Below are 248,431 nucleotides of genomic sequence, written 5' to 3'. Positions count from 1 at the left end.
AATATAATAATTAATTACTTTATACATATAATTGATGTTATAATTAAAAAATATCTTAAACATGAATTTTTTTATAAGATAAATATTTTTTAAAGTACAATGATAAGCAAATATTATATTTTTATAGTCAATTAAATAATTAATTATTATATTATAATTAATGAATAATTAACTAATAAATTAATATATAACTAAATAACTAAATTTATATATAATATAAATTAAATGCAAAATCTTAAGATTTGACCGTTAAGCCAAGATTTTATTAAAAAAAAAGAAAATTTAGAGGTTAGTGGATGAGTATAAAATATTAAAATTTGTATATTTATATTATATTTTATATAAAAATTATAAATTATAATTTATGTTAATGTGAAAATATAAAATATATTTTTTATTTTATTAAATTTATATGTAATTATTTTTAAAATTTAAAATTATAATATTTTATATTATTTATTTATATTTTATGTCGAATTATTTTATTATATTTTAAATTATCAGCTAGTAGAATTTAATTAATGTCGGTAGTTGTTAGGTAACGTGCACGAGGAAAATGGGCGAGTAGAAGAAAGTAAGACCTGAAACTGTAGAAACCGAATTGAGAGGTCGAAAGCTAATGAACAAAGACCACGTGTGCACTTTCTCGGACCTCCCCTCTAAAAGCTGTTTGTTCTCTTTTCCACTCATTCAACGGTTAAAAACTCCGCTCTCGGAAATTGCCCACCTGTCCCATCTCTTTCGGCAATGCTGTACACAGCCATCTTATCATTGGTCCTCATCGTGGGCCCAACTTCAACACTCAATCACACCAGATTCGCCCCCTTCGCTTTTCACCTGGGCCCATCCTTAAATTTTCAACCAATCAAATCCCTCCACTTTTCTTATGTTGACGTAGCCACGTGTTAGTTCTCCGTTGATTTGGCACTATGATTATCGCATCCCATTGAAAAAACCCTTAAAAAAACTGAACCTTTGAGAGTGGAAAAGATTGAGATTTTGAAGAGCGAAGAAAAGAAGATTGAAGAGAAACTCTGGTTTTTCCGTTGGTGATCAATCCTATAATGCTAAGATTCCGGCCGATAGCTCCAAAACCGGCGGCCGGAGAGTCAGGTTCCGGTGGGGTTCAGTTTGATAACAAGAACTTGTTGCTTTTACAGCCCAGATCTAAAAGAAAGTACGTTAGGTTTCGAAAGAATAATTTCAAGAGAAAGAAAAGATCATCATCAGATCATGAACAAGATTCAAGGAATCCTGAAAAGATTGTTACTTTGCAGTTATTACCAGAGAAAACCGAAGCAAATGGATCGACTAACAATCAAATCGGTGCAGTTTTGGAGGAAAATAATCAAGATCTACCTTCGTTGTTTAACTTGAACTTCAACAACCTCTGGATTGATCATATTGGACATGTCGAGGAACCTGATAGGACAGTGATGGTAAGTCAAAAGAGGAGGGTAACGGTGGTGGAGTCGTGGGTGACGGTGGAGTGCGTGACAGATACCTGCATGGAAGGGAGAGAGCTAGGGAGTACGGACGTGGAAAGGATGAAGAATATGGATGCTGAAACGTGTCCATGCTTTATATCAGACGGTTTGAATAGGGTTCAGTGGGTTAACGAGGCGTACAAGAGGTTGTTGACGGTAAGGGAAGGGAATGAAGGGCTGCTGTCACCACCGCAGATGATGGTTTGGCTTGTGATTAAACAAGAGTTGCCTAGGTTTTGCACTGCATTTTCATGCAATGTAAGGTTGCAGTTCACGTGGCAGAAGGAGAAGTGTTCGAGAATGTTGCCGTGTGATGTCTGGAAAATGGATGGTGGTGGTGGTGGTGGTGGTGGTTTTGCATGGCGGCTGGACGTCGAGGCAGCTCTCAGTCTCGGCCGCTAAGGAAAATGGAGAAAATAAAGAGAAAAAATGAAGCAAATTAGTAGAATAATCAGGTAACGTGAACTCCTTTTTTACTAATTAAGTAATAATTATAAAAATGAAAACTGCTCCTTCACTAAGCTTTCAATTGACAAAATAATCATTATCTAATAAATTTTGATAATAGAGTTAAAATTTTTATATTATATTATTATTTTGTATTTTAAAATTTTAAATTTATCATGAAACTCCTTTTGCCTCCTTTAGTCTTGAAAAAATATTGGTTTGAAAATTACTGTGAAGCCACTGTTGGTAGTTTAGAATATGGTACATCTCACATTGGATAGAAAGATTTAATTATTGATGAATAAAATTAATTTTTGTATTAATTTTATTCATATTTTAAATAATTATGATTAAACAGAAATAATTATCATATAACAAATGATCATAACTATTTAAATATAAATAGATTGTTATTCATAAAGGTCATGATTATATAGAAAGTCATAACTATCTGAATAAAAGTTTATATCTGTTCATTCATTATAAATAAATCTTTCGGTATAATCATTTTCACTACTTCTGATTTAAAGAGTTTTAAGGTTTTGTTATATCCTATAGGCATAATTGCCTTTAAGATAGTGTTATTCACACCTCAAAGTTATATTTTCTTTTTTCTTACTATTTTTGCTTGTCTTAAATTTACTAACAATTTAAAGACAATTATGGATATTGCATCTACTATTATCCCTACTACTGCTATGGATTTGGAATCAAGCATGAAAGTTTATTTTCAAAATCAAGATGTAATCAGACTTAATCGTTTTAATAGATCAAACTAAACTAGGTGGAAGGACAAAATAATTTTTCTATTGACAACATTGAAGATGTTTTATGTACTTGATCCAAATTTGAAACCAATTCCAAAACCAACTCTTGAAGATTCTGATACTATTAAGGCAACAAGAAGCAAGCGTGAAGAAGATGAACTAGTTTGTCGAGGTTATATTCTGAATTCATTATCTGACCGTCTATATGACCTATACAGAAATATGAAAATATCAAAAGATATATGAATTGCTCTTGAGCACAAATACATGAACGAACAGAAAGGTACGGATAAGTTTTTGGCTTTGAAATACTTTGAATTTTCAATAACTGATGATAAACCAATCATGGACCAAGTGCACGAGTTACAAATTCTAGTCTCTAAGTTAAGTGAGCTGGAAATTAAGATTCCTGATTCACTTCAAGTTGGAGCTATTTTTTCAAAACTTTCTCCTTCATGGAATGGATATAGGAAATACTTTCACTAGTGAAGAATTTCAAACTCACATACAGATTGAAGCAGAAAATCGTGTAAGAGATGCACTCTTTCTTGGAGGTTCCAATGTGAATTACGTGAGTAGACAAAATTTTGAAAAAACTCACAAGTCTTTTGGTAAATTTCAAAATAATTTTAAAGTTAAGAAGAATGGATTTAAGAAGTCCAAATTTAACAAGAACAAAATATGTTTCCATTGTGGAAAAAAAATATATTTGATTAAAGATTGCAGATTTAAAAACACTGAAATTAAAATTGGTTCTAGTTCTAAAAGCAAGGCAAATCTGGTTGAGCAAGAAATTAATGAACTTGTTGCAATGGTGACTGACATGCAAATTGAAAAGATCACCGAAGTTCATATGGCTACTACAAATAAGTCATCTGATTTATGGTTAGATTCTGATGCAACAATTCATGTTTGCAACAATAAAAAGCAATTCAAAACTTATAAAGAATGCAAGAAACCAGAAAACATCATTATGAGAAATCATGCTCCTGCCAAAGTGATTGAAAAAGGAACGGTTGAATTGAAATTCACCTCAGGGCAGAAACTAACTCTAAATTAATGTTTTTCATGTTTCTGATATTAGAAAGAACCTTGTATCTATAAATCTATTATGTAAAAAAGGTTTTAAGATTCTACTAGAGTCTGATAAAGTTATAATCTCTAAAAATGGTGTATTCATTGGAAAATGATATTCTAATGATGGTATGTTTAAACTAAGTATTAATGAAATAAATAATGTTTCTACTTATATTGTTGAGCATTTTTTTCTTTATGGCATGCTAGATTAGGACATTTAAATTATCATTATATGAATTATATGACTAAGCATGGTTATATAACATACCAGAAAAATTATGACATTAAATGTAAAATCTGTGTCAAAGCAAAAATGACTAAGAAACCTTTTTTTAAAGCTGAAAGAAATAGAGAATTATTAGAACTTATACATTCTGATATTTGTGAGCTAAATGGTTTATTAACAAGTGGAGAAAAAAGGTATTTTATAACATTTATAGATGATAGTTCTCGTTATACTTTTGTGTATCTAATTAAAATAAAAGATGAAGCCTTTGATAAATTCAAAGAATATAAATCAGTTGTTGAAAATTAAAAGGAGAAGAAAATCAAAATTATTCAAACAGATAGGGGTGGCGAATATTTTTCAGATTCATTTTCTCTTTTTTGTGAAGATAATGAAATTATTTATCAAAGGACAACAACAAAATGGTTTAGCCGAAAAAAAAAATATAACGTTGGTTGATATGGTAAATAGTATGTTGTTAAATACTAAATTACATTTGAATCTTTGGGGAGAGGCACTTTTAACAGTATGCCACATACATAATAGAATTCTTTCAAAGAAATTTTTAAAGACACCATATGAACTTTGGAATCATGGCAGAAAATCAAATTTGGATTATTTTAAAGTGTGGGGGTGCATTGCCTTTTATAAAATACATCATCCTCATAAATCAAAATTAGGACCTAGAGGTATTAAAAGTATTTTTGTTGGTTATGCACAGAATTTAAAAGCATATAGACTTCTTGATTTAAATACTAATGTTATTGTTGAATCTATTCATGTAAAATTTTTTGAAAATAAGTTTATATGTGATACCAAAATTATATGGAGAAACAAATTGAAATGATTTCTACGAATAAAAATAAAAGAAAAGAAAGTAATGGTTCTGTTGAAATTAGAATGAGCAAAAGAGTTAGAAAAGATAATCTTTTGCTTTCTGATTTTGTTTTTTCAGATTCTATAGTATTCTTAGTAGAAGAGAATAGAACCAAAGTGCTTAAGAAAACATCAATTCTACTAAATGTAGATGAAGACTCTAAAACATTTAATGAAGCTATGACTTCAAGCGATGTTACTTTTTGGAAAAAAGCTATTAATGATGAAATTGACTCAATCATGTCCAATAATACATAGGTCTTGGTAGACTTACCTCCAGGTTCTAAACTTATAGGATGTAAATGGGTGTTTAGAAAGAAATATAATACAGATGGTTCTATACAAACCTTTAAAATAAGATTAGTTGCAAAAGGTTTTAAACAAAAAGAAGGCATAGATTATTTTGATACATATACTCCAGTAGCTAGAATAACATCCATTAGAGTTCTTGTAGCTTTGGCTTTCATTCATAAACTGCATGTGCATTAAATGGATGTTAAAACAGCCTTTTTAAATGGTGACTTAAAGGAAGAAATATATATGAACCAACCAGAAAGTTTTATTCTTCCAGGTAATGAGAATAAAGTTTGTAAATTAATTAAATCACTTTATGGGCTAAAGCAAGCTCCTAAACAATAGCATAAAAAGTTTGATTCAATCATAGTAACCAATGGTTTCAAACATAATGGAACAGATAAGTGCATTTACTTAAAATTTACTAAAGACTATGGAGTTATAATATGTCTTTATGTGGATGATATGTTAATTTTTTGTACTAATATGATTGGCATAAATGAAACCAAAAGGTATCTGATTTCTAATTTCAAAATGAAAGATTTAAATGAAGTTGATACCATTTTGAGAATTAAAGTTAAGAGATATAATAAGGGTTTCATTCTTAATCAAAATTATTATATTGAGAAATTGTTTAATAAGTTTAAGTATCTCAATATAAAAGAAACCAATACTCTATATGATACAAGTATAAAATTAACAAAAAATTAAGATAATGTAATTGCACAACTTGAATATACTAGTGCTATTGGAAGTATTATGTATGCTAGGCATTGTATTAGGCCAGATATAGCTTTTGCTATTTACAAGTTATCGAGATATACAAGTAAGCCTAGTATAAGTCATTGAAAAGTCATAGAAAGAATTCTAAGTTATCTTAAAAGAACTAAAATTTTGGCTTATTTTATTCTGGAGATCCGACTATTTTGAAAGGATATTCAGATGCAAGTTGGATCACTAGTATAAGTGATAATAAATCTACTTCAGGATGGATGTTTACCTTTGAAAGTGGTGCAATTAGTTGGGCATCCAAGAAACAAACTTGCATTTCACATTCAACTATGGAATCTAAATTTATAGCTTTAGCTGCAACAGGCAAGGAAGCTGAATGACTAAGAAATTTATTAAAAGATATAGAGTTGTGACCACAACTAATGACAACCATTTTTTTGTACTATGATAGTGAAGCTACTATGTCTAGAGCTTATAGTGAAATTTATAATGGAAAATCTAGACATATTAGTCTAAGACATGATTATATCAGAGAATTGATAAAAAAAAATGGGGTAATTACCATCATATATGTTAAATCTGCTAAAAACTTAGCAGATCCTCTTACCAAAGCGCTACCTAAAAATTTGGTAAGAAACACCATAAGTGGAATAGGTTTAAAATTCCTTTTAGACACCAATAATGAGAACCTAACTTTGAATTAGTAACATCTAATTGCAAAGTCTAATAGGTAATAACAAATTATTGTTATGTGTCTATAAACACTAGTCAACCCATTCTATATATTTGGAATACTAGTGTAAGCCATTGCGTAAATGGAGGATGAGATTGAACTCTTAATAGAGTTAATAATTAAATGTTTATAGCAATGAAGACATAAATAAAAAAACTACACCTATATAAATATAGAAGTGATGCCGCTTCAATAAGAAAATTAGAAATTTTCTTGTAAATGTTTATGAATAAGGATAAGCATATGGTCATAATAGTGCTAAAGCGATTATAAACCTTTGATAGAATATTAAATAAATATTATGTGTGTTATATCTTCAATTTTAACACTAGGAGTTGAGGTTTAATTTGCAAATATCATTAACTTTATTAGAATTCTAAGATATATACGCTAATTAAAGGTTTAAATCGAAAAATACCTTATTGTATTCATAATATTTATCTGTGTGAAAGGTTAAAGATTAAGCACCAATATTTCAAATTAGTAGGGGATTGTTGGTAGTTTAGAATGTGGTGCATCCCACATTAGATAGAAAGATTTAATTATTGATGAATAAAATTAATTTTTGTAATTAATTTTATTCATATTTTAAATAACTATGATTGAACAAAAATAATTATCATATGACAAATGGTCATAATTATTTAAATATAAATATATTATTATTCATAAAGGTCATGATTATATAAAAGGTCATAACTATCTGAATAGAAGTTTATATCTGTTTATTCATTATAAATCAATATTTCAGTATAACCATTTTCACTACTTTTGATTTAGAGAATTTTAAGGCTTTGTTGTATCATATAGACATAATTGCCATTAAGATATTGTTATTCACGCACCAAAGCCATATTTTCTTCTTTCTTACTATTTCTATTTTTCTCAAATTTACTAACAGCCACTTCACCTTGGGCCTAGACTAGGATCTAAGACAAGTAAAGTTAATATAATTAAAGTATTAAAAGAGCTAAGAAAACCATCTACTAAACTTAAATATCTAAATATTCAAAGCTAAAAATTGTCTACGTCACAACCATTTCAAAGCAAATTATGCAATAAGGGCTGAAAACACACGCACATTGCCATATAGGTTCACATAGCCATAGCTCTGTATAAAACTCTCACTCCCACTCTTTGTCACTTCAAAACTAACTGCTACTACACTATCTCTAATTTAGTTGAAGTTCAATGATTAAAGATATTCAAGACAATATAATAAATGTGGGTTTCATCCTAGAGAATTGGATATATATATATATATGAAGTGAAACACTTCAATTCATGGGAACAAAGGATGATAGTCATTCTTTGATGCTAGGAATTGATGTTGAAAATGTGAAAATTAACTGCAAATAAAAAAATTCACAAAAAAGATAATTCATAAAAATTTGAATAATAATAGAATATGATTATTGGATTAAAAGAGATAAAAGTTTATTATCAAGACTATAAATTAAAGGATACAAAAATACCATATTAAGAATTCTAATCAAGGATGCAAAATAATAAAAGTTCATCACTCTAAAAAATTCACCTAAGAAATACAGAACTTGTAAAACAATCTAAAATATTACTTAAGGATAAAGAAAACTCTATTTTCCTTCTACTAAAGAATAATAGAAAATATATAGGCTAAGAACATCCATCCAAGCATGAAAATTTTCATATTGCATTGCTAGAATTATGCATAAAATCAAGGGATTTGCGTGTGAACTCATTTATTCATACATATTATATAATAATGAATATGATCATAATTCTATCCATATTCATGCTCTTCTTCTTTAGCTAGTGTCAACATAATCTTCTTATTTTAGTCCACCTTATTTTTACATTTATTTAGTAGATTTGGACCAAGGATAAGCTCATCTTATTTTTAGATAAGTCTGTCTTAGTTTTAGCTCAAATTATATAATGTACAAACATTCTGATATCAATCTCTTCTGGTTGAAAAAGACTTGTCCTCAAGTTTGAACTAGTATTCTCATCATAGTATAGTGATAAATCAGTAACATTGAAGGTGAAAGATAATTCATAAATGTCGAAAAGCTCTATCTTGTAAGCATTATTCCCAATACGTTGGAGAATTCTAAATGGACCATTTATTTCAGGTTGTAATTGTCAAACTTTCCTTATGAAAATCTTTCTTTGTGCAAGTGTTCCATAGCAAATCATGTTCTTTGAACTTTACATGTCTTTGATCGATGATTATTGTCTTTATATATTTTTTATTTTTTTTGTAAAATTTTATTTTGAACCTGTTCATAAAATATTTTGATACTCTTAGCTCTTTCCTCTAAATAATTAAAATGCTAGTTAGCATAAAGTTGAATTAAATCCAAAAGATAGATTGCATTATTACCAAGAATAATTTCAAAAGAGCTACAACCAATGGTTTGACTTAGTGAATGACTGTAGACAAACTTCACCTGTAGTAAAATAATTTTCCATTGTTTTAGTTTTTTTTTTGTATAACTTCTTAAGAAAATTTTTACATTGTTAAGTAGAACAGCTCATGGGATATGGTCTATGCAATGTTGAATATACTTCATTGATGGTAGACCAACTGGTAAGTCCTCTTGAATAATATCTTGAAATTTTACCAATAATGATTGTATCACTGCAAGGGGCTCATCACTATCTTTATTCTCCTCAATCAACATTAATGCATACATAGTACTGCTCATTTTAATTTTTTTCTATAATTGGCCTTGATAAATAAGCTGTTTCCTTCCCCTTTGGGTGGTTTGGACATCACCATGGACTTGTTAGGGCTTAAGATGATTTTGCATCTATTTTTCACAAATGTGTAAGTGTTACGGTAACTATCAATAACCCTTCTATCATAATGGCAAGCATTTATTGGAGTTACATCATACCATACTTCATCTTTGTATTACTTTCCTATAAAAAAAAGAGCCAAACACCTCTTGCTAACCTTGATTTCATTCTCTTTCTGTAGCCAAAATAGCTTATATGGTTAAAGGTGATTCACTGCCTTGAGGTCTAATTTTTGCACCATAAAGGTAGAAACAACATTTTTAAAACTTTTCACTATCAATTAAAACATCACATACTTTCTCATAGATAGTACACCGAGTGTGAAACATGTTTTTATGCAACCAATCTTTTTTCTTAGCTGATGTAGTACTCAAGCTGCATTGTTTGACTAAGGATACTTCACAATCGTCATAGGTTGCCTTATCTTCCTCTTTAAGGTTTTGATCTTTTTCAACCAACTCTTTTTTATTTTCCTTCAAGTCTTCCTCTACTAAAATCACAATCTTTCTATTTGAGCATTCTGAGGTAATATGTCTAAGCCCTTGATATTTAAAACACCTTTTGGTTTGTGTACTAGATTGAGGCTTGCTTTCTCGAGACCCAAATTTTAAGTTGCTATCACGGGCTTTCTTTTGTTATCTCTCTACCTTAACGGCAAGCTTGCATATATAATTGAAAGTCTAATAGGGTTATAGTTGCACCATATTAGCTATCTCAATCTTCACTCTTCGAAGATGTCGGGTAATAGTCTATTATTTTTTTTATTAATTCATATTTTAACATAAGATGATCAAACTCAGTCATATATTCTTTCACTAATAGATTTATTTACTTCAAATTATAGAGCCTAACAAAGACATCTTGTCAAAAGTTATATGAAAAATACTTTCTTTTTAACTCTTTTTTCATCTTCTCTCAAGTTATAATTTTTCTTCCATCTTTTCTTTCTTTTTGCTTCTTCAAATTTTTTCACCAAAAAAATGTATGCTTTTTAAGTTTGCTGGCCACTAGCTTTACCTTACAATTTTTAAGGGCATCATGGTATCAAATATGTGTTCCACCGTGTGTAGCTAATCTAAAAATTCTTCAGGTTGCATATTTTTCTCAAACTCAGGAATCTCTATTTTTGGATTGAATATGCTAGGTTGAAGTTAGTTTCTACATAGATAGTTTCTGACTTATCGTGGGTGAGACAGGATGCTATCATCAGAATAACTATTATTTTCATAGTATGGATTGGTTTCTCCATCATCTTCTTTGTTTCTCTTTCGTTGCCTCTTTACTTTCTCTCTTTCTTTTTGTATATGCAGCTGATATTATAGTTGAAGGATCTATTATCGCATCTCCTTTATGAGGGTATACATTGGGTCAACATTGGTAGTTGTTACAACGTCAGTATTGGCTCTAACCTTTTTTACTGATGCTTGATGATGATGACTTGCTATAGCTCTAATACCAATTTGATATCGAGAATTGATGTTTGATATGTGGAGATTAACTATAAATAGAAAAACTCACAAAAAAGATAACTCACAAGAATTTGAATGATGGTATAATATAATTATTGGATTAAAAGAGATAAAAGTTCACCACCAAAACTAAAAATTAAATGATACAGAAGTATCACTTTAAGATTTTAATCAAGAATACAGAACAATAAAAGTTCAACACTTTAGAAAATTCACCTAAAAGATACAAAATTTGAAGAACAATCTAAAAAATTACTTAAGGATAAAGAAAACTCTATTCTCCTTCTACCAAAGAATAATAGAAAATATATAGGCAAGGAATATCCCTCCAAGCATGATAACTTTTAGATTGCATTGTTAGAATCGTGCATAAAATCAAGGAATTTGCATGTGAATTCATTTACTCATACAGATTACATAATAATGAATCTGACCATAATCCCATCTATATTCATGCTCTTTTTCTCTAGCTAGTATGAATGCAATCTTTCTATTTCAGTTCATCTTATTTCTGCATTTATTTAGTGAATTTGGACCAAAGATAGGCCAATTTTATTTTTCAAATAAGTTTGCCTTAGTCTTAGCCTAAATTGTATGATGTGTAGACACTCTGATGTCATTTTTATGTGCTTATAAATGATGATAAAAGAAGACCATTAGGATGTATTTTTACAGCTGAGGTACTTGTTTAAGTTAATTATTTCTAGAAAAGATTTTTAGGGTTAATTACTACTATGATTATTGTTTTGCATTTAAACGGATTAGTGTATTAATAGAAAAGAAGCTTTAAGTTGCAAGCACATTTAGGCAGTTATTTATTATCATTTTTTTTTTTATGTTTTTTAGAGAAGTTAAGAAATGATGAAGGATACATGTTTTAGTTAACATATAATTAGCCTATGAGGTGTGGGATACGTGCATGATGTTGGACCACTAACAAAACTGACATTATGAATATAGGAAATTAAATCCCTGATTAGGAAGATCAACTAGATACTTATCAAAATGCATGCACGCAAAAACTTAGTATGTCCTTGAATAAGAAGAATAATCAGTCTCTATTTTCTAACAATTTCCCCTTAATATGGTAAGGTTTTTTTCATTGAGGACCGATCGACGTCGAAGGATCAAAAAGAAAGAACTGAATTTGTGCAGTTTACTCCTGGATTAGAGAATTATAGATCAAGGCTAGGTTGAAGCCCCAGATTTTTGGTCTAAACATAAATCAACTTCACCCACCAAATGTTCATGCACGTAAATAGGGTGAAAGATTGAAGATGTGAGGCCTAACTTGTATCTGCTAAACAAGTTTAAAATAGATGTGCTCAAGATGAACATGGATTGAATTAAAAAGACTATGTAGCAGTATGTATAAATCAAGCCTGGTATGTTACTTTTGAGCCCGTTAGAATTAGAAGAACAAATTTCTTCTGCTGCATTTGTATAAGTATGCGTCTCCATCATGGTCAAGCCCTTAGATGTTATATCAAACAATATCTAAAATGTAATATTCTGGGTTGGGTGAGTCACCTTGCCTGGTTATATATATAAAATCATGAAAGATCTCAGTTTCTTTGTGTTTGTAATATGGAATAAATTCAAATTTTATGTTACCCATAGGATTCACTTGGCATGTCATGAAATCCAACCATTATTTGGTGGACCAAGTTTAAAGATATTTTCTACGTCCTAAAATAATATAAGAGGATAATCACAAAGGTTACCCTAATTGTCAAAGAGAGAAGTTGCCTTTTTTGCCAATCAAGATTTGATTCCCAGAGCACTCCAAGAATAATATTACAAATGCATTTAGTCGATACGAAAGGATATATGCTCTTAAAATCAGGAAGATTTGATCCTATCATATACTATACAGTGACGGATCCATCTTAGTGGGAGGGTGTCCATTGACGCTTCTAAAATTGAAAAATAACAAGATTCAAAAAAAAATTTCACTAAACATCCTCAAAATTTCTCGACACCCCCAAAATTGGAAAAAAGATTGAAAATTTTTTTTTCGGGATATCATAAAATTAGTAAATCTATCAATAATATTATATATATATGTATTATAAGTAGATACCCCAAAAAAAACTCTAGATCCACCACTACTACCGTATATAGTCCCAACAACCCTAAGAAAATGATCATCATCTTGTACTGAGAATTGTATAAGTATTTTTTACAAGAGTATTATTTAAATAGATGTACTGAATTAGTGAATGGAGTTGAGGTCATAATAATATTTACAATCAATTGATATGTTAATAAAAGTATTTCCAAAAATATATATTTGTACAAAACAACTGCATTTAGAGTACCCCCGTTTTAGTGAATCAAAATTTCACAACAAATTCTCAGTATCAATCTTGTGTTGAATTCCTACATATATAATTGATCAAGGGTAAAAAAAAAATTTTAAAATTTACATTGATATGAATGACCTCTCCTCTAACAATTAATGTATATTACGAATTATCTTTGTATTTTTTTGGGTTTAAATTTTATTAGTAATTGAAAATGGCCTCCTTATATTCAACATCTGAAAATGGCAATTATCATGTGGACCTGGTGCTGGTAGTACCCTTATCACGTTTTGGGCTCGAATAGGCTATTGATAAGTCATTTGATGGTTATGCCCAATTTTCTAGGAATGAAATGCTGTAATTTGGAAATTAATGATAATGGTCAGAATCCTCCCTGCCGTTTTACTTGAGTTGATCTTGAAGCGAGTTGGGGTGATGGAATACTTGATGTTTAATTGTGTTTGTAAATCATGGAGATCAGTTGCTATTGCATTCAAGCAAGAACTCATGGCATCTCAAGACCCACTTGTTTTTCTCATGTCAACAAATGCTACCAAGTATTGCTACATAACTTCCACTAACATATTTGACAAAGGACTTTACAGGGCAGCAATGCCACACCTTCCATGGAATTAAGGTTTGGGATTCACTTATGGTATTACTTGGTCTGAAGAGACTCAGAGCTGACAAAAAAGAAAGCAAATATATATGGCTTGTTGATCCGTTTTACAAGGCATGAACTCAAATTTCCAAGGCCTGTTCTTTCTGGCTTCTTTGGCTAGTAAGTCTGATACAGATACTGTAGTTGTAGGCTTGATGCCTTTCCAGGTCGGACCCATTCTTACTGTTAGGTAGGACTGGAGATGTTAACTGCATTGTCTTTGAACATCTCGGGATTCTAGGATGATTACAGTGTGTATTCTGTTGGTCAATTGGCTGATGTTTTTGTGGATAGTTCTTTCAAAATTCCTGAAAAAAGTAGAGTTGGAACCTTCTTACATGTTCAAGAGTTGATGATGAAGATCGAACGTTCATTCTATTGCAAAACATGTTTGTGATTTTCAGATTTGAAGTCTCAATTTCAATATTGATCAGAGAAGAATAATCCTTACCCGTTTAAACCTAAAAGCCTGCTCCAATTTTTAAAAAAATTTGAATAAAAAATTAAAATCCATTATTTACACTTAAATATAATTGTTATATCTGATTAAATTTTAAATCGAGCCTTGAACAAAAATTAAAATTCAATTCTGATCTGAATAAAATATATATAATTAAAATATTATAATTAAATTTTATAAGTGAGTTTGAAATTTATTTTTTCAACTTGAATCGAACTTAAGAAAATTAAGATCTAAAATATCAAACTGAACAAGTACATAAATTATTAATACTAAACATGAATCAGACCTAAATCCTACCAAACCCATGAACACCTCAAGAGAGGAGATTTATTATTATTATTATTATTATTATTTTAAAGCTTTGAGATGAGGTATGAGATAAAAATAAAAGAACACCATCTCCCCTGCTCCATAGCCAGAACAAAAGAAAAAGAAAGCACTTTGCAATGCTTGATTTGCATAAATCCTAACCTTCAACCAATTACCAACGAATGATTCACTGTTTCACCAAAAGAAATATTTCAAATAAGAATGGACCGTTTTCATTTAACTGATTCCATTCACAGATATGAATGACAAACTTTAGTTGGCACTAAGAACAGTGATCAAGTTTCCAACCATAAGAAATAGCATTGAAAAAGAGATCTAACAAAACTTCAAGTCTCCAAGCAAAAATTAATGGGAAGTAACTTATTACTTCTCAACTTGAAAAAAAAAAAAAAAAAAAAAAAAAAAAAGATTAATCAGGTTACTCCATTACCATTTGAGAAAAGAACCATCAATTGGTCACGGCGGTTCCTAGACCATCCCAATAAGTAATTATTGCCGCATCAAATTCCTTAAAAAGCGCATTAGCATGAGAGAAACAGCAGGAACGCTAGTTGACAACATCAACGACCAGCCTGCGAGATTTGAAAACAGACCACTTCAAGCGCCGGTAGTAACCAGCTTGAAGTAATGCCAATGACAATACAAATATCCATTTAAAACCCATCTGCATTAGAAGACGGCAATATCAGAAATAAATTCATTAAAACAAGGTCTTTATATGAGACAATCATTTATAATAATACACACCAGCTTCCTTTCTTCCATTTCTGGTTCTGCTGCCCATGACAAAAATGTCACCACATCTTTCCCCATCTACACCATAACAATATGGAAGACTGAGCCATGTACCCCATAAAATATGCAAATACTTAGGTGGGTTCTCGAACTCATAGGCGATATGAATGAAAAAAAAAAAGTAGAAACCAACCTGAGCTTCAGTTGCAGGGGTGCCATCTTCATACTCCACAGCACCATCAATAAGCATTTTAGGCATGGCAATTGCTCCCCCGGGAAAGTAAGGGTTATAATGTAATCCCTCTCGAATCTACAAATTTGGGGAATGATGACTTTAGGTATTACTCTCAACCAAAAATATTCAGACGAGGCTAGATATTTATAGCATGCTATTAACAACAAGGTGTAACATATGTGTATTCAACAGAAAGAACTAAAGTCCAGGAAAAATCAATGCCTAAATTTAGAATTATAGCTGCAACAGAAAACCATAGCATTTTAAAAGTGCCATTTTCATAAGACAGAAATTCATTGAAAAGCAGCAGTTAACATGGACCAAATATGAAGAGCTATAAACTTCATTCCAAATTCAGACCACATTGTCTCTTCCCTTTTATCCTACCAATTGCCAAATATCTAAATATGATTGCCTATAGTATCTTTCTACAAAGATAGAGTTCCAAAATTGCACGTTTGTACAAAATGCCCTGTTATGCAAGACAGTATAAAGCAGAATTTACCGCAATACCAGCAGGAGGATCACGGTAACCAGTTAGAAGGGAAAACACATAATTCTGGCCATTATGACGAGCCTGAAAGAATAAAAAGTATGATATGTCAGGGATATATAACCAGTAACTTCCACAGTTATCTAAAAAGCAAGGCAGGAATTACTTTGGTCATGAGACTTAGATCTGGAGGATAAGCTCCTCCATTAGCAAACCTAGCTGCTTGTTCATTTGCATATGGCTGAGGAAAACGGTCACTGAGTTTACCAGGACGAGTAAACATCTCACCCTCATCATTAGGACCATCAACAACCTCAATCTCAGCTGCCATAGCCTTTGTCTCCTCTTCTGTATATGCAACACCCACCAAATCACGGTATGATATTAGAGACATAGAGTGGCAGGATGCACACACTTGCTGGTAAACCTGGTGACCACGACGAATCCTGATCATGCAAAATTAATCCAGCATCATGAACACTATGGTACCACATGCTTCACCTAGTATTACAATCATGGCGAAAGATTTTCAATAGATTCCTAGGGAAGAGATGCACCCTAGGTTTAGATAGATGCATCTTATTCTCCAATTGGAAGGCAAGACCGATATACGAGGTATTTCCTCGTGCAAAGAATAGGAAGCAATAGAAGTTAAATTTACTGGAATCATTAACATTCATGGTTGGATCACCTTTTAAAGTAAAATTTATTCAGTTTTGTGCAAATAACAAAACAGTAAGGAGAGGCCTAAAACTCACGAAGCATGGTCATATGAACTGAGGATGCCCCTGTGAGGCCAAGGATAATTGGGAAATTCTAAACCATGTTCAGCCTCATCAGCAGAAGCTATTGTTGCAAAACCTAGAAAACCTGAAATACCAGCTCCAAGGAGTGCAACTGTCCTCAAACCAGCAGATCCTGAATCCTCATTAAATTTCCTTGATGCAAACCATGATAAAGCTGGAACCTGTGCAAAAACGTGTAGCAAGCATTGGTAACCGGGAGAAAATTACTTTTAGACGAAATTTTATCTTCTTTTCAGTTGCAAACCATAAAGTTTACTCAATTGAATCCTATATAATCAGAGAAAAGGCACCCTTCTATAAACTTTTCATTATTATTCAGAGAAAATCCGGTAAGAACCATGTAGAATACAGAGGCGTCATATGCTCATTCCACAGGTAAATGTAACTGTAATATCAACACAGGGAAAAGGAGAAAAGAATCTTACAGCAGATTGAGACTGAAGTTTCCTTCTTAAAACCTGATGGATCAATCCTCCAGCCATTTCAGTTAATATTCCCGCAAAATCAGCAGAACCTGAATAAGAAAAACAATATAAATAAAATAACAAAAAACCAAGGACCAGATGAAATTAAACTAAGCAATCATATGATATATTCAACAACTCCAAAAAGGTTCCATTTTTTAGCCAAATGTTAATTAATCCTTCAAAAAGGGAAAAACTTTAGAGAGTTCAAACAAGTGGGCAATTCTAAAATCAAAAGACAAATGTGAAATACACCAACAAGAGTCAGGTTTTGGATATTTATCATTAAAAAAAAAAAACCAATTTAAAAAATAGCACAAAGAAGCCAACAAGGCTTAGCGTTAGCACAAAGAGAGAGAGAGAGAGAGAGAGAGAGAGAGAGAGAGAGAGAAACTTGAAGAACCCTAACAAAGTGTGATCCGGGGGCAGATCCAAGAACCATGAGAAAAAAAAAAAAAAAGGAAGAAAATAAAACCCAAAGATGAAAAAGATGGAAAGAGAGTGAACTGACTTGAGAATGAGATTGAAGGTTGATCAGAGACCCGAAGGCACCAAGAGGGAAAAACAGGAAGACAGCTGAAAAATGATAGGACGAAAAAATGTAAAGCGGTGAAAAAAACCAAAAGAGAAAACTGAGATTTGTCGCGTGTCCACCAACAGGCAGTAGTTTTCGCCTAGTGTTCCTATTTGCATCTTAGTTCTTCTTAATATATTTTAAAATTTTAATTTTTAATAAAATTACTTAAATATTCATTCATGAATCATCTTTTTATTTTTCACGTCTTATTTCAAAAATCTGTTTATAAAAAATTTAAAAAATTTTATAAAATGAATATCCTAAATCCTTTAAAAATTTTCGAAAATTTATTTTTAAAATTTATTAAAGATTTTCAAACTTCTATTTTCAAAAATTTTTTTGAAAATATTAGATTTTAAAAAATTTTTAAAAGTTTTCAAACATTTATTTTCTAAACTTTTAAGATCTTCTAAAAATTCATTCTAAAAAATTTCGAATCATAATTAAATATTTTAATATAAAATTTTACAAAATTAAATATAAAATCAAATAAAAAAATAAATGATTTATCTTTTATTTTAAGTTTTTTAATAGACATAATAATTTAAAATATGATATGATAATACGATACAAATATAACATTAATATAAAATATGAAAATGATATGATTTAAAATTTTAATAACAATTATATCTGATTTAATAAAATAAAAAAAATATTTGAATTTTAAATAAATTTGTATTTTAAGTTTACGATGTATTAAATAAAAAATTAAATGTTAATAATAATGAGAGGTGAGGAAAAAAAATTTGGGTGAAGGAAACATTCTTTCGCCAATTTTTAGAGTTAGGTCTTTGTCATTGTGTGAGGCCCAACCAGCCTAAAACCAAACACGGCCGTAAGAGAAAATGACCCAAGAAATAAAAAGGCCCGGCCCAGATTTTGCAGAGACAGCCCATTGCAATTGCCGACCGACCATGAAAACAGCAACCTAGGAATGCCCCTGGATTACCGTCCTGGGACAAGACATGAAAAACAGAAGTGAACTACAAAGGCCGATAAAAACCATTGGCGCCCAACTTTTTAGCACTTCGAATTTTTTGTTGTCCCAATTCTTCAAACTCTCTTTTTCTTTGTAATAAAATGAAAATGAGGATCAGCAACACTCTTGCGAACCTGCAAAAGAAATGGCAAAAAATCTACATCACCACCATCAACATCAAAGCAAGAATAACACTGGCACAAAACTTGTATTGATTGTGTCTTTTGCCTGTCTTTTGGGTTTGGCTTGCATTGTAAATCTTTTGTGGGCATCTTCTTTTTCTTTTTCCTCTTCATATCTTAGATTTGCATCCACTTGGGTGTCTCAAAAACCTCGTATCTTTGTCTTGCCAAGGGCTGAAGAAGATCCCAACACTACTGACAAGGTTTTGTGTTCTGTCTTTCCAACTTTTTGTTGCTTAATTGTTTTTTGTGTTAAAAAAATGGATAAACTGTTAACTGCATTGATTTAATATCTCTATTTGTAGATAGGAGATGTGATTCTGAAAAGAAAGAAGGGAAGTCCATCTGAGAGATTCCTATCGGCAACATTTGCGGATTTACCAGCACCAGAGTTGCCATGGGAACAGATGCCGTCAGCACCGGTGCCACGTCTTGATGGATCAGCAATACAGATTAAGAATCTTTTCTATGTTCTTTCAGGATATGGCACCCTCGACCATGTAAGATTATCGTCGCAGTACTTGCATATGTCTCTAGCATTTTCGGATATTTGAGTCCAATGCAGAATCTGTTTGCCCCCAAATATCGAATGCTTCCATATTTTGAATCTTTTAATAGTTTGGTTTTTGGTCTTTTGAGTCTTAAGCATTGTCTGCTCAACATTTACTTTGTGAGGATGAATAGTTGCTTAGAACGAATGGTTGAATATCAATGCTGTTGATCTGATTTCGAGTCACTGGTTTTGATTTTCCTATGTTGATGTGTTGGGGTCGTGCAGGTGCATTCTCATGTTGATGTGTTTAATTTCACCGATAATACATGGTGTGCGAGGTTTGATACGCCAAAAGACATGGCAAACTCACATCTAGGGGTGGCAAGTGATGGGAGATACATATATGTGGTCTCAGGTCAATATGGCCCCCAATGTAGGAGCCCGACTGCTCGTACTTTTGTTCTGGATACTCAGACAAGGAAATGGCGTAGCATGCCTCCTTTACCAGCCCCCAGGCATGTGATTCTGACCCTTATTTACATGAACCACACCACACTACATGATTCTCAGCATTGAAAATTTCAGGTATGCTCCAGCAACTCAGTTATGGAGGGGCAGACTCCATGTGATGGGGGGCAGCAAGGAAAACCGCCACACGCCAGGATTGGAGCACTGGAGCATAGCAGTAAAAGATGGCAAAGCATTGGAGAAAGAGTGGCGGACTGAGATCCCAATTCCTCGTGGAGGACCGCATAGGTTTCACTACCTCCAGGATTCTGTTTAGCCACTCCCCTCCCCTCCCCCCCCCCCCCCCCCACCTTCCTTTTTAACATGATCTAATTCTGCAAGTAAACATTTTAACAGGGCTTGTGTCGTGGTCAATGACAGACTGTTTGTAATTGGTGGTCAAGAGGGAGATTTTATGGCAAAACCTGGATCACCTATCTTCAAATGTTCACGCAGGCATGAGGTATATTATACTAGGATCAGATGTTGCACTCAGATGTCACTTTGCAAGCCATGATGATAATTATTTAGACATGTATTTTTAACCTATCATACCAGGATAAGTTTGATAACCATTCTTTGTTTTAGGTGGTCTACGGTGATGTTTACATGCTAGATGCTGAAATGAAGAAATGGGAAGTCTTACCTCCATTGCCAAAACCCAACTCCCACATAGAATGTTCTTGGGTAGTTGTCAACAATTCAATCATAATTACAGGAGGTACAACAGAAAAGCACCCAGTGAGCAAAAGGATGATCCTGGTTGGGGAGGTTTTCCAGTTTCATTTAGATTCACTGGTATGTGCTTTATCAGATCAGAAAATTCCTAGTTGTTTTTTTAAGGCAAATGCCATGATGCAAGCAACTGAACATGATATAAAACTGCTCATTGCAGACATGGTCAGTGATTGGAAAGCTTCCTTACCGTGTGAAGACCACCCTGGCTGGTTTCTGGGATGGATATTTGTATTTTACATCAGGACAGCGAGACAGAGGACCAGATAATCCACAGCCAAGGAAGGTCATTGGAGAGATGTGGAGAACCAAATTGAATTTCTGATTAAATTATTTTTTCTAGCTTAGCCATGTTTTTAACATTATTATATTATGGCTCTTTCCCTCTATGGGAATACAACAAATCTTAGGTCAAGTATTTCAATTCAATTCTTTTTTCCTTTAAATTTTGGTTTATGGTAATTAGACAATTCATTATCAGAAATTTTATTTGTGACTCTCTAGTTCAAGAATGAAAATAACTTGAATTTTACTATTAAATTCAGCTAGTAATGATCATTTTATTAACGTTACATACAAATAATCCATAAACCAACCTCAACCATTGTTAGTGCAAGGCTGTCTCCAGCCTTATGGCGGGTAAAAACCTAAAATCACATGGTAGGATGTCAATTAATAGCAAAATTTAAAAGTTTTTCTAACATTTGTGTTCCGATATTGAATGCTTATATTTGAGGGAGTGCAGTTATTTCTATTTATATGGTGAGTGTGCCGAGCCTATGAAGCTTTAGTGCTCAACGACCCAATTAAAAAGTGATAAGTTAGTATTTTCATATGACACCAATTGATCAGCTAATATGATTGAGCTTATGTGAAATTCAAAACTTCAAATTGATTTGACACATCAAATCAGATCAAATTGATAAAATTATCTTTATTTAATTGATGATTCATTTTATGGGGTAAAATATCTATTTTGTCCCTTACCACAAAATGTCCCTACCAATCATCATTTTCATCATGTTTCTATGCTGATTTTGGCTTGAATCTGCGAATTGTTCTTGCCATTTTACTCCAAATTAAATGAAAAAGGTTGGATTTTATCAAGTTAAAAAATATACTATAACACTCCAGCCTAAAATAATAATTGAATTAAACTATTACTAAAACTTATTAAATTAATTAAGAGGTTAATTACTAAAGAAAAAGTAGTTGAGATATTTCACTAGAGAAAAACCTAGTTATTATGAAACAAAAAAGAAAATAGAAGTTTTTCTTCCCATCTACCTTAGGGTTAAAGAGCACGAAAAATCAAGAACAAGATCCAAAATCGAAGACTATAATCGAGTTAATCTCTTAATGGTGAGTATATGCCATCTTTTTATTTAAAAAAATACAATGTTTGTTGCTATTATTTAGAGTTGAAGTTTTGAGAGAAAAATCAAGAAAAATTATGAAATCTTTCATTAATCTTCATGATCAGTTTGGGTAAATTATTGGGTTTTATTTACTTCATGTTAATAAGATTTAATAATGATTATTAAGTGAATTTTAAAGGCTGAAAGTAGAGATTTGAATTTTTAAAAGTTAAAATATAAATTTTATATTTTGATAAGATGTTGTTATCTATAATAATGAATTAAAATAATATTTATATCAAGAGAGTAAATATTGTTATGGCTATTATATATCGTTGAATCTATTTTCTAATGAAATAAATAAAAGTTAAATCCAAGTTTTTTATGAAAAGTTATCTAATGTTTACTTAAGAAAGTATATGCTACATGGCATTAGCATTAGTAATGAATTACAAAATTTATCTTAAATTTTATACATTAGCCATACATGTTTGAAAAGGTTATTAAGTTTACTTTCCAACGAAACAAACAGAATTGAATTTGGTTTTTTCTATGAATAAATATGTAATTTGTATTAGAAAATATACATGTTTTCTGATAGTAGTATATAATTTGAATTGCAAAAATTATTATAATTAATCTACAATGAATAATATAATTGGCCGTATATGGTTAGAAAGCTTATCAAGTCTAATTTCTTATGCACTAAAAATATCTTAATTTTGAGTTGTATATATTGAGATCTGCTCATTTTAGTGAAAATAACATAATGGTCTCAAAAAGAGTTGATTAATTTATGATATGTTGAAATAATCTTAAAAATGTCATTAATTATTTTAAGGAAAAAAGTAAGTTGTGAAATCGAAATGAGGTAAGTTGAATCTCATACACTTTACTTGTTTTTGAACTTATGTATATATGTATGTTTCTAAACAAGTAAATGTTTTATTTTTTTATTTTAGATATATGAAAATAGGATCAAGCATATGATTATTTTGTATTTTTGCTATATAAATAATGGATCATACTTATAAATGAAATGAAAAAATAATTTATATTTAAGAAACGATTTTATGATAACTACGTTTTTACATCCCTAGAAAGTGAGATCATTAACACAAAAATTAATTTTACTATCCTACCTAACAGATAATAGTACTTAGCATAGATATGGTAATATGGCCCTACAAATAGGTTATAGTAATTAGCGTAAGACCCTAACTAGCAGGTTATAATAGTTAGCAATGATCATGAGAATGAAATTGTCAATACGATCAATATCATAAGTAATAACAGTGAGCGTAGCTAACAATAAATGAATGATAATGATGATTTTATGATAATAATGATTTTATGATAATAATGATTTATGATAATTTTAAAGATTGATCCATAATTTGGATGGAATATGTATTTGACCGTGATTTATGATTTATAATTGATGAATTAACATATTTTAATATTGATTTATGATCTACGAAATGTTTGACATAATGGTAATTTTTGAAATATTTTGACATTATGATTTGATGAATGTTTTAAATGATTTATATGATATATATAAAAATGATGTTTGATCTGGTAAGTTATATGAACCTATATTTGTTGAGCTATGGTTTAATCATTCTCTTTTTACTTTTTCTTTATAAATGATTAAAATAATAAGTTTACTTCGTCGTGAGAGAAGCTAGAGGAATAAATTGGAGAGATTACTTGGGCTTTGGAGACATTATTAGCTAGTGAGATATTATGAAATAGTTTTATATTTTTATTAGTTTAAATTTGGATATATAAAGATTTATCATTAGTTGAATTAAATATATAAATTTTACTTAACAGATTATTATTGAAAAATTTTAGAATGATTAAGAAAAAAAATTTCGTATTATTTGAAAATTTTACTTCAAAATAATATAATCATGTTGTATCTTGATCTAAGGGCATCGTGACATATATTTACAGTGACATATACTTACAGGGAATAACATGAAACTAGTTACCAACATTTAGAAAAGGAATGGTGAAATTCAAAAAGACCTCAATCCAATTAGGTACCATTCATGAGAATCACATTAACCAACATACCATAAATGAAATGAATTCCAAAACTACGGATAGTAATGGATAATAAATAAACGGATATTTGCCATTATCTTATCCGTTTATGTCTATTCAAATAGTTATAAAACGGATAATTAACTAATTTAAATAAAAGATTTATCATTCACATGGATTCAGAGCAATATGAATAATATCTCTTAGATATCCAATATTTAAATTCATTTAAGTTTTAATAAATAGTAATTGATATCTGAATTCATATTCAATGTCATTATCCGTTTACATATGTAAAATATAAAAAATTTATATTTGTAGAAAGTTTCAGATTTTAAAAAATAATTTTTATTTATTATTAATTAAGAGTAATTTTAAATTTTAAATTAAATTTTTGTTAATTTTAAATTTTGACAGAAAATTAAAATAAATGAATATTTTAATGAATTCAGATATTTAAACAGATTTAAATTTAGATAATGATATTAAATTTAAATAAATTAAAATTCAAATATTTAAAAAAATCAAATATCTACTCAGTTGACATTCCTACCAAAACTTGGTCTGAGTTTGGGTCTTCATTCTTCATTCCAGAAAACTGGCGCTTTCAACTGCCAATAATTTCAGTTCATTTTCATCGATTTCTTCGGTCTCTTTGCTTTCATCTGATCAAAGCTCCAAACTTTCTATTCAAAATAAAAACTTTTAGTCTTCACTTGAAATTTCAAACCCTCTTCACAATGCCTCATTAAGATACCCATGGTATTTTTATTATATTAAGTTTTATTTTTTTTCATCACAAGAGAATGTAAAAAAACCTTTAAGGTTTGAATCTGAATTTTAATTCAATTAATTTTTTTTTGTCGTTATAAAAAGAATTTCGTTAATAGATTATCATAATTTACGAATTTTTTGTTGCTTTTCTTTTCTTCTTATTAAATTTCTTTGCTGATTTTGATATTTATATGACACACAAGATCCATTATAATATATAAATTGATATTTAAATTTCAATTTGTGAAATAAATAAAATAATAAAATTTTCGAATTAAAACAAATAATATCGTATAAATTAAATATGAATCTATAATTTGTCATTTATGAAATTTGTGTTTTTAGCTTTACCATTGGGGTTCAATTCAACTCCAACTCAAAGTCTGGATTTTTAATCCAAACGTGTCAAGGAAACCAAAACAAATAATGTAAAAACAGCATTCAGGTACTGCAGCTCAATCATGTTATTGATCCCAATAGAAATCAACGACAATTCTCTCTCTTTTTCTTCATCTCTTCATTACCTTGTTTGGAATGTTTTTCAAGTTATTTCCATGGAAGAAGGATCAGAAGATTGTTTAATTCTCTTTACTTACAGCTTGAACAGGACAACGACAGCAACATCAGATGACAACATTGTCGACAAAACAACTGATCAGAATCCAAACAACTTTCATATCCCATTCGAATTCCGAATCCTGAAGTGTCTTGATTCGGACAATGGCGACAATGAAGTACTAGAAGAGTTTTATGATAAAAAGGATTGGCGTTTCTCTCAGTTGATCTCCAATGAAGGTTGCCAATTCATAGTTGACCAGCTTAAGCTATCTGGAATCTGCTCTCTCTGCATTGATCAGATATTGGAAGAAGCCATCTCTGAAGCAAAGCTGGCTCTGTCTCAGCACAGCCAAGAGTTGTTAAGTTTATGTATTTACAAGTACGTGAGGTGGGAAGCAGCCATTGATGAGATGGAGCCAAGGGAGGAGGTTAATGAACAAGTTCCAGCAACTAAAGAATCCATTGAGGGTTTGAAGAACGCAGATGGGGTTTCTGGTTCTTTGGAAACGTGCGTGATTTGCTATGAAAATCTTTGGCATGAAACAACAATGGATGTCACAGGCTTGCCTTGCTGTCATCTGTTCCATAGAAACTGCATTGCGGAGTGGTTGAATAGGGGTCATCTCTGCCCTTTGTGCCTCTATGAAATGCCCACTTCCACATGAATTACTCTCTTAATCCCTTCGATTTCGTAGTCTTATTTCTTTTGTTCATGATCAAACTCTTAACATTTATACTATTAAATAGAGCTCAAAACTTTTACACTCTTTTGTTATTTGAAATTAGTATTAATTCTTTTATCAACAAATGATTAATTCAATCAATTAAAACTCATTTTCTTCAACGAAAAAATTTAAAATTTAAATCTTCTCGATAATCATTTATTGAAATCACTTTAAATGTACAATCTACAAATACTTATTTTAGATTATTAAATATGACATATTTTAAATAATTTATTTATCTCAAATTTTTTTTTTAAAAAAAAATAGTACTAATTTTTTACATAGATTTTGCTTGTTTCCTCACTTTCGATCCCAAACTTAATAAAACGAAAAAAGTTGTGCTAAAATGACAGCCAGTGTAAAAAAAAATTCCAATCTTATCAGAACCCCCTGAATATGGGTTGGATTGCCAACCCTACTAATATAATTTTGTCAATGAATTAGGGTTCAATTAGCCATGTTTTTAAACTTGTTCTAAAGTTGGAATTAAGCATTTACAACACTACAACTCATCTCTATTCGATCTTTCCGGCTACCAAAAATAGCCTCCCCAGTTACAAGCTTAATTCCTCTCACCCATAATTCAGCCATTTCAAACCCACCTTCACACACAAAATGAACCTCTTTGTTCTTAGTAGTGACCACTCGAAATACCCCAGGTTCGTTAGCATCACCATTGCTGCACCTATACCTCTCAAAGGCTGGACTTGGCCCCGATGCTGCCTCTCGGCATATCACGTTTCGTCTATTTGACTTTCCCCACTGCAGGACTCCGGCAGTCCCTACCATTTTCACATCTTTTGCGTGTGAATTTCCCTTTCCTCCCTTGGTATGCTTCATCAAACGGGCACCGCCAAGAACGAGCTTGCGAGCAAGCTCATCTAGAATCACACGTTCTGCGTTATTTTTTAAGCCAGCAGTTATCCTAGCAAGAGAGAGTGCAGTTTCTCCTTTAGCATTCTTAAAAGCACAATTTGCCCCATGTGAGATTAAGAGCTCACACATGGAACCATGACCTTCCCTAGCTGCTAACATAAGTGGAGTGCAGCCATCTCCATCAGGGACATTTACATCATAGCCCCTGCTTGTTAACAAGGTAACAGCACCCAAGTCTCCATGACGCGCTGCACAATGCAAAGCATAGAAGCCTCCAGCATTGCGATTGCCTCTTTCCAGTGCAAATTCAAGCATCACCTTCTCAAACAGCCCACGGTTCTGGTTCAGTTCAGACAACATAATTGCAGTCTCACCAGATTTGTTTAACAGCTTAACATCAGCTCCGGCATAAACCAGCAAGCGGAATGCTTCAACATAACCCTTTAAGGCAGCAACCATGACTGCTGAGAAACCGTTATCATCCTGATAATCAAGATTAACTTCTGCACTTCCAATCAGAGCTTTTAGAGCCTCAACATCACCAGCTTGAACAACAAACATTAACGGAGAGAAAACTGAAACGTTGCTTGACTTGGGAATCTTTCCAACCTTGATTACATCTAGCACTGCTTGCTGAAAACCAAGGGCCCAACGGTTTGATCCAGCAATTGAACTAGCAGACTGACCGGAGAGGTTAACTAAGCCAAAGTCAGCATCAGCCCTGGTCAACACTCTTAGACATTCGTCATGCTTGTATTTTCCACAGATCATCAAAGCTGTGTCACCAGAATCTGTCTTGGAGTTTAGATCACAACCAGAATCAATGAGGGATTGAAGGGTTGCTGACAAGCCAAGACGAGCAGCCATGTGTATTGGACGGAACTCAGTTTTCATGGTTTTAACTGGGCATTCTACATTTGCACCACAGTTCAAGAGCACTTTGACAGCTCCTGCATTGCCACAAAGGATTGCATGGTGGAGGAGGGTCCGTCCGTAGTGAGGTGTCTCAAGGGAGAAGTACTGAAGGAGCATCAGCAAGATGGCACCACTATCTTCAAAATATTCTACAGCACACCAACTGATGGCATAGGGTTCAGCCAGTCCTGCACCCACTCGAAACTCTTCACCTGTTGTCGTGTCCCATGACCATGCTCCCAGACTTACTTTAATATCAGTTGGGGTCCCAGCCTGTTTTATGATTTTGGATGAACAAGATAATGGTCCAAAGTGGCTCACAAGGCAAGAAACAAATAATAACAGAAAAGGATTGCTCAATGCGTGTTATTCTTTAATGCAACTCTTTAAACTCTCTTGTCAATTTATCTGGGGAAAAAATAACACTATCTTGCTAATATCAACTGTTCTTAAGGGAAATAAAGTACCACAAAGGTTGACCAGATCCAGATGTGATGCAACTATTATTTGAATATGCGTGTAATTTAGATGCTAGTCATTAAAAGCCTTCTAATTCCAAACATCAGAAAAACATTAAGTGGCATGAACCCACTTAAACATTTAGTGGCTATTGTAGAAGCATTTACTTCAGAGTTTTGGAAAATTGCGTGTCATACATAACACTAAAAGATTAAAAAATCACCTGTAGAAGCAGGCGAACAACAGAGACCTGCCTACTAACAACAGCAGCAACAAGTGCCGTGCAGTCAACGTTTGTGTGCAAAGAAGGTTTAGATGACCGGAGCAGCTGCCTATGACTTGCACTTGCATCAACACCATACTGTTATTGAGCAGGGAAGCGATTAGATTATCATATAAAATCTTATGTAAAGAACAAGTATACAAAATTATATCAAGAGATTAATAAAACGTCCTGGTCCTGGAGGATCAATTGAATAACAGCAGTAGGACATTGTTGGCTAAATCAGCAATAAGGGCAACAATGCTAATCACCCAACTTACTATGAGGCCCAACAGTCATGCAGGCTGCAGGCTAATAGCAGCTAAAAGCCAGAATTACATGCCATGGTAATGGTTAAAACTGTTGAATTGCCCCATTGTGTTTTATTAATGAGTTTTAGAGCTTTACTGATGTAAATTGCTGCTAAGTAGTGGACATCATTCAGTGGGTAGTATGATGGTTTTACCTTCATTAGGGTTTCCACCACTTCCACAAACCCCCTGCAGCATGCTGTGACGAGAGCATGAACAGCAACATGTGGTCGAATTAAATCAGAGCCCATGAGCAGTTTTGCAAACCTTGCTTGCCCATGGCAGCTTGCCTCCAGAAGAGCTTCCTCACAAGCTGGCTGAGAAGCTCCAGCTTTAAGCAAGATTTCCAGAATCTCAAGGTGACCCTCCCTCACTGCTACGGTCGTTGCAAAGCCCTTGAAGAGTTTCTGATTCACATCAGCTCCTATGCTCTGTCATTTGAAAATGTAAAAACTTTTACTGCATGATACAAAGGGTTTTTGTTTTCTTTTTAATAGTTTCAGTTGGGGTAAAAGGAATTTAAACTGGAGACTTCTTTTGGAACCAATTTTACCATCACCCTAAAACACAACACAATAACATATTCATAAACTTTCTGTTCTTTCTCCCCTTTGCTTAAAATCTTACAGAGGTCACTAAGAAGAAAATATTACCACTAGCACAGTAAGTATTTTGGATTCTTCATAAAAAAAATATCACAGCCACAAACAGACAAAAATAGGGAACAACACTGATTCATAGACAGAGAAGCATGGAACGTTCTTCAAGAAATGAATGAAGATTTCAATCAAAAAGGGGATGGGGGATGCACCATGTACATGTACTGTTTTGTACTTCAAACTCAAGCCAATGGCCAGTGACAACTCAGAGTGGGGCTTCCAGAGCATATTTCTCTTTAATAAATGTGTTAGGCAACAAAACTATTGCCCTTATTTTTGAAAGCTATAAGCCTATAACATAAATTTCCCTATGTATATAGAAAGAAATAAAAAATTTCAAATAACATTACAAAAGAAGACCAGAAATTATAATTGTCTTTCTGAACAAGAAAATCTACATTGGATTTACTTCAGAAAACAAAAACTACTTTAATGAAGTAAATACAGGAAAAGGACAAATGAAATACCACACATATAATTGAACATTAAATATCTTGGACTGTATTATACTCTTATACTACATACTCCTATTTTCCCTTTAATCAACAAAAGAAAGGCATGAGCAGCAAAACAAACCAGCAACACATCACTCAGGACCATATCGGAAAAAATTGGTCTGGGACAAGCAATACTCACGCAGTCGGTCCTACAATCAACATTCTTTTACAAAACTTTTCAGTCCAGATAAAACATTGTCTAGTTTAGGAAAATCACTAAGTTTTGTTAAAGCAACCAAAATGATTTACTACCCTACTTAGGAGCTCTTAAAACTAAAAGTTCAGTGATACCCTTAAGAGGCTGGAGCCCAAATCTCAGCACCTGTAAACCCTTCTCTTATATCACACTATAGCCTTCTTTGTAAAAAAAATTAAAGATTAGCAGCTCCCCAGAAAAGAAAAATCCTAGCCATACAGCCATAAACAATCAGGTAGACACATTCATTACAAACATTTCTCTGTTTCATCAATATTATTCATAAATAAATACGAAAAGCATCGGCAACCCATACATTTATACGTTACAGGAAGAAAAACAGGAAATTTCATGTTTCACAGGGATACACAAACCAAGCATTCATATCAAGGAATAGTCTAAACTGCCCAGAACAGGAGTCTTGGTAGAGATTCAGGGCAAAATATATTACTACACTGAATTAAATTAGCTTACTTAACTCTGTATGAATTTTTATTTCAATTATTCTTTGGTAATTTCGTAATTAAGTATTGTAAATTGGGGGGAACAGAGCAGGGTAAAAGCAGTTAAGCGAGCAAGACACGTTGAATCGTTCAAGATTATGTCCGAGGAACATGTTAGATGTAACCGTAGGTTCCTTAAAAAGCGAAATGATATAATTCTATCAACAAAACTCAGTAATTAATCAGCGGAAATTATGAGAAATATTTAATTAGCTTAAAATTTGAATACTTTTAGAGTCGGTTGAAATTTGAATTTGAAAAACATGTTTCCAAGTGAGAATATCTTATCCTCTGCGACTTTTTTCTCAGTAGCCAAACAGAGTATTACAGAGAGTGGCTGTGAAAAGCTTCAAAATCATCAAAACAGTTAAAACCTTTGATTTTTACTAAATTTTCAATAATGTGGTTAAAAATAGAGACTTGAAAAGCAGTGACCTGACTCTCTTGGCCTAAAACATTGATTTTCGGTAACAAGTTATTGATTTCCAAAACATTAAAAACTCAGGAAAAAAATCAATTAACCACGGAAATGATTCTTAAAACGCTTTAGAATCACAACCAAAACGACAACGGAAATAAGACCGTTAAAAAATCTGAAATTTCAAGTAAAAAGACAAAAAAATCAACCTTGATCATCAAAACGAAGAAAAATCACTGTAAAACGCAACGTGAATAAAAGAGTTTGAACCACAAAACGAAAGTTATTACCAGTAGTTTCTTTACGAGAGCGACATTTCCAACATGAACAGCGAGGAAAAGAGCCGTGACGTCAGTTTTAAACTCTTCATACTCGATGCGGACGTCATTCGCTGATTCTTCTCTCAAAACGACTTCGGTCTTTCTCGTTTTCAAGCGAACGGCACCGACGAAGTTAACGTCGACAAACGGATCGGCGATGCATTCGAGAGCGGACCTCAGATCGCCGGATAACGAAGCTTCGAGCAACCGCTGAGAAACTTCAGCCTCGTAGTCGATGGGCACCACCTGTCTACTGCAGGAAAACACCGTCATTGTCTACACGTGGCGCCTTTCTTTAGGGTAGCACCGAAATGTAGATGTAACTTCAGCTGAGAGATGGCATGCGAGGATACGCGAGGCTCGAGAGACGAGCTCGAGGATTTTTTTTTAAAAAAAAGATATCTTGAAAGAAGTGAGCGCCAGAGAAGGAAGAGTGGAACATGGCTTATTTATTCGAAAAGTTTTTCACTTTGTTACCGCGGTTAAATCAAATAGTAAAAATGAGAGACTGTTACCGTGGAGAGAATATCGCGTAATAATCGTGCGCTTGACACGCAATAAATTTGATATCTGAACCGTCCGATCTACTGTTAATTATGAATTATTTGTTTTCCGACGCACGGGATTTGTTTTTTTTTTTATGAAATTATTTTAATTAATTAAATTTAATATGACAATATTATATTTTTTAATTAAAATTATATGCTGTTATTGTATTTACTTCAATTTGAAATCAAAATATAATAAATTTTTTATACAAAATTTCATTTAAAATTTGAAAGCATATTTTGTTTTTTTTTTTTTAATAAATTATATATTAGGTTTGGTAACTTAGAATTAAAAGAAGAAATTTGGGTTTTAATGTAAAATGTGTAATAAAGCAAGTAAAAATATAACATTAATTCATGATCAGATAATCACTCATTTTAAAATAAATTATTTTAATTTTTATAAATTCATCAATCAAATAAAAATATTAAAAGAATTTATTTTCTAAAAAATATATGTTAAAATTAATTTTAAAAATTTGTTTTTATATGTTAAAATCTAATAATTTGATTACAATCAATCCATCTATATTTATCTTTGTCAATTAAACATTAAATAATAAAATTAAAAGATTTTATGAGCAAGCACATTTATTTCATACTTGTACATACCATTTTTTTCTTTAATATGCACATATATTTTAATTGTATTTAAGGCTAGATTATAAATAAAAAATATTAAATAATATAAAAATCAAATCAATACTACATAATAATTTAATGTAGGATAAAATTTATCTAAATAAGATAATAAAATTAATAAAATTTTTATAAAAAGTATATAGTTATTAATTTAATGACAACATAGTTTTCAAATTTTATAAACTTTTACTCGAATGTCAAATAATTGATAGATAATAAATTTTTATAACATGTTTTTTATATGAATTAATTAATTGGAAGTAACACAAATTATTTTCTCGTGAAATAAAAAATAAATATTTCATTTAATTTTGTATTATAATATTAAAAAGATAATATATAAAATTAAAATTCAATCTATTGATAATAATTTAAATTTGAAAATTTGTTAGTATTAATTATTAAATGATAATGCATTAAAGTAAACTCCTATTTTTATGTAGTGTCAATGTTGAGTGTTAAAAATTAAGAATGGAATTTAATTTTGAGTAATTTAAGATAAATAATAATGTAAAATTAAATTTTAATTACAACTTGAATTGTAACTTATTTATAAAAAGCAAAAATATTAGCTATTTATAAGAAAATTATTGTAATATTAAATTCATTGTATAAATTATTCAGATAAATCGATTCTTAACTCTTAATATCTTGAAATGATTAAATCCTCACTTAATTTTATTATCTTTACTACTCAATTTTACTTCAATGAATGTCAACACATTTCTCAAATTCAAAAGACACCATCTAATTTAGTTAGAGGTAATTGATGAAGAATGTACATTATATGATTAATGTGAACTTCAACTTCGTATTGAATTTTCAAAAGAAATAAACAAGCAAATCAATAAGCATAATAATCATTCCATATAATAATATTTAAGAAATCAAACATCTTTATTAAAATATAAACTAAAAATTAAATCTAAAGATAAAATAAAAGCAAGCTATTTTATATTGTTTATGCAATGTTTAGATTAATTTTTAAGGCATATCAACATATTTGTATATTATACTAATATTGTTCTAAAAACTATAAGCAAATTAGTTTTTTTTTTGGTTAAAAAATGAATTTTAATATTAAAAAACAATAAAAAAAATTACACTTTGAAATAAAGAGGAATAAAACAAATGGAAGAAAAATAAACATATAAATGGAACAAATAAAAAATAAAAAAAGAGAAATGAAACATAATAGAATTATAGAACAAACATCTAATATTATTATCTCTAATAGATAAAAACATATTCCTATTTATAATATTGAAATTGGCGTGAAAATTTAAAAATAAAATTTAATTGAAAGTAATTTAGGACAATAAACAGTTAACTTTTATTACAAATTGAATTGAAACTTATTTGGATAAGGTAAGAGTAATGAATATTTAAAAGAGAATAAATGTAATATTCTAAATTAAATAAATTTAGATTTTTTACATTATAAATGAATCAAATTAAATTAAGCATATTGATTTTTTTTATACTTAAAAAAAAGCATATTGATTTGTTTTAAAATTAAAAATGCATAAAATAAAATAAAATGTATTTATTAGATGACTCATGTTGTTTATTCATAATTGTACACATGTAAAAAATAGAATATCCACTGTAATTTTTTGTTGTCGAAGGCTTTGATTTTTATATATTTATATAAGATAATATATAAAATTAATAAAGTGTTAAAGGTATTTAATATTTATTATAATAAGTTAATTAAAAACTAAAAATGGAAGTAATGAGAGTAATTTATAAAATGTGTAAAAGCTATCATTTGATAAAAATTAAATTCATTATCATTATTATATTAATTTCAAATCTCTTTTTTTATTTTTCTCAAATGTATTAAATACTTATTATATTTGAAATTATAAAACACAAATTACTCTTAATTTAAGATACTATTACTCTTGAGTTGGTTCTTAATTTATTTTAGTCAATTAATCATTTAAAAATAAATATTAATAAGAATTATTGAATGTGTTTTATAATAATAAAAAAAAGATATTTTAAATTAAATTTAGTTTATCATTAAATTCTAAATTTTAAATTTAAAACGCATAATTAATTTAGAACACATGACATTTTTTATATCTTTCATATGTCAAAAATGTAGATTATCCACATCAAATTATTTCTATTTTAGTTAGAGGCTTTGCCTTTTATATATTTATATTAGATATAAGATTGGACATGAATAAAATTATTATTTCGTTAGCGAATTTTTTACACTCTATGGATGAAGATTAAAATTTTTTATTATATTTATATATTAATTAGTTTAAATTTTATTTGTGACTAAATTAATCCCTTGATTATTAAATTTAAAATTTCTACCCATGGATTATTGAATAATTTTTCTACATGAAAATATCTAAGGATTTCAATTAATTCGTGGTTAAAATTTGAGTTATTGTATCAAATGTTATTTAATTAATTTACATAATTACTTTTAAATGGTATTTAATAAATTTAAAATTGAAAATCTTATTTTTATTTTTAAATTACAAATTTTTATATAAAATAAAATATATATGAGTTGCTACATTAAGATTGTTATCTAACACTTTTGGTCAAAGATATGGTAGCTTTAAAAATGTAAGTTGTATTTGGCAAAAATAAATAAATAAATAGCTGTAAAAGATTTTATACTAACTGTATTTGTTCATAAAAAGGTTGGTATCTAGTGATTGTTGAAAACATCTATTGATATTGTTAAACAAAGAATCTCTAATTAATTTATGTTGAGAAAAGGCAATATATTAAGATGGTAGTGATATTTAAGTTAAATTTCTTCTTTAAAGTTTTTTAAACAATTTTGAATCATGAAATTTAGCATATAACTCGGTTTAATTGTAATAGAATTTATATGAATTAAAGCTATGTAGATATCAATAATTACGTAATTTGTTAATTAAATATTAAAATTTTTATTTTAATGATTTAAATTTGAATCGGATCATCTCAAATACAAATACAAAAAAAAAAAAAAAAAAGCTATGCGGACACAATTTCAGGGAATGGCTAACTTTAGTAGTGATGATGGTGAAGACCGGAAGAGACTAAAGGACTTTAATTGGTCATCGGATTCTTCTTTCTTATCATTTCTTTCCATAATTGGCGACCGAAACAGCCATGAGCGTCAACATGGAGATATAAGCCCACAAAAATAAAGAAAATGGTACGAGAGAGAAAACATATGAAGTGGAGAGTTGTGATTCTCCTTTTTATATCTTATGATTAATAATTTAATTAATTGAACATGTAATTACTTATTTTAATGTGATACGTTTGTCATAAAATGTTATTGATGTAATTATTAAAATATAATCTTGATTTAATTGTGACAACAAATTTTTAATTAAAATTAAATTTAATAATTTAAAATATAATATAATGATATAATATAAATATGATATAAAAAAATATAAAAGTGATATAATTTAAAATTTTAATAATAATTATATATAAATTTAATAAAATAATTTTTTATATTTTATATTAATATAAATTATAATATATAATTTTTATATAAAATATAATATAAATATATAAATTTTAATATTTTATATAAAACAAATATATAACTAATCTTACGGATTAATAACTATTGGTTTTCATATTGTTGGACACAAGGTCAAAGATCTGTGCTGCCATCCCATGCTTGCCATTTTTTACAAACAGTGAAAGAAGACGAATAAAGTGTATTGCCAAAATCCAAATATACCTGGTCGTCAATACGTGTAATCAACAAGTAACCTTGTCTGCTTTGACTGAGAGAGCCTTCCAACTGACCACAGTCATGTCTGTTTAGACCAATCATTTTTCTGTTTTTTTGTTTTTAACTTTAGTCATCCGATCCGATAATGTGGCCATGAATCATGCATGCCCAAATATCTAAAATTCTGTCCTTCAAATGCTTCCTAACAAATATCAATTGTGATCTTGACACGTGTCAGATTAAGTGGTGAATCTGGTAAACATCCGGATACATCGTACGTCACCGTCTGATTTGCAGTAGATGTGGGTCCTAGCGGCTGAGATTTGGTGAGAGTCATAGCACTTGCATTGTTGATGATAAATGATATTTTTATATTTTTTAAATATTATAAATTAAAATTTGATTATTAAAATTAAGACATAATATCTTATTTTTTGAAAATGATTATAATTAAATATTATATTATTAAAAAATCAGACAAATTAATTAATTAATTAATTAAAATTTATTAAATAATTTAACATAAAATTAAATTAAATGCATATATAATGAAATTTAAATTTAAAATCTTATACTTTTAATCATTAAATTAAGATTGTATTAACAAATATAATATTTTATTAATAAATTATATGAGATTTTAAATTTTAATCATTAGATGAAATTTAAATTAAAAATTCTTAATTTTAAAAATAAATTTTAATATCATTAAATTAAATTTTCATGATGATATTAAATGATATTTTAAATAATTTATAATGTGGATATTATATAAAATTTAATGCAGCAATTAAATGGAAAAATTAAAATAAAATAATTTTAAAAGATTAAAATTTAATGATCCATGATGTTTTTGATGATCATTCACCAATTAGACTCATACTTAATTAAGTTTCAATGTACAATATTGAATTTTTTTTTTATTTGGAATCTTTTGATATTTGATAATTATTTTAAATTTTAATTAATTTAAAATTGAGTTAGATCAAATTTTATAAAAAGATAAGTTCTTTCAACATCTATTTTTTTATTCATAAGATTTGAAAACGAAATTTTATTTAAGAAAAATGAAGCTTCTTAGCGACTAACCGACATTCTTGGTGATAGGCACTATTGAATTTTTAAGCCCCAAAGCTTCTTCTAAACACCTTTTATTTTGTTGCTTCCATTTATGTAAAAGACGTACGTGGCTCGTGGACATGGAAAAACCAAACACAACTGAAAATGGCAGGTCAGCATGGGGAAAAAGGAAACGTGTTTCTTGAATTCCATGCATCTCCCTCAATGTCTTAAAAACAATTTTCTAGCAGCTTTTTTTCTCTAAGACATGAAAATGGCAAGTCAGCATGGGAACGTGTTTCTCGAATTCCATGCATCTTCCTCGCTGCCTTAAAAACAATTTTGTAGCAGCAACAATTCATGTCCGTGGTCGGCCATTTCTGTGAAAAAAAAAAATGGCCATAATATCGAAGTTCGTATCAAGTTTATTGATGGTGTTTTAGTCGAAGAAAAGCTGATTGAAGATTGAGTAAAAGCGAGTTTAGATCTTTAATTAGAAAATACGGTCAAAAATGACATAATTAATTATTTGAGACATGTTTTGATGTTCATATCAATAAAAATATAAAAATATGATGAAAAAGAAAGTAAGTAAAAAGTACGATAAAAACTTCGGATTCTTAATTTATATGAATTTGAATTTTTTTTTATTTTATATATGAGATAAAAAATAATAATATGATTGAAATAATTAATAATTAATATTAAATTTTTATGAAGCTTAAAAAGAGATTTCATGAATGATTATAAATTACATTTAATTATAATAAGAAAGTTCAAAGCTAAGTGTATAGTTTTAAGATAATGTTTTGATGGGACATGAGTGAAGTGATGAATATAACTTTCTTTAATAAGGAGTGACTGAGTTTTATGACGAAAAATCTGAATGTTAACCTTTATTGGTGGTGATATGATAATCGAGCATGTATTGATTAGGCGAAGTTGACCAGATATAACAATTAAACGAGAAATTCAATGATGCATGGATTTCCATTTGGTCTCTGTTTTCTATCTCTTTAAAATGTCGTTTTGACACTGAACTCATATTGCGTTTAAATTTCGTTTTGATGATTTTAGTCATCAGGTTTTGGCCTGGAACGCCAAGTTGACAAGGACATACGCCATGGATCGGGGCCTGGAGCTTCGGTGACCTCAACAGTAGATGTAACTCAAGTACAGGAAAAGCACGGGAAGCAGTTCTCAGACTGGTGTATCTGTGGAACTGGTCAAGAGATTGGCTGATCATGGCTAGTAAATTCAAATTTCTTTAGTCTCCAATGGGCCATGGTTATCCATTGACTCATTGACCTGGTTTCCCTACCATCTTAGCCCATTGTACTTGGTGGACAGATCATTCGAATTGTCTACCACAAATGTGACAATGGAGAAACCTCTGAAATCGAATTCATTCCTTTTGTTTTTTGAACAACTTCTTTCAATTCAAACAACCAAAAGTTGAGTACCAGGGAGGGGCATTGGCGAATCAGGCTCAAGCCAAGTGGTAAATTTTTTTTTTTTTTCATTTTCAAAATTTGAAATCCCAACCAAGTCATAATATTTCAAGTTTAAATTGCTTTGGCGCCAAGTTTTATATCCCTCATGGAAATTGATCCTTAAGAACTAACCTGTCCAATTTGTTTCAATTAAAGCTTGTGTTCAAGACTCCAACTAACCCCATTGTTGCTTGTATCTCAAAGTTCTCAATCTTAAACTTGCGTGTTAAACTTCCAACATTTAGAGCTCATTTGGATTCAATCACACCGGCGTTATAGTGCGATGGAGTAACTTTTTGGTGCAATTGCACCTCAATTGATTGTTTGGATTACACAATTACATTGTAATTATATTTAAACGGTGTAATTAATCGAATTCGAATCGATATAGTATTAAGTTCAAGTTCAAACTCGATTCTAAATTTGAGTTTTGAAATTCTGTTTGAATTTGATTGAATTTTAATTTTTTAGTTCGAACTCGATTTGAACTAAAAATCAAGTCATTTAAACTCACTTGATTAAATTCAATTGACATGTAAAAATAAATTCGATTATTATACTATGCATTGTTTTCAAAAGCAAGTTCAATGTTTTGTTCTTTTACTTGTTTTTTTTTTATCTTTATCAGGCTCCTCTCTTGTCCCCCTGAATCTTCAAATAGAAGCCAGGTAACTAACCCAAAGCGCAAAAGAATTTCAAGATTGAGTAACAATGATAATGTTTTAGTTTTCTCCCCTAAGTCTGAAAGCAAGAAAAAGAAATACAACCCTTTTGGTTATTAAATTTAGAAGAGCTTATTGATAACTCTTTTTTTTTTTTTAATTTATTTTTAACATCTAATTCTATTTATTTAACTCACTCGAATAAGATGTTATACGTTTAAATCCTTTTGAATGCACAAAATATAAGAGTCCAACTAAAATTTATATTATCTAAACTTATTGTAAGTTGATAGCATAATTTGAGGCAAATCATATATATATATATATATATAGAACTGTAACAAAATGGTTTAAAAAGTGGGTAATATATACTCGCCTATCATTTCATTCAGTGTGGTGTTACTGTCTGCTTTTTAAAATTTGAAAGACATGTACGAGGAGTTCTGAATTCAAATGTATAGCTATTATACATTTTCTGACAGACTTTAAATCTTCTTACGGACAATCATTTCTACTGGAGCAAGCCATTTCCCTTGTGTAGCCGTAACTGTGCTTCGGTTTTAGAGGCAATTTAAAAGATGGAGAGAGATCTTCCCGGATGATTTCACGCCGGTAACTGACTGCTCTTTTACTTTAACTTTATAATGTATTAACTCATTCATCCGAACCCTTTCCCTTGTAAAGAGTTTGGCTACACAAACAGGTTTTAAAATCCCAACACCAACCTGGAGGATTTTGACCAGAGATTTTCATTGCTGTCAATCAAATACAAGCCCTTTCCAGATTGTGAAGTTGACTCATTTAGAAGTTCACATCTGATGGAATGATTGTTCCACAGAAGTGGTTTTTTTTAGCTTAATTTAGATTTTATTGTATTTTTAGTATGATATGATCAAATTTATCATATTATTAGTTAACTTTAAATATTTATTTCAATAAAATTTATTTAATAAAAAAATTTTTTTATTATTTTTTTCAGTCGTAAGTATAATAACTTTTATTAATATTTTCAATCTTACCATTCATTTAAATAAACTTAATATAAGATACCAAATTGGCATCATGTCTTAAGTACGATGTAATCCTCCTGTTTTATCACCTTCTGGTTTCTTTAAAAATATACATGATGTAGAAATGGTTACCATTTCACAGAATGCACAAACAATAGTAACCAAATCGTTAAGTCAATCTATTTTGCCATCTGCTATATGCGAGTTTTAGATCTTTGTTTCTGATCATTTGTGTATAGGAAACTCGGGTTGTTTGAGATTAAGTCATTTTGGATTTAAATTGTTAATTTTTAAAATCAAATCAATTTAAATTTATATCATTTTAGATTAGTTTTTAAATTTTTTAATTTTGAGTTATTATAAGTAAATGTGTAAATGATATATCAATTCTCGTGAGGTATTTGAGTTCGACTTGAATAAAATGTAAATTTAATTTAATTATTATCGAATTAAGCTCAAATTCAAATAATTTGATTTATTGAATAAGCTTATATTAAATATCTTAATATTTGATTCGAATAATTTACGAACTTAATCAAATTTTTATATTTTAATTAAAAAATTATTATTTTATCTTTATATATATAAATTAAAATTCGAATTTAAATACAAATAATCGAGGTTAAAGTCAAACATGAGAATCAAACTTTTTTTTTATTTGATAAATAAATTTAATCAAGTGAGTTCAAGGAATTCATTCTAATTTAAACTTTAAAATTTAATTAAATTCAAAATAAATTTTAAACAATAAATTTCAAGTCAAGTTTGAGTTCAAATTTTAATATTTTGAATTCGATAAAAAAAAAAAGGGAGTGTGGGCCTGGGTTTATGATTCACGTAATGACGACATTCAAATCCACCAAGGTAGACAACAACCTAAACTATTTTGCCGGGGCCCAATCAAAGTAGATAAGCTTTGAGTCAATTTCCAGAGGCCCAATCAAAGCAGACAACAGCCTTCGAACCTGTTTTCCCTCAAGCCCGTAACAAACTGTTCCACAGCCACAGAAAAAACTTCCCACCAGCAAAATCAAAACCATCTTTCGCAAGCACTCTTTCACAGCTCCTGTCGTCACCCACATCACCGCCGTCAATGGTGCTTTCTGCTTTAATTCTGCTTCCCTTCCTTCTCCTCCTACTCTACTTCATAGTCCGTCCTCGTCCCGTGAACATCCCAATCAAAAACCGCTACGTGTTCATAACAGGGGGGGTCAAGCGGCATCGGGCTAGCCTTAGCCCAGCAGGCGGCTACCCAGGGAGCCCGAGTATCCCTCTTAGCTCGCTCTCTTACCAAACTCGAAGAAGCGAAAAAATCGATTCGCCTTTCCTCCGGAGTCGACGTTTCGATCTTTTCTGCTGATGTTCGTGACTACAACGCCGTTCAGAGGGCGGTTAACGATGCGGGACCCATCGATGTTTTGGTGGTTAACCAGGGAGTTTTTGTGCCTCAGGAGCTGGAGAAGCAGGAATTGGATGAGGTCAGGTTTATGATAGATGTGAATTTGATAGGGAGTTTTAATGTCATCAAAGCTGCCTTGCCGTTGATGAAGGTGAGGAAGGATCGTGAACCTACCTCCATCGCTCTTATCTCTTCCCAAGCTGGTCAGGTCAGTGGTCAAATCATTGAGTATTAGTTAGCATTTGTTTTGTAATAAGCATTTTGGAACTGACTAATCATCAGAAGTAATAATCTTTGTTGTTTAGTTGCAATTGAACTTTGTATTATGGGTATGTAGGTGGGAATTTATGGTTACACAGCGTACTCCGCCAGTAAATTTGGGCTCCGTGGATTAGCAGAAGCATTGCAACAGGAGGTTATTGCAGATAATGTCCATGTCTCTGTTATATTCCCACCAGATACCGAGACCCCTGGTTTTGAGCAAGGTTTGAGACCCATTTCTTTGAACCTTAAACTGCATCAAGTTGCATTGCTTGTTGGTAACCTGTGTTTACTAGTAATCAGCCGGCTGCGTTTTGTAAAGCTGTGAGATGTCATCGTTCTCCGTTATAATTAATCAGTTCAAATTATTATGGATGTGAAGAATAATGAGATTAACAGCTTTTGACCACTTGTAGAACATGATTGTAGCTATCAATCTAAATAGACATGGAGAAGTTCACTCGGATGGTAGTTATTCATTGATTCTAATGCAATCAAAGGGCTGGAAACATATTTGAAATGGGAATCATTGACAAATTAGAGTACCTCAACTTCTGTTTTCCTACATCCAATTGTGTTTCTCAATAGTAAATTAGAGTATGAGATAACCATATGCTATAACTCATTGTATTTTGTAACAAGCATTTGCATTTATTTACTAAAGGCTGAACTTCGGCAGAAAATAAAGTTAGACCTGAGCTCACTAATATTCTAGCAGCCTCCTCTGGTTTAATGAAAGCTGATGAAGTTGCCAAGAAAGCTTTAGATGGCATCAAATCTGGCAGTTTCGTTGTCCCTTGCAACTTTGAGGGGCACATTCTCGCTATAGCGACTGCCGGTTTGTCCCCTCAAAGATCTTTCTGGATGGCATCCATTGAGGTGGTTTTTGCTGGTTTATTTCGTCTTATAGGTTTATTTTTCCAATGGAACTGGTATGGGAGCATAGAAAAGTTGCATGCAAAGAAAAATGGTTAGTATGCAATATTATTTTTTGAAGTTGTTTCTCTCATGTCAAGTTGAACAGTCAAGAACTTGAGATTAGATTAATTTCAAGGGATAACATTTTTAGTTTTAATTAAAGTTTTTAGATTGTTGCTCTTAGGAACTGTGGCTGTGAGAATATTGTGTTTGACTCTTATTTATCAATTATTGATGAAGTTAAAATTTTGACATTTCCGCTTCATTCAAGAATTAGGAATTTGCATGAATGATGCTTCATAGAGGTTTTCTTCTCTCTGTTTCATTATTAAAATGCTTATGGTTGGTAGCAATTTAAACTACAGCCTTGTGTTTAGACTATTTTAATCTGGTAGATAGTTTTATTTTCAAGTGAGATTCTTTGCCTAAACTTAAAATGATAGTTTTCCCCTTCCAAATCCTGAGAACTAAAAAAGTAAGATTGTTAGTGTTATATTTATCAGCAGGGGTATCTGCTTATTGATAGAAGGTAAAGACTATTACAAATCAGAATACAAATCACACTTCCTCTAAGCATACCATGTTTGTTTTACCTAGGAAAATTGGAATTTAAGTGTTTAGTGTTGAAGTCATGGGGAATATGAGCCTTCCTTTGGAAAAAGGTGTAATGCCTGATTGTATTGTTCAATACTCTTTTTGTGGGAGCATATCACCTATAACAATTGTACTACAATTAACCATTTAGATTTTAGAGTTATGTAGGGTCTACCAAAATGTTATATGGAGTCCACTCTTACAAGTGGTAGACCCTCACATAATTCTTGATTGTTATCGGACAATTATAGCATTATAGTAAAAAGAATTGTAGTTGAAATGCTCCCTCTTTTTGTTCATGATTATTACACCTTTTATTGTGTCAAAACTGTAAGTAGTAATATGTCATAATAAAATGTTTTCTATTTGTGTTCTTGATTTCAGAGACATAGAATTCCCTGGTGCTTGTTATGGATCAGTGTTCCTTCTGGCATCCGTTGCTTACTTCTAAGATCTCATGGATATGGATCTTTGACTAATAACTAGTTTCAACATTCAACATTCTGGAACTGAAGTTCTCCCAAACTCTCCATCTATGTTTCTGCACATTGCAACCAATGCCATGTTGAATAGATCAGAGACCTTAATTGTTTCAATCCGATTTTCGAATTGGCTATTGCTGAATTAGCTATTGCTAGAAGTGAAATGTAGCCAAAATTTGAAAAAGCGAATAGCTACAACCATTATTCATTGGATTACATTGGAAAGTTATAGTGTGTTTCAGAACTTGTCACCCGAATCTTGAGATGTATCTTGTTTCCAAATATTACAGGCTTTTAGTCAAGACTTCAAGAGAACTGTCTTGTACCTCAAATAAACAATTATAGGCTATTTGCTCTTTATGTCACCCATATTTAATCACAGCAACCATGGTTATTCTTGTAGTACAAGTATGCTTCTTGGCTGAGACGAAACATAAAATGGGAAAGTAAGATCAAAAGTTAGGACATAGTTTCTTAACAGTTTGCTGAATCTGGTTTTGTGTTTTGTCAATTTGATCCAACTTCGACGCTGAGACAGCTTTTCCTGGGGACAACACGCGTTAAGACACTATGCTCTTCAGAAGTCATGGGTTAACAAAATCTTGCAAAATTTTGATCTCTAGCGCCCATCACTTGTATTTATAACCAGAAAACTCTCTGAAAGTAAAGGTTTGAGTTTTCTAATGTCAGAGTTTCGGTGGGATAGAAATTGGTAAAGCCAGGGCACGAGATGGGACCAAAAAGAATTTGAAAAGAAGTTTCTGATGGAATATGAGGATGATCTTCTGCGATCTTGCAGGATGGGATGATCTTCTGCTATCATGCAGGATGGGATGTTGGATTTGAAGGATTCAATAACCAATTATGAAACGTAAATTGGGTCGAACAAAGGACTGGAATATCAAAATGCCATGATTCACAATGAAACAGGGTAATATCATATTGGTTTACTTTGCAATTGATAGTTCTTTTAGCCTCTTTTTGTTTAGAATTTGAGGGTGTACCTGGCTGCGATGATGCAGCCAGACTTTATAGCAGTACATATGTATTTTGTAACTTGGTAAATGGTATTGGTACTTGGTAGTCATAAAAATGTATGCCGGTGCATGTGCATGCTTCTCCTTTCTGTTTTTATGAGGAAGCTACATGAATTTGTCAGCATCGAAGGAGATAAAAGGAGGTGTCTTCATCATCCATGTTTCCTCTCGGAATGTTGATCAGTCTCTATGTTTGTAGTTGGTTTGCAAGTTGCAACAGCTCTGGTGTGAAAATGATGGCAAATTTAGTTGTTTTGGGACACATTTTTTGAGAAAGATGGATAGAGGTAGAGAGTTATGGGAAAAAAAAAACAATGAGGTACAAGAAAAACAGTGAAGCAAAGCAACCAAATTCCCCTTTTTGTTTCAAAATGTCTTGTTCTATAGGTAAATTTTTTCCATTCTGTTCAAGTAATGTACCCTGGAGTGGATAGTGGATACCTTGTGGCCTTTTGGGGTGGGAAAACCTGGAAGGGGTGGCCAGTGGCCTCTAGTTGGTGGGTCATGTCCGTACGTAAAACAAAAGCATACTTTGAAATTAGAATGTGAGGCCCATTTCTTAGGACACATGCACCTTAACTGTGCCTGCGGGCCCACAAAAAGGAAAATAAGAATGCCACTAGGCAGGTAAAGGTATAGGACAGAATAGGAGACAAACTGCAAATAGTCCAAACCCTGTGGAAGATTAGGGGCCTACAACAAGGTTAGTTTTCTTGCACTTTTGGAAACCTTTGGCCCTTTAATATGTGCATGCAGGGTAGGTTGGCACCTACAGGAATTGATGCTCTTGAAATCAAAGTTGATTTCCGCCTTCATTCAAAGTTTAAGTCACCAAGAGCTTCTGTCATTCTTCTATTCAATGCATGAACCGACACTAGGGCTAGCCCTAAACCTTTTCTTTTTCATAAATATATCTATCCATAGTCAAAACAATTGGATCACAAATTTTTATTATAACCATCAAACTTAAGAGTCTGCAGTAAATGCATATGGGTTTACATTTCAAAATCGTGCTGGTGGGATTTAGGTGGGGGATGGATTGAGGCAAAGCATTTTTGTCTTTGCAGCAGCTCTATCAGATTCAGTAATGGTCCCTTTTAAATCCTTAGCTGTTTAATCTTGTTTATTTGCCTTGCCCTTGGAAACTAAACTGTCTTATATGCACAAGATGCTAAGTTTTCACTGATATAGTAGTAGCATTATCTTTACCTAAAAATAAGATTTCACTTTTCTAATTATTGACTGTCTTTGTCTGTCTGTCATGGGATGGAATCTTACTTTCTAGATTGCCAAGTGGTTAACATTTCAATCATCTCTTAGCCAAATTCATCATTGGGTCCCGTGAAAATCAGAACATTATAACACAAAGCTGGCTCATCTTTAAACTGATGAGAAGATATTTGCAATGATGTTTATGAACTAGGATGGCTTGAATGAGTCAGATGCCATATCCAAATATGTAAATTCCAAGCCAGCTGCATTGGCATTTGACCCCCCACCCCCAGCCAACATACCTCTTTGTCTGTTTCACTTTTAATGGGGCGTGAATGGAATTACTTCCCCACAAACATGCAAATGTTCTCAAAACACTCATATAAACATAAAAATGATCAGTTGTGAAGTGGGAGTCTGGGTGTTTGGTGATTCAAAGCAAGGGCAGTTGCTCGTGGTTAAGGTGTTTATAGTGATCATATGCATGGGATTCCAAAGATAATTGTAAACTTAGCAACGTGGTCTTGCCTTCAAAACAGGCTGTCCAAAGGGCAAGGGGCCCCAGGATTAGAGGGTGCAATGCTTTTAGTAACAATCCGAGTTCCAATGGTGATGTCTGCTGATTTTTCCCATTAAGCTCCTTTGGTTTAGCTTAATATTAGATGTTCTTACTAATTTTAGTTGGTGAAAGGACATTGAAATTGCTTGATCCTTTTGCCATATTTGATGATACCCTACTCCTAAACAAGGACAGAAAAATTCAACTTCATATTTCGCATATGATTTCCTTATGATGACTATTGAATATTACTTGTAAGATTGACGAACATCTTCACTCAAACCTGTTGGAATATTTGATCAAGACTCTTCTAAATTTGTGTACAATTTTCTTATAATAGATCTCATATATGCAGTAGGAGTTTGCATGAGAAATAAATGAAAGATTATAGTGGTATTGTATAACATTGGCCCTAGGCCGGAGAGCTAAAACTAGAGGCCATTTTCAGTCCCAAAAAGAGTACAAAACCAGAGCCAAATCTGTTACACTCACACCAGAAGAGGACACATCCAAAAAAAAAAAAACCCCATGTGATGGCATTTTTATAGGTATACCAAAACTCCAAGGTCATTTACAGTCATTCCCAGCAGCAAAAACTGCACAAATAAACTACTTTTAAGTTTTACAGTATTCTCTCTCCATCTCTGCATTTCTTAAGCAATCTTTCTCTGGTTTCATGTGACATATCCCTTCTTAGCTTTGTCCTTCTCCAACAAAAACAAAGACCTCCATATTAATTCACCTCTCTCTCTCTCTCTTTCTCTTAATTGCCTTATCAGTTATCATTGATTGCTTCTCTCTTTTGTACGGCACTTTTCAACCACCACCTTCCATTTATTGCAGCCAAGCCAGCAGGCCAGGCAGAAGCAGTCAACTTCTATTTAATATCTTACTTGCTTAAATGATACAAGTTACAATTACGGAAGCTTAGCCAAAGTATATTAAAATTATCACTTGCATTTCTATCTTCAGGTAACCTTTTTTTAACCTTGTTTTGGTTTCTGGGTTGTTGTTTATTTTCCTAGAAAGTAGCTAGAGAGAAAGACATGTTCATTGGATCATGAAAGTTGCTTGTTTGTTAATGTTCTCTTTGTTTCTCTCCATTGGGTTTCTTTCTTTTTTAACTGAAGTTAGTTAAAGTGTTGAACTTTTTCTTGGGAAAAACACCAGTTTTGATGTTCCCAAGTAAGATTTTTTCTTTCTTTTTTTCCTCCAGCATTTCAGCTTTTTATGCTTTTGAGTGTCCTCTTGGATTTGTACAAGTGTGAATTACCGTCAAGAGACTTGTCTTAGCACATGACTAGGATTTGCAGTTCTCTACTCCAGTGAAATTTCTCTTCTTGGGTTACGTTGTAATTAAAGGTTCAACCTTCAGGTAAGGCATTGATATGAAGCTTCCTTTTGCTAGGTACGTTTCAGTTTCTTCTGAATTTAACATTCCTGCTTTTATTCTAGGGCTTATATTCACCTCTTAAGACATCTGGCTTCACAATCTTGTTCAATGGGATACTTTAACATGTTTGTTCTAGTATTGTTTTCATGGAGTTGCTTTATCCAAACTACTCATGGATTGCAAACTTATCAAATCCAACTTCTGCTGCAAATAAGGAAGCATTTAGAGTATCCTTCACAGCTGCAAGCTCTGGATAATTACTATGGGGACCTCTGTAACTTGTCTGCGACAGCACATGTGATGATATCTTGCCAGGATAATTTTGTCACTGAGCTTAAGATTAGGGGAGATAAGCTTGCCAATATTAGTGGGTTCAATGGATATGCAATTCCTAATAAAACATTGTCTGAGACTTTCTCCATTGATTCTTTGGTTATCACATTGACAAGGTTAACCAGTTTAAGGGTGCTTAGCTTAGTGTCTCTTGGAATTTGGGGGCCACTTCCTGATAAGATTCATAGGCTATATTCTCTAGAACTTTTGGACTTAAGCTCCAATTTGATGTATGGCTCTATCCCCCCTCAGATATCTAGAATTGTTAAGCTTCAAACTCTAACATTGGATGGCAATTACTTCAATGATACTATTACTGATAATCTGGATTCCCTATCAAATCTTACTGTTCTGAGTTTGAGGGGCAACCGGTTGAAGGGTCAGTTTCCTTCTTCAATATGCAGAATTTCAAGCCTAACAGATATTGCCTTGTGCCACAATAAGCTTTCAGGTAAATTGCCTGATTTGAGTTCCTTAACTAGCCTGCGTGTGTTGGATTTAAGAGAGAACCAGTTGGATTCCAAACTGCCTGTCATGCCCCAAGGACTGGTTACTGCTCTTCTTGCTAAGAACTTATTCTCAGGTGAAATTCCTGGGCAATTTGGCACATTGAGTCATCTTCAGCACCTTGACTTATCTTTTAATCATCTGACTGGAACACCCCCCTCTGCCTTGTTTGATTTGCAAAGCATCAGTTATTTGAATTTGGCATCAAATACGCTCAGTGGTTCACTTCCAGAGCGTCTAACTTGTGGTAGCAAACTCGGGTTTGTGGATATTTCTAATAACAAGTTGGTTGGTGAGCTTCCTTCTTGCTTGGACGATAAATCAGATAAGAGAGTAGTCAAATTTGGTAGGAATTGCTTGTCAATTGATGGCCAACAGCAACATCAAGGTTCACATTGTAAAGAAGCAAACACGAGGAAAAGTGGAAGAAAGATAGCAGTATTAGTTGCTGCTATTGTAGGATCTGTTCTTCTTCTGGTCCTTTTGGCATTTGGCTTTCTTATTCTGTCTCGAAGATGCTTCCCAAGGAGGACTTTTGAAACTCGTATTTGGCAAAAGGCTGTTCAAGACAGTCCAACTAACGGGGTTTCATCTGAAGTTCTTGCAAATGCCGGTAGGCAAATACATTTCTTTTGTTGCTTCTGTTATCCCAAATGCATCCAAGATATGTTTGTACTTAATAAAGGTCAAGTTCATCATGATTTCTAACCCAGTTATAGTGCTTCAAAGGGAAATTTGAGTTATTATTAATGTAATTGTTAATTATTTGATTTCATTTTTTTAGGATTCATTTCTGAAGTTGTGAAGCTAGGGGTACAAGGTGCTCCAGTATGTCGACTGTTTTCCTTGGAAGAGTTGAAGGAAGCCACAAATAGCTTTGATTCATCAATGTTAATGGGTGAAAGCTCTACTGGGAAGGTATCCTCAAAACTGAAGAATTTATCAACCTTTGATGATTTTGTTTCGTCAGTAAAAGTGAAATCAGATCTTAGAATTATCATTACACAATGGTAATAATCATCCCACTCTTTTTTATCAATCAAGTATTGTGCAGAACTATGAATTTTGAGAGGGAAAAGTTTACTAGCTTGGAAATTTTATTATCACCATATAGATTTGTTCTTTCATTTTCTTTTCTGAAGCTTGGCACCAAGAAAATAGCTTGCTGGAGCTAAGATTTACTAAACAATTATACCCCTTATATAAATCCATGAGGTTTAGCCCTCCTCAGTGAGCAGAATAGGTGTGGCAAATACACGGTTCCGATATTCGTATATGCTATCACCAAAGACCTTTCTGACTTCATTTATTTCTCTTTTTCAGCTATACAAAGGAAGATTGGAAAATGGGACCTATGTTGCCATTCGATCTTTGACATTACTGAAGAAATATTCAAGTCAAAATCTTAAAGTTAGGCTTGATTTCTTCTCAAAGCTTCACCATCCACATTTAGTAGGCCTTTTGGGTCACTGCATTGATGGTGGTGTACAAGATGATTCCAGTGCAAACAAAGTCTTCCTCGTATACGACTATATGAGTAATGGGAATTATCGTATGCATCTGTCAGGTCAGTGTTGAAAATTTGAACATAAAGTTATGTTTGTACATGATGAGTGCACAGCTATAAATGTAGGTAAGTGTCCAAGCTTAGATATTGCAATATTGGAAGAAATGGCTATTAATGTCTTTGACATTATGTGGAAAAAAGTACAAGCATGTATGATCCTTCCTGATTGACCTGTACACACTCACTGCTAACCATATTCTAATATTTAATGTCTGCTGGATTCTGACAACAACAATCCGGAAAAATGATGCAGAAAATTGTCCAGAGAAGGTTCTCAAGTGGTCTGATAGATTAGCAATTCTAATTGATATGGCCAAGGCTGTAAACTTTCTACATACTGGGGTTATTCCTGGTGTTTATAATAACCAGTTGAAGACAAATAATATATTGCTGGATGAGCATCACATAGCAAAGCTGAGTGACTATGGTATGTCTATCATCATGGAAGAAAATGAAAAACTAGAGGTATGTTTCTTAGCTGTTTATATTTACCTTGTTACTTGGAAAATATATCATGGCCCTGAGTGGTTATTCTGAAGTATTTTATTATTCTGCAGGCAAAGGGAGAGGGCTTAAAGTCTAGGTACTGTCTAGAACCAATTGTCAACAGATTATCCGAACTTTTAGCTTGCAACTATATTCATGAGATTAGGATTGGAATGCCATCTTAATGCATCTTTATGTAAATAATAGACTTGCATCATTAACAAAAATTATAGTAGATGGAAAAACGTCATTTGATAATAATTCAGTTGTCTTTGCATAAGTAGTTCCTTTCCACTACGGCAATTGCTGCAATTGACATGGTTTCCATCACAATGAACAAAGCTATACCAACTTGATGACCTCTGGACCAACAACTCTTCTGTTAATTCCAGTATGCATCATCATATGCTTGTAGCTACTCCCTCCTTAAACATTCTCTTATGCATGTACCATCTACTAAACATATTTTGCAATTGCTGTCAAACCAGTCTGCGCAATTATTTTTTATCAATGATTTCAACTGTCTCATCTTTTCTTTTGTAGCACCAATGCTGCTTTGTTGCCTCTATTCCATTTCTAAGATTACAGTTCCACAACTAGCAGAATCATCTAGCATGCATTTGATCAATCAATAATAATTTGACAGTAACATGTTTATGTAAATTGAGGATAAATAAGAAACTTGCTGTCTAAACCAACAACATATCGAAAATTTTGGTTTTCCTGTTGGATCGCTTTTAGACTTTCTTGCGGATTGTTGTTTATATAACCAAACCCCTTTTATTCTTTATTGCAGCCAAAGTAAAAATTTGGAGGATGATGTTTACGACTTTGGATTTATATTACTTGAGTCTCTTGTTGGGCCTATAGTGAATGGAAAAGGAGAAACATTTCTTTTGAATGAAATGGTAAGCCACTGATTTTTCTCTGATGACTTCCATTTAACACAATATTATGACAATGACCATGGCTAGTCAAATGCAGTCAAGAGTTAAGTTCTGGAAGGATTATATTAGATATGAAATGTTAAGAAAATCTTGCTTTCCATTTTTTCTTAAAAGTTCGAGAAAGGCATACTTCTAAAATCTTGCATTACAAATCACAGGGATCGTTTGACAGCCAGGATGGCCGAAAGCAAATTGTGGATCCAACTGTGTTAACAACTTGCTCACAGGAATCATTATCAATAGTGGTATCTATTACAGGCAAATGCATATGTCCTGAACCATCATCTCGGCCATCTTTCGAGGATGTTCTTTGGAACTTGCGGTATGCAGCTCAAGTTCAGGCTGCAGCCGATGCTGATCAGAATTCAGAAGTCTGATTCTACATGGTTATCATTTGTATATGGTTGGTGCTACACCTGCGGACATTGCTTAGATAAAGCTCTTGGAAGGTGCTTTAGTGTATAAAACGAGTTAGGTCTATATTGAGCAGCAATTCCTGAGAAATATAATCCGTAAATGACATAATTTTAGACCTGATAAATGGAAAATTTTTGGTAAAATAAATTTTTCTTTGAGATTGAAGTACTTCCAATCATTACAAGCAACTGCAATATCGAAAAGCTTCTGTGATTTAATCTTCTTGCCTTGGAAGGATCTTCAAATACATCCTAGCAGAACCAGAAAGCCGTTCATCACGATCATTGTGCTTCATTGCTTTCAAATTCAGGTAAAAGTTCTCAGGCTTTGGTTTCTGGTAGGTCTATCATTGTCTGCAACGCAATGGCTTGCCATTCCTGGTTGAAAACTATACATGCTTTTACAAGCTTGAAGCTGCTTAGGATACCCAACAATCATTACCAAAAAGCAAAGCTTTTAAAAGCTAGTTTGGTCATCAGAATGTCATTTTTCTTCTTTAACTCAAATTCTTGACACAAGTAGCAAATAAAACTCAATTGAATGTCACATTTTTATGTTTATCCACAGCCTCCCCTTAAGGCCCCCATTTCTTTCATGCAGAAAATGGGGTAAAACAGACCTGTTTCTAGTGGCAAAAGCCCATCAGAAGTAGTAGGATACTGTTCAGACTTTGAAACCCACCATTGTTTTGGTTGATAGCTGTTATTGCGAGCGGTCAGGTTAGCCATCCGAATCTTATAATAGAATTGGTAGGTGTAACGTCCTGAATCTCATATTAAAATAATATACGATATAAGGAATGATATTACATAAAATTTAAATTTAAATTTGCAAGAAAATTTTTGTAGGATAAAATTGTGAGACTTTCGATTATAAATTGAGTGTAGATTTCCACAAATAAACAAAACTATTAGATTTTTAAATCAAAACGGATAATACATCGTAAGTTAGGTGCAGATCTTCATAAATAATATTAGAACGGTTACAATTGGAGGCGAAAATTAAATACCACACGATGAGGTCATGAAAATCACAAAATCCTACATGGTGAGGAATCACCTCTAAAATCTCATCATCTGTGGAGTCACCTCTAAAATTTCATTACTTGGAGAGTCATATATAAAATTTCATTGTCTAATGTGATTTTAGTTTTGTGATTCAACTCAGCTTGAAATGAATGTTAAGCTTTAAAGCGAACAATATTTTACAGATTTGATGCTAGTCTCTACAGTAAAAAAAGGGAGTCAAATCCTACCTAAAACATATGGCCAAATTCAAACTATTATTAATATAAATGCAACTATATTCTACTTACATAAGGAATTTAATATCTTAAATTTTGGTTTGATAATTTTAGATATGAGTTTGATAATTTTAAATATGACATGATAATACAATACAAAAATAACACGAAATAAATTATGCATGCGTTTTCTATAATCATGTTTTGTGTCTTACTTGTGTTACACGTTTAAAACATGACTAATTAATTAATCATGTTTTTTTGTATTATCGTATCAACATGTATAAATGATACATTTACAACTCGGATATAATCGTGTTTTAATATTTTTATTATATTTTCATTATGATTTAATGTTAAATTATTGATTAGATATTTTAATAATGATTGTGTTTAATCATGTTAATCATATATAATCGTATTAATCATATCATGTAGTATTTTTTATTTTTAAAATAAATTAAAACATATTAATCATGTCGTCTAGCATGTAACACATATAAATATTTGTGTCATATTTTTATAGAAGTCGTTCGTGTTATGTTTGAAATCGTATCTGACACGAAATACGATACAATGACATAAATTATTAAATTTGTTTAAATTATATACTACTAAAAAATAAATATTAGTATTATTTTTTTGAAATAACGTGTTATTATTATTATTATTATTATTATATCAAAATAAAAAATTTAATAATTAAAATTAAAAATTTAACAATTTATTAATGGACTAAATGACTATTAACATATTTACTTTTGGTGAAGGTGTTTGTTGGCTTTGAATTAAGTCTATTTTTCTTGTGGAGCAAATAAGTAACAAACTACAAATTACAATTTGATTACAAGATTGGGTTTGTTGCATGGTTCAAAACCATAATCTCCTTCCAATTTTAGCATGTAAAATTTAAAATCATTAATTATTTTTCATGTTATCTTACAATCAAATTTATTTTTCATGCTATTTATAATAAAACTATTATTTTATACATTTATCATGAAATTTTTAAACTTTACAAATTATTACAATATTGTCTTGTGTTCTGTTATTTATTATATTCATTGATTACCCTTTCTCTCTCTCTCCTTTAATGTTTGTCTTTTATTAATTTTTGGGTAAAATGAACTTAATTTTGATCGTTATTTTTAATAAATTTATAAAACTTTTAAAATATAAAAATTGAAAAGTTTGAATTTCATATTTTTCAAAGCATATTTTTTAAAATTTAATTCAATAAATGATAAAAAATGACAAATAAAATGTGACAAAAGGAATAATTATTTTTTAATGGTGTATAAAATAAAATAAAATATTTATTTGTATTTAACAAATTCCTTTGTTAAAAATTTAATGGATAAAAAGGATAATGGGCTTGACTAGCCCCATTGATTGAATCCCAAAAAAGCGTGGAATTCACTTCTCTGGGGTGCGCGTGTTATTGACTGAAAGTGAAAAAACAACGGTATAATGTTGGCGGAAGGAGATAACCGACAGAGAACGAAACACATTTCAACACTTGTTTCATTTAATCCCACGCGCAATCAGAAAGAGTGACGTTAACCACACATAATCTAGCCGAGAGTCTCCTTCACTTTCCTTTTACGAGCGTGCTAAAATCTCTTCTTACAAATAATCATGTCTTAGCAAAACAAATCATTATTTCTATTTTTATCAGGCATTATTATTATTATTGTTATTATTATTATTATTGCTTTCTTATTCGGTCAGACAGAGCCAGCCAGCCTCTGCACCTCCGAAAAGCCTTGAATGTCTCAGCCTCTTTCATTCTTCTTCCATGGAAACCACCCTAAAACGCAGCTTTTTAGCTTTCCCATTTCTTCAGTTCTTCTTCCTCTAATTTTCGTGGTAATTTCTTGCCACATTCAGTGTACCCAAAGTGAGAAATTGGTTGCTTTTCTCAGTTTCCTATTGTTCTCCTCTTTTGGGCTAATTTTTATCTTTGCATGGTAAAGATTGTATTTTTCTCAGCCAATTTGAGCTAAAAATTTAACATTTGTCAGCATATTTTGTTTATAGGAGTTGGATCTGATGCTCAAGAATAATAATGTTTCAATTTAGTAACATTTTTTTTTATTAGCTAACTTTTAATGAGCTTCAAAGTTTCTATTTTTAGTTGCACTTGTATGTGTGTGAATGTTTATTCCATGAATGAGCTCCAAGTTTCTTTGTCAATTTCAATGCTTTAATTCTTTTTTTTTTTGTGAGCTGTGATTATAAGCTATTTTTGTTTTTCTTTTTTCATTGTTTCTTCCTTTTTTATGTTAATGATGTCTGCCTTAGTGGCTTAGCCTTGGAGTGAAACTATTATTTGTTGCTTTCTCTTTCTTTTTGTTTTTGTTCTTTTGGAAGCTACATGCCTCTATGTTTGCTTGTCGAGAAAAAGCAGGAAAAATGAAGGAAAAAGAATTTGCCTTTAATTTGTCCGGGGATTTACAAATTAGTCTTGTTAAGTTGGGTTGGTGGTAGTTTCCCTTTTGCTTGATCCTTTTTTATGTTAATGATATCTGCCTTAGTGACTTAGCCTTGGAGTGCAACTATTATTTGTTACTTTCTCTTTCCTTTTTTTTTTTTTTTGTTCTTTTGGACGCTACATGCCCCTATGTTTGGCTGTTAAGAAAATGCTGGAAAATGAAGGAAAAATAATTTGCCTTTAATATGTTTGAGGATTTACAAATTAGTCTTGTTAAGTTGAGTTGGTGGTAGTTTCCCTTTTGCCTGACCCTTCATGGTAAAATGCATTAGGATTTTGGATTATAAGCTTGGTTTTAACTAGTTGTGCATTTATTTCTTGATGCAAAGTTTCTCTACTAAAATTATAATGCTTTCTGAATTGTAGGAATTGAACTGTCTTGTGGATTGAATAGTTTAACACTAGTGAAATATGAGTTTGTGCAACAATGGTTCTTGGTTTGAATGCAAAGAACCGGAGAAGGTCAACGGTTCATGTTGATTATCTAATTCACATTCAGGAGATTAAACCTTGGCCCCCATCTCAGTCACTGAGATCACTTCGTTCTGTCCTGATCCAGTGGGAAAATGGTGAACGTAGTTCGGGGTCTACCAACACGGTTTCACCCACACTTGGTTCCATTGTTGGTAAGGGAAAAATTGAGTTTAATCAGTCATTTAAGTTACCTGTGAATCTAGTGAGGGACATGTCTGTTAAAGGCAGGGATGCTGATGTGTTCCTGAAGAATATCTTATAATTTAACTTGTATGAGCCTCGAAGGGAAAAGATTCAGTTGTTGGCTACTGCCATTGTGGATTTGGCGGAATATGCTGTTATAAAGGAGACATTAGATGTTACTGTTCCGATGAACAGCAAGAGGAGCTTCAGTAACACTGCCCAACCAGTTTTGTTTATTAAAATTGATCGAACTTATAAGGGTCGGAACAGCTCTTCCCCAAGAGGCTGCCTTTCAAAAGAGCTATCGCTGGACAGAAAAGGAAGTGAGTGTGTTTCTGCTCTGATGGATGAAGAATATGCTGAGGAAGCGGAGGTTGCTTCATTCACTGATGATGATGTTTCCTCACACTCATCTCTGACTGTTTCTTCTTCAACTTTGGAATCTAATGGAAGTTCATTTCCTCAAAATGAAGAGGTAACTTTTAGTTATTTCCTTTATGATCTTCAAATGGGGTTAATTACTTTTTCTTTCTCTTTTCTTTGTTGTGGCATTTGTTTAAAAAATGCTGGAAAATTTCTATCTGACACAGAATTATTTAGGCATAATGAACCTTTTTCATTGCATCTTGTTGCGGATGGAACCAACATCTATATCTGCCCTTAGATCATGATGCTGATGTTTTGGGGCATGGTCTTATGGTCAGTCCAATGGGATGCCTCATTTTTCTTTGATAAGTTAAATTGCACTAGGTAATATAGTAACTGGTACTGAATTGCAGAATGGATCAGTCACACCGATTGATTGCAAGGGAGAAGTTAAAGGGGAATGTGCCTTGGCTTCAAAATTTCACCTGGACAGAACAAATGTGGCCACAGAGATCACACAATGTGAAAACTCTAAGAGGAATTCATCTTACTCATCATCAACATACTTATCATCTGTAATATCCCAGCTCAAATGATAATTGGGCTAGACTAATACCAAAGTCCATCAGTTTATTAAGAGATTAATTAGTAAAAGAAAAAGGATTGAGGTATTAAACGAAAAAAAAAAAAAAAAAAAAAAAAACCTAGCTATCCTGAAACAGAAAAGAAATGGGAGTTCTTCTTTCTCATATTCATTAGGGTTAGAGAGCATGAAAAATCAGAGAGACTACAATCAAGTTAATCCCCTAAAGGTAAGTATATGCCTTCTTTTTATTTAAGAAGAAATATCAAGTTGATTGCTATTATTTGGAGTTGAAGTTTTAAGAGCAAAACCAAGAAAAATTATGAAATCTTTCATTAATTTTCATGATCTATTTGGGTAAATTATTGGGTTTTGTTTATTTTATATTCTTAAGATTTATTGATGATTATTGAATGGAGTTTAAAGGCTGAAAATAGAGATTTGAGTTTTTAAAGATTGAAGGAGAAATTCTGTTTTTAGATAAGATGTTATGATCTACAATAATGAATTAAAATAAAATTTTGTATTAATGGATAAATTATTGCTATGATTATTATATATTGTTGGAAAACATGTTGAGTCTACTTTCTAATGAAACAAACAGAAGTCAAATCCGAGTTTTCTATGAAGAGTTGCCTAATTTTTACTTAAGGATATGCAGGCTATAAAGTAGTAGCATCAGGGTTGAATTACGAAAATTGTCTTAATTTTTATACAAGAAATTACAGATTAAGCTATATATGTTTGGAAAGCATATTGAGTTTACTTTCCAACAGAACAAGCGAAATTGAATTTGGAGTTTCCTATGAATAAATGTGCAATTTTTATTAAAGGTATACATGCTGTTTGGCAGTAGCATATGATGTGGATTGCAAAAATTATTATAATTAATCTACAATGAATTACGAGATGAGCCATATATTTTTAGAAAACATATCGAGTCTAGTTTCTAATGCATTAGAAAAAAATTAATTCTAAGTTGGATATCTTGAGACATGGTTGTTTGAGTGAAAGGAGCTCAGGCTACCAATATTAATTAATTGAGTTAACCCTTGTGTAACTTAGTTGATTTTTGTATAAATGGTCTCAAAAAGGGTTGATTAATTTCTGATGTGTTGAAATGATCTTGAATAGACCATTAATTATTTTGGAGAAAAATTAAATGGTGGAATCGAAAAGAGGTAAGTAAAATCTCACACACTTTGCTTGTTTTCAAATCTATGTATATATATGTTTTTAAATGAATGAATGTTTCATTTTGTTATTTTCTATGTATGAAAATAGGATCAAGCATATGATTATTTTGCTTTTTTCTATATAAATGATAGATCATGCTTATGAATGAAATGAGAAAATGATTTATGTTTAAAGAATGATTTTATAATAGCTACGTTTTTACATCTATGGGAAGTGGGATCATCGACACCAGAACTAGTTCTACGGCCTTGGCTAACGGGTTATAGTAGTTAGCATAGACATGATCATATGTCCCTGCTAACGGGTTAGAGTAGTTAGCGTAAGGCTTTGATTAGCGGGTTATAATAGTTAGCAATGATCATGAGGATGAAATTGTCGATACAGCCAATGTCACGGGTTATAGCAGTGATCATAGCTAATGATAAATTAATAATAATGATGATTTATGATGATTTTAAAGATTGATCCATAATTTATATATAAAAATGATTTACGATGATTTTTAATGATTGATCCATAATTTGGTTTGATTATGATATTTGAATGGTAGCATATTTTGCAATGATTTATGAAGTGACATCTTTTGATATTGATTTATGAATTTATGAAATATTTGACAAAATGATGATCTTTGAAATATTTTGACATTATGGTTTGACAAATATTTTGAATGATCTATATGATATGTATGAAAAAAAATGCTTGATCCAGTAAGGGGTGTAAGCCTATATTTGCTGAGCTGTGGTTTGTTCATTTCCTTTTTACTTTTTCTTTACAGATGAATAAGTGATAAGTTTGCTTAGTTTTGTGAAAAGCTAGAAGATCAAATGGGAAGATTACTTAGTCATTGGAGATAATGTTGGCCAATAAGATCTTATGAAATGATTTTGTATTTTTATATGGTTTGTATTTGGATATATAGAGATATATCATTAGTTAGATTAAAGATATAGATTTTACTTGACAGACTATATCAGTTTATTGAAGAATTTTAGAATAATTAAGGAATAAGGTTTTATATTACTTTGGGGTTTACTTCAAGGTAATTTGGCCGTGTTACGTCTTGATCTCGGGGCGTGATATCATTTGACTTTGAGAGCTCAGTAGATGCCCGTGCTTCCTTATCTAACTCATATAGTTCCAATTCACCTGTACGAGATAATGTTGTTAACCATAAAGTTCATTTGTCTTCATCATCCTTGGCTAATGAAAATACACAGGATAAAACCAACACCAGCATGAGAAGCAATGATTCTGAAGATTTATCTCAGAAGGTTCAATGAAATGGTTGCCAATAAAGGAACCACAATTAGGCATGATGGTCAAAGTAAGGAAGATATATCTGCTAGTTCTAAGGCCAACTTGGCATCCTCGGCTAACAGTCCTCAGGTTGATAAGCAGGACTCTAAAGATTTTAGTGATTCCCTAGTTGATGGAGAAGATGATAGGAAAGCTCAAAGAAATGGCAAAATTTTCTCTAAGAAGGCTTCAGCTGCTAATGATCCATATGATAATTCTTTGGAAGGAAACTCAAGTTATGATTGGCAAGAAAATGGACATGAAGATCAATACTTGGAAGAGAAAAGGTATTCTACCGAAGATGAACAATTGAATATTCATTCACAAGAAACTTCTTTAAGCCATGGGAATCTTGGAACAAAGGCCAATACACTAAAAAGTGACAGACTAAAGCATGTCAAGTCTGTTCAATCTTCATCAAACTCAGTTAGGAACAGTGGGTTGTTTAGCAATAACCAACATGCAGAACTCAAGGAAGCTGGTGTTCTGGAGGATGCACAGCATGGGCCTGAAACCTTCAGAAGCAAATCAAACAATGAAAGGAAAGATGCTAAGGTATACCCCAAGGATACTAGAAGTGCCATTTTGGATAACAAAATGCAGCACTTGGAAAACAAGATAAAGATGCTTGAGAGAGAGAGTTGAGAGAAGCTGCTGTGGTTGAGGCTGCTCTGTACTCAGTAGTTGCCGAAAATGGAAGCTCCATGACTAAGGTGCATGCTCCAGCTTGGCGCCTTTCTAGGCTTTATTTTCATGCTTGTAAGGAAGGCCTCCAATCAAGGAGAGCGAGTGCAGCTAGAAATGCTGTTTCTGGACTTGCTCTGGTTGCAAAAGCATGTGGAAATGATGTTCGAAGGTACGTTCAAGTCATATTATTCTCATTGTTCTACCTGAATATTCTTTACCATCAGTTTGCGTCGGCATTTTAAAGTTCTAATAATCTAATTTCTCATTTCTCCAGCATCTCAAGCTGGATTTTCCCAAAAGTTTTGGTTGTAACTAGCCTTTTTTATTGTTAAACTATGGGGGATGGAATTTTTTTTTTTTTGGGTGGAAAAAGACAGGAGAGACCGGGGTGGGGGCTGTACTGCCTTTCCTTGAACCTGAAATACCATGAATTTAGAAGTCAAATTTGAAAATTTCAGAGCCATTCTTCTTTAAATGTTGTAATAGGTGAAAATTCTGGTGATATCTCTTGCCGAGGCCAAAGTTGGTGAGTAATATTTTTCGTTAGAGGCTGGTCTATGTTGCAGTGTATTGCAAATTAAAGCTTAACATATGAAGCTATGATAAGTTCAAGGAAACTATTATGAGTTCTCATGAATTCACATGTCATATGTATGATGATTACAGTTTGACATTTTGGTTGTCAAACTCCATTGTGTTGCGAGCAATTATAAGTGAAAGTATTGGAGATTTGGAATTACAACTTTTTGCTGGACCCACAGAAAGAAATGGAGGTGGAAAGGGGGAATAAACAGGTGGCATCTCCATTGAAATGGAAAGAATCCTCTCCTGGAAGAAAGGAAAATAAACTTATCTCATATGGAAGTTTTAGTGACTGGGACAACCCACTTGCCTTGACTTCAGCCCTGGAAAGGATTGAAGCATGGATCTTTTCCAGAATCATCAAGTCTGTCTGGTGGCAGGTAATACATTAACTGTTTTCTCCCCTTATATTGGCCAAATTTTTCCACAAAATACTTGATGACACATTGAATGCCACAAACTCAGGTAGTTGTCTGACCAACTTATGTTCCTTGTTTCTACCTCAGACTCTCACTCCACATATGCAGTCAGCAGCTAGAAAGGAAATTGATAGAGGTATGGACTCGGCCTCAAGTAAAAGTTATGGGAGGATATCTAGTGCAAGTAGTCAAGACCAATTGAACTTTTCATTAGATCATTGGAAGAAGGCTTTCAAGGATGCCTGTGAAAGACTTTGCCCAGTTTGAGCTGTGGGGCATGAGTGTTGTGTTTGCTGTCTAGATTGGTAATTTGCTTTATTGAGGAATTGATTAAATGGCACTCAAGCATGGCACGCTAACAATATATTTTGTAGTGGGAGGACAATGGCATCTGAAACCATCAGCTTTCTTGTCAGTATATTAATATTTAAATGAGCATTAAGCTTTTTGTATACAATAAGAGACTTTATGCAAGCATTGATGGTTGCTTTTTCATCTTATCGGGAACTATCACTGCTGTTGTTTCCTTACTCTGATGATTTTTTTTTCTTTTAAATTAAGTATGTTATAATTCATCCATATCATGCATCTAGATAATGGAGCAATGTGTGGCTAGACTAGATGTGGCTATGTTCAATGCCATTCTTTGTGATTCCGGTGATGAGATCCCTACTGATCCTGTGTCTGACCCCATTAGTGATCCTCTGGTGCTTCCCATTCTGGCTGGGAAAACAAGTTTTGGTGCTGGTGCACAACTGAAAAATGCGGTAAGCAATGCAAATGTGGTAGTCTCGAGGTTAATCTTTGAGTGAGATCATTTTATATTATGCTATCATAATTTATAAGTCATAACCATTCTGCACTGATAGTTAAATCTAGGTTTGCAGACTTTTGATGTTACTCCTTGTCGGTGCGGTCTGCCCGGGGTATGGGGTGTTTGGCATGCACGGCTTTGCTCCTGACTCTGCCCAGGCTATTTGAAATTTTACATGGTTGATCATATTAAATTAAATCTTTTATATCCACTGTGGTTCAGATGGTGACAGTTGTGTAAACCTTGGTTTCTCTCCTCTGAAGTAAAGCAATTCTCGTTGGATTTCATTTTTGTGGATGTCAGATTGGAAACTGGTCTAGATGGTTGACTGACCTCTTTGGTATAGACGATGACTCAGTTGAAGATGAGAATGACCAGGATGATAGTGATGAGCGACAAGACACTTCCTTTCAGTCTTTCCATCTCCTTAATGCATTGAATGATCTCATGATGCTTCCCAAGGACATGCTTCTAAGTAGACCTATCAGGGAAGAGGTGTGGCACCCTAACTTTAGACTTTTTATTTAATCTCCGGGGTTCAAATGGTCATTACATTGCTGTTTATTCATACTGCCTTCTTTACTTTCTAAGGTGTGTCCAATATTTGGTGCAACATTGATCAAGAGAGTTCTCGATAACTTTGTCCCAGACAAGTTTTGCCCTGATCCAGTTCCAGATGTTGTGCTTGAAGTCCTGGAGGCTGAGGTTAGTCATAAAATCTGGAAGTACTCCTAGATTAGACTTTTGCCATGTGCACCTAACTCAACCTCAAAAGATTCATGAACTTATTAGTGTGCTTGACACGTATATGCAATACACAGGCAAAGAACTTTATTAGAATAGTAGACTATTGTATAATGATTTCTTCTACTAGTTGGTTTGAAAACATATAGCCCTTTGAAGATATGAAGAAAACCTTTGTGCCTCTATTTTCCTTCAGGATCCTGTTGAAGTCAGGGATGGATCTGTATCAAACTTTCCATGTGTTGCATCTCCCCCTGTTTATTCACCAACTTCAGCAACATCTATTGCTAGCATCATTGGAGAAGTTGGAAGCCAATCTCAGCCGAGAAGGAGTGCCTTAGTCCTTAGAAAATCATACAAAAGCGATGATGAGCTGGATGAATTGAATTCACCCTTGGCTTCAATCTTCATCAATGGCTTCCAATCATCACCTGTTCAATCAAAGCCTAACTGGATATCACAGGGAAATGGCTATCAAAATACTATTAGATATGAACTCCTAAGAGATGTATGGATGAAGTCGGAATGATTGTAAATTCTATGTTCACGTGTGGAAAGGGTTGAAACTGCCTTTATTCTCCTGAACTGTAAATCTGTGGGTAAATTTTGGTTCGTCATTCTTGTAGCAATAATAAATGGAGGGTCTCATACAAAATAACTTTGGAAAAACATTCCTCTTGGTTTTAGATGATTTCTGTGCAATTAAGAGTGGCGTCCCCCTTACCCCACAGGTTTAAAGGGTGAATAAAGAGAACCACCGCCGGATAACATGAATTCCAATAGAGAATATTACAAAATCAGATGCGTTAGAAGTGGTCGGAACATAAAGGAAACAGAAAATAAAATGTCGATGGAAATGAAAAAAGAGTGCATCCTTTATATTATGAGTGGTCATGCAGGCCAAATATCATCTCTAGCCATATTGCATTACGTACTATAAAACTGCATGGTATCTCAGAAAAGGGAAACAAAAATTCGAGGCAAATCCAACTTGGGTATTTGCCATAATCAAAACTTATCTATCACTCATTGTTACGTATTTACTACCATGCCTGAATATTAATTAAGGTAACTACTGGATTTAAAGAATAACAAAACTTAAGCTGTCAGCTTCTGTGAAGGACTTAGAGCATTCATATGCTGCAGACGTAATGCAGCCAATAGACCTTGCCATGTATCTCCTGGTGCACCAGCCAACTGATAGTTGAGAAGCTTCTTTTGCTTGCTGTAGTAATCCTCCAATGACTTGGCCTGTGAAGATCAAGATTATTTGGTTAGGAAAAAATTCCCACCTTCCATCCTCATTTCAAAGAATCAAGGGTAAAATTCCAAAACATCCCTATGGTTTGCAATTTTCCAACTTACAACCCGTGTGGAAATTTTTTTCCTACTTATGACCTTGTGATTCAATTTGGTTACCAGAAAGCGATAACGGTGACAAAAATCAACCAGATTTGAGTGAAATTACAAACTTATCCTTACCCTTATTTTTTAATGTGTTACACTTTTCTGGTAACGAAAGTGATCCACAATGTTATAAGTGAGAAAAAATTTCCACATGGAGTGTAAGTGAGAAAATGGCAAATTACAGGGGTGTATATAGGGTTTAACCAAGAATCATATAGTTTATCATGAAATTTTGTGCAACACATTTCACTAGTCAACGAATAGTGAAGAAGACTAATAAACAACAGGTACCAGACCAATGGATGATCTAGCAGACAAAAGCCCCAAAAGCATTATATGTTTAGAAAATATGGAAAACCTTACAGCCAGTATAGAATATGTTCGATGGATTATTACCTAATAAAAATACCTTGCAAACATTTGGCAACCATATCAAACAGGAATATTACCTGCTCTGAGCATACATGGACATTTTCAGTCCAGGAACTTCCTACATCCTTAGAGTTACCTATGTGAAGAAACTCACTCTCTGAACTCATGTATTCTTCAGTACATTTAAAGTTCACAACCAGATCAATATCAGCAATTTGGTCAAGAATCTCCTGTAAAAAAAAAAAAACGGAGCAAAAGCATTTCAATGACACATAAAAAGCAAAAAGAAAAGAGAATATATAGCAGACTATTTCATTCAGCTTAAAAAGCTTAGAACCAAAAGGAGATGATTTGCTCTAACCACAAAAATATATATATATATATATATATATATAAAATTGTTCTATAAACACGAAGAAATGAAAAATGTAAATGCCATCAAAATCATAGGTGACTTACAGCCTGGATCCTGGTACGAGGAATCCCATCGAGAATGAAGCCATTTTCACCTCCATAGTAACCTTGTTCAAGTCTCTTAGACAACAAAGAAGAAATTACATCCTCTGGAACAAGCTTCCCTTCATTCACTGCATTTGCAATCTAAACCCAAATGACAGCAACAATTAGCATTCTTCATTATATTATGTATTATAAAATGTTCATAATCAACACAATTAGTACAATCAACACTCATAAAAATCTATACTTTTTCTACATAAAAAAAAAAAAACCCGAACTTTGAAAAGGCCCAAATTAATTCACAAACAAAAAAAGAAAAATTCCAATAAAAGAGATAAAAAAAATAAAAAAAGAGACCTGTTTGTAAAGAGAAGAGCAATGATTAAGCTCTTGTCTAACAAGGGTACCCATTGAAACATGAGGAACTTCTAGAAGCTTTGAAAGCCTTTCAGCATAAGCATGCCGTTTCACTCCAGGCTCCCCTATAAGAACCCACTGGACACCCCTCTCTGGCGCCGAGCTATCCACGTCAACCTTGGGTTGAGCCGGGCGCCGGTCCCGGTGAGCATGCTCGTACTCGTAGTACTCATAGTCGTAGTCAAGCTCCAACGCAGCGGCTGATCCGAAGAATCGGAGCCCTGGTCGGAGTGGGTTCACGACGGAGGAAGCGGCCGCGGTGGCTACACGGAGTTTGAGAAGCCACGACATAGTGGCGGTAGGGTTAACGAAAGAGAGGATCTTTCTTTCTTTTGTGGGGAGAAAAGTGCGAAATTTTGAGAAAACTACGATTTTTTCATGATAGCTGTCAGTTTTTGATTTGTTATTTGAGTACAAGAAAAAAATCAAGTTGTTTTGAACCATGAAAATGTCGTGCTGTCACGGTCTGATTCTGTGGTTAGGAAGAGGAAAGTTCACGTGTAAATTGTCGGCGTTTGGGGTGCCGTGTAGTTGTCGATAGTTTAAAGACTGACACGTGGATCACGTTGCAAGAGTCAAAGGCGCGGATTATCATGCTTGCTTTCAGTTCCGCCACGTAGCCAATAGACTCGATGGCCCAATTTGGAACTTTAGGTTAGCCCAAGACAGAGATAAAAGCCTCGACTGCCCCAACAGATTGGGCTCAGCAATTGGCCCATTATTAGAATATAATTAGCATTTTTACAGGGTCCCGTCTGCTTATGTGACTCAACCACCAAAAAACTATCAGATAGTCGACATTTTTTAACCTCAAAACAAGGGCAAAGGATTTCCAAGTTCGATACTCCAATGTAGTGATCCGTTGAATGTGAACCATGCCACTAATTACAAGCCTTACTATAAAAGAATCACCTTTTGATTATAGAATTTCTGTCTATACTCTATGGTATAGCTTCAATGAAGAAACATGAGGCTGTGCTCAACAAAAAGTCCCAACCATTTGCTTCATAGCTTATAAATTATATGAAATCTTAGATTCTTTCAACATATGAGTACTTGTATGATTTATCATTTTTTCAGTAAATGTAGAGAATACAGGCCTATATATGTACAGGATCCCACTACCCTTATCAAGAAGACAAGAGGCTAAGAGCCAAAGATTGCAGAACATTTAGAAATTGCTCAAAAATTAGAACTAGCAGTAGCTATATTCACATTTTGGTTTTTGATGGCTTTACCAAAGGTTTGCAGGAGCTTTCACAGACCAACATATGTTCCCCTTCTGGTGATTCTTCCACCAATCTTGATAACTTGTCAACGATCTCTCCAGCACTCAGTGTCAAAGAGGGGTCTTCTTCTGTGCAAGCTCTAGCAAGATTTGTAATGTCACAGCTGTTTTAAATGAGCAATTCTCCCCTAATGCACTGTCCATCCATTCCTTAGCTCGTCTGCACTTTCCAACTGTAATATGGCCTTGATTTTCTCCAAAAGCCAAACATTTCCTTCTCCCTTCTTATCAGGTCTGCTTACTGGTGTTTCCTGGATAAAATCTCAAGCAAAACTATCCCATGAGCAAAAATATCAATGCCTGGGAAAATCACACCTTGGTAAAGATATTCAGGAGCTAGATAACCCAGGCTCAAAGTGGGAGGGTCAGTTGAATGATCAGGATACTCAGTATCATCTTCAACACACCTTGCCAAAGCGGAGTTCCCAATCTTTGCATTGAAATCTTCATCAAGGAAGATATTTCTGCTCTTGACATTTCTATGAACATAGCTTGGGTTCATAATCTGGTGCATATATTGTAATGCCACTACTACATCAAGACTGATTCTCAGCCTCCCCAAATTCAATTGGAATCACTCCATTTTATATAAACATTACCAGAATCATCTCCAAATTCTGTTTAACTACATCTCCAGCTCACAGGTTTCAGCTTAATCACTCTGAATAGATTTGGTTTTTCTGAAAAAGATTTGAATCTCAAAGCATTTGATAAATTTGAATCTCTATTTGTGAGAGTTTTGCATAAAATTGGATCTCTGACTAGCAATTCCTGAATAGAGTATAAGGAAAAGATGATAAACCCTAAGGCAACAAGCAAGTGACAGACAACATTAGCACAGAAAGTTGCCTATAGCAAGCTAAATTTACAGCTCATACCTCTAGAATTCTAGTTTCTTTTGTCCCCTGGATTTTTGGCATATAGAAACAAGAAGGTGAAGTTTGAAATGAAGTAAAAAGTGACAACAACAGGTATTACTAAATAGATACAGCAGATGAAAATAAATGACAAAATTTGTGGGAAAACTATGTCTCAAAATATGCATATTACAGTTACAAGCCTAGACATCATTCAACCATATTTTGTAGGCAGGTTTGTAATACATACAGCTCTTTAACAGGTCATATTATTAGATGATAAAGCAGCCTCGGATAATATTAGTATCATTTTATTGAATTTCAAAACTTATCATGTGAGACCAATCAATGGTACAATCTGTATACATTTGCTCAATTAAAAACACATGCTTTATCTTGCCTGTAACAATGTTAACATTTGTCCTCATTTTCCAAAACACTCTTTCGCATATGGGATATAACTGCAGCTGGCTCAGGAGCTCCAAACACTGAACTACCTGCAACGATGCAATTTGCTCCTGCTGAAGCAGCCATATCAATAGTTGAAGGCCCTAAACCACCATCCACCTGTAAAACAAAGCCACAAATACTTCAGCAGGCGGTCATGTAAGTAACGCAGGATAAGATGTTCCCAAGAATAGGTATTCTCAAGAAGTAACCATTGCAAATTTGAGCGATTAAAAGGTTTAGAATATTACAAAGGTGAGAACTTTACTTACCTCTATATCAAGTGATGCGTACTTCTTCCTTAGAGCACGCACCTTCAAAAGCAAGTAAAAAATGTCATTCAAAAAAAATATAGAAGCTCTGAAATAAAATTGAAAAAAAGTAAGAATGAAATGGTACCTTATCCATCATTTCTGGCATGAATTTTTGTCCACCGAATCCAGGTTCTACAGTCATCACAAGAACCATTTCCACTGGATTTTCACAGTCAACCTATTAAATAATCCCCCACCCAAGAGAAAAAATAGAATCACATTATACCACCTAAGAGAGACTGAAGAATTAGACACAGCCCCATTAAATACTGAGAACAAGCTAGAACAGCAGATTCAATAGCTCAAAAATCAAAGAAAAGGAAGGAATTCATACCAGAGGATAAACCTCCTCAATTGGTGTTCCAGGCTTTAATGCCACACCAGGTTTCATGCCTTTTGACTTAATTTTTTGGATAAGTTCTTGCCAGTTTTCTGCAAAAGGTGACACAACATATTGGCATAAGGAAACAAGGAATAGAAAGGTATATAAGTTGGGAGGAAGTAAAACAAATCGAAAAAGGAAGACACATCGGAACCCACCTTTGGATGCTTCAACATGAAAAGTGAAACCAGAAGCACCAACTTTACCCAAAGGTTCAACATAATCAATAGGATTAGTGACCATAAGGTGGCAATCAAGATATGCCCTGTAGGAGAAGAAGAATCCTTGATCTATTTAGAGTTGTAAACTTGCTTATATTGAAAAGCCAAAATACTGCCAGGGCACAAAGATCATTACTTTGTGTTCTTTCTTAAACTCTCAATGACCGGAGCACCAATGGTTAAGTTCGGGACAAAGTGCCTATATAAAATATAACAATGAACAAGTAAGCATCTAGAAGTACCCAATAATAGAAACAGAAAAGACTAGGTTGTTAATAAATAATGCAAAGCACAGCTCGTCTTAACTAGAACATAAGAAATCACCACCAAATAACTATAGCAAGTTATGGAACAAAACTTAAGAACATGAATAACTGGCATTGTGCAAAAACCAATCCAATTTCAAAAGTTCATATAACAATCGGTTTAGTCATTAAAAGCACAGAAATTTATTCAATTTAAACAATTAATGAATGTCATTTTCCATTCCATCAACAAAGAACCACCATACTTTCCAAAATTCCAATGTTTCCAAATAACCTTTCAAGCTATTAACAACTGAGGTTAGCAAGTCCCTCAATTTCCTGACATATAAGTATATCCTCAGCATAAGTACAGAATTCTTAAAAATTTCACATGCCATTGATGATGAATGATTTCTTCAATGATAGAAACACAAGGCTTCAAAAAACCAATCACAAAAATAACAAAACCGAAAGTTGAGAAGGAGAAAGATAAAGAACCAAAATCCTAGAGGAGAGAACTTTATCAAAGCAATGAAACATACCCATCCTGCAGAACACAACCCAGAAACCGAAAAAGGGTTAGAATTTTGAAATTCTTTTTCTTCTTTTAAGAATCCATAAAAAAGCAAAGTTAAAAACTTTTACCATGATATCCATGTGAAGCCAATCAGCTCCAAAGTCAAGCATGCGCTTTGCCTCTGATGCCAAGTTAGCAAAATCCGATGAAAGCATGGACGGAGCGATTTTTGGTGTTACACCCATCTTTGGGATCTGAACCAATTTGACTCTGTGTTGTTTTTTTTTTTTTTTTTGGGGGGGGGGGTTTTGTTTGCAGTTGTTTTGTCTGGTTTTTTTGAAGAGTTGGTCGTTCAAACTCGAAGTTCAACGGAGTTGAGGTAGATGTCCAGGGGTAAAATGGTGGCGTGTCTTAGTTTAAGTTGTCGACGTTCTTACCAAGTCTTAACAAAATTTTTTTCTTTTTTTCTCCTTTTTAAGTATTTAATCTTCTTTTATTATTATTATTATTGTTATGATATAAATAATATATTAATACTCATAAATTATTTTGATTTGAATAAAATTTAAATTCGATTTGATTATTATCAAGTCGAATTTAAATGCAAATAATTCGATTCATCGATTAAATTAAATTCAAATATTTTTATATTTAATTTAAATAACTCACGAATTTAATCAAATTTTTATATTTAAATATATTTTTATTATTTTAATTAATAAAATATCTCAAACTCAAGCTTAAGCATAAATAATTTAACTTTTATCGAATTTAAGAATCGAATTTATTTTTACATATTAATCGAACCTAATTGAGTAAATTCGAATAACTCGATTTCTATCTCGAGTTAAGCTCAAGTTAAAAAAATTAAATTTGATCGAATTCAAATTGAATATCGAATTTCAAATTTTGAATCAAACTCAAACTCAAACTTAATATTGTATCGATTCAAACTCGATCAATTATATCTTTACACTAAAAAAAATATAACACAATTAAATTATTTCTCGCAACCTTCAAATGCGAACTTTTAATAATACGGCAAGGTCACTAATCAACAAAATTTTCTTCTTTTCATAGAAACGATGCCAATTACTAATTATCGACAAAAATATAAGCCCAAAGCTACATGTTGGGCTTTTCTTATTGTTTGTTTGGTTGGGAAGACAGTGGATTTGCAAAATTGGGTCGTAGAAAGAGAGCAGGAGGCTAACTACTTAGACCCTTTCTCAAGCTCCAATCAAATGTTAAAACATTGGGCTTTCATCTTTTCGTATTGTGTGCTTGGGTTGGAGGAAACCCTATTTAAAGTAAAATTGGTGTGAATCACTTGTAGGGTGCAATCGAATGGTAAAAAATTTAAATTTGAGTTAGATTTTAATTAAATATGATTAAATTTTAAATTTAATCTCAATTAAAACTAAAAATTAAATTAATCGAATTCTATCAATTAAATGTGTTTATCAAATATAAAAAATTTTGATTATCATATTTAATTTTAAATTTAATTATTTATTTTCGAATTTAAATTCATATATATATTTGAGTAAAATAATAATTTTTTAATCAAAATAATAAAAAATATAAAAATTAAATTAAATTAAAAAATTATTTAAATTTGACACATTTAATAAATTAAACTATTCAAACTTAAATTCAATTTGTAATAATTTAATTAAATTTAAATTTTATTTAAATTAACTTCCAATAATATACGAATATTAATATATTATTTAATCTCTCAAACATAAAGAAGGCTTAATCATGAAAATCAAACAGAGCGATTGTGTGACGTTGCCGACTTATCCCTGATAAATTTTCTGCATGATTCATGATTGAAAGCTTGATTGATTGACATTCTAAATCCTTTCGAAGATATTACAAGTTTTGTGAATGTGAAGCTGAAACCGCCAGACAGAGAGACATTACGCGTGGCGTTGGCCTAATAGAAATTTGTTAAATGCATATCAGTTTTTTTGGTATTAGAGCCACAGACAACTTTGGTGACTTCCCATTTTCCACATTCGCATCTCTTGGAATTTGGAATTTTCTTGCTGATTGGATCCCTCCACACCCCATGTGTTCTCAACACTTTTGCCATGCAATTTGTCTTTTCTCAGCTAATTAATATCAACTTTAACCCTGAATTTCGGGCAATATATTTTTTTCGCTTTAGTTATATCTCATTTTTTTTATATTTATATCATATAAAATATTAAAATTTATATATTTATAATATATTTTATATAAAAATTATTTATTATTATTTATTTTGATTAAAAAATATAAAATATATTATTTTAATTTTATTAAATTCATATATGAAAGTATAAATTTAAGATCAAGTATACTTATTTAGAAAATCACTGTAAAATTACTAAAGCGAATCAATCCCAAAGTGAATATAATCTTCTTTTTTTACTTTTTTTTTGTAGTGATTTTTTTATGAATAATTAACAAATATGAAAAGTGAAAAAAAAATCTCAATATGTTATTTAAGTAACCCTAATAATCTCCCAATTAAAAATTTATCAAGCTAAAAGCTTACATAACAACGAAATCATATTGATTCAGTAAAATATATAAAACTCATACTTAAGTGATCATATAAAATTAATTAAGCTCTTATACTCATCTTGTATTATAACTATATCAATAAATTAATTTTATTAAATTAAAATTATCAATTAATAATAATCCACTTACAAAAAAATTCTAACAATATATAATTATTGTTAATTTTAAATCATATTATTTTCATATTTTATTTTTATCTCGTATCACTTTAACATGTTTTAAGTTATCAAATTTAGCTTACTCACACAAATGAAAAAAAATAAAGAAGAAAACAACTATATCAAAAGCAACAAAAACAAATACACCATCCTATTGATCACTACCTTTAGTAAAGGCAGATTTTTAACAGATTTTTTTTGCGTAATCAGCCAATAATTTGTGGAGATTAATTGTATGCTGCTCACTTAGATCAATATGGACTTGGCTGATGAGCAACACATTATAAAAACTAAAATAAAAAAAGGCCCATAGAGTTAAGAAAAGAGTAGAAATTTTGTGAAAAAGATACAAACCAAACTTCTTAATATAAGAAGAAATTGAAAATCATGAACTTTATTGAAAGGCCCCAGCCCCAGCCCCAGCCCCAGCAGTCCAGCTTTCAGTTTCTTTTGTCAACCAAAAATCCCTAAATAATTGATGATTTATCTTTACATCTGTTGATGTTATTTTATAATCAACGTTTAAAGATTATAAATTTGAAAAAATTTATATGCGTTATATAAATTTTTCTTTTAAATTCCTAAATAATTCAGCTAACCATCACTTTTGCTTCTGCAAAACCTCCATCTGTTATCTGTGATCTGTTCATGCACACCAAATTTCCATCATTTTCAATGAAACAATGGGGATTAGCAAGCGATCCCACTTCTGTCGGATTTTTTTCCAAACCAGAATTAAGGTGTAATCTTCTGATCTCCAGCTTGTACTCTTCCCTGTCCCACTAAATATCCATTGATAGGGGACCACTTGACAATGTTATAACAAAGGCAAGATAATTAGAATTATCTTATAGTATAAAATATTTTATAAAAAATCATGTGTGTGTTAGTATAAAATATAAAATTTTAATATTAATAAATTTATTTATAATTTTTTTAAATTTTAAATTATATTATTTTTATTTATATTATTTTCACATCGAACCATACTGTTTCAAATTATAGCTTTACCAAACAGTACTACTAATATAAATAAATAAATTAAAAAAAAAAAACAAAACAAAAACTTAAAGTGGGTCCGACAGGTGTAAATATCCATTGATAGGGGACCACTTGACAATGTTATAACAAAGGCAAGATAATTAGAATTATCTTATAGTATAAAATATTTTATAAAAAATCATGTGTGTGTTAGTATAAAATATAAAATTTTAATATTAATAAATTTATTTATAATTTTTTAAAATTTTAAATTATATTATTTTTATATTATTTTCACATCGAACCATACTGTTTCAAATTATAGCTTTACCAAACAGTACTACTAATATAAATAAATAAATTAAAAAAAAAAACAAAACAAAAGACTCTTTCATGCACTGCTTGCCAATTCCTTTGCTAATATCCTTTTCTCTCTCAAAAGACAGGGTTTTTCACTCCTTTAACATAACGCCAAACAACGCTCTTCTCTTTCTCTGTCCATTTTCTTTTACTTTTGCCTTCTGGGTGACAGAGGCCATTGACAAAAAAAGAAAGTTTCCATCTTTTTTTCTTTGCTTTGTGAGTGGCTGATGTTGGGGTTCTAAAGAGTTGGAGACGGAGAAAAAGAAAGAAGAAAAGAGAGAGAGATGGGTTCATGTGTATCAGTACATAAGAGCTCTCAAGAGTCAGCCATGGAACTTGGGCTTTCTTTTGGGTCTAAAACAGAAAAGCTTATCATTCCACCTTCAACTCTTAAAGAGAAACCTATTGCCAATGGTGAGTGGTTTTCTTTTCGTTGTTTTGGAGAAATTAAAAAAAAAAAAAAACTTCTTTGAGTTAGTTTGGTTAGTTATGAGGAAAAGGCAATCCTTTGGTTTTTTTTTTTTCTTCTTCAGTTTTTTTTCACTGTTTCTGATTAGGAATGATGTTTTATTTTGATTATGTGAGATTTGAAATGGGCATGTGGTTTGTCAAAGTTGTTATTTTTGTTACTACCAACATGTTGATATTGGTATCTAGTTTGCTGAAAGATGATACTTCTTGTTATTGATTTTTATGATTATTTTCAATGCCTGCCATGAATGATATGCCTAATGAAATTGGGCTTAGCTCTGTTGGCTGTGAGATAGACATGGTGGCATTTTCTTTTTGTTTTTTAAATTTGTGATCTTTTTCCTCCATGTTGTGGTTTCTTAGCACAATGCAGAATTGCTTTTTTGGGGACATTTAAGAGCATTTTCACTATTATCTTAGTTCAAGCTCTTCTATCTGATCTTAAATTTAGGATTCCCTTCTTTTTCTTAGATGATTTAGACTCTTTCTTTGACTTCCCCATCCCCCTCTATGATAGTAGCTTTAAGTTGTTTATTAATTAATTTGGGTTTAGAGTTCAGTTTTCTTCTTTATTTTTGTTAACATATCACTTTGTAATTTTAGGTTACTATTAAATGCCAAATTTTCCACTCTTCCAATTGAAGATGAGAATTGTAACAGAGAAATAGCTGTATTCCTCCTATGGTAGATTAACAATCTTCTTCCTGGATTTATCCTAAATGGCTGTTTTGAGAGTTTGTCTGATTTTTGAAGGTATGCATCTTTGTGGGGCCCTTTTTTTTTTTGGTTCCACATTTAGAAAAGTGCACCATATGGTAGATTTATCTGCCCTTGATGGAAAACTTGTCTATGGATAGATTATTCTTTATTAGTAAGGCGAGGCAAGCAGTTTTAAGCAAGGTTTTTCCATGGATATTAGTTTAAATAATTTGATATTAAGATGGATGTAGAAACCCCAAGAAGGACAAATTGTGGATTATGTTGTGGTTTACTACATGTAGAGTTTATGTTCAGTGCAATACACTTGGCTTTGAGTCAATGGACTGCTGGTGTTGATGTTATGTCTGTAGAAAATCAAAGTGATGACATCCTTGTCAACGATGACATTTTGTTATCTTTTGGGGTAGGACTTCTTTAGAAAAGAAACATTTCTATGTGGTATGTCTTGTTAACATCAAATTGAGATCGTATCGAGAATTTGGATGCAACAGTTTCAGAAAATTGTGTTTTGACTTGACTGCTTCTCCCTAGATATTAGATTTTTGCTGTTTTGCAATTGAAATGCAAACACTCCTGAAAACTATGCAAAATCAACACATGGAAATGTTTAAAATTAAATCAATGAGTTAGAATATAATAGATAATGTGAAATCAAAAAATAGATCTATTATTATATAATAGTAGTGTTCAATATCATGTTAATGTACTTCCTATGATAAGTACATCAATCAGCTCCTGCATTAACTTCGTTGTTCTATGCTATCTAAATGCTTGAAGCTGAAATGATTTGCGTTTTGCAGGTAGTAAAGATGAAACTTTTTTTGATTCCCGAGCATGGCTAGATTCAGATTGTGAGGATGATTTCTTCAGTGTCAATGGTGGTAAGAATATTAGAACTGTTTGTATTAATTCATCTAGCAAGCTCATATAATTCCCTATATTTTGATTTCTTTTCTGGTGTTTCTTACAGGACTCATAGTTTTCCATAATTTAAAATAAGTTGTTAAGTTGCAATAGTTTTGACAATGTTGCGTTGGATGTTTTATGAGTAAAGATCAAAATGTTTGTTAAGTCCTGCTGTAATATGACTGTGCTACCTCCATTGCCATTTTCTATGTTTTTTCTCCTTTTTGCCAATCATTTTCTAGTTAAGTACACATATTTTTCTGGTCTATTATTGTGTTTTACATCTGCATGCAGATTTCACTCCATCTGGTGGTAATACACCAGTTCATCATAGCTTCTCTGCGAGGACACCTCAAGTTAACAAGGCCACTGAGGAAAGATCACCTGGGTTAGTTTCTGAATCATCCCCAACAGGAAAGAAAAAGAAGCTGGTTGAACTATTCCGAGATAACATTAGAGAAGACCAAGATGTTAATGAGCTAAATACGTCAAGCAGCCAGGACATTACCAATGGAAAGATGGAAGTCAAACCAACCATCCGAAACATACTACCTCCAAAATCTTCAGATGGTACCCCTTATGTCTCTGGAGCTAACTCCTTGTGCAGTAGTGATAGGACCGCAGATGGAGATAACCCTATTTTTATGGAGAAGCCTAGGTCTGCACAGTGTTGCCTTCCAAGGTTGGTTTCGTGCAGTAGTTTTAGTGAGAGGAAGAAGAAGATGATGAGCCCTGCAATAGCTGTAAATGATAAGCCTTAATTTCCATCCATTTACCAAGCCTGGATCCCGACTCCCAGAGCTCATGTGCTGGAGACCTCAAATTTTTGTGAGATTTAATGAAGTCTTGGGGTCACTGTTACATAGGCATGTAAAAAGCAGCCCAGTAACTGTTTTGATGCAGAACTCTTACTAGGATTTCACCATCTCATTCAACCTGAGGGTGAAAATTTTCTTTTCCCCAGGAAGTCTATACATAACAGGTGTCCTTTAATAAAAAGGCAAAAGAATCAAAGGAAAAATCGTAAATGACCCTTGTAATGAATATATTATTATTATTATTATTTTATGCAACTGAGGTTTTATGTACAGGCTTAGTTCTCGTTGCTGTTTAAATGTTAGTTGCTTGTTGTTATCATAGATTGTTACATGTTTAACATGCAAGGGTCATGATCTCAAAAGGATCATGAATCTCACATTGATTGTGTATCAAAGGTTGAAAGTTTGATTCAGTATTTAAGTCTTCGTCTTATTTTTATCCTGCACTGGTTTTTTGAACAAAATCGTGAGATCTGATTGACATTGCAAGGTGGTATAGACTTTAACATAGGATAGGAGTTTTTTTCCCCGAATGCCCTTGGGACCAATATTTTTGGTCAGTGTCATTGGGTCAACACTGTCATAGCTGCTTCCTGTTTTACTAAGGAAGTTACAGTGAATCTTTGACATTTGGTTTTTGGTAAACAGCTTGTCAGACGATGAGGTGGCACCCGATAAAAGCAAGGATTTGGGCAATTTATGGAATGGGTTAAACTCTTCTTGGGCCCAAAAGGATATAATTGCCAAACCTACAGGGATAGAGGAGCCCATCTTGACATAAGGCCATGCAACAAAACCCAAAAGGCAGAAAATCTTCACCTGGTAGTATAGGATGGAGATCCAGGCTAATGAATTCCTGACCAACCAGGATAAATATTTACATGCGGCTTTAAACTTTTCCATGTTCCCAGAAGCATGGCTGATGAAATGAATCTAAACTTTAACTGCGATAAAGTACTAATTTGCAGCTTGTAGAAAGAAGACAATAATGGCAATAGCATAGCATACTGTTGAAACTGAGGTACTAAGGTCAATCTACTAGAAATAAAGATAAGAAAAAGATTTAGTACTAGAAAAGAACAGCAACTGAAAAGTGAATACTTCTGTTTCTAGTTTCAGTTTCTAGTTTTGGAGCAATCACTGACACTGGATTATAAATCCACCTATGGGAAGACAATGTGAAAGGTAAAAAGCTCATTTCAATAGGATTATCCACATGCAGCCCATTGCATTGCTTCTGTTCGTGTTTGATGGATTTAGCAGAGGCATAGGTGATCTTTTTTCCTTTCAGCTTGGTTCATGTTCAAAAAGAAAATTGTTTCATGGGTAAAGATTCTGGTTAGAGTTCTGGAAATTTTGGCATTGAAAAGCTGCTATTATCATCTGTTTATTTATATTTTCCTTATATTTGAATATCATAGAGAAACCAATGCTTACAAATACACATGGGAGACAAAATTAACATGCAATTGGTCTCACATTGGTAGAGGCTTTTGATGCGCAGAAAGCCAGCAACCTTCTTTCAACATATACAATGATCCAATATTGAAAACTTTTAGAATTGTGAGAGATGAAAGTGAAAGTGGAAGTGAAAATCTTAAAGTTTTAGAGTAGTTTGACTCGTGACATCAAGTTAAAAGATTAAGCTAATCAAACTTCAAAAGCATCTTTAGCTGCCCCATTTGTAGGTTTAAACCTGATTATGGAACATGACATGAAACAACAAGTGTCATAATGGGGACCCCACATTTTCCTTTGTTTATTTACGTAAAGGAAAATTCTTCAGCTTATAATAACTTCCCACAGAGAGAGGGAGTTTTCAAAAGCCAAAGCCTCCCCTGCAATCAGTTTCAGGATTTTAGCAGTGACATAAGTTTCCTTGATGTTTCATGGATTACCATATCCTGTTTGTTGGTGATAAAAAGCACTACAAAAAGCTCCATCTTAGGTCCCACTTTCTTTTCCCTTCTCACAGGAAAAATCGTGAAAAGCGCCCCATTTAAGCCCAAGAAATCTTAGTTTTCAGTTAATCCGAAGGCAAGAAGTCTTGTTCCCACTGCGCGTGCCGCTTTATCTTCTTTCTTTCTCTTTATATATAGCCATTGGCTTTAGCCTCCACATCCTTCAAAGACATAGCCAAACCAAAACGTGCAAGTTATGGGTCCTCCTGACTTGTTAAGTTTGGCCCTGTTGAGCTTATGCCTTCTGGTCTTGGTGGTTGAGCCTCATAGAGCATATGGCTCGAGCCGTGGTTCGTTTGGCCTAAACAATGGTCCGGCCACTCCAGCAGCCAATGGAATATGCGCCACCTCAGTGACTATCCACGGTTACAAATGCAAGGAATATGAAGTACGAGCATCAAACAACATTGATACAGATCAGTTTTTGGTCTTATTTGACAGAGAAATTAATGGGGAGTAATGAAATTGGTTATTTGCATTAATTATTTTCAGGTGAAAACCCAAGATGGCTATATCCTTAATATGCAAAGAATTCCAGAGGGACGTGACGATGGGAGTACTAGCACTGGAAACAAGAAGCAGCCAATACTGATACAACATGGTGTCCTTGTGGTGAGTCAGTGCCTATAAAATATCTTTCAGGAAATCTTGACATTTCAATTTTAACCATTCGAATATATTTTATGTGCTTAATATTCTCATTTATTAGTGCATACAGTAATAGAATTAATCAGTCATAATAACACTGATTGTGTTTTGGGTGTGAACTTGACTCACTGTTGGAAAATTTTATGATTCTCTCAACGAAATCCTTTCCTGAGTAGGAACATGTGCCGTGCACTCAATTTGTGCACTGAGGGAATGCCCTTATTCACCCACCCCTTATTGAAGGGAAACTTTTACAATTGCTATGAAGGTTGATCACTTTAAAGAAAATATTAGGCTTGATTTATGCACAATGTCTGCCTTTGTTTGGGCTAACATGTATCATGTGAAATTTAAGACTTCACTTGTTCGTTCATGCAGTTATGAAATGGCATCCAATAGATCTGGATTCAAATACCAACATCAATGTTATTTTTTTCTTATCCTCAATCTAAATATCCATCATATGAGGTATAGGCTGGTTAAAAGTTGGCATTAGCTTTAATTCTTAGATTTTTTTTTACTCTATCAGTTTACCTATTGAATGTGGATCTTATTTGGAATGACAAATAAATGCTGGATTTTCTACTTGTTTTCAATTAGATAATCTCAAATAATGTTCTTGAAAGTGTTTTATATATGCTAATATGTCAATCACTTCCTTTCTTAAAGAGTAAACGCAGATGTCAGAGCTTAGAGCAACGGTTATTTCTTAGAAGTTAGAAGCAAATGATGAGATTTTTCTAGTGTCAGACAAGCATCTTAAAAACAGCAATGGCGTGTGCAATTTTGTTTATATAACCACCAAGTTTTGTAGTTTTGTGTTTGAAAATTAAAAAAAAAAGATTACAACAAATTAAAGTAAATGTTCCCGAAAGGATTAAATCATGACGTTAGTGCCATCTTCCTTCCATTTTTGCTTTGAATGCAAGTTAAACCGCGCATGGAACATGCCATGAAACATGCATGATTATTGCTTGTTTACAATGCTAATGTTTTCATTGCATTATCCTTAAGCTTTGTGCTCAATTTTCATATGTTCAGTTAAATCTGATTGTTTTAGCCACGACAAAACATAAATCGATTGCCGACTGATACTGCGGATGTAGATTTCCAAAGCATAATTTAGGTTTTTGTCCCTGTTTGTTATGTTTCACGAGGCTGAAAGGGATGTTTCAGGCTCAAGTCCAATGGACCCAAAATTCAACATATCTATCTGAAAGTTGTCTGAACCTTTACGTGGCCAAATGTCAAAAACTTTTGGGGCTGCCATTTTTGTCTGTTTATGTTCTAGAGATAGCATCAACATATAGCTGCTTAAATTTATGCAATGATCCAAATGTTCAAAATTAATTTGCATTGGTTTTGTTTGGTTTTCAGGATGGAATGGCATGGCTCCTGAATTCACCAGAACAAAATCTACCAATGATTTTGGCTGATAAAGGTTTTGATGTTTGGATTGCTAACACTAGAGGGACTAGATTCTGCAGAAAGCATGTTTCCCTTGACCCTGGCCAGCCGGTGCTCTTCTTTCCCTTCCTAGTTTTTATATTGATAAAGCGAATTATATTTCAGACTCCACTCTGGAAACTTGAATATGAAGTAGAGGGTGATTAACAGATTGTTGAAACTGATAATATGGCAGGAGTTCTGGAATTGGTCATGGGATGAACTGGTGAGTTATGATCTACCAGCTGCTTTTGACTTTGTGTTCAGCCAGACAGGGAAAAAGATTCATTACATTGGTCATTCCCTGGTGAGAAACACTCATTTCATTTTGATGAATTGGTCCAACTCTGACCTTTCCTATAATCATTAGCAAGCTATTATTTGTAACCAAATGATCATTTGGGCTGATACAATGTCAAAAACCTTAATGTAATGTGTCCATTCTGGTTGACAGGGAACTCTTATAGGTTTAGCATCCTTCTCAGAAGGCCATCAGGCAGACACACTGAAATCCGCAGCCTTTTTAAGCCCAATTGCATACTTAAGCCAAATGAGCACTGCACTTGGTGTGGTTGCTGCTAAAGCCTTTGTTGGTGAGGTCTGTAAGGAACATTCTCTTCATCATCAGTACCAGTTAATCCAACTTAACAGAACATTAATCGCTTAAAGGATTTTATTGGTTTTGACAACAGATCACTACAATGTTTGGAGTAGCAGAATTCAATCCAAAAGGGTAAGAATCAAGAGCTGAAAACCTGTTTTCCTACACTAGAAAATGCTTCATCTAATGGTTTTTCTCTGCTCTTGACAGACAGCAAGCGTCAATCTTTCTCAAGTCCTTGTGCAATTATCCTGGAGTTGACTGCTATGACCTATTAAGTGCAATTACTGGTACCAGATCCATACTTAAGTTCTTGAATCTTAATGCTTGTATAGACTAAACATGTAACTTTCTTATGCTGTCAATTACGATTTTCTTTATCTGACTGGAGCTCATTTATAGAACTAATCATTAGAAGACACTGATTTCATTTTGTGATTGTAATTCAAGGCAAAAATTGCTGTCTCAATTCCTCCACGGTTGACCTTTTCATAAAGAATGAGCCTCAATCCACAGCAACCAAAAACATGGTCCACTTGGCTCAGAGTAAGTCTATGAAACCCCCAACCCTTCTTGGCTCATAACATGTTTTGTTTTTAACGTGTCAACATGAATTATAATACGATAACTTATGTGTTTTATATGTGTTAAATACAAAATAAACAAATACGAACACGAACATTAGAATAGGCAAGTTTTCTTCCTTCTAATTTTTCATGTAATCTTTCTGGTGGCTTGTTCACTTACAAATGACTAAAACTAGAGGCTTCCACGAAACAAAATTGCAGCTGTTCGAGATGGGGTAATTTCGAAGTACAACTATGGCAGACCAGACTATAATCTGATGCACTATGGAGAAGCCAGACCACCGATTTACAACATCTCCAACATTCCTCATGACCTTCCCATCTTCATTAGCTATGGAGGCCAAGATGCCCTGTCTGATGTTCAAGATGTTCAGCTATTGCTTGATGGTCTCAAGTTCCATGATGTAGACAAGCTCATGATTCAGTACATCAAGGATTATGCCCATGCGGATTTCATTATGGGAATAAACGCCAAGGATATTGTGTATAATAAAGTTATTCAGTTCTTTAAAAATCAGCTATGATCCTTCAAAGATTTAATTGTTTTTAGTATTTTTTATAATAATAATAATAATCAAAGGTTTAATTGTTTTTATCTTTTTATTATTCTATAGATTCAATTTCATCTTAATTAATTTAAATAAAAATTAGGAGGGATAATAATTTAGATCGAATTGGATTAAATTTATTTTTTTTTTATAATGTATAAAATTATGATTTTTTAAAATTCAAATTGAATTCAAGCCAAAATTTTATTTAAAATTGAATTGAAATTTATAGATTGAATTCAATTTGATTCACGATTTTTTAAAATTAATTTTTTTTATTTTTTTATAAATTACTTTAATATAATTTTTATATATTTAAATATTTTTAGGTATAAAATAATTATTTTTATTTTATTTAAAAATTAATAAAAATATATAATTCGATTTAATTTAATTTTTTTAATTTTCATTTATCAATTCAAAATTTAATCCTAAATTAATATATATTTAATATTTAAATTTAATTTAAACCAAATAAAAAATAGATTCACATCAACCCAACACTATAATTTCAGATTAATTTTCAATTTTTTCGATTCTTTTTTCTCATTTCTTTAAAAAGAATTTCAAAAGCCAGTTGATTAACCAATAAAGAAGCTGAGCTCATAATAGAAAAATAGGCCAACTCGCAGCATATTCTGCTGAATAATCTGATTCGTTCTCCACTAAAATTATCTAAAAAAAGCAAAAAATTAAGAAAAAAAATAAGCTTTTGAGTGTGAGAGTAGAGCAAAGCGCAGCCTCCTTGTGCATATCTGTTTCAACAGTTGAGTTGAAATTTCAAGCTTTTCTTTTTCCTTTTTTCCCTTTTTTTTTCAGTTCGAATTATTTTAATAATTTTTTTAACGATGCCGGAGGAGACGAACTCCATAGATTACGTTATGGAGAAGGCATCGGGGCCTCACTTCTCCGGCCTCCGTACTCCAACAGCCACCTCTGCCTCCTCCTCCGCCTTTGCCGAGGCCAACGCTCCTCATCAGCCCTTTGTCATCGGTATTCCTCACTTCACTTCTCTTCTGAACAAAGGAAAAAAAAATTAAATTTTTTTTAATGAATAACGCAATATTATTCTGGATAGCCTTTGCTTGTCTCTAATTTTGCTTTCAATTCTTGCAATTACATAAAAAAAACAAGCTTTTTTTATTTTTATAAAAATCGCCAAAATTTGATCTTTAGTTATTTTTTGGTAATTACTCAGGGGTTTCAGGAGGTACAGCTTCTGGTAAAACGACTGTCTGTGACTTGATCATCCAACAGCTTCACGATCACCGCGTTGTTCTTGTCAATCAGGTTCAAATTCAAGTCAATTTGCTCTTTTATTAACTGAAATTTTACCGAACTGTTAGCTCACATTTTCTTTTTTATGTATGAAGGATTCGTTTTACCGCGGTTTAAATGCTGAGGAGTTAAAACGCGTGCACGAGTATAATTTTGATCATCCTGGTATATTAATTTGATGTTGTTTGCTGATTTTGTTGTCTTTTGTTATAAATTTATAATTGATGGTATTGTTTTGATTGTGCATTGGTTTTTTGTTTGTATAGATGCTTTTGATACAGAGCAGCTTCTGGATTGTATTCAGAAGCTCAAAAGTGGGCACTCTGTTCAGGTCCCAATCTATGATTTTAAGCATCATCGTCGATCTTCGGATAGTTTTCGTCAGGTAGTTTGTCCCTTGTTGAACTTTGTATAATGATGCTGGAAGAAGCTAGATGTATTTAATTATGAACTTGTAATAGTTGTTTTGGGTGTTTGTTTCAATCTTATAGTAGAGCTTATACTTCCTTTTAGTTATCAAGCTCTATGTTGCTTTGTAAAAAATGTAAATTCATTGATGATAGTTCAATAAGTTGGCTAGCTTATATGCATTTGTACCATGTTTAAACATTGTCAGGTGAATGCTTCTGATGTCATAATTTTGGAAGGAATTCTTGTTTTCCATGACCAGCGTGTGAGGAACCTTATGGATATGAAGATTTTTGTTGACACAGGTTTGACCTTTTCTATCTAGCTCCTTACCATCATAGCATCTTCGAATGATTGCTGTAGACAGGTCTATACTTATAATTTAGTGATGATGCTGCATCCTTTTCTTTAATTAAGATCTATTTTCACACATAGCTATCAAGGTCAAACAACCCGAAGCTGTTGCGAACCATTCAAAATAAAATAATAACTAGAAACTTTGCCAACAGGCAATATAAGACTGATAGAAACAAATTCAAAATCAAATGTCTATCAAGAGAAAGCTGGTTGGTGTCCAGGCTGAACTGGGAACTCATGTATAAAAGAAAGCTCAAATCCACTTTTGAATTAATTGCTAACTGCAAACTGTTTTGATTTGTAATAGCCTGAGGCCTGCCAGCCAGCATAAGAGGAATTTTTAGCAATGGTTATTTTCCAAAAGCCAACACAATCTATTCAAAGAAATCTTAGATTTGGGTTCGTAGATCCCTAGGGATTGTCATTGACAAATTACACTAAGAAAACCAATGAGTTTGCATGAATTTTTGTGTGGGTTGAGCTTGCATGTGCAATTGTGCATCTGTTGTTTTTTCTCTGAGCATGTGCTTCTTTCTTGCACTCATGGTTTCTAATGGTTCTCTAGTTTATTTGGCTTTTTATTATTTGTAGATGCTGATGTGAGGCTTGCTCGTAGAATAAGACGAGATACAGTTGAGAGGGGTAGGGATGTAAATTCTGTTCTTGAACAAGTAAGCCTATTTAGACCAAAATTTTCTTTGTAATTTAATACTTGAAAAACTGGAATATATGCAGTATTGTATAGTTTTACTTGTGTTGTTATTGGTGTGTCAGTTGTATTGAAACACTGGAATGAAAATCTGGAAGCATAAACAGGGGTGAAGCCCTATGAAATATGCTGCTACCTGGATAACCTGACAGCAGTAAAGAAACAGTGGTTGTTTGTAGATTTGAAACGGAATACATACTTATTCTCATAACATTCCATTAAACACTTAATGGGGAACTTTTGATTAATGTGCCTCCTTACATTAATTTTTTCAAACATTTTGATAATTGCATTGCAATGTTGTGTTATTTCTGCAGTATGCAAAGTTTGTGAAGCCTGCATTTGATGATTTTGTTCTGCCATCAAAGAAGTATGCTGATGTCATCATCCCCCGAGGAGGTGATAATCATGTTGCCATTGATTTGATTGTGCAACATATCCGGACTAAGCTTGGTCAGCATGATCTTTGCAAAATATATCCCAATGTGTATGTAATTCAGTCAACATTTCAGGTATATCTCATGTTTTATCTCTATCTTATTGCTGTTATAACTTGTGTGCAAGTATCGTGCAACACTTGTTGAATGCATCTCCCCCAAGTGTAATTTTTTCTTATTAGACATATGATGCTACTTGGATACTTAAAGTTATCCACAACAATTTTCTATTGTGCAATTCATTTGTTGCTTTCATATCTATGGTCTCTGTATGGTCTTTCTTTTTTTAAAATAAATTATTTCATATGTGAGACTTTTGGTGCAGATTAGAGGAATGCATACTCTGATTAGAGACCGGGAAATTTCTAAGCATGATTTTGTCTTCTATTCAGACCGGCTTATTCGTCTGGTAACTTTTGCTATATATCTTATGCATAAACTGTGTTTTGTTTTTTGTTAAATGTTTTTTAAATGCAAAATATAACTAATGTTCTTGCGTTTGATTTAGGTGGTGGAGCATGGTCTTGGGCATTTGCCATTCACTGAGAAGCAAGTAATAACACCTACAGGTATGTTTAATTAAATAATGGCATTACTTTCTTCTCGTTTATGGAAACTTCCAATTTTCCTTTCTAAGTATTTGAAACTGGGAGATTTCCATGAAGAAACTGGTGAATTTATGTTCTTCTAAAGATGTCTTATCATGAAAACAATTAATATTCAGCTTGTCTTTGAAATTTGCTGCTCTTTCTTTTCAGCATCAGTATATACTGGGGTTGACTTTTGCAAAAAGTTGTGTGGTGTTTCCATTGTTCGAAGGTGAGCTTTTGATCAGGTATTATTTAGTCAGTTTTTGTTATTTAACAGTGGACGTTGTTTAGTCAAAATGGTGTATTGAGTGATCTTTTGTTACATATGGTAAAGTTATGATGAATCTCAGCTTAGGTTTTTCTCCTATTGTCTTGTTCTGGATGTTTGGTACATGCTGCATTGATGTGGGAATTTCTGTTTTAATTACGTAGTTTGCAATTTTCTATGCTTTTCTTTTGTATTTACTAACTAGTTCTCTTATTTGTTTATTACAGTGGTGAAAGCATGGAAAACGCTTTACGTGCATGTTGCAAAGGAATAAAAATTGGAAAAATTCTGATTCATCGGGATGGAGATAATGGGAAGCAGGTTAGTAATGTTGTTGGGATCCTTATGCTGTTAGGTATTACATATAATTAATCTTAACCGTTAATCTGCTTTCTTGAATTTTTTTTAGCTTATATATGAGAAGCTTCCCAAGGATATATCAGAACGACATGTCCTTCTTCTGGATCCAGTTCTTGCTACAGGTAAGCTTGTTCCTCTTCCTAGAACTTCCCCATTTTTTATACCTGTTGTCACTGTAAGGGAAAGAAAGCTGTCCTGAAGCTTTTCCACATCCCTTTTCTTCTTCGGTCAATGAATCAACTTGAGCAGAAAGAATTAGTCCAGAGAAATCATATTAGAAATTCTTCTGGCTATCAAATTTAATAATATTGCCATCAGTTTCATATTATTTCCAGAAACACATGATGTCGACTCAGGTGGTTATCCCTGGAATTACATATGGACTTATTTTGTATTCTTCAATTATTGATATGCCTTCCAATGAGAAATCATCTTGATAACTTTTATTGTAGGGAACTCTGCTAACCACGCCATTGAACTACTCATACAGAAAGGAGTTCCAGAATCGCACATTATATTCCTTAACCTCATCTCTGTGAGTTTTTCATAGTGTTGGCTGCTGATGCATCTACGTTACTTGCAACCCTTCCTTCCACCATTCTTTTTCCCTCTTCCTATGTACTCATCCTCATTTTCTTTGCTTCAGGCGCCTGAAGGAATCCAATGTGTTTGCAAACGTTTCCCATCCTTGAAAATCGTTACTTCAGAAATTGATGTTGCACTAAACGAGGAGTTCCGCGTCATACCAGGCATGGGCGAGTTTGGGGATCGTTATTTTGGCACTGATGACTGATCCATCATGGTTGGCTAATTGCAATTGTAACCAGCATTAGAAGCCACCGGCTAGGATTATCGGACTTCATCAAGTGTCGTTACAAAGGCCAAGGCCAAGAGATGATTCCATTGTCATTTATTTTGGTTTGATGTTGCCGTAATTGCATCATTTTGAGCCTGCGGATGGAAGAATACTTGAACAAATTGAAGTCATAGGAGTTTGATAAATGCAGTAAAACATAATGAATACCGGTTATATGCAGTTGATTTTAGACAATTCCTGCCAATTGTTCTTTGAAGCTGTTAAACTTGATGGGGGCATTGCTTAATGATATCCATGGGTGTGGTTGTGATTTTCCCTAACTTTGCTGTCTGAAATGTGGGTACAATTATTTGTGCAAAACTGGTTGTGGCTATAGATAATCTTATTATACCGTATGATAAAACTAATCAATTAGGCTGAATACGAATTTTATTACGTTTACAATATTTTTATTTAATTAATGAATTTTAAAATATTATTTTCAAATTATTTACTCAATTTAATAAATAAATATAAATGAATAAAAATTAAATATATGAACGTTTAAAGACTTCAAATAATTATTTAATATAAATAAATTTTTTTATATTTACCAACTGTTTCTCTAATGTTTTTGGCAATTACGTTCCCGTCATTTGGCAAAAAACCAAAGTACTTCTTAATTGTTATGAAATAATGTTGGATAACCAATATTGAAAAATTATTTTATCCATAACAATTTTTAAATTTTATACATGAAATAGTTAGATAATACATACGTATATTTGAAAATTTTTGATAAATTAAAAAATATATATAGGTCAATCTCTTTAACTCGTTTATAGAATTAAAAATTACATTAATAGTGTATGGAATATTAATTATAATATTAAATCTAAAATTAATTTTTAATTATTATTCAAACAATAAAAAATTAATTTTAGATTAATGTTATAATTAGTATTATTTTTCAAACAATAATAGCTTCTGGCCCAAAAACAATAAAAACTTGGGTCTATGGGCTGGTTTAAGCTTCATATTTAAAGGTTTGACCGGCCCAAAATAAAAAGAAAAGTTGGGCTCCGGCCGGGTTAGAGGATGGATAGCTCGACCCGGTTAAAACCATTGAGAATTTGAGATACTTATCCGTGTAAACATGGATATGTTATCTATTCCCGCCAAGGAGCACCGAGAAAATCTCCACACAGCCACCGCGCGCGACACAGATGTCACTCTACACCTTCCCAACTCGCCCACCTTATCCAATCATCACCTGCTGCGTGTCCCCTTCCCCCTCCCTAGCACCCACCATCCCTTCTCCTCCTCCCTCCATCCTCCCTCCAACCACTACCGCAACGGCCGTCCCCTTGCTGACTTGCGCCTTACAGTGCCCTCACTTCCAATCGTACGCACCCTTCTCGCCTTAAAAGAAGAAAATAAAACTTTTTTTTACTCAACTTTTAGTTGCAATAACTTTTCAAGGTAATTTTCAGGTGCTCTGGATGCACTCACGAGTTCAATCTACACCGTCCAATCATCGTAGAGGAAGCAACTGATTTCTTCAAGAGTCTTGGAGTCTCAGATTTTACTTTCGATAGCTGTAGATTGGTATTTTTACGGCAATTACATATTTAGTTCCCAATAGTAAAGAGTTTCCTTTTTCTTTTTTTTTCCCCTTAAAATTCATAACTTTTTTGAGGTAGGCTTTGATTCTCCGCTTTGCATTTCAGTGGGGATGGAGGTGTCGAGCAAAGCTTGCCGTTCGTGGATCAATTGAGAACCCTCTGATTGGACTCTACCAGGAGGGTACTCATAACGTTGTGGATATTCCTCAATGCAAAGGTCTAAAAAATCACTGTTTTTTTCAGTTCTTAATCTTGATTTTTTTTTTTTAATGTTAATCTTTCTGCTTCAGCTCATCACCCCAATATTAATGCTGCTGTTGAGATACTAAGACAAGGTGGAATTTTTTTTCTTTTTTCTTTTAAAGATTAAAATTTTGATTAAATTTAAATATTTTCTGCTTAATACTTTTGTTTTTTTGTTATTTTAGGTATTAGAGAATTAAATATTGAGCCATACAATGAGGATCAAGGGACGGGGGATTTGCGATACATTCAGGTGATTTATTCGGATGATATTAAATATATATAGATTGACAAGAAAATGAAATTTATTACTGTTATTATTAGAATCTGTATTTTGGATGATTTTGATGAATGTTCAAGGTGTACAGATGGCTGTGACAACATACAATACAGCACTTCCAGCTGCTGAAAGATATAGAAATGGTAGTTTTAAGCAATTTGTATTGCTTCTTCTTCTGGAAAATATTCTGTTTTCTTAATAATTTAAGGCAAATGAGAGTGACAGTTGAATAAATTTTGTATTCCAGGTAGAGTACAGGTTGCTTTAGTTTGGAATTCAAGAAATGAGAAATCATCAAATTCGGACAAATTAAATGCCTTGGCCAAAGTGAGCTCAGCTTCCTAAGTTTTATACCCTTCTATTGCTCACTCTTAACTTTTTGTTTGATGTGTACTTCTGTCTGATGGTGTACAGTTTCTGTGGAGAAATGGTGGGCCAAGGAGTAACCTCTATTTGATTCACTCTGTATGGGCTAATTTTCAGACATCTACTAACAATGTGAGTTGGTAGTTTATCTTTTGAAATATATGATGAGTAGTTCATGCCTGGAATGGCTTCTTGAAAGGAAAAATGTATTTGATGCAATTGTGATTCTTTGATATTTCCTTAAACTAATCTCATTGGTTGAGTTGGCAAACTGGAACATACTAGAAGCAGTAAAAGGCTATTTTAAGAAACTATTAAGAAGAAATTTAAAATGGACTAGTCGGTCTTTATAAAAAGTTGTTTTAAGTGGAATTCAAATAAGTTTAGTTTTTTTTTTTTTTTTGGCCTTAGATTTGCTTTTGCCAGTTGCATTAATTGCTAATTGTATATGTTCGTTGTCATTTGTGCTGCTAGCTGTTGTTATTGATTTTCCCTTTTCTTTTTCCCTTGTTTCAAATACTTTGGACATTTGGAACTTAGAATGTTTTACTGAATGATGCAGATTATTTTTGGGAATAGGTGGAGACATCTTTTAGGGGAAAGAGATTTCTGGGAACATGTTGGAGGAATTGATGTGTCCTTGGATCCCTCCAGTTTTGGCCAAGCAAACACACGGGTAAGCAAACCCGCTAATTCCATAAGTCACATTTGATTGGGAATTCTTACATGCTATCCATATGCTATCGCATAAGAAATGAACAATATACTGCATACTAAAGCCAAACATCACAAAATATTATTTACACAGGAACTGAGAGTCTGTAGAGTAAGGGCTCTGAGGTGCCAGTTTTTGAATGCTATATCCATCATAGGGGCTTTTGTTCTTTCCATAGCTTCTTGTGCACTATCTTGTTCCATTTTGCCACAGCTGTTGATCAACATATGATGCATGATACAGCTTAAATATCTGCAGGGCATGCGACTTAAGTATCTTATATTGTTTGTTTGAATCCTGCTTAATATACTTTTCCTTATTGCTTCTTTTTCAGGCTTTTGATAACCTGCTTCGGAAATTACATAAATATGTGCCTTATGCAGCATCTGTGGCTGATTTGTATGCAGGAGCCGGCGTGATTGGATTATCATTAGCTGCCACTAAAAAATGCAGGCAAGAGGCAGAATGTCCTAAACACTTCAGATTTCTCTCTGATTCTTGCATTTAATGAGACTAAACTTTTATTCTGATTTTGTTTCTACTGTAACCAGGTCTGTCAAATGCATTGAGATTAACAAAGAATCTAGGCCATCATTTGAGAAGACAGTTGACCGCTTACCAAACTCTATACAGGGCAGCATTAGCTGGCATAATGCTGACACATCCATTGTTAGTATCAAGCTCATGCAAATTTATAGTCTTGCATATCATATATGATTAACACTCAGTTCACTCTTCATATAATGATGTTTATGTGCCTTGAGCTTCCATAGAAGTTTGGCATGTAATGTGGCTGTTGAATAATTCCGAACTAACTGCATGATGAATTCACTAAATTTGCAGGATCCTCTTTCTTGGCTTGTGGGATCAGATGTGATTGTTGTTGATCCTCCTAGGAAGGGATTAGATACTTCTTTGATTGATGCATTGCGGACTATATCATCACAAAAAGTTAAACCATCATTGAAAAGGTAGGATGATTCTGTATATTTCAAGATATTTGTACAGGGATTTGATGGCAGTTTCTATTATGAACACTTTTCAATTGTTACTTGGAATTTGCTGCGCTTCATACGTTTCAAGTTTTTAACTCCTATATCTAAACTCCAGTTCATCTTCAAATATAAAAGAAGAAAAGAGACCATGGGTTTTACGTGAAAGAGAACATGCAAAAGAAGCTTCAGTTCAAGTTGGAAGAGAAACAATTTCAGCAGATGCTCGATCACTTCCAGAAACTCTCATTTATATAAGCTGTGGGTGGGCAAGCTTCAAAGAGGTACTTCTAGTTGGAAGATTGTGTACTGTTTTTAACTTGTCAGAGTTTTCGCAAAGTAATTAAGGTGGGATTATATAACAGGATTGCAAGTCCTTGTTGACTAGTAAGTCTTGGCATTTGGAAAAGGCCCATGGTTTTAATTTCTTTCCCGGCACTCAGAGGTATTTCTCCTTCAAACTTGTGTTTCATTGCTAAATAAAAGTGAACATAATGAAAATTTATTTGTCTGTCGCATGATTTGTAAAGTTAACCCTTTCTTCTCCTTTCATTGATTTATCCATTGGGAGTAATTTTGGGATATTTCTTGCAGCATTGAGGTTTTAGCTGTGTTCAAAAGGAGTCTCAAGAAAAAGAAAACAGGAAAGAAAAAGAAGAAACAGGCATGAGGGACAGAGTGGCATGGATTGTGCATTTAGTTTTTTCAAATCTCTTCTCAGTTTATGCCATAAGAAAATGGTCAGAACATAGGTAGAATAGTAGTTTCATGGGAAAGAGTGGTACTAAATTTGTGTCTCCTTCATGGCAAATTGATCTCGGCTTCAGCATGTTAAGAAGTCTTGGAGCTAATGAGTACATATGTTGCATATGAGAGGACAGCATGATGTAAACAGGAAAAAAATCTGTATCATTCATTCTAGGATCGGTGGAAAAACCTGCAAAACTGAGCGGAAAAATGTGAACTGGCAAAGAAAAACGAAGGTAAAAGGAGATGTGTGGTTCAAAAAAATCTGCTATTATACATTTTTCTTTAATTACGAGACATCAACTATCCTTTTCTTCCCCTTTGGATCTTGCTAAATGAGGAAAGGCAGTCAAAATGTTGTATGCCCGTAAGTCCTGCCTGGTCAAGATCCCAACTACAGAAGGAACCTGCAGGTGAAGCACAACATCAGATTAAGAAAATTGTTAGGAAAAAAACTTCATTATCTGTACAAAATGGAAGAATGAGCATGACAAAAAAAAAACTGTTTCTGTCAGGTTGGCAAACTCACCCCTGCCCCTTGATACTTTGGCACGATTAGCAAATGCCGTTGTCCGACTTGCCTGAATAGAATCATTGCTTTAGCCACTGACATGCCTTCCACCACCGTGTAAGGGGTTGTATTAGTGAGAGGATGTAAATCAACATACATTTCCATTTCATCAAGGGTCACAACCACCTGCTCAATCTTTAGTTCCCTTTCAGCCAGCTCAACCCAGTTGAATTTCTGCCTCACTTCCCATTCCTCTGTTCTTCTTTTCTCTAGCAGGAACCATTTCTTCTTCAGGGCTTGAACAAGGTGAGCTCTGAGGATCAGTCCATGCAGCTCTGTTGCCTCGGTGGCCACAGAGCCTGGCACCAGCACACCCTGATTTACAATGGGGAATGCATTATGTGTAGTGTTCTTCAATACATCCACAATTCGCGAAACTTTTTCCACCCCACAAAGAGTGACTACTGGTGGCTTGGCATCGGCAAGCTCACCAACAGTGAGATTTCTCATCCAGGGCTCAGGATTTGCATCCAGGAAAGGGAGGCCTTTAAGTTCCAGTATAATCTCATAGATGCTGGTGTTGAAGGTGTCTGCAACAGTTTTTGCTATCAGAAGGACTATCATTGTTATTGGCAGCAAAAGAAGGTTGCTTGTGAGTTCAAGGAATATCACACAAATTGACACAGTCATTCTCATTGAGCCAGCCATAAGGGAGGCTGCACCAAGAACAGCATAAAGCCCCTGGTCTAAGTTTGTATATGATCCCATGGCCATACCGAGAAGTCGACCATAACTTGAGCCCATGAGGATGATAGGTAGGAAGAGACCAGAAGGAACAGCAATGCCCAAAGTAATGAGCCCTAAGATGCAATAAAGTGCAAAAAAGATTAAGATGGACGTAGGTTGGAATTCAGAGGAAGTGTTGGTGGAGAAAATGTTTCGAACAGCATCATCATTAGTTGTAAGGAGGAGGGTAGCTAGATCATTATAGTAGCCATCCGGACAGTTAAACTGCTTGAAGTTCCCGAACCGATCATTTGTGGGACAAGCTTCCGAAAAAGAGGGATCACAAGCTCTGCATTGCGCTAGAAAAGGCAGACAATATTGGCAAACTGAGGTAAAGAGTGAGACGGTAAGAGCTAGAACTAGTTTATGCAATTTCCCCTTCCTGCAACAGAATAAAGAAACGTGAATACACGAATTGCCATGTCTAATAAAATGTGAGACCATGATTGAAGAGAAAGTTGGATTTTGTAGCTTACTGGTTAATAAGACTGTAGAGTCTGAGGACCATATGGAGACCATGATTGTATAAGCTTCCCAAAAGTCCACCAATAATTCCAATTATGATCACAGGGATTACATCCATGGGATGGTAGCTGACTTTTACATCACTAACATCGAACATAATCAACCCTCCTGTTCCAAAAAGGCCACATTTTCCAGAATTGCAGATTTCAATGAATGCTCTAAGCACCACCACCACAACTGCTGTACTAAAGAAAGTTCTCCAGAGAAGAGAACTCCTCCACCACGTTGCAACCTCTTCGAGAGCAAATAGGACACCTCCCACTGGGGCACGGAAAGCTGCACAAACACCTGAGGAAGAACCAGTGGTGATGATATCTCTTCGATCACGATCATTGTTGAAGTAGCGAATCCAATGCCACTTAAGACGGTGGTTGTCAGGCCCTCCTTGGCCTAGTAAAGCAGCAATGCAACTCCCAATGTGCACTAAAGGCCCTTCTTTCCCCAGATCCAAGCCAGCTGAAACTGCTCCAATGTTGCCAACGATCTACAATTATGGAAAATCTTTCAGCAGGACCTAATAAATAAAATAAAGTGAAACTTTCTCATACTTTATGTAACAGCTTGCGTTTCATTGATGTTATTCCTAATCTCTCCGACAAAGCAACACAAAGAATAGTAGCAAAGTGACAACCGTATATTGAAATATAGGAAAAAACTCTTGAAATGACTTTAGTTTAGCAATACATCATTGACCAAGTTCCAGATCTGATCGAACTTTACTATATCCATATTTTGTTGAAACTAAACAGCATAAGGCAGATATGAAATGGAAGGTTTATTTTCAGAAAATGATCAAGTCCATGTCAAAATGTAGGTTGAAATCAACTCTCTGAAATACGTACGCTGGTGCCAACCTTATCAAAATTTCTTTTCCGACTAATCTTACTTCCTATAAGTAAATTCTGAGCTGTATGATTTGAACCATTACTGGAACTTTCACCAAGGATTCTAATTGAAGGCTAACCAACCTTGACAAGCAATGTTGTAGCACCAAACATGTTAGGAGTATCCACTCCATTGAGATAAGCCTTGATTTCCGGAACACCAGGACCGGCTGCAGTTGGGGCAAAACACACACAGAGAACTGCAGCAACCAAGGTCAGCAAAAAATTGACACCGGTGAAAAAGACCAGCCCAGATATATACCTGCATCAAATCACCTAGCAATAATGATCATGGAAGTTTGGTATTTGATCATGGAAAATGAAAACAATGATTAGAACTGAGAAGTGCAAGGAATGACACCTTACCTTCCCTCCTTGATGAAACTAATAATAGCAAGAAGCTTGTAGCCGGCAATGTTCTCAATTGCAAGATTGATCAGAGTGGCAGTTAATCCTGTTAGCAATCCAACAAGGAAAGCCAGAACCCATTTCAAGAATATGTACTGCCAAACTTGTAGTTTGGATCTGCTTCTCCAATCATGCTTGAAAAGATCATTCTCATTTATCCTGCATCGCAGCCACTACTGATCAGTTCTCAATAGATTTTAACCAAACAAAGATCAAAGAAGAAAAGAAATTAAGCAAGAGAGAACTGAATCAGAATTCCAAAAAAAAAAAATGGTAAAAGTATATTACTCATAATCCAAGCTCTCTATATGGGAGACCTTGGCTCCAACCAAGGCTAGTGGAGTGGAAGAGAGAGTTGTGTTTCTCTTGAGAAGTGGCTGACATAGAGAATTGCTTTCAGGGTCTCTTTCTTCTTCATCAGCTTTAGCTTCCATGTTATGGGGAGTTTCTGGTTTTGCCAATTGGCTAGAATCCTCCTCCATTGCAAGCATATAGAAGCTTTGGAGATGCTGTTGCTCTTTCCTAGTTGGCTTTTGGATGGCCATGGATTGAGTAAGCCTCTTTTATATCTCTTGGGAAATGGCTGTTATCATTCATCTTAAATGTCCCTATGCCTATTGGCCAAAGAACAAAGTCCCTTTCCTTTGTCTTTCTAAAATAAAAATATATGCAAGATTTTGTACCCACCTATTGCTTAATAGTGACAAAATCTAGGTTAAGTCAAAAGTTTGCCTTCTTCTTTTCATATATAATATTTGACACATGGGTTTGTTTTTTTCTTCTCCTTTCTCTCTCAAATCTTAGAATAAATCTTGTAAATCATTAAACTTATTGTTTGGTGAACTTAACACATTTTATCTTATTAATTCCTTAAATGTTGGGAGCAATTATTATCAAATTAAATATTAAAAAAAATTGTTGCTTGTTTCATAAACCATAGGCTTGGGGAAAAAGGAAAGCAAACGTGTTCCATGCTTTTGGGGCAAATGTCGACTTACTACATGCAAATTAATTATGTATGTATTTAATATTATAAATTAATTATATAATATTGATTATCAAAAAGTAAAAAAATAAAAAATAAAATTTAAATATAAAAAAAGTAAGAATAGAAGATGTTTAAAAATTAAAAAATTCATTTTGAGATATTAAAAAAAAAAGAAAAGAGAGAGACACACTTGAAATTAGATTAAGGATTGTAACGAGTCCATTTTGAAATGAGTTTTTCTCAATCAATATTTTAACATTCACATTCAATTTTGATTCGATATTAAAATATTATTTTTTATTTGATTCAATTCATATATTTATTAATTGTAATCGATTTGATTTATCTTCAACTTAACTTTTAATTTCAATCCTATTAAATCAAAACGGATTAAAATTCATTAAACATAAATTATTTTATTATCTCTAAACGAGAGGAAGTAAATAATATTATTTCTTCTGATTGTCGATAAGATGTGAATCGCCTGCTCAAGTTAACTACTATTAATTGGTTATGTCTTAATCGGAAAAAATGTATTTAAAATTCTCTCAGATTTGATTAAAGAAGTCTTGGAATACAACATATATCATTAAAAAAAAAAAAAAAACTTTGGAAAAGTCTCATGCCCTTTGTCAGAACATCAATAATTGTGTTGATGATTACTTTCCTTGTTAAAGTTGATTTCCTTCCAATTCTTGTTGATTATCATACCAAACCCTACCAAGCTTACCAATTTAGTTTGATCATTTTATATGAACAAAAAAGGAAAGATATCACTAATTTCAACTCCTTATCTTCCTTCCTTTTACCAGCAAGGGAAAAGCTAGAACAACTTATGGAATGTGGAAGTTATTAATTCAATATTTGGATGATTATAAGGCATTATATTCTCTGAATTTTTTTCTTGATGCATGCAAATATTTTCGTGAACTTGTGTCATTGTGACAAAGACAAAATCCAGAGAGAGAGAGATGAAAGAGTTGAGGATTTTAAAGTCGCCATGTTCTCTCATTGTTTTGTTCATCCTCATTTGCTTGATTTTATATCAGTTCTCTAATTCAACCAGCAAATCTCTTGTCAACTCAAAAGCAAGGGTTCTCAAATTACAATATGTAAGAAAATACTATCTTTTCTTTCAAGTTTTATTTTCTTTTTTAAAATATAATGATTTTATCATGTGTATGACAGTGTGCTTGCGCGTATATTTTATATGTATTTAAAATATTTAATTTTATAACATGATACTTGTAATTGCTTATATTACAAGAGATCATTTGATCTGTCTCAAATCTTCCTCTTGATTTTTAATAGGCAAACATCAATTCTAACTGATTGATTTTTGAAGCTTGAAAGGAACAAATAACCCTTAATATATCCCACCATCTGCTTTGTACATACTGTTGAAACATTGGTTACATGAATTTAGCCAAAGGTTTTTACATTTTTTTTTTTTTTGGATTTATATTTGAAACATTGTATCGCTGGCAAATAAACTGCTAATGGGACGGGACAGGTTTGTCAAACCCTTTTGAGGGTTTGATTCAAGGCACAGTAAAAGGCTTTTCAAAAATCATCCAGAAACTAAAATCTGTTCCTTCGTTCATTTGAATGTCTTAAGGCATATTTTTTGGTGGTTTATTAGGAGTTTGAAAGGAAAACTTTGCTGCAAGCGTTACGGAGAGCATCAATGTCTGATAGAACAGTCATCCTGACAGTTGTTAACGAAACTTGGGCAAGACCAGGCTCCATCCTAGACCTGTTCCTGGAAAGCTTCCGAATTGGCGAAGGAACAAAACGCCTGTTAAACCATCTGCTTATCATCGCTGAGGATAGCCAAGCTTTCCAATATTGCAAGTCTAAGCATCCCCATTGTTTCCACCTCAAAAACTTCCAGAAAAAATTCACCAAGATACCATCCGGAACCCAAGGTAATAACCTCTTGTTGAGTCCGAGCAGACTAAGATTGCTTCAACGAGTTATTCAATTGGGTTACAGTGTTGCTTTCACAGTAAGTTTCTAAGTTGCTTGTGCCTTTAATTACTAGCTAGATGACAATTTCAGATCCTGTTAGCTTTAGCCTTTAGGCAAGTTTAACTGAGGTTGGTTTCTGATTGAAGAATGCAGATGCCATGTGGCTGAGGAATCCCTTAAGAGAAGTTGTGCCTAATTTTGGAATGTCAATATCGTGTGAGCTTTATCCTATTGATGATGAAACCTTTGGAATCGAAGGAGATGGAGGATTCTTTCATGTCAAAGCAGATGATAGAACTTATGAGTTCATCAAAAACTGTAACGTGAAAAGGGTTTTGTATCCTGATTCTGAACACCAATCCCTCTGCAAAATTATTGGAAATGATAACTACATCGACCTCATTGAAATGCGGGTTAAATATTTCAATGAGGTGAATTTTTGTAGACTTTGTCAGCCATGTGATTTGACTAAGATATATACCATACAAGCAAACTGCTGTGAGAACATTGATAGCAAGATCCACGATCTGAAGCTTGTTCTTGATGACTGGAGAAAATTCAGAGAACTGTCTGCAAATAATGGTAGCTCGAAGTGGTCACCCTTATCATGGCGAGCTCCACAGAAATGCATAGGGTGATTTCTTCTCTCGGACATGTTTTGCATCTGGTAAGCTGTAAAAGTGTGTCCAATAAAAAGTCCGGGGTTTAAATCTCTATCTTCTTCTTTCCAGGCAACGAACTCCTACGTACAAGAAAAAAAAAAAAAAAGTCCGGATCTTGCAACTTTTGGAAGAGACAAGACAACATATATAGATTCAAATGTTACCTATTCTAAACTGGAAAAGAAAATGTGAAAAGGTTGCCAATAACATAGACAACATAGCCTTTCTTCAGGTTCATTGTCATCCACAATAACCTGAACATTGTAAGCAGATTTAAAGAAAAGGGTATTTGCATATTCAAGAGAATGGCAAATAACAGATGACAATTCAGTGGATAATGAAGAAGATTGATCCTCTTGAACTGATACTGAAAGTAGAGTATTTTTGGGTTTTTGGGAAGAGAGTGAAAGATTATTGAGAGGTGGGGCTTTGGCTGGTGGTGGAGGAGGATTGGAAGGGAAGAGGAAGAAGAGAAAGTAGCCACTGTTGTGAATGGGAATTTTATTGGCTTTTCTTTTCTAGTTCTTGGATTGGTTCCTATCTCTCCATCTCATGTACTTTTCAGTTTTGGAATTTGACTGGGATAAGCTGACTGGCCTAGTGGTCTTGCTTGGGTCAGCTTTGGTGATTCAGGCTTGGACTGGATACTTTGGGTCTGATTATATAAAATACTTTGGGTCATAAAACTAATTGGGTTCGTTTAGGTTAATCTGTTGTCCAAATGGTTTTGGGCCTTTAGCCTTTGAGATCCGAAAATTAAGGGATCAAGATTATCAATGAATATTTAATTTGTTTCTCTTACATGTCATCCGAAAACAGTCGACAGTTGAAAGGGCACATATACACCCTTAAATGTAGACATTGGCCACAGTACAACCCCGTCTTTGCCGCATGCACCGCCACTGCTTTGCCATTGGTTGCTCAATGCCTCAAGTCCCTTGTGAAAGAGAAAGATCAAAGCTAAATGAGAGAGTACAACAACTGTTCTAGATGAAAGATTAACCAACAACCCTTTTTTTTAAGTAAGATTCTGATTCATTTTGGAACCAAATCAGCTTATATATTAAGTTATAACACAACATATTTGAAGGCTATTTTTTTTGTCAGGACATCTTTAGCTTAGTTTCTTGTTTCTGTGTTGCTGTTGTTGTTGTTGTTGTTGCTTTGTCTGGTTTAAGTAGGCCTTGTTCTTGTTGAAGCATGTTCTTATTCCCTGATTCCTTGGAATAATGCTAGTATTGTAGCTTATCCAAAACAAAAAGAAAGAGAACAAAGTTCTGTTACATAGCATCTGCGATTCTGAAATTCAGCTTATTTTATATATCCTTTAATCCTGAAAAGTTATACTATTTAGTAAGTTGTTTTTCAAAAAGAGAAGTTCATTATGTTGAAGAAGATCAATGTCTAGAATGAATACACTGCAGACATGAAAATGACAAGTGTCTGTTTTCAGTTTTTGACCAGGCTATTGGCTGAAGAGAGGAGATCAGTTATGCATAAAATGAAACCCGAAAGCAAATGAAAATGGTGTGGCATCTCAAATGAATCTTCCAATGTGCACTCAAATCTGTGCGAGTTCCATGAATTGTCAAAAGATGCAAATTTCCTCGAATTTTAAAACCCTGAAAAAAGCATGTCAATATACATATATTTTCTTATTTCCAAGCTTTTGAAAGCATCCCATAACACATGAGAGAGCAGCCCCAAAAAGTGGTTGGTTTTAGGTAAATCAAATTAATAAATGAATCCTTTTTAAGGGTTTTGTTAATTTAATCAATCTCTGCTTTCACCCTCCATGAATCTTCTGGTGCTAACTATTACTACCAATTAACAAAAAAATTAGTGGGGGTTTAATTTTTATGTTAAACAAATATCATGGTTCACTAGCATGCTTTTTTTTCATATCTGTGAGCTGAAAGCTGATCAGGTCTCTCTATCTTTTTATCTTACACAAATGCTAGACCTGTTCGATAATGACAGTGAGTGGATTTATAAAATCAAAGGCAAATCCACCACAACTAATCAGTGGACAGCTAATACATTAACACTGATTAAAAGAAATTAATCAGGGTGGGAAAAAAGAACCCCGAAAAAGGATAGCAAGCCTTGTCCAATGGAGTTCCATTTTCTAGGTTGAGGGCGTGGCATCCTATATGTTTGTATTGTTCTTGATTACTACAATTTGAATAGGACATATGTAACTGTCATGACCTAATATTAACAAAAAGCAGGGGACAAAAGTTCACGACCAAGAACCAACTAGAGATCACTGAGATGCTAGGCAAAGAAATAATAAAAAAAAGAAAAACAGTTTTTTTCTTCTCTTTTTAAAGCTTTCTACTTTTTCTGATTCAAGTATAAAAAGATCTTCCTTGATTATCAAAATAATACTGTTAAGTAATAAAACCAAATGCATCTTATGGTAATCTCAACTGATGAGCCATACTTCATTAAGAATAAAAATTTCCTGCGAATGGGGGTTTCTTGCAATTGTAGATTCATTCCTGTATTACCCAGTTCTTTTTTTCTATAAATCATCTCTTCTCTCTCTTCATTTACTCCAAAATTTTGACTTTGTGTTACTGTTTAAGCTCTACAGACTGTGAAGTGTGAACTTTCCTTTTTGTTTTTCTTTTTATTGACTTTCCCCTCTCTGGAAAGCTTCTCATTTTCTCTCTCTGTGCGTAATTTATTTCTGTTATGTTCATTTATCTTTGCGTGTTTGTTGTGTTATAGCTTTGTTTTGATGATTTCTGGATACCCTTTTGGCTGTTTTCTTTTCTTTCTTTGTTCATGAATGGATGCTGATCTGCATAACTAATTTTATAGTCTTGATCAACTTTGCATTCCAAAGTCTGCATGTGGATCTTATTGTCTTCTGAATGTTGTTCAACTGGTGATGTGAAATACTTCATCCCAAGGATTTTTACCTTTCCATTCTCCACAAAAGATGAAAGATTATCAGCTTAAGGTTGGCATTGGCAAGATGCTTTCTAGTTTCTAATTCATGTAAATTTACATATTTGTCTTTGACCTTTCCAATCAATAGTTTAGAAATGGTCAGTTGGTGAAAATATATATAATCTGGATTCAGGTGATTATATCAGGTTCTTCATGCATAAAGTAGACTATTGATCAGCTTCTGAAATAATTGTTTTAAACGCTCTTAAAATTATCTCTGTTAATTTAGGACCACAATTAATATGTCTAATCTGTTTTGCTTTTGAAGGGTATTTTTATGTAATCCTTTCTCTTGAACAACATGGATGAGGATAGCTTTCACATGCCCCCACTGGAAAACATACAGATATTTAGAGCTACTAGAGAAGTAAATCCAAACTACAATGGAATTTCTTCAAGCAGGAGCAGCTTTGGTGATTCATGTGGTGTAGAACCCCAGGATGCAGATTACTCCTATATTCCCCAGCTCAGTGATGACCTAGAGAATTTGATTTTGGCTCGATTTCCTAGACTAGAGTATTGGAAACTTTACTTGCTAAACAAGCACTTTTTACATCTTCTAAAAAGTGGTGAGTTATTTAGAATTAGGAGGGAAATCGGGCTTAAAGAATCATCTATATTTATATCACCTATTGGGGGCAATTGTTGGTGGGCATTTGATAGGCTATTCAAGTCTTGCAGAAAGCTTCCAGAGTTACCATCATCAGATATGTCCTTTATAAATGGAGATAAGGAATCACTTTGTGCTGGGAGCCATTTGATTGTGTCAGGCAGGGAGACTGAAGGTTCTGTCGTGTGGAGGTTTGAACTGGAAACAAGTAAATGGTTTAAAGGTCCTTCCATGATCGATCCTAGATGTTTGTTTGCGTCTGCCACCTGTGGTACCTTTGCTTTTGTAGCTGGTGGGATTGGGATGGAGACCAAAGTCTTGAATTCAGCCGAGAAATATAATCCGGAGACTAAATCATGGGAGCTGCTCCCGAGGATGCATCAGAAGAGGAAGCTTTGCTCAGGTTGCTTCATGGATAACAAATTTTATGTAATTGGAGGGAAAGATGAGCACGACAATGAACTCACCTGCGGGGAGGCTTATGATAAGGATAAAAACACATGGGAACTGATCCCAGACATGTTGAAAGATGATACCCCAGTTGCAACAAGCCAATCTCCACCCCTTGTTGCGGTGGTGAACAATGAGCTTTACTATCTCGAAACATCTTCGAATCAGCTGAGGATCTACCTTAAGAGCAGCAACATATGGAAGAAGTTGGGACCAGTACCAGTTAGAGCTGATCTTCATAGAGGATGGGGTGTGGCATTCAAGTCTCTAGGCAATGAGCTGCTGGTGATTGGATACTCCTCTTCCTCCATTCCAAGTGGTGACATGACTATCTATACCTGCAGCCCACAGCCTGGCACCGAGGAGGAATTGCAATGGAGGTACATTGAGGCCTGCAAAGACAGGCTTAATTTCTTTCTTCTGAACTGTTCTGTTATGGTAGCTTGAATTTGTACTCGTATCGTTTAACAGGCTTTACTGAATAAAAAGCTGCCAGATTGTGTATTTTTCATTGGGTCCCCTCCAAAACTTTCTGAAGATAACCTGGTGCTTGTTTGATTTCCTTCTATTTTCTTAATCATCTATAATTTCTAGACAGAGAATCAATCTGATAAGATTGTGCTAAATTAATCCTGTATTTGTTGATGAGTTGCATCTAACATGGCTGTAAGTAGTTGAAACATACAAATTATCAAATAGCTTCTTTAGTACCATACCGTGCCACAAAAACATATCAGATGCCAGTCCAAGCAACTAATTCAAGTCCTTACAAGCAGCTAATCAAGATTTCAGACTTTAATTAATGATTATAGGATTCACTTGTCAGTCCACGTCAATAAATATTTCATGACGATAAGTTATTCTTTTTAATTAATCGTTTCATGAATTATTAAGAGAGATATAAAATAAAAAATAATATTACGATTTATATTAACTTATAAGATATTATTTACTTTGATTTCGTTAAATCTTATGATTTTATTTCGTAAAAAATAACTCATTAAAATAATATGAATATTTGTATCTTAAAATTAATTCTAACGCATAGTTAATATAAAATACACAACTTCACTCTAAAATCATAGGATTCATGATTACTCTTTGAGATAATGACAAGTAGCTTTTTTAGGCATAATTACCATCAAATTCAAACTTGATAAAATAAAATAGAAATTAGCAACAAAGTTTTTACTTTGTTCAATTTGTCCAATTTATATATGGTAGGCTACTGGATGCTTTTTTCGTTTGACTAATTTTTTTACCAATTTTACCCTCGATGAAAACAACTTTTTACCCTTAAGAAGAGAAACTGCTATTGAGCAAAAGGGTTGAGGATAGAAGAAATAGATTTCTCTCTCTCTCTCTCTCTCTCTCTCTCTCTTTTTATCGTTTCTTTCTTTCCCCATTTTTTAAAAAGAAATAAAAAAAATGTTGGGCCAGCCAATTAATGGGCCAAGAAGAGTGGTTATAACGTAATTTAGCCCAACTAAAGTGGCATTCCTGATCCCCTCAATATAAAGCGACGCAAAGAGATAAACTGGCGGGAAAGTTAAAAACCAAAAATCAGGAAAAGATTTAAAAAATGGAAGAATCGAAATCGAAAGAGAAAATGTGTTGGAGAAAAGAACTGGATCAGAACCTAAAGCGGCTCCACTCGCTGCTCTTCAGCGCAGAGCTCTGCCTCGGAAAGCAGAATTTCGCTGCGGCTCAGGTCCGCTCGCTTCTACTTCTCTGCTTCCTCGGTTCTCACTCTCTCAATGAAGTCGATGAGACCTTCACTCGTCCCATCCGTAACGAAGCTGTCTCTAAGCTCGACTCAGCTCGCCGTGCCTTCGTTCAAGAATCCGATCGGTATATATCTAATATCATGAATTAAATTTTAGGATTTTAAACCTTATTTTTTCAATTTAATATAATCAAAATGGAATATGCTTATTTTCTTTGGTAATTTTTGCTGTTAGAGCTTTTCTTTCCCAATAAAACTTGTGATTAAAGTTTGATTTTGTTTATTATTAGGGTTTTTTTTTTTTTTTTTGGTTTTACTATTACCGTTAGTCATTTAAATCTTTATCTTTGATGTTGATAAAATGTGTTACGAATTGCATATCTTCGGAGTATATTTATTTTCACTCAATTAAGGTATCGATTGGATAAAAATAGTTAACAAATTTTCTTCTAATAAGGGTTCAATTGATAAAATAGATGTTCAAGGGTTTAATTAATTGAAAAAACAATAAAGGCTTATATGATTTTTGAATTTTAATTCAGGGGTCTTTTTGACCGTTTTGCTTTTTCTTTTTCTTTTTTTTTTTTAATTTGAATAACCTGAGCTCTGGTTGTGTCTCAGGGAGGCCAAGAGGTGAGGCAAGATAAGTTGACTAAGCCGTCTAAAGTTATGACACCGGCAAAGTTGGCATCTTTGTGTGGGAACAAAATTACAAGGACAAATAATTGGTCGTACAAAAGCTCTTTGGACTCCAAAACTAACTCTTCCATAGATTGCCTTAAAGTGGAAAAGGGTCAGTTTTATCACAAGCTTCCTAGGGGACATGGTGTTTCATCCTTTTGCAAAGCTGAAGAGGAAGATAAAGGCTTTGGCAATACCTCGAGGACAAAGCATTCACACATAGAAATCAGCAGCCCCAGAAATGACAATGCAAGGTCACCATCAAGCAATGAAGAAGCTAATGCTAACGTTTCAGGGAATAGATTTGTAACTGCTAGAGAAAAACTGGTATTATACAAAATATTAGAGTTTTGGCATGTAAACTGCCAATTGTTACTTTGTCTGGAATATTTGGAAGTGAAACCATTTGTTTTACATTTTCTTACATTATTATCCCATACATTTCAATGTTAATCCCTTCGTTGTAGGTAATGGATGTGAGACAAAAACAAGGGCTAGCTGGTTCTCCAAATGCTTCTGTCTCCCCACAAAGTGATACCAATTTCAATTCTAGAGGTTATGGTGCAAAATCCTATGGTTTTTTACGCCTGGAGTTCGTGGTAATTTTGTTTCCCCAATAAGATCTAATGGTGGCAGTGTTGGAAATGTGACATCACAAACTTGTGGAAAGGGTGATGATGCATTAAATGACTCAACAAGGACATCGTGAATTATGTAAATTCTTCAAAGGAAAAATGCAACTTGAATTATATCCTTGGGCAATGCCAGCCTATCATCATGGATTATGTATTACATTTTAAATGTCTGATCTCTGGAAAGAGATTCAGCCATTTGGGATTTCTGTTGACTAAAGAATTTCTTACCTTGCTCTTGCAGATAAATGAACTTTTATTGCCTTCATAGACATTTAAACTGATTTTAAGAATTATTTTTATCTTGTATAACCAGGATGCATTTTCAAGGTTTTTTTTTTTTTTTTTTTTTTTTTTTAAATATTGAACTGCATATTTCAGATGTCTGATGTTTGCCTTCATGTCTTCACTTGTTTTTAATGGTTTTAAAACCAGTTTGGAAATGCTGTGTGGTCCTGATGAACTTCCTTAAAAATTAAGGAATTTGGAACCTCCTCTTATTGAGCATGTCTGCAATGAGATTATTTATCGAGATCCCAATGTTCGGTTGGATGATATTGGTATTATAACATACATGAAACTTCCGTTTAGGTTTCAGCTTTGTTCAGCTACATGCTTATCTACAAATGTTTTTGTAATTTACAATTTCTTCTTAAAACTGCAGCGGCTTGCTTGGAACATGCCCAAAAATGTGTGACAGAGATGGTCATGTGGCCCTTATTACGTCCTGACATATTTCGAGGCCGTCGCTCTCCTGGAAGAGGTCTTCTTCTCTTTGGTCCCCCAGTAAGTGTTCTTTTATTCTGTATAAATTGAAGATACTATTCTAATAATATTATCAAGGGTTCATGACTTCTGTGGCACCTACTATACTACAGGGAACGGGCAAAACAATGATTGGGAAAGCTGTAGCTGGAGAAGCAAAAGCCACCTTTTTCTACATAACTGCTAGTTCATTGACAAGCAAGTTGGTATGTCTCCTACTGTTTGCCCGTATGATACTTTGCATGTGTATTTTTGAAATAAGGTCTGTTAAATATTTACGCACCTCTAAACATAGTACCTCCGAGATTGAAGGTAAGTGTTTAGATTAAAATCTCTTTGGTTGCTCCTAACATTTGATTTCCAGAAGTTACCACTTGCTTTCATTCTTTCTCCCAGATGGTATATTGAATCAACTATAATAGGTAACATTTCAACTGGTGAGTGTAGATTGGAGAGGGAGAAAAGCTAGTGAGGGCGCTTTTTGGGGTGGCCAGTTGTCGTCAGCCGGCTGTAATTTTTGTTGATGAAATTGATTCACTTCTATCTCAGGTAAGCTATATCTTATTGCTCTTAAAGACCAACTTGAATCAGTGTCAGAGCTACCATTGAATGCTATACTGAAATGATTGAAGATTTGGTCAAAACTGGATGATGAATTTAATTATTTGCTTTTGCAGTCATTTATGTGGATATTCACCACAAGGCATGGACTTATTTTCTTTTGATTATTAGTTAAGTTTTGATTTGTCATGAATTCTATTTGAACTAGAGAATGCTTCAGATCCATTTAATTTACACATACACCACTTTTAAATCATCGTAATGATTAGGCTGATGCAGTTTATTAGACTCTTACATCATAATAATCTTCATAACCAGTTAACGATGAGTTCTGCTAAAAGGTTTTTATCTGGTTACAGCGTAAGTCAGATGGTGAGCATGAATCGGGTGGAAGACTCAAGACACAGTTCCTCATTGAAATGGAAGGCTTTGATAATGGAAGTAAGCAGATTCTTCTCATAGGTATTGTTGAAGCCACAAGTTCTTATATATTTGTCAAAAAATGGAAAAAAGTTTCCTTTAAGGGGCCTCCTGTAGGAAATGAGTGTTGCAACCTCTAGACCTTTACTATATGCATTCATGTTAAATCCTTAATTCTTTCCGAGCAAGTAGAGAACTAGTTCATCTCGTAAGAATGAAATAAAATCTCTTATCCAAAGTTAATTTGACATCTTTGTATTATATATCCAGGAGCAACCAATAGACCTCAAGAACTTGATGAGACAGCGTGGAGAAGACTAACCAAGAGACTCCATTTTCCCCTTCATCAGGTGCAACTTACATGTCTCATCTAATCTAATTCTAGCCATTTATGCCGAAGAATTTGTTTCTTGCTTTGACTGGTGATGAAGAAGCCAGAGCCTGGATAGTACGTAATCTCTTAGAGATGGACGGAATATTCAAGCTTTCAGAAAAGGATATTGATGCCATATGCAAGTTAACTGAAGGTTCGCTTCTGTTTTCTCTTGGCTATCAAGCTGCTTCGTTTTATCCTAGTTATCCTATGAAAATGCCTTGCTGGGTACCTTTCCTTTGCAGGCTACTCAGGATCAGATCTGAAAAACTTAGTGAAAGATGCATCTATGGGTCCTCTTAGAGAGGCTCTGAGACAAGGCATAGAAATTACAAAGCTGAAGAAAGAGGATACGCGGCCAGTAACTCTTCAGGTAATCGCATGCCAGTCTGCACTAGCATGCAAACATGTCTAGAGGGTGAAGTTTTCATCAGCTTAATTATTTGAGGCCATTTTCTTCTCTTGTAGGATTTTGAGAATGCATTACAAGAGGTGAGGCCCTCAGTTTCTCTGAATGAATTGGGCACGTATGAGGAATGGAACATACAATTTGGAAGCTTATCACTGTAAAGATCGAGCAAAAAAGAAAAAAAAGATTGTTTTTTCTTTTAAGTGGCAGAAAAGAACCATGGCTTGTAAGACTATTGTTTTGAAGGAAAGTAACTACACGTGACATGGTGGTTCCAAACACGCATGCGTGTGCATTCTAAAACAGTGTTATTAAAGCCAGACAATACTATTTTTGCACAAAACTCATGATAAAGAAAGTCAGCCACATATTTCAGGATGCTAACCAGGCTATTTAACCGTTCATTTGATTCCATTTACATATTTGAGTGGCCCACTAGAACATGAACTCGGTGCCATGAAGTGTTTAGAATCCCTCTCAGATTCCAAATATCTTGCACCTTTTCAGGTTGGACATTTGCAGCTGAATCCACCTGCAGATCAATCACAAGAAGAGACAAGTAAATTGAAAACAGTTAGCAATACAATGAACATGGATGAGAAATTGAATGCCAATGTTTGTGGCCATCAGCTAGCTTATAAAGAATTATATGCGGAACTGAATCAGGAACCAAACCAGATTCTGTGGTGCCATAGGCCATTATGATCTTAGGTTTCTACTTTTTTATCTTTCTCTATTGTCAAAACAATTCCATTTACAAGAATATAAATGCTGATCAAATGTTAATTGCCGGTGCATTGTGCTTCTAACAGTGAGAAATGATTCAGTAAGAGTGACTTTATTATAAAAAATGATAGGTGATGTACCGCTTTGGCAACAATCTCAGTACTTTTTGGGATATCAACTGTAACCTCAAAAAGCACCCATGCCCATTTGTCACTGCTTATGTGATCTGCTATGTAGGGGATACCAGTCTTCTGAAATCTGGAGGCTTCTACCCAGGTTTTGCCACTGTCAATAGATACATCTACTCGTTCGATTCCACGGCCACCTCCTGATGCTGCATATCCACTAATTGTTACCTGCATAACATTTGACAGCATCAAGTCTAAGTAACTTGAGAAGCATCCAATTTGCAGGACAGGTTTAATATAATAGTAGAGGACAAGGGTCTTTGATTGAGACTAATCTTGCACAAGATGTCCAGGTTACTTCTTTTTGGGTTAAAATCTAGGTTGACTTTGGAGAACAAAGGGATAGTGCATCTGTGCTAATTGTTCAGAATTTAGAACAAGGGAATCACTTGCTTCTAGCAGATGTATCTGGATCAAAATAGTGAAAAAGTCCTTCACAACTAAACTTTAATATGATAAGTATTAGTAAGTATAAACCGAGACCTAACCTATATAAAGCAGGGCATAATTCTAAAATCATGCCTGCCATAAGAAATATGATAGAAGAAAGGCTAGTAAATGTCGCAATGACAGGGTTATAACTGTAGTTACATACACAGACAACCTTGTAAAGCTATGATCACAAAGAGAACTAACCTTTCCGGGTTTTATTGATTGCACATCTTCCAAAGAACAAATCACTGACTGCCAAACAGCAAAGTAACTAATATTAGTTAGGACTGCATTCAAATAAATTCAGTTTGTTGAAGAAAATTTTTCTTACTAAAAGGAAGCAAGGTAAGCACTGCATTAGATACGGGTCCTCATATATAAATTCTTCCCAATAGAGTCAGACCCAATTAAAATGAAATGAAAAAGCAGCATGTCTATATCTTCATATTTATGAGCTAAATCATCGTCTTGATAGTTATACAGCTTATTGGAAAGCTTAAGGTGTTATATATCCTGCTTTAAAGTTATCAACAAAAAATAATTCACATAAAAGACTAGACTAATCTAAGTGAAATCTTATAAACACCTGAACAGGGAAATCCATTTGGGGCCTTCTGGTAGACCAATTGATGTTATCCCAATCCACGGACGGTGGAAACATCTTGTAGTCCTTTTGCATGAAGAAGCCCTATAAGGTAATAAATGGAACTCAATCAGAAGACAATGTGGAAAAAGATAAATCAATTTAAAATAAAGATGAAACCTCCTTCAACCTGGCATTCTTGTGCTATTATATTTATAGAATCCAGCCACTTGACAGAACGAGCGCCTATAACACCTGGCACAATTACTCTCAATGGATAACCATGATCCCTGTTAAGAGTCTTAAGTATGATAACAAGAAAATAGTTCATGTTAGGAAACCCATTGGGACAATACGCTCTTAAAAACCATTCATCAAGGTTAGAAAAGGGAAATATTAAATTCAAATATAGAAGTTGCATTACCATCAATTCATGGCATCAAAATATAAATGATCATGAAGGTCTAAGCAAAGGTACACTGTAGAAAAGAACATTCTCGGATGAAAGCATGTTTCCTAACCTCTCCATTCATCTCATAAGCAAGTAAAACATCTGCTTCAGGATTTGTGGCTTGAATAAGTGGAATTGATGCCTTGTATGGGCCTCCATTCTCCTCCTACATTTATTTTAAACACAGAAAGGTGAATATGAAGAGATTTCTCCTATTGACAGAAACACAGTTGAACAGAAGGAAAGTTGACAATGAAATTCAAGAGGCCAAAGTTACAACCTTACACTTATCGATGCTCACAAATTCCACATGTTTTCCACCGGACTCAGTGCTACTTGCCAACTTTGGTATCCCAATGAGTTCAAGAATATCAGCCAATTTGGCGCCACCCCAGACAGCTGAAAGGCCAGAAAATCAATATAAAACCAAATATATCAGAACATCCATAATGCAATTTGACATAAGGTTATGAATACTAAAATTACAGAACAGGCCTGAAAATATAAATAGATTTAGGGGGAAAATCAGAAGAACTTCAAAACAGATAAAGCTGGCTCTAATTCATTCATAATTATGTACAAAGATATGCATGCACACGTGTGTGAAGTGCGCACATGCATATATTCATGCCTCAACCCATCTGCACCCAAATGAAATATATATTTGAAAAGCTCATGGCAGTTTGAGATGGATAAACTAACCATTCCCTATAGCAGAAACATCCCAGCCAACTCCTCTCACTTTTCTGGTTTTGCTCATGGAAGTCCTCCTATTACCCGCACACTGAATAAACCATCATGCCAAATCAATGAATAAATGCAACAAGCATAATGCTACATAAACCAGCAAGAAATCTGTTGAATAAATCATACCTGTAAAGTTGCAGTGACATTGTATTTTGGCAGCGCCCTGTTAGTCATTAAAAATTTGCAAGTCATTTTTTCAGCAACTTCTAATAACAGACTAACATATTGAACAAAACAATCAGGGAAGAAACTAGAGAGTACACTGGATTGATGCAAGATTAATTATCATAAATCATAAATTGCTAATACATACAATTGTTTTCTTAGATTGCAATACACAATGCTATCACTCACCTGATATCTCTCATATACAGCTTTTTGGGAGTTTCAATTAAACCACAGATATCAACAAAATATCTGCTTTTCCAAAACATGTCCTGAAGTTAGTAAGAATTCCCAACAGAAACAAACACATTAAAAAGTTCTAAACAGTGTTGGCTTGGTACAAGGAAAGAGTATAACCTTTCTATATCATCAACTACCGGGATTGGTCCATGATTTCTCTTGTAAAACAAATCCACTGGAGTCACATAAGAGGAAACTAAAGCTGAACGTGGTGGCTCAGCATTGAAGGGCTCCTGCACCAAAGACACAAATAACAAGATGATTAATCATTGAAACTCTTACCAATGAATACACAACCTACAAGAATTGTTTTACATAGCAATGGAAATTGAAAGGGAAAAAGGGAATCCTTTTACCCTAAAGGAGGCATTTTGGACCATGCCCAACTCAATTCAATAGCAAACAGCTTCATCTACTTAGCAATTTGGACACCATTTTTATGCAAATTGAATAAACTAAAGGCTGAAACGATAAACAATGAATCAGATATTCACTTGGAATCCAAAAATTTATTCTTTTCGATTGGTTATTAAAATCAATACTTATCAAACCACCCCTCCCATCCCCCCGCCCCCCTCCCAAACAAAAACAACCCTCCTTTCCCTAATTGAAAAAAATGAAACCCAGTGATCTAATGCAAAATAAGTGCTTAAAACAGCGAAAAAAACTTGCCTTGGAGTTGATCTGAAGACAAGGATGACGTGGCGGTTCTAATGAATAATCAGAAGGTCCTCTTATTCCTGGCATTTTCACTCCCTATTTTTCTTCTTAGATTCTCTCTATAACTCAAACCGAACGTACCAATCGGCTATGGAGAAAAGAAACAAGTGACACACAAAGTTTGTTGGCTTTTAGTTTAGTTTCAAATAATGTTTTGGAGATGACTAACAGAGGGATAGGCCCATCATCCACCGTCTACGTGCCATAGGACCCACTTCAAGATGAAGAAAACCTTTTGATTTTGATTAATAAAAAAGCCAACTTTACCTTGTTAGTGATATGGAGACCGGGGACAAATGCTATTTTATGGGTTTTTTGTGATTTCGTTTAGATAGGTAGCGAGATTGATCGTGATAATATTAAAAAAATAATAAAATTTATTATAATTATGATTAAAAAGAAGTTATTTTAATTGTAATTAAGAAAAATTTTTAATAAAAAATTTATATTAATTTTATTTTATTAAAATTAACATTTAAATTTAATTAAAAGTGTGTTAAATTAATCTTTGGAGTTATTTTGTTTTTTTTTGTCAATTTTTTAATGGGGCTGGAAAGTTTTGGGCCACAGAATCTGTTTTCCAGGGAAACAGGGGAACCACGCCTCAGGGTTGAATTTGGTGAAGGAGAGACCTCCTGTTTTCCGAGCTTCTCATGACAATTAACAAGACCCACAAGGCTTTTAACCTGTGGCCAAATTTGATTTCTTTTTTTAGTGCAAATCTTTATTCTTACTATTTTGACATTGAAATTGTGGAAAGATTAATATTATCATACAAAAATTTAAAGGAAGAGACTTTGTAATAATCTTACCGACTATAAACTCGAAAAAAATATAAACTTGAACTCAAATTTCGATGTGGGTATTGAGTTTTCTATTGCATTTGCATTGTATCAAAGGAAGAATTCTCATTCCCATGAGGAAAATTTGGCAATGGATACCTCAACAAGTATGAAAGCAAAAAAGAATTTGGAGGAAGAAAAAAGTAAAAACTTAGTCAGGATTCTGAACTTTTACTACTGTTCTTCATTGTTATTTGCTTTCAGGTTTCTGCCACGAATCAAACAATTTAGACATGAAATTAAAAATCTAAAATGCATAAGCTTTAATAACTCTCAAAACCCTCCCGCTAAAACCAACCATCTCCAAGAATCTAATACTATTGCCATCCCTGCTTTGTTGTTAGCTTTAATGAGAGTATTGAAGTTGCTGAAAAAAGATGCTTGTTTTTTAATCTGATAATCATGGCGTTTATGTTGTTTTCTCTAACATATTTGCCGAAGCTGGATGGTGGGCCGATGTTAGAAGGCTGAGGAAGTTCGATAAAAGAAGAAAAGCTGAAGAAAACACTTAGCTATAGAACCTTGTAGATCCTAGTAATTAATTATCAAGTAGTAGTAGTATTATATTATTTTTTGTGCATATATATATCAGACAAGAACCATGGAAATATTTGAGCTTGCTCTCCTCAGGGACCCCGGCTATGAGCGTAAAAAAAAAGTCATTATGGTGCATAAAATTTGATAATTTTTTGCTCAAGTATAGGCAATCTGGGGCTATATTAAATGCCACAGGGTTTATTATATGTGGGGTGTGGGTGGGCGTTCTTGAATTCAGAATAGGCTCCACTATTAACTGGATGGATCCAAGTTGCAACACAACTTGTTGGAAGCTTCCTTTTCAGTTTAAAATCAATAATCCCAATTCAGCTCGTTTAGACTAGTAGCAAATCTAGTTCAAAAAGAATTTGAAGAAAACCCATACCTATAGTCAGCTTAATGGCTTTCTCTTCTATCTCAATCCAGAAGATGCAGCCCCCACATTTTTCCCTCATCCTCTTCGTTGGATTTGCATCTGCAGGTAAACTTGGCTACATTTTCTTTTTCTGTTCCACTTCATTGGATTTGCATCTTGCTTTAAGTGTAAGACATTCATCTTTATTCACAGGTTATCTTCAGAATCCGGATTTTGAATTCCTACCAAAGAACTTTACTTAACCACCAGTGCCCCTTTTGTTATGCTAAACGAAATCAACACAATCCCAGGATGGACATTCCAAGGGACAGTTCAGTACGTAACGGCTGGTCAAACCATAGCTTTGCCAGATAATGGACATGCCATACAATTGGGCCAAGATGGGAAAATCAACCAGACTATCAAAGCCGATGCTGATTTCATGAATTATATACTCACATTCACTCTAGCTCCAGGTGGTCAGAATTGTTCAGCCAATGCTGACTTAGTAGTGTCAGGACCAGATAATCAGGGGGTCTTCTCTTTCAAGCAGCATTATGGCGAGGAAACATGGCTGAGCTATGGCCAATACTTGGGCCTCGGGGGTCAGGAGGAACCAATTAACCTTGTTTTTGAAAGCCAAGCAGTAGAATCTGATGATAACTCCACATGTTGGCCAGTGATTGACTCATTACTTGTGAAATCAGTCGGAACATTGGTTCAAGGCAACGGTACTAATAGTAGTTAATAATATTCAATCCAAATTTCTTGTTCGTAATGAGTAACCTGAATATGACAGTCAGAGTGTGGTGAAGATTATTTCTATTGTTATCTGCCCAATATGCTTTGCTTTACCCTCTTATATGTTTCTTGCAATTCTTTCATCGGACACAGATAACCTGTTGCTGAATGAGGGGTTTGAATTTGGCCGGAATTTTTAAGCAACTCTACTGAATGGATTCTACTTGATTCAGCAATAAGTCCTGTTCAGTCTCCATTAAGACAATGGGCTGTGGTTGGAACAATCAAATACATAGACTCGAAGCACTTCTTTGTACCCTATGGCAATGCTGCAGTGGAGCTTGTCTCAGGTGTTTCAACAGGCACACAGACAGAAGTAACACTCACAGCAGGTTCTGCATATGCATATAATTTGGATTGGACCTCACACTAGGAGATGCTAACAGTGCCTGCGAGGGAGATTTTACAGTAGAAGTTCGAGCTGGATCGATAATTCAGAATTTTTCAGTAAGGAGTAATGGGACAGGATCAGCCCATAAATCTTCTATGAAGTTTGAGCCAGGTTCGCATCCAACTCCTCTCAGTTTTATCAGCTACACAACAAGTCAGACAAAAAATGGTATCTTCTGCGGTCCTGTAGTTGATGATGTAGTGTTGCTTTCTTCCTATGGGCCGAGAATTGCAATCAAGCGGAACATTTTGATTTCTCTGTTATTTCTCATAGTCATTCTATAAAAATGAGTTCTATTATAGGCATTTTTTTGGCAATGTAGCTGAGCAACCCTTTGTTTGTTGACTCTCACCCGGCACCCAAAAGGGACCTTAGTAATGCCAATTATATGATCTTGGCCGGTTGCTTCAGTAGTGCAGGAAACAGAACTTAATACCTGTACTGGAAGTGGAGAACATCAATTCCTGCGTTGAGAAACCATTGTTTCTTTCTGAGGAATTCTGTGCCATAACTATGAAGCTGGAAAAGTGCCAAGCCTTGTTGGTAACTGAGGATTTCAGGGCAGACCATGATTGAAAGATTTTTAATCAAGCAAGCATTGAATTTACTACAGGATTAAATAATTACTATATTTGATTTATCATGTCAAACAACAGTATACAGTATTCTGTTCCTTTGAATATTAACTATTTCTGCCATGGTTCGCAAAGATGAACTATAAAACACCCTCCACTGATTTGCAGTATCTTTAATTCTTTATTCTTTATAGACAAATGTTTTACACTAGCTATAGATGCAGTTTACAAATGCTTCCTCCATTTTCTGTGCTATCTGCTGCCTGGCAAAATATCTAACATGAAATGTAGAGGGACTAAAATCTTGCAAGGTTTCACAAGAAAGAAAAAGATATGCATGTAAAGATTATGAAAATCTGAAAATAACAATGCCACTCACACGTATTAATGATGTTTTAAACTATGACTTTCTCCAGGTCCAGAGCAATGCTAAGCTCATCTGAGTTGCACGTTTAAGAAGACTTCAATATTCAGGACTTCTTGACCACTCATCAATCTCAGAAGCTCGTAGAACAGGCAGAGGAGGTGAAAGTTGTGTCGTTTGAGCATTTATGAACATCAATGCTAGGCCGAGTTTTTTTAATGCTCTTGTTAAACCATTGCTCACCTATATACCACCTGGCCAGGCTCGAAGAAGCTTTATCTCATAAGAGCAAGATTGCTTCAAAAAAAATCCGCATTGAGCTGATCCACCATATATGGGCAGAAACCAACTAATTTCATCAAAACAAAGATGACAACTTCTTGTAGGTGCATCACAATGAAAATCAAATAATGAAAACTCAACTTTTTAATCGCAGATCTGTTAGCTCAGAGATTGATATTGCATACCTTGGGATTTTGTGCTAGGGGAAGGGCTGCACTATCACAAGTTAGCTCTGCTGCCCTAAGACAACAAAATAATTGTTCCTCTAAACTCTAAGCTATAAAGCCACCAAGTCCTGTGAAAAACAAGGGTATTCAAAGCCCTGTTGTATATTAACTGCAGTAGAGTACTATTACTGATAGATGCCACCAGATATATGCTCATGCCAAAACCTAGGGTTGTTTAGGAAAAATTCTTTTGGACTGTCTAAATCCTTGTTCACTACAGTAGCATATTGGAAACGTTACTCCTAGTTCCGGTAAAGACAAACCTCCTAAACACACTCGGGTTCTTCTTTCTTCATTAAACTACTGTGAGATTCTCACATGCCAGCAAATCACATCCATGCTTGTGTATACTTGTAGTATATATGGTCCACCAACAATTCATAAAGGAATCCTCAAATGGTCAAATGCAATGGACTTAAGCTAACAATCACTTAATCTCAAAGTCCATAAGCTTGTTTGGTCTTGTCGAAGATTTTTTTTTTTTTTTTTTTTGTAAGATGTTGTTTGGTCTTGTCTAAGATGTTGCTTTCTCATACATATAACGTGCTATAGGTGAACTAAGAACGTATAAAAGTAGGTAAGCTGCCACAACTGATGGAAAAGAACCAAATAGATCCCAGGTATACCATAGGCTCCAAGAGTGAGAAGATTTGCAAACGTAAGCCATATACCATGATTACACTCGAGATGACCCAACTCATGAGCCAAAACAACCTATTCCAAAGTTGCACAGAACAAAATAATGGCATTTTATCATTTAAATCACAGAACTACTATGGACAATAAAGCACATATAGTTTGATTTAAACCTTCATAATCACCTTTTATGCATATGGAAACATTTCTAAAAGCGGAAGAAAACAGAAAAACGAAAGGAACCAAATCAAACTAAACAAAAACAAGCAAACTTATATCTTAAAAGATTCAAGCAGCAGACAAAACACTAAGTTGGTTCTCAATAGAAAGAGAGTGAGAAAGAAGTGAAGACCTGCAATTCATTCTTGTCAGAAGCTCCACAAGACTTGGTATGAATGACAACAAAAGAAGACAATAATTTGAAACACTTACATAGGAAAGAACCAGTACAACAGCCCCAAACAACAACTGCTGAACATCAAATCCAGGGGCAAATATGGAAAAATACTTCTGTTGTCTTAAACCTTCCGTACGTTGTCGTTTTAACTGACGGTCGGCAAAGGGGAAAAAATATATAAAAATCCCATCTTTCTTCTTCTCCTTGTTCTTATTCCGCCAGCGGTTCCAAAGTTAAAATTTCTCCATCACAACTTTTGGTTTCTTTTTTGAGAGCTGTAAAATCATGTAAAACCCTTAATTTTAAATTAAAAAAACCCGTAATCAAATTTTAATTTTTAAAAATAAAAATTTGTTTTTTTTCCTTAACAGGAAACATTCAGTAAATCGACCACCAACCCCAGATGGGGTAGTAGATCAAGGGAAAGAACCCACCCTTCAAGAAATTATTAACATCAAGGTTTTTTTTTTCTTGTTTTATTTTATTATGGCAATTTTTTTAGGTGTTCTTATTTATTTACTATGATTTTATTGAATTTGGCAGTTAATTGAGAGTGGGGAAAAAGAGAGGTTGATGGAGCTGTTAAGAGAAAGGCTTATAGAATGTGGATGGAAGGATGAGATGAAAGCTCTTTGCAGGTTTTTACTTTTCACCTCTCCATGTTTACTGCCTCCATCGTGTCAAGTTACTGTTTGAACTTTAAGCTGCCTTTGATTCATAGCATAGTATTGAATTTGTTAATTTATCTACAATTAATCTTCTTTCCAATTGTTTTATGAATCATTCTTTCTTTCGTTGTCTTAGCAATAATTAATCTTAAGGGTTAGTATTTGTAGTATCTGAAAGTGGAAAGAATGTTCAATATCATGTCATAATACTTGAAGAACAATTTCTTTGCTGACAACCATGGATCAAATTATGAGATTAATCAATTGGAATAAATTTGTTCTGGGATTCTTAGAATTTTATTTGTTGCTTCCTACTTTCTTTTTTGGCCACATTGTTGCTTACTACTTTGTATAGACGCAACGCAATAGTTGCTAAACTTAGAGGATTGTGGTGACTTGTCCAAAATGTGAGAGATATACCAAGTTTTCCATAGTCAGTGTTTTTTGTTACAACAATGACTGCAAGATGCTTAGGATGATGATGCATCAAATTGTATGGAGCGATGAGCTGTGGTGTCTTGGAGAATGACAAAAAATGCTATGCAAATAAACATTTCTTGATAGTCTATGTGAAACTGTATAACCCTTTTGTCGGCATTTTGTTTTTGTATGTTTTTTTTTTCTTCTTGCAGACGGACAAACAAAGAAATGAAGTGCAATGAAATAGACAATTGTTTCACTGGAGCCTTATTTCCATTGGAGATTAGTTATTTATCCAAGAATTTGTTTGTTTATTTTGGTGTTTAAGTTGTGTCCAATGTTTGTACTGTACTTGTAATTTCACATTTGTATGCAATCTTTCTGATATTTTAAAGAAACCTCTTTGACTTTGATGTATGACAGGGCATATATTAAGAAGAAAGGAAGAAATAATGTCACTGTGGATGACCTTGTGCATTTGATCACCCCAAAAGGCAGAGGTAAGAATCTATTTAATTTTCTATTGTTTTCCTTGTAATTATCAGCATCGATAGGTTGAAACATTAATGGATCAATTGGAGTGGAGAAAATTTGTTCATACTGTAGATATTATGATGTTTTAATTTCCTTGGTTTATTCTGGTAAGCTCTTCCCCATTTTATGCCATTCCCTAGTACAAGCAGGTGGTTGCCAATAAATTTGATTCTGTTAAGACTTACCTGCTTTTAAGCTCATGACTTCTATTGCCTTTTATTTTTATTTTTTTTTGGTATTTTTTTTTTTTTTTTGGTATTTTGTAGCTTTATGAAGTCTATGACTGGTTAAAATCCTTTGCTTATGCAGCTTCCATTCCTGACTCCATAAAGGCTGAGCTATTGCAAAGAATTCGGTCGTTTCTTGTGTCCACTGCTCTTTGACCATCAGCATGCGTTGGTTACAGCAAAGAAGTGGAAAAATTATAAAGCTGTTGCTAGATGGGCTTCAATGGAAGCCTTGTTAGGGGTTTGGCTTTATAATTGGTATTATTGAATGGTTAAGGCGTATTATTTACTTCAAATGGCAGAATACCATTAGACCGATGGAATGAATAGGGTTTGCAGATATTGGGTGGAATTTCATTTATCCATTCTTGCTGTGATTTGGTCAGCAAGTTATAGATATTTCCAGTTGTCTGCTATCGTTTTATTCCCTGTTACTGTCCACTGCCAGGTTTAGATGAAACCTTAGGGCAGAAAAACTTGCATTAGATTAACATAATTGACTATTAAGGTCCTCCAATTGAAGCTAAGTGCATTCTTCTTACTTCCAGGAGGCGGACCTTATGATGATATACAATGTATGCTTCTTCCATGTCTTCTTATAATTCTGTGATAAGTATCCTTTTATACGCCTTTATTGAATCCCAGATGACCTGGAGCTTTTGCATTTAAGTTAATACCACACAATGGCATGTTTCTATGAATTCATGGTAAAATTATGTTCCTTGTTTCTTTAGGTGTTTGGTTTGAGTCTCCTAATGAGCATATTGCTTGTAGAAAACAGCATTTCCGTGTATCTAGATATCATCGTTTGCTTGAACTTAAAGCTACACCTGAAAGCTTGGGTATTGTTAAAATTCCAGTATGAATCAAAATCTGCGTCCAGAGAAAATTTTCTGCAATAGGAGACTGAAGAAACATTGCTTGTGATTGCATGCACTTAGGAGTTGCCCCAATAATTCACTTTGAAAATGAATGTCTCTCCATCCTACCTAGTTAGGGAAAACACAAGGAGAATGTAGCGATCATTTTGTCCCTAAGAGCGGATGGCATGATCCAGGAATTCAAAATGATTTTCTAATGTTATTTTGAGGTTGTTTATCAGAGAATGAAAAGAGGAAGGGCAACTAGCTTGCACCCACCTCTACCAGGTTGGTTGGCAATGTGTTATTGGTGATAAATCAAAGAATATGCAATGCCCATGCAATGGTATAACATTTGCAGATTCCAGAGCAACAAAGATGAGACGGGAGAAATTTACAAGCACAAAATACACATCGAGGCCTTCATTTCTTTAAGACTTTTAACATTACACATGGTTGTCATTTCTCTTTTACATCTTGCAAGTCTACCTATAAGATTTAAATTCATAGGATATAATCCAAAAGTTTACAAAGCATCTTCACAAGACACCAATGCATTTATTCAGCTGGCTAATGCCATTTCCTACTTCTCCCGAGACGATTCACCAACTGGACTTACACCCACGGCTTGCGCTCTATGGAAAATCTCTGAAAGGCAGGCAGCCGACATGCACCACAAACCCTATAACATTTCCACTCAGCTAACATTTTGCTTATGTAGAGCCTGCTTGTTCACAAAGGTCTAATAGATCCAAAGTCTGCAAAAATATTATACGGAAACACGAGCTTCAGCTAAAAAGACTTTATTAGTAAGAAATGTTACATGAAATTGAAGGAGATTGAAAGATAATGTAGAGAAGTTATAATTGTTTGCCATACCTCAGGAACTGAGAGCTCAAGACGAAACTTGGGACCATCATAGTGGTGCAAAACTGGCCTAAAAGAATCCTCCTCCAATGCCTTGCAGAGTTTCCTAATACGGATTCTCACCTATTTGTTAGGGGATAAAAAGATAGAAGAATTAGAGTTAGTGCAATATTCCACGGAAATAAACAATAAAGTTCCTACAAACTATAAACCCAAACTTTACCTGAGCAGGAAACCTTGACTCGCCTTTACACTTTTTGTCTTCCCAAGCAGTTGGATCAATGTTAGAACCCCCAAAACTAGATGCCTGCGCATGTAAAAGAAACGTAAACATAAGATAGGAAGAAAAATATGTTTTAAATGATTATCGTATCTATTTCTCAAGACAAATGAATATGATACATGTATTAACCCCGAATGCCTACTCATTACAGTATTACAAACTTCAAACATCCATGGCCTTTTTTTTCCTTGGACTGAGTTGGAGGACAAATAGAACCATATCCATCAAAAAATTATAGTGATAAATCTTATTGACTGTCACACAGACCACTAGAAAACACATAACATAATCATAACTTGTTACCCAACGAATCCTAATCTAGCAAAAGTGAGGCCAATGCAAACATTCAGAGAAAGAAAGGAACTGCAAACTGCAAAAAGAAAAACTAACACTGCCTACTCAACCAACAATCTCGAGCAATATAGAGCAAAATGAAATAACTATTACATGAGAGTAAAATAGGTGAACGAACCTCAAATATACCATGCAACTGATGAGTAGTGTAGTTATAGAGGAATAGAGGCAAGCCAGGTGTAATTGCCCTGACAGAGTCCCTATATCTTGGTGGTAACCCTATCAAAGATAACAGCAACATGTAAGAACTCCCACCATATTATGTTAAAAGTAAAAATTAATGAAGTGACAATTGCATCTGTGAGAATGGGTGTCTTCAAATAGATGGAATGACTCATTTCCGAAGAATAAGGGAAAATGGAAGGAAAAGGGTTGACAAGGGAAAATGACAATTACCAAATAGCTGGCGCTTTAAATCTTCCTGCATTGTGTCATTGTTACAAACAAAGATGTATCCTCCAAGCACCTCATTTCTTGGGAGTGTCTCAGTTGCAGGCAGAGTCTTGAATCTTTTGTCAACAGCATTGTTTGCACTGCTGTTCTCATTGCTGTTGTTATTGTTGGTGTTGCTGTTATTGTTGACATCTTTGTTGCTAAGATTGTTGCCACTATATTTGTCGCCAACCAGGTTTCCAAGGCTATTGCTGTTATTTTTCTGGTAAACAGAATTCATATTATAAATACCATTTTGGAAGGAACTTTTGCTTACATTATCTCCAATCTTGGAGTCCAAGTTCAACATATTGAAGTTAAGGTTCTCAAATTTGTTGTCTTCCTGGAAACCAAATTTATCCCTTGTCCTTATTTCAGCTGGACCCTTTGAAAGATCAAGATTGTTCATGCGTTCACACTTTGTACTTGTCTGTTCAGCCAGTTTAGTGGCAGCCATCAACCATTTATGATCCTCTGAGACTTTTGATTGTCCACGAAGATCATCGCCCAACTGCCAAAAGCTATTCATGCTCTCCATCTTGCAAATCCTAATAAGAGAAGACAGCATAATTTGTAAAGAAGTTTTAAACCCAAGATAAAATGAAGGCTACAAGTCATCATTTGATTTTGTTTTATTTTTATCTACCTAACACTTGGAAAAGATTAAACAAATCTTAAACAGATCAAGAACCGCATCAACCAAGGAGCTTCAATTTCCACCAATAACCCAAAGAAAATCTTAAGAATCAAACCATCATTTGGTCTAACACAGAGAAACCAAGGATCAAGACACCAAAAACAAGCAAAAAAAAACCTTGAAATTTCCCATTTCCTTTTCTTTCCCACCATTTTCTCATAACCCAAACAAACCCAGAAATCCTAAAACTTAAAGTCAACCCCACTTGACTAAAAAAACAACTAAAATTTCTCCTAATCCGAACCAAACACAACAAAATTAACCCCAAAAAAGAAAACCCACAAACATAATCATCTTTAAAACAATACCAACAAAATCAAAAACCATCATAAACACAAAGAGATGCAGACTTTACCAACTAAGCAAAGTAAAGCTTCAATGCTAAGTGTTGATTCAAAGGATTTAGAATCCAATTGTAATGGATAATAAGAACCCTAGATTTGAGGATTCAAATGAGGAAGAAAGAGAGCACCTTTTTTTTTTAGCTTTTTATCTTCGTTAGCCGTGAGGTAAAAACCCGCAAGACACGACACAGGGGAGGGGGGAGAAAGACAGAACACGACAGAGGGGATATTCTTGTTGTATTTATAGAACGATGTGACGAGAATGCCCCTCTAGGTTTGAGTATTTTCGGGCTTTTGCCAGTTCAGTTTCTTTTTACAAAAACTGCGGAAGGGTTCTCTTTGTTTTACGCGCCTCAGTGGCGGCGTGTAAAACATTTTCTTTGGTTTTGAATAATAAGCTTTTTAAGTTTTTTTTTTAATATTTTTTTACCAAAAATATCGTGAAATCCAGTTTATAAATTAATTTATTTTTTTTATTTACCATACTTACCTAAACATTCAATTTTTATTAAAAACAAAAAATTAGACTTGATATCTTATATATTTATATAGAGTAAAATATTAAAATTTATGTATTTATATAATATTTTATATAAAAAATATATATTATAATTCGTATCAACATAAAAATATGAAATATATTTTTTTTAATTTTATTAATTCATATATAATTATTATTAAAATTTTAAATTATATTATTTTTTATTTTATTTTTATATTATATTTGTGTCAGTTTACAAAAAATCATGTGTGACATTAATGTTTGTAAAAAGTAATTTTTTAAATTAAATGATTCATTTCTTTTTAAAATAGATTCTTATTAAATTAAGGTTTGATTTTTAAATTTTTATTTTTTTAGAATTTGATTTTTTTATAAAAAATAACTTTGTAATTCAAAATTTTAAGAAATATAAATATTTATTACTAATGTTGCTTTAAAAATTAAAATTTTACTTTGATCAATTTTTTATTTTATATGCATTTTAATATTATTCCCTTTATCCTTTTTTTATCTTTTTTTTTTGGATATCCTAAAATTATATTTTTTTAACATATAAAATTCTTATTTTTTATATTTTAAAATTATTTTTACCTTTTAATATCAAAAATTATGAAACTTTAATTTTATAAAAAAAATTAATTTTAATATTATATATATTTAAATTAAAAATTTTTAAATTTCATAAAAATTAATACATGATAAATATTTTGAGTCGAAAAAAATAATATTTTTCAAATTTAATCAAATAACAAAATAAATAAAAAATCCCAAAAATATAAAGTTAAAAAAAAAAAAGTAGTGGACAAAACATGTGATAAAGGTTCACTTTTTTAAATGTTTAATAGATAACTTCATGAAATTTATGTGAAGTCCTATCCTATTGGATCACATGGTTCACGTTACACGCGCTTAAATCGCGCCTGTGATTAACACTTTCTTTGAGTTGGTCAAAATCTATGTTAAGACACAATTGTAGTTTTGGGGCAAGTGATAAAATTCAGTGACTGTCGGCATATACTTTTCTCTCTACTGTCTGATCGTTGATTGATTTTGATAGAATGACGCCTTTATTCTAATCACCAATCATCTTGGAGCACGTGGGTCAACTGAAGTACGGTTTACTATTCAGTATCATCTTGCTCCCTCATCATAATAGTGCCACCTCAACATAAGAAGGGAATCTTCTTTTCTTCGTTTTTCTTTTGGCCGAATCTTTCGAAAGCTGTCAAATTCATACTTATTATGCAATTAATTAATTAAGGTGCATTTGAGTATTATGAGTGTTCATAAGTTTATTTTAATCAAATTAATCAATTAAATTAATTTAATTAATTTATTAATGATCAAATAAATTTTTGATTAATTCGATTCAAAATTTTAATTAATCAAAATTTTAATCAAAATATAAAATAAAAATATAAAAAATAAATTATTTTATTTCATAAATTATTAAAATTTTTAATATAATATTTTTTTATTTAAATATTTTATTATATAATTTTATTTAATTTATTTAAAATATAATTTCATTTAAATATATTTATTATTTTATTAATAAAAAATAATTAAATCGATCAAATTAAATTAAATTAATTTTTAAAATTAATAAATTTAATTTGATTAATAAAAATAAAATAATGTAATTTGATTAATTTAATATAAATAATTTAATCTAAATTTAATTAAATCGACAATATTCTCATTAGATACCATCAAATCCCGTATCCAAATATATTTCGCCCTCAATTGCATCGTATGGTGCATTTGGATAAATATCTCTTGGTGTTTTCAATCTCGTTGCTATTCCTATTAAAGACCAGAGGAAAAAAGGATTAATGCTATATTTTCTTTTTAGGGCGGTCAATTTTCTTGCTTAATTCATTTGATTGTTTTAGTATAAAATTGAAACATAAGATATTTTTCAATCATAATAGTTGATTGTTTTTGGTTAGATATTTGATTACTTTATTTTTAGTTTATTTTTTATTAAATAATCGATTGTAATAATATCAAATCATATAATTATTATTCATTTACATTTAAATACGTATTTTATTATTAATTTTAATTTTATTATTATTGTGTATATCTAATTTTATTATAATAATAATTAATATCATAATCACCCCCTGTATTTATTCAAATGTATTCTTAGTTAAAGTAGTTTTAAATGCAAATCTTTCAACAATTTAAAAAAAAAAAAAACTAGCCTGAGAAAAGTTACTTGCATATATCGCATAAATATTTTATTTAGACCATATTATTGATAATATTTTCTTTTATAGTATTAGATTCAAATTTAAGATCTTTAAATTATACAATTTAGTGGCAAATATATTGTTTTAACCCTCAAAAAGAGCATATATATGCAAAAAAAAAATTTTTTTTAATTACCTTACATTGTTAAAGAATATTATCAATGAATCACCGGTCTCGAATCCAAAACCCGAATTAATCGATGGAATCAAAACTCTTTTGTTATTGACTATTACTATACTTGATTTTGATAGAAATGTTATGTATATTATTTTAATGGTACTATACTTGGTTTTGCAACATTAATAATACAAATAACATGTCATACACAATTTGGGCACTAAATAAATAGTATAATAATACCATACACTTGTTGCTAGCAAAAAGAATAAATCAATGCCATTTTTGTTTTGTTTATGTGACCTCTTTGATTAAATAAATCTTGAACATGCCAACAGATGGATAGAAGCATACATTTAAGCTGTCCAAAATAAAAGAAGAGGGCAGGGGGCTGCCCGGATTGTAGTTCTTTAAAACGTTATTCTAGGGCAAATCAAATTTTGTAGGAAACATCTTTTGTCTGGTTCTGTCAGAAATTAGCTGGCAAGTCAATTTTCTTTTATGCTACCAGGTCTATATCCATTGTTTCATGAAAAGGGCAAAGTCAAATAATTTTTAGTAAAATCTATTGTCCTTTAACCAAAAACATATAAAAAAGCTCTTTTATTATTTTTTTAAATTCAGAGATAAAAAATTTACTTAATTTTTTAATTTAAAATAAAATATATAAGACTCGATAATTTAAAATAGATAATTATAAATCATATATTTTAAATGATTTAACAAGTAATTATCAACAGCATTTAATTTTAAAATTTTTTTATAAAAAATTTTTTTTTAATCAATTGAATCAATTAATTATTAATAAAAACATCATATTATATCGTAAATATTTATAGCATCGACTTTGTAATAAAATTATCATGCTATATATTCTTAGCATGGTTGGTGAGGTTGGTTACAAAGTTGACTTAAAATGGTGTGGAATCAACATCAAGAGAATTTAAGACATCACTGCTCCTTTTGCCCAGCTTGGCTGAAAAAAGAGATATAAGTTTGGTGAAAAGTTTGAAATCTTTTTATTTGTTTTGTTAGAGATACATCTTTACATGTGCTTGTTGTACTTTGTAGATATATCTTCGGTTTTTTTTTTCAATAAAAAAAAACCGTAATTTGAGAATATATAAAAAAATAAATTTTAAATTTTAATTTTAAAATTTTAAATTTAATTGATATTAATATATGTATTAATTAACTAAGTTGAGTTTTAAATGCGTATATTGTTTCCTTCATTTGAATTTAACTTTTGAATAAAAGATTTATGTATCAATCATTAAATTAAATATTCCAATGTAAAAATTTAATAATCTAAAATATGACATAATAATATAACATAAAAATAATATAAAAAAAATATTTAAAATTTTAACAAAAATAATATGAGTTTAACAAAATAAAAAATTTTTATTTACATTTATATATAAAAATTATCATATATAATTTTTATATAAAATATTATACGAATTATCAATATTTTATATTATTCAAACATATGAATTATTAATAATTTTAACTTTTACGTGCTTGGTGAGTAGTTGTTCATTTATTGGCTGTAAGTTTAGAAGAAGCCCATTTTAGGAAATTGGCCCATTAACCCAATGAAAGAAAACGCCGAAAAAGCCCAGTTTTAGAATCAGAATAGCCTTTTTTTTTTTTAAGAAGAACAGAAAATTGCAGTTCCTGCTAAACGAAGACGTCACCGGGAAAGCTAGAGTCACCCTTTTCTTTCTTTTAGGGCTCTTTTGAAACGCAGGGAGTTTAACTTGGATAAGCAGTTGTTTCGAAAACCTACAGAAAATATTAACCAGGAAACAAAAACACTTAAAAAAGTTAAAAAGAGCAGCCATGGAAATGTCGAACGAACTCGATAGGCTGCTCTTTTTTGAGCAAGCTTGTAAATTTTCCGAAGTTACTTACGCTTCCAATCCTCTCGACGCCGATGTTCGATTTCTCCTTCCTTCGATCTATTTTTCAATCAAAATGGATTTTTGGCTTTTTTTTTAATGTTTTTTTTTTTTGTTGACAGAACTTGACCAGATGGGCCGGAGCTTTACTGGAGTTGTCTCAGTTTCAAAGCGTTCCAGAATCCCAGAAAATGATTCAAGGTTCTTATATATATAATTATTTTTTAATTACATTTATTTCTTATAGTAATAATTGAAGTATTAATTTTATTGGCAATATTGTTGGCTGTTGAAAATTAATTGTAATTATCAAAACGATTAATATGGATTATATAATTTTTATTGTTGTTGTTTCTAAATAGATGCTATTTCGAAGCTAGAGGAGGCTTTGTCGATTAACCCTAAAAGGCATGATGCTTTATGGTGTTTGGGAAATGCTCAGACTTCTTTTGCATTTCTGACTAGCAAGGAGGACGAAGCGAGGCCTTATTTCGAAAAGGCTGCTCGATATTTCCAGCAAGCTGTTGATAAGGTAATTTAATTTTGTTTGGCAAAAAATGGGTTGCAACAGTTTTGGATGTGTCTATCGAGACATGCTTGTAGACCTGAAATTTAAAATACGAAACAGTGATACGACACGAATATGATATGATATGAAAGTGAGATGGTTTAAAATTTTGCCAATAACTATATAATTATATATGGGTTTAATAAAACCAAAAAACCACATTTTATGTTTTCATGCCGACAAGAATTGTGACATGCAATTTTTGTGTAAAATACAGCACAAATACATGAATTTCAATATTTTACATGACATGAATACACGAATCACCAGGTCTACATGTTTGAATGCTCTTTTTTGACTTGGTAGCTTTCTTATTTACATTTGTAGGACCCGAGCAATGAAGTTTACCTCAAATCGTTAGAAACATCTGCTAAGGTACTTCGCTTTCATTACTTTATATTGGTTTATTCTTAGGTAATGCTTATGTTTCATGTGATTTATGACTTTGAATAGCTTACTACAACATACTGTATTTAGTTGTGAAAGTGTGGGGTGGACCTTGTTTCATTTTGATGGGAGGTTATTGATTCTATCTCATCACTATTAGATGAATTGGCACTGGTAGTGGGTTGTTTTTGAGATATCAAGTGTGGATTAGTTTGTAAATATTTTAGAAGATTGTTTGGTAGTTCGTATTTACCTTACTGGTTGTTTTTCAAGTTGTTATTGTAGAGGTCTCAGGCAGTGATTGCTGTCAATGTTTGCTTTGTTTTTTTGCCCTGGATGCTTGATGTTGTTAATTGAGATGCATATGGATGTAGCTTCTTGTTGTTATTTTATATTAGAATAATAGCAATCTTGATTTTGTTTTTCATCTCTTACAAACTGCTAAAATTCAGAGTGAATGAAGTTAAAGATTTGCTGTAATAGAAGCATTCCAAGGATATGCAAACATGACTACCTTAGGAAAAAGAAAAAGAAAAAGAAAAGGGACATTTTCTACTCTGGCTAAAGTCATTCAGTTAAAGGTTTCACTCTTAAAGACAGAGACTAGAGAGAGGTGTCAAATTCAAACTGACCCATGATGTTTGTTCCATTGGATCCTCTCTACCTGTGGTTCATCTGAATGTCTTTAATTGTTTCTATATTAAAAGTATCCTTCTTTTTCCCTCAGGCTCCAGAATTACACCAGGAAATCCTTAAGCATGGTTTAGGTCAACAGACGCTGGTTGCTGGACCTTCATCTTCTACTTCTTCCAGTTCAACAAAGGTAGTCCTCATAATTTCTTCCTTTCATGTTTCTCTTCCCCCTTTTCGTCCACTATTATCTCTATGTAGCTTGTGTTGTCATGTGCTTGCTTAAGTGATCAATGATTTTTCCACTATTTACATTGGCATCATAATGTAATTGACGTCATAATGCAAACATTGATTGAGTGTGATGGAGTAAAAGATCCATGTAGCTCACTTATGTCGGATACTGATCTGCCTGCTGGATTCTGCGTTTCCCATCAAATACTTTTGTCGTGATGGATAAGGCGGATGATGGGGCTGGGAATGAATTATCCTGGGTGATTGTTCAGTCCTAGGTCTTGGATTGTAGGTGTGATTGTTTGTACCATGTTAAAATTGTTTCATTTGAAGTGCTTACAAATTCTCCGTATACCTTGTTGCAGACTGCTACAAAGAACAAGAAAAGTAGTGATCTCAAATACGACATATTTGGATGGATAATCCTCGCTGTTGGCATTGTTGCATGGGTTGGGTTTGCAAAATCACAAATGCCACCTTCCCCACCACCACCACCCTGATAAGCGATGGATGCATGCAATGCCCCATATCCGCATGCCTCTGGGGGATTCAAACAGCCTCCAGACTTTTTTAGTTGAGACATTGGGAAAAAATTTGAGAATTTTATGTTATGTTAGTTAAATTTTTTTGACCTAATTAGTGCTTCCATATCAATGAACCAAACCAATGATAAAACAAATAAAAAAAAAAGTCATTTCTTTATGAAACTATGATTTTTCTCCAAAAATTAGGAATGTTCATCGTCAATGCAGGGCAAAACTTCAATGCTAGCCATTTAAAGTACAATTACAACTTCAATGCTAGCCATTTAAAGTACAATTGGTTTATTTGGAGGTTGGTTGGGTATCTATTAACTTGAAAAATCATCTTTAAAACATCTTTAAGTATAAATATATATATATATATGTGCCAAAATATTATTAATATAAAAAATAACTTATTAATTATATAATGAAAATTGAATTTTCAATTTCAGGTTTGATCCATTGACAATGAAAATACCTAATAATGTACTTGGGAAATGGGACTGGGAGGAGTTGTAGTTGTTTGTGTAAATGCAAGGTACCGACTACTGAGTGCCCACAAAATTTATATGTCAATGAGAGAAAATGTTGCAGAGACTGACTAATGGGGTCAACATTTACATCTTTTATTTTCGAAAGAGCAAGAATACCAAAGGGAAAAAATAGAACAAAATAGCAATTGCATTAAATTAAAGTTATAGCTGCAAGGCAATGGTAGTTATTGAGGGATGTGAACTTCTTTATATCAGCAGTTAATGAGACTGACTACTATGGTTGTGGTTGTTGACATTAACTTTTCTCCAGTTCTTCCAACTTAAATGAGCATCAGATGCAAAGCTGTTAATATGAGCTCTCAACAACCCAAACTTCTCTTCTGGTTTTTGTTGGTTGAATTACGAAAGTAAATGGCAATTCTTGAAATGGGGTTGTTCAAGTTTCTTAAACAAAGTGTTTGTGTTGCAGTGATGGTAGTTGGTGCTCTCAACTTTTCTGAGTCCGCAGTTTACGTTCATTTTGATCAAACTCCCCTAGCTTGGTCAAGGTTCTCTACTGCTCTTTTTCGGTACTCAATTGAAAGGCCGGATGGTTCTAATGCTTGCCGGAACAATAGTTGTTCTATTTACTGTGAGGTATCCACTTGATCACTTCTCTCTCATTGTGTTGATCTCAGTCAATCGAAGGTAGCTGAATCTTGCGATCCTCCAATTGGTACTGAATTTGAGTTGTTTGGCTGTCTACTTAAGACCATAGCTGGCTTAAACAAGCTAAAATGTCAAAACCTTCAGTTTCAGAACATTGCACAAGTACTAAAAAGGCTAAACCCAAAGATAATTTTGCCATATATGTTCTGGTAGTTTAGGGTGGCAAAAACTTGAAAGAGGGTCTGTTGCTATGCTCCTAACATTGTTAATTGTTCTTGGAGAGTTAAAAGTCCATCTCCAGACATCCCTCATTAATATTGAATGTTTTTACCAACCCTCTTAGCTTTAAGAGGGTCTATTTATATTTATAGTGAATTGCTTTAACTTTGTTCTTGATGAGCAGCTAGATGGCCAGAGATTGAGACCATGCCATATCGATACCATAGTACTGAAAAACTTAACTGCAAATCATGAGCACAACTTCCTTCTCAATGTCACAACCTGTAATGGAGACAAAAACTCTTCAGCTTATTCATGGTTTATTGGTAAGTAATTGTATCAGCCTTCTATCTTTGTTAGACTCTTGTGATAACTAGCAACCTTCTTACTGTTACTGAGTCAATTAATTGAGAAGATATTTATTATTCTGATAATGTAGTGATCTTAGAAAGATATGAACTATGTTTTACTTATGGTTTAGACTCTTGTTTATAGGAATCTAAGTTTGTTTCTGGTTTTTATTGTTTTAGATACAATCCCACCAACAGCAATTATTTCAAGTGAACAGAATTACACGAGTGCGGAAAAAATTACAATTGACATTACATTCTCTGAAGCTTGCACAGGACACTGTGCTGTAAGTGGGGTGCTGTTGTGCAGAGCTTGTTAATTTGTTGAATATGAGATGAGGTTTTCCAGCCATTAGTGTGCACATCAATTAGTTACCTTCATGCTTAAATTGAGATCAATTCATTTTGTAGGTTATTGTTGATGGTCCAGCTCATGTCCAAGCATCCTCGCTAAGCATCATCAAACCTGACATCAAATACAGCCTCCTATTAGTTCTATCCCTGAAACGTATATATGGGCGTGTTGTGGTTAGAATGGCTGATGATTTTTGTAAGGATCGGGCAGGAAACAATTTTACAAGGAGCAATGCTTCCACCACAATCATTCACTTTGGTGAGACATCAGTCAACAACTTTGTTCATTGATGGTTACTGAACAAAATCTGATTTTGAACCTTTTGTTGTTCATATCTCCACAACTTGTCTCAGATAGAAGACCTGTGCTGGTTGATCTTTGGTCATCTGTTCCATCATATAAGTTGACAATCAACGGGGTCCCCAGAACTGTTTTTGCAACTAACATAAGAGAGCAATTGGAATTGTACTTGGATTTCAGCATTCCAGTCATAAATTCAACAGAGCAGATCCTAACTGCATTAGATGTGAATTCTGGTAGTCTAATACCTGTTCACGAGAGAACTCTTGGAAATCGCCGATTTCTTTTTAGTGTAAGCAGCCTAATTCACAATATCATCAAATTTCTTTGAAATACTATCCCCATGAATAAAATTTTATATCTTACAAAAAAACTTAATAATTTTTGTAGCTCAAGAATATTGCATCAGAAACAGAAATCATCACAGTCAAACTACAAGCTGGCTTATTGATTGGCAGAACAGGCACTCCTGTCTCACCTGTTGCCTCACTCACATTCCTCTATGGTATGTTTTTTTCCATGGTTTGGCCTCCACAAAGAGTTAGTGCACTTTCTTTTTTTTGGCCTACAACTTCTTGGTAGAGCTAATTGATGAATTTTCCTCTAAGATTGCAAGAAGCCGGGAGTAGGGCTTAGTACCAGCTCACACAATGTTACCAAGGAGTCCTATATCGATGTAATAGTTGAGTTCACAAAGCCAGTTTTTGGTTTTGAAGCCTCCATGATAAAAGTGAATGGAGGGAGACTCATAAGGCAGGTGCATATATATGGTGATCCAAACTTTCAATATCTGAACATCCAGAAGCAATCAATTCATTCTGTGATACATCTAACTGCATGAATCTTGACAACATTTTTGTTAATGTAGGTTTAAAGAACTTTCAAGAGCTCTTTACTCTTTGACTGCCCTGGCTGTAACTAATAATATGGTGTCAATTACTATTCCTGAGGGGAAAGTCAATGATATTTCAGGAAATATGAATGTGGCATCCAATAGACTTGAAATAATTCACTGTAAGAATAATTACTTTTCCCTTTCCTTTTTAACTACTGTAGTTTTATCATAATCCGTGCATTGGCAGATTTTATTTTTCAGAATAGGCAAATCCACAGGTTAATATGTGGAATTTTCCATGGTAGAAGAATAGTTTATTATCAAGTGACAATAGTATATTGTATGGCATGACTACTGTTTCTCAAATTCTGGTTTTTTTATGTACATAGATTCAACACCTGAAATATCAACAGCACTACACTCATTTGTGACTGCGGGAGTCTTAGCAACAACACTAGCTGCTGCTACTCTTTCGCTTTCGTCCACAATTCTTGGAGCAATTGCAAGAAATAATTTTGTTGCTTCTGATCCATCAATGAATCTACATGTAAGCAATATCAATAGCTTGACAGTGTCAACATGCTAACAAGTTTCTCCATATTAAAATTTGTACCTGAACATTGTAAATTTTTGTGCCATCATTTAAGCTCAGAGTAAAGATTCGAAAAATTTTCATCGCAGGGAATGATAGGACACCTGCAAGTGTTTGTCCTTTCAGACTGGCTATTGACTGACCAATTGATTGAATATTCCGAGACAACAAAAGGTCTTAGGTGGCTCATACCTCGGCAGAAACTTCCATGGAAAAAGAATGGATGTTCAATTTGGCCTAACAATGTTTATTTGGATCAAGGGAAATTTGTAAAGAGATCCAGGAGCTGGTCTAGAGGATACATTTCTCATGAGAGAGCTTACCATAACATTTACTTAAATAACCCGTCCTACGTGCGAGAGAAGTTACCATTTCCAACTGAAATTGACCCAAAGTTCAGTTGGCTCCATGGACGGCACAACATAAGCAAAGAAAATACTCCTTTGGGGCTACCTCTCAGTTCAAATGAATACTTCACTTTTTTCTTGGTTGGTATATTCTGTATGGTGTTAATGTTATGTTTTTAAACCTGAACCTCTATATCTCTATTCGTTGTTGTGCAGAGAGGAGAGCCATTATCTGCTAACAATGTTGTCAAGAAATTGCAGAATTACAAAGGGTAGACGCAAGTTTAACTTCTAATTTTGTGACTTATGATGACTAATTTTAGAATATGTTATTCAGTTAATCTTTATAGCAATTCGAAACCTAAGTAGTTTCTTTAACAGGTGGCAGGACATGGAGATGAACTTGTTCTGGCTTAGCATAGGAGTCGTTAGCTTGCTAATAGTTCATTTTGTACTGTTAGTATTTTTAAGATGGAGGATAGGGACAGCAGCTCAAGGAATACTTTCAGTTCCGAGGTTCGAGCTCCTTCTTTTAATTCTCATGCTTCCCTGTATCTCTCAGTCTTCTGCATTTGTAATAAGAGGTGAGAAATTATAGCTATGACTTCTGGTTTCAATAGATTATCTTGATGTTTACATGAGCTAAAGTTATATATGACTTATAGGTGGTACAACAGAGGGGATTATCGTTGGAGCTTTGTTGCTAGCCATCCCTGCAGCATTTATTTTATCTGTATGCCTTTTCCTCACAATTGCAGTCTTCACTGGCAGTCTTGCTCAATACAAAGAAATCAGACATGCCTCTACAGAGGAGCAATGGCATAAGGAACTGTGGTTCTTCTTTGTGGGGAGGCCTGCTTGTGGAAAATGGTTTTATATGGATGGATTACCTTCATCATTCCTTTCTCGCTTTGGCATTCTATTAGAGGATAAGAAGGGTCCTCCAGTGTTTGTTTTTGTTGATCAGAATGACACAAACACTATGCCTAGGTGGGTTGGAAGTGGCCTAAATGGAATTGGAAGAATGAGGGCTGTCAGCTCAGATGACAGCCATGATGAAAAGAAAATTCCCTTGTCTATCAAGTTCTTAGGCTGTGCTAGATCTTCCTATATTATTCTTGATCTTTTAAGAAGAGTCTGCTTGGGAGTAATAGCTGGATCCTACTCATCACACAGATCAAGCCAAAGCCTTTGTGCATTGACAATCACACTAGTACAGTTCATATGTTTATTCACTCTCAAACCACACATCAGAAGAGGAGTTCACATTGTGGAAAGCATTTCTCTGTTAAGTGAGGCTGGAGTCTTCGGTCTGTCCATGAGCATGAATGAATCAAATTCAATTAGAGCAGAAACTTTGGGATTTCTAATGCTGGCTCTCCTTCTCCTTTCCTTTGTTTCTCAGCTTGTAAATGAGTGGTATGCACTGATAAAATGCCTTGTTAATCTCTGTCAGCCATATCAGGGTTCTTTTAAACTTGGGTTGAAGTTTGCTGCGAAGGGTCTTCTGTTGCCTTTCCTCCCAAGGAAGCATTGGTCAAGAGTAATAACTGGTTCTTCACAACCAAAATCGGTCTTATTACAGGAAACTGAATTTGTAAGAAGCAATCAAAGGGAACCTCGTGTTGGCCAATTAAGTTCCATGACTGCAACAGTAGTCCCCCTGGTTAGTCCTGGTTCACCAATTATTCAAGCAACAGACACAACTGCAGAGACAAGTCTTGCTGTGCAAAAACCAGGGGAAAGCACTCGGGGAAAGGGACTTAAATTTGATCCAAAGGATGATATGAAGAAACTAAGGGAGTTGGCAAAGGCCAGTTTCTCTGGGCAGTCAAAGGATGAGGAAACTAACACCAGCAGCCATAGATGAAACCTCAACTTCTAAAGCTATGAAGTGATGTATAAATTGTTATGGCTGCAGGAAACATCTTTTTGCTTCCGTAGAATTGTATCTGGCCACTGATATATTTAATTTATAATCTATTATTAATCCTGTATTTGGTCACATCAGATCAGCTAGCATTAGAGAATTTGATATCCAGCAAAAAGTTATCAGTAAAGCACGCTTTTGCACAGTTTTAATGTGGTTGAGTGAGCAGAGTGTGATTGAAAATCTCAAGATCCAAAAAAGCTAGTGGAGTTACAATATTTCTGAACAATTGCCTCAAATCATCATTTCAGTTCTTTAAATGTCAACAGAAATACAGGTTTTAATCCAATAAATATATAATTTAAACTCAAAATACTCTTATCTATATTGCTGATGTAATTTTTTTATTTTCTTCATCTCAAATTGTTTATATGTTATTGATTTTTACGAAATTTAAAAAAATTTTGATTTTAATATATTTAATATTAAAATTAAAAATTTCATAATTTTTAATATTAAAAAAAATATTTAAAATATTAAAAATATTAAAAATTTTAGATGTTAAAAAAAAGCTAAATTTTAGGACATAAAAAAAACAACAAAAAAATAGAACAAAAAGAGTACTATTATTGGCTAATATTTGACAATTGCGTAAATATAAATGATCGATTAAACGGAAAAAAAAACACAAAATGAATTAATTCTTAAATATTATGTAAGTTATTAATAAAATATTAAAATTTTAATTTTTAAAATTTATTTATCAAAAACTATATTTATTTAAAAAAACGCGACACGTAATCAATCATGCGAAACGTTCGATACCACGTGGGGACCACATGGACTAACCAATGTAACACATGTGAACCACCCCTTTTCCCCGTAATCATCTAACTTTGCAACCTCACATTTTTCCATTTAATTCAAACTTTGAAACTTAAAAAAAAAAAAAAAGTCACCAGCGCCAATAAATTTTCCCGCCCTCCAAACTTCCTTTTAAGAGCTTCCCTTACACGCCCAACCGTTATCAGTTCTATCAATTTGCCACCCCCAATAAGAATATGACACGTAGATAGATTTCCAAAAATACCAAAATTATCCTTTTCCCCGGTTAATTCCCCAGCAAGCTTCTTTCAAAAATATTTCAAAATCCCGCGCTCTTCTTTGCTTAAAAGTCGCCTCTATCTCCTTCCCAAATTCTTCATCAGAAAAACCTTTCTTCAAGAACCCTAGAATCTGTTAATTTCCCAAATTGCCCTTCGAAAATGCCCTCAATTCCAGAAGAGCCACTGCTAGCTTCGAACCCAGACCGGTTTTGTATGTTCCCGGTCCAATACCCACAAGTATGGGAAATGTACAAGAAAGCTGAAGCCTCCTTTTGGACGGCCGAGGAAGTCGATCTCTCTTCGGATCTCCGTCACTGGGAAACTCTTACCGCCGACGAACGCCACTTCATCACTCACGTCCTTGCCTTCTTCGCTGCCTCCGATGGCATCGTCCTTGAAAACCTCGCTGTTCGGTTCATGAAAGAGGTCCAAATCTCTGAGGCGCGTGCTTTCTACGGTTTCCAAATCGCTATCGAAAATATCCACTCCGAGATGTACAGTCTCCTCCTGGAAACTTACATCAAAAACTCCGATGAAAAGAACCGGCTCTTCCACGCCATCGAAAATGTGCCGTGTGTGGCTAGAAAAGCCGAGTGGGCTTTGAAATGGATCGAAGGCGGTGAAACTTTCGCCGAGCGGTTAATCGCTTTTGCTTGCGTGGAAGGGATTTTTTTCTCTGGAAGCTTCTGCGCGATATTTTGGTTGAAAAAGCGCGGGTTAATGCCTGATTAACTTTCTCAAACGAGTTAATCTCACGAGATGAAGGACTCCACTGCGATTTCGCCTGCTTGCTGTACTCTCTCCTCCGGTTAAAGCTGACTGAAGAACGCGTGAGGGGGATAATAAGGGATGCAGTGGACATAGAGAGGGAGTTCATATGCGACGCCCTGCCGTGCGCGTTGGTTGGGATGAATGGCGAATTGATGAGTCAGTACATTGAGTTCGTTGCGGATCGGTTGTTGGGAGCGTTAGGGTACGGGAAGATGTATAATGTGGCTAACCCTTTTGATTGGATGGAACTGATTTCGTTGCAAGGGAAAACCAATTTCTTCGAGAAGAGAGTCGGAGAGTATCAGAAAGCGGCGGTCATGTCGAGTTTGAATGGAAATGGTGGGACCCATGAGTTCAAGATGGATGAAGATTTTTAGCTTATTTTATCTTATTTTGGTCAATTGGGTTGGCAGAGTGATGAACAGAGAATCCACATTTCCACAAGTGTAATGCTTCCTTCTACAATTTGCTGTATCCTTCTAGCGATACCATGATTTGGCAAATCTTCAACTACGAAGTCCATTGCCATTGCCAGAAGGCTCTTTAACATGATCTACATGAATCAAAGAACAACTAGTGATATATTCATGGTACACAGATGCCTTTGCTGTATTGTTGAGGCATCAGATTTTTATTGCCGTATTAATTAAACCTTATCTTTACATTTTTAAACAAAAACTGTGGAACTGGGTTATGAATATTTTAAAATTTACTGGTATTTTAGATTGAATATTGGATGACATGTCCTTTAAAAGCTTAAATCTATGGAATGAGTCATCTTTTTCTGGGATGATATTACTTGTTTTACTCCTGAGATCTAGCTGTCTTTAGAGAGCTTTTGAGTTAATCCATCAAACGTGGAGATGGCCGAGTTGGTCTAAGGCGCCAGATTAAGGTTCTGGTCCGAAAGGGCGTGGGTTCAAATCCCACTCTCCACAATTGATAATTATTTTATTATTTTCTGCACAAGCTCTTGCAGAGCCATCGGGTAAGCCCCATCGACTATTGCTTGGGTTGATTCATCCACCAAGCTTCGTACTCGAGTGGCGAAAATCCAACCTGGAACGACATTCTCTTCAAGGTTTCACCCCAGTTCCTTCTCGGCAAAACCTCTGCTGTTTTCGTTGAGATTTACGCTGTTGGTATCTTCCGAGACAGGCTTATTGGTAACGTTCGTCTTCTTATCAGCAACTTTCTCCCAACCGCCTCTGCTGCTGTGATGAAGACTCCTGTTTTTGCTTCATACTTAATCCACCAACCCTCCTGGGGATTTCTTTGGAATACTTAACGTAGGGGGAATGGTTCATGGTGCCTCTGCTGGGGATCTTACTGGACAGAATCTTGATGGCAACCATCATCTGAGGACCAAAAGCCCAAGGTTCCTCTTAGGGATATTATGGAATACATCCATCGTGGTTCTGGTCATCGTGGATCAGAAGCTGATGATTCCTTAACTTCCTCATCATCACCCTCACATACAGTGCTGGTGTTGAGGGAGTTGAGCTTGAAATGAAGGAGCGAAGATGATCATGGAGCTCCACCTCCAAAAAAAGAAACTTTATTTGAAGAAGATCAGACAGAAGAAGTTACGAGTGTCAACATGGAGCAACCCATGGCAACGAACCTGGTGCCTTGTGAAGTCGCAGAGAACGTGATTATTGATAATGAAGGAAGCATGGTTAAGATGATCACACAAGAGAACAAGAAGCTAGATGGTTGAGATGCTCGTGCTAGAAACAAAAGGTCAATCAACTGTTATATCAGACCTATTGGAAGAGTGAAAAACCTGGAAAAGAAATTGTCCAGGAGGAACAAACACAAGAAACCACATTATGGGAGAACAACATCTGCACCTAAGTTCTCTGATGCAGTACAAGGAAAAACATATGTATAAATAAAACACATATTCATTGTAGATACCGTATGGCTTTCAATATAAATAAAAAACATGTTTTTTCCTCTTATCGCTTCATTTATTTATAAATTGATAGAAACATGGCTCAAATCTTATAAAAGATTTGTTTGAAATTGATTATATATTATTTGATAAATAAAAAGATTTGTAAAAGAATAATTATAAGAAAAAAGAGATTTTTATTAGATACGTTTGTATATTTATAAATATGTGAAGTCTTATGAAAAAAAATATAAGAGAGTTATAAGATTTTATGAGATAAACACTTCATAAGACTAGCAAAGATTAACGTTTTTATGGATATGTATGTTGGAGTGGACTACAAGAAATTGAAAGGGTCTACATAGGTATGGGTGTGTATGTAAGAGTGAACTAAAAGAGATTGAAATGGTCCACATAAATATAGGTGATAAGTGTATATCGTACGTGTTTGATTGGGTTGATAATACTCTATAAAATTAGAGGAGATTGAGAAAGTCTTATGAGTATTGATTGTTAAGTGAGATTAATATGATTTTAATGTTTGTAATTCTCTACAACTAGTAAATTTTATTTTTTATCCGTGAACATAAATCAATTGGATCGAACCACGTTAAATTGTTATTTTATGTGATTGATTAATTATTTAATTCTGTTTCCGCTGATGTAATTAGATTGAGACCATTTGGTCTAACATAAATATGTGTAACTTTCATAATTGTTTAATTTTTCTACTTCATTGCAAGTTGTTTCAAATTAAGTTATTACAAGTTTTAGTGTGGAATCCTGATAAATCTGGTTCTGTATGGAAGCTATTGGTGTGGGGCAAAGGGTTATTTTTGCTCAAGATCTTCGGTCTAAACATGATATTGTGGAGACAGATTCAGTTCTAACTCTTCTTTCACAGAGTTTTTCTTTGGCTGGACATTAATCAGGAGCTTGATCCTTTGTGTCAAGTTTTCAGGAACAAAGCAGCACATCATCTTCCACAATGTGGTTTGTTTGGAGGATACTTCCTATTGGGTTGAGGAAGCTCTTGCATTCTTTTGGAGCCTTTCTTACCTGCCGAATGCTGATATTTCTTGAGAAACTGCAATAAAATTTCCGTTTAGCTTAGTCTAGCAATACTTGAATTGATCAAAACCCTGAATAGCTTGAATTAGCAGGTGGTGAGATTGTGAAACGCCAAAGTCTTCACTCTTCCCTGATCAGAGGTAATCATTCTCAGGAGAAGATGACAAAACTGGTTTTGTTTTTATGGTTGTAGAGGATTAAAGGTTGATGTGTGCTCGTTTGATGTTTAATTTGGTTTGGTTAATGGTGATGGAATATGGATAATGTCTCCAAAATATTTCAACTTTTCTCTTTGAAATCAAACTTAACATAAGATAAGTGAAATGTTCAAATTTTAAAATTTCAAATCTTTTGAAATTTTTTAAGGTAATGTTCATAATAAAAATTACATCCAAATAATCAACTGATAAATTATAATTTAATTAAACATTCAAATCATTTTTTTTCCATTCTTCCTAATTTTTTTTTATCTTAAATATGCATTAAAAATGTATTATATCTATTGAAATAAAATAAATTTCCAATAACTTTTGCATTTTCCAACTTTATTCAATCTTAAGCATCTATATATTTTTGAAGTATTATTTTCACTTCACAAAAACCCAAAAATAAAAAATAAAAAATATCACATCTACTAAACAATTTAACAAGATAACACATACTTTTGAGAATATTGTAAAAAAATAAAAAAAATTTTAAAAATAATGAGACAATCTTTTAATTCCGTTTATGAAATTAAAAATCACACTATTAATGTATCAAAAACGAATTATAATAATAATAATAATAATAATAATAATAATAATAATAATTTGTCAATATATTAAAAATTAAATATAAAAATATATAATTATAAATATAAATCTTCACATTTTGTTATAACTACACAGCCCCCAAAATTGTTATCCCAATATGGACTATAGGTGGCATTGGGCAAGCCCATAAGTTAAACCCAAACTAATTGGGCTATAATCCATAGTCTGATAACCCGACCCATTTTGAAGGGACCAAATGATGACGTGGCAGGTTTATCTTTACCAGTTGTCGATGAGACCTCCCTCCTTTTCCAACAACACTTCCGCTTCTTCCTTTTGAGATGGCAACTGCTACAATGAGCTTCAGTTTGGAGGCTGCATTTAGGGGTCTTTCTCTATCATCAAGCTCCACGTCGTCGTTTTTGAAAGGCGAAGTTGGCTTCATTCCTAAAACGGCAACTGTTTCGTTTCCGACGAAATCTCCGTTCCCTTTTACGATCGAATCGGCGCACAAGAAAGGAGCCGGGAGTACTAAAAACGGTCGCGATTCCAGAGGTCAACGACTCGGCGTCAAAATATTTGGTGACCAGGTCGCCAAGCCCGGCGCTATTATCGTAAGGCAACGAGGAACCAAGGTGTGAAAAACATTTAATTTTCTCTAAATTTTCAATTTTTTTAGTTCAATTTTATGCTTTTGGGAGTGTTAAGTATATTTAATTATATTTTGGGCATTTTTATTTAGATAGGAAATTGCAGTTTCGAATTGCTAGAAAAATGTTATCTTTGGATTAGTTTTGGAGTGGCTCATAATGTTTGTTTCTTGGTCAGTTTCATCCAGGGAAAAATGTGGGGATTGGCAAGGACCATACAATCTTTTCCCTGATTGATGGACTTGTGAAATTTGAGAAATTTGGTCCTGACAAGCAGAAGGTTTAATTATTTTTTAAACACTATCAGACTACAAATTCATGCTTTGAGAGAAGTTCATAGTGTTCCTCGAGCTGACATGGGTTATGGGTTTTATCTGATGGACAGATAAGCGTTTACCCACGAGTAGTACAGCCTGAGAATCCCAACAGCTATAGAGCAAAGAAGAGAGAGTACTTCAGGCTGCGCCGTGAACGCAGGAAGGCAAGGAAGGAAGGAATTCTTGCTCAACCGGAACTAGTGCTTGCTTCTGCTTCTGATGCTACGGTCAGCAATCCTGCTTGCTGATTGAATCTGCGAAACTGAACCTGTTCTTTTCTTTGTATTTCACTCAGACCTTACAGATGGTTTATATTTTTGGACCATTTAAAAAGTGTACAAACTTGATGTATCCAATTTGCCAATGGTGTTTTCTGGTTTCATATTATTATCTTGTGCACGTTTGGCATCTGATTTTAGCTAATAGCATAAATGCAGATCCATGTATAAAGGATAAACTGATATGCTGCCTTGATCTTTCTTAGTTACGCAATTCAAGTGGTGCCATGTCGCCAATGGAGAACATTGGACGTATCCATGTTTTATCCCTAGAAGAGATTGGAGTTTGAGTTCATCTTTCCTCTATTTTGAGTCTTTCATTCCTGTCCTCACAAAGGGGCAGGAAAGCGCTACCAGCTAGAGTTGTGATCTGGAAAACTAAAAAGAATCGTTTCCCGAGAATCAGCAGATGTAAATGCAAGCCAGTTTGATGATGTGATAGAGACGACTAACTTTCCAAATAAGTCTTTTTTCTTTAGGTTCGGCTTGCTTTACGCACCAAACTGACCTATTATTACTGGTGTCCGAAAGGTGAGCTTCGAAAGAATGGATTGGGATTGAGATTGTATTTCGGGACAAAAGTCGCTGCTATTTCACGTAGCCTGCCGCCCCCATGACTTTTGTCATGATCCTAGCAAGAAATCATAGAAAGAAATGATCCCAGAAAGAAATCATAAATTTTATATTTACTGTATATTAAAATTGATTTTAAGATATAAAAATTTATGTTTTTTTAATTTATAAAATATTTTTTATGAAATAAAATTATAAAATTAACGAATTAAAATAAATAATACTTCATAAGTTACGAATAATTCTTCATAAGTTAATGTAGACAGTAACAAATCAATCAACTCAAACCTGCCCTCACAAGTCTCTCGGCATTTTGGGGGCAGAGCATGCAAAATCGATCGAGCAATGAATGGATCTTAGAAGACTTCCACTTTGAACGGCATGACTATTTTTCGCTGGAATTCATTTTGTCTCCCTCTATGGTTGACTGTATGAAAAGGCAGGTCCTCTAACACCTGTCCTATGCTAAATGATATGAGCTTCATTCATTGTGAGAGTGCTATTATTCTAAATGTAACATGTACCAAGCAATGCAGTCTAGACGACAATACCAAAAAAATAGACATCATTCCTCTATAGATAAATCACTTGTTATTGGTTAAAATTCAATCCATGTTTAAACTTTGAAGAGGGATGTATCTTAGCTGAAAATGAAAACAGATCAGAATTGAATTGACATTGGACCAAAAGTCAAAATTGTATTAGCTGCAACAAGGCTCTATTACAACACCAAAACAAAACCATTTCCAACGAAACCGAATATAAAGAAAAGTAGAAACCCCAAGTCTTAATTGAAATTAGTTCATGAACTCAGATGATGAAGCTCTCAGTCTCAAGCATGCAGTTCTATCTTTCTCACTGTGCTGAAAAATTCTACCGATTCCCTTCCTTCCTGCAAGTCAGTAACACGCATGAAGCATGCCTGCAATTTGAACAAAAGATTCAGAGTAAGCATGATCTCCTAAACCATCAAACACAAGTACAAATGAAACATGGCAAAATATAAATCAATACACAATAATTAAAAGATGAAGATGCTTATGATGTTAGTTGTATTTAAAGTAGAGAAATTAATGTCTGCATCAGTTTTTTAAGCTGTCATTATTTGGTTTATCTTGAGATGGATGCCACCCAGCTATAGGATTCAAAAACCACTTCATCCAACATTCTCAACACTTAACGCCACATAATCCATTTATTTCAAATGTAATTGATCATATAATCCTTTGTCTTTGAACCTGAACAGCAAGAACAAAGAAGATCTAAGAAACTGCCTACATTCTATCCTTTCTTTTGCCTAAAATGTGAGTTTTGAGCATTCTGTTGCTCATTAGTGATAGCAAAATTGATGCTTAACGACCATTTTTGCTGCAAGCTATGTAAAAAGAAACCATTGCACTGACCAGTTGAGCTCAATATCCCTCTAGGAAGGTTTTTAAGACAAAATCAACATACAAAGAGAAAAGGTTTCTTTTCCTTATTCTTTACTATGAACCATATTTCATTCTAATTTCTACATAAGATGCCAAACAAGGATTCATCAATATAATAATAGTTTTGATTAATCAAACTAATTCAATTTCCAGGTTTTCCCTACCAGTCAAAAATCTAAAATTTTTACACAAATTTTCATTTTGAGTAATCAACAACCAGATTTTCAAAAATTCAAGATTTGGGTTTTCAGTGATTTAATTTTTAAAATAATTCGAATAAATTACATCAATATCACATCAGTAACAGATCTACAATAATCAATACAATAAACCAACAAACTAAAATGAAAAAAAAAAGTAGAAACCGAAGGAATTGAACCGCACCTAACTGGATCCAACAATTATGTTGTTAATAGGGATAAAGATGAGCTTGACGAAAAACCCTACGAATCCCATAACCACGAATCCGATTGCTGTACGAAACGCCACCTTTGTAAATTCTGAAACAAAAGAAAAATAAAAGAGAATCTTTCAATCAGAATTCTGATTAATCACCAAAACCTTATAATAGAAGGAGAAATGAGAAACCTTTGCGATCGGGCTTGTGGCATCTCTTAACAAGACGAACACTGTCCTTAGCAAACTCTCTTAGCGGATCGAAAACTGAGTCAATTGCGTCCATTTTTCACCCTTTTTTTTTTCCTGGTTTTTCTTTGCTCTTTGCAGGAAAGTTTCGGTTGTTTTTGGATGTGTGAATCTCCTGTAAGCTTGTTCAGTATTGATAGATTTTAATTACCGCAATTTGGACTCAAATGCCCCTATTTATTCATGTGAGTGGACAACTTTACCCCTATTCCCATCAATATCATTAGTCTTTGGCTTGATTTAAAATGATTTTGCCAAATAAGTAAAATGGTTTAAAAAATCATTTTACATTTTTATATTTTATATTTGAAAAAGTGATAAAAAAATCTTCACATAAAAATTTAATAAAAATTTAAATATTTTATATTTTATTACAATTAATAAAATTTTAAATTTATTTTTATTCAATTAAATTCTTAAATATTAATTTTTATTCAATTAAATTTTGGTTGACCAAAAATAATTAATTATTTTTCTTATAAGCTTAGTTAGTGAAAATAAATATTTGAGGGTTTAATTAATTAAAAAATAAAAATTTAAATGATTATTAAACTTTAATTGAATGATTTTTTGTTACCCATTTGCCTTTCCAATTTTTTATTTTAATAATAAAATAATGAACTACCTAACACTCCATTTGGATCTAGCTCTGGTCAGAGTCACTGTGACTCTACGGCTATATTTCCATGACTGCTTAGCTAAGGTAGTTTTGGCAGGAGCACTCTCTCATCTTTTTCCCTTTTTTTGGTACATGTCTGCAGTGACGAGTGAGTTGGTTGATATACTTTGAAACAATTTGTCTTATCTATGCATATCTTTCATGCCAAAGTAGCCTTGCTTTAGAGATTGGTTGTTGCATTACGCTTTATTTGCTTTTCATATCTAATTATGCATTGTATTTGTTCTGCATAGTTTGCAACAGAAGAAGTTCTGAATGTCATACAGAGAATTTTCCTACTCTGTTAATGTCTTTTTCTTAAAGTAAACAAAGTGGGTTGATTTTAATAAGTCATGGCTGCTGTAACAGTGTAACTGACTTGGACATAAACATGCCGTTGACTATGGGGTATGAAAACATGAAATCCTGTTCTGTTTTTTGACATCACGAGCCACACACAAAAGAGATATCAGGAAGAACAATGCCATAGAATTTGTTAAGAAAAGAAAGAAATTCTAAAGGCAAATTGGTTTTCTGATGCAAAATCTCATAAAAACAAAAAGCAGATCTTCAAAAATTATAGACCAGTTTATAATTTGACATTGTATCAGTATGTGGTTTGCTTTGCAGGGATGTGATGCATGAGTCATGATAAGAAGGGTGCTGTTGACAATCTTTCCTTTGCAGGAGATGGATTTGACACTGTAATAAAAGCCCAGCTAGCAGTGGAAGCAAAATGTCCAGAGGAGTATCTTGTGCAGACATTTTGGATATTGCGACTAGAGATGTTACAGTCCTGGTAAGAAATGCCCAACAATTTACCTTAAAGTCAAAACCTGTCACCCCAATACGTAACTCAATGACTATAATCTTAGGCTGGAGTTCATTTAAGGTAGAATTGGGATGTCACTATGGCCTCGAATCACATGCATCAAGTGTAGCAGGAAATCTGCCAGAGCCTAACTTCGATCTCACTCAGCTTAAAACCATTTTTGCCAAAAACAGCCTTCCACAAACTAATGTGATTGCACTCTCAGGAGCTCTTACTGTTGGTTTCTCCCACTGCGGTCGCTTTGCAAATCGCTTCTACTCATTTTCTTAAGATGGACCCTGTAACCCCGCAAACTTTTGGTGGGAAGTACTTCAAGAATCTAGTTGCTACGAAGGGATTGTTTGCATCAGATGAGGTGCTCACATCAGAAGGGATTGTTTCAAGAATGTAAACCAACTGTGGTTCACTTTGTTAAAAAGCAAAATCACTTTAAAGAAGCCTTCATCACAGCAATGAGGAAGCTTGGAAGGGTTGGAGTAAAGACTGGTAAAGCAGGGGAGATAAGGCTAGATTGCACAGCCTTCAATTCTTAAAAGGAAGATGTTGGCATGGAATAGGGAGCCCGAATGTGAGCATTTGATTACAAATGAAATATAAGCTTGATTCTGTGTCTTGTTTTTCTGTCCTTGTCATTTACTACTGCTAATTTGACACCAGAAGGAGTTGCAGTCTTCATCAGAAAATTAGTGTCACTTAATCCCTCTGAACTAAAGACAGTTTCTCTAGTAATCACATCCCTTGATGTACCATCAAAATCACAGAGCTTTACCTATCAAGACAAGCACCAATCTCCATAATCAAGAGATAAATTTGAAATCTAGAATCTAGATCACCTGTAATGAAAAATGTCAAAAAAACTTCCATATTTAAAATCAAACTGAGTTCAAATAACAAGTGAGAAAATGTACTACAATATTTGGACACTCAAAGCAGAATCTTTCACAATTAAATGGTATTACTTAACTACGTTACAGAGCAAAGAGTAAAATTAAAATCTAATTGTGTTTTGGTTTTGGAACATGCTCCACGCTACAATCTTTATGGCAATACTATCACAACTTTAAGGAAAACTCATACAATCTCAGTTTCCCCGCAAAAAACACCATGGAAAATGGGTGGAATATTCATAAGAGACCCTGCTAGGTATCATCCTTGGAGTCAAGTGCGAGACTTTCCATAGAGGTTGGCATAAACAATCTGAGTGCGGTACACAAGTATCATGCTTAAAACAGCTGCAATGATGCAAAATCCTGACATAATCATGGAAGTTAGAAAGAAGCATATAGAACCTTCACACTTAAGTGGTTCATCTTGGGCAAACATCCCTGAGAAAATTGACCTTGAAATCTGCAGCTGGATATGATGTTGATGAGCTTGCTTCTCTGCTTCACGGTCATAAATACTGCTAGCAATCAGACCTGAGAAGACAAGTGAACCAGCAGGATTTGCCAGCGTGAGAAAATTGTACAGAGCCCCGAACTTTTTCAAGCCAAACAACTCGGAGGCAGCTGCGGGCACAATTGCCCAGTGGGCACCATAGCCAAGCCCAATCAACAGAGTACCAATGTACATTGCTCCAGGCCATCCCTTAGCAAAGAAGACATGGCCGATAGCCATAACAAGCTGGGCCACAGCCATGGCTGCTGGCCTTGGATAAGCATAATCCCTATACAGTGATGCCACAGTAAAAATATATAAAAAAAAAGGAGTCAAAACCATTATTAAGGTAATGTTTGATGCTATCAGCATCCAGGTGCAAATGATATCAGTCTGTACCTCACAATAATCTCTGAGAAGTAACCCCCACCAACACGACCAAGAAAGTTCCAAATGCTAATCATGGATACAAATATATGAGTATTATCATACCCTAGAGACTGGCTCATCTGACCAAGATTATCTATCACTGTCAATCCTGATCCTGAACCTAATAGAAGAGAGAAAAAGATAAGCCAAAAGTCTGCTTTAATTAAAGCCTGCATCAAGGTAAAGTCCTCCCCTCTACGAGGACCTTTCCTTCTCTTCACCCTTACTGCTCCTTCAGCAGCTGCCTGGAACAGTTTTGTTTGCAACTGAGCAATTCTTTTATGCCTTTCTGATGCTGGAAGTAAGTCTACTTCCTTAGGTTTCTCATCTTCAACCTCACTGAATATTACTTCGTGTTCCCGCACATCCTGTTCCGACTTTCCTGCCTCTTGTTGCTCTGGCTTTGGTAGAAGAACCTCTTCTGCTGGATCTCTAGGCTCTTCGCAGAAACTCAATGCAATGGGAATAACCATGGGAATGAAAATAAGAAAAAACAGAATCACTGTAAAAAATGTGACTAAAATGTGGCTCACGCGAACAAGATCTTCCAGAAGCATGACTCCCATCAAGTAAGCAGCCAACAGGAGGCACACACTATAAATAAATGTAAAACTTAAACCATCAGATGGCCGCACTTGTCTGTGACCTCCAACAGGTCTGATAATGAACATTAGAGCGATAACTACCATTGCCGGCCCAACTGCAACCATGAATATTAAAGATGCTTGATCTGGGAAATTAATCATTGTGTATATCTGAGTCAAAATTGCACCGCTCAAACCAGCAAAGCCCTTGAGTATTCCTACCACTGGACCCCTGCTTTTGGGAAAGTTTTGCACACAAGAAACCAAAGCAGCAGTATTGAAGTAGGTTTCACCGTTGGTTCCCACAACTATTAAGATGCACATCTGCATACTGAGATGGATTAACAATCTAAGCGAAGTGATATGCTATATAATATTAAAACTTTCTGAAGATACAAAAATTTTCGGACTCAGTTGAAAGGAATAGCTTGAAATGGTTTTAGTAAGGGGTGGAACAAATCAATCGCCTTAATTTACCACCTCAAATCCACAAACAATAATAACTTTTGATCTTCCAGATAAAAGAACATAGATTAATATCCATCCAACAAATTTTCTACTCTAATTCAGGATCGGATCACCTCTTGTTCTTTCTTCAACAGAACATGGCAATCTTCCATTTATTTCCTAATTTGTGCCACGGTTCATATGGCGATTAAAAAGACAAAAGTTAAAAGTTAAAACCATTACTATATGAACCTCAAAGCTGAAAATTAAGAAACAAAGGATCACATTATTTCCAAGCAAACAGAAGGGAAACAAAAGAACAGAAAAAGAATTTCAAAGTAATAGACTTAAATCAAGCAATCAACATTATCAACTACCAACCAAAATCAATCAACAGAAAAACAAAAACTTTCAGGTTTCAGCTATCTCATTCATAAAAAAAAAAAAAAAAAAAAAAAAAAAACTTTTAAATTGAAACTCACAGCCCACAAAGGCAAAACTGGAACTCTCCCGGTAACAATCAACCAAACCCAACCATAACCAACAAGATTCTGCAGAGCACCAACGAGCAAAGCACCCCATAGAGGCAAAATCTCAGACAAGCTCCCTGCTAAGAACCCAACACTATCTCCAAGATCTTTAGCCACACCTAACTTTGAAAGCTGCCTTTGATTATAATTCAAAGAACTCTTTATCACAGGCGATATGCTACCAAATATATACCCAACCCCAGCACAAGATTGTATCCACATTGCAGCCACAAAAACCAGCCATCTATTATTCACAAAAGCCTGAAACCTTTCTTTCAATCTTCCCATTATGCGATTCTCCAAAAACCGGCCAATAAAAAGAAGAAAGTGTTCTTGATTGTGAACTTTTGGCTTCTGTTCTTCAATCCAAACTGTAAAATATGGATTTTTAACAAAAACAGGTCTTTCCTTAAAGGTTAAAACTTTGTGGGTGGAACTCGGACAATAAAAGAGAAAGGCAAAGGATAATGCCGATTGACGTGGATGTGGTGTTTCTTTGGGCCACCGGTCATGAAGGTGTACGGTTATGGTGCTGGCATTTTTTGCCTTATTTTTATTCTAACCCCGTGAATTTCGGACTGTTGTTCTAGATATTTACAGGAAATGCCACTGTGGAAAAGCCCGATGAGAAAAAAAAAGACGTTGATTTGATGCCTCATTGTTACCGTAATATGTTTGAGACACAAATCGTTTGGAACTGGTTTTTTGATTCTTTCTATGGCAGTTACTGTTTGATTTCCTTGTTCTTCTGTTTCGTGTTCTGGCGTTGACACGTGTTATATTTGGAAAATTGATGGTTGAGATCAGCTCTTGTGTAACTGCCTTTCTCTTTGTCCTAAAAGTTTCACTGTCAGCAACAGGAAAAGCAAAATAATAATTCACAATGGCAAGCATTGTCAATCACAATCACAGCATCTAAGTTTTTCCCTTGACATTATCTTTTACGAGAAAAAGAAACAAAAAATTATCGACGGTTGCATTTGTAAATATGAATAATCTATTGTTCATGTACGTCAAACCTTCTGTCAGGAATAGGTCAAAAAATATGAAATTGAAGTTGGGTTTATCCCAAATACTTCACTCACATTTTTTCATTTTCCATTGTTTTCGTCTTTAGTTTTCAGTGCAGAAAAACAATATCTATGAAATAAAATGTACTCTCTGTCATATAGGTGTTAACTCTTGACAATTGACGTATGAAAAAAATTGCTGTTTCTGTGGAAAAAGAGCTGTTTTTGCCAGAAGCAAAAAGGTTAGAGCCACCAACCTTTTGACTGATAATGAAAAAATCCCATGTGATTTTAAAGTCTATAAAATCAAAGTAGCTATATATATTCTTTCTAGATATGGAGTTTTGAATATTTAACATTGATTATATATTTAAGAAAAGATTTAACCAATCAAAAGAGAGGAGTTTTAAGCTTTGTTAAAGTTTTGCTGCATAGTCCAACAATTTTTCAGATTAAAATAATTAATACTTGAGCGACCAACCCATCCCTACTTTATTGCGATCATAATATTAATAAAGCTGATTCAGCTTTTGTATTTGTGGTCATCTAGTAATTGTCCTTTTGTCCATTAATACAATAGAAATAAACCTCGTGCGAAATGTTGAGAGCAAAGCAAGTGCTGACAGACAGGAGGTGAGTGAGGACCCAGCAGGAGAGGAGTTATCCTTGTTTTGAAAAAATTGTCAAAGACATTGGGCCCAGACACCAGATGGACACCAGATAGAAATACTACAATCCATATCCTGGCTGGAAAGGCAGCTAGTTCTCTGTTGCTTAATTTGGCGCTAAACTAGTCACTGTTGACCAACGGCTTTTCTAGCATCAAACGGCCGGATGCCTCCAAAGATAGGCGGATTATATATGCATATCTGCCTTCTTATCCATCCCAATTATGCTATCTATCTATCTATCTATCTATATATATATATATATATATATATATATATATATAGCTAAGCTTGGGGCTAGGCATTTCCTTCTTATCCATTATTTCCTTCTTGGTATAGAGATCCTGTAATTGAATATTGACAATGATGAATTTAAGCTTTTCAAACCCTATACACAATTGATGAGTTCTTAATTTTCCTTGTGCATTAGCTTTGTCACAACTATGAATTATACTAATTAGTTGTCAGGTCATGTAATGTCTTCAATTTTATATTAAAAAAATATGTGAATATGGTATGATATATATATATATGTAAAGATTTAAATTTAAATTTGTAAAATATTTTTTGTGAGATAAAATAATAAAATCTTTAAGTTAAAACAAACAATACTTATCAAGTTGAGTACAATATTTTCACAAGTTAGGTTTCATCAGAATGAGAATTTATGCTTGTGATGAAACAAGATTTTGATATAACATCACCATTGATTTCAATCTCATTGTTGCAACTCTCGTATTTTATTGTCACCATTATTTTTAATCTTATTGTTTTACCAAACAGATCCTAAAAAATGACATTCAACTAAAAAACAATATACAATAGCTAGGTCTACATTCAAAATTGCTTGTATATATATATATATATATATATATATATATATGTTGGATATATTGAAATTGTTCCTGATTTATGATAGATGGGAATAGGATCCCTTAATATTGAATATTGATCGAAAATCTGAACTCAGTACATCTTATTACACGTGTAAAAGCCAAAAGGTAGATGAAACGATACCACATGGAGTTATAGTATACAATAATGTGCAGTATATTTTTATGTTTATTTTTTATTTTGTCTTTTAATCTGTCAAAAGCACTTAAATTTCTGCTTTAATGGCAATAACTTGCCTTGATTAGTAGTTTAAGTCTATATTCTTCAACAAGGATGGAGTAGAATTAATAATCAATGTCCTTTATGAACCCAAAGGGAATTTCCACCAGCTACTACATATATAAAACTTGTTTCAGCACTTGACGTCAGGTTCACTAGAAACCACTTGATGCCTGAAATATAGTGTTTAATTGCTTTCCTATGTACTTTAATCTCATGAACAGTTAAAGACAAACCTTGATTAGGTGATTTAGCAAATAAAGAAAATGGCTACTCTTCCCACCATACACTACAAATCTAAACCCGATTTGCTACATCTCAAAAGAAAAAAAATAAAGGGTCATAATCTGATATGTTGTCATTCACTTATTTAAACTTGGGAATATGCTTTTTTGCACCATTAAGATAAGAAGAATTAGGTATTTTCTGAATGATTGTGCTTATGGATTCTTATACTTCACAAATGGATAAAGCTTGGAGGGTTCTCACTGCTCAGTTTAGTTTTTACATTGGAATGCCAAATTCAGATACGTAGCTATATATACAGAAAAAGGTAGCTCGGATGAAATTGATGTGGTAATTCCATATGGCTATCTAGCTTTAATGTGCCTCCTATGGCCATCAGTATTGATTTTGGTCCATCATGCTGGGGAGAGGTTGAAATCTCCCTTTCAAGACTTGCTTTTTTATGTGTGGTACCGCTTTGAGAGGTAGGACTAGTTGAAAAACTAGTCGCATATTCTCACAAAAATCCTATCAGAAATGAAAAAAATCTAGTCAGCATATCATGTCATGGGGCTAGCTTTTTATGTCAATCTAACCTAACTTGATTTGATATATATGAGGTCTGAAAATTAGAAATCGACATTTTTGTACATTTAGCAATACATTTTCTGGTTAAATATTGATGATCTTGTTGACTGAAGTTTTCACCTCATAATTTCAAGCTGTTGGATTCTAGGATTGGTTTAAGCATACGAAGTTAATGGGCAAGCGGCATTAATATTTGTTGAGAAATACAAGTCTTTGTCTCTTCAATAAGATCTTAAAATAATTGACATGCAATTTGTGTGTGTATATATATATAGGTTATGAAATCTTTTTCAGTGTAACTTATACAAATCTGTGTATATCCATGTTGTATAATCAGCAAAGACAAGATCTTCACCATGAACCTTATCTATTTTTTTTTAATATATTTTTATCGCTTGTAAGTTGATCAAGTTGGTTCAATCAAATCTATGAAATGGAGAAAAGTTAAAAAGCATATCCAGCATTCATGCATGAAAAATAAATTAATAATAATTAGTTTTTCACATTAAAATCTTTTGTCTATGATGGAGACAGAGATATTCAGCATATCAAATAAAATAAGACTTTACAGGATTACCGATGTGTCCGAGTGGTTTAGGAGACAACCTTGAAATCTGTTGGGCGTCGCCCTTGCTGTCGACGTTTCGTCTTTTCGTTTCAGGATCATAAGCCCACTTTTAATGGACCATAGTTCAGCTTAGCCTTAAGGGTAACCCACTGGCCACTACATTAATGGGTTTGCAAACCATTGGACAATCCATTCGGGGGCATTCAATTCTCTACTTTGCTCTCATATTTGTATTTCCTTGTTAGCTGTTGGGGTGCAGATGTAGATTGGGTCATAGTCAGCCGGAAATTAAACATTCCTATCTGTTTAAGATCCTAATGGAGAGTTTGCCCATGTTTGGGATTGGTTATCTTTCCTGAAGCAGCAGAATTGTGAACATTAACTGACTCATTCACATGCTAAATTTCAATTTGGAAACCGTCACCTTCTTGACATGTGAAAAGTTAGCAGGCTCCTGTGATTATCCTGCAAATTTAACTTTTGCATCTTTCTCTGGGTTACTTGATATTCCATTTTGCTTTATAACTTGCTCTGTATTTACTTCTGCTAATACAACCCCACAATACCAGTTGCTGGCCCAAATAGAATGGCACAAATAATAAAATTGTGGATATGGGGATTGAAAATCATATGCTGACTGACAACATTGGAATTTCTTGCCTCTCAGAATCCATCTCTGGCAAATAGTCATTAACCAAATCAGGTTTGCAACCAAAACATCCTTAATGCTAATATTATCAAAGCTTTTTTTAAAGGAAAATATTATCAAAGCTTTAATTATTGATCAAGTAGATAAAAGTAATCCTGGAATGTCGAGAAGGCTACCATAAATTCTTTATCCTCACATTGGCGTGATCAGGGGTATATATCCACAAAAGCCCTCCCCAGAATACTGATCCTATAAGTAACCGAAAGGCATTAAAGACTTTGGAAGATTCTCTCACTCGTGTGGATAAATTTTGATTCAAGATGAAAAATACTCACTAATAAAGTAAACTAATCTATTGCAGAGCTTCTTGTAACATCCTGTCATGGACAAATTCGTTTAGTCATTATCAATTTTTGAAACGTACTTGAAAATGCTGAAAGAAGTTAAAATTTGAAACAAAATTTGCCCGTTGGCGTTGGTTATTGGGGCGCATCAAATTTGCTCAGAAAAGAACAACCAATGCACAGTTTGTCCAACGGCATTGAGTGTTATAGCGAAGTTTCTTTTCGACCAAAGTGCAAGTGATAATCGTCAGTGGAGAAAAATGTGAATCCCAATTCCTTGATTAGCTAATCTTCACTTTTCCTAGTCATCAAACCCTTTGTTCCTTCTTCCTAAAGCAGAACACCACCTTTATAATCACCTTTGTCCCTTTTTTTTTTCCATTTCCATCTCCACTCCTTACATTCATTGTAGATCAGATTACCACCACCTAGTGATTTACATTAAGGGTCTGGTGTTGCTGAGAGAAAGAGGAGGGAGAGGAAAGATGTCTGATTGGGGGCCAGTTTTCGTGGCAGTGGTGCTGTTCATACTGCTAACACCAGGGCTGCTGATTCAGGTTCCAGGAAAATCACGGTACATAGAGTTTGGAAACTTTCAGACCAGTGGAGTATCCATCCTGGTGCATTCCATAATTTACTTTGCACTCATCTGTATCTTCCTTTTAGCTGTTGGTGTGCACATGTATATTGGCTCATAGGTGACAAAAACCAAGCACCCATCTGTTTCAGAAACTTATCGAGAGTTTCCAAATCTGTGGACTGGTATGTAATTCAGTTTCTATCGCTTTCATCTGTTTCTTTTTTGAACCAAAATTGCTACATAGATATTTTTGTTTGTCATTTGATTTTGTACTTCCCATTGATCTTGCAACTTGACAATAATTGTTTTGGTTCTGGTTTGCGGATCTACTTCTGTCTTACTCATGGTTACCAGATCTAAACTTCTTCAAGGTTCCTTATAGTTTGCTTTATTCCTTTTACCTTTATTAATCACGTGGGATGTGGCTACTAACTAATGTACAGTTAACTAAGTACTGGATGAACATTCAAGAATCATCTGCTAATGGGTTGAAAGGTGGGACAGAGCATTTATACTTCTTTTTTCTTTACCTAACTAGTTATTAATCAGCTGATTTGACATAAGAGAGGGCAATGAGAACGGCAGGTTTCTGTAGCTTTCTTTCCTTGTCAACATGATTATTGTGCACGAAGCCGGTCATTTCTCAGTAAAATTAAGCAAACAACTGTGGAAATTCATATTTGACTTGGCAGGATTCTAGGGTATCAAATTTGCATACCCTTACTAGTTATGATTCATTTATGGTGAAAGTTAGCAATTGGTGATATGTATTTCTATCAGTAATACCATTTATAAGCTCCAAATTTGGCCCTCAGTTGGATCATCACTTATGTAGACAATGTCAACTTTTCATGCTTAATCAGCAGTTCATGGAATGGCAAATCTGAAATTGGGCCTTGATGCATTTATAGAAAATGAACTCCAATAATGACTGTTGAGCGAAACCATAGATACTGGAAGCTGTGTATAGTGCCAGAGAAAATAACTAAAGCTGTTAATTCTTAGCAAGTTCAGAATCAAAGAAATATTTTTAACAGAACATCTGCCCAGATAACTGCACTGATCAAAGCAAAGTATTTCTTTTCTTCTTAAAATTCACGACTTCAAACAAAACTACAGAAGCTAAAGAACCCTACCAACTCTTTTTCTTCATGAGTGAAAGCAAGGTTTTCACGGGATCATACGACAAATTAGAACTAAGAAGTAACACAGTACAAAATGAAAATCTCATCCTGTCAAGTTGGAGAGAGTGCCTGCACAACTTTCCCGAGTCACCCTTTTATTCTTAGATATGGAGGTGGATATGAAGAACGACAAGAAACAGGATGAGGAACAAAGCATAGAGAACAGCATGCACAAATATGGCGGCCACACTAGTCTTCATGTTCATAAAATCGATGGCTTGGCTTCTCCCAGGGATTTGCAGGACTAACCCTGGTGACAGAAATGCAAACAGCGCAGCAGCTATGAGGGGAGGAGCCCAATCATTCATTCTATATGGCTTCAAAAAAAATCTCAAACCTTCTGTATATGCAGCTACTTGAGACTCAAACCTCCTCTAGAATTGATAGTAAAAAGGAAGAATCAAACAAGCATAAAAAACCAGGATATTGGATGTTTATTTTCTGGTGTCTTCAAGTCAGTTATAGAGAGAATAGGAATCCCATAAAGCTGAAAAATAAGAACTCTCAATTATTCCCACTTTCTACTTTTGATCTTTTAATTCTCTAGCTTTTGTTGAATGAGGCAAGGCATAATTTTTGTGGCTAGGCCCTCCACAGTCAATTGCAGTACCATGTATCAGCTAGCTGTTGGTGCTTCATGCTCCATCACCGTCCATTTAAGGATTACAGTTTGATAAAATCACAAGCTTTTATAGAAGAAGGTGGAGCTAGGATTAGCCAATCAATGGAAGAAATGGCCGGAGAGAGGCTAAGGCCTTCTTTTTATCTTCTTCCTTTTCATGCCTTTGATTATTAAAATTTTAGATAACATAATGGCTTTGACAATATATTACCAACTCCAAACCCATTTCCTGTAGAAACTAAGAAGTAATTTAATATTTTCCAAGCACAATACTCTGTTACTGCTATGGATTCATTGGTCAAATCTTATGATATTTCAAAAACATGGAAATTAAAAAAATTTCTAAAAATTAGATATCCACCAACATATTTATATATGTTATGGGCTTCTTTATTTTAAAAGTTCTGTCATGGTCACAATTATCCCTAACTAAGCTTCCACTAATCAAAATTTGGCAAACTTAATCTGATGGCTCACTTCTTAACCGTCATTTTCAAGATTTTTCACTTCCATCCCATCTTCCTCTTCCAGGCTTTAAAATTACCCAGAAGCAATCTAGTTTTTTCACTTTTCACCTCTGGGAAAAAGAAAAAAAAAAGAACTTTTAAGACTCATTTCTGAAGCTCTTCAGGTCTAGTTGATTTGGGAGCATGAAGACTAATGGCAAGGCCATTGCTATTCACACTGTTCTTTTCTTTGCCATCTATGCTGTTTCGATCCTGGCTGTGCACCTCCATTTCTACACCTGAGGCTGGGGGAGAGTCTGGTTATTGGTCTCTATATTCAAGATCTGTGTTGGGTTTTGGTTAATCATTGTATTAGCTTGTTTCAGTTTTGGACCAATGAAATTTGTGGCACAGATCATAATTTGCCAAAGTTTACTTTTTTTCAGTGTGAAAATTCTCATTTTCTCTCTTTCAAGAGAAGGGCTTTAAGATTGGAACTTTAATTATCTTTGGCCAATTTTTTCTTAACCTTGACCATCTGAGTTAATTAAATCCTGGTGATTTGCCATTTGAAATTTGTCACTGTTGCTACTGCCTTTGAAAGTTTTTACTGGATGATTTCTCATATTATGTTTAGCTATTTCTTCATTTAGCTTGGATGCTGAAATAAAAAGCTCTTCCATTAATTTGGAAAGCTATCAGTAAATATAAAAACAAACCCAGGGGGCTTTAAGGCAAAGGGGTCTGACTTCTGAGTCTGTTCTTGGTTTTCCAGGTGATGTCTTTGCCGACACTGTCAAAGGCAATCTAAAGGACAGTCGCCCCCTTTTTTAACGGTTTGATAATTCACAAATAACTAATGTTGCACTTTCATTTGGCTAGGATCAGTAAAGAAACTCAAGGAAAGAGAAATATATGCTGAAAATTTTTTGGGATTTTAGAGAGCAGAGTTGAAAAATTCGTTCATATGACCATCATCCGTCAAATATGACCATCATCCGTCAATCAATCAATCTTGGATAAATTACAAGTGAAACCACCTTGTCAAGAAATAGCTTCATTATTACACATTTCAACGTTTCTCTTGCAAACAACAATGAATAAAATAGTGAAGAAAAATAAAGGAAAAACGAAATCAGATTGATAATAAGAAAGAAGGTAGAATATGAGCTCCATCTTAAGAAAACAAATTGGGGAGCCAAAGAAAGAAAGAAAAAAAAAAGGGAAGGTTACCCTTTTCTTGAGACTTAGATCAGTCAACATGTATGTGAATACCAATTGCAATGATCAAGATGGTAATTATGCAGAAGTATATAATGGCATGAACCAGGATGGCTATCCCACTTGTGCACATGTTACCAAACTCTATCACTCTAGTCCTCGATGGCAGCTGGAACAGCAACCCTGGCGACAAGAGGATGAACAAAACTACTGCAACAATGACCGGTCCCCAATCTGCACTCATTTCTCTCTTTCTTTCTTTCTCTAATTCGCTCCCGAAGCCAAGGTTTTGAATGTTTGAGAAGTTTTCTTCCTATACAAAATGGAAAAAGAAGAGGTGTTCATTCTGTTATGTAGGGGCCGGGAATGGAACTAATTTTTCTTGGTGGCGAAGGACGGGGATGATGCTAAACTTGGTGAGAAAGAAGAGATTGGGTTTAAAGGGGAGGTAAGGTATGTAAATGTTAGTGGGTTTGCTTTATGAATAACGAAACAAGCTCCTTTTCTTCCATTAGCTTCTAATAATTGTTTCGTTTCAATGCTTCTTTTTGCTTGCTTTATTAAAGATATATCAAAATAAATAAATGCAAAAGCAGCTGCATGCGTAAAGTTAAGCGCTTTACTTTGAATTCTTGTTTCCTTGTGGCTTAATGTATATCCAAACTTGTGTAGGATGTAACAGGGTAAGAAATTTCAATGGCTAATGAAGGTGATAAAAGGGACAATTTGGGTCATCATTCTTGACTCGAGTCTCAGTTACTTATCTGTTTACTATTTTACATGAACTGAAATTGAGTGATTCTGACACATATGATTCGATTTTATTGAAAGAAACACACAACAACAGGCTGGATTACTTGGAGTTGTTGTGTCTATAGTCACGAATGAGTAAGTAGAGATAGACGTCAAACATAACCAGCATCTGGTGAATGGTGATTGACAAAATGCCTGGTATTGATTGAGGATCTTGCCATAGAAGAACAGTCATTAGGACAGAACCACCAAATGATTGAAAAGTACATTACCAAGTGTGAAAAAGGCAGTGGTCCTGTATCAGAAAAGCATCCCTCTCAGTATGACTTACGGAGGCTATTTGCTTGTAATAAAGCTTGTAATGTTATTGGTAGACTCACATAGAGAGCCGAGAAGCATTCAAAACCAGAAGTTCCTAACCAATCACTTAAGATATAAGTCCAGTCCTCAATCTTATCTTTACTAATACTTAATTGACACTTTCACAATAAATCTGATATAGTTTATAATTGGGATTTCTTTCTGTTATATTGTGTACGTGTAACTCACTAAAACAAATCTTTGTAGTATTACATTTATTAGGTAAACTATGATATAGGTATTATTTTTATTAACCGGCAGTGGACGGAATATTTTTCCCATAAATACCTTAATTTTCAAAGATGGGCACCACATTTCAGATGATCGTGTTCATCAATATAACAGCTGTTCTGCTTACCTTCCTGGCCCGCTTCTTTCCTTGCATGTCCATTGGTATGTATAGTTGAAACCAAACTTTCCCTGGAAAGTTGTAGAATTCTCTAATTGAAGGTTTTTTCTTTTTTTCTTTTTCTGGAAGGCAAAAAGGATGGAGATATAGAAACATTACTAGGGCATGGAGGCTTGGGAAGACCACTCTTTTGATTGGAAGATTCACACGCACATAAAGGAAGCCAAGGAAGATGCAAGTGATATAAGATATGAAATCGGTTATCATGCTGTCATGGAAGTTACTTCTTTCATTGGCATTTTTGGGTGTTACATAATTTTTGTTGGCACGGTTGTACTACCAACCATAAGAAGAAGAGGGTTGTGCCAGATAAAGCTACTTCTTTATAGCCAGTAGGACAGACAGTATCCGAGATTGAGATCTAGGCAGAAACTAGAATCCAAAAGGTCTTTTAATTTCTTTTAGTTTATAAGTTACAATATTTCGAAAGGGCAATAAACCCAACTCTTTGCTAAGTAGAAACTCGGATCGACTATGGACCAACCAATATTGAGCTAAACGCCCAATGCAATAGTCTGAGAATAAAAGCATTGATCTAGGGTTTTCTTTCTCCTGATAAAATCAAATAAAAAACATAATAAACAAACCAAACAAATTAAAAGAACAAAATTTCTTAGGAGCACAACGCATTGACTTTTTATTTCTTGGAGTGTGCTCATTCAAGCAACAGCCGTCCAAAGAAAGGATATAATGCCATATTAGGCCGTCCAGGTCTCCATTGGCTTGTTCCTGTCAAAGTAACGTGGAACCCAAGGTTCATCTTCCGGCCATGAACTTTTTCTTTGTCTTTGTGGTTTCTTCTTTGTCCTTATTCATCTCCTTTTGTCTTTCTCTATCTCTGCTTTCCTCCTTTTTGTTGTGGTTCACTTAGCATTCTTATCTAAAACTTTGCATATAAAACCTTCATACATTTGTCAACCCTTCTCGTATATATCCCAAAAGCAATAGTCTGCAGGAAACAAAGGGAGAGGGATGTCAGGCGATTGGGGGCCAGTACTGGTGGCGGTGGTGCTGTTTGTGTTGTGTACACCAGGGCTGCTTTGTCAAGTGCCTGGAAACAAAAGAGCAGTGGAATTTGCTAACTTTCAGACTAGTCCGATCTCCATTTTTGTTCACACGATCATATTCTTTGGCCTAGTCGCCATCTTTATGATAGCTATTGGCATTCACATCTATTCAGGGTAGAATAGAAATTAGACAACCCCCCTTCCTTGCTCCATTTCATGTTGCTTTACTTGTCTAGCAAGAGGGTATATAGCTACATATCGTCACTCATAAAAATGGCCGCAAATCTTCAAAATCTCCTATCATCGTTTGCATTACTGTTGTTACCAATCGAGTTTCTTCATTCCCATGAGAAGATCTGTGATGATTTATGGTTATGTAAATGATTTTGTATTTACTATTTTACTAATGGTGAATGAGTGAAATGGTAACATAATTGAGCCTAATGGCAAATTTTATACAGTTTCTACTTTCATGCGTGACTTGCCATTGGTAGAAGAAAGCAACGGCTTGTTAGCGGAAAATTTCAGAAGGTTGAGTAAGCACCCTGGCCCATTCTCCATGGGCTACATTGAACCAAAACCCAAAACTATGGTTACTCAACTACCATTGTCCAATTAATTAGTGATTGACAACAATTTGGGCTTCAACAAAATTCTAGCACAAAGCAGGGTGATTAGAAACCATAAAACAAAGCCCAAAGTAGGACTGCCCTCATCAGAAATTGGTATTTTAACCCAATAGAGCAAATGTAGAGGGGTTTCCAATGTTCAGAGTAGAGGCAAAATGGCACTTGGCAAGCATTAACAGAAAACAGGAGAATTATTCTTAGCTAAAATGGCACAAAAATAACTTAAAGTCAATTTTCAGCAAAGGAACGTTAAACCGCCCAAATTAAGCTTTGCAATCCTCCTAGCCTTAATTTCAACTTTACAGGCTTCAAATATCAAGAAACTGTGTTAGCTTCACGAGAGCCTCCAAGCTGCAAAAACACTGGTTATTTCTGAGAAAACAAAACAACCCATTAGGCAGAAACTCTGAAAAGAATTTATTATGTATACTTACAAGGGACATCCTTGGAAACAACGAACGACCTCCCTCCGAAGCTCAGACAAACTTGAAACGACACCAACAAAGGGGAAAACAACGACCAAACCGATGACCCAAGGCATTAAATTAATGAAACCTATGATAAAGGTGACAGAACCGAACAGCATTAAAGCCAAAGAGATCCCAAGGAAAAAACAAGCAAAAGCTGTAGGAGAAATCCCGGATAGGGCCACCTGCCGATGGGGCCTGGAAGTAGAGGAGGAGGAGGAGATTTCAGGATTTGGATTATCATTGAACATAGTTCATAGATTGCTCTTGAGAACAGCTCTCAATCAAAATTTAGTATGTCATGTTAACCTTTTTCCAGGCCAGCTAGCACATTTCTACACCCAAATCTTGTGAAAAGAACAAGTAGTCTCTTCCTGAACCGTCCTCCTCGACATTATCTATTTGTATTATTATACTTTAATATGGATTAGTAAATAATTAGTTCCCGCAAGCTTCCAGGCAGCTTTCATCTCTCTTTGCCAACTTGCAAAATACCTAATCATGCAGACAGACAATTAGTACCATGTATTTGTACGGCTGAAGAGCTAGCAAAAGCTCCTTCACAACACAATTTCTGTTTTCGTTTTGTCAAAAGAAGTTGAAAATCCAAAAACACTACTAGTACTATCCGCATACACTGCCTCGGAAGAATAATATACCACATTCAAGCTACAGTAGGGGTGATAATATAATTTTTTTTTAATATAATCAGGAGTAAATTAATTTTCATTCCTTACAAGAATCGAATTTTGATTCACAATATTAAATTCTCTAATCATGACTTTTGGCATTCATATATATTCCACTGTAATCAAGAAGTGAAATTTGTATCAGAAATAGGGCAAAATCAAATTACTTTCAATTGAATTACAACTCATGCACGTGGCGAAGCTCCGGAGTCAAAATAAAATGCGCCTCAACCTAGGACAAGAACTATGCTTAATTATGGATGAAACAATTATAGATCGGTGGAATACCTCCAAATTCTATGCACAAATGAAAATCTTCTAGGATGATAACAGGCAAAGGAATTCATTAGTGGAACTTAATATTAAGAGGGTAATCCATTGGTCTTTCTAGTGAGTAATTTCTTGGAGCTTAATTCGTCCTGAGTTTTTTCATTCAAGCTTGAAACGTTTCTGAACTGAAGAGATGTAAGTGGTAGCCTTAAGATCAACACTTTCATCACCAGTAACTCTAAAGAAGTTGTCAATTTGGCTTAAATTTTTGCGGTTTTTATCAGCAGGTATGACAAATGAGACCTGCTTTGGCTGGGAAATCGTGTAGTCGTGGTGAACCCAAAGCTGACAGAAGGTGTTGTGGAAGATTCCCGGTTTGGCTTGACCTTGATGGTGTGCTGCATGGCTGCTGCTGGCCTGGCTGCTCGGTAGAATGGCGTCAGCTTCCCCTTGATGAACCCTCAGCGCTTGCGGTTGGACTTCATCTTAAAACCTGTCTGCGGTTAGATTTCAGATCAATTGATCATATGGTGAGGAGTATCAGAAGACAAGCCAGAGTAGGGTTGGCTATATATAGTAGTTGCTTGTGAACTGTTTTGTCTATACAAGCAATTTCAGATAAACATGAAAATTCTTGATGGATTGTGGTCCCTCGACTAAATATCTAGGAGAATATTAATCTTCTTTAAGTACAAAATTATGCATAATTTTACCCATATAACCCAATCATTTATTAAATACACAGACAGTTCTGAACACTTTATAGGGTATGGAAACACTTTATGGGATATAAAGAACTTGGGGAGAGTAAGGAAAGGAAAGTAAAGTAACACTTTATAGGGTATGGAAACACTTCCTGGGATATAAAGAACTTGAGGAGAGTAAGGAAAGGAGAGTAAAGTAAAAGAAAGTAAAGAAAATAAAAAAAAAAATTTTTGGATAAATATTTAATTTAAAGAAAGAAAAAAAAAAGTAAAAAATTAAATATTTTTTGGTTTTTCAAATTTTTTTAATACCTCAATTTGGAGAAAAAATTAAGAAAAAAAAGTTAAATTTTTTTTTTTATAAAAAAACTATTATGTCTACATTTTTATTAATACTAAAAATTTAATCAAAAAAATCTAAGCAAATCACAATCAACTTATAATTTTTTTTAAATCATTTTTTTTAAATAACTTTTATATATATCTTACAATATAAAAATTTTTTATAATTTTTTGGTAATTTGATTTTGATGAATGGTTGAATATAAATAGATATATTTTTTGAGTTTATAAGATGTTAGATTAATTCAAAATTCATCAATGCATATTTATAAAACATCTTCCTATTTCACTTGATTAAAAATCATTGATACAGAAGTAATTGTGAGATCAGACAAGATAACAAATATATCATGGTTAGGAGTGCTATAAAATCACAGACAACAAAAGATTATAATTGAAAAAAATTATTATAATAAATTATTTTCTTTTTTTTTTTTCACTTTTTATCCAAATAATGGGTATTAGAATTTTTTTTCCTTTTCTTTCCTTTATTAATTTAATTATCCAAATAAATGTTACATGTGTCTTTTTTTTTTCTTTTAAAAAACTTTCTTTTTCTTTTTTTTTATTAATATTTATCAAAATATAGAGTTAATAATTGTACATTTTTTTTAATTAATATGGCTAAAAGAATGCTCTCCTTTGCATATTTCATGCCTGCCAATTGCAAACCGCTAACATGCACATATCTCTTTTATTATTGTTAGGGAAATCAGCACCAAATAGTCAAGTGAATGCCCTTATCAGTTAGGCAAACCAGTGGATCCTACCAATTAGAATATGTTTGGTGTTTCGGCATAATGATAAAATAAACCCTCCAACCATACGAAAGTTCTCATTTACACTTCTATTCTTTTATTTGTGTCAATTGATTCCTTAATTTATTATTCAATTTCAAATAGACAGAATTTTGTAAGAAGGTGACACATATAACACCTGCGAGGCATTTTTAAGTTCGAAGGGCATTTCAATAATCTCTTCTCATAGAAATTGTTAATAAACAACCAAGGTTAATTTAAATTTTTTAGTTGACTTAATATGTTAAATTAATTTGAGATTACAATATCATGTTAGTTCGATCACTTTATCAATTTATCCAGCAAGCGCTTTTCAAAATTAATTTATCATCCTTTAAATGAAAGGTTAATGTTCAAATCAACTTGATACTTCAAATTATTTTAATTATAGAATTGATTTCGGATAGCTTAAATTATTTAAAATTTCTCACTTTTTAATTATAAATAAGATTATTCAAATACTATTTATATCATTTTACATTTTTCTAACTTTTCTATTTTTTTAAACTAATCTCTAACTTAAATATTGAAATACAAATATTTAAAATACCTTCAACCTTTATTTTTAATTACTCTTTTTTTCTTTGTTATAATTTTAAAGTTTTACCCTTAGCTCAGCTAAGCTGGGCCCGAGCAACACCAAGATTGGCCCTAGGTGGACTAATAAGTGCAGTCGGACCACTGAACATGAGTTATCCTGATATGATAGAGTATAGATAAGCCGTAGTTCATGTAAATACCCTGCTTTATTCTTTTGTATTTTTTTTCTTTCCCCTTTTCGTTGCTTTCTCATATTTGGATAAGTGGACATGTAGGATTGAAATTGCATCTTCCATTCTTCTGCAATTCATGCCTTGCATTTCTAATCGTCTCCTTTTCTACTGCTTCAACTCTGTCATCTGGAGCATTCTCTAAGAACATTGAGACTTTTCCTCAATGTTTAAGAAATTGAACTTAATTCTTTTTTTTTTTTTGGATGATTTTAAAAATGTTTTTTTATGTCAATTTGGTATATTCTTACAAAGATCGATCTTAACTTCTCTTTACGAAAAAAAGAGTGATTACTTATTAAATTGGGCTGAAATTACTAACAATATATGAAGTATTTGCTCTCCTATTTGCTTTATGAATTTTGATGTGTATAAAAAATATAATATTTCCATGGACCAAAAATGCATTTCCTTTTTATACAACTTTTCTAGGGTTAAGTTGTAAATTAAATGTAACAAAATTTCTCTAGATTTATCACCAATAATAGTCTTGTTTTCCTCTCAGGGTACTTCAAAAATATTCAAATTCATTGCTTCTTGTAGTTGGGTCTCAATCGGTTTAAGAATTCCTCTGGTCCTACTATTGTTCCCATGATACTCACATTCTTTAAAATTTCTTTGGGTTTTTTTTTTTTTTTTTTTTGGTTCGGTTGTTGAAAGGAAGAGATTGCAACAAACATTACCAACTTAAAAGCAGGCCAGATTTCTGGTCTTTGACTATTTACTTAGCAAGGCAGGCTCAAATATAGACACATGCCTCAACACTCTGTTAAGCAGCCTTCAATAATACAAATGCAAAATTGAAAGCCTGGAATATTGCAGTCCAAGGTTCCTATTGAATATATAAAGCTTATTTCCAAGAATTTTCAAGGGCATTAATTCTGCTTGACGAGTTTCTGTAATTAACCCACCTAAAGCCAATTTTTTTTCTCATAATTTGGGCAATTGGGGGTTTTGGCCAAAAAAATTTGTTTTTAACGTGTACAAAAGCTAAAAAATTTAAAATTAGATTTAACGATTTGTGTATTCGTATCATATAAAATAATAAAATCTATGTATTTTATCATATTTTATACGAAAATTGTATGTTACAGTTTTTATCAACATAAAAATATAAAATATATGTTTTTAATTTTATTAAATCCATATATAATCATTATTAAAATTTTAAATCGTGTGATTTCGTATTTTATTTTTATATTATATTTATGTTATGTTATCATATCGTATTTTAAATTATTAGATATGCTTAAAGCTAATTTAGGACAATGCAAATTGAAGTTGGTTAAAAACTAGTTGCGATGACATATTTGAATAGGCATAAACATTTTTAATTTTATTGATTTAAAATCATTTCGAATGTACCACTTAACCATACCTTTTATTGCCTTCTATTACTGCAAAAAAAGAACTAGTATGATCGAAGTTTGTGTTACAAACCCAGGATCATGATTCATTCATTTAATATGCATAGATAATCAGAAAATGATGAAAATAATTGAGCAGAAAATGCTTATCATATCTTTAGCTTATCTTGAGCAGTTCCAATGGCTTCAATCTTCATAAGCAAAGGACATTCACAAACTATTTCCATCTAATATTTAATCAAAGATTCCCAAAAATAGCAAATCTATAAAGGAAAATAAGACAAATCAGTTAGGCTAGGTTCTGTGTCAAGCTGACGATTGGTGAACCAATGGCTTTTTCATATCTTTATAGCAAAGAAAAAGGCATCTAAGTTAATTGATAAAATACTACTTTTTTCTTCTTTGCAATACTGAAATTTCGTGAATCAAACATATACATGCCAATGTCAAGAGCATTTGCCTCGGGTCTTTGTTGCTTCTCCTAATGCATGTAAAACTACAGATTGTTTCATCAGTTTTTACCAAAAAAAAAAAAGAAAGATCTCAGAAGTGAAAAAATGGGTTTGGTTGATTACAACGAAAAGACGAGCTAAATTTCTGCCTCAAAATTGCAAGGTGAATAGCTTTTGTTCCTAATTGCCAAGCTCAGCATGCAGCAATGATGATGCTTTGGTGACGATGATTAGAAAGCAAATTATAGCAATATTAATGAATATAAAATGAGGGTCCTCCAGCCATGCTCTTTAGGCATATCTTTTACCAAATTAGGTGAAATAGAAGAAATGAAACTTCTCTCAGCATCAATTACCATTTGGATCGAATTATGAAATTTCTTTACACACAGCTCACCCTTTTCCTATATAAAGCAAAGATTTGAACATCCTAACCATTCTATATTTTAATATTATGTGTAAAAATATACCACTTCCTGATTTTTTGTCTTTTATTCTGTATTTTCTGCATCATTCTCATGATCAATGGTGAGACTTTGTTCTGGCTGCATGCGGTGCACAGCGCATTGGAGGCTGCCACATGAATTTCTCTTTCTTTCGCCTATTGATACTTAAGTTGAAATTTTGATGTTGGCAGGGTTCAATCAGATCAAATCACTCGGTGGCTGAGTTTTTTAGTCTGATTGAGCCGTGCCAATATCATATCTAGTCACTACATCAGTCATCATCAACATCTAATAATAGTTATTTTTGGTGTAAAGCATCCATGATTTCGATTTTTTTTTCTTTTTTTGAATTTCATTGAAAATGCCTTCTCACTTGTCTCAGTATCATCTTCATCTTCACGTCATCAATCTGGTTGAATTAACATTTAAATGCTGTGGTAGATACTAGAAAATGAGTTACCATGTGTATCAAAACAAATCCATAACATGGGATTCTTATATCTTTCTTTATTCCTGTCATTTTTCAGAAAGAAAAAGGAGCTAGGTTGCAAAGACTTTCCTGGGTCTCAACTGTTCTGATTCTAGCTATTCCTGATAGTAAAATATTTGGATTCGATCGGACCCTTTCTTTTTGAAGGGGCAACGTTGCCTGGGAAGCAGGCTCATCATAAGGAGCTTGCATTAGGATGCTGAATATGATAGTCATGTTTGTAAGTTCTTTGGTGCAAACAAAGAATGCTCTTATTAGTGTGAAGTGTAATTTTTTCCTAATCAGTCATCAGTCAAAATTCATTAAATTGGATTTGACTCATGACTACAGCAATGTAATGGAAATGGTTTATTGGGTTGGTTGTGGCTGTGCAATTTCCATTGAATCTTTCATAATGGCGATTTACTTCAACTTTTTCTATTTGTCTTTCTTTACCTACTTAATTGAGAGGAAATTATAGATCTTAAAGCTTCAAATCAACTTTTTCTACGACCCAGCACGAAAAAGCTGGTGATTTGTTCTCTTTGGTCTTTTATGATGACAGGATAACTACCAAGCAAAAGGCTGATTCGACCCCTGCTATTTTGTTTAATGGATCTGGCAGCTAGGACAAAGGAGAGATAAAGAGATCTTAATCACTTCTGATCTAAGCTCCATTAACCCTCGATCTTCATATCATTTCATACTTATCTCATCAAGTTCTTACAAGAGTTTAAACAGGTTCATGTTAAAGGCCTGCCTCAAATTTTTTTCACTGCTCCGGCGGCTGTTCCTGCACAAACAAAAAGAAAGTTTGTAACAGATACCATTTATTTGCATGGTAAAGCAAACCGCACAAGAATTTGTAAGAAATCTAACATGAGGGACTAAAGATTTGATGCATCTGTCATGTTTGAAAGCTTCTTGCAAAGCAAATGAAGAGTAGAAAGCTGGAGAATACTACAGTAGATATCTGATATGCCAAAAGAGAAATTGTGAAAAGAAATGGCCGTGCATGCGTTTTGGACAGCCTAGGTCCCCACTTTTTCCTGGGTTTACGTGTGAATTGATGAATTCAATCACTTTTTTTTGTACAGAAATTAACACCAAAAAGTTACATTTAGAAATGATTAATATATATATATATATATATATATATATATTTGGATAAAACTACTTAGTAACTTTGCTGTTCCACAGGAAACCAATCACCTGCAGGAATTACTCTTTGCCATTTGCCTTAACATACAAGTTAATTACATAAACAAATAATGGTAGAGATGATAATGTTTCGGATTAAATTGATTTATTTTTTTGAATAATATATAATATTATAAATTTTTAAAATTTGATTTGAATATGATGTGATTTTTTTAAAAAAATCAATTCAATTCAAACCAAATCTATCAGTTTAGTTCGATTCAGTTAATCAGTTTTTAAATTTTAATTTTTTTTGTTTTTTTATAAATTATTTTAATAGAATTTTCAATATATTTAACTTTATATATAAAATAATTATTTTATTTTATAAAAATTTAAAAAATATGTAAAAATTAATAAAAATATATAATTCAATTGGTTCAATTTTTTTTCGATTTTTTACAATCTGAATTTAATATTTACATTTAATATTCAAATTTGATTTGAACCTAATAAAAAATTAATCAAAATTAAACCGATTTCAAATTGATCTTTTAAAGTTTCTTTTACCCCTAAATAATGGATCTGAAATCGGGCTTAGACTAAAAGCCCAATAAAAAGAATAAATGGGCTGAGACTCGGCCCAATTCAAGAATATAACGGGCCCTCCCGCTCTAACATTCGTCTTCTCCAAGAATGAAAAATCCCTAATCAAAAACCCTCACAATTCAAACCACTTCAATCTCTCTCTCACTCCACCCTACGATTCTTGATAGTCGCTGTAAAAGAAAGTTTGGGTAGAAAAGAATGGGGTTGACCAACTTCATATTAACAGTGGCAGGCGTTGGCGCGGTGGTTCTTTTACTGAGAAGCGACGTTAAACAATCGGCTGCTATTTTTAAGCGCAACGTTAAGCATATAAGGAGTTGGCTTGAAGAAGAATCTTCTGCTGCCTCCAAGTAAACCTTTTTCTTTAACATCTGGGTTTTTTTTTTTTAATTTTTTGCTATTTTTATTGTTTTAGATTTGTGATAGTATAGATTGAAAACCCAGAAATGAAACAGAAATGGTAAGCTCCCAACAGTGAGGCAATTTTGCATGAAACATGGGTAAAAATTGTAAATATAATTCTAAATCTCAAGAAGAATTATACGTAAATATTAGAACACTAAATTTAATCATATTGTGTTCGTGTTTGAAAAGTTTGAAAAGTCATAGATGATAAGTAGAAGAAACACCAATTCCTGAAAAAAGACTAGATCTTTTTCTTGGCTTTTTTTTTTATTGCCATTACTTAGAATTGAAGATGGGACTTTAGCCAATTTGTATTAAAACCCTAGAAACTTCCCCTGTCAAATATTTACCAGATTAAAGGCTTAATGGTCAAATCACATCGACTCAATAAGTAAAAGCCCGTTAGTAAGTAAAAGCCCATTAGTAAGTGATTATAATTAACTATTTGAGTTTTTATACTTATCTCGTATTAAGATTAAATTTATCAGCCTGTTTTATTAGACATTAAAATCATCGATTAATAGTAGCTCACTTACCGGAAAATTCTAACATAAATAACTGCATAGTTATAAGAACATTGCTTATCACTGTTAATTCTAGTTATGGGAGTCAGTTTTTTTGAACAATATGATTGTAATATTGGTGAATCACTTCAGAGTGAAACCTGCTTGTATCTAAGTTGTGCTTCCCACTCTTCAATTTTTGTATGTATCGTCTGTATCTGCTCCAAACATTTGTTGCAAATAGTTCTTGCCTTAACACAAAGCTTATTTCTAACTTGAATGATCTTCTTTCAGGGCAGCTGAGAAGGCAAAGCCCAAGGAACTGGAGTCGAAGGTTCCTCCCAAGGAGAAGGACTAGTGTCTTTATAGGAAGTTTGGGTTATCAATTTTGGATATCTAGGTTGTTATTGAGAATAAGTCTTGATTAATATCTGTGTATTTCTGCACTTCAAAGCTGCTTAAATTTTGTTGTCTCACCTTTTTTTTTTTATGTTTTGTTAATACACAGCCCTATTTACTTAGTTAATACTTTTGAGAAATATCAGTTTTATTTGGAGCAGCATATAACTCTGTAATAAAAGAGGTGGAGAAAGGAAGAAATATTCAGTTTGCAGAAAATTTCAATTTTTTGTTGCTGTTTTTCCTTACATTATCTAAAAAATGGGAAGTTTATCCCACAAAAAATTTGGAGGAGATTATTTTACAGTCTGATCCACATATTACAGCTCAAAAAGACATCATCATCGTTATACAAAGATGTTTAAAGGGCACAATTAACGCCTCATAAGGAAAAGAACTGCTCAGGTGCACTGTAAGAACCTGACCGTTTTGGCATAGAACATTTAAGCTCAAGAGCATTTATATGTAATCCAGGCCTGGTCGTCTAGCAAGCCATCAGGCCAAACTTTAAGGATTATATTGCCACTGCTTGCTGGGTTGACTTGGTTCCCGTCGGGGATCAGAGTTAAACTTTAAGGCTCACTGATATTACTTTGAGAACTAGTGACCTGTGCTATTGAATGGATGCATTTGACCGCATTGAAATAAGTGGTGACAGAAGAGAGCAAGCATAATAGTAATCGATGGATCGGGTTATCACATTGGGTTGCGTCTTTTGGCTACCTCTTCCACCTGATGAAGTAAGGACATTGGAAAGTTGTCGATGAGCGGAAACCACAGGGGTTACTTGGTTGATCCTGTCATGGTCGTTTTTCAGCAGGGTATCAACTTCTCTATTTCCTCCATGGTTGATTCAAACCAAGGTATTTGGGAGACCTTGTTCGATGAACAAGATTCAAGTGCTCATAACTATTGTAAACCGTTGCAGGAGTTGCATAGATCTGTGGATCACTGAATTGCAAGATTTTGCTGCCTAAAATTGATTCTGTAAATCATGTAGAGAAAAGGGATATAAAGAATAATAGCAGGTTAATTATAGATAAACGTATTAAAAATCTTTCAAGCAAGAAATAAAAAGGTTATAGATAAACTTTTCCATAAGAATAAATCCAAGCCTACTTAGAAAACTACCAGGATTCATGTACAAAGATTTTGGCCGAGATTTTCTTCGGCGCCTGTTATATCCACCAAGACGTTTCCTGCAGCTTCTTTTTTCCTCATCAAACTCTTCGAGACCATGAAATCTACCAAATTGAATTAAGGGAAGTTAAGACTCCCAGCATAAAGACACAGACAGGGAGAGGAAAAAGAAGTTGAACTGGGTTCCTCTTTATTACCAGCAAGCTCTACACTTACCTGCGACATTGCTGACAGATCCTTTGCTCTTCACCCACGACAATGACAACTGGGTCCTTGGAATGGTGCTCACAGACCCTATGGCGCCTATAGTATTCGCGGTAGTTTCCAAGATCAGATTTGCAGCCATCAACCAAGCATGACATTTTCTGATTTGCATTAGGCACAGAAGACCTCTTCAATGATCCTAAAGGTGATGACTCCATTTTTAAGGCCCTGGAGTTCTTACTCTTATTCATGACTTGACTCTCCAATTTCTTAATCCAAATCCTTTATTCTTCTATCCTTTACTCCAGCTGAGATAAACCTAAAGCAGATTCTTCAAAGTCTAAATCCATTTCACCCTTTTTCTTCAAACTTCTACAGTATTTAACTTGCCTCCTATTCCAAATTCCACTAAACGTTACGAGAAACAGCAATGCAAACCCCACAAATTATCTTCCATGAGGCCCTTACTGTATACAAAAAAACACCAAGATTCTAATTAAATAGGCCAAAAGTCTGAAAAAATGGACTCATATACATGACTTGGTGAGAATTCTTTTCTTCTCTCTATTTCCTGAGTTTGTAAAAATTTTCCCTTGTTTGACACTTGAAGCTAAATTGTTGTGGACTACTGTTAGTGTGGCATACAAACAAACCAAGCAAAAGTTAGAAAGATGCTGAATAATAGATAGATAAAGAGGAAAGATACCAAAATTGAGTGAAAGAAAGTGACAGGCATTCTTGTTTTCAACAATTCTTTGAATTATATATAGACTACGGGAAAAGTACAAAAGATGAGGAGTGGAGGTACAGGAAGCAGCCTGGTTATCATTTGGGCCTTTGGCTTCTTTATTATCCAATCTGTGATGAATTCTAGAAGTGGGGATTATTAAAATAGAAAAAATGATAAATCAATGATATGATTGCAGATAAAAATAATATAAAGAAATAATATGCACCATCTTTTCACTTTGGAATCTTCACTTCCTCACTTTCTTATTGCTATCTGAATTTCTAATTAGTAGGAATTTTTTATTAGAGATTATGATTTGTAATAGAATTAACATTGGTGCATGGCATATAGACACTTTCCATTGTTCCAAACGAACTCCAAATGGAAGAAAGGTGGAATTATGATCACATCTTCTTTTCATACCTAAATAAGGAACATTCATTTTTGCCTAGTTTTTGACATGTGACAAACCATTTTAATAATTCTGATTGCAAGAGCCCAAACTTAAGCTCTGTAATTATTTTTGGCCATTTATTTAATTTGTGGAAAATAATTAAAAAGCTAATGGGGAATTTTTTTTTTTTTAAGAAGCAAGGTTTATAGACAAATCTATCACTTAATTTAAGTTTTTAATTCTATTATAAAAAGTTTTAGTCTTTAATTGTTGAAGTATAGTTTTAATAAACGTATCTATGGGTTCAGTGGACAGCCCTAATCCGAGTTGAACTTTAGCAGAGGATTCTCAATTTCGGGTTTGGTCATACTCGTAAAAATATTTTATTATAAAATAATTATTTTTTAATTTAAAATCTAAAATATTTAAGTATTAAAATATTAATATAAAAATATTTTTGATATTTTAGTAATAAATTTAAATAATATGAGTAAAAACATAACTTAAGTAGGCAGCTCAGACCTTAACTCTAAAAATATTAATCAAACCTGATTCAACCCAACCCAACTCATAAAAATTATTCTTAAATCACATGAATTTTTATTTTTTTGGCTATTAGCTACATAATAAAAGTGAGAAATGATTCTATAAAGAAATTACTTCTTATAGTAGCATATATAATTCCTATTTAAATCATGCAATGCAATATTTTTGAAAATATCATCTACTTGTTACAATAATGGATAATAAATGACCATCATATATTTACATTAGCAATAAATCACCAAATGGCAAATGACCATCATATCACATATTGTAGCTAGTACTAATTTCTTATAAATATGAAGAATTTAATTAGATAATTTCTTACAGCTAGTGCTAATTAAAGGGAGGTCTTTGAGAACTCAATAGGTATAAAATAAAATCTCTAATCCATTGTAAGTAAATCTTTTACATTTGATTTTTTTAAAAAAATTTGCATGAAGTTTGAGCTTGTGATAATTCTCAGCTGCAAATGAAAGGGAAAAAAAAAACACAAACGATAAACAAAAATTGCATGAAGAGAATATGATTGATTGTTTCACACTTCAAATATCACACATTGTTGATTCTTTCACACTTCAGATATCACACATTGTCAGTGTTCTACCACTGAACACCTCCAAAAATGAGGTCTCAGCTTTGAGTTTTCCTCCCATTTCCTAACTAATTAAGCATAAGAAAATAAAAAACAAAAGAACATTTCAGAAATTACAACTTTATTATTTCACATGGAAGGATTAAATTCAAGATTCGTATGGATTTAATTAGGCATACAGCATTTTCATCTAGCTATTATATATATGCATGGAAGATGATAGGTTTCAAAAGGGTGTGTAAATTTGCATCTGACTCAAGATATGTTCAAAATTGTCGATTGGCTTCTCTATGGGATGAGTGTGCGTCCCTTCGTAAGTTGTCACAACCACACTTTCATCTTTGGTTAGACGTTGGACTTGCTTCTTTACATTACATCCTTGATGTGTGCATCGATAGTAGCTTCTGTACATGCAAAGTTATAGAGTTAGCTGAGCTCAAATCATGCTTTTTGATTGATTCAGAAACCAGAATTTCGAAGACCAATTACAAAGGATAGATTGAGAGGCTCTAAAAATTTCTAAGTTCAAATTGTATTCTAACATATCTTGTCTATTGGTAAACCGTCTGGACTAAATCTCGGATTCATTAGTTAATCTCTTGTTCCTGATCTCTTGTCGAGATTGCATGAAAGTTTTAGACCCTTGTGTCTTTCAGTAAACTGCCCAACTAAATTTGTACTATCATTTTGCTTTAAATGATATTCCTCTAAACACATTTGACAAATAATAAAAAGCAATGCTGTTGTTCATGGAGGCTCTAGAGTCTGGACATAATTAAACCACCCCCCCCCCCCCAACACACACACATAACTATTCCAATCCAACCACAAATTTTTGGACTACTTTTAACTAATAAATCATGTTTGGTGCAAATGATGATAATTATCTTATATTATATTTGATTTGTATCAAAAGAAAGGGATAAGATTATAAAAAAGATTAATCATATTTTTAGTATAGGATGATTTATTTCTTCTAAAGTAGAGATGATTATTTTTAATTCATGATATTAAATTTATGTGTCCAATTATACCCTTAAAAAGTGAAAAGAATTATTTTTTATTAATGAGATTAAACTTAAGTGTTCTATTACACCATTAAAAATTACATCAACAATCTAAATTGTATATACTTTAAGGAAAGATAATTTTGATCAATAAATAAATTATCTTATCATAATCTTTATACATATCAAACACAAGATAAGATGATATTATTTAATCTAATCATATTCATAATATTATCTTATTCTATCCTATTGTAATCTTGTATACTAAACACATCAAACACAAAATAAGATGATATTATTTAATTTAATCTTATTCATAATATCTTTTTATCCTATCCTATCATGATCTTGTGTACTAAATATATCTCTATTATACAAAATCTGACATCCCTTGTTGGATAGAAATAGTGAGAAGAACATGTAGTTGTTACAATTGTTAGAAAATTCTTGCTTTAATGAACTAGGCTAGCTGTGAATTCTTCTGATCTTTTAAGAAGAATTATTGGGAGAGAGAGAGAGCGAGAGAGAGGGAAAACCCTAGACAAAAATTTGTAGAGAAATTATCGTTTATGGAATTTCTTTTGTAGCCATGCATGCAAGGGATAGTGCTTGCATGTTGGAAATGTTAATTTCTAAATCTGAAAGGAACTACTGCCCAACTCTTACCCTAATTACTGTGAAAGGATATCAACTATGATATGCATCAAGATTGAAGATCATCATATATCATCGAACTTGGAATTGGGGGAAATGCATGCAACAGAACAAATTAAGAAAGAAAAATTAGTTGAGGATATAGTAAGTCAAGCAAACCTTGGGAATTTGTTATTCTTAACAGCTTTTTGCCCATATTTCCTCCAACGATATCCATCGTCAAGTATATCAACCTGACTCCTTGTTTGAAAAGCAAATCTAGGCTTCCTAATCTTGATCTTTTCCTTCTTTTTATTGCCTGATATTTTTATCTCAGTTTCAGAACCAACAAATCTCCCATTCTGAACAACTTCCTTAACTTCTGGTTTCTGGATGAAGTTCTCTGTCTTCAAACCCAACAACCCATTTGAGATATTCCCATGAAAATTGTTAAAAACTTGAGAATTAGGTGACGTGTTTGTTGGCATAGGATAAGCTGCTGCTGCTGCTGGCGATGACATAGGAAAGAACATTTGATAATTCTCCATATGGAATAAAAGCCAGTGCTTATACAAAGAAGAAGACAAAAGAGGAAGAACAAAGAATAAAACAAGAGGCGGCTGGCTTGGAGGATAAAAAGCTATACAAATTCATTCAACAGAGATGTATATATGGGAATGGGAGAGACCAGTAAAAGAAGCAGAAAAATACAGAGTAACATTTATAGAGTTAAAGGTGTCGTGGATGGCACGAAAATTTTTCCAAGGTAAAGAAAAATTAGAGCTTCATTTACGGGTTGATTAGGAAAAAGTAAGGTGGAAAAATTGGGGCGGCTTCATCATTAGGAAAAAGACATTATTAATTTTCACAATATAAAAATTTAGTTGAAAAAATGAACAAAGAAAGTATATAATACAATTCTTGAATAATACTTACATGAAATTTTTTTAAAAAATTATTTGATAAAAATTTTAATAAAAAATTTAAAGCGATAGATTTATAGAATTTAATGTGAAAATCAATAATATGTAAAAAAAATTATTAAAAAATTTATTTATAATTTAAATTTAATTAATACTTATTCAACAGTAAAAATTTAGTTAACATTTTTACAAAAAATGTTTACAAAAAATATATATCAAAATTTATTAAATTTTTTTTAAAATTTGCACAATCTATGTAACAAGCTCTTTTAATTTATTGGTTTTGATTTTTGATTTTAATTTTTATTTAATCATTTTTAGTAAAAAATTTCATGAATTTTACCAAAAAAACTATATTTAAGCCTTTCCTACATTCATAAACTTAAATTGCTCATAATATCCATAGGTCAAACTATGAGATTGATTCTTATATTCATATAAAAATTATAATTTAATTTTTTTCAATAATTTAAATAAATTTATTTTTTTTCAGGATATAAAATATAATTCCAAAATGTAACAGAATTACAAAATTTGTTGCATTAGCAATTTAATGGTGGTTTTGTAATTCTGTTATATTTTGGACTGACTTTTTACATTACGAAAAGAACATAGGGTAAATTTGTAAAAATTATTTTACAAGGACTAAATTTTAATTTTGCATAAGTATAGGGACCAATCTATAATTTTACCTTGTGAATACCATAGACTAAAAGCCGTCTCATCTGGACTGTGCTCATTTCACACGTGTTTAAAAGAATTTTCTAATTTATTACAGATTCGGAAGTAATTCATTTCATTTTATAATAATGTCTTTTGGCCGGTGGGTGCCATGTTGTCTTAGTACATGCGTGTGACTGCGCCACCTCCCTGGTTTCCACGAAGGATCATAAAATTGGTGCTACCAATATAGCTTTCATGGTATATATATTGCCTTGGCTTATTAAAAAAGTATATCAAAACAATCAAGATGGCCTCTTTATTTTTTTTAATTGAGTTATATGCATATATAATTTATGTGAAAATTTAATTTAAATTTATGAGATATTATTTGTTTTGATTCAAAAAAATTTTCATTTCATTTTATCAAAAATATATTCTACGTATGAGTTTAAATTTTTATTTGTATATTATAAAAAATCTTAAATATATAGGTTTGAAATATTACAAACTATTTTCGTTAAAACTTAATGTCTTAGTTAAGTCAAATACAAAACATTTATAGAATCACAAAATTAAGATCATATTACATGTTGGGATTCTAAAGGTATATTTTACCATATAGTATTTAGCTCATTTGAGATTTTAAAGATTGCTCTCATGGTGTAGTACTTAGCTCCTATTTAACTAGTTATCGCTTTGATACTATTTGTAAAAATTTACACTCAACTTACGATGTATTATTTGTCTTGACTCGAATATATCAAAATTTTATCTTATAAAAGGTACATCATAAATACAAATTTAAATCTCTACTTATGTATTATAATAAATTTTCAGAATATAATATTTGAGTGTCATAAACTATTTTCATTAAAACTTAACATTCATGTTAAACCCAATACAAAACACACATAAAATCACAAAATTAGAATCACACCAGACATTGAGACTCTAAAAGTAGCTCTCATCATGTAACACTTTAATTCTTTTTGAATTCTAAAGGTGACTCTCACAATGTAACACTTAATTTTTATTCGATTAATGACTACTATAATATCATTTATAAATATTCGCACTTAACATATGAGGCATTATTTGCTTTAATTTAAAAATCTTAAAGTTTTATCCTACAAAAAATGCATTACAAATATGAATTTAAGTTTTTACTTTTATATCATAACATGTTTTTAAAATATTTTGATATAAGATAAAAATGTTATAATTTTATCATGCGAGTTTTGAATGTCTAATTAAGATAATTCATATTGAACAAAATTTAATCCTTAAAAATTAATGAGTATAATATGAAAAATGTGTCTTAAATTTTTTTTTTTCATAGAAATTTAGAAATAATAGTGAACATATAATATATACCATAGTGATCATGGTGGAAATTTGAAATTAAAAACAATGATATATAAATTGCATGATGAAGGAAATAAATTAAGGGCAAATCTATTTATCCACTTATGATTAGAATCTCAGTTGAGGTGGCAGGATATGACTCCACTAAATCAAGAGATCCTAAAAATATACATTTGTGTTTGATGGAATCCTGACTATATACTTAGAATTGCTAAGGATTTTATATCCTAAGCCAATGCCACTTTGCGAAATGTTTCTCAACCTAAGACAAGACATGACAGAATACTGTTTTACCACTTTCGAATTTCAATCACTTAGAAAAAAAAAATCCTATGGTCAAGGATTCTAGAAAAACATTAATATATTACTCATATATATATTTCAAAATTAATTCAAGTAATTTATATAATCACTTTAAAAAATAATATCTAATAGATATAAAATTTAAACTTTAATAATTATAATTTTTTTTATGTTCAAATTATGATTTCCTTTATACAAAAAAAAATAAAAAAAATTATTCGAATAAAATCTAAATTTTGAAAAAAAATAAATAAATTATTTGAACAAAATCCAACTTCAAAACTTGCTAGCTTTTCCTTTTTTTTTTTTAAACCTTATTTCTCCTTTTACTTTGTTAATAAGATAATAAGATGTCAATTATTTCTACATATGGTCTTTGATGACGGTTGTGTAAATTTATTATCAAATAATTTATCATTGACGTGAGATAATACGTAAACATTCATATTTTGATGGAATCTTGACCATATATTTAAAATTACTAAAGATTTTATAACCTAAGCCAATGCCATTCTTCGAAATGTCTTCTCAACCTAAGATAAGATATGATAGAATATTGTTTTACCTCTTTCATAATGTAAAGATCCATTAATCTACTGTTAGATATAGATTAAATGAGTCACCATAAATTTTTTTTTATTAAGATATGATTAATCATTTGACAGAATCTATCTCATTTAAAAATGAGTCTCTATATTAATTTAGATATATTTAAATAGTAAATTCTAATCCACAAAATTAAACTTTAGGTCTAGGTATACAATTATGTATGAAAAAAGTTATAGTATCCTTACAGTACCTATCCAAAAGATGATATTAGTCCGATTTCAAGTTATCCAAGCTTTAAATTATATTTAAAATTTATCAAATATTTTAATATTAAAAATTTTTCTTAAATTAATCAAATATATTGATAATAATTTAAGAATATTTCTTATCTCAGGAGTATTCAATAAGATTATTTATTACATTTTGAAAAAGTTCCGTTATCGGATTCACTTAATTTTGCTTTTAGAAATAAATACCTATAACCCGGGTTTATAATTAAAAATATTCTCTAATCAGTTGGTTAAATTTTCGATTGAAAATTATTTTTCAATATGTTAGTAAGATTTTATGTAAAAAGACATGAAATATTATTTTATTATTTTTTTTAAACTTGATTTTTTAAGGAAATTGTAAGGCTTTTCAACTTGTTGATAAAACTTTATTTTAGAAATAAAATATTGGCCTTCCAATCTAGTAAGGTTTTTTATTTTTATTCTTTTAAATAAAAAAAATTATAAATTTTTTTAATATGTTGGTAAAATGTTATTTAAAAAAAATAATTGCCTTCCAATCTATTGATAAGACTTTATTTAAATATGTTTTTATAAAAACATATTTAAAAATAATAGATAATCAAATAAACAAATAAATAAAAAAATAAAATAAACCTGAAGTCGGCTCGATTAAGTGGCTAGTTTATGCAACTTATTAGAAAAAAAAATCTACTTCCAGAAATCGTATATTTTTTCTAAATAATTTTCCTCTCTTTTTTTTTTAAGAGTTTTCGTATAATCTTTTTTTTCATCTTCATTTTTTGTCTACCTTAAAACAATTTATAAGAATTTTCTAATAAAAAATTTTAGAGTTCCATTTATTGTCAAAGATTTTTTAAATCACTTTAATTTGAGTAAAATCAATTTAACAAAAACCCTAGCTTTGATGCCCTATGTGATCCTCTTTTATTTGATTTTCTATTTCATGCAGATTAAGAAAAAATCATAAAAATTCCTTTTTGCCCAATTCTTATGCAAGATTTCTAGAAATTTTTGTTTGATTTTTTTTTCTTTTTTATTTATTTATTTAGTTTTTATTAAAGAATAAACAAACAAATAAAAATAAAATATTCGTTGGGGCAAAACTCACATTAAACTAACATATATTGGAATGAAAACTTAACAATCTCGACAAAATCAAAATTGAAAATTTGGATGCACGTACTAAACGAAATGGGGTGTCTACAACGCCCTTCGAATTTGGATCACTTTAGAAAAAAAAAAAAAAAAAACCCATTGTTTATCTATACCTTATGTCAAACATTCATTAAAAACATTGATAGATTACTTTTAGATTATGTTTGGTACATAAAATGATTGATAGAATAATATGATAATTATTTTATATTATATTTGATTTGTATTTAAATGAAAGGGATATAATTATGAGAAGGATTATCATCGTCTTGGTATAAGATTCAATCCTTCCAAAGTTAAAAAAAAAAATTTTTTTAATCAATTAAAATTAAATTTACATGTCTTATTATATCTTTAAAAATTATATCAATAATTTAAATTGTATAAATTTTAAATAACGATAATTTTGATTAATAAATAAATTATCCTATCTTAATCTTTATACACATCAAACATAATATTTTTTGTATTAAATATGATCTTAAATATATACAATTCAAAATTTAATTAAGTTAATTTATATAAAAAAATTTACAATTATTCTCGAACTAAATCTAAATTTTAAGAAAATGAATAAACCATTTGAACTGAACCTAATTTCAAAACTTGCCTGCTTTTCATTGGTTTTTTTAACCTTGTTTCTCCTTTTGCTGCATTGGCTTTTTTTTTTTTTTTTTAACTTGGTAATAAGATAATAAGATGTCAATTATTTCTACATATGATCTTTTACTCGTTTATGACAGTTGTGCAAATTTGTTATCAAATAATTTATCATTGACGTCAGATAATACGTAAACTTTTTTTCACCTTCTCGTCAAGTCAAATGCATTGCGATGGCAGACAGGTGGGATATATATATATATATATATATATATATATATATATATAGAGAGAGAGAGAGAGAGAGAGAGAGAGAGAGAGAGATTATCCAATATACCATTGACAGAGTTTAAAAATCTTGCTAATTGAATTAAAAAATTGCCAAATATTTCGTTAGATTATATGTAAAAAATTAAAAATAAATATATATGATAAATAAAAGAATATACGGTAATATTATAATAGCAACGATTATTGTAACATCTTTAATATTATATTGAAAGAAATTAAGGATAAAATATAATATATGTAAAAATTTAAATTTATATATATGAGATATTTTTTATAATATAAAATCGTGATATTTTTAAATTAAAATAAATAATATTTCGTAGATTAAATATGAATTTTTTATAATTATAAAATTTAAAAATTAATATTTTAACAATATTAATCTGTAAATATAATATATAGTTATATATTTGTATTTATGCAAAAAAAAAAAAAAAAAAGTCAAGAAAGCATTTGGGTTTGACGTTGGAAAGAAAATGGAATTAAAATGAAGAATTGAGAGGTTGATAAATAATAATCATAATCTGGCAGATAAATTGGGGGTTAGGTCTGCGTTGGAGTTCGCAAGCAGCCAAGCCAAAATATTATTCTTCATAAATTAGAAAATTAGCAAAAGGCTAATTCTAATTTCTTTCTTGAATGTAGAAAATGTTGAAAAATGAAACAATTTTTTGTTGGATTATTATTCAACCCAAGTTTGAAACGTCAAATACGCACACGTTTCCACAAGTTTATGTTAGTTGGCAAGAGACCAATTGTCATTTTTTTTTTCTTTTTTTATAAAAAAGTCATAAGATAGAGATATCTAAGAGTAAGAGGTGTTCATGATTAGATTTTAATTAAATTAATTGATCGAATTGATTTAATTTGATTAATTGATTGGTTATTTAATTAATTTAAATTAATTAATAAAAATAATTTAATAAAATTTTTGATTTTTTGATTAATTCAATTTAAAAATTGAATTAATTAAAATTTTAATTAAAATATGATAAATTCAAATATAAAATAAAAATACATCAAATAGATTATTTTAATTAATAAGTTGTTAGAGTTTTTAGCATAATATTTAATATTTGAATATTTTATTGGATAGTTTTATTTAGTTTATTTAAAATATGAGAAATTTAAAATTTAAAATATAATTTAACTTAAATATATTTATTATTTGATTAATCGAGAATTTTAATCGAATCAACAAAATTAAATTTGATTGGTTAATTTTCAAAATTAATAAATTCAATTTAGCTAATGGAAATAAAATAATTTAATTTTTGATAATTTGATTCGAAATTAATTGAATCGATCGAATAAATATCTTTATCTAAGAGAATGAATTATAGATATTAAAATTTAAACTCCATATTTATTAAATATTTTTTTAAGAATAATTATATAAATCAATTAAATTAAATTTTGGATTTTAAATTTTCTTTTTTGTTTCCTGTATGTCCTTTTCATACATATCACCTTCTTTGTCAAATTTTTCACAATTCTTACATCACATATTGGGAAAAATGGGGTTAATTTCTCCTCCAAACACTACGAACATATGGTATTCTTTCAAAACAAAAATTATTGCAAAATAGGTTAATTTTTTTGTGGAGAAGGTATTACTATATGTCAAAATGGAATCTTACACATCCAAGGCTCTTGAGTTTTACTAATATGGGAATTATGCTTTCAAAATAATTCCATTCTAATTATAACTCATTACATTTTATTAATAATATCATTGGAAGCATAATTCTGAATAATTCCAATATAATTATAACTTGATGTAACCCCCAATGAGAATAAATTTTCCAAAGATGAAAGCGAGATTCAAATTAAAATTATATTCATTGAGAATTTAAGAATTCAAGTTTGAACCGTCTTCGTTGTATTAGAATATGTGTGTTGTCTGATTAAATATTATATTATCAAAATTAAAAAAAAAAAAATATATATATATATATATATATATATATAACCAAACATATACTTTTTTGAAGAAAACAATGAACCATTTTAGTTTGATAAAGAGGATTCAAATAAGAAAGAAGCCTTCATACTAAAGAAACAAATGTTTAGTTTTAGGGTTTTGTGAAAATTGTTTATTTGTTATTAATTTTGAATTGTTTAAAGATTTTTAAAACTTAATGAAGGATTGAGTGAAAGCCCCCCAGTTAAAATGATTGAATTAACCATTCACCTAAAAAGGTGGTTTAGGTTAAAGTGGGTTTGAAACTTTGAATTCTCTATTACTTGTAACTTTAAACAAAAAAAAAAAAAGAAAGAAAGAGGAGAGTTTAATACTAGGATAATGCAAACAAATCCTTTCCTCTTCTTCTAGTGAACTTACAGATCACCAATTGAGACTTTGTCTTTCCTTAAAAATCTTGGTGGTGTGGGTTATTGATTTAGTTCTAGAAGAAAATTCGTACGTACGTAATTTATGCTTCTTCTTTTTTCCAACAAGGAAAGCTGAATAAATGGAGGAGAAAACATGTTCAATATATCAAATCTAAATTTACCATCTGGTTAAAATTTAAAGTTTTTTTTTTTTTTGTTTCCTATATATTCTTCAACTCTAGATAATGCAATATATATTGTTGAAGTTGAACTGTGCTTAGGCTCATCAATTTATCTTCTTGTGAAATATTGGGTTAGTTATGGACAGAAATGCTCTATTAATTTCTTTTGATTATTGGGTAGGAAGGATTGGAAGAAGACTACAAAGTTGTGGTTTTTTACAAGTGTATTAGTATTATCTTGGCTACTTCCTATAGAAAGTTAAAGCTCATTGATTTGATACTGATAAATTGATTATTTTGCCAATTAATTGCTAACCAGCTGCCTTCATGCATGCTTTTAATGATATGATGCAGTGAATCTGGCTACTGTTTATCCTAATTTCTACATAGATTTAGTGATAATCTCAAGAAAATCTATGCAGCAGCCATGGCTGAGTAGCTGTCCACATCAAAGCCAACAGATCGATTAGCTAGGTTGAAGAATCTGCTACGAAGGTGTGGCTAGCCGCCGCTGGACTCCTTGGATTTTATATCATTCTCTTGCACTGCTTGAATTCCAAATAGCAGCTTGATCCATTGTCGAATGGAAACTAACAATAAATGGCCTATGCAATGCCAAAGAAAGAATTAAAAATAAAGAAAATCATCGATAATAATATTATTATATCATAGCCATGATATATCTGCTGGTAATTAAAATGATGATCGATCTTAATTCCTATGAACAAGAATTTTCAAAAAGACAAAGTTCATATTTTCCAATCTTATAATTGGTTTTGGTGGACCTAAGTTTGGATCATAGTTAGGTATAGGAAGGAAATCAATGCTTTCTACAAAGCATAATCATATGTCATTTGGAAGATATTTCAACTACTGCTTTCACTATAGTTGATCGAGTAGATGACTGATCTTGGCATGGTTAAATGGAGCACTGGCTTGTTTGTTTAACCACTGCTTGAAATTTTGAAAGCATGCGTTGTTATTACCATGAAATGAGTCAGATTGAGCTGCAATTCCTACAATGTTCAAGATTATTCCATATAATATGATTGAGAGCAAGGGATTGACATTTTATTAGAAGGTTTCAGAATATCTTATTTCCCCTTTCCTATATTCCTGATGCTGCTTTTTTGAATTTACATATAAAACATTGGCCAAGCATTTAGGTAAAAGAAAAAAAAAAAAAAGAACTTGGTGCAAGTGTGTAAAACCTTGGACTTTGCTTAAGATCCATACAAAAAAATGGGTTTTACAATGACAATGGAAATTCTGTCAAAAACAGCAGGATCAAGACCAAGTATGTATGTTACTGATCATGTAGGAATTTTGGACTAACTCTAATCAATTACTCCTATGTTTTTACTTTGTGATTCTTGAATTAATTTGAATTATGACTTACTCAAATGCCTCCTTCATATACGGCAAACTTGTAATCATACAAGTTAAAACTTTGAAACTTCTTGAGAGAATGTATTGCATGTTTTTTCTATAGTCAATGAAGACTGGCTCTGGAAACTACGGCAACAATGACGGGCCTTCGTATGTAACTTAAAGCGTAGCAGTTCAATTTGCACTTGTCATAAGTTTTGGAAAATGAATGAACTTTCGTTAGAATGTTTGTTGTTTGTATTGGTCTTGAATTCAAGGCAGCAGCTGCCATTGTTGAATGAATGTCAATTCATCTAGAAACTTGTCATGTTAGACAACAAAAAGAAAAAAAATGAAAAAAAAAAAAAAGAAGATTGATGAACTTTCAGCCTACTCCATTATCCTGTAAGTCATCAGTGTGTTAAATCAACTGCCAAAAAGCCTAAAGAAAACCCTATTAGTGGCACAAAGTTATTCCACTAACAATCATTTTCAGTTTAGACTAATATTGGGTTGTTCCAATCAAATTAATCAAGAATCTTTGCCTGATTTTGGTCTGTTTAATTTATTCATTAGCCAAGAAACCTTTGCCTGATTAACCTTTTAAGTCAAACACAGGGGAAACATTGAAGAATCCTTGCAAGGAAACTGAAGAAATCAGATTTAAACCTTAATGGATGATGGGGTTTTTGAAACGATCTTATGTTAGGTCATAACATATTCATCAAAAACATTTCCCAAAGGAAACAAGTTTCAGAGGATATATATTAGGAGCTATTCGTTTATGGTCACATCTAAAGGGGCATTCACCATCCGTTTGCCAGTTCTCACCTACTACCATACACAATAACAATCAATCAATCGATCATGGTTTAAACAATTATATTAGCTGCTGTCAAGGGAGCAGAGTGCAACCAACATATTAACTGTTTCTTTTTGCTGTTTTGATTTTGTGAGTTTTTATTTAGTAATAATTGGTGATTATAACTGTAGCTTAAACATGTTTGGGGGAATGAATTTGGTGAATATGAAGATTAAATTTCTATTTCCATACAGCTGTTGTATTTACCAGATGTTTGTTTTGGTTTAGAAACTAGAGCTCCTGGATAGAGCATGGCTGATTAAGTGCTTAATTTCAAAAACATTTGCTGTTGATAACCAATAAATGAGTTGAAAGGAACTTTTGCTACTTGAGCTGGCGTTCACATGAATTAAATAGTTCATTTTCAGATTTCTCTACCTTATTGATGCTTATGCTACTGCACAATTAGATATGAAGGCGCATGCAGATATTGTTATGAAGCTTTTGAAGCATCTGAAGAAATAATTAACTAAAATTGTTGTCAGTCATGATCTCAAGTACGTCTTAGCTTTTGATTTTCCATTCTAGTTTATTTCCATAAGAATGTTATAATCATTGTATAATGTACAGGTTATGTTGTCTTAATTGGGTAAAAAGGAAATGGGTAAACCTTCATGTCCTCATTCAATTTCAATGTTGTCTTCTAACAGCTCTTTTATACATGTTGATGAAATCCAAGACCCAATAAATTGAACTTTGTTGTTTCGAAATCTACTTTGATTGGATGTGCGAATACTTTCAGCTTATGGAGCTATTTTGTTTATTTTCAGGGAGCTAGAAGATTTAGTTGATCGATCTTGAAGGATAGAAATGGCTGTTCTGAGGGAAGAGCACCTAGAAGGTTTAGTTTAGGACATTGCCTGGTTTATTAACATTTCTTTCTTTGAGGTTTGATAATCCTTCTCTCTTTCTTCAAGTTTTCAGAGTAAATTCAGGTATTATTTTAGCTCGATTATGGACTTTTTGGAGGTGCTTTGCTTGAGGACCAGAATGTTATTAAGAACTTAAAGGTGATCATAAATACATCTTCAAAGTAGTAAGACTACGAGAAACTAACTGCACAACTTTATTATCACACCTGGGAGGATAATAAAGATGGAATCCTCCTAAAAGTCTTCTTCTATTGAGTTCATTAACACTCACTAGCAAACATATTACAACACAAATGATATTATAAAGCCACAAGATTGGCATTCTTAATATGAAGGATGAAAGTCATTAACAAGCATTTGTTGCTGTTCCTTCACTACAGCTCCAACACCAAGTCTACAATGGCAGCAGCAGAAGATTGTCAGACATATGTTAGAAAAAACTAATTACTGAACTACAAGATTGCAAAGCTAAATACAGTCAGTATAGCTATTGTCTATATGTTAACATCACCAACATATATTGGTTTAGGAATATATATCTGGTTATGCCAAAATATTGCCTATTCATATATATACTTTTTTCAAGAAAATACTTGTCCTGTGCAGCATTCTGATGATAATTCATTTAGTTTCTTTTCACTTTTCCTGTGCAACATCATTATTTTTGGTTTAACCATTTTTGTGGATTTTAATCGACCATTTAAATAATGGTAACTAAATGCTATAATATGTATGTTGGTTGGGGGGGGGGGGGGGGGGGGAGGGGTTCATTTGAATGATCAACATGGTTGGAATTTATACCAAAAGTTTATCTTTTTCGGGGGGTTCATAGTACTTACATTCTGCATCTGTTTTAATCCAGTGCTCCCCATTTACAGTTCCTGGCTTCGACCTTGATCCCAGGAAACCACTTGTCTTTATCTTGGTGCATCTGCTTTCCATCAGTATGGTCACCATCATTGTAAGGAGCAATTTTCATCTTATTCCTACGCAAAATTTTCAAATCTATTTCAGCTATAGAGCTCTCAGGATGGATTTTTCTGTGGAACAGTTCTATGACCTGCATCCCACACTGATTGAAATTAAAACTCATGCTGTCCTGCAGAAAACTATCCAGTTAAATGTACTAACTCACTATCTAAGAACCTTTATTTTTGTTTGCAAAAAAAAAAAAAAAAGCTTAATTACCATCTAAAAACCCTAGATCTGCTGTCATATAGGATATAAATGGAGACATGGATGGAGAATTACTTATCAATTGACATGCTGATGACCTGGGAATAAATGAGAAATGCTTTAGAATGGTGGGTTATGATTAGATTTATGCTATGCTTAGATAAACACTAGTTAAAAAAAAAAAAGTAAAGGAAGGGAGAGCTATTTAAAGGAAAGAAAAAGATACATGTACCATTTGTTTGGATAACTAAAATTAATAAAAAAAAAAGAAAGCAATGAAATCCTAGCAACCATTGTTTGGTTAAATAATAGAAAAGGAAAGAAATGATTTATTATATTATTTTTTTCTGATTATAACATATGATAATCTTTGTTTTTATTATAGCATTTACATGTTTATGTTAACGAATTTCATATTTTTAATTTTTTTTTATTTTTTTATAAAAATAATCATTAATGAAATTTATAAAATTCATAAAAATAAGAGAAAAAATTGGAGATAATAAATTTATTGGTAAATGATATTTTGTATTCTTAATCTAATTTTGAAGTTGAAAATCATATACTTTTAATTTAGAGAAATTAATAATGATATAATAGTTATTTTATATTTTAAAAATTTTATTTTTTTACTTTCCCTTCCTTTTCCCCTAATTTGAGGTAATTAAGAAATGAAAAAAGTTAAGGAAAACCAAGGGGAGCTAAGCATACTTTCATTTCTTTTTTTTTTTTTTATGTCATATACAAATAAGGGAAAAGATTTCCCATTTTCTTTTGTTTCCTTTCCTTTCTCTTCCCTTGCCTCAATCCAAATATGATGTTAGTGGAAATACATGAAATTTGCAAATTATCAAAAGAAAAAGGTTAATTTTTATTTTTCACTTTTTTTTTTCTTTTGAACCTCAACGGTACAGGTACATAGTTCTGTTGAAAAAGGTAAAATCTAAATCCTCCCTGGCTGATATATTATTGACAATTTTGATAAGGCTTGAGAATGATGGCATTGACATGGATGATTTTTATACCTCTTGAGATTATTTATTGTTGACTTTTTTGGACCAACCTCAATGCTACAAAATATTTGTGTTTTTAGAAGGTGGGATACCACCATTGGATTTTTAACATGCTTATAAAATTGTTAGGGAATTTAGCTCCGAAAGACTCATTTTTGGAGTTTTTTTTGTTTGAAAATAGTGATTTAAATCTCATATGATATTTATTCAAAATTAGTTAGATATTATATGAAAAAACTCGAAAAGAAATTTTTTAAAGAAAATGGATTATTGATAGTATGCTTATAAATAAATAAAATTTTTATAAGGTTAGTTATGAGAAAAAGATGTAAAGTTATAAGGTTTTATAAGATAGATACCTCATAAGAGTATTGAAATTTACATATCTTAGGTGTGTATATTTGAATGTTTGTGAAGAAACTAAAAGAGACTGAGATGGTCTATATAGATATGATACATGTGTACGTATGATTATTTATTTATTTGTATTAAAAGGGTGCATATGGATATGTATTTATTTAGATTGAGAATACTCTATAGAACTAGAGAATATTGAAAAGATCTATGGGTATTGGTTATGAGTGTTTAATTTAATTACATATTTGTAATTTTCTACAACTAGTGGATCTTATTTCTCATCTGTTGACTTAAGTCGGTTTGATCGAATCACGTTAAATTATTCTCTCTTGTGTGATTGATTGATTGTTTGATTTTGCTTTTACTGTGTGATTGGATTGGGGTCTTTTGGCTTAACAGTGGTATCAGAGCATAGTTCGAGACATTGAAAGATGCAAATCCAAAAAAGTTCAACTCAAAAAAGAAGTTTGAGTCATATTTTGAAGATTAATTTACGTGAAACATAAAGATACTCAAAAGAAGATGATTGTAAGACTTTCATTGCAAGTAGAGCTAAGTATGTCTAGCATAAAGATAAATAATTTGATAAAATTTAAATCAAGATGAAAATTATTGAAAATAGTAACTTTAATTTCATTAGAAGTTTGTTTGAGATTGGCTAGATATTACTTGATAAATAAGAAAACTTTCTAAAGAAAAATTTTAAGAAGAAAATGATTTTTAATAGACAAGTTTATATTCTTATAAATAGGTAAAATCTTTTTAGGATTAAGTATGAAAAAAATATATAAAAAAGTTATAGAGTTTTATAGGACAAACACCCCATAAAAGTACTAAAGATTTACATCTTATGGATGTGTATGTTTGAATGTTTGTGAATGGATTAAAAGAGACTAAGATACTCTATATAAGTATGATACATGGATGTATATGGGTATATGTTTATTTGTGTTTAAAAGGTATACATAAGTATATGTTTGTTTGGGTTAAAAATACGCTATAAGAATAGAAAAGATTAAGAGGGTCTATAAATATTAGTTATAGGTGTTTAATTTAATTATATATTTGTAATTTTTTATGAATTTTATTTTTCATTCATACGTCAGTTGAGTCGAATTATATTAAATTATTATTTTTTACGTAATTGATTAATTATTTGATTTCGTTTTGCTGTAGTAGTGTTTGAATCGGGGTCTTTTGGCCTAGCATTTTCTTGGTTTAAACAGAATTTGTTTCTTTAGGGGAAGAGGTAGAAGTAGAACTCTAACTCCCTGAAGAAGCGTGAAGCTTTTTCAGAATCCTCTTCATGAGATGTTTGACAGGTTTACTTGTTTGCTTGGTCTGCATCTCTTCTTGCCTATATTTTCCATAGGACTCTTTTCTTCAATTTTTGTGCTGTAGAATAGCTCTGGAGTGATGCTTTCTCTTTCTTCACCTCGACTCTTGTTTCTGGAAGTTCAATTGAAGATCCAAACAGATATCCTTGGAGTGGACATACAATTGTCTTCCCTTATTCTCTTGCATTGGCTCACCACTAACTGTAATTGTGCTAACTAGACTGTTCCTTCCTGACGATTCATTGGACCCATGTTCTCCAGCTTTAGCCTCAAGGGACTTCTCCAGTTCATCGTTGATGAGCTTCAAATCATTTTCTGTCACCTCAGTTTTTTCCTCACTTATGGTCTCCAAAGATATGGTGAATGTTGGCGCTACAGGCTCGTTGATTATCCCTTGGGAGCCCGGAGATTCCACAGTGAGAAAGCCATGGAATAGCCCGAAGATGACAGTGGATGTTTCATCTCTAAAGTGGTCCTCTACTCCCTTGGCTTCAAATTCTGTGAAGGAGTTTTCACTTTTCTGTTGGGACTGGGTTGAATATCTGGATCCATATCTGTAGCCGAAAATCGATTGTGGATAGGAGTCTTGATTATTGAGGGACGAGTGAGCTGAAATACAGGTAAAGTAGCTCCCTGGAATCAGAGTTTAAAGAATAAGACATCAGACAGTTGCAAAAAAAGACTTCATGTTGTGCCTAAGAAGTATGTATGAAAATCCCTTTTAAGCACGTAAAGGAATATTCTGAAAACACGGTTGCCATACTTAATTTAATGTACTTAGTTTAACTATTGTGGGATGAAGAGAGATCAGATAGCCCTGAGACCATGAAGATGGGTCGCCCCATCTTCTAAGGTGGCTGCTGAATTAGAAAATCTGAAAAGGCAAAATGATTGATCTGACCCTCATCTATATGGCCGTGATCACCTAGTTTTGATAGTAATATAAGGAACCTGTATTTTAACCTCTGCTCTATATTTATAATCTCCCGTATGTTTGTAGGTTTTTTTTTTAGAGGTATTTAGGCTCAATTCATATTCGGAAAAAGAAATTATTTTATTCGTTCGAACTCAATTTGTTTAAATGGTAAGATATTCACATTCGATCCATATTTGATTTTATTAAGTTAAATGAGTTTATTTGTAAACATTAAATAAATATATTCACAAATATATATAAATAAATATATATATGAATAATAAATAAATTATAATCAAATAAATTTAAACAAACAAATACTAAACGAATATAAAAGAATCATAAAATAAAATAAAAATAAACGATAAAATAATAATTTTATTAATATTATTATAACAAACAACAAACAAATATTAAACGAATTATAAAAAAATGAGTTTTAACAAGTTTGTTCATAAATATAAGTGAACCAAACAGACTTATATTCATGTTTAGTTGATTTAATAAATGAATATAAAAATATTATTTAAAAGCATTTATTAAACTTAATAAATGAATATAAACAAATAAATATCGAACATATTCACAAATTATTTGTCGAAAGTTTTGTTTGTTTACATCCTAAGTGCAATGGATTCTAATGGCTAATGCGTAATTTCATGATGAGCAAGTGAGTTGATTATCATATACCAATCTAGTTATGATTTTCATGCCTTGGGGATTGTTTAAAAAATTAGTTGTGAACGAAAGAAGTTGGAATACCAATCGAGAAATCCTTGAAAGGCTCAATATTACTTTGCCGTAACTTATGCTGCATCCATCCTAGTAACTGCTATAACAACAGTAAGAGGTGAACTTAGCAGGACTTGAAACATTTATGCTACTGCAAAAATCTAATAGAGTGGAGACTTACCTTCATTTTGTTCTCGCTTTAAAGAGCTTGACGTCTAACTGTTTTGGTTTTCGCAGGAAGGACGGGTAGAGATATATTTATATAATTTAGACGAACGAGGAGAATGGGACTTAAAAAGGGTGAGATTTGATTGTTTAAGAGCAAAACAAAACACCCAGGATCTTCGCGTCACTCCGACTAACAAGTAATGAGCTAGTGACTGCTAGAAGGGTCTGCAACAGATATTAGTAGAGAGAAACAAATAGAAAGATACAGATTTTGGTTGGCTGTTCTCTCTGTCACGACAAAATCATGTGGACAAATTGAAGAGTGGTTCATAGACCCTCCATTCCATAGAGTTATCTCTGTCCTGCATTACATGCATTGTTGTAGTAGGTGCATGGCTGCTTGAACGTGTTCAAGATCAGCGTAGCCATTGATCAACGTCTGTTATTAATTCTTTATGTTGATGAGTCTATCATGTCTGTCCTAAATCAGATGATGATATAATGCTTATTTAGAGGCATGCAAACACATTCATATGCGAATGGACACATCTAATCAATGAGACCAGACATCTGAAGATAATCAAATTCGTCTGCACGTTCACTTCTGTCTGTGTAGAGCACTAACCCTACTGTGTGCTATAGTACATGGTACAATTATTTGAGATATATTTGTGGGAGGGTGGTGCTTCCATTAGTGGTAGACAAGAGTACAGTTTTGTTTAAAGCTGTCAGTGTGAGGTGGAAATGAATATCAACGATTCCGCTGAGGGCTGGATAACCTACTAATTTTATTGTAGGACGCACTTCAGGTATCTATCTCGGAAAGGTCCTCATCTTTTGTAAAGGAGTCAATGTGGTTTTGTGGGCTAAAATATCTCAGATAACCTATGTGCTAGGAACTGCAATTATTGGCTTCATAGCTGAGTCACCATTCCGCAGGAATGTTGTAGCAAAGTATATATTTGTATTCTAACATTTCAGGTCCCCCTCCCACCCACCCCCTTTTCTTATTCCTGAGAGTCTTGGCGAAATCTGCAACATTGCATGATTAAACTTCTGGCAGATGATAATCATGCATGTGCATATATAAATTTTGTTAATGAATTCGTTATAATTTAAGACCTTCTGGATCAAAATGAAAACATGGACATCTTATATATATAATGCGGATGATCCTGTTAGTATAGATCTAGATATAAAGTTGCAGCTTCCATAAATTGAAAAACCTTTGCTTCGTCATGCAATGATGTAATAGTTGTTGTCGTACCCATGGTGATTTTTATCATGAACTTGCACTTGATGCAGGCATGATAATGACGTCTCTTTTAGTATCGAATACTGCTACTGAGATACTTTCCAGCTATCAAACAAGGTGCCACTCAGACAGGGATGCTGACTCTGATACATCAACATATATAGCCCACAAGCATCTTGGAAGTTACAGTGAGCCGAGGAGGAAGATGTTGTTGGAATCGAGACAAAAGCCAACCCAAATAGCGTCAACTTGAAACCCCTCCTTCCAACACCCAATTTGAATGTGGAGTACATTTTCTGTCACGTGTCTGAATACATCATGCTCCATTGTGTTGAATACTTAACTTCAGTCATATTCTGTACCGACGAATAATTTACTTGTCCATTCTTTAATCATATTCCATAACTCCCTGGGGAAACTGCAGGGCTGGATTACATACATATAAATTTGATGACAGTTAACAATTTTGTTAAGAGTCTCCATAAATGAAATTTGAAACACATAACATGTTGCTCACATAGCTAGTTATGTCAAGATCTTTTTTCCTACAGTTTCCCTTTATTGATTATGGTTGCTTGTAATAATCCATTTGCATAGTTACAATTTACATCAAAGTATAGATATCAGTGTTGAGTAACATGATCATACTTATGTGAAAAGATTTTTCAGTAGATATTATATATTCTTTAGTTGACATTTCAACTGACAGTTTCTTCTTTTAATCATTAACTATTAGTTTATGGGGTCGTTTTCTTTTTCCTACCATCATTTGAAAAGATATTTTTTTGCCGCAAAGATTTGGGATAGAACAATTAAAACCTGGTACCGCAGATCAGTCAAGTGCTAGATCTGTCAAAACAATGCCCTATTTGTGGTGAAGGTTTTGAGGAATACTCCAGTGGAACATTTTCAATAATAATATCATATAAATTGTATGTGATGATAAAAGTTATATATATATTTTTTAAAAGATATAATTATTTATTCAGAATTATGTTTAAAAAATTATATATGTTTAAATATTCATATATTTGAATTATTATATTTATACATTTGTTTGTAAAAAAGATATTTATCTTATTATAAGTAAATATGATTTTAAAAAGTATAACAATAATTTTTCAAATATAATAATTTATGTTAAATTCTTCTGTCATTGTTTAAATAAATTTCAAATTATTTTAATAAAATTTTATTGTAAAATTTTTTTATAAAAAAATAATAATCTTGTTATATGCATGTGAATACTCAGTGAATTATTTTAGTTAATACAAAAACGATTAATTATTGAAATTTATTATATTTTTAAAATTTGTCGCTAATTATTTTTTTACATATTAATTAATCAAATAATAAAAATAAATAAAATTTTATTAAAAAAAATCATTACACACCTTAAAATCTTTCCACAATTTCTCGAATTTTACCAAACCATGCGTTATAACATACTCACTTTCAACTAACCATCAAGCTGCTATAAAACATGAGTCAAGAAAAGGTGAAAAGAAGAACAAGTAATACAAAACATGTTTAATTTCTATCTTTGGTGGAGCCATTTGCCCCCACTATTGCTTTCTAATGTCCAAACCAAGACAAAAACAAGGCCTGCAACACTCATGACTTTCTGTGAGGTATTGGCCTGGCTGACTCAACCCTGAGTTGATGGTCGACATGTGAATCCCACATGGAATTTTAAACTTTTTATTGCTTTCCCCTTTTCTACTTTTTAATTAGGTGCTTCATATTTTGCTTGAGTTTAATTTTTTCTCAATGGTTTTAAAAGTGTATCTTAAATTGATTTAATACATTTAAAATTTTATTTTAAAAATATTCATCACGAGTCAAATTTAGAATATAAAAAAATATTAATATTATGAATGGTTTATAAATTATAGTAATACATTTAATATTTTATATAAATTTTAAAAATTTTTAAAATAATACATGCGTTATAAATCTTTTAGTTAGTGTAGTATTTATTAGTTAGTGTAGTATTTACTCTTAATGTGATTAAATTCAAACAATAACGCCTATCATACAATTAGTCTTATAAATATCATATTAATTAACATATTCATAATTCAGATATCATATTAGATTTTTAAAATTCAAGTATTATTTCACTGTAATTTAGAGATTATTCATTGTATTAAAAAAAATCTTTGTATCAATTTAATTAATCTGTAAGATTGCTTTTTTCATTTTTTTCTTATAAAATCAATTTTCAGAGATGGGATGGCACCGGAGATATAAGACTTAATGATGATTATAAAAATGAAAGTGCATGGGCCATTAAAACATGATAATTTAAAATATAATATGATGATACGGTACGAAAATTATATAAATAAAAAACATGAAGATGACACGATTTATAATTTTAGTAAAAATCATAAATAAGTTTAATAAAACAAAAAAAATGAATTTTATATTTTTGTATCGATATAAATTGTAACATGTAATTTTTGTATAAAATACAATAAAAATTTATGAATTATCAATATTTTATATGATACGAATATATGAATTATCGAGTTTACATATAAGAGTGAAGTTTATCGGTAAGATTGAGCAAATGGTTTGTTTAGTTAACTAGGTTGTAAAAATCAAATAACCTAATTAAGTAACTTAGTTTATTACAAAAACCAAACCGACCGATGCATGTAAAGAAAACCAAAAAAACTTAATCGAATTAAGCTAATTGGTCTCGATCAGTTTTCTTAGGTAAGTCGATTTTAATTTTTGCTTCTCTACCTCTCAAGACCATGAAAGTAATCTCAACAACATGACAAAGCAAGTAAATACACATACATTATTTCTACCTTGCTATGCATATAGTTATTTTGCACGTAAAAAAGTAAATAGTTAATTTTGAGTTCGACCATTAGTATTGAAATTAAACAAAAACCAAAATTTTTGAATAAGCAAAAAAATTAAAAATGAAATGTTTATATATATATATGTATATATATGTATTTATTCATGATATTTAGCAAAATTTTAAATAATAATCAAATTTTTAAATAAGCAACAAAAAAGAAAAAAAGTGTTGACCTTTAATACTCTTGAAAAAAAGGTAAGATCAACGACAATCTACGATAAGAAGGAAAAGCGGCTCGACAAAAAGTAAGATAAGCATAAGAGACTGAAAAATGAAGATAAGTGTGAACATGAAAGAAAAAAAGAGGTATGTGTCATAACGTTTAAGTCTAAAAACTTACCTATTAGATACAAAATCATATGGAGTTACCACTAATTTTTTTTATCTAGGTGTAATTGGCCACCTATGTGAGTTTACCCTTTTTAAGGTTATCCTAAGCTTAAACTATGGGTCCTTAAAAAGTATAAATTTTTGTATACATCAACAGAACTAAGATTCGAGAGTTATTTACGTGCAAGGAAGGTATTAGCACCCATTATGCTTAAAATTGGTATCACATTAATCATATGTTATCTTATGTAAACATTATCAAAGATGATTTTTATCATGCAAATAATATCAATTCCAATCTTTTTATTTTTTTACAAATTATGGTCATACAAAAATTTTATAAAAAATATCAAATAATCATACAATTATGCAATAATCATAAATTCATGCAAAAAGTCATACCAAAATTTTCATGCAATAAATTAAATTCATACCAAAATTATCATGTAATAATATAAAATATCATGTAATTAATAAACAATCATGCAATAATAATTAATTATGTAGTTAATAATTAATCATGTAGATGATAATTATCATGTTAATATATTAATAATAGTGCAAATAATAGTAATCATGCAAATAAAATCATAAAAAAAATCATATTATAAAATTGTAGAGACTCGCATCCAACCTGCGAGGTATTGTCCACTTTAACTCAAAAATTTTACGGTTTTATCCCACAAAAGATATCTCTACTTATATAGTATAGTAGATTCTCAAAATCTTTCGATGTGGGATTAGAGTGTTATAAACTCCCTCCATTAAAGCTTGACATCCCTATCAAGCCTAACATAAAAGCATAGACAAAATCATAAAATCACACACATAAAATCATAGAACCAGAATCACACCAGAAATTAAGATTCTAGAGGTGGCTTCTACTATATAGCACTTAGCTCTCACAAGATTCTAGAGGTGGCTCTTATGACATAGCACTTAGTTTTCATTCAACTGATTACCGCTCTGATACTATTTATTGAGACTCGTACCTAATCTATGAGATATTGTCTGTTTTAACTTGAAAATGTTATGGTTTTAAGCATCTATTTACATATTATAGCAAATCCTCAGAATCTCTCAATGTAAGATTAAGATGTCACAAAAATATCTTATCAAAGTTTTTTTTTATTATTTTAAAGACATTCATAAAAATATAAATAACAAAATCAAAATAAAAAAAAATACCAAAATTGGGCCTAGACAAGACTTAAACTTATTATTGGCCTAGTCAATTTAAATCTTGGCTTGGTCCGAATTTGAAACTTGAATTAGGCTTCCACTAATTAGGTTAAGAGTTAACCATTGGACCCCACACTTTTTTTTAACTTTCCTCTTTTATCTTATTCAAACAGACTCTAAACTCTACCACAAGTTATTGTTGCTAAAGCCATTGAGTTGCTTGTTCCTAGTCTCAAAAATTTTCTAAGAAATTTGTTTGTTGCTTATCTTTAATGTATTTTCTCACAATATAATAATTGCCTCGCGTTGCTAATATGTTGTTTCTTTTTGCTTATTACTTGATTGCTCGATGCTTATCTTTCTTCTTGTAGTGAGCTTATTTGCTTTTGAAAACTAAACTTATTTTTGGATGTTTGATCTTTTGCTGCTTATTATCAAATTGCTTCTTGCTTTTTGTCTTTCCTTTGAGGTTGAATCTTAGGGTACTTTTATAGTGATTAAATCCCAACTCAATTTGAAAAATCAATATTTTACCAAATTTAGCAAAATTTCCAAGATTGTGATTTTGTTGTGATCTTTCCTTTTTGCATTATATTGAAGACCAAACTTTTCCATAATTAATCAATCAATAAATTCAAAGTCTTAGGTTGAATCTAAAGATAGAATCAAATCCAATATTTTTCTTTTTTTTTTTTTTTTGCAAAATCTCACATTTTTCTCTTTTTTTTCTTTTTTGCTTTTTGAAAAAATTTGACCAAAATAAGATTAAACCAAAAAAAAATTAAAATTAAAAATCCAAATCCAAATTTAAAATAAAACTGAAATCAAAATCAAAATTAAAATTAAAATTAAAATTGAAATTAAAAATTTTGGACTTTTAGTCTTAGGACCCAAAATTCAATTTATGTATTAAGACTCAATTACATTATCAAATCAAAATTCAAAACGCAATAAATTTTAAAAAAAATTCCTGAATAAGTTGGGGTGTCTACAGTATAAGGCTTTGAGAGAGAAAAGATCAATGATAATGAGGGAGAGTGAGAAAAACTATAAGATAAGTGTGAACATGAGAAAAAGAAAGAAGTATGAGGCTATAAGAGAGAGAGAAAAGATCGGCAATAATGAGAGAGAGGGAAATGGAGTCGTGAAACGCCAAGGCGGTAAGGAAAAATAGGGGAAAACCAGAAAAGATGGGTGTAGGTCAGTGAATAAAAATGGGATTTGGAAAATCAAGAAATGTTGAGTTTTTTAGTCGATTTAGGGTAAATTTACCTTGATTTAAATCGATTATTTTGATTTAGTCAGTTTTCAATTTTAAATTCGAAAATCGATTGTTTTAATTATTTAAATTGAGATAATAATCAAAATATCTATATAACCTGACTAATCTAACCCAATTTACAAAAAAATTAATTTTTATCAATTTTTTAATTTTAACCAAATTTTACTCTGCCCTTTTTATCTATTATATATATATATATATATATATATAGCATCCTGCAATGATCATATGAAAGCATCTTTGAACAAGCCTGAGATAATATGACTATCAAGAAATAGTGAAAACACAACTAATATGAAATATCCTTTTTAAGATATTTGTCGCGTCAATATTATGTAACAAAAAGAGTTTGAATAATTCGACCCAAGCTTTAACTTAAAAGTTAGTGTTTTTTTAAATGTAATCTCACTTTTATTGGGCCTAAATTAACCTATGTCTTTGGCCCACTTTTATTAGGAGTAAAATGGATCTAAATCCTTTGATCCCATGTTGTCATTAATAGAATAATTATTTTTTATAAAAAAATAAAAAAAAAAATAATGATAAAGAATATATTTTAAATTTGTGTATCTATACTAGGAGTAAACAATTAGTCAATTCGGTTTAAAAAAATGAATAACCGGCTTTTTATTTAACAAATTATTTAATTAATCGAAAAATTTTAAATAACTAACCATAATCGAACTGATTAAAATTGGTTGGTTCGATTAAATAATCATTTTTTATTATTTTTTCTTTCTATTATAAATAATTATTTAGTCACAAATTCAATTCAATAAAAAGTAAAACTCAAGTATCATTCAAACTAAATCACTAAAGAATTTAATAAGTTCAACAATATTTTAAAATAAAAAAATAAATTAAAATACTTATCTTAATTTTTTTATCTTTACTTATTAGAAAGTCGATTAATTTAATCAATTCAATTATCAATTTTAAAAATAAAAAACCAATCAAGTTAACCAATTTAAAAATCAATTATAATCAAAATCGAATAAACTAAATCGAATCAATCGAATTCACTCGATTTCAATCTATTTAATCGGTTTAAACTAATTTTTGCTCACCCTTAATCTATATAAATCCAAAGTGATATTTTTTTTTATTTTCTTTATCCATCTTTGTTTTTTATATGTTTAAAAATTACGTCCTATTTTCTTTTTTAAACAAATAAAACTCTTACTTTTTATATTTTAAAATAAAATTTTAAAATTTTTTATTTTTTAATATTAAAATTTTAATAATAAATATATTAAAGTTAAAATTTTTTTCTTAAACTCTATGAAAATTAATACATAACAAATATTTTGAAACAAAAGAAATAATTTTAAATTATTGTTTTGGCCATGTTTCGAGTATTGTTGTTTTAACACTTGACCCCTTCCAATTTAATTTATTATAGATTTAATATTTGGCTTCCCAAACATGATAATGCTCCTTTGTCGTATCTATTTTATGTATGACATGTGTAAAATATAAAATATATATTTTTAATTTTTATCAAATTTATATATAATTTTTGTTAAAATTTTAAATTACATCATTTTTTTTGTATTATATTATTTTATTGTATTTAAAATTATTAAATTTAATAAAAATATAAAGAGTAATTATAAATAAGATATGGAAAACTTTTATTAATTAACATATTAGTGAATTGAAATATTGATTTTCATTAATAACAAAATCCTAATAATCAATACAAATAAATACTCCATAAAAAAGTATGCTTTAAACTCAAGTTGAATTTTCAAATTTAAATAAATAAATTTATATATTATTACTATTTACAAAATTAATAGTTTCTTTATTTATATCCATTTGAAACAAAAGTCAATTACAAACTTTATTAGTACAATTAAAAATTTTGACCAAAAAAAAATCTTAATAAGTAAAAATATAAATTTACTATTTTTTTTAGCGGGAACCCCTCCGACATCTCTGGGCTTTATAATGAAATAATTTTAGCCACGTGTTAGTTCTCCACTCTACAACGTAACCGCCAACGCGGTTGGATTTTCGTGCAAGCTTTTCGAACTTCTTTCCACCTAATTTAAACCCCAAAAATATCAAAGTTTCTTACGACTCAAAAAGGTCCGACCAGATCCGAAAATCATGGGTACCGAGATATCGGAGCCGTTGATTCTCGACAAGAAAAACATCGGTGATGGCGGAGTCGGCGTCGTTTCGGAACGAGTCCCCGAATGGAAAGATCAGATAACGATCAGGGGGCTCGTAGTGAGCGCCTTGTTAGGGACGCTCTTTTGTATCATCACACACAAGTTGAATCTAACGGTCGGGATTATTCCGTCGATGAACGTCGGCGCTGGATTGCTTGGATTCTTCTTTGTAAAATCGTGGACCGGTTTTTTGTCTAAGTTAGGGTTTCAAGTTTCACCTTTTACCAAACAAGAAAACACCGTCATTCAGACTTGCGTCGTCGCTTGTTACGGCCTTGCTTTTAGTGGTAAAAACTAAAAAAGCCTTCAAATTTTAACGAATTTGATCGATTTTTGGCAAATTTTTATTTCGTGATTATAATTCGTTATATGACTAACAAGTGATTAGCTATCTTCTGTTTAGTTTAAAGCCTTTTTTGCTGTTAGGGTCTCACTTTGGAATGGAAGGCCTCTGAATTTTACCAAAATTAGTCAATATTTAGCTGTAAATGATTAAGTGATTATTAGCATTATAATTAAGTTAAAGCTTGTAAGAATTTGATACTATTGATTTAACTTCAAAGTGTTGATGAAGCTCAATTTTTGGTGTTAAATTAAGTAATTAAATTGAATCTTAGGTTGGGTAGCTCCACTGTTCTGCCTTAATATCTGATTGTTTTGCTAGGGGGTTTTGGATCCTATATGATTGCAATGGATGAGAGAACATATGAACTTATTGGTGCTGATTACCCTGGAAACCGAGCCGTAGATATTAAGAACCCGGGGTTAGGGTGGATGACTGGTTTTCTTTTTGTTGTCAGCTTCCTTGGGCTGTTTAGTCTTGCTCCGCTTCGTAAGGTATAGCTGTTGTCCCTATTATATACTCCTTTTATGAGATAGTTTAGACTTTACTTAAAGTTGAATTCTTTTGTTGTCATGACAATGTTCTCTATATACTTAGTTGTATTAGATTTAAGCATTTGTGGCTGTAATTTTGGTTTTGATATTTGCATTGCTTATAATCACCCTCGTTGTTGAATCAAGTTTAGATGTGATAGGTTTTTTCTTATCTGTAATTTTTTCTGCTTTGATAAAGAAAACCTAGGTTTTTGAGATGTAATAAATATTCTGTTTCTTGTTCTGACCAACTTTTTACCAATGTGAGTACACTACAAGAAGGTTTTCTTGCAGTATGTGATTGTAATTTTCTAATTTAGTGTTCTAATTCTATCTATGTATTTTATTAGGTAATGGTCATGGATTATAAACTTACATATCCCAGTGGAACAGCCACGGCAATGTTGATAAATAGTTTTCATACCAACTCTGGTGCTGAGCTTGCAGGGTACTTATTAGATACATTTTGCTCATTATCTTTTCATAGATCTACATACAGTTTCCAATGTTGATAAATAGTTTTCATACCAACTATGGTGCTGAGCTTGCAGGGTACTTATTAGATACATTATGCTCACTATTTTTTCATAGATCTGCATACAGTTTCCATTGATGTAGCACTTAATTAGAAAGCTTAGTGGAAAGGAAAATCATTTTACTAATTAAGTTGTCAAACTAGATATTGAAGAATGGAAGGTCTATCCAGTTCTAACAATCATGCATTTACAGCTTGAATGAAACAGCTGCTTAAATCTTAAAATTGGCTTTATAAATAACTAGAGAGATAGTGTTGATCTTTAACAACTAGATTGTTTTCTTTCCGATTATATATGTAATTTTTTTGAGTTTGTTACAGGAAGCAAGTCACGTGTCTTGGAAAATATCTGAGCATAAGTTTAGTTTGGAGCTGCTTCAAGTGGTTTTTCAGTGGTATTGGAGATTCGTGTGGGTTTGATAATTTTCCCAGTTTTGGCTTAACGCTGTTCAAAAACACGTAAGTTTCTCTCATATTTAGTTTTCCATGTTATCTTTCCCTGTTGAAAGAATGCTTATATATGTTAATGAGAATGCTCCATATTTCTTTTTGATTCATGTTTCAAGGGCAATAGAACCTGTATTACCATTAGCCAGAGGGGACAGTTGATGGTAATCAAATTTTTGCAATGTGTTATTATGCATATGGTGAATTGGTTTTCCATATTGATTAATATGTTCCCAGTTGAGGTAAAAGTAGTAACAGAAAAAATAGAAAGACATAAAACTTGATTAGCATGTTTCCAAAACCATACATATGTCTATGATTCTGGTACATGCAAGATATCATTTCTTGATTTATGTATGTTAGTAGCTTGGCACTGTGGAAACTGAATTGTGAAAACTGAATGTATATTGAAAAACTGCTTATCTACAATTATACAAGAATCTTAGGTTTATATACAACTAACTAGGGGTTAAACTAGGAAACTAAATCTTCTTTAATTCTAGGGATACAAATACTTAATTCTAGAGATACAAATATAAATATACAGATTACAAGATTACAACCAGCTGTAAATAAGTGTTTTCCCACAGGCACATAATGAGACAGATAGTAATTTGGATTTGAGTAAATTATCATTAACATGATTGCTGATGTTACTATTAAATATTTTATTGATATTGTTAATGTTTCACATCGCTCCCTTATGCAGGTTCTATTTTGACTTTAGTCCAACCTATGTTGGTTGTGGTCTTATTTGCCCTCACATAGTAAACTGCTCAGTTCTTCTTGGGGCTATCATATCGTGGGGTTTCCTCTGGCCCTTCATTTCTGCACATTCTGGGGACTGGTATCCATCTGGCCTGGAGAGCAATAATTTTAAAGGTCTTTATGGGTATAAGGTACAGTGAAAAAATTTTTTGCTCTTAGTTCTTTTACATAGTTGTAGAAGGTTTTGATGTTTCTGCCCTTGCATCTTCTGGTTTACTCTCAGTCTGTTGTCCTAATTGAAATGTTCTCTTCTCATAACTCTACTCTTAAAGAAATTTTCTGGGCCGTCATGTTGCTCACAGGTCTTCATAGCTATTGCTCTTATCCTTGGGGATGGTCTTTACAACCTCGTCAAGATAATATATATTACTGCAAAGGAAATGTGCAACCAAAGCACCAAACAGAGCAAACTCCCTATTGTTAATGAGATCACAGGTGAGGACACCTGGTTAGGCTGCTGCTTGCATGCATTCTTTTGTTGTGCGTGTGTATCTATCTGTTTTGTTGCAATGGTTTTCATAGCTTTAGAAATACTGAAGTTGTATAGTAGCTGCTGAGTAGCTTCCACTGATATGACATGTAAAATTGTCGTTCTTGGTGAAAACTCGTTAATAGGTGCATGCTATAATGTCTTCATTTGAATATGCATATGCAAGTATCTGTTTTTCTTGTTTTAAAAGCATTCTGTTTTCCACTAAGGGTTAATTGAAGTATCATTGTGATTCCATAGATAATGAGAGTTCTAAAAGACTAGAAGAGCAGAGAAAAAGAGATGAGATATTTCTTAAAGACAGGATACCCGCTTGGTTTGCTGCTTCTGGATATGTGGCCTTGGTTGCTATATCAACCGCTACTATTCCAATCATCTTTCCGCCCCTCAAGTGGTATCTGGTTCTTGTTTCATACATTATTGCCCCCGCCCTTGCCTTCTGCAACTCTTATGGAACTGGACTTACGGACTGGAGCCTGTCATCCAGTTATGGGAAGATTGGTCTTTTCATTATGGCTTCATTAGTTGGAAGTAATGGTGGAGTCATTGCTGGTTTGGCTGCCTGTGGGGTTATGATGTCTATTGTCTCCACTGCAGCTGATCTAATGCAAGATTTCAAGACTGGTTACCTCACTCTATCATCTGCCAAGTCTATGTTTGTGAGCCAGTTACTGGGAACTGCAATGGGATGTGTCATTGCTCCACTCACATTTTGGTTGTTTTGGACTGCTTTTGACATTGGGTCACCTGATGGTCCATACAAAGCACCTAATGCTGTGATATTCAGGGAAATGGCCATTCTTGGTATTGAGGGCTTCTCGGAGCTGCCCAAACATTGTCTGGCTTTATGTTGCGGATTCTTTGTTGGCGCTTTGATTGTAAACCTCCTGAGGGATGCGACTTCCAAGAAAATTTCACAGTTTATTCCTATACCTATGGCCATGGCAATTCCATTCTATATTGGAGCTTACTTTGCAGTTGACATGTTTGTTGGAACAGTAATCTTGTATATATGGGAACGGATTAACCGGAAGGATGCAGAGGATTATGCAGGTGCAGTTGCTTCAGGTTTAATTTGCGGTGATGGTATTTGGACAATACCATCAGCCATTCTTTCTATCCTCAGGATCAATCCACCTATCTGCATGTACTTTGGGCCTTCTCTGGGTAGTTGATCAGGAAAGCCACCGGCAATGTTATAAGTTGTAACTGTATAGATGTATATTATATGAACTGGAAGTGTATTATTTGTTCTTTGTAAATTTCTAAACATGGATTTTAAGCGAACAATATTTTTCAGACTCGGTTAATTTGGTTCTGTAAATGTCTTTTGTAAATCTCGAAGTGGGTTTTACGAGAAATCTCTCTCTCTCTCTCTCAAGTAAAGAGTTTGGTATTTAAAAATCTTGGATAAAAATCTTTCTTATGAACCCCTAGACCCTTGCTATATTCTTTGGGGAGGGTATGTTCCAATATTTGCAGCAAGGAAACTTCAGTTTAGCAGAAATTAAACATATGACGGCTGGGGAGACAGAAAGTCGATGGATTCTGCTATCAATTTGAGTTGGTTCTACCATTTTTGGAAGTTAAGAGTAACCCGAAGCAAAGGTTTGAGAGTGAATATTCTGTTGTGAAAATTTAGAAATCTCATGGAAAATTTATTGGGTTGCCAGGCTTTTGAACAGTAAATTATTATTATTATTCTTTTGTGAAAGATGGTTGAAAATTTTAGTACCGGGCGTTTGGTGTTCTTACCAAACGGCCAGGCCAGCACCGAGCTTCCAAGAATAATTGTACCCTATGATAAGAACAACTTAGGACCCGTTTCATTAGTCTAACTGATAAAAAGGGAATTCTTTTTCCTTTGTTAATCAAGTTCAATCCTTGTAAAAATCACCTTGAAAATAAAATGTGAATACATGAAATTAATGAAGTGAAATATACTCCTAAAATTGTCCGAATTTCATAGGAACAAATAAACTTTTCTTGCAGTCTATTACACTGCCAATTTTTCTTCCCAAGCCTGTAATTCAGCCTTGACATCTTGCATAAATTCGTGTTTTCAAATCTGGTAAATGCCAACCAAAAATATCATGGGCTGTAGCTGAAACCACCCCCCCCCCCCTCTAAAAAAAAAGCTTTAAGCTAAAAGAATGGAGGTTTTAATGTGGATAAACTTGCTTTTGTAAAGCTTCTGTAAGAATTTTAGTATGGTTGTGTTTAATGCTTTATCATGAATCATCATTAAACATGAGAACACCCACTTTGTAATTGTTGTTAAGATTTCTGGTTAATTATATGAGGGTTAGGTTTAGGGTTTTCAGCATGCAAATACAATGAATAAAGCAGAGAGGAGTAGTTCCAACGGATTCATCATATTTTAGATTCTTCCATTTGAAAAAGATAAACCAATTCTCTCCACACAACATTTTAGTAGAAGTATGCACATGGTAAAGATTGTGACATCTTACATCAAATGTAGGGCCAATAATTATCAAAATCAGTCTTAATCAAATTATGATAAATTGATAAATGTAAACCACTCGTTTTGGTTAATTTCTTTCTTTCGCTTATCTTTGTTTACTCCAATTTTCTCACTCAATTCTGTCTTCACCCATCTGATCAATGCACTTGATTTATATATATATATATATATATATATATATATGCAAATCATTTGAGATTGTGAAAGATAATTTTTTATTATTGATAACCAAAGTAAATAATATTAGTAGAACTAAAGAACAATTAAAAATGAGAAAATAAATTTTGAAAGCAGAAAAAAAGGATAACTCGTATGTAGCTCATACATCTAGATGTGACGTAAGGATAATGGTGATCAGGTCCATCTTATCAAAAAGAGCTATTCGGTTAGAGATTCTGGCTTTTTTGGAGCTCATCAATTGGTGGGTGTGGCTCCAATTTAATGTGGTGGAACTACCTTTCTTTTCTTTTCTTTTTTTCCTCCCTCCCATTTTCTTACTCCCTAATCTTAACAGTGAATCCATTCATCAAGAAATACTATCATTGAAATGTTGACAGAAAGGCACAGAGAGTAGATCTACTCCAAGTACAATCTGAACCTTTCTGTCAAAAAACTTTACATTGTTTATCAGATTTGTTTTTGACCCAACTCCAATTTTGCTGTAAAAATGGACTGTTTTCCATGGGGTTTGCTAGTTTTAACAAAAACACCACTCTCTATTAGTTAAAGCCTCAGCCTGCAGAGCATGCATATTTCTTCCATCCTAATGCACATTACTGATATACTCTTTTTTCCCATATAACGAAGCTGTTAGGGAAAAACCATTAAACTATACGTGTTTGTTCTAAATTTGATCTTGATATATATAGATCATTTCAGCTTGTCTCATTCTGAACATTTCTAATATACAGGCACATGGCCATCTATATATATATATATATATATATATATATATATATATATATAAGGACCAATCGGCTTGATTGATGATGACAGAAAAAAAGGGTAAAAGATTAAAGTTAATGGCAGCGTACAAGAGAAAATTCAATGAAGAAACAAACTAGCCAGAGGCCTGTCAAAATTTTGTAGCTAATAACACATTTATTGCAGATTAGATGAGTACACAGCTAGGATAGAATGGCACTAACATGCTTAATCCATAGTGCTATTTGCTAAATCTTCTTAACAAGAATTGTTGCTACTCAAATTATAGGGACCCAACTGAAAGCCTAGAGAAAAAGGACAATGAAAATAGTACGACTTTTAATTGGAAATTATTTGTTTAGTTGCTAATTTCAAAGGCCCTTGCATTTGATGGGAAATTTCAAAAAATTTGTTGTGTTTCTTATAGCTAGATGGTTTGCTTTACCTCCCTTTGGTATTCAAATGGGGGCAAAAGCAAAATTTTTGAAAAGGATGGGATTAGGAAATGACAAATATATGATTAAAACAAACAAAGATCCAATGATTATCTCTTAATGGGAAAATAAGTCTTAAAATTAAATTAACCCCTTAAACAAAAAGCAAATATCTTTTTCCCATATTCAATCTTTTGAATTCATGTGAGATTGGTTTTGATTTTGTCAACAGCTAGATTTCAAAGATGGGCCTCCCTTGTCTCCATGATGGGAAGCACATGTGACAAGCAAAGCAATCACCATACCCACTCCAACCATAATTATCACCACAACACAAAGGAATTGGTCTTCTCCACATCAAAGCAAAGCTATAATAAGTTTTTGAAAAGAGAAAAGCAAGTGAAGAAGAAGAAGAAGAAAACAAAAAGAGATGTGTAGGCAAGGGTATCTCCCCACTATGGTGACCAAGAATTGCATGGATTGTTCATGCAATAATAAAAGGTCAAAGACTTCAGTAGATGTTTAAAGACTATTTTTCAAGTTTTCCTTGCTCGATGGGGCATTATTTAGTGATACAGATAGCAAGTAAATTGCATGTCATTATCATGGAGTTGTGACTTTAGCCAAAATACAAGTTAATCCCCGTCATCAGTTATTCTTCTTCTTTTGAAATGAATTACTGTTGTTTAACAGTGAAAAGGGTCTCAACAATGATGCCAACCTGCCAGCTTTGAAAGTAAAAGTGAGTTTGGACCAAGTACCCCAACAAAAATTTCATTTTTCTTGGTACTAGTTGGTTTTCATTTCTATTTTCAGCTGGCAATTTACGTATCATTCTATGTTTTTTACTTTTATTTTTAATAACTCTTAAATCTTTTACTTTTGTAAACATTATGTACATTAAGAATGTTGATCTTACTGATATTTAATGAAAAATTTAATTTTTTATTCAAATAAAAATAGATATAAACATTGTATAGGAATGGATATAATTTTAAATTTTTATTTAGTATAGATATAGAAATAGATAATTTAACACATATCTTGTACCTATGTCTTACATTTATATTTATATATAATTAGTAAATGATTTTTTTTAAAAATAATATAAATTATTATTTTAAAATAGATATTTATTAAAAAAAACTAAATATACAAATTAAAAATGAAAAAACTAAAAAAAAATTTTATTTTGATTTTTTTTAAATTATGGATATGAAAATTATTCATACCTATTAAATACCAATAAAAATAAAAATAAAAATAAATTTAAAATACTCATTGAATATAAATACAGGATCGATATAATATAAAAATTTGAAAATTGAGATAAAAAATATTATACTTTTCTCATATCTTACTCATTGATATCTTTAATATGTATAAATTTATTCAAACTTACAACCTTCAAACATTAACTCTAATATCATACCAACTTATTCAAAGAGCATCATTCTATGTTAACAGAACATTTGGCCCGATAAGAAGCAAAAGTGGTTAGATTTCAAGAAGTGAATTAATAATGACTGCATGATTTGAGGATAAAGTAACTGAGAAATACATGTGAGGAGAGAAGGTGAAGAGTTTGTAAGTTTTGAGCAAGCAGTCTCAAAACAGATATAAGAAACATGAAAAGGGAAGCAATCACACAGCAAATAAAACTATGGAGACAATAATTTCAGCAGTTAAAACTGTGCTTTATGTCACATATTTAAAGAAAAGTCTTGGATCTTACATCAAATATAATAAGAGAGTCACTGAAATATAAAAAAGTTTACATCATCTCTTTTTTGTGAAATATCTTTTGTAAGATAAAACCGTAAGGTCAAGAGGATCAGAGTGGATAATATCTCACAAGAATGTGAACCGTGACAGTTAAACTGATTTGAGATATCGGATAAGTGGATATTCGGATCCTGAAACTACGCGATTTCGAAACTTAAGTCTCAACCTATGACACTTAGGATTAAAAATTTTCTTTCACTTCAACTTGCTCGTATGTATACAAACAAATATATTTTAACAATCAAAATTAATTACACCTTAAATTCACCATCTTAATCAATATAAATGAACAGTCCCTTGACGTAAACTTGTATGTGTTGGTCGTCTACTAGTAGCGATGACAATGGAACGTATGTTCATTAATTTTGAAATATTTATATTTGAATCTATTTAAATATTTATTTAAGTTTAGTATCATTATTCAAATCCGAACCTATTTAAATAAACACTATCTTTTTAAATATTTAAATCAATTAAGATATCTGTTTATTTAAATTTTTATCAAAATATAAAATAAATAAAAATTTAATTTAAAATTTAAGTTTATTTTTAATTAATAACAAATAAAAATTATTTGTTAAGATTTTTGAAATCTTTCACAAGTATAAAATTTTATATATTTTATATATATAAAAAGATAAGATTTGGATATATGTTATTATTTATTAAAACTTAAATAGATTCGGATATTAAATATTTAGGAATATTATCTATATCCTATTTGAATTTGTTACAAATAATAAATTTTTTTATCTGAATTAATTCATTAATTATTCATTTATAATTATTCAATGGCCAAAATGTTTATGGATTCGTCCTTTTTGTCTTTTAGATTAAAATTTGAGTTTGAATTCAAAATTTTTAGTTTTGAAATTAAATTCAATATTGTTTAACTAACATTTTATTGGTAATTCATCCCTTCAATTACGCATATGATGCCAAAGGAAAAACAAACGAAATTTTCTTCAAATCAAACTCAAAACATCAATAATTATTATGGTGACTTTGTCTGGATTAGATATGTTTATTTAGCATTTTATATGCAATCACAAATCACTATGTCACTATATAAATAAATAAAATTAGACATTAGATAGAAGAATCTTTCAAAGCAAGAATTGAAAAATGTTACCCTTCTTTAAGAAATTGAACATCTTTGTCATAGGAGAAATTCAAGGGAGTCCCTGTCTTTTTCTCAAGCTGTTATTGGCATCCACTCAATCTAAAGGATTTAATCACTTTGACAAATGTAACTTTGTCATCATTTCCCTTGGCATAAACATATATAGAATACAGCTAAACACCCATTGTTCTTTCTTTTTCTCCTTCTGATAATTTCTTTTCTTTAAAATATTCTTCTATAAAAACTTTTGTCAAAGAATATTTTCAAATAATTCTCTTGATTTTCTCTCTTCCACACCATCTTTTCCTCAATCCCAAGTTAAAGGACTATACTGAATCCTATATGAGAATAATTATACGTAAAAATGAAAAAAAGGGAGTATCAAGTGTGTTAAATTGTAAATCATTGTTTGTCCTTCAACACATTTGTGAACAAGTTGTGTTCAAAATGTCAAGTACTTCCAGAGAAGTATTACATGATCTCACTCCATGTTTGATGTTAAGATTACAAAAGCAAGCCAAGACTAACACTGACATATTATAAAGAGATTTTGTTTTGAAGATGGCCCATTAGCCGTCAGAAGTACTGAAAGACACTTGGGGTTTTTAGGCCTTAGGGACACACTTCTGTAGTGGAGTATAGCATCGACTCCTTCAATTGTAACTGCATCAATATTTTTTCCTTTTGGCAGATTATGTAACTGAAACTAAAGAATAGACTCTCCAGTCTTCCACTTTCGAGAGTAGTGATTCTATGATGAATTTCTTCTTTAAAAATTTGTAGTTTTCTTTCAATGATGTATCAGAAGGATGGCCCTAGAGTGGGTTTGAAGCAAGCAATCACTCATTATCCGGACCCAGATTGCCAGATGTCAGAAATTCATTCATCCACGTGGACAATGAGTTCCTTACCAGAGATGGCGGAATATCGCTATTGCAATAATATAGCTGCATGTAAAGGTGAAGATGTGATGAAGAGAAAGGGAAGGAATATGGCCCCATATGGGGTTGTGTTTTTACGTCTTTTGAGCTAGTGTCTTGAGGTGAAATTGGCATTTAAAGTTGCTATCATATCAGAATGTTAGTCAAAACCCCTCCATTGCAGTGAAAAAAGAGTAAGAAGGAAATGACAGGCTAAAGCAAATGGGACAGAGAAAAAATGAGATCTTGTAAAACCAAGAGTAAAAAATTTTGACATATCGGGTGTGCTTTGGGATATCAATATTATACTAATAATAGTTCGTCTTCACATTCCTTACCAAAAACAGTGAAAACTTGTGAAAATCTAGGACTTCTCAGGTCACCTTCAATCAAAGACGACTCCTTTTTTTTCTTCAATTTGTTTTCTTTTTCTTTAATTTGCCCCCACCCATCACCCTTTTTACCTGTTCATGGATCCCAAGGGCTCCAAGCCGCCTCCGCAGGAAGTACCCAACTTCTTGCGCCTGCCACAACAACCCCAGCAACATCAACAACACCCACAACCACAGCAACAGCAGCAACAGCCTCAAAACATGGGTGAGAATAAACCAGCTGAAATCAAGGATTTTCAGATTGTCATTGCAGATAAAGAAGAAGGAAAGAAACAACAGTTGGCCCCAAAGAGAAGTTCTAACAAAGACAGGCATACCAAAGTTGAAGGAAGAGGTAGAAGGATAAGGATGCCTGCTTTATGTGCAGCTAGAATCTTTCAGTTGACCAGAGAATTGGGTCACAAATCTGATGGGGAAACAATACAGTGGTTGTTACAACAAGCTGAACCATCAATAATAGCCGCCACGGGGAGCGGAACGATACCAGCGTCTGTTTTGGCAGCAGCTGGAGGCTCAGTTTCACAACAAGGGGCCTCTCTATCCGCAGGGTTGCACCAAAAGATGGAAGATTTAGGGGGGTCCAGTGTAGGGTCAGGGAGCAGTAGGACCAGTTGGGCAATGGTTGGCGGCAATTTGGGGAGACCCCATCATGTGGCAACAGGGTTATGGCCCCCAGTCAGTGGTTATGGATTTCAGTCATCATCTGGTCCATCTACAACAAATTTAGGTAGTGAAAGTTCTAATTATCTGCAAAAGATTGGGTTTCCTGGTTTTGACTTGCCAGCTACTAACATGGGTCAGATGAGTTTCACTTCAATCCTGGGTGCGGCTAACCAGCAGCTCCCTGGTTTGGAACTTGGGTTGTCTCAAGATGGTCCTATTGGGGTTCTAAATCCGCAAGCTTTGAGCCAGATTTATCAGCAGATGGGGCAGGCTAGGCTTCACCAGCAACAGCAGCATCAGCACCAGCAGCAACCCCCTGCTAAGGATGATTCCCAAGGATCAGGCCAGTAAAGTTATAAACTTTGGCAGCAAGATAAAAGAAGTAGCTTGCCTGAGAGAGGATGCCTTTTTCTTGTGAGGTTTCACACTTTCAGTATTGAATAATTGGGAAAAAAAGTGAGAAAAATGGATACTATGCCTCTCAGAATTCTATAGGGACTGGATGGATTTTGTTTTGCCCCCCTTCTTCCTTTGCACTGCATCACCCAAGTTTCTATTGCAGAGGTGCTTTTTCTTGATTCATGCCTTATGTTGAACTTGCATCCTCCAAAGTCTTCAGAGAAGTGTTAATCGTTTTCTGCCTTGTTGCTTTTGCTGTGGAATGTGCAGGTGGAGCTTTGCGCAGCCTAGTAGTTTGGGTTTGGGCTTAACTTCTTGTTTGATTCAGAGGTGTGTTGATTCAGATATAAGGCAAATTTATTTTTTTTCTTTTTCTCTAGGTCTGAATGGAGTGGCAATCAGTTTGTTTGTGAAATTAAACATAGAAATTTACAGTCATACATGCCCATTTTCATCTTAGATAAAGTAAGAATTCGTATTTCTCTAAATGAATATATTGTTGCGCATAAAGGGCCAATTATTGATTACCTCTGGATGCCAGAGGCATGCTTGGTTCCTGCTATAGCATGTCTTATAACATATAAGAACCTAGTTCTCTTGTCATCACTTCAAAGTTGTTCTTCTGCGCTAATCTTACCTCGCTGGGAAAACTCTATTAGCTTATTTCCTTCTTTGTTGAACCCCATATATTTTTCTTTCTTTATTATTCCTAAATTTTCATCGCAATGGATTAATTTTTATTTATGGAATTTGTATCCACTCACTGCTTGACATATTAGGGAACTTCACTTAGCATATATATAACATTGGATGTGTCATTAAGTTTTTATCTCTTCTCTGTTTGATGTTGAGCAAGATTATATACATGAGCCTTGTCTCAAAATTTCTGCAAATTTCTATTGGCAAATTCATATATCTTTAGGCCATCTACTTCATATTATTCTAGAAATGCTTTTATGTTTATGCAAGGATTCATACTTCGCAAGGATGACTGGCCCTCTTAAAATGATGCAGTTTCAGGCAGTCTTCATTATCCAAACTATCATAATTTACTTTTCCTAGCTCCGACTATTCTTACTACTTGATGAAAGGCTTGGACTCGACATAAAAGTGTTGGTGATAGCAAATAGTCCTGCTCTTGCCCTCTGTCAACTGTAGTTTCTAACCTTGATGCAAATTAGAATATCTAAGGAACAATTTCCAACATCCAAGTTGGTTCTCATTAATTTATGGCACGACATGGCCTAAGTAGCTTTCTAAGCTGCCTGTGAACTGTTGCCCAAGGTACCATGTTTTAAAGAAGCAATGTAGTGGTGTGGGAAACCTTGACTCAAAGCTGTTAAAGAACCACAGAACCACTTTTTTACGAAGCTTCTGGAACTAGCTTTTTCCCTAAGAGTTTTTAATCATTAACTATAAATGAGAATACTGTGTACTGATATTTAATTGAAACATAGCCATATGCACTGAGGTATACTTGGGAAAATATCATGCATATACTTGTGTCATCTTGACTTGGATTATCAGGTGGAAGCCAATTCTACCAGATGGTTTTGGACTATCCACTCTCATGCATGTGTCTTTGAAAGGATCACATTTAGGACTGGAAAACTGGAGCATTCATGTCTGAGGTCTTCTCATACTGATAAAATCCTTGCATTTTTATGTGTAGATTTTTAAAAAAATGTATTACTTCATAAACTAGTGTTTAATAAGTAGCACAATGACTTCTCTATTGTTGCTGCTGCCTTATGGTTGTTCGATCTTTCTTTAGTTGTCTGTATATCTATCCTAATTTAATTAGTGTTCAGGATGAGCTTTCTCTATTGGAAAGTAATAGTTGATTTGTGTTCAGTGTTTTCATGTGAAATCTATGGCTGCTTTAATAGTCTTCCAAGTTTTAGTTTCCTAGCAATGAAGATTTATTGTGAATATTCTAATACCAAGACATCTGTTTTTTCTGTTTTTTGAAAAGTCATGGACTCAAGCACAAAGCAAAGTTGACAACTTTGATGAATTTTTTACCTAAAATACTTGATGGAACTTTTATCGAATAAATAATGTAAGGTTAAGAATTTAAAACAGTAAGCTTAAGGAAATAGAGCAAGAATGACATTTCCTAACATGTCATTTAAAGAAACCAATGACCATATCCATGAGGTAAAATCACTGTGGTCCTTACATTTTTGGAACTTGGATGTCTTGTGTGTATTGAAATTGACAGTTCAGGCTTGGATGTCTTGTGTGCATTGAAATTGACAGTTCAGGTTAACTTTGTCCTCCACCATTTCTGTAATTGGCACTGAAGTCTTTGTCCTCCTTTGCTGTTTTCTAGTAGAGTAACTTCCTGTTGTATTTTCCATACTGCAGTCATTGTTAATTACTCCTAGTGGCAGCCTTTCAGGTTGACTATTGTCACACATACTCTCTCGTGGTGCATGACTATAGGAATCTTAATCAGTCATTTGATTGTATTATTTTTGCCACCCTCCTTGTTTTAGTCTCCTAGGGTCCAAATTCTAGGGTGCAATTAGCCTGCCTAGTAATAAAATTTGACTTAAAATAGCATGGCTCGACGAAAACCGAGACTGGTTTTTATTGGAGTCTCCATTCTTTGATTCGCCACCTATCATGAAATCTCAATGTTCTCAATTCCTACCTGGTCCTTTGAGTCATTGAGCATCTCATCCTGTTTTAAATATTGTTTCACTTGATGTTGCTTTTCGGATTACAATAATCAACAACAAATCACATAATATGTTCATGATGCTAATATGCTAAAGTATCCATTTAACAAATTTGAGTAAGATTTATGTTCCAAATAATTGGAAATAAATTATTTGCTTGTATTCAAACTGCTCTTAAATTTGGATTGGTGTTGTGACAACAAAGGTCTGCACTCTGCCGTCAATATCGCATTGCAAAAGGGGTTTTAAAGAGTTTTATAGTCACATTACACATCTGTTCAGCATGCACAGGCTTAAATTTTGTTGTTTCACAGCATAAGCATGGCTCCCTTTTCCTTGAAAGTTTCAAGGTAGCCATCACATTGAAGAAGTTGCTTGTTGAAAATTTGATGAGCTCTTATTGTTGCTTGTTTTCCCACTGTGTAAATATGAGCCAATTCGAACATTTTTAGGTTCTCTGAGGTTAAAAGTAGAAGCTAATGAACATGTTTGTCGCTTGCCTAGATTCCTGGAATCATGTTATTGGTTTCAAATTCATTCACTTCATTTCAGCTTCTGTTCTTCCTGACTGTTACATGGGACCCGATTCACATTTAGACTACTGTGATGTATATGGTTAAATGGACAAAGCTTTGCTCAAAACCATTCATGGTGTTATGTTTTAGCTGAGCACTTTCGATGTATGATATCCACCTGCTGAAGTTGAGGTACATCATCAGCCACTTGCTTTGTATTTTAAAGAATGGCTAATTTCTTAGTTGAAGATTTGTGATTTATTCCCACTTTTTTACCCTTTGTATTTATTTCATTGGAAAGAAAATGGCAAGATTGTATTATTTTATACAGTTTTGAGTTGTTTATTAGAATCTTAAAATGAAAATTTTTTCCCGATTGAATCATACAAGAGATGAAAAAAATTATATTTCTTTTTGGCTTATTTGACAAAAGCCTACAAGAAAAAGGAGGAAGATATCAGATACGGGCATTAAATCAGAGGAAGAGTACATAAAGACAACGTGAAAGATGAGTGAAGGCAAGCAAAAAGGGGAAGTGCCTTATTTATTGAATTCAGCATGAACGGAGTTGGTTGCAGGCAGAGCTATCAATACTCAATATATCATATCTTCTATTTATTTCCATTCAGAAGAGTAGAAATGGTCATAAAAAGGGGTGTCAAATCTACTTATGGAGAATCATAGCACATAGCTAAAAAAAGTAAAGGGAAATATAATTCCTCAATAAATGCTTTCTTGGTTCTTGCCACTGGCAATGGAAGTACCTCTCTCTGGTTGAAGAGGCAAACTTAACTTTGAAATGTTAGGCCCTAGATACTTAGGAGTTGAGACTTGAGGCTTGAGCACATCATATTGAAAGGGCCCAAAGCCCCAAATCCAAAACCAAAAAGAAAAGAATATTTGTCCTTTGTCATAGTACATACTTTTATGAGTAGGATTTTCCCTTCCAAATTATCAGATCACTCCCACATACTAGCTATTTTTCCACCACCCACACAAGCAATCAATAGGGATTGGATTTTCCAATAAATCAAACTTTGGACTATCCAAAGGGCCGCCCTCCGTGGTGGAATTTATCACAGAAAATTCATTGGTTGACTCAAATTTCTACAGCTGGTGGGCATCAACTCAACTTTGGGTATCCGGTGTCATTGAAGGTGATCGTAAAGTAGCCAGCAATTGTTCGATTCTGCCTTCATATGTTTCTTTTCTATACCCTTTCTGCTGATAAAAACTTTTATTTTACCGCTGATACTTGCATCATCTTATATAAAATCCAATCAAATTATGTTTAGGCTAAAATTTATATGCATATATCAATGATAGCACAAAATCTTTCAGGGTTTTTTTTTAGATAAATCTTGCAAATTATTTGATGCCACGAATTAATTAATGATTCTAACTTGGCCATTCTCTGTGATCTCTGACCCAGGTTTATGGCCAAACCAAAACCTTAATTATTCTAACACAGATATGATAGATCGGCTGGAGAGTTGGCGAATTACTTAGAAATAAAATCATCAGAAGTTGAATGCATGATCAACGACAATGTCCATGTTCAACAGGAAACCGGCTCCTTTCAACGTTATTTCGTTCCAGGAGTGCCCAAGGCAAGGACGTTGATCAACATGAAAGATTATAAAAACCTGGAATAATAAGGGTCGGAATCTGATATCTATATATATACGAGGGAATGCAATCGCTTGGCTACGACCTTACACTTGAAGGTATGCTTCAGAGGCAAATAAGAGAAGGATTCATTTTTTACCAGTAAGCTAACCTTTTTATTGGTTTAGGGTCTAATTGTCTATCTCTTTCTACAGCCTCTAATTGTGTATGTAACCCATAATCACATTATTCTAAATTGATCATCAAACAAAATTTTTATATCTGCAAATTTGACATTTCAATGGACAATAATTTCTCTCTACCACCAAGACAAATGTAGAAAAGATCTAAGAATGTTGTCATTTACCTCTTCAAAATATCTAAACCAAAAAAAAAGTGTGCCAGGTGACCTTCAGATTTTGCTTGGAATTCACACAACTCCACTTGTCAACATCTCTGTATATTATTCCCAACATTTAAGGTTTGGGACCCATATTTGGTTCCATTTTGTTTTGTAGGTCACTGATCTTCCACGTATCAAGCTGTCTTCTTTTGTTGGGGTCCCATCCCATTGGGTGCCTCTTCTCTTCCCTATAGCTATGCTATCTTCTTGCCAAAGCGATACTTCAACTTTAACAAGTTTTAACGAAGGTTTAGAGTTTTGTCCTGTCAAGCCTAGCTACATTTATATATGTTTAAACCTTAATTTGGGTTGTTTAGTTACCTATATTATACTATTAACAAAGGGACATTGATTCGGTTGGCCTATTTGCAGTTGTTTTTTCTTCTACGTGGGAATGCATTGACCTGCAGGGAATTTTTCTTTCCTAAGTTTCCAAATTATATTTCCTTCCACTTCGCAAATAAATTAGAATTTATATTTGATTGGATAATATTTTATTAATAAATAAATATTAATATTTAAAATAAATATACTTAGATTAAATTTTTTTAAAAAAATTTATTCATAAAATATTATTATTTAATTTATCGTATTAATAAATTATTATTTAAATTATTAATAATATATAAAATTCATATATTGATAATATATAAATATAAACTCAATAAGTTAAATTTCTATAATTGATCCAAGTTGTTGCTCGAAGATATTGCCTCTTGCCTGCTTCAAATGACTAAAATATTAATTGTTGTTGGTTGTTCTTATCCTCATTATTATTTTGTAAGCCTAGTGCAATAATCTTCAATGAATAGTACATAAAGGCCTTTTTAAATATATACAATTTTCAACCTGCATTAAATAAACACTAAAATTCTTCTTCTTTTTTTTTTAATTTTTTGTTAACCAGGTATCTTAAAAACACTTGTTAAAGAGTTATTTATGGAATCACTGTCTCTCACCCATTTATGATTGTAACGAAGTCTTTCAATTTTATTTTTAATTTTAATTAAATTATTAATTAGAAATATGTCACTAAATAAAAAATGTTTTTCATTGAGGGTAATTGATATCATAAAGTTGAAATTTTGGACTTCCACATAAATATACATGTTTTGTTGAAATCATTTTAGATAAATATTTCAATTTATTTTTGTTTATTGAATTATAAAATATATTAATATATGAAGAATTATATAATCCATCGTAAATGAAAATTTTTAAAATTTAACGTGGAATTAGAGGACTACTATATATATTTTATATAAAAATATATCTATTTGTAAAAAAAAAATAATGATTTGTTGAATAATTAGAGTTTTAGATTTTCTTTTTTTTTATTTCATTGTATAATCTAATTGATGGACTAATTATAAACAAAATAAAAAATTTTGGTGTGGAAAAAAATAGAGGGTAATAAATTAATTTTTCTAATTCTGCAAAAGAAACTTTCCCAAAATGGAAATGGTCGGCCAGTCTTATATAGTGTTTCCATCGCTTTGACTGAATAATTATGAAAAAAAATTATTAGAAAAATAAAAATATTTTTTTAGAGAAGAAGATAAAGAAAACGTCATTGGTAATTCTAGGTGAATGAGAGGGGTAATTTGGGGAAAGCAAAAGAAAGAAACCGAAATATCGTGTGCCAGATTGCCGTCGAAAACACAGGCTAAACCTCCGACCAAACTGTATTCGCCACATGCAAATTTGCCACGTCACCCTTCTTATTTCTTCTCACGTGCTGCCGTAAATCCCTGCCCGCCGTAATCGATTGATCACCACAGTTAAAAAAAAAAAAGTAAAAACAAAAAAAAAAACCAGTTAAAAGTACAACACTGTCATCACGCACGGGCATGATCTCTGGCGGCAAATAACTACCCATCCAGCCAATCACTTCTTTCCACGTCACCAAAATGTTACATCTTGGGGGAAACAAAACGACTTTTTTTTTTTTCTTTTCATTTTTATTTTTCAACTTTCAATTAATTAATTAATTAATTATATCGTGTCCGTTAAACGGCTAAAGTCCTACTTTGCTTTTTATAATAGTACCACTTTTTTTTTTTTTATACATCTCTTTGTGTTTTCCTTGGATACTGGAAGAGCAATTTGTTTTCTTTTTCAATTTAAGAATAATAAAAGGAAACCTTTGGGAAATTCTGGGTTCTGGGATTTGTGAGGTATCAATTATTCCTTGGAAAAGTTGGGTTTTTTTTTTTCTTTTGGATTTTCTTTGGAGAAATGGATGATGAATATGCTAAGCTTATCAGGAGGGTGAACCAACCCAGGTATTTTTTTGTTTGTTTCATGGAATTTGTTTCTGGGTTTTTATGGGTACTGTAATTTTCGTTTGCATTTGGTGAAGGGTCAGTCAAATTTTCTATTTTAATTGAAGTTTTTCAGATTATAATGTTTGCAGTTTCTGCAAGTTATCCTTTTATTGTTACTGTTTGGATTTTTTTTTGTTTCATTTTCTGATTTTTTTTCTTTCATGCTCCTTTTGACTCATGAGAATTTTACATAACCGAATAAGGTTTTTTCATGGCAACCAATTAGAGTTCCAATATTCCCTTTCGAATCCCAAATATTGGACTTTCCTTACAAAAGTGAAGCAAGTTTGACATGTTTTCTTGATGGCTCTTTATTTTACTCCTATCATTTCATTAATATTGAATTTTTGGGATTGGAAAAAGTAGAGTTAATTTGAGATGTATGGTTGTTTTGTTGCAGAGTTGTGATTGACAATAACGCTTGTGAGGATGCCACTGTTATCCAGGTAAGGTTCATGGCTTGCTAAATTGTTGTTTAGGCTCTGGCTTTACTGTAATTAGGTCATAGTGGCTAATTGATTCCATAGATCTCTGTTTCTCTCATGTTAATCATATGCATTAGGATGTTATGTTGGATTTTGGACCTCTGAGACATTGTTGGAGCTAGCATATGAATTGAGAAAAAAAAATGGGAGGGACACGGGTGGGGATTGGTCAAGTCAATTGGAATATATTCCAACTGTTAATGAGGTTCTTTCGGTTGGTGGAATGGGTACTTTGATGTCTTTCATTTGTTATTGTTCGAGATGTATTATGATTTAAATTTGAATTTTGTGCTCAGGTTGACAGTGTCAACAAACATGGAATTCTCCTGGAAGTTATCCAAGTGCTTACTGATATGAATCTTATAATAACAAAAGCATACATATCATCTGATGGAGGATGGTTTATGGATGGTACCGTTTTTCCTTAAAACTGCTTAAATTGTATATTAAATCCAAGGTTAACCAGTTACCTAGCTTAATTTCTTTTCATATGTTGCCGTGTTTCAGTCTTTAATGTTGTTGACAATGATGGCAACAAAATCACAGATAAGGAAGTTATCAACTATATTCAAAGGGTAAGAACCTGGCTGGCAGTACTCTTTTAACCTCCCCACGGATTTTAATTTTTTTTAGTTGTTTTGAATTGCAGTATAATAGACTTAGGTCATGTTTGGTACACAAGATTATGATAGGATAGAATAAGATAATATTATGAATAGGATTAGATTAAATAATGTCATCCTATCTTATGTTTGATATGTGCAAGGATTAGGATAAGATAATTTATTTATTGATCAAAATTATCCTTCCTCAAAGTTTATACAATTTAAATTATTGATGTAATTTTTAAGGGTATAATAGGACATGTAAATTCAATTCCATGGATTAAATATAATCCTCTCCATTTTGAGAGGATTGGATCATCCTATACCAAGAGGATGATAATCCTTCTTGTAATCCTATCCCTTTCTTTAGATACAAATCAAACATAATATAAGATGATTATCATCCTATCCTATCTATCATCCTATGCACCAAACATAACCTAAAACTCCTGACCTTGCTTATTTCATGGTTTTGGCAAGGACAACTCTTCCTCATTGTTCAATGTATTCAACCACTGCCTTTTCTTCTGTCTGTCATCTAATGTTTGTTTCTTTGTGAACTGTGTGGAAAAGCTTTTATTCGACTATTTTCATCTTATTCCTTAATTTTGCAGAGAATTGAAACTAGTGCTGGCTTTGTACCTTCACGAAGAGGCACTGTTGGGGTAATGCCTTCAGAGGAGCATACATCAATTGAACTTGCTGGCACTGATAGGCCTGGTCTATTATCTGAAGTATGTGCAGTTCTTGCAGACCTTCATTGCAATGTTGTAAATGCAGAGATATGGACTCATAATGCTAGGGCTGCAGCTGTAGTTCATGTGACAGATGATTCAACAGGCTGTGCAATCAGTGATCCAAAACGGCTCTCAACAATAAAGAAATTACTTTGTAATGTTCTCAAAGGAAGTGATGACTTGAAAACAGCAAAAACAATGCTTTCAACGCCAGGTGTTATGCATAGGGAGAGAAGGTTGCATCAAATGATGTTCGCAGATAGGGACTATGAAAGGGTTGAGAGGGCAGGAGTGAGGGCAGGAGTAAGGGCAGTAGAGGAGGGAAGCTCAAGACCCCAAGTCACTCTGTTGAATATTGAGAAAGATTACACTGTTATTACCATGAGGTCAAAAGATCGACCAAAACTATTGTTTGATATAGTCTGCACTCTCACAGATATGCAATATGTTGTTTTTCATGGAATGGTCAACACAGGAATGATGGAAGCTTATCAGGTGAGAAAGTTTTAGTTAAGTATCTGATGCAATGACAACAGCAAACCGTTTTTGACAAATTTGGTACATTTTTAATGCAATTGCAGTCCTATTAGCCACTGATATTATAGTTGATCAACTTTACGAATTTGACAAGTTGGTGCTATTGAAATCCTAGTGTAAGATTGATGAGGGTGTTGTAATCCATTTTGTGTTGGAATTTACTAAGTTGAGCACAAATTAATATGCTTAGAATTGCAGACTCGACTGTGTAATGACATTAACGTTTTTCTCTATCTTATTAAACAGAAATTTTATGTTTGGTTGTAGGAATTCTATATCCGACATGTAGATGGGCTCCCCATTAGCTCGGAAGCTGAGCGTGTACGTGTTATACAATGCCTTGAAGCAGGCATTGAGAGGAGAGCATCCGAGGTATAGGAAACCAGCTCCCCACTGTCCCACATGTGCACATTAATTACACACGCAAACAGGAAAAAAAAAAAAAAGAAGCTTGATTAGGTAAGCATGCTTAGACTCATGATATAATACCCTGCATCATTTCATGGTACAGGGACTAGAGCTAGAACTGTGCACAGAAGACAGACTTGGCCTCCTGTCTGACATCACCCGGGTGTTCCGGGAAAACAGCTTGAGTATCAAGAGAGCATTAATTTCAACAAAAGGTGACAAGGCCAAGGACACCTTCTACGTCACAGACGTGACAGGAAATCCTGTCGATCCCCAGATCATTGATTCTATCCGTCGACAGATTGGACAGTCTGTACTGCAGGTGAAACGTAACTCCAGTTTTGCACCAAAACCACCTCATCAGGAGACAACAATGGGTTATTTCTTCGGAAACCTATTCAAAGCACGAACTTTTCAGAATTTCAGGTTAATCAGATCTTACTCTTGATTTACTCCCGGTATAGTCCTCCTTCAAGTATATATTTGTATAGGAATATCAGATATACACGGGGAGCAAGCAAGAAAATAAAACTTTGTAAATGACCCTCTCCCTTGCTTAGTTACCAATGTCCTCATACTGTAAAGGAAAAGAAAAAGCATTAGGCAGTCACTGTACTGCAAAAGTTACTTCTTCTATGTGTTCATCTTTTCATTATATCTCGTGTAAATAACATATGTACAGTGTAATACTGTAATGTTTACCTGAAACGTACAAAGCTAGAAGTTTGTATAGAATTAGCCTCAATGAAAAATGAAAAACAAAATATAGGTATCTTGTGAATATTATTACGTATTTTAAGCCATCTTTCCTTTTTTTTGTTCCTTCATATAAACTGAAGTTTACATATTTTTTTTAAAGCAAAGAAAAAAGAGAAATGTGAAACGATTCATTGCTGTGATTTTATAAAGAGATGTTTTCGAAAGATAAAATGGCTACCATCAATCCATCATCTTTCTTCTATAACCCCATGTTTGTCTCTAGATGTCTGGTAACTCGTTCGTGGCTCGGTCACGAGATCGGTGAAAGAATCAGGTCTCCGCACTCTAGTATCTGCACTAACACCGGAGGCAGATCCAGAATTCATTCTTAGGTGTAGCATGACTTCACCACGTTTTGGGAAAGGTGATCCATCCGGAGCGTCTGCCAATCGATCAGGTAAGTCTGTACCAAAATATCCATGCTTAACCCATGTGCTTATGTCAATCCCCAGATATGGTCCCTGAATTATCCGGAGGATTAAGATAGCACAAACTCAAATCCTCAGGAGGGGTTAACAATTTCTAGTGAATGCCCCTCATTATTGCCCTTAAGATTTATCTGGTTACTGCCTAGAGTAGGCTGTAGTGACCAAAAATCAAATAGAGAACTTGAGTCTTCAGGAAGCTCATTAACCACTTCAAACTGCATGGATGATTCATTATCCTCCAAGTTAGGGCGTTTTTGCGTGAGTTGAAATATTCAGGTTGAAATATGATTTCCTCTCCTCGCCTATTAACAATGTTGAAAGGCAGACAAAAAACCTGAGTTAAATCAGCTGGTTGGGATGCCCTTGATTTTCAGGTGTAACATTATTTCAGGTGTAAAATAGATTGCCAGGTCTATCTAAAGGTACAAGGTGGTTGGGGGTGGGAAAGGAAACCATTGAGAATATAAGAAACATAGTTGATAGAGAATCCCAAGTCTTTGCTGTTTTGTTATCATGGTTTTACTAAATTCACTAACAAGATCAGTGCAAAGCCATCTGCTTTAAACTCATCAGAAAGCAATTGAAAGACAGATGGTGGGACAATGTCAAAAGGATACAAAATTATATTAATACACATTGATTGAGCTGAAATAAAATGATCAAGTCTAACTCTAAACAATTGATGAATAAAGGAGGCAGTTTCTAATATGAAAAAAGCCACTCACCCTCGAACAGTATTACCACAAAAATTCAATTATAACCAGCCTTTAAAGAAAAGTAACACTCTGATTTTTCATGAACTACTTTAAATAACCAAAAATGAACAGCCTCCCCTAAGTAACAGGCAATGAATTCTATATTAGCTCTTAGGTCATCCTCTGGGCAGCTTCCTTGGCAAGTAACTTCTCTTTGGCCTTGGTTTTCGCCTGGGATTTGGAACCCATGATGCCACCACCCCATTTCTTCCTATACTCGTCGTACTTGTCATTAAAGTTGGCCTGTAATAAGAAAAAAGAATCCCAAAATGAAATCAGACCTTCCAAAAATTCAAAGGGAGGACAAATATACAGCAGATTGAAACTCTACACCACCTTGATAGCTTCCAAGGTCCTACTGAATTCCAACTTATCTTCATTCTTGACAATAGTCAAGCACAAAACTGATGCAGATTTCTTGTGAACAATCTATCAAACAAGGAGGTAAAAACATTTAGTTTTGCATTCACAACTCAACTTTAAAATTTCTAAGAATACAACGGCCACTTACCGCTCCCAAGCGTGCTCTCCCCTTCACAATGCAGTATGGGATCTCCATCTTCCTTCACAATGCTGGCAGCCAGACAACTCTATGGGATCCACATCATGAGCAATAATAACAAGCTGTGCCTTGTTCTGCAAGGAAAATTTACTTTGGGACAATAGGAAAGGACCCAGCATAGCAAACAAATTCTCAGAAGAGGGAATACCTGCTCAATAAGATAGGTGACATGGTTGAGACCATATTTCAAAACAATAGGCTTCTTAGTCTCAGCAGGCTTTCCTTCAGCCTCTGATTGAGCCTTTTTCAAGAGACGCTCCTTCTTTGCAGCTTTATCCTCAGGCCTGTACTTGAGAAGCATCTTGAACAAGTTTGATGCTGCATCAACATAAAAAAAAAAGGAACAACTGGAAACTTATTACATCATCCAAAAAAAAAACGTGGATAATTCTTAGCAAAACAATATGCTGATACAAAGCCCCTACAATTCTATATGTCAAAGGACAAAACAATAAGAATACAATATTTACTGACTGCCAACATACATTAGCAAATTACAACTGATTGCAGACAGTCAGCTATCGGCTTCCTCAAACTTCCTTTAAAACCCAGAGATTTATGCCATTAAAACGCCATAGTAAACAGAAGCAAGGATTTATCATGTATAATGAACCAATGTAATCATTACTATCATCTTGACACACGTAAAAGCTTAATTTGACAGCAAGGAGCATATGGGATATGTACCGAGATTCTTGTCGAGTGTCTTGGTGAACTGATTCAAAGCAGGTGGGACCTTAAGCCTCTGCTTGAGGATCCTCTTCTGCCTCTGGATCCTAACCGTTTTGGGGAACTTAACGAAGCGGGTCAGATCCTTCTTTGGTGGCGAATCCCCTCCAATCCCAAACTGCTTCGGCCTCTTTTCGAAAAACGGGTTCACCACCTTGTCCTAAAAACAACACCAAACACCAGACAAAGATATAAAAAACAAACGAAAAAAAAAAAGGATTTCTTTAAAACCATGAAACAATGCAATGGACAAAGTAAAGGTACCGTTTTCTTCTTAGCTGCAGCCGCCGGGGCTTTCACACCTCGTTTTGGAGCCTACAAATTAAAAAAAAAAAAAAACATTTTTTTAGCTAAATTCGTTTAAAAAAGCAAAGAATATATATATATATATATATATATATTTTAATCCGAAAATTAGAAATTAAATAAAAAGAAGGAAATGAAAGAGGAGGAAGACATGGGTCTACCATTTTTTTACAGCTGTGTTTTCTAAGGCTCCTTTAGCTTTTAAGCTCCCTGTGTCGAGTATTATAAATTATAGCGCAGGGGGAAAAACCCTAGTTTGGTGAAGAAGAGGTCCGGCAATGTTTAAACGACGTCGCTGCAGTTAGGGCAAAATAATTGGGCTTATATTGGTCCTGTTGGATGAAATTGGGCCTCAATAATAGCGTTTTGTACACAAACAGAGCCAATCTAAAAGGTCGTCTCAGAATTGGGCCTCATGTTATAGCCTTTAGGCTGCAAAAGGTCCAAAACCCACTTAACCCAACTACAACGATGTCGTTTTAAATTTTGAACAAATTTCGAAATCTCAACCGTTCTTGACAAAAATTAATAATCCAAAAGAATGTCAAGATATTACTCATCGACCCTACTCTTAATCCCTCAAAAAAAAAAAAAAAATCTAAAACCTTCCCAAATCTTAAAACCCCAAGAGTTCTCTTATTTTATTCTCTAGCCTTCTACATGATCATACTATAACAAGTAGTAATTTGTTTTGAGGCAATATTCTTTATGAGAGAAGGGCAAATGACATGTATATATTGACACATGTTCCCAGCTTTAAAACAGTTCTTCACCATTTTTTCCCAATGATTAAAGTTAACTGTTGGTGTCATTTGTCGGTGCCCGTAAATGGTAAGAAAAGCCCACCGTTGTTCAAAGTTTAGGATTTCTTGTTGATCTAATGATTTTTTTTTTTTTTTTACCAGGATCGATTGGCCATCTTTCATTTGGACATTTCTATTGAAGTAGCTAAGCAGTAACTACTCTACCAAGATAATGTATGTTTTATATGCACCCTTTTGTTTTTAAAACAATTTTAAGGCCCAAGATTTGATTCACATTGTTTTTATTTTTTTTAGCTTTATTTGATTTAAGAATGTTCGCAGCCATAAAAAAAAATCTCATCAGGATTCAGGATAGAAGGCCAAGATGTTTTCCACCAAAAAGAAATGTACTAATACTACTAGAAGTGTCACCCCTACCAGTGGAGGTCTATAAGAGCCCCCATGCCTTGCGCATATTCCCATGTTTGCAAATGATCCCCCACCAGTGGAGGTCTATGAGAACCCCCATGCCTTGCCCATTTCTTCTACAAATGATTAAGTTTTGCATAAATTTCGGCAAAAAGAAAGTGTCAGACAGTAAGAAATAATGGTTACTATGTTGAAGTGATACGATTCTTATTTCAAAGAGTTATAGGGTTATGTTTCGGAAATAATTCGACTGACAAGCAAGCAAGAAATATCTTTCGGTTCATGATCAGAAGTGAATTAGAAGGCAACCTAGTGCTTTTAACGAAAATCAGGTAAAAAGTTTCGTCAAGAAAAATGTCAGAGTGGAAAAATGATACAAAAGAATAAGAGACATACAAGCAGAGTGACAAGCAAAATTGGATGCCAACCCCCACCAACCAAAGCCCAGTCAAGCTCTCCCTGCGCACGCTAGATTCCATTGTCTGGTGTGTTAGGTCCCTTGACCAGTGGCCTACCCCAACCCAATCTTCAGTCTAAAACAAAAATTTTGACATAACCTCCTTTTCTCCATACTATTCATTATTCTTAATCATTTTCAGCACGTGCCAACCCCAATGACAGATAGCCACATGCCATTTTCATTTCCTTGAGGAAGTAAAACCAAAATTGCGACTTCGGGTCATAAAGTTCCCTTATATATCCAACAAGTTCAATCATATCATTACAAATTTGTGATTGATCCAGCTAGTGCAATCCTTGTTTTCACAGTTTTCAAGTTTTGGTTACTGTAATTCCCTGCACTTGGACCTGACAATTTTCGTCAGTTTACTCTGAAAACTCTCTCATATCTCTTTCGGCTTTTTCTCACATGGTTTGTTTTCTCATAATCAGTAAATTCTGCTTTTAAAGCATTAGATATGGACCAACTTTTTCTTACTAGTTTTGTTTCTCAGATTTTATATATCATCTGATTTATGATTTATGATTTACGATTCAGGGAGCAGAAATTATTGAAGGTTGTGTTATAATGGAGAAGTCCAATGGCAAAGTGTCACAGCTTAGTGTGAAGCAAGGAGAGCCAACCCTGGTTTGTCCTGCTGAAGTGACAGAAAAGGGTCTATACTTTCTCTCTAATCTTGACCAAAATATTGCAGTGATTGTTCGCACCATATATTGCTTTAAGTCAGATGAGAAAGGGAATGAAAACGCTGGAGAAGTGATCAAGGATGCATTGACAAAGGTTCTTTGTCATTACTATCCCCTTGCTGGGCGGCTAACAATCAGCTCAGAGGGTAAACTAATTGTGGACTGCACCGGGGAAGGGGCTGTCTTTGTTGAAGCTGAAGCAAACTGTAAGATGGAGGAGATTGGAGACATAACAAAGCCTGATCCTGAGACTCTTGGGAATTTGGTTTATAACATTCCTGGTGCAAAAAACATGCTAGAGATCCCACCTCTAGTGGCTCAGGTAATTCAAACTTCTCCAGAAACAATTTAGTTTTGTAGTAAGAGTCCTGAAGTACTATGAATATTACTCCCCAAGATATGTAGATTAGAAGTATAATCTATTTCACATTATAGTTACCGTTGAATAATTTTCAATATGTGAAAATTTACTTCTTTGCTTGATAAGCATCAAGCATTTATCAACCTGAATATCATGAACAACAATGATCTCCATGGATATCAGTCATAAAAAATGTTGGACAGGTTTAATTTATCTCTATCTCTGAATGATAAATTTTATCTTCCAGCTGACCAGGTTCCAATGCGGGGGATTTGTCCTTGGCCTGTGCATGAACCATTGCATGTTTGATGGCATTGCTGCTATGGAATTTGTCAACTCATGGGGTGAAACAGCTCGAGGTTTGCCACTAACTATCCCTCCATTCTCAGACAGAGCCATTCTGAAAGCCCGAAGCCCACCTAAGATAGAGTACCTGCATCAGGAATTTGCTGAGATAGAGGACAAGTCCAGCACTTGTGATCTCTACAAAGATGAAATGCTCTATAGATCTTTCTGTTTTGAGCCTGAGAAGCTTGAGAAACTAAAGAAAAACGCTATAGAAGATGGGGCTCTTAAAAAATGTTCTACGTTTGAAGCTCTTTCAGCATTCGTGTGGAGAGCTCGCACCAAGGCACTTAACATGCTGTCTGACCAACAAACAAAGCTTCTTTTCGCCGTTGATGGCAGGCCTAAATTCAATCCACCTCTACCTAAAGGCTACTTCGGCAATGGTATTGTATTGACAAATTCCATATGCGAAGTAAGTGAGCTATTGGACAAGCCATTTTCACATGCCGTGGGCCTGATTCAGGATGCAATTAAGATGGTTACTGATGGTTACATGAGATCAGCCATAGATTACTTTGAGGTGACAAGAGCTAGGCCCTCTTTGTCATCCACTCTGCTCATCACTACATGGTCTAGGCTATCTTTCCACACTACAGATTTCGGATGGGGAGAGCCTGTTCTATCAGGGCCAGTTGCATTGCCAGAGAAGGAAGTGATCTTGTTCCTATCTCATGGCAAAGAGAGGAAAAGCATAAATGTTCTTTTAGGGTTGCCAGCTTCTGCCATGAAGGTCTTTCAAGAACAGATGCAGATTTAGATAACAAGAATTGCAGAATGTTGTTATACTCTCTCTTCTATTTCACTGTTCTAATTCAATTCTCTTTGTGGTATATTACTACGTTTGTCCGTACACATGAGGCTGATCAGCAAAAGAAAAATTATGCATGATCAAGTACCAAGTAAAGTTGGCACAGGATAAGAGGGATACCAAAGGTGAAAATTCTAAGCTGTGTGGGGTGGTTCGTTTTTCTTTTAATGTGGATTTTATAATTTTCAAAGCTGGAGGCACATCAATTTTAACTTGTATTCCCCATAAGTTATGTATCTTTGATTTAAAATTTAATGTAATCTCTTGTATTTCATTCTTTATTCAACACAACAGTACAAGTCTTTGCTTGCATATGAATAACCTGCAAAAGAAGCACATTGCAGATTAAGTGGCTGAGGATGGAAAAAGTTAAAAGTCCATCCTCTCTATTACACAAAAGACAGGCAAATGGGGAGAAACAAATACATATGACAGAAGCAGAAGTTAGTTCACCTAAAAAAAGAGAAAGTTGTTTTATTTGCCTCCTCAACGCATTATTATTATTATTATTGCTTATAGCTTTTTGTTAAGCAATAATATAAGAACCCAAGTTTTGCTTCAGCTCGGAAACACCTCCAAAAGGAAAGGCGAATGTCAGGTTCAGGAGAGTCCATTAATAAATATTAGTTGGACTATTTCTATCATGTCAGCCATAACGAACGAATAGCCTATACTAGGGGAAGTGTATAGATGTTAACCACTGATAACTACTGAGTCTAGGGCAGTCTCTAGGCTATCTTTTTACTACGGTACAGGTTTGGATGCGGAGACAAAACCCAAAGACTATTGGTTTACCTTCTTCTGGCATGAAAATTTTCCAAGAACAATTCCATGCATCCAAAATCACAAATAAAAACAAGAACCATCCACAATAATGACCTTTGGAGATGCTAAAAGGGCTTTAGATTGCTTGCTAGTCGCTTGAAACAATGTACAAGTCAAAACCAGAATTAGGCTTAACTTTGGTTTTGTAAGCGAATTGACTCGGTGGTTTCAATTATTTTGACATGAAAGCTTCAATTCAATATTCTGGTCAAATATTGTTATAAAATGGAAGTTTCCATCTTGTCCCAAATGAAGAATAAGATGCAGAAAATGAATGGATAAGGGAGAAAGTAAAAGTAACTATGAAAATGCCAAGGGTAGTTGCACAAGAAGCGGTCGCTCATTCAGGACCAAGAGGAATTTGTGGCATTTACTTCTTGAGCTTTTGCCCTTGGACATATTCTAAATTATGATTTTTTTTCTATGATGAAGCATCTGATAGAGAATAGATTGGTCCTCCACCTTAAGCAATTGACTATTGGTAATTTCTGTCTTTAGGATAAGTCACATGACTTGCACATGGCCATTTTTCACCTGGATGATCATGGGCAATGTTCATATGATTTCTTCTGCGGTGGCAAAGAACTGTTGGTCCACAATATGGATATATTGTTGCTTTACACTCAGGAAATTAGAAATTAAAAATATTGTTTTATGAAACATTTCAGTGTGTTTTTCTTTGGACTTGCTGTTACATGTATCCTAGGAGATTTGCATTTGACATTGCTGTGATTGGGATATCCAATAACCTTACAGAGAAAAAGGTTTAAATCTGATCTAGTAAGGCTACTGCTAGGCTCTCTTTTTGTTATCAAGAGGTTATGACCTTTTAGTCCCTAGCATCTACTCCAATAAATAGTGAACTTAGGCATATTTTTAAAGAGACATGAATCACAGGCGACTAGTTTATAACATATCTGCAACATATGGTGTCTGTTGGCATGCTCCAATGATTGAGTGGAAGTAGAATTACTTAGGTCTTCCGATGAAATTGTAATGGTAGAACTGGGAGGTATGTGAACATTATCAGCAGCCAAACTTTTGGAGAATAACAACTAATAAGAACTAAATTGGCAATAACAACTCATTTCTGCACAAGTTTCAGTTTTTTTTCCTTTTCCAGACATAGTTTAAACTTTAAATGCTTGTAGGAAACAAACAACTATAAGCATCTGAGTTAGATGGTATTTGAAAAGTGTTTCAGGAGAATTGATTGGCCACAAATTTTACGTCTGCTACATTAGTGGATTGTTATCTTCTGCTTGAAAAGACCTTAGAATGATTTTAACATTGACATGGCAATCGAGGGTATTGGGCAAACGTAGGAGAACTTTATGAATGTAAGAGCATCTTCATGATTTGAGCTTGATCATGGCTTTTGACACAAGCAATAAATGTAAGCTGTTGAATCAGATTTTTTGTAATAAAACCTTTCGTCTATTGTTATCTCATTGATCTTTCTCACTTTCTCATCGTTAGTTTTTTCCTTTTTGTGATGGGTATCTTGGAAGATGCAGTATTGGCAGCTCTGTTAAGCTTTTCAGATTTCAAAAGACTATTACTACTATGTTTAGTCACTTCATACATTTCATACATTTTAACTAAAAACCAATCTAAATAAATATGGTAAATTATGTATGTCCACATGCTTGACCTGGACTCTATGTGCACAAAAGTCTCTGGGCACAATTGAATGTACTCAGACAAAGCATAAAAGCAATGAAAATACTTAGTAATATGTGGCCCTTTGTTCTTCTTTAAAGAGCACCAATTAATTAGGCTGGAAGGCAAAGGCAAAAGGGTATTGAAGGTTCTCCATTTCTTGTATTATGTGCAGACTGAGAAATGGAAAGAACCTTCACAGGATAGCTGAGGATGAGGAGATTGGATCTATCTTCAATACCTGGGATTAGTGTGTTAAGAAAAAGATAATTGGAAAAGTAGCTAAAAGAAATCCATATGGATGCTGTAAGGTAGGAATAACTAGAGAAAGTCTTGCTTTACTTCCCACACAAGGTAGCATCTCTTTTTGATGGTCTGAAATTCAATGCAGTTAGGCTGTAGATGCAGAGATTGGGGTGTCTGGATTTGATTGCTATCTGATCTGTTGTGCTTTTGTATCCAGGAATGTTGCATGAATTGGATGAGCTTCTAACTAAGCTTGCCTGACAAGATGATGCAATGGATGCCTCTGCACATGCGATCCCATCAACTGATGGTATTTCCAACCTGTAAACTCCATGTTTATCTGTAGTTCTGTTGACGGAGAATGATATCTGTTCTCTTGTTTTTGGAACAAATGCCCTGAAGTTGCAGTCTATTTGAACTTCTGCCCCTGGTTTGGACATGTTTGAATAATGAGAAACCACGCTTTCATTTTAATTTGTTACTTAAAATATCCAAAGAGCAAAACAAGAAAACTTGGAATAATCATAGGTTGTTGAGATACTTCACCTGGTAAGAAGTAGCTGTGTCTGGAGAAGCTGTTGTTGGAGCAAATGTCACAATAAACAAGGCCCATTACAGTGATCTGGGCATTGTTTTTTGCTGGCTCAGGTTTCAAAGACAATGCTTTAATAAAAAGAGAAGAAACAACAAGGAGAATTAATGGGTTCATGGCAGCAAAATTTGGGAGATGAGGGACAAACTTCCACATAACTTTCTCTATGAATGGTTGGCTTAAATGAATAGCTTACAAAGCATTATCATGTAGTTGAAGATGAGTTTTGTAGTGTGGATAGAGAGTAGTAGTAGTTGGTGGAGATCCAACTGTAAGCAAAAAGTGGAGGAAATTTATCCTTTTTCACAAGAAACCAGAGACATGTGAATGTTTTTTGGCAATATGTGGACTTGATGGGTAGGAGAGAGAAGGGAGTCCCTTCTTTATCAGGGTTAGTGGCTTCATTTGTCACATTCGTTGTGGGGCTTGATTTGAAGGCCTAAGTTTACGATAAGCTTCAATCACTAGCCCAAATTAGCACGTAAAGACTAGTTGGCAGATTGGAATTCCTTCAATTTAGGGAAATTTTGATTGCTTTTTAACTCCAACTTTCTAACCAAGAATCTATGCAATAATACAATGTCTTTTGTAACTCTTGCAGGGTAACCCGAGTATTATTTAACATAAGCAGACTCTCTTTGATGCTTAACAGGAAGCTTAGCTTCGAAACAGCCCAATAATTAAGCCATTAACTCTGAATTCATTGCTTACTACTCATGCATGCATCGTTGATTGCATAGATGAATCAGCCATTTAAGAAAAAGCTTTTACATGCAGGCTAAAGAGAAAAGCATTAAAGTTATTCACGTGCTCTTCTAAAGAAATAGTGAGGATAACTGGATAAAGTTCCGTTGACTTGAACTTGGAAACAACATATGCCGGTATTTGCATAATCATGAATCTGTTGAAGTATAAAATTGAGTACCTACCGAAAAACTTTTTGAGTTGCTGTCAGCTAACCTTCAACTATTCCTGTTCTCCTTTCCTGGTTGAAGCTGGAATTCTTTCTGCTGACTTTGTTACCTCTTTTAATGGGGAAAAAGTAATCCCAATTTTGGGGGAGGTAATTCAAATAATCTCAGGCTCTATCTAGAAATTATGGAATCAAAAGCATCTGGCAGGGTAATTAAGGTGAATTATTGGGGTTAATTGGGGCTTCTTCCAGGCACGACCTTGCCATTTGCCTGATGGACGGCACTGGATACCCGTGAAAAAGGTGAATGAGCTGGTGCCTGGTGACCATTGGCTCATGCTAAAGCTATGAAAGAGTGCAATGCAATGGATTGCTTATTTATAGTATAGTTGCTTATATGGGAATTTTGCATTCCAACTCAAAAGTTCCTCGTAATTGCAACTAAATTTTTAATTGATGTAAAATTAGGAGGTAGGTGTCCTGGCGGCTAGTGTACTTACAAAGATTACATGTCTTGTAGCCTTTCCATTAAAGGGAGTTCCGCATTTTAATCCGCTTGAATTTCACAAGGCACGATTATGTTGATATAATCTATGAAAAAAGAAAAATTATTATATTAATAATGGAGTTTTTTAATTCCATAAATGAGATTAAAATAATAATATATGTCTTTTATATATTTAAAAATATTAATTTTAAAAAATAATATATATGTTATCATCTGAATCCTGTTTATAGAATTAAAAAACCTTCATTATCCGTATATCAAATAATTTCCCATGAAAAAAATTTTAAATATGGCAAGTAATCATAAGGTAAACAATTGGGATCAAACTTGCCCTGGTGATTTATTTACGGACATGGGGCAGGCTTCTCGGAAACCTCAGTTTTAGATAACCCAATTACAGTGATCTATTAACTGCATGAAAGTACCATATTCAAGACTATTATGGGCCACTGTCAATTGCTAGCCTAGTTTCCTGTAGTGGGATTTAATATCAACCCAAATATCTAGTATTCATGGGCTTCTCAGTTTAGTTTTCAAGTACACTTTGAGCCCAACTTACGATTTGTCTCAATCCGAACAATCTCCGAAATAGCATTAAAATTAAGGCAGTTCCAAATCTCATTTCTCTCTTTTAAGATGTCGGAATTTTATTTATTTCAGGAATCTATTGGCTCAAGAAACAATTAAGTAAATGATGAAAATGACGAAAGTTAAACAGATTCACGCATAGACTCGATAGACTAATGGAGAGATAGAAAAAGAATGGTTAATATTGAGGTTGGACTGAATCTGGAAAGTGCAATGGAGTTCTTGTTTCTTGGTTAGACTAATACGACCAACAATAGTTTCAAAGCAGAGCTTTGACCTGCCATGGAGACAACTTTTCTCTTTTGGCTTTAGCTTCTACTGTTTCATTTGGAACTTTGTTTGCTAGGGTTATGCCTTGTGGGACAAGAGCCAATGGCTTTGTTTTAGAAAATGGACGATGACACCATGATTTGTGGAGAGGAAAAGAAGAGGAAAAATATTATATACTAAACATTGTTAGTATACGATTTGACAATGATTAAAAGATGGTAGATGATCAAGGCAGGAGATGACAAATGCAAAAGGAGAAGAAAGTTTAGATGTTGTGATTGGACAGACACACAAGTTTAGCTTCATATCTTCTTCCTAAATAGAAATGTTTCCATGTCAGAGGCAAGATTTAGGGTATTATATGAAAATGGTACGTAAAGACATGGCTCTAGATCCTCCTGAAAGAAAGACTAGTAGTACTATTTGTTTATATGAAAATGAAATGAAAAAGAGAGAGAGAGAGACGGAGATGCCGCCTAAGAAGGAAAATGGTTTGGGACAAGCGCTTCATTCCTTTGGCAAATCCAAGGAGTAGGCGGCGCCATAGACGCCAAACCCGACGACCTTACCTATGTCTCCTTTCTTGTCCTTTTTCTCACTCTCTTCACAGTTGTTCCTTTGGTTCATTTCCTTTATGATCCAATGGTTGAAGATCGATCATGTTAAAACCATATAATCGATGATACTGTTACCATCTTACCTTTCTTATTAATATGGTTGAAGTTCCATGCGATGTAAGTTTTCATTGTTTGACAAAGATCAAAACCAATAACTATTACAATGGATGAAAGCAGCTAAGAGCATCGGCGATGGAACACCTCGATAATGTTAAAGTAACAATTTTTGCTCATTACAATGCAGAGCATCCTCGTTGGTGTAAAAGTTAAAATTTCTATGCAATCCTTTGTCGTTATGCAATTTTGAAGTCCGTTTTGCGAGATCACTCATTGTTTGAAGTCCTTTTCCACAAAATTGTCGTGTTTCCAGGGGCCCATTTCTTTGTCCTTTCGCTCTTTTTCTAAACTATATATTTTTTCAGCCTTCAATCCAAGAGTCACATCTAGTCCAGTGATAATTTACTAATACTAACACACCAAGAAAGGGTCCAATTGTTCTTTAATCAACTTCTCTGAGATGGGCCGGCCCAAGGGAAAAAGGGGTCACTATCAATGGCAATGCCAGCTGAGAGTTGTCGTGTATATAGAAGGAGCTGTGGGGCAAAGGTTTCCCAATGATGATGAGTAGGGAAGAATTGTTAAAACAAGTAACCCCAAATGACAAATTAGGCCCCTACAAAATCCAGCTAAACTTAGTAGAGGAGATTGATTATTAATCACAATCACATTAATTCAGCTTAGCAATTTGTCTCTACTCCATCCCTCTTTCCAAGACAATTTCGACAATAAGACGAAAGCCCTTTGGAATAAGAAGACAGAAAAGCTAGTATCAGTTAAACAACTTACGAGAGAGCAATATTGGAAAACTGGCCACTTCAATTGAACGGCCTTGATTCTTAAAAGAAGCATACACACACCCTTTTACTGACTTTGGGGTTTATGGGTGTTGGAATATTGCGAATACAAGGTAAAATAAAAACATGATTAATTCTCGCTGTTGCAGCATGGGTTCCATCAAGAGTGAGGACTCATGTGAGTCAATCGCTAAGTCCAATAAAACTGCTACATCTTCTGGTTTGGAGCAAAATAGCTTAACCCCACCAAGCCTCAACTTCCCAGCAGTCAAATTTGAGTTGGATGGAGATGTTGAGGGCCAGTCTCCAGACAGTTCACTGTGGGAAACTTTTTTCTCTGATAATTTTGATTCTGACTTCATGATCTCATCTCCAGTGAGTAGGAACTTACCATCTATACAAATATCAAGCTCTAATTTCAGTAATCTTCACGCAAGGCAAGGGCAGAGTCTGTCAGGGAGCTCTCCACCTCGATTTTCATCTCAGCTTGGGTCATTTAGCAGCAACAACAAAGGGAAAGGGCAGAGCCCACTGCACAGAGTCTTTAACTCACCTAACAATCAGTTTATGCAGGTTGAGAGCCTTTCACTGCCTTCTATAGAAGAATTCTTGGATGATTATCAGAAGGACGGTTATGGAGAGTACCCAACAACAAAGATTTCAGGTATTGGAAATTCAAATAACATGTTTGAAATGCCAACCACAGTTCCAGCAATGTTAGACTGCATGCCAATGCCGAATTCTTCAAGGTTTTGTGCGTCTGCGAGTGAAACATCATCGTCAGCCGGATGTTCTCAACTGACCCATGAGCAACACTATCAGGTAAACTCTGTCTCAAGAGAACCATTGTCTCAACAACTACAGCAAGAGCAGCAGCAGGAGAAGCAACAATCAGCAGCAGCAGCACATAAACAACAACAGCAACAACAGCACGAGAACCTTGGCCATACCTTGATGGTTCCTATTCCCATTGGCTCTGAGCAGGTACTCTGATCTCTTGCTCTTTTTTTCTTTTTCTATTCATTGATTATTCAAGAGGATCTTTTTGCACTTTTATAAAGACAAAGATGCACCAAAAAAAAAGAAAGGAAAGAAAAAGAGATGATGCATGGATATTTTCACATATAAACAAATTGTCTTTAGTTTAGCTACAAATTATAACTCTATTCCACTTTGCCGTTACAGGAGCAAGATAGCGGGCTTCAATTGTTGCATCTCCTTCTTGCATGTGCTGAAGCAGTGGCCAAAGAGGATTATCTGTTAGCAAGAAAATATATACACCACCTGAATCAAGTGGTAACTCCTCTTGGGGACTCCATGCAAAGAGTTGCCTCTTGCTTCACTGAAGCCCTAAGTGCAAGGCTTGCCGCAACCATAACCGCCAATCCCAGCACCTCCACTGCTCCAAAACCATTCACCTCTTTCCCATTAAACTCCTTAGAAGTCCTCAAGATTTACCAAATTGTTTACCAAGCCTGTCCATACGTAAAATTTGCACATTTCATTGCAAATCAAGCCATTTTTGAGGCCTTTGAAGCTGAAGAACGTGTTCATGTCATTGACTTAGATATCCTCCAAGGCTATCAATGGCCAGCTTTCATGCAAGCTCTAGCTGCCCGACCTAGCGGAGCTCCTTTTCTCAGGATCACAGGAGTTGGACCCTCTATAGAAACCGTCAAAGAGACAGGCAGATGCCTAACAGAACTAGCTCACTCTCTCCACATCCCATTTGAATTCCACCCAATTGGGGAGCAACTTGAAGATATAAAACCCAATATGTTCAACAGGCGAGTTGGTGAGGCTCTAGCCGTTAATGCTGTTAACAGGCTCCACCAAGTCCCTGGTAATTGCCTTGGAAACCTATTGGCAATGATCCGTGATCAAGCGCCTAACATTGTAACCCTCGTTGAAAAAGAAGCAAGCCATAATGGCCCTTACTTCTTAGGCCGTTTCCTCGAGGCACTGCACTATTATTCAGCAATATTTGACTCATTGGACGCCACTTTTCCACCAGATTCAGCTCAAAGGGCAAAGGTTGAACAATACATTTTTGCACCAGAGATAAGAAACATAGTGGCATGTGAAGGGAGTGAGAGGGTAGCAAGGCATGAGAGGCTGGAGAAATGGCGAAAACTAATGGAAGGAAAAGGATTCAAAGGGGTGCCCTTAAGTGCAAATGCAGTGACACAGTCAAAGATTTTGCTGGGTTTATATTCCTGTGATGGTTATCGATTGACTGAAGATAAAGGTTGCTTGCTTTTGGGGTGGCTAGATAGAGCAATTCTTGCTGCTTCTGCATGGCGATGTTGAATCATCTTCCTTCCTTCCTGTTTTACATGTATGTTTCCTTTTCTCTTTTCATGCTTATGCTATTAGTATTACAATCTTGGATATTGCTTTCTCAACGTGATTCCATGCAGGAACAAAAAAAGTCAAGGTAATTAAAATGGCAAGAAAGGTGAAAGTGAAGGAAAAAGACCTTAGGAATTAGGATTGGATCAATATTAAATTTAATTCATTGAATAATAATAAACATTTTCTGTTGGATACTGGGAAGAAACTTATTGTTTAACTAGGTACAGCAGCACACTACAGTAGGCCGTAGGGTTGGCTCAAGATCGGTGGTTGTTGGGAAAAGAAATAAAAATCCGCTGATCAAACAAATATCCAAATAAAATAAATCAAATTATAAATTATTTTTATAAAAAATAATAATTTAATATAATACAATTTAATCCAAAATAACTTATATTCATAAAAGATTCATTAATTATAAAAAATTATAAAGATACAATCAATCAATCCAAATAAAATAAATTACACTCATGTAGATCTTTTTAAATTTTTTAATCTATTTATAAACATTCAAATTTAATCCACTCTTACATAAAAGTATTTAAGAATCGTGTCAAATTTTTATTTGATATTAATACTTTATATACTTATTAAAATTTATCTTAATATTTCGAATTTAAAACTTTTTTTCAAACTCGACTCATATTAAAAGAATAAAATAAAATCCATTTATTAAACCCATTTATTTAATAAAAAAACACTTTAAAAAAAATAAAACATTAAAAAAATGTATTTATGTATTAATATAATTATCATAATTTAATTATATTTATGTTATTCAAGTTAGGCTTGAACTTTAATTTTTTATGTTTAAGGCATAGCCTTAAATTTAAATGAGCTTGAAATTTTTGACTAAATTTATTTAAAAAATTTTAATTTTTTATTCAAATCATCTTTAAATTTAGACATATCTTTGAATTCAGATAAATAAGATGAATAGTCCAACCTTTAAGCAAATCTACTCATAAATATTTAAATATATATATTTATACAAATTTTTTATCTCACAAAATTTATAAATTTTTTATATTTTTCTTTCATATCTAATTTTAACAAGATTTTTATTATTTATAAATCTACTAATTTATTTACCAATAATCTCTTAAAGTTTTTTTCTTATCTTATTATCCATCAAATAAGATCTAACCTATCTAAACAAAATATCAAACAATTTGAGTCAATATCTCAACAGTGGTAAGATAAGGTATTAAGATAAACACGTTTTTTCTTGATTTTTCTTAGAGCTAAGCTCCTGGCTTCTAGGTTCGAATTGATTAATTCGTCTTCAAGTACTTCCCTTGAGTTATAAAACAGAAAGGGAATTTATACATTGTTGTAAGATAAGCCTGTTAATCTCCAAGGAAATGAAAATTTAACCTCCATTTTTCCTTCCACTACTGCTGCTGTTTCAAATGAATTCAGCAAAAGCTATACACCCTCTCACCGTGTAACGGTGTCTCTTTTTTTCCTTATACCAAAAACAGGTTAAAACCATGACATGTTCGTATATATACATATACACATATGATCTCATACATATATATATACACAATTGATATGAATAATATATTAATAGTCGTAAGTTATTCGAGTTTAATTCGAATAAAATTCAAATTTTACTCGATTATTATCAAGTAGAGCTCAAATTTGAGTAGTTCAATTTATCGATCAAATCAAATTCGAACATTTTTATATCTCATTCGAGTAACTCGTAAATTTAATCAAATTTTTTATTTTAATATATTTTTATTATTTTAATTAATAAAATATTTTAAACTTAAACTCAAATACAAATAATTGAATTTTTATCGAATATAAAAATCAAATTTATTTTTACATATTAATCGAATATAATCAAACAAATTCAAATGACTTAATTTTTATTTTAAATCAAACTCAGATTTTAAAAATAAAACTCGATTAAATTCAAATTAAATTTCAAATCTAACTTGAACTTAATACTATATTAACTTAAA

At 33.1% G+C, this 248,431-nt stretch overlaps 36 protein-coding genes, 1 non-coding gene and 9 pseudogenes across 61 annotated transcripts; 28 read left to right on the top strand and 18 right to left on the bottom strand.

Moving 5' to 3' along the window:
* Positions 1 to 513: 513 nt before the first annotated feature.
* On the top strand, positions 514 to 12,852 carry LOC111300494 (uncharacterized). Its single transcript, XM_089746823.1, has 2 exons — positions 514 to 1,942; positions 11,985 to 12,852. The coding sequence occupies exon 1, from the start codon at positions 1,065 to 1,067 to the stop codon at positions 1,887 to 1,889; it is 825 nt and encodes a 274-aa protein (XP_089602949.1). The 5' UTR covers positions 514 to 1,064; the 3' UTR covers positions 1,890 to 1,942; positions 11,985 to 12,852.
* A 1,850-nt stretch (positions 12,853 to 14,702) lies between these two features.
* Positions 14,703 to 18,067, bottom strand: LOC111299533 (cytochrome c1-2, heme protein, mitochondrial-like). Of its 6 annotated transcripts, XR_016329844.1 has the most exons (9): positions 17,928 to 18,063; positions 17,347 to 17,435; positions 16,874 to 17,082; positions 16,282 to 16,561; positions 16,128 to 16,199; positions 15,581 to 15,697; positions 15,400 to 15,465; positions 15,083 to 15,316; positions 14,703 to 14,821 (listed from the first exon to the last, which is right to left on the bottom strand). XR_016329844.1 is itself a non-coding variant. In XM_089747489.1 (8 exons), the coding sequence occupies exons 2-7, from the start codon at positions 17,401 to 17,403 to the stop codon at positions 15,447 to 15,449; spliced, it is 777 nt and encodes a 258-aa protein (XP_089603615.1). In that variant the 5' UTR covers positions 17,404 to 17,435; positions 17,928 to 18,067; the 3' UTR covers positions 14,842 to 15,316; positions 15,400 to 15,446. The 6 variants fall into 6 exon arrangements, 5 of the variants coding, with proteins under 5 accessions (XP_089603615.1, XP_022750490.2, XP_089603616.1 ...); XM_089747489.1 differs by lacking the exon at positions 14,703 to 14,821 and having other exon boundaries at positions 14,842 to 15,316; positions 15,400 to 15,488; positions 17,928 to 18,067; XM_022894755.2 differs by lacking the exon at positions 14,703 to 14,821 and having other exon boundaries at positions 14,842 to 15,316.
* Positions 18,068 to 19,051: 984 nt separating this feature from the next.
* LOC111299532 (kelch repeat-containing protein At3g27220-like) lies at positions 19,052 to 21,307 on the top strand. 2 transcript variants are annotated; one of them, XM_022894753.2, is made up of 7 exons: positions 19,052 to 19,329; positions 19,432 to 19,626; positions 19,905 to 20,134; positions 20,205 to 20,375; positions 20,508 to 20,589; positions 20,715 to 20,924; positions 21,022 to 21,307. In XM_022894753.2, exons 1-7 carry the CDS (start codon positions 19,090 to 19,092, stop codon positions 21,184 to 21,186), a joined length of 1,293 nt encoding a protein of 430 aa, XP_022750488.2. In that variant the 5' UTR covers positions 19,052 to 19,089; the 3' UTR covers positions 21,187 to 21,307. The 2 variants fall into 2 exon arrangements, with proteins under 2 accessions (XP_022750488.2, XP_022750487.2); XM_022894752.2 differs by having other exon boundaries at positions 19,055 to 19,329; positions 20,484 to 20,589.
* A 5,286-nt stretch (positions 21,308 to 26,593) lies between these two features.
* Positions 26,594 to 32,168, bottom strand: LOC111300493 (uncharacterized). The gene is made up of 4 exons (XM_022896124.2): positions 31,718 to 32,168; positions 29,310 to 29,585; positions 28,805 to 28,942; positions 26,594 to 28,395 (listed from the first exon to the last, which is right to left on the bottom strand). The coding sequence occupies exons 1-4, from the start codon at positions 32,018 to 32,020 to the stop codon at positions 26,818 to 26,820; spliced, it is 2,295 nt and encodes a 764-aa protein (XP_022751859.2). The 5' UTR covers positions 32,021 to 32,168; the 3' UTR covers positions 26,594 to 26,817.
* A 9,698-nt stretch (positions 32,169 to 41,866) lies between these two features.
* On the top strand, positions 41,867 to 44,578 carry LOC111299531 (3-dehydrosphinganine reductase TSC10A-like; annotated as a pseudogene). The gene is made up of 4 exons (XR_016329843.1): positions 41,867 to 42,486; positions 42,616 to 42,763; positions 43,219 to 43,509; positions 44,436 to 44,578. The product of XR_016329843.1 is annotated as a 3-dehydrosphinganine reductase TSC10A-like (transcript).
* A 3,171-nt stretch (positions 44,579 to 47,749) lies between these two features.
* On the top strand, positions 47,750 to 53,159 carry LOC111299530 (putative inactive leucine-rich repeat receptor-like protein kinase At3g03770). 2 transcript variants are annotated; one of them, XM_089747488.1, is made up of 9 exons: positions 47,919 to 48,313; positions 48,558 to 48,716; positions 48,797 to 50,187; positions 50,359 to 50,492; positions 50,898 to 51,141; positions 51,395 to 51,606; positions 51,699 to 51,724; positions 52,424 to 52,535; positions 52,733 to 53,159. In XM_089747488.1, the coding sequence occupies exons 3-9, from the start codon at positions 48,843 to 48,845 to the stop codon at positions 52,949 to 52,951; spliced, it is 2,292 nt and encodes a 763-aa protein (XP_089603614.1). In that variant the 5' UTR covers positions 47,919 to 48,313; positions 48,558 to 48,716; positions 48,797 to 48,842; the 3' UTR covers positions 52,952 to 53,159. The 2 variants fall into 2 exon arrangements, 1 of the variants encoding a protein (XP_089603614.1); XR_016329842.1 differs by lacking the exon at positions 51,699 to 51,724 and having other exon boundaries at positions 47,750 to 48,313; positions 48,558 to 50,187; positions 52,733 to 52,769.
* Positions 53,160 to 55,949: 2,790 nt separating this feature from the next.
* Positions 55,950 to 64,668, top strand: LOC111300927 (uncharacterized; annotated as a pseudogene). The gene is made up of 10 exons (XR_016329841.1): positions 55,950 to 56,204; positions 57,095 to 57,860; positions 58,165 to 58,329; positions 60,623 to 61,686; positions 62,184 to 62,479; positions 62,606 to 62,823; positions 63,112 to 63,285; positions 63,636 to 63,827; positions 63,924 to 64,037; positions 64,273 to 64,668. The product of XR_016329841.1 is annotated as an uncharacterized LOC111300927 (transcript).
* Positions 64,669 to 64,930: 262 nt separating this feature from the next.
* On the bottom strand, positions 64,931 to 67,202 carry LOC111299528 (putative adenylate kinase 7, mitochondrial). Of its 2 annotated transcripts, none has more exons than XM_022894745.2 (4): positions 66,672 to 67,202; positions 66,315 to 66,455; positions 65,880 to 66,085; positions 64,931 to 65,327 (listed from the first exon to the last, which is right to left on the bottom strand). In XM_022894745.2, the coding sequence occupies exons 1-4, from the start codon at positions 67,173 to 67,175 to the stop codon at positions 65,210 to 65,212; spliced, it is 969 nt and encodes a 322-aa protein (XP_022750480.1). In that variant the 5' UTR covers positions 67,176 to 67,202; the 3' UTR covers positions 64,931 to 65,209. The 2 variants fall into 2 exon arrangements, with proteins under 2 accessions (XP_022750480.1, XP_022750481.1); XM_022894746.2 differs by having other exon boundaries at positions 65,933 to 66,085.
* Positions 67,203 to 67,767: 565 nt separating this feature from the next.
* On the bottom strand, positions 67,768 to 71,421 carry LOC111299529 (ribulose-phosphate 3-epimerase, cytoplasmic isoform-like). Of its 3 annotated transcripts, none has more exons than XM_089747486.1 (9): positions 71,131 to 71,421; positions 71,028 to 71,032; positions 70,377 to 70,439; positions 70,178 to 70,284; positions 69,972 to 70,069; positions 69,723 to 69,815; positions 69,596 to 69,637; positions 69,277 to 69,443; positions 67,768 to 68,699 (listed from the first exon to the last, which is right to left on the bottom strand). In XM_089747486.1, exons 1-8 carry the CDS (start codon positions 71,245 to 71,247, stop codon positions 69,288 to 69,290), a joined length of 681 nt encoding a protein of 226 aa, XP_089603612.1. In that variant the 5' UTR covers positions 71,248 to 71,421; the 3' UTR covers positions 67,768 to 68,699; positions 69,277 to 69,287. The 3 variants fall into 3 exon arrangements, with proteins under 3 accessions (XP_089603612.1, XP_089603613.1, XP_022750483.2); XM_089747487.1 differs by having other exon boundaries at positions 67,768 to 68,270; XM_022894748.2 differs by lacking the exon at positions 67,768 to 68,699 and having other exon boundaries at positions 69,172 to 69,443; positions 71,131 to 71,417.
* Positions 71,422 to 75,119: 3,698 nt separating this feature from the next.
* On the top strand, positions 75,120 to 78,266 carry LOC111299525 (uncharacterized protein At3g27210-like). 2 transcript variants are annotated; one of them, XM_022894743.2, is made up of 3 exons: positions 75,120 to 75,495; positions 77,073 to 77,153; positions 77,473 to 78,266. In XM_022894743.2, exons 1-3 carry the CDS (start codon positions 75,366 to 75,368, stop codon positions 77,937 to 77,939), a joined length of 678 nt encoding a protein of 225 aa, XP_022750478.2. In that variant the 5' UTR covers positions 75,120 to 75,365; the 3' UTR covers positions 77,940 to 78,266. The 2 variants fall into 2 exon arrangements, with proteins under 2 accessions (XP_022750478.2, XP_089603611.1); XM_089747485.1 differs by lacking the exon at positions 75,120 to 75,495 and adding an exon at positions 75,517 to 76,305.
* An 885-nt stretch (positions 78,267 to 79,151) lies between these two features.
* On the top strand, positions 79,152 to 83,813 carry LOC111299526 (triacylglycerol lipase 2-like). The gene is made up of 9 exons (XM_022894744.2): positions 79,152 to 80,345; positions 80,450 to 80,569; positions 81,983 to 82,123; positions 82,248 to 82,358; positions 82,506 to 82,649; positions 82,744 to 82,784; positions 82,863 to 82,942; positions 83,103 to 83,198; positions 83,441 to 83,813. Exons 1-9 carry the CDS (start codon positions 80,154 to 80,156, stop codon positions 83,761 to 83,763), a joined length of 1,248 nt encoding a protein of 415 aa, XP_022750479.2. The 5' UTR covers positions 79,152 to 80,153; the 3' UTR covers positions 83,764 to 83,813.
* Positions 83,814 to 84,518: 705 nt separating this feature from the next.
* On the top strand, positions 84,519 to 89,331 carry LOC111299524 (uridine/cytidine kinase UKL1, chloroplastic). The gene is made up of 14 exons (XM_022894741.2): positions 84,519 to 84,780; positions 84,986 to 85,077; positions 85,161 to 85,230; positions 85,332 to 85,450; positions 85,682 to 85,778; positions 86,422 to 86,501; positions 86,857 to 87,051; positions 87,302 to 87,385; positions 87,485 to 87,545; positions 87,735 to 87,795; positions 88,062 to 88,155; positions 88,244 to 88,316; positions 88,647 to 88,729; positions 88,841 to 89,331. Exons 1-14 carry the CDS (start codon positions 84,636 to 84,638, stop codon positions 88,985 to 88,987), a joined length of 1,401 nt encoding a protein of 466 aa, XP_022750476.1. The 5' UTR covers positions 84,519 to 84,635; the 3' UTR covers positions 88,988 to 89,331.
* Positions 89,332 to 90,143: 812 nt separating this feature from the next.
* LOC111299522 (S-adenosyl-L-methionine-dependent methyltransferases superfamily protein) lies at positions 90,144 to 94,254 on the top strand. Of its 2 annotated transcripts, XM_022894738.2 has the most exons (15): positions 90,144 to 90,395; positions 90,484 to 90,598; positions 90,721 to 90,832; positions 90,906 to 90,950; positions 91,044 to 91,111; positions 91,227 to 91,281; positions 91,386 to 91,465; positions 91,553 to 91,636; positions 92,067 to 92,180; positions 92,554 to 92,672; positions 92,771 to 92,888; positions 93,063 to 93,190; positions 93,330 to 93,495; positions 93,577 to 93,656; positions 93,806 to 94,254. In XM_022894738.2, the coding sequence occupies exons 1-15, from the start codon at positions 90,217 to 90,219 to the stop codon at positions 93,879 to 93,881; spliced, it is 1,539 nt and encodes a 512-aa protein (XP_022750473.2). In that variant the 5' UTR covers positions 90,144 to 90,216; the 3' UTR covers positions 93,882 to 94,254. The 2 variants fall into 2 exon arrangements, with proteins under 2 accessions (XP_022750473.2, XP_022750474.2); XM_022894739.2 differs by lacking the exons at positions 91,227 to 91,281; positions 91,386 to 91,465; positions 91,553 to 91,636.
* Positions 93,942 to 97,763, bottom strand: LOC111299523 (chloride channel protein CLC-b-like). Its single transcript, XM_022894740.2, has 6 exons — positions 97,361 to 97,763; positions 97,031 to 97,231; positions 96,749 to 96,926; positions 95,732 to 96,264; positions 94,488 to 95,637; positions 93,942 to 94,365 (listed from the first exon to the last, which is right to left on the bottom strand). Exons 1-6 carry the CDS (start codon positions 97,615 to 97,617, stop codon positions 94,258 to 94,260), a joined length of 2,427 nt encoding a protein of 808 aa, XP_022750475.2. The 5' UTR covers positions 97,618 to 97,763; the 3' UTR covers positions 93,942 to 94,257.
* A 1,165-nt stretch (positions 97,764 to 98,928) lies between these two features.
* LOC111300492 (Nucleotide-diphospho-sugar transferase family protein) lies at positions 98,929 to 100,747 on the top strand. The gene is made up of 3 exons (XM_089747484.1): positions 98,929 to 99,172; positions 99,703 to 100,068; positions 100,178 to 100,747. Exons 1-3 carry the CDS (start codon positions 99,032 to 99,034, stop codon positions 100,667 to 100,669), a joined length of 999 nt encoding a protein of 332 aa, XP_089603610.1. The 5' UTR covers positions 98,929 to 99,031; the 3' UTR covers positions 100,670 to 100,747.
* A 2,138-nt stretch (positions 100,748 to 102,885) lies between these two features.
* Positions 102,886 to 105,225, top strand: LOC111300490 (F-box/kelch-repeat protein At3g27150 pseudogene; annotated as a pseudogene). Of its 2 annotated transcripts, none has more exons than XR_016329512.1 (2): positions 102,886 to 103,373; positions 103,923 to 105,225. The product of XR_016329512.1 is annotated as an F-box/kelch-repeat protein At3g27150 pseudogene, transcript variant X2 (transcript). The 2 variants fall into 2 exon arrangements; XR_016329511.1 differs by having other exon boundaries at positions 102,886 to 103,664.
* Positions 105,226 to 106,323: 1,098 nt separating this feature from the next.
* On the top strand, positions 106,324 to 110,561 carry LOC111299520 (ATPase family AAA domain-containing protein FIGL1-like; annotated as a pseudogene). The gene is made up of 12 exons (XR_016330136.1): positions 106,324 to 106,548; positions 107,062 to 107,448; positions 107,589 to 107,826; positions 108,189 to 108,313; positions 108,418 to 108,539; positions 108,632 to 108,724; positions 108,966 to 109,067; positions 109,439 to 109,541; positions 109,770 to 109,849; positions 109,900 to 110,026; positions 110,118 to 110,245; positions 110,341 to 110,561. The product of XR_016330136.1 is annotated as an ATPase family AAA domain-containing protein FIGL1-like (transcript).
* On the bottom strand, positions 110,453 to 114,818 carry LOC111299521 (sulfite oxidase-like). Its single transcript, XM_022894736.2, has 12 exons — positions 114,486 to 114,818; positions 113,931 to 114,046; positions 113,763 to 113,825; positions 113,535 to 113,571; positions 113,364 to 113,445; positions 112,942 to 113,060; positions 112,732 to 112,827; positions 112,401 to 112,511; positions 112,214 to 112,315; positions 111,832 to 111,879; positions 111,148 to 111,363; positions 110,453 to 110,813 (listed from the first exon to the last, which is right to left on the bottom strand). The coding sequence occupies exons 1-12, from the start codon at positions 114,558 to 114,560 to the stop codon at positions 110,697 to 110,699; spliced, it is 1,182 nt and encodes a 393-aa protein (XP_022750471.2). The 5' UTR covers positions 114,561 to 114,818; the 3' UTR covers positions 110,453 to 110,696.
* Positions 114,819 to 116,314: 1,496 nt separating this feature from the next.
* LOC111300925 (Emb:.1 protein, putative (Protein of unknown function, DUF642)) lies at positions 116,315 to 117,774 on the top strand. The gene is given in 6 exon segments (XM_089747483.1): positions 116,315 to 116,393; positions 116,481 to 116,525; positions 116,528 to 116,998; positions 117,162 to 117,191; positions 117,194 to 117,420; positions 117,423 to 117,774. Coding segments are annotated over 6 exon segments (1,146 nt in total). The 5' UTR covers positions 116,315 to 116,341; the 3' UTR covers positions 117,744 to 117,774.
* Positions 117,775 to 120,123: 2,349 nt separating this feature from the next.
* LOC111299519 (transcription and mRNA export factor ENY2-like) lies at positions 120,124 to 122,428 on the top strand. The gene is made up of 5 exons (XM_022894735.2): positions 120,124 to 120,227; positions 120,312 to 120,399; positions 120,484 to 120,578; positions 121,452 to 121,528; positions 121,872 to 122,428. Coding segments are annotated over exons 1-5 (336 nt in total). The 5' UTR covers positions 120,124 to 120,225; the 3' UTR covers positions 121,946 to 122,428.
* Positions 122,429 to 123,042: 614 nt separating this feature from the next.
* LOC111299516 (B2 protein-like) lies at positions 123,043 to 125,910 on the bottom strand. Of its 3 annotated transcripts, XR_016329840.1 has the most exons (7): positions 125,755 to 125,910; positions 124,550 to 125,133; positions 124,272 to 124,372; positions 123,740 to 123,823; positions 123,529 to 123,639; positions 123,262 to 123,407; positions 123,043 to 123,222 (listed from the first exon to the last, which is right to left on the bottom strand). XR_016329840.1 is itself a non-coding variant. In XM_022894733.2 (6 exons), the coding sequence occupies exons 2-6, from the start codon at positions 125,121 to 125,123 to the stop codon at positions 123,363 to 123,365; spliced, it is 915 nt and encodes a 304-aa protein (XP_022750468.1). In that variant the 5' UTR covers positions 125,124 to 125,133; positions 125,755 to 125,910; the 3' UTR covers positions 123,043 to 123,362. The 3 variants fall into 3 exon arrangements, 2 of the variants coding, with proteins under 2 accessions (XP_022750468.1, XP_022750469.1); XM_022894733.2 differs by having other exon boundaries at positions 123,043 to 123,407; XM_022894734.2 differs by having other exon boundaries at positions 123,043 to 123,407; positions 125,638 to 125,835.
* A 4,250-nt stretch (positions 125,911 to 130,160) lies between these two features.
* LOC111300489 (mitochondrial import receptor subunit TOM20-like) lies at positions 130,161 to 132,934 on the top strand. The gene is made up of 6 exons (XM_022896121.2): positions 130,161 to 130,445; positions 130,531 to 130,609; positions 130,771 to 130,940; positions 131,304 to 131,351; positions 132,091 to 132,186; positions 132,593 to 132,934. Exons 1-6 carry the CDS (start codon positions 130,350 to 130,352, stop codon positions 132,725 to 132,727), a joined length of 624 nt encoding a protein of 207 aa, XP_022751856.2. The 5' UTR covers positions 130,161 to 130,349; the 3' UTR covers positions 132,728 to 132,934.
* Positions 132,935 to 133,521: 587 nt separating this feature from the next.
* On the top strand, positions 133,522 to 138,896 carry LOC111299514 (uncharacterized). The gene is made up of 13 exons (XM_089747482.1): positions 133,522 to 133,881; positions 134,297 to 134,438; positions 134,643 to 134,749; positions 134,874 to 135,075; positions 135,171 to 135,409; positions 135,508 to 135,622; positions 135,726 to 135,870; positions 135,986 to 136,131; positions 136,342 to 136,499; positions 136,634 to 137,032; positions 137,108 to 137,163; positions 137,273 to 137,475; positions 137,557 to 138,896. The coding sequence occupies exons 1-13, from the start codon at positions 133,657 to 133,659 to the stop codon at positions 138,759 to 138,761; spliced, it is 3,342 nt and encodes a 1,113-aa protein (XP_089603608.1). The 5' UTR covers positions 133,522 to 133,656; the 3' UTR covers positions 138,762 to 138,896.
* Positions 138,897 to 139,911: 1,015 nt separating this feature from the next.
* LOC111300488 (ribonucleoside-diphosphate reductase small chain-like) lies at positions 139,912 to 141,149 on the top strand (annotated as a pseudogene).
* Positions 141,150 to 141,495: 346 nt separating this feature from the next.
* On the top strand, positions 141,496 to 141,576 carry TRNAL-AAG (transfer RNA leucine (anticodon AAG)). The gene has a single exon. It is a non-coding gene; the product is annotated as a tRNA-Leu (tRNA).
* A 3,086-nt stretch (positions 141,577 to 144,662) lies between these two features.
* RPL27 (ribosomal protein large subunit 27) lies at positions 144,663 to 145,715 on the top strand. Its single transcript, XM_022896119.2, has 3 exons — positions 144,663 to 144,996; positions 145,190 to 145,291; positions 145,397 to 145,715. The coding sequence occupies exons 1-3, from the start codon at positions 144,703 to 144,705 to the stop codon at positions 145,574 to 145,576; spliced, it is 576 nt and encodes a 191-aa protein (XP_022751854.1). The 5' UTR covers positions 144,663 to 144,702; the 3' UTR covers positions 145,577 to 145,715.
* A 1,104-nt stretch (positions 145,716 to 146,819) lies between these two features.
* Positions 146,820 to 148,382, bottom strand: LOC111300486 (protein transport protein Sec61 subunit gamma-like). The gene is made up of 3 exons (XM_022896118.2): positions 148,201 to 148,382; positions 147,997 to 148,112; positions 146,820 to 147,101 (listed from the first exon to the last, which is right to left on the bottom strand). The coding sequence occupies exons 1-2, from the start codon at positions 148,292 to 148,294 to the stop codon at positions 147,997 to 147,999; spliced, it is 210 nt and encodes a 69-aa protein (XP_022751853.1). The 5' UTR covers positions 148,295 to 148,382; the 3' UTR covers positions 146,820 to 147,101.
* A 1,116-nt stretch (positions 148,383 to 149,498) lies between these two features.
* On the top strand, positions 149,499 to 150,416 carry LOC111300924 (peroxidase 55 pseudogene; annotated as a pseudogene).
* A 167-nt stretch (positions 150,417 to 150,583) lies between these two features.
* On the bottom strand, positions 150,584 to 153,755 carry LOC111299512 (protein NUCLEAR FUSION DEFECTIVE 4-like). 2 transcript variants are annotated; one of them, XM_022894728.2, is made up of 3 exons: positions 153,067 to 153,755; positions 151,524 to 152,461; positions 150,584 to 151,413 (listed from the first exon to the last, which is right to left on the bottom strand). In XM_022894728.2, exons 1-3 carry the CDS (start codon positions 153,400 to 153,402, stop codon positions 150,906 to 150,908), a joined length of 1,782 nt encoding a protein of 593 aa, XP_022750463.1. In that variant the 5' UTR covers positions 153,403 to 153,755; the 3' UTR covers positions 150,584 to 150,905. The 2 variants fall into 2 exon arrangements, with proteins under 2 accessions (XP_022750463.1, XP_089603607.1); XM_089747481.1 differs by having other exon boundaries at positions 151,524 to 152,468; positions 153,067 to 153,360.
* A 4,668-nt stretch (positions 153,756 to 158,423) lies between these two features.
* Positions 158,424 to 159,173, top strand: LOC111300485 (uncharacterized). The gene has a single exon (XM_089747480.1). The coding sequence runs from the start codon at positions 158,765 to 158,767 to the stop codon at positions 158,975 to 158,977; it is 213 nt and encodes a 70-aa protein (XP_089603606.1). The 5' UTR covers positions 158,424 to 158,764; the 3' UTR covers positions 158,978 to 159,173.
* A 150-nt stretch (positions 159,174 to 159,323) lies between these two features.
* On the bottom strand, positions 159,324 to 160,881 carry LOC111300484 (uncharacterized). The gene has a single exon (XM_022896116.2). The coding sequence runs from the start codon at positions 160,349 to 160,351 to the stop codon at positions 160,145 to 160,147; it is 207 nt and encodes a 68-aa protein (XP_022751851.1). The 5' UTR covers positions 160,352 to 160,881; the 3' UTR covers positions 159,324 to 160,144.
* Positions 160,882 to 162,152: 1,271 nt separating this feature from the next.
* Positions 162,153 to 162,927, bottom strand: LOC111300483 (uncharacterized). Its single transcript, XM_022896114.2, has one exon. The coding sequence runs from the start codon at positions 162,574 to 162,576 to the stop codon at positions 162,364 to 162,366; it is 213 nt and encodes a 70-aa protein (XP_022751849.1). The 5' UTR covers positions 162,577 to 162,927; the 3' UTR covers positions 162,153 to 162,363.
* A 1,397-nt stretch (positions 162,928 to 164,324) lies between these two features.
* LOC111300482 (uncharacterized) lies at positions 164,325 to 165,316 on the top strand. The gene has a single exon (XM_022896113.2). It carries the CDS (start codon positions 164,827 to 164,829, stop codon positions 165,037 to 165,039), a length of 213 nt encoding a protein of 70 aa, XP_022751848.1. The 5' UTR covers positions 164,325 to 164,826; the 3' UTR covers positions 165,040 to 165,316.
* A 72-nt stretch (positions 165,317 to 165,388) lies between these two features.
* On the bottom strand, positions 165,389 to 167,341 carry LOC149513710 (uncharacterized). Its single transcript, XM_089747479.1, has 3 exons — positions 167,220 to 167,341; positions 165,925 to 166,452; positions 165,389 to 165,841 (listed from the first exon to the last, which is right to left on the bottom strand). Exons 2-3 carry the CDS (start codon positions 166,206 to 166,208, stop codon positions 165,799 to 165,801), a joined length of 327 nt encoding a protein of 108 aa, XP_089603605.1. The 5' UTR covers positions 166,209 to 166,452; positions 167,220 to 167,341; the 3' UTR covers positions 165,389 to 165,798.
* LOC149513709 (uncharacterized) lies at positions 166,795 to 167,401 on the bottom strand (annotated as a pseudogene).
* A 6,699-nt stretch (positions 167,402 to 174,100) lies between these two features.
* On the top strand, positions 174,101 to 175,470 carry LOC111300481 (uncharacterized). Its single transcript, XM_022896112.2, has 2 exons — positions 174,101 to 174,362; positions 175,215 to 175,470. The coding sequence occupies exons 1-2, from the start codon at positions 174,211 to 174,213 to the stop codon at positions 175,276 to 175,278; spliced, it is 216 nt and encodes a 71-aa protein (XP_022751847.1). The 5' UTR covers positions 174,101 to 174,210; the 3' UTR covers positions 175,279 to 175,470.
* A 118-nt stretch (positions 175,471 to 175,588) lies between these two features.
* On the bottom strand, positions 175,589 to 177,265 carry LOC111300923 (squamosa promoter-binding-like protein 13A). The gene is made up of 3 exons (XM_089747478.1): positions 176,676 to 177,265; positions 176,451 to 176,563; positions 175,589 to 176,304 (listed from the first exon to the last, which is right to left on the bottom strand). The coding sequence occupies exons 1-3, from the start codon at positions 176,912 to 176,914 to the stop codon at positions 176,153 to 176,155; spliced, it is 504 nt and encodes a 167-aa protein (XP_089603604.1). The 5' UTR covers positions 176,915 to 177,265; the 3' UTR covers positions 175,589 to 176,152.
* Positions 177,266 to 178,840: 1,575 nt separating this feature from the next.
* On the bottom strand, positions 178,841 to 181,279 carry LOC111300479 (putative WRKY transcription factor 75). Its single transcript, XM_022896111.2, has 2 exons — positions 180,749 to 181,279; positions 178,841 to 179,329 (listed from the first exon to the last, which is right to left on the bottom strand). Exons 1-2 carry the CDS (start codon positions 181,114 to 181,116, stop codon positions 179,152 to 179,154), a joined length of 546 nt encoding a protein of 181 aa, XP_022751846.2. The 5' UTR covers positions 181,117 to 181,279; the 3' UTR covers positions 178,841 to 179,151.
* Positions 181,280 to 192,330: 11,051 nt separating this feature from the next.
* On the bottom strand, positions 192,331 to 197,914 carry LOC149513708 (protein LAZY 1-like; annotated as a pseudogene).
* Positions 197,915 to 206,999: 9,085 nt separating this feature from the next.
* LOC111299511 (putative metal-nicotianamine transporter YSL6) lies at positions 207,000 to 211,524 on the top strand. Its single transcript, XM_022894725.2, has 7 exons — positions 207,000 to 207,385; positions 207,763 to 207,935; positions 208,325 to 208,422; positions 208,831 to 208,968; positions 209,666 to 209,855; positions 210,027 to 210,159; positions 210,455 to 211,524. Exons 1-7 carry the CDS (start codon positions 207,034 to 207,036, stop codon positions 211,387 to 211,389), a joined length of 2,019 nt encoding a protein of 672 aa, XP_022750460.2. The 5' UTR covers positions 207,000 to 207,033; the 3' UTR covers positions 211,390 to 211,524.
* Positions 211,525 to 217,444: 5,920 nt separating this feature from the next.
* On the top strand, positions 217,445 to 219,777 carry LOC111299510 (transcription factor TCP20 pseudogene; annotated as a pseudogene). Its single transcript, XR_016329834.1, has 2 exons — positions 217,445 to 219,504; positions 219,610 to 219,777. The product of XR_016329834.1 is annotated as a transcription factor TCP20 pseudogene (transcript).
* Positions 219,778 to 226,550: 6,773 nt separating this feature from the next.
* Positions 226,551 to 230,454, top strand: LOC111299507 (ACT domain-containing protein ACR6-like). 2 transcript variants are annotated; one of them, XM_022894722.2, is made up of 7 exons: positions 226,551 to 226,837; positions 227,280 to 227,325; positions 227,661 to 227,775; positions 227,872 to 227,939; positions 228,584 to 229,201; positions 229,511 to 229,615; positions 229,755 to 230,454. In XM_022894722.2, the coding sequence occupies exons 1-7, from the start codon at positions 226,791 to 226,793 to the stop codon at positions 230,097 to 230,099; spliced, it is 1,344 nt and encodes a 447-aa protein (XP_022750457.2). In that variant the 5' UTR covers positions 226,551 to 226,790; the 3' UTR covers positions 230,100 to 230,454. The 2 variants fall into 2 exon arrangements, with proteins under 2 accessions (XP_022750457.2, XP_089603600.1); XM_089747474.1 differs by lacking the exons at positions 227,661 to 227,775; positions 227,872 to 227,939 and having other exon boundaries at positions 226,576 to 226,837.
* Positions 230,455 to 231,433: 979 nt separating this feature from the next.
* On the bottom strand, positions 231,434 to 233,440 carry LOC111299509 (large ribosomal subunit protein eL8y-like). Of its 3 annotated transcripts, XM_089747476.1 has the most exons (7): positions 233,352 to 233,439; positions 233,149 to 233,199; positions 232,843 to 233,044; positions 232,304 to 232,473; positions 232,105 to 232,229; positions 231,930 to 232,022; positions 231,434 to 231,836 (listed from the first exon to the last, which is right to left on the bottom strand). In XM_089747476.1, exons 1-5 carry the CDS (start codon positions 233,352 to 233,354, stop codon positions 232,128 to 232,130), a joined length of 528 nt encoding a protein of 175 aa, XP_089603602.1. In that variant the 5' UTR covers positions 233,355 to 233,439; the 3' UTR covers positions 231,434 to 231,836; positions 231,930 to 232,022; positions 232,105 to 232,127. The 3 variants fall into 3 exon arrangements, with proteins under 3 accessions (XP_089603602.1, XP_089603603.1, XP_089603601.1); XM_089747475.1 differs by lacking the exon at positions 231,434 to 231,836 and having other exon boundaries at positions 232,105 to 232,473; positions 233,352 to 233,440; XM_089747477.1 differs by lacking the exons at positions 232,843 to 233,044; positions 233,149 to 233,199; positions 233,352 to 233,439 and having other exon boundaries at positions 232,304 to 232,444.
* Positions 233,441 to 235,087: 1,647 nt separating this feature from the next.
* On the top strand, positions 235,088 to 237,314 carry LOC111299504 (omega-hydroxypalmitate O-feruloyl transferase-like). Its single transcript, XM_022894718.2, has 3 exons — positions 235,088 to 235,233; positions 235,360 to 235,830; positions 236,117 to 237,314. The coding sequence occupies exons 1-3, from the start codon at positions 235,231 to 235,233 to the stop codon at positions 236,972 to 236,974; spliced, it is 1,332 nt and encodes a 443-aa protein (XP_022750453.2). The 5' UTR covers positions 235,088 to 235,230; the 3' UTR covers positions 236,975 to 237,314.
* A 2,131-nt stretch (positions 237,315 to 239,445) lies between these two features.
* On the bottom strand, positions 239,446 to 240,634 carry LOC111299505 (uncharacterized). The gene is made up of 2 exons (XM_022894719.2): positions 240,305 to 240,634; positions 239,446 to 240,185 (listed from the first exon to the last, which is right to left on the bottom strand). The coding sequence occupies exons 1-2, from the start codon at positions 240,504 to 240,506 to the stop codon at positions 239,851 to 239,853; spliced, it is 537 nt and encodes a 178-aa protein (XP_022750454.1). The 5' UTR covers positions 240,507 to 240,634; the 3' UTR covers positions 239,446 to 239,850.
* A 3,477-nt stretch (positions 240,635 to 244,111) lies between these two features.
* On the top strand, positions 244,112 to 246,545 carry LOC111299506 (GRAS family protein RAM1-like). The gene is made up of 2 exons (XM_022894721.2): positions 244,112 to 245,084; positions 245,286 to 246,545. The coding sequence occupies exons 1-2, from the start codon at positions 244,227 to 244,229 to the stop codon at positions 246,408 to 246,410; spliced, it is 1,983 nt and encodes a 660-aa protein (XP_022750456.2). The 5' UTR covers positions 244,112 to 244,226; the 3' UTR covers positions 246,411 to 246,545.
* The last annotated feature ends 1,886 nt before the right edge of the window (positions 246,546 to 248,431 follow it).

Source organism: Durio zibethinus, chromosome 18 (genome assembly GCF_047325235.1).
Source record: "Durio zibethinus cultivar Kanyao isolate XHJ-2024 chromosome 18, ASM4732523v1, whole genome shotgun sequence".
In the NCBI taxonomy this organism is placed as follows: domain Eukaryota; kingdom Viridiplantae; phylum Streptophyta; class Magnoliopsida; order Malvales; family Malvaceae; genus Durio; species Durio zibethinus.
This window is presented reverse-complemented; position numbering and strand designations above follow the sequence as displayed.

What these genes read in the sequence shown, in the direction of transcription:
- LOC111300482 (XM_022896113.2), top strand. Translation starts at nt 164,827, where the DNA reads ATGTCAGGCGATTGGGGGCCAGTACTGGTGGCGGTGGTGCTGTTTGTG.
- LOC111300494 (XM_089746823.1), top strand. Translation starts at nt 1,065, where the DNA reads ATGCTAAGATTCCGGCCGATAGCTCCAAAACCGGCGGCCGGAGAGTCA.
- LOC111299521 (XM_022894736.2), bottom strand. Translation starts at nt 114,560, where the DNA reads ATGCCAGGAATAAGAGGACCTTCTGATTATTCATTAGAACCGCCACGT. An exon ending in GTAGTTGATGATATAGAAAG is followed by an intron (nt 113,826 to 113,930) that starts GTTATACTCTTT and finishes TTGGAAAAGCAG; the next exon opens with ATATTTTGTTGATATCTGTG. An exon ending in CTGAGATTGTTGCCAAAGCG is followed by an intron (nt 110,814 to 111,147) that starts GTACATCACCTA and finishes ATTGATCTGCAG; the next exon opens with GTGGATTCAGCTGCAAATGT.
- LOC111299529 (XM_089747486.1), bottom strand. Translation starts at nt 71,247, where the DNA reads ATGGGTGTAACACCAAAAATCGCTCCGTCCATGCTTTCATCGGATTTT. An exon ending in TCATGTTGAAGCATCCAAAG is followed by an intron (nt 70,070 to 70,177) that starts GTGGGTTCCGAT and finishes CACCTTTTGCAG; the next exon opens with AAAACTGGCAAGAACTTATC. An exon ending in TTGAGGAGGTTTATCCTCTG is followed by an intron (nt 69,816 to 69,971) that starts GTATGAATTCCT and finishes ATTATTTAATAG; the next exon opens with GTTGACTGTGAAAATCCAGT.
- LOC111300485 (XM_089747480.1), top strand. Translation starts at nt 158,765, where the DNA reads ATGTCTGATTGGGGGCCAGTTTTCGTGGCAGTGGTGCTGTTCATACTG.
- LOC111299506 (XM_022894721.2), top strand. Translation starts at nt 244,227, where the DNA reads ATGATTAATTCTCGCTGTTGCAGCATGGGTTCCATCAAGAGTGAGGAC. An exon ending in TTCCCATTGGCTCTGAGCAG is followed by an intron (nt 245,085 to 245,285) that starts GTACTCTGATCT and finishes TTGCCGTTACAG; the next exon opens with GAGCAAGATAGCGGGCTTCA.
- LOC149513710 (XM_089747479.1), bottom strand. Translation starts at nt 166,208, where the DNA reads ATGTTCAATGATAATCCAAATCCTGAAATCTCCTCCTCCTCCTCTACT. An exon ending in TGTTTCCAAGGATGTCCCTT is followed by an intron (nt 165,842 to 165,924) that starts GTAAGTATACAT and finishes GTGTTTTTGCAG; the next exon opens with CTTGGAGGCTCTCGTGAAGC.
- LOC111300484 (XM_022896116.2), bottom strand. Translation starts at nt 160,351, where the DNA reads ATGAATGATTGGGCTCCTCCCCTCATAGCTGCTGCGCTGTTTGCATTT.
- RPL27 (XM_022896119.2), top strand. Translation starts at nt 144,703, where the DNA reads ATGGCAACTGCTACAATGAGCTTCAGTTTGGAGGCTGCATTTAGGGGT. An exon ending in TAAGGCAACGAGGAACCAAG is followed by an intron (nt 144,997 to 145,189) that starts GTGTGAAAAACA and finishes TTTCTTGGTCAG; the next exon opens with TTTCATCCAGGGAAAAATGT. An exon ending in TTGGTCCTGACAAGCAGAAG is followed by an intron (nt 145,292 to 145,396) that starts GTTTAATTATTT and finishes TCTGATGGACAG; the next exon opens with ATAAGCGTTTACCCACGAGT.
- LOC111299523 (XM_022894740.2), bottom strand. Translation starts at nt 97,617, where the DNA reads ATGGCCATCCAAAAGCCAACTAGGAAAGAGCAACAGCATCTCCAAAGC. An exon ending in ATAGAGAGCTTGGATTATGA is followed by an intron (nt 97,232 to 97,360) that starts GTAATATACTTT and finishes GCTGCGATGCAG; the next exon opens with GATAAATGAGAATGATCTTT. An exon ending in CTCTACAGTCTTATTAACCA is followed by an intron (nt 95,638 to 95,731) that starts GTAAGCTACAAA and finishes ATTCTGTTGCAG; the next exon opens with GAAGGGGAAATTGCATAAAC.
- LOC111300486 (XM_022896118.2), bottom strand. Translation starts at nt 148,294, where the DNA reads ATGGACGCAATTGACTCAGTTTTCGATCCGCTAAGAGAGTTTGCTAAG. An exon ending in CCACAAGCCCGATCGCAAAG is followed by an intron (nt 148,113 to 148,200) that starts GTTTCTCATTTC and finishes CTTTTGTTTCAG; the next exon opens with AATTTACAAAGGTGGCGTTT.
- LOC111300483 (XM_022896114.2), bottom strand. Translation starts at nt 162,576, where the DNA reads ATGAGTGCAGATTGGGGACCGGTCATTGTTGCAGTAGTTTTGTTCATC.
- LOC111299530 (XM_089747488.1), top strand. Translation starts at nt 48,843, where the DNA reads ATGGGATACTTTAACATGTTTGTTCTAGTATTGTTTTCATGGAGTTGC. An exon ending in GTGAAAGCTCTACTGGGAAG is followed by an intron (nt 50,493 to 50,897) that starts GTATCCTCAAAA and finishes TCTCTTTTTCAG; the next exon opens with CTATACAAAGGAAGATTGGA. An exon ending in TTATCGTATGCATCTGTCAG is followed by an intron (nt 51,142 to 51,394) that starts GTCAGTGTTGAA and finishes AAAATGATGCAG; the next exon opens with AAAATTGTCCAGAGAAGGTT.
- LOC111299511 (XM_022894725.2), top strand. Translation starts at nt 207,034, where the DNA reads ATGGGTACCGAGATATCGGAGCCGTTGATTCTCGACAAGAAAAACATC. An exon ending in TTAACGCTGTTCAAAAACAC is followed by an intron (nt 208,969 to 209,665) that starts GTAAGTTTCTCT and finishes TCCCTTATGCAG; the next exon opens with GTTCTATTTTGACTTTAGTC. An exon ending in TATTGTTAATGAGATCACAG is followed by an intron (nt 210,160 to 210,454) that starts GTGAGGACACCT and finishes GTGATTCCATAG; the next exon opens with ATAATGAGAGTTCTAAAAGA.
- LOC111299526 (XM_022894744.2), top strand. Translation starts at nt 80,154, where the DNA reads ATGGGTCCTCCTGACTTGTTAAGTTTGGCCCTGTTGAGCTTATGCCTT. An exon ending in ACAAATGCAAGGAATATGAA is followed by an intron (nt 80,346 to 80,449) that starts GTACGAGCATCA and finishes AATTATTTTCAG; the next exon opens with GTGAAAACCCAAGATGGCTA. An exon ending in CCTATTAAGTGCAATTACTG is followed by an intron (nt 82,943 to 83,102) that starts GTACCAGATCCA and finishes TTGTAATTCAAG; the next exon opens with GCAAAAATTGCTGTCTCAAT.
- LOC111299509 (XM_089747475.1), bottom strand. An exon ending in CTGCAGCTAAGAAGAAAACG is followed by an intron (nt 233,045 to 233,148) that starts GTACCTTTACTT and finishes TGTTGTTTTTAG; the next exon opens with GACAAGGTGGTGAACCCGTT. An exon ending in GACACTCGACAAGAATCTCG is followed by an intron (nt 232,474 to 232,842) that starts GTACATATCCCA and finishes ATGTTGATGCAG; the next exon opens with CATCAAACTTGTTCAAGATG.
- LOC111299507 (XM_022894722.2), top strand. Translation starts at nt 226,791, where the DNA reads ATGGATGATGAATATGCTAAGCTTATCAGGAGGGTGAACCAACCCAG. An exon ending in TGGAGGATGGTTTATGGATG is followed by an intron (nt 227,776 to 227,871) that starts GTACCGTTTTTC and finishes GCCGTGTTTCAG; the next exon opens with TCTTTAATGTTGTTGACAAT. An exon ending in GAATGATGGAAGCTTATCAG is followed by an intron (nt 229,202 to 229,510) that starts GTGAGAAAGTTT and finishes GTTTGGTTGTAG; the next exon opens with GAATTCTATATCCGACATGT.
- LOC111300479 (XM_022896111.2), bottom strand. Translation starts at nt 181,116, where the DNA reads ATGGAGAATTATCAAATGTTCTTTCCTATGTCATCGCCAGCAGCAGCA. An exon ending in AAGAATAACAAATTCCCAAG is followed by an intron (nt 179,330 to 180,748) that starts GTTTGCTTGACT and finishes TTGCATGTACAG; the next exon opens with AAGCTACTATCGATGCACAC.
- LOC111299532 (XM_022894752.2), top strand. Translation starts at nt 19,090, where the DNA reads ATGGCAAAAAATCTACATCACCACCATCAACATCAAAGCAAGAATAAC. An exon ending in GATATGGCACCCTCGACCAT is followed by an intron (nt 19,627 to 19,904) that starts GTAAGATTATCG and finishes GGGGTCGTGCAG; the next exon opens with GTGCATTCTCATGTTGATGT. An exon ending in CCTCGTGGAGGACCGCATAG is followed by an intron (nt 20,376 to 20,483) that starts GTTTCACTACCT and finishes ACATTTTAACAG; the next exon opens with GGCTTGTGTCGTGGTCAATG.
- LOC111300489 (XM_022896121.2), top strand. Translation starts at nt 130,350, where the DNA reads ATGGAAATGTCGAACGAACTCGATAGGCTGCTCTTTTTTGAGCAAGCT. An exon ending in ATCCCAGAAAATGATTCAAG is followed by an intron (nt 130,610 to 130,770) that starts GTTCTTATATAT and finishes GTTTCTAAATAG; the next exon opens with ATGCTATTTCGAAGCTAGAG. An exon ending in CGTTAGAAACATCTGCTAAG is followed by an intron (nt 131,352 to 132,090) that starts GTACTTCGCTTT and finishes TTTTTCCCTCAG; the next exon opens with GCTCCAGAATTACACCAGGA.
- LOC111299514 (XM_089747482.1), top strand. Translation starts at nt 133,657, where the DNA reads ATGGCAATTCTTGAAATGGGGTTGTTCAAGTTTCTTAAACAAAGTGTT. An exon ending in AGCTTATTCATGGTTTATTG is followed by an intron (nt 134,439 to 134,642) that starts GTAAGTAATTGT and finishes TTATTGTTTTAG; the next exon opens with ATACAATCCCACCAACAGCA. An exon ending in TTCTGCATTTGTAATAAGAG is followed by an intron (nt 137,476 to 137,556) that starts GTGAGAAATTAT and finishes TATGACTTATAG; the next exon opens with GTGGTACAACAGAGGGGATT.
- LOC111299516 (XM_022894733.2), bottom strand. Translation starts at nt 125,123, where the DNA reads ATGGAGAGCATGAATAGCTTTTGGCAGTTGGGCGATGATCTTCGTGGA. An exon ending in TTTAAAGCGCCAGCTATTTG is followed by an intron (nt 124,373 to 124,549) that starts GTAATTGTCATT and finishes TATCTTTGATAG; the next exon opens with GGTTACCACCAAGATATAGG. An exon ending in AGTTGCATGGTATATTTGAG is followed by an intron (nt 123,824 to 124,271) that starts GTTCGTTCACCT and finishes TTACATGCGCAG; the next exon opens with GCATCTAGTTTTGGGGGTTC.
- LOC111299528 (XM_022894745.2), bottom strand. Translation starts at nt 67,175, where the DNA reads ATGGTTCAAAACAACTTGATTTTTTTCTTGTACTCAAATAACAAATCA. An exon ending in GCTCTTCTCTTTACAAACAG is followed by an intron (nt 66,456 to 66,671) that starts GTCTCTTTTTTT and finishes ATTTGGGTTTAG; the next exon opens with ATTGCAAATGCAGTGAATGA. An exon ending in TTGCAAGGTATTTTTATTAG is followed by an intron (nt 65,328 to 65,879) that starts GTAATAATCCAT and finishes TGATCTTCACAG; the next exon opens with GCCAAGTCATTGGAGGATTA.
- LOC111299519 (XM_022894735.2), top strand. An exon ending in AAGAAATTATTAACATCAAG is followed by an intron (nt 120,400 to 120,483) that starts GTTTTTTTTTTC and finishes TGAATTTGGCAG; the next exon opens with TTAATTGAGAGTGGGGAAAA. An exon ending in GAGATGAAAGCTCTTTGCAG is followed by an intron (nt 120,579 to 121,451) that starts GTTTTTACTTTT and finishes GATGTATGACAG; the next exon opens with GGCATATATTAAGAAGAAAG.
- LOC111299524 (XM_022894741.2), top strand. Translation starts at nt 84,636, where the DNA reads ATGCCGGAGGAGACGAACTCCATAGATTACGTTATGGAGAAGGCATCG. An exon ending in GCAAGTAATAACACCTACAG is followed by an intron (nt 87,546 to 87,734) that starts GTATGTTTAATT and finishes CTTTCTTTTCAG; the next exon opens with CATCAGTATATACTGGGGTT. An exon ending in ATGGAGATAATGGGAAGCAG is followed by an intron (nt 88,156 to 88,243) that starts GTTAGTAATGTT and finishes AATTTTTTTTAG; the next exon opens with CTTATATATGAGAAGCTTCC.
- LOC111299505 (XM_022894719.2), bottom strand. Translation starts at nt 240,506, where the DNA reads ATGTGGAAGTTTGTCCCTCATCTCCCAAATTTTGCTGCCATGAACCCA. An exon ending in ACACAGCTACTTCTTACCAG is followed by an intron (nt 240,186 to 240,304) that starts GTGAAGTATCTC and finishes TGTCCAAACCAG; the next exon opens with GGGCAGAAGTTCAAATAGAC.
- LOC111300493 (XM_022896124.2), bottom strand. Translation starts at nt 32,020, where the DNA reads ATGACGGTGTTTTCCTGCAGTAGACAGGTGGTGCCCATCGACTACGAG. An exon ending in CTCTCGTAAAGAAACTACTG is followed by an intron (nt 29,586 to 31,717) that starts GTAATAACTTTC and finishes TTCAAATGACAG; the next exon opens with AGCATAGGAGCTGATGTGAA. An exon ending in TGGTGGAAACCCTAATGAAG is followed by an intron (nt 28,943 to 29,309) that starts GTAAAACCATCA and finishes GCTCAATAACAG; the next exon opens with TATGGTGTTGATGCAAGTGC.
- LOC111299512 (XM_022894728.2), bottom strand. Translation starts at nt 153,402, where the DNA reads ATGGGAAGATTGAAAGAAAGGTTTCAGGCTTTTGTGAATAATAGATGG. An exon ending in CAGTTTTGCCTTTGTGGGCT is followed by an intron (nt 152,462 to 153,066) that starts GTGAGTTTCAAT and finishes CTCAGTATGCAG; the next exon opens with ATGTGCATCTTAATAGTTGT. An exon ending in TTCTCAGAGATTATTGTGAG is followed by an intron (nt 151,414 to 151,523) that starts GTACAGACTGAT and finishes ATCACTGTATAG; the next exon opens with GGATTATGCTTATCCAAGGC.
- LOC111299533 (XM_022894755.2), bottom strand. Translation starts at nt 17,403, where the DNA reads ATGGCTGGAGGATTGATCCATCAGGTTTTAAGAAGGAAACTTCAGTCT. An exon ending in AACTTCAGTCTCAATCTGCT is followed by an intron (nt 17,083 to 17,346) that starts GTAAGATTCTTT and finishes GTTTTTGCACAG; the next exon opens with GTTCCAGCTTTATCATGGTT. An exon ending in CCCCTGCAACTGAAGCTCAG is followed by an intron (nt 15,466 to 15,580) that starts GTTGGTTTCTAC and finishes GTTATGGTGTAG; the next exon opens with ATGGGGAAAGATGTGGTGAC.
- LOC111299504 (XM_022894718.2), top strand. An exon ending in TCCCACCTCTAGTGGCTCAG is followed by an intron (nt 235,831 to 236,116) that starts GTAATTCAAACT and finishes TTTATCTTCCAG; the next exon opens with CTGACCAGGTTCCAATGCGG.
- LOC111299522 (XM_022894738.2), top strand. Translation starts at nt 90,217, where the DNA reads ATGTCACTCTACACCTTCCCAACTCGCCCACCTTATCCAATCATCACC. An exon ending in TGTTGAGATACTAAGACAAG is followed by an intron (nt 90,951 to 91,043) that starts GTGGAATTTTTT and finishes TTGTTATTTTAG; the next exon opens with GTATTAGAGAATTAAATATT. An exon ending in TTGGCCAAGCAAACACACGG is followed by an intron (nt 92,181 to 92,553) that starts GTAAGCAAACCC and finishes CTTCTTTTTCAG; the next exon opens with GCTTTTGATAACCTGCTTCG.
- LOC111299525 (XM_022894743.2), top strand. Translation starts at nt 75,366, where the DNA reads ATGGGTTCATGTGTATCAGTACATAAGAGCTCTCAAGAGTCAGCCATG. An exon ending in AGAGAAACCTATTGCCAATG is followed by an intron (nt 75,496 to 77,072) that starts GTGAGTGGTTTT and finishes TGCGTTTTGCAG; the next exon opens with GTAGTAAAGATGAAACTTTT. An exon ending in TTTCTTCAGTGTCAATGGTG is followed by an intron (nt 77,154 to 77,472) that starts GTAAGAATATTA and finishes ATCTGCATGCAG; the next exon opens with ATTTCACTCCATCTGGTGGT.
- LOC111300481 (XM_022896112.2), top strand. Translation starts at nt 174,211, where the DNA reads ATGGGGTTGACCAACTTCATATTAACAGTGGCAGGCGTTGGCGCGGTG. An exon ending in GAATCTTCTGCTGCCTCCAA is followed by an intron (nt 174,363 to 175,214) that starts GTAAACCTTTTT and finishes ATCTTCTTTCAG; the next exon opens with GGCAGCTGAGAAGGCAAAGC.
- LOC111300492 (XM_089747484.1), top strand. Translation starts at nt 99,032, where the DNA reads ATGAAAGAGTTGAGGATTTTAAAGTCGCCATGTTCTCTCATTGTTTTG. An exon ending in GGGTTCTCAAATTACAATAT is followed by an intron (nt 99,173 to 99,702) that starts GTAAGAAAATAC and finishes GTGGTTTATTAG; the next exon opens with GAGTTTGAAAGGAAAACTTT. An exon ending in GTTACAGTGTTGCTTTCACA is followed by an intron (nt 100,069 to 100,177) that starts GTAAGTTTCTAA and finishes TTCTGATTGAAG; the next exon opens with AATGCAGATGCCATGTGGCT.
- LOC111300923 (XM_089747478.1), bottom strand. Translation starts at nt 176,914, where the DNA reads ATGAATAAGAGTAAGAACTCCAGGGCCTTAAAAATGGAGTCATCACCT. An exon ending in ATCTGTCAGCAATGTCGCAG is followed by an intron (nt 176,564 to 176,675) that starts GTAAGTGTAGAG and finishes TCAATTTGGTAG; the next exon opens with ATTTCATGGTCTCGAAGAGT. An exon ending in ATCTTTGTACATGAATCCTG is followed by an intron (nt 176,305 to 176,450) that starts GTAGTTTTCTAA and finishes CATGATTTACAG; the next exon opens with AATCAATTTTAGGCAGCAAA.